At 51.1% G+C, this 236,168-nt stretch overlaps 13 protein-coding genes, 1 long non-coding RNA gene and 2 other non-coding genes across 25 annotated transcripts; 9 read left to right on the top strand and 7 right to left on the bottom strand.

The window, feature by feature from the left end:
• Positions 1 to 849: 849 nt before the first annotated feature.
• On the top strand, positions 850 to 10,904 carry LOC128798117 (uncharacterized). The gene is made up of 6 exons (XR_008434330.1): positions 850 to 1,558; positions 3,256 to 3,331; positions 5,895 to 6,030; positions 6,557 to 6,666; positions 10,223 to 10,321; positions 10,617 to 10,904. It is a non-coding gene; the product is annotated as an uncharacterized LOC128798117 (long non-coding RNA).
• On the bottom strand, positions 7,504 to 44,102 carry FOXN1 (forkhead box N1). Its single transcript, XM_053961340.1, has 9 exons — positions 44,058 to 44,102; positions 25,512 to 25,657; positions 22,949 to 23,452; positions 20,425 to 20,535; positions 16,544 to 16,671; positions 15,680 to 15,776; positions 10,590 to 10,797; positions 9,453 to 9,980; positions 7,504 to 7,787 (listed from the first exon to the last, which is right to left on the bottom strand). Exons 2-9 carry the CDS (start codon positions 25,629 to 25,631, stop codon positions 7,522 to 7,524), a joined length of 1,962 nt encoding a protein of 653 aa, XP_053817315.1. The 5' UTR covers positions 25,632 to 25,657; positions 44,058 to 44,102; the 3' UTR covers positions 7,504 to 7,521.
• A 16,049-nt stretch (positions 44,103 to 60,151) lies between these two features.
• On the bottom strand, positions 60,152 to 72,112 carry SLC13A2 (solute carrier family 13 member 2). Of its 3 annotated transcripts, XM_053961285.1 has the most exons (13): positions 72,011 to 72,112; positions 68,939 to 69,067; positions 68,427 to 68,563; positions 67,199 to 67,345; positions 67,093 to 67,131; positions 66,044 to 66,187; positions 65,705 to 65,827; positions 64,529 to 64,750; positions 64,301 to 64,427; positions 63,608 to 63,715; positions 62,165 to 62,326; positions 61,152 to 61,289; positions 60,152 to 60,394 (listed from the first exon to the last, which is right to left on the bottom strand). In XM_053961285.1, the coding sequence occupies exons 1-13, from the start codon at positions 72,110 to 72,112 to the stop codon at positions 60,263 to 60,265; spliced, it is 1,710 nt and encodes a 569-aa protein (XP_053817260.1). In that variant the 3' UTR covers positions 60,152 to 60,262. The 3 variants fall into 3 exon arrangements, with proteins under 3 accessions (XP_053817260.1, XP_053817259.1, XP_053817261.1); XM_053961284.1 differs by having other exon boundaries at positions 63,608 to 63,722; positions 64,326 to 64,427; positions 66,044 to 66,200; positions 67,107 to 67,345; XM_053961286.1 differs by lacking the exon at positions 72,011 to 72,112 and having other exon boundaries at positions 67,199 to 67,294; positions 68,939 to 69,052.
• Positions 72,113 to 75,061: 2,949 nt separating this feature from the next.
• On the top strand, positions 75,062 to 80,228 carry SLC46A1 (solute carrier family 46 member 1). The gene is made up of 5 exons (XM_053961628.1): positions 75,062 to 75,483; positions 75,929 to 76,781; positions 77,151 to 77,234; positions 78,172 to 78,328; positions 78,863 to 80,228. The coding sequence occupies exons 1-5, from the start codon at positions 75,241 to 75,243 to the stop codon at positions 78,936 to 78,938; spliced, it is 1,413 nt and encodes a 470-aa protein (XP_053817603.1). The 5' UTR covers positions 75,062 to 75,240; the 3' UTR covers positions 78,939 to 80,228.
• Positions 80,229 to 81,135: 907 nt separating this feature from the next.
• On the bottom strand, positions 81,136 to 90,483 carry SARM1 (sterile alpha and TIR motif containing 1). The gene is made up of 9 exons (XM_053961545.1): positions 89,808 to 90,483; positions 86,650 to 87,268; positions 86,271 to 86,483; positions 86,057 to 86,148; positions 84,799 to 85,034; positions 84,610 to 84,703; positions 84,033 to 84,222; positions 83,808 to 83,929; positions 81,136 to 83,336 (listed from the first exon to the last, which is right to left on the bottom strand). Exons 1-9 carry the CDS (start codon positions 90,257 to 90,259, stop codon positions 83,207 to 83,209), a joined length of 2,148 nt encoding a protein of 715 aa, XP_053817520.1. The 5' UTR covers positions 90,260 to 90,483; the 3' UTR covers positions 81,136 to 83,206.
• An 899-nt stretch (positions 90,484 to 91,382) lies between these two features.
• VTN (vitronectin) lies at positions 91,383 to 96,894 on the top strand. The gene is made up of 10 exons (XM_053961536.1): positions 91,383 to 91,451; positions 91,531 to 91,628; positions 93,273 to 93,415; positions 93,885 to 94,004; positions 94,483 to 94,767; positions 94,883 to 95,022; positions 95,289 to 95,445; positions 95,552 to 95,701; positions 96,230 to 96,502; positions 96,679 to 96,894. The coding sequence occupies exons 1-10, from the start codon at positions 91,398 to 91,400 to the stop codon at positions 96,795 to 96,797; spliced, it is 1,539 nt and encodes a 512-aa protein (XP_053817511.1). The 5' UTR covers positions 91,383 to 91,397; the 3' UTR covers positions 96,798 to 96,894.
• A 79-nt stretch (positions 96,895 to 96,973) lies between these two features.
• Positions 96,974 to 101,332, bottom strand: LOC128798229 (kinesin-like protein KIF12). The gene is given in 18 exon segments (XM_053961535.1): positions 96,974 to 97,090; positions 97,232 to 97,368; positions 97,465 to 97,601; positions 97,679 to 97,762; positions 97,854 to 98,037; positions 98,203 to 98,456; positions 98,545 to 98,649; positions 98,760 to 98,878; positions 98,958 to 99,093; positions 99,320 to 99,411; positions 99,650 to 99,785; positions 99,870 to 100,004; positions 100,111 to 100,186; positions 100,338 to 100,459; positions 100,541 to 100,619; positions 100,747 to 100,812; positions 101,135 to 101,265; positions 101,267 to 101,332. Coding segments are annotated over 18 exon segments (2,124 nt in total). The 3' UTR covers positions 96,974 to 97,025.
• Positions 101,333 to 101,721: 389 nt separating this feature from the next.
• On the top strand, positions 101,722 to 102,987 carry SEBOX (SEBOX homeobox). The gene is made up of 2 exons (XM_053961261.1): positions 101,722 to 102,006; positions 102,130 to 102,987. The coding sequence occupies exons 1-2, from the start codon at positions 101,722 to 101,724 to the stop codon at positions 102,376 to 102,378; spliced, it is 534 nt and encodes a 177-aa protein (XP_053817236.1). The 3' UTR covers positions 102,379 to 102,987.
• A 76-nt stretch (positions 102,988 to 103,063) lies between these two features.
• TMEM199 (transmembrane protein 199) lies at positions 103,064 to 105,381 on the bottom strand. Of its 3 annotated transcripts, none has more exons than XM_053961259.1 (6): positions 105,169 to 105,381; positions 105,022 to 105,095; positions 104,855 to 104,944; positions 103,952 to 103,988; positions 103,554 to 103,666; positions 103,064 to 103,469 (listed from the first exon to the last, which is right to left on the bottom strand). In XM_053961259.1, the coding sequence occupies exons 1-6, from the start codon at positions 105,338 to 105,340 to the stop codon at positions 103,374 to 103,376; spliced, it is 582 nt and encodes a 193-aa protein (XP_053817234.1). In that variant the 5' UTR covers positions 105,341 to 105,381; the 3' UTR covers positions 103,064 to 103,373. The 3 variants fall into 3 exon arrangements, with proteins under 3 accessions (XP_053817234.1, XP_053817235.1, XP_053817233.1); XM_053961260.1 differs by having other exon boundaries at positions 103,579 to 103,666; XM_053961258.1 differs by having other exon boundaries at positions 103,064 to 103,666.
• Positions 105,382 to 105,478: 97 nt separating this feature from the next.
• Positions 105,479 to 114,557, top strand: POLDIP2 (DNA polymerase delta interacting protein 2). Its single transcript, XM_053961349.1, has 11 exons — positions 105,479 to 105,663; positions 106,008 to 106,089; positions 106,670 to 106,767; positions 107,528 to 107,624; positions 108,097 to 108,172; positions 108,690 to 108,797; positions 109,024 to 109,160; positions 110,099 to 110,125; positions 110,310 to 110,435; positions 110,844 to 110,923; positions 112,395 to 114,557. Exons 1-11 carry the CDS (start codon positions 105,479 to 105,481, stop codon positions 112,507 to 112,509), a joined length of 1,131 nt encoding a protein of 376 aa, XP_053817324.1. The 3' UTR covers positions 112,510 to 114,557.
• A 229-nt stretch (positions 114,558 to 114,786) lies between these two features.
• TSR1 (TSR1 ribosome maturation factor) lies at positions 114,787 to 120,846 on the top strand. The gene is made up of 15 exons (XM_053960829.1): positions 114,787 to 115,003; positions 115,081 to 115,184; positions 115,470 to 115,686; positions 115,767 to 115,901; positions 116,202 to 116,629; positions 116,891 to 117,050; positions 117,355 to 117,518; positions 117,810 to 118,006; positions 118,417 to 118,579; positions 118,802 to 118,912; positions 119,211 to 119,343; positions 119,697 to 119,813; positions 120,080 to 120,220; positions 120,329 to 120,403; positions 120,495 to 120,846. The coding sequence occupies exons 1-15, from the start codon at positions 114,898 to 114,900 to the stop codon at positions 120,671 to 120,673; spliced, it is 2,430 nt and encodes an 809-aa protein (XP_053816804.1). The 5' UTR covers positions 114,787 to 114,897; the 3' UTR covers positions 120,674 to 120,846.
• Positions 118,067 to 118,157, top strand: LOC128798345 (small nucleolar RNA SNORD91 family). Its single transcript, XR_008434400.1, has one exon. It is a non-coding gene; the product is annotated as a small nucleolar RNA SNORD91 family (small nucleolar RNA).
• On the top strand, positions 119,391 to 119,483 carry LOC128798344 (small nucleolar RNA SNORD91 family). Its single transcript, XR_008434399.1, has one exon. It is a non-coding gene; the product is annotated as a small nucleolar RNA SNORD91 family (small nucleolar RNA).
• Positions 120,847 to 121,168: 322 nt separating the features above from the next.
• SRR (serine racemase) lies at positions 121,169 to 123,244 on the bottom strand. Of its 2 annotated transcripts, XM_053960831.1 has the most exons (7): positions 123,045 to 123,243; positions 122,737 to 122,872; positions 122,481 to 122,584; positions 122,292 to 122,411; positions 122,142 to 122,216; positions 121,716 to 121,925; positions 121,169 to 121,454 (listed from the first exon to the last, which is right to left on the bottom strand). In XM_053960831.1, the coding sequence occupies exons 1-7, from the start codon at positions 123,207 to 123,209 to the stop codon at positions 121,257 to 121,259; spliced, it is 1,008 nt and encodes a 335-aa protein (XP_053816806.1). In that variant the 5' UTR covers positions 123,210 to 123,243; the 3' UTR covers positions 121,169 to 121,256. The 2 variants fall into 2 exon arrangements, with proteins under 2 accessions (XP_053816806.1, XP_053816805.1); XM_053960830.1 differs by having other exon boundaries at positions 122,142 to 122,411; positions 123,045 to 123,244.
• A 28-nt stretch (positions 123,245 to 123,272) lies between these two features.
• Positions 123,273 to 227,057, top strand: SMG6 (SMG6 nonsense mediated mRNA decay factor). Of its 5 annotated transcripts, none has more exons than XM_053960825.1 (19): positions 123,273 to 123,395; positions 124,292 to 126,035; positions 127,894 to 128,086; positions 128,806 to 128,916; positions 129,623 to 129,729; positions 130,358 to 130,436; positions 131,132 to 131,242; positions 131,839 to 132,051; positions 146,570 to 146,631; positions 150,239 to 150,384; positions 174,228 to 174,344; positions 174,817 to 174,985; positions 183,199 to 183,400; positions 211,192 to 211,368; positions 214,333 to 214,479; positions 221,361 to 221,514; positions 224,724 to 224,935; positions 225,187 to 225,268; positions 226,804 to 227,057. In XM_053960825.1, the coding sequence occupies exons 1-19, from the start codon at positions 123,305 to 123,307 to the stop codon at positions 226,932 to 226,934; spliced, it is 4,248 nt and encodes a 1,415-aa protein (XP_053816800.1). In that variant the 5' UTR covers positions 123,273 to 123,304; the 3' UTR covers positions 226,935 to 227,057. The 5 variants fall into 5 exon arrangements, with proteins under 5 accessions (XP_053816800.1, XP_053816799.1, XP_053816801.1 ...); XM_053960824.1 differs by having other exon boundaries at positions 214,330 to 214,479; XM_053960826.1 differs by lacking the exon at positions 123,273 to 123,395 and adding an exon at positions 123,956 to 123,974 and having other exon boundaries at positions 214,330 to 214,479.
• Positions 227,058 to 229,162: 2,105 nt separating this feature from the next.
• Positions 229,163 to 235,021, bottom strand: HIC1 (HIC ZBTB transcriptional repressor 1). The gene is made up of 3 exons (XM_053961577.1): positions 234,860 to 235,021; positions 233,352 to 233,502; positions 229,163 to 232,657 (listed from the first exon to the last, which is right to left on the bottom strand). Exons 2-3 carry the CDS (start codon positions 233,401 to 233,403, stop codon positions 230,712 to 230,714), a joined length of 1,998 nt encoding a protein of 665 aa, XP_053817552.1. The 5' UTR covers positions 233,404 to 233,502; positions 234,860 to 235,021; the 3' UTR covers positions 229,163 to 230,711.
• Between the last annotated feature and the right edge of the window lie 1,147 nt (positions 235,022 to 236,168).

Below are 236,168 nucleotides of genomic sequence, written 5' to 3'. Positions count from 1 at the left end.
ATAGGAGGTGAAATCATCCTGGATAATGTATTTTAATTAAAACTACAAAGAGAATTTAGGTAGGTAGAACATAATTGCAGTTGGATGATTCCCAGCCATTATTTTGAAAACTGACTTGGGACCTTATATAACAAAGGCCTGTTTTATTTAATAATAATTTAATTATTCTAGTGGAGGGTGTAAACCATGTTAATGAAGCTGCATATGAAAATAATCTGTGGCAAGAAATAAAAACAGGCAGGGAATTTACAAACAGCAATAGAGAAAAACACATAATTGAATTTACGTTATGAAAGGGAGATAACAAAGACAGGAGAGAAGAGTTCCAAACACCTTCAGTTCTTCCTTTCCTGTGGAATGAGAGGATAAATCCATGTGAGGGGAATAACAATTGGGATTAAATTAGATATGAGGAAGAAATTCTTCCGTGTAAGGGTGGTGAGTCCCTGGCAGAGGTTGCCCAGAGAACTACATGTGTCAGACCTGAAAGCTAAAAATATTTAGAATCTATTTGGGTTAAAAACCCCCAAAAAACAACCAAACACCAAACACAAAACTCCAACCCAAACTTTATTTTTCATGAATTACGTGAAGGGCACAGTGCACCAATGTTGTGCCAGTGTTACTCTGTTCTCTGGCATTTGACTGGGGTTGAAAATAATGTTTTTATTTCCCAAATGCATTCCTTACCATCCTGATCTATAATTAAGTGTCTAATTAAATCTGCTGCCTGCTTTGATGTCTGCACAGGCTCCTAAGTCAGGAGAACAGAGGGTTCACTGTAACCCCTAAAATTAAAGTGTGCACAGAGGCCTGAGCACAAGTTCAGAGGAACAGCATTGCCCCAGACACACCAAAGCCCTTCAGCACTGAGATGTCAGATTTTAAATGATGTCAGATGTATTTCCCCACTGGAATTCATCAGCTGGCATTGCTCATCACCTAAAGTTGAAATAGCAGTGCAGAAATGTTCCTTGCAGCTGACAAACACAGGGCTGTGCTTCCTGTGGCAAGAGATGCTTGAAGGAAACACAAGCACAAGTGTCACCACTCAGATAACTTTTAAGAGCAATTATTTCAGCCAGTGTTTAAATTTCTGTAAGATATACTGAAATGAGAAAGATAATTTCCAACCAAAGCAAAAATTTGCACTTTTTTATGCCTTCAGTGCCAACTAAACATTGCAGATTTCTCCTAGATTAACTGGATATTTGGTAGGAAATATTTTTCTGTATATTTTAGGAGGGTTTTTTTAATGTTCTGAAGTTGTTCTAGAGGGAAAGGCAAGGATAATAAAAGCCTTAAGAGATCGTTCAGGCCTGGTGCCTCCAGCAGGCCCGAACACGCTGGGCCTATTCATGCACTTGAATTTAAATTCTTCAGCAGCTTCCTGGACAAGCAAGATCTTGAATTCTGTGTTCAAATAATGTGAATTCCCTTCTCCAGTGGTTTTTTGGGACAGATGTGCTTCTGCCTGAGCTCTCTATGGGTTTTTTCCCTCACCCACCCAGCCTGGGCTGCTGCTGCTGGAATGAATTTCCTGGTGCCGATGGCGTGAGTAAGTAATTAATTCATGTGACTAACGAGGGCCTTTGCTGCACAGCCAGGCCTAATTGGTTTTGTCAGGAATAAATCTTTAATGGTTGCTCTGGCCTCTCCTGTGCCCAGGTCACAGCTGGATCGATCCAGAGCAGGATTCTCCCATTCATCCAAGCAGCAAAATGGCTCCGGGGTGAATTTATTGTGCCTTTTACATGTCCAAAAGGCCTCCAAAAGGGCTGGGGTGGGGATTTTGGGAAGGCAGGACAAGGGGAAATGGCTTCAAATTGAGAGAGAAGAGGTTTAGATGGGATATGAGGGAGAAATTTTTGGCTTTGATGGGATATGAGGGAGAAATTTTTGGCTGTGAGGGTGGTGAAGCTCATGGAAGTTGTGGCTCAGCGTCAGTCTTGGAGCAACTTGGCCCAGTGGAAGGTGTTGGACAAAATGCTCTTGAATGTCCCTTCCTACCCAAATCATTCTGTGATTTTATGATTAAAAAAAGACCTAAAAATCATCAGTTTCATACTTCAGTCAGCATTTATTATGATTATATCCAATACCTGGTATTTGTCATCAATGTGCTGCTTGAATAAGAACCCCTGGGTGAAATAAGTGCCATGTGCATTAATGATCTTCCCACTGCTGTAATTTTCAGTAATTTCAGTATTTTCCATGCAAACAAATATTCTTTGTGTGTGTTTATTTCTTTGAACTAAAAAATTAGCCCTTTTCTGCTTCTACACAGACTGCATTTAAATTCTGTTCTCTGACAATTCCAGCATTCATTATTTTAGTAGTTCTCAATTCAATTTTTGCTGTGACCACAGATGGAAAATGCTTCTTCAAAACTTCCATTTATATCATTGCAGGGAGGGAATGCACAGTGAACCAGAGAGCTCATCTTCCACTACTGAGGGTTTTGGGTTTGTTTGTGTAAGACTGGAAATGATTTAGGAGGTCAGGAAAAGCTCATGTAAAAGTCTTTGCTGGTTTTGAAATCCAATAGTCTAAACACAAACATTTACACACAGACCTGGAAGCCTGAAGTACAAAAATGGAGCAGCAGCCCTGGTAAACTAAATTCTGGAATCCAAATATTTGTTCCAGTAGTTTAAATGTGTTTGAAAGTGCCAGCAAGTCAGTTGCACTTCTGAAGCTTTGTGTACATGTGATATTCAGTGTTTTGTCTGTTCCATAGTTCCAGTTAATCACTGCTGGGTTTAAGTAGCTCAGTGCTGTGCCTGGGGTTTGAAAGATTGTGCAGAGAGAATTCTCCTCATATCAGTTCCTATCTCAACAAAAGCAAGTGAATGTTCAGTGGTGATGTTTTCATACCAAGGACATGCAAATATGGGAGGCAGAAGTCTTGTAATAATTTGGCCCCATGAGAAAAGAGCTTCAAACCAGAGTTCCAATATAAATGGTTATTTGAATGTTTTGAAGTTTAAATGAAACCTGCAATAAAAAAAAGGTTAAGCTAATAAATCCTAAACTTTAGAGTGCAAATTTTTCCTAATCATATGTTGGAGAGGGCAGCTGTGAGCACTTTTTTCTGTTTGGTAATAAGATATTTTTATGGTAATTACACTTAAGGTTATTTTTTTTCCAAGACAGGTTTGCATAATCTCTTTGGAAGAGGCTGATGAAGCAGACAGCATTAGCCTTGGACTGGGAAAACTTCATTCTTTCCTTTCTTTCTCTCCCTTTTTTCAGAGTGCTGCTTAAAATGGAATTTAATGCTGAAGTATCTGAAATAGATTTGCAGTGTGTGCAAAAAACTGATTTTATGGTAGGTACAAAATAAGGTGTCACCAGCTCTAAGGAAATATTTATGTGCTATCAGTATGTCAAGTTATTTTGATAATCAAAATAAGGCACAAGCTGAGGGTTATTCTTGTATATAAACTTTTATAAAAGTAGTTAAATAAACATAATTTCAAACCTGTTTTTAGTAATTGTTCTGGAATTGTAATTTATAATATAACTTTCCTCATGAACCCATATGAGGAATGAGTTTCAATGAGTTGGTTTTGTGTCTACCAGGATCACTAATGCTAAACTGAAGCAAGACAATAAAATTTCAGATGTAGGAGCCTGAAGGGGAGCAGGAATGGAAATCCAAACCCAGACAATTTATATTAGTTAATAACTTGCAGGATTGTTTGTTTGTTTATCTTAATCAGAACTTTTTAAAATAAAAGTTATTACAGGACTTTTCTTATAACTTCTGTGAAATGTCCAACCATTAATTTAATTCCATTAAATATGGAATGCATCAGAGAAAATACTTTTAGGTGCTTGAAATAAAGAACTTCATAAAGGGAGGACAAACCTCTGGTGTGGATACAAGAAACTCCAGAAAGCACAAGAAAAAACATGTAAAAGTGTTTTTTTTCCCTTTTGTTCTTTATGTCTGATCATTCTTCAAAGACTCATTACCAAAAAAAATTATATAATAAAGTCTGACAGTTTGATTTCTTTATTTCTTCCTCCCCCTCCAGCTTGTGATCATGTGTGTGGTCACAAGCATGGAATATATTGGTGCCTCTGAGGGAATGGCTGAGCCTGAGGCCACAGAGGACCCGAGTGACACACAGGAATTAACAAATCATGGATGCGTTGTTGTGCCCATAAATGATAAATCTTTGACTCACAAAAAGCAGTTTTGCTTTTCTCGCTTTCAAATCTGTGAATGTGGAGTTTCACAGATATTTAACTCTGCTTGATAATGTTGTCCAGATTCCTAGTGTCAGTTTTGATGGATTTTTTTCATGTGCCATGGGTTTGCTTTAATCATAAATATTTTATTACATTTCTGTCGTGTTTTTAGAGCGATGAGCCATCCCACTGCACTTCCTCTGGTGTGTTCTCATGCATTTTTTTTGTTGTCTCCCTCCACCAAATATAAAACACTGGCAATGCTGCTCATTCTGCCAGGAATATCTTGCAAAAGCCCGTGGTGTTGTGGCCATGGTGTGGTTCACTGTGTGCTACTCAGGAGGGGAATTTGTAAGGAGTTTAAAAATATTTAACAAGAATTTGGTGCAAATAGTGACTGAAAGTCATGGGGAACCGAGCATCTCACTCCCTCGGGGTGCTGAAAATGTTTCAGAAAATCCATGTGCCAACTCTTTGGTGTTTGCAGAGAAAACCTGCAAAACGGGGAGAGTTTTATCTGGAAATTCCTTGAGGATGGAGGTGTGCAGAATTCCCACTGGGACTGAAGTGCCTGAAATGAATTTGAGGAGTTTGGAGGGTCTGGACACCTGGTGCTGCCCAGCACTGGGAGTGCTGGTCCAAGACTGGGATCCTCTGTTGAAGTCAGAGCTCACAGGCACACAGAGTCGAGGGAACCCACCCTCCATGAGCTAGACCTGCGTCTGTATTCATAGAGAACAATATTTACCAATTATTCTTATTATTTTTGGCTAAAGAGTGATGGTGACATATTTTAAGGCATCAGAGTAGCCCACAGGGGTACAGAAACAGTGCCTGAGCACAGGGGCTGCTTTGGTTTTGCTTTTCCTCAATGCATGTCTGTATTAAAATGTGTATTTATTGGACTAAAATGTGAATTAAAAAAAAAAAAAGACACTTAGGGTAATAATATCCTTCTAATAATATCTACTCTAAATACTGTGTATTTAGTTGTGAGTTGGTGACTCTTAAATTGCACTGAATATATCTATATATATATATATGTATTTATACTGTGTTTTTAATATAGCTTTAGTGCTATATATATGCACACACTGTTTATAATAGTATTTTATATGTACATACAATATCATATGTACATATAATTTTCTGTTCCTATACAGTTTTATATACACATACTGTGCTTTATATATATTGTGTATACACTACACACATATTTATATTTATATTTATATTTATATTTATATTTATATTTATATTTATATTTATATTTATTTATATTTATATTTATATTTATATTTATAGTTATAGTTATATTTTAATTTGTAGTTACATGTATAGGTATGTTTACAGTTATTATATATATATATTTATATTTAGAAATATGTTTATAATTTTATATAGTTATAGTTATAGTTTAAATTTATAGTTATAGTTATATAGTTATAGTTATATACTGTTTAGCAGCTTTATACTCACTACATGCTTTAGACTTACCATAATATTCTCATTTCTAATAATCTGTCATACTTAACTTTTTCTGCATTTCTTTATCCAAATCTTAAGATGGCAAAAAACTGATTCCCCCACCTCTAATATGTTTGCATAACTCTCACCCTGTTGTTTTTTTTTTTTTTTCTGGAGCAGCTTGGCCAACCTGGCTGCATTTCTTCTGCTCCTTGTTCTCTTTGCAGGAAGAGGAGCTGGAGTCAAGTGAGGATTTCTTGGTGGTTACGTGAGGGATTACAAAGCTGCACCACGTGTGTTCCTCCTAAATCTCCTTTATCCGTCTGCCCCTAATCTGATTTTAAGTCTGGACTAGTAGGAAAGGTGAGGGTGTAGCTTTAGGCCTTGGTTTGGGCAGAGCTCCCACCTTGCTTGGAGACAGCAGCCAATTAAACCCCTGTGTCTTTATTTTAACAATTCCATCTCCTTTGCTCCATCCTTGAGAATCCCTCCTTGCTTTTCTCGTGGTCTAAATCACCCAAGCTGACTCAAGTTTTAACCTCCTTGGTTTAGTCTGAGTTTACATCATCTGTGAATAGAGATCAGAGAATCCCACAATGGGTTGGGATGGAAAGGACCTTGAGGATCACCCAGTGCCACCCCCTGCCATGGGCAGGGACACTTCCACTGTCCCAGATTGTCCCAAGCCCCATCCAACCTGGCCTTGGGCACTTCCAGGGACGGGGCAGCCACAGCTTCTCTGGGCAACCTGATATTTTTTTGGATTTCTAGACTATTTTCTATAGGGCTGTTAACTTCTTTCTCCAGCTTACTCTGGGTTTATATTGCATCACTTAAACCAAAATTGTTTTATTCTATTTTACTCTATTTTTCTACTTTTTTATTCCAGCTTTGTGGAAAATCAGAGGGAGGAGGTTGTTCCTGAAAAACTGGCCTAAAGTTTAGCTCACAGTAGGAACCTACTGCAAGATTTGGTTCAGCATCACAAGAAACCTGGAGGTATCAGTTAAAACACAGATGCTCTCTGGATTTGGCCAACTGCAATTTCTCTCTTCTTTTTTATTACCATAAAAAAATATGGCTGAATAATTCAAGTTAATGTTTAGTTTACGTGGCAAAAGATAAGAGGTATGAATGGGAATAATTTCCAGCCAAGTAAAAATTCTACTAAATAGTTTTGTTCTTTTTTATTACAAAAGCAGAGTTTAAAATTTCTTTTTAAATACAGTAAAACTTTGATATTTTCCACTGAAGTATATTTGTTGCTTTGGTTTAGTCTGTCAGCAGCTTGTCCTTTATCTTCTAATACTTGCAGAATTTTCAGTTCACGTTTACCAAAACCCAGAACTTCTTTCAAGGGGACTATAAATGTTTTAATAGGTAGATTTTATATTTTGAGTAGCCTATGGTGGATGTTGTTGCCATCAGTGGCTCCAAGAAATAAGTTAAATTGTTGTGTGCTGTGAGTTCTGTGTTCATTTGCAAGCAGCTTTTGTTAATGAAAAAAAAAAAAAAAAAAGGAAAGGGAAAAAAAAAGGCCAAGAATTTGTTTTCCTCTTATTTCTGGAAGATGAAGAAGATGAGTAGCTTGATAAAATGGCGTTGACAAGTTCAGCTGTTAACCATATTCTCTTTAAATAATATTTTAAATTTTTTTTCTATTTTTTTTTTTTTTAATATCTGTCTGTAGAAAATCATCATAGTAAAGCTACATATCCTGCGGGCAAGTTCTGGGAAAAAAAAAAAAAAAAAAAAAAAAAAAAAAAAAAAGATAAAATTGATATTCCCGTTGGCACTGCCATCACCGAGCCAGGGCGGTGTGCGATGGGTAGGGCGATGCGTTCGGGCTGTGGTTCACATCAAGGCGATGGGTTTGGAGCCGGGGTTGCTCAGGTAGGAAGGGGACACCGTGTCCAGCTCCATGAAGGCGGAGTAGAGCGTGGTGAGCTGCAGCTCCGGCGCGCTCCCGGGCGCGCTCCCGGGCACGCTCCCGTGCGCGCTGGGGACGCTGCCGCCGCTCTCCAGCTGGCAGTGCGAGGGAAAACACTGCGGGGATGATGAAATGAGGACAAGGGGATCCACGGCCAGGCTGTCGTCTTTCAGCTCCTCCCAAAGATTCCCTGCAATAATAAAAAAAACAAACAAAACAAAACAACCCCCATGTTGGTTAGCAGATTGGCCGGAATCCTGGATGCTGAGAATTTTCAACTTTCTGTGCTGAAAGGCACAGACCCACAAGAGAACACTACATTTGACCTGAGGCCGTGGAGAAGGGCTCCTAAATGGAATGATAGAACTGAGATTATGGGTGTGTAGCTTGAATAGAAGTGTGTAATGTGAGAGGGTGGAAAACTTAGAGTTTAAGTTTTTATATATATATATACATATATATATACATATATATACACACATATATGTATATATACATATAAATATACATATACATATAAATATAAATATACATATACATATATTTACATACATATATATAGCAATATAGGAAGAGAGCAATATATATATAGCAATATCTATATCTATATCTATATCTGTATCTATATCTATATCTATATCTATATCTATATCTATCTATCTATCTATCTAAGGTGAGATGGAGGTTTTAGGGTGGTTGTTCTTCTTCACCTTCTTCTCCATGGGTTTGGGTGGTTTTGTGTAATTGGATAAAAAAGGTCCTCATCGTGGAGTTCGGGTGGTTGGTTATTGGGTTAAAAGTAAAAATAATTTGGGTGTCATTTCTTAATTGGATAGTTTAGCCTTAAAAGATCTTGTAGAGAAAGACAGTGAGCCATTTTGTAGCTTGTTAGTAGAATGCTGTAGAACTCATGGCTTGTAAGACTGTAATATAGATAAGAAATGATAAACATTGGAGCCTGAACACGAAATACCATCTTCAGTCCTGACCTTGACAGAGGCAGAAGTTCAAGAATTGACACAGATTGATTCAGATTTCTTTATATTTTCTCTCCATATGTTTCTTTATATTTGCTTTTGAATCATTGTGTTGCAGGAGATGTTGGTTATTAAACATCTGTGTGTAGGTGATCCCAGTCTCTTGGGACTGAGGAAGGGAAGAGGTTGTTTAGATGGTTATTATTTGTCTGTCTCCATAAATTTAAATCTGGGAGAAAACAGCATTAACTCAAGAAAGTTCTTTCTAAAATTCTGTTAGAAATGTGTATTTATGAAGAATATAAGAAGACACCTCAGAAAATATAATTGTTTGGGGTGTAGATGCCTTGGGAAGAGGATAAGAGCATCCTTTTTAGCAGAGATGTGGAGTCAATACTGATAAAGAAAAATGCTAACATGTTAATTCAATCAAATTTACTTCTCCTCGTGCCTTTCACTCTACGATTCTCTTATAACAATGACACTAAATAGTTGTGGTTGAGTAGCTTTCAGGTGAAAATAGGTCTGAATTTAAAGAACACATTCTAAAAACTGTATTGCAGTATTTAATATCAGCAATTTTAGCCGGGGGGGGGAAGCAGGAACGTTTTTTACATTGCTGGATGCAAATCTGTAGCTTCCTTGGGAAACCTTTTAAAGATTTAACGCAAAATTGCGTGGTGTTTATATAAAATGTAACCCAAGAAGGTGGGGCTTGTAACAGCGGCGTGGAGATGTGAAAAAAGGGACTGAAATGGATCCTGTGGAAGTTGGGATGGGATGGGATGGGATGGGATGGGATGGGATGGGATGGGATGGGATGGGATGGGATGGGATTGGAGGTAACGAACCAAGATAAAAACACCTCAAGCACCTACCTTGGAGATCAAAATCAGTGAGGGATGGATTAAGAGCATCGATGTCATTGCTGAGGTCTCCCTCCTGCAGCAGCGTGTCCTGCACCGTCCTGGCCGGGGAATGCTCGGGCAGCATCTTCATCCCGCAGCTCGGGGGGCTCTGAGCCGGCACTGGGGAATCCTGAGGGATGCTGGGCTGAGTCCGGAGCTGGCTTTGAGCCTCCCCAGCAGGGAACAGGCTCGGAGGGTCGGGCGTGTGCTGCAGCAGCGCGGTGGGGATTTGGGGGAAGCCCTGGGGGGATGTGTAGCATCCGGGCTGCTGCCCCCCCAGCAAAGCGGGCAGGGGGCTCTTGGCGTGCAGAGATGCCGAGGCGTGGATGCCGTGTAATCCCTGCGGGATCCCCGAGGAGAGCGAGGGCTCGCACAAGGAATGGGATTGCGCTGCCATCTGCCTGGAGAGGGAGGCACCTGCAGCGCCCGTCGGGCTGCAGGACACCAGGGAGGACCGCAGCTTCTCGCTCTTGTCGCCTATCAGGGTGTCAAGCTCTTCTGGAAAACAAGGGGAAAGTCCGTGGCTGACTTATCCCTGCAAAGCTTGCAGCAGGAATTGAGGTGTCAAAGGAAATGGCAAACAGAAGTGCTAGTTCTTCTATATTAAAAGCTCCAAAGCCTGAAATGGTTTCTTTTAAATTATCGTTGCCAAAGGAGTATATAATGAATTCCACTTTTTGGTTTAAAGGTTGGATACTTAGCAGTTAATCTCAGATTTTATTTGATATTCTGTATTTCAGCATTCTTTTTGTCACAGAGTGGTTTGGATTGGAAGGAGTGTTGAAGATCATCTCATTCCACCCCCCTGCCATGGACAGGAACACCTCCCACGACACCAGGTTGCTCCAATCCCCATCCAACCTTGTTTTTTATCTTAAAGTTTAATGAAATGTCAAGAGAGAATATTTTCTTGGTGAATTTGGAAACACCTACAAAACTAGGTCTACTTTAATTCTGCTTTTTAATTTTTTTACTTGTTTTGCCAACCAGGAAAAAAAATCCTTAAATGCTTTCCTAAATCATGTTTAAATTCTCTTACGGATCTTGGTGAAAGGAAAAATTCTGGGGAGAACTGTTTGAGAGCTAAAACACCAACAAATGACTGACCTGGCTTTGCCATACTCTTCCTCACAGCAACTGGGTCTTTCCTCTTCCATTTCTGAAGCTCCTCCTGCATCTTGTCAATCTTGGCTGGATTCAGAGCCCACAAACATCCCTTTCGAGAAGAATTCCCTGACTTGTTCTCAACTTTCTCAAAGCACTTATTCAAAGATAAGTTGTGGCGCACGGAATTCTTCCAACCATCTGGAGCTGTCTGGAGAAACAAACCCAATGTAAGAACAGAACTTCAAGCTAAAAAAGAAAATAGAATTAAAAATGTACGTATATATAAATATAACTTTGTTTTGACTGGTGAGGTTACAAGAAATGCTGTTTAAGTTTGTACCTTCTGCAGTGAGAAACTTGTACGTTAGAGGGAAGCCACAAGAATGTTACAGTCATGTTGTGTGGGAAGAGAGGGATCAGATTAAAATAGTAACTGATCTTCTAAGCAAAAAAGGTTGTCAGAGACCTGCTGGATCTTTAAGAGTGAATCTGCACATCACAAGAATTAAGTGTGTAAAAATTCATGTTCTGGAACTAACCAGAAATCAATCAGAATCTATTTTAGAACACACAGCTCTTCATTAAAGCACTGGGCTCAAATTCAGTGTCCAGGCAGACTTCAAAGGGATTTCTCATGCTACTGTAGGTGTAACTTTGTGTGCTGGCCAATTACATAACCAGATGGTTTAATCACAAGCCCTCCAGATGAGATACAGGTTTCCACAGCTGATCACTCATCTCTGTGCTTTGCATTTACTTTTAACTCAGCAGTAGAAGCTGGAAGGTTCCTTAAACTGGATCATTAAAATGATTCTTTTCTTTTTGCCAAAAAATCCTCATATTTTCTTGTCAATTTCTCCTAAGAATTGCAGGAAATGAAACAGCTCTCTGAAATGTGGGGAAGTTGTCTGTGGCCATTGATTCATATTCATGGATGCAAATATTTGTTATCATAACTGTTTATATCAAGCAGAGAATTATTGAACAGAGAGCACAGGAAATAAATGTGGGCTTGCACAGTATTTTTTTAAATGTAAAAAATTATAATTTCCCTCTTAGGTTCATTTTTTTCCCCCCATTTTTACCTTTTATTACTAGGATCCTTCCCTCATAGAAAGCTAGATTTTTGATAGTTTGATAATTTCTTTAATCATTGCCTAGTCCATCAGACTTCCTCTTAGACCGTCTTTTATAAATGGATCTGAGCCCATTTTGGCTTTCACCTGGCAGACTGTGAATTTTGAACATACTTTGATGAAATTATTTCATCTGGATTTAATAATTAACATGCTTTTATAAGGAACGTAAAACCTGTTGTTCTGTAGCTTGTAAAGAACTATTGTGTGGATTAAGGCATTAAAAGCCTTATTGATGAGATGAGGTTCAAATTTAATACTCACTTTCTTCATTAAAAATAAATAGGTGTGGGATTAAATACATACTATTTACTAAAAGAGAAACTATTTTCCCTTCAGAGCATCAGAGCTTCTTCCATTTCAGCCCACCTGATGTCAGCATTTCACTATCCTGTCTCATGGGTGAGACAACACAAACTGTAACAGAAAGGAAGAGGAGAGAAGGGAAGGGAAGGGAAGGGAAGGGAAGGGAAGGGAAGGGAAGGGAAGGGAAGGGAAGGGAAGGGAAGGGAAGGGAAGGGAAGGGAAGGGGGAAGGGAAGGGAAGGGAAGGAAGGGAAGGGAAGGGAAGGGAAGGGAAGGGAAGGGAAGAGAAGGGAAGGGAAGGGAAGGGAAGAGAAGAGAAGAGAAGAGAAGAGAAGAGAAGAGAAGAGAAGAGAAGAGAAGAGAAGAGAAGAGAAGAGAAGAGAAGAGAAGAGAAGAGAAGAGAAGAGAAGAGAAGAGAAGAGAAGAGAAGAGAAGAGAAGAGAAGAGAAGAGAAGAGAAGAGAAGAGAAGAGAAGAGAAGAGAAGAGAAGAGAGAAAAGAAAAGAAAAAAAAGAAAAGAAAAGAAAAGAAAAGAAAAGAAAAGAAAAGAAAAGAAAAGAAAAGAAAAGAAAAGAAAAGAAAAGAAAAGAAAGAAAAAAGAAAAGAAAGAAAAACACTCAAACCTTTAAAACCTTTTCTGCCACAGGGTCATACTGAACACGACAAATCAGTTTTTTCTCCCTTGCAGATAATATTCAAGTAACTTTCTGGTAGTTCCAAAAGTGAATAAAAGTGTTCCTCCCAGGTAAATTGTGTATTTAGCTACTGAGCAAGCTGACCTGGAAGAATATTCTTGTTTCTTGCCCTGCACAGAGGCTCCACACAGCCCTGTGTACCTAGACAGGATAATTGGTGTTTCTGCTCAGATGGGAGCGGCACGGGCTTCTCAGAGGTTTTCAGAACGTGTGGGGGTGTAAATTAGGAGATGGTTTTAGAAACTGTACAAGCAAAAAGTACATGGATTGATTTTGGAGGCTGCTGCTGGGAGCTGAGCAGGTTCTTGCATTAAACTTGGGATCGCTGAGCTGTGAGAATTCATTTGCCCAGGTAGGGCTTAACACCCTGAGTGTGTTAAGAGAAAAAAACCCACCAGTTTTTAAAGCAGGTGTGATTGTTAAATGAACGAACTTTGGCTGCTGGGGTTGCTCTTGAGTAGCTGGAATCTCCTTGCTGTGGCTGATTTTGGCAATCACTGCGTTCAGCACGGTGGGGATGCAAGTGCAGAATCATGAAATCAGCTGGGGAATCCCAGAACCACTGAGGTGGGAAAAGCCCTCTGAGGTCACCGAGTCCAGCCACTGCCACTGCCAAGGCCACCACTGATCCATGTCCCCAGGTGCCACATCCACAACACCTGAGCACTTCCATCCCACCACCGACCTTTCTGCCCCCTTGGCCCACTGGCAATAACTCCAATTAAAAAGATTAAAGCTTTATGTTAGACTCACTAATCACTACAAAAAAAAAAAAAAAAAAGGAGAAAATTATTGTCCAGCCCCACTGATCCTGACCAGCTCTTGAAGTTTAGAGAGTTCAGTGATCTTGCAAAACCCTTTCTCTTTAAATCTAGGTCTCAAGAGAAGGGAGAGGTACATCAAAGACTAATTCAACTTTAGCTGCGTAGATTTTTTTTTTTTTAAGGACGTAGGAGTTGGATTGCTCTGTTTCAACTAGAAATGAGATTGTTGCATCATAGAAACTAAATTTGCTGTGGCAGCGAATCCCAGTTAATTTGACTCGGCTTGTCATGTCTCCCAGCAAGGCTCTGTGTGCACTTGCTCTCTTTTTCTCTCCAACCTAAATTGCTTCCCCTCTCCCTGCTGTATCCTGCTTTTTAGTGAGCACTGGTAGCAGCAGCACAATGTTCTTTCCTGATTTTTATGTGATTTTATTTTGCTGAAGATTCTCCAAAAACAGGGAGGATGGAGGATATTGATATTATTTTTTGCCATATATTGGTAATTCTCTGCTGTAAAGACCAGAGGCAGACAGGGATTGATGACTGTGAATGTAATATCTGATTGCTCATTATTCCCTTATTTTAAGGACGTTACAATCAAATACATTTGGCTGCATTTGTAAGTAAAATGCAAAAATAAAGTGCTAAAAAATAGGGAATGTTTGGGTAGTACCTGCTGCACAATTCTTTTCCTACAGCAGTAACCTCATTCTCATCAGTTTTTAAATGAATTTAAAAAAAATACATGAGGTTCTGAAAAACCAGGAAGGACCAGGATGGTGACACCTGGCAGAGCCACAGTCCTGAGTCTGAGGGATTCTGCCCATGCTGGCAGCAGCAGCATTTGGTTTAAAGCTGCTGGTAAATTTTATAATCAATTGTGTTGTAAGGCAACCGAGAATTCATTTCAGTTTGATCTGATGAATAAACATGCCTGTAAAAATTATCAGTAATATTCCCACCTCTCTGCTTGAAACTATTGCTATTTTCCTGTGGATTCCACTGGGATTTCTAATGGTAGATTTCTTTATTTTTTTCTCCCTTCTCTTGCTTGTAAAAAATGATGGAGTAGTTAGTGATTCCTTTGGAAGGAAACCTGGGAGTACAGGAGTGTGGATCCTGACAGTTCTTCCTCTGTGATAATGTGTATTTTTCTCTGATTATTGACACATTCAATTTTTTTTTTTTTTTTTTGTGTGGGTGTGTGCTCTATTTATCCTCAGTGTCCAAAACCACTGCAAAATTGTATTGGAACATTTTTTTTTGTTATTCTCAGTGTTCCTTTATTACAAATGTTTGAACTGCCCTGTTATGGCTGTTTTAAATTTGCCTTGATTGCTGCAGGGCTATTTGCAATAGGAAACAGGACAGACTCACTGGCTTTATTTTCATTTCTGGGCCTTGCTCACAGCTGAGCTCACCCACTGTGGACTTCAGTGAGGTGCTTTTGAAGAATCAGCAGAAAAAAAGCCCTGAGTGGAGCAGCACTTGATGATTCCATTACAGCTCTTTCAAAAATCCTAACTAATCCTCCTGCTCTTGGATCTCTGTGCTGACTGAGCACTTCCCAGTGCCATTCCAAGTGTGAGGAGCCATTCCCTCCTAGCAGGGATCCAAATTTCAGCAGTGCTGCTGCAAACCATCCACCCTTTCCCTCCCCAGCTCACCATGTCATTATGAGCTTAGTGCCATTATCACACATGACACTTTTCTTTGTGCAGGGCATGCACGGGATGCTGTTGCCCAAGAGGAATATCCCAGCTCCAGGATGGAGTGAGATAACCTGGAATCCTCTGCTTCCACAGTCTGGAGGTGCTGCTGGTGGCAGAGGAAGCCACAAGACCAGTTCTGCCTGTATTTGAGATCTGAGAGGAAGCAGTGAATGTACTTTTAAAATTATTTACCCTTTTTATGGACTGCTGGTGAGGAATGGTCAGTGTTACACGCCCAAGCTCACAGCTGGAACAGTTCTTCATATCTTTTTGAGTTAAATATTGACCACATCTCACATTTCTGCCTAGGTGCAAAAGGCTGGGTAGCTTGTGATCATGAGAGTATGTAGTGTGTAATTGATTTGGTATTAATCTCCCAAGAAATAATCCCTTTTCATAGCTGGAATCCCATCCCTTATTGCCTCTGCTGACAGATAAGCTTAGAGGCAGATTCCCCTCCCCATCCCTGTGGAACTCACCTTAAAGTAAGGGAAATGTTCCGTCATGAAATTGTAAATCTCACTGACTGGCAAACTCCCTGTCTTGCTGTTTTTGAGAGCCATGAAGATCAGGATGCTTTAGGGAGAGAAAAAAAAAAAAGCATTTTAGCCTCTTCTGCCTGACTCCTCACAACCAAAAATAGATCATTTTTTTGCACTGTGTGTAGTGACTCTGACTTTCACTGCCATAGCACAAGTACAAAGATGATTTTATGTTTCCACTCTGTTGTTTACAACAATCTCCTTAACTCCTACAGGTAATTCTCCAAGCTCATCTAGAAGGTCCAACCTGGGTTTAAAATAGAAGAACATAGAAAGTAGAATCAAGACCTTCCAATCCTGCTGCTGTGTAGTTATTGAAGGTTTTGTTTGACTGCTGAAGGCCACAAAGAGAAGCAAACTGACAGTGACAGAGTGATAATTACAATTTAATTGTCTGATCTACTGTGGGGGCTAAACTGCCACAGCTGATATGTTTTCAAGGCATTTCCTTGCTCAAGTAACTGGGAAAAAAATCAGTTTTAATACAGAATAGACAACTAAGCAGCACCAGTCTTGTGCTGATGAAATTCGCCACACTTAAAACTTTGCATTAGAGAAACGTCTCACTTTTTTTTCTTTGGGGAGTGATCAAGACTGTTCCCCTGCTTTACAACACTTAATTTCTCTGTGCCTTGGCTGGCCCCAGAGTCTGGAACGTTTTGTGATCCACAGGGACAGGACAGAACACCCCGGGAACAAGACAAATAGAGCAAACGTGTTGTTGCAAACGATGCTGGAAACAGGCCAGGGGTGAACAGGGTATTTCCTGTAAGGTGAGGGCTTGGAAAAATATTGGATTACCTGTAGGAGTAGATGGGTTTGGGGAACAGAGGCTGCTGAGATTCTTGGCTGCTTTGAGGAGCAATCCTTTGGTAGGGGTAGTGCGAGGAAGCGATGTAAGTCACGGGGTAGCTGCCTCCTGAGGGGTACTGGGGGGACAGCAGAAATGTTATTTGCTTTAGCAACAACCTCCCAAAAGTATTCCCTAATAACAGCGTTATTTCTGAGGATATTGTATGGGAAAAGGTATTTTCTTCTTTACTGCCTGCTCTGTGAAAATTGTGAGGAGCTGTGTCCTATTAATTGTCCCGAGATAATTCTTAATTTTATAGCCCACGAGCTTATCTCCCTCCAGCCATCTCTTTTGAAGTATTTCAGCCTGCTCAGCCTCCCCTGAACATGCACACAAAGAATGAATGATGTCATTTTATGGACATTAAACCCCCAAACCACCAGAATAAAAAACTTCAATGTTTACATTAGAAAAACCATTTGAGGAAGTAAATCTGCTAAAAATGAAGGAAGAAACAGGGAGGTTTTGCCTGAGCCTTATTTGGGTTTGTGTGTTTTGTTGTTGTTGTTGTTGTTGTTGTTGTTGTTGCTGTTGCTTTTTTCTTTAGGTGGAGAGGCAAAAACTGAAAGCATATAATATTTGCTCCTAAGGGAATAGCATCCCAAAATCTCTGTTAAAATCACTGTTACTGTGCAAGGCAGGGAAAAAACCAACAAACAACAACAAGAACTTTAATGGATGCACCAGAATATATTTAAGATGAATGTATTATTATGGAATAAGTCAGTGATGTCATTCCAGGGGTCAGGAGAGCAGCACATGAGACATTTTTGGGGTGGTTTCACACTGCCTGTCTCGTGCTGAAGCTGTTGGGCTGTTCCCTGTATGTTCCTTTCACAGTCAAATCCAAGGAAAAGCCTTCTCCACATGGCCAGGAGTTCATGTGCTGTTAACCACCACCTCAAGTGACTTTTCCACTCCATTTTCTCTAACAGAAAGCTGAAAAGAATAGCCAGGACCCCTAAAATCAGACAATATTGATGCCACTCTTGCCCTTCCCTGGGACCAGCCACAGAAGCTCCCTGAGGAATGCTGACCTAACTCTCCAGCAGATCTCTAAACCTGTCCCAAGACACATGACAGTGATGGGATCACCAGGATAAAAAACCAGGTGAAAGATGAGATGATCCACACAGACAGCCTGGATTGCACCAGAGTTTCCATAGATTTGTTCTCAATTTTTTAACGCAGCACTTGGTCTTTTTCTTTCCTGAATATTCCACGTTTTTCTCCCTCAAATTACATTTAAACCTGCTGCAAAGAGACTTTCAGGAGCAAAGAGGAACATGATGGTAAGGTAAGATAACATCAGCTCTCTGGGAGAGAGGAATTTCTGCCTCTTCCAGATGAATCTTTCCAGATGCCAGGGGTGAGGACATGGCCAAAATTAGGAGTCCTGTCACCTGCTGTTAAAAAATCTACCTGGATGCCTTCCCTGGTACTCAAAGGTTGCTGAGCCCTGTCCTGGTGTTTCACTGCTCAGCTCCTGTGCCATGAGGTTTGTGTGGTTCCTCTGGGAAATGATCATGTAGCTCTCAAGACTCATTGGGAAAAATCCCTTGGACATCTCTTCAGTTTCTAATTCTAATTCCTTTACTTTTTTGGATCAATAGTTTTGATTGCTCTTGGTCTTTGTCCCCTTAAAACAGCAAAAGATTCACAGTTTATTTATTTATTCTGTACTCTGAATAATTAATGTAATTTCCTCTGTAATTTTATGCTGGCTGCTGGAGTTTTTCCTGCCTGTTTGCTTTTATCTTTCTAACACTGAACTGCCTCAAATGGAATGTGGAAAACCAGACTGAATAGACTCAGTTGTTTGCATGGTGAAAGAAATGAAATGTACATAATTAATCATGTACTGCCTTGTTAAACCAAATATTGGGCACAATTAGAGTCTCCAGAGCAGCTGTGAACTAATTTTTGTGTGCAGTGTGGTGCTCCCTGCCTTGTGCACTGGCTGCAGATTTTTTTCCCAAGACTAGAAAACCAGGCAATTCCTACAACAATTCTGATTTTTATTGGTCTGGGTGGCTCTTTGAAAGGAAACAACCCTAAGATAGGGCTGGTTTTGATGTCAGCATGAAAGGCCAGAGCTGGGCGTTTTAGGGATTATTTCTGTTTTATTGGTTCCACGAGTCCTTTTTGAGGGAAGGGAGGCTGGGGAATGGGCTGGAATGACAGGCTGGAGCTGGTTTGACAGTCTCCCATGGCATGAAAGGTGTTTTATGGTGGGTGGGTGAGTGACTCCAGCCAGTGTCTGCTGCTCAGTCGGGTCAATAATCACTCATTTTTCCTCTGAGTCACCACTTCTGTTGTGTCCAGCAAAGGGGAAGGTGAGGCTGTTTTATCATCTGGACAAAATTAATGAAGGGGCTGAATCCCTCTCATCCCTCTAATGAGAACTGAGGCTCAGTTGGAACATCCTTCACTCCAGAGTGAAACTTCCTTGGAGTGATTGAACTTGCACTGCCCCATTCCAGTTGGAAATGTAAAGGGTTAATAATGGGGCTGCTCCATGCAGGGGAGGTTATTCCACTTTTCTCAGCTGCATCCTGTGCTCTTTTCATTTTCCAGCGTGTGATCATGGCACAGGGATAGCAATTCTACCTCTTTTACCTATTGGGGTTTTTATAATTTTTTTTAAAAAATAATTTTTAAAAATTTTATTTTATTCCTGAGCAGTAGAACACATTGCCAGACTTTTTCTATATTAACATTAAGCACAGGTATTGAGAAGTCTGACAGAAACCTGCTGCACTTCAGAGATTTGTCCCAGTGCCAGCCTGCAGGTGGATTTTCCTCTTGCTGCCTGTTGGATCTTGCCTGGCAGCTCCCAGGAGCTTTAAACCTGGAGCTTTTTGGAATGTGATCAGTATAGAACCAGCACTGGGATCAAATCAGCAGGGACAGGGGAAAAGTGCCTGCTGCAGAATGGATAAAGAAATTAAGAATATTCCATGAATTCACAAGTTAAGTGAGGTTTCTGCACACAGAAATGGCATTTTTATAGTGAGTGAGATATATGGAGCTGTGATATATCCACAATGGGTTGTATCTGCAGCAGAGCTTTTTTTTGGCACCATTTTGGGACCATTTTCTTCTAAAATAAAAATAATGGATTTGTAAGTTAGGATGGTAGTGCAAGATCACATTTCCTTTTATTCTATTTAAATTATATTTATATTTATAGTATTTATATTTATAATATTTATATTTACATCTATATTTTAATTTTCATTTTAATTTTCATTTTCATTTATTTTTATTTTAATTTTTGTCAATTATGCTTCAGCTGACTGATTTTTCTCTGGGGATGATGTAAGAGGCAAAAGGCTTCAAAAGAGATGCGTGTGCCATCAAGCACAAGGAAAGTGAACATCATTTTGCTGTTCCAATTTTACTTTAAAATATTTTTCTATATTTTGTCTGAATTTTAACAATCTATTTAGTTTTCTTTTTCCTGAAGTTAAAGCACAGTTAATTAAGATCCTGAAATATCAAGAGTTATATTAATAATTTACCTGGCTCCAAAGCAAATTTTCTCGAGTGTAGTGGTGAAAATATAAATATGCAGTACTAAGATTCCATTTCCACAAGTTTTGGGTTTTTTTCCTTCTTTTTCTTAATGACCACCTTAAATTGCATTTAGCTGTGATTCTTTTTAGATCTTATCCTCATAAACTGAATGTAGGCATATAAACACGGCCCTGCAAACCCACACATTTAAAGCGATTTAAAAATCCTTTAAAAAAATTATTACTCCCACAATTTTTGTACCATTTGGGTGCTAAAAATCCAGGGATTTTGGTGCACCAGCTGTACTGACCTGATGGAAAGGGTGTGAGGAGCAATACATCTGCTGCACCTGGGGCTGGTAGCAATACAAACCAGGCTGCCCTTCCAGGGGGGATGTCCTGAGCTTCATGTCTGAATCCTGCTGCAAAATAGGCAAGGAAGGAGTCATTAGAGAAAACAGCTGAATTTATTCATAGAAACAGGATGATTCTGTTAGCTGCTGTCTGGATTTGCCTTCATTAGGTTGACTTTTTGGGGCTTCATTGGGTTTTAGTAAGGGTTATAGAATATATATATATACACACATATACATATACATACACATATACATACACATATACATACACATATACATATACATATACATATACATATACATATACATATACATATATATATATAAGCCTTGGAATATATATAGAATACCCTTAGAATATATAACCCTTAGAATATGCAACCCTAAAATAGATATAATATATAATATTTTATATATATATAATATATATTTTATATATATAGATGTATATACATACATACACACACATATATATACACATCTATATATACATATATATACCCATATATATATATATATACATATACATACATACATATATATATATATATATATACACACACACACACACACACACACATATATATATATATATATTTTATATATATATAAAAAAAATAAATAGAAGTTGGTTTATGTTTTAATGGTACAAATCTGGGGATGGGACAGTGGAAAGTGTCCCTGCCATGGCAGGAGGTGACACTGGATAATCCTGAAGGTCCCCTCCAACCAAACCCCCCCGTGATTCCATGAAGACATGAACCAACTCCTGCATTTCTGTAACTACAACTTGAAAAAAAGGAGCTCCCAGGCCACATTCCATGCAAAGAGCAACTCAGAAAACGTCAGGCTCTGTTTATATTTTTATTTTTTTCCTCCCTGCACACACAAACCACACACTCCAGCTTTCATTCCTGAGTGTGCCCAAGTGTCTCCCTCGTTTTTTTTATTCTCCCTGATTTTATCTTGCTGGCTGGCAGTGCCTCCAGCTGCCTCTGGAATTTTGGCATTAGCTGGAGGGTGAGGTCTGTAATGTACAGGAAAGAGGTGGCAGAGAAAAATCACACTGGGCTGGCTACTGGCTTCAGCCAAGATGCAGGAAATATGTAAAAATGGAGGAATTCAGTGAGAAACTTGTTTTTTCAAGAATCCAATAGCACTTATCCTTCTGCTTTAAAACATGGCCAGCTTTTATGGCATTTTAGTCTGTCTAAAAAATAATAATAAATAAATATATATATACACACATTATTTCTTATGTGATATATATTTTATATATCATGCATGTAGTATATCTAATAAATATAAAAATATTCAATATTTTTATGTTATATTATTAGAAGCACAAATTAGACTTGGTTTGACATTCACTACTACAAAATATCAGTGTTACCTTGGTGACCAGCAGATGAAGATTTTCAGAAATCCCAACTTTCCAGCAGCATGGAAGTGATTTAAAAGTGGGAAGTTGGGTGCTGGCAGGACCCAACAGGGAGTAGCTACACCTGCTTGTAAAGGGCTCCTGCAGTGCTGCCTTTGCATCCTGCACATCCTGCAGCCCAGGGATTTGGGAAGAAAATGGGAATTTTTTTTTTTTGTCAGCTGCTCATAGGTTTTGCAGCACTGAACTCCTCTGACCTAGATGAGTGTTTATCCAGGAAATAAGAGATTTAGATCAATTTCCTCCTTAACCTGGATGGCTTCAATCCCCAGGTATGTTCCCTGACAACATCTCTCCATTCCCTGCTCTTAATCCAATTAAGACTTTTTTTTTTTTTTTTTTTTAACTCCTCTTTTGTTTGGTAGCCCTGAATTCTTCCTCTCCCAGCCATTTAGAACCAGCTCAGGGCTCTCCTCTGGCAGGAGGAGTTGTTCTTTTTGGCTGCAGGAGATGATCAAGATACACTTTACACCTTGGACCACAGCAGAGATATTGTGGAGATACTGGAGGGTAATTTAATTTGCTTTTCAGGGTTCTCTGCTGCCCTAAATAGGCAGTTGCCTCTATCTGGTATTGAAATTAGCCCAGGTAACTTTGCACTGCACATACAAATGTCAGAGCTGATCTTTATTTTTGGTGGCACTGATGTCTTAGAGTTTTCTCTTCTATTTGCACTGAGAAAAGTGCAGGAGAGCTGAGGTGTTGGACCAGATCTGCTCCAGCCTCATGCTCGAAAGCACCTTTTTGTGAACTTTTGTCTCTAGAAAACCCCAGCTGATGACAAATCTTGTTGTCAGGGAGCATTTGGATATTTGGGATTCCTGTACCCCGTCGAATGGAAAATCATTTGTCCTTATGCATCTTTCTGAGGATTGTTTTGAGGAAAAGCCCAGAAAACAGAGAATTTGGACAAATAAACATGGATATGTCTAAACCTGCTTTTCCGATAAACACCAACATAGCCATAATGAGAAAATACTTCCAAAAGCACATTTTTACCGTTGTAAACAGGGAAAACAACAACAAAACCCCACTGACCATGACCTGCGAGCCGTGCTCCTGCCCCGTGCCGCTGTACTGGAGGCTGCTGCACCACGGCTGCTCCGCGGAGATATTTGGGATGTGGGTGGGAAACGCCTCCGGCTCCTCAGCGCCCGCAGATCCCGGGAGAGCCTCGAAGCCATCGATGCTCCTGTGACTTTTGAAAGGAGAAGCTTCTGGCGGCAGGGCCTGGTGTGCTTCCTGGAACACATCCTCGCTGAGCTGCCTCTTGTAAGGGTGGAAGGGGTTCCTGCTGCTCTTGAGGAAGCGCTCGTAGCTCCCGGCGCTGTTCTCCTCGTAGCTGCACCGCCGGAATTTCTCCGTGCTGAAGGACGCCCTGAATTTGTTCTTGCCACAAGGGATCCCTTGGCTGGCAGGGTACCTGCCCTGGCTTGGGTCCTGGCATGGGGAAGCGGGGCTGGGGCTGGGAGAGGATTCCGAGCTCGTCCTTCCTGGCCTGGTGTCTGGCTCATAGGGTGGGCAGCTGTAACTGGGGTTATCCTGTGATGGGATATTGATATTCAGTTATTTAAGGATAGGAGTTGAGTTTGAGCAAATATCTTATCATTTTCATTGTCTAAGTGATTTATTGACATAAATTTGAAAATACAAAATTTATATTTTCATTACGTTAAAAGCTGCAATGGAACATTGATATTTATTTTTTAAGTTTGAGCAAATATCTTATTATCTTCATTGCCTACGTTATTTTATTGACATAAATTTTAAAATACAAAATTTATATTTTCATTACATTAAAAGCTGCAATGGAATATTGATATTTATTTTTTAAGTTTGAGCAAATATCTTATTATCTTCATTGTCTAAGTGATTTATTTACATAAATTTTAAAATACAAAATTAATATTTTCATTACATTAAAAAAGCTGCAATGGAATATTGATATTTATTTTTTAAGTTTGAGCAAATATCTTATTATCTTCATTGTCTACGTTATTTATTTACATACATTTTAAAATACAAAATTTATATTTTAATGACATTAAAAGCTGCAATGGAATATTGACATTTATTTTTTAAGTTTGAGCAAATATCTTATTATTTTCATTCTCTATGTTATTTATTTATAGAAATTTAAAAATTGGCATTTATTTATTTGAGGTTAGTATTTAAGTTTGAGCAAATGTGTTACTATTCTCATTGTCTAAGTTATTTATTTATAGAAACTTGAAAATATAAAATTTATATTTTAATTACATTGAAAGCTGCAATGGAATATTGACATTTATTTATTTAAGGTTAGTATTTAAGTTTGAGCAAATAGGTAATTATTTTCATTATCTAAGTTATTTGTTTATAAAAATTTTAAAATACAAAATTTATATTTTAATTATGTTAAAAGTTGTGACGGAATATTGACATTTATTTATTTAAGGTTAGGATTTAAGTTTGAGCAAATATGTTATCATTCTCATTATCTAAGTTATTTATTTATAGACATTTGAAAATATAAAATTTATATTTTAATTACATTACAAATGCATTTTTAATGGTAAGTATGAAATGACCACTTCTAACCACCTTCATGCAGAGAAGCCCTTAAAAGATCTCGGGGGTTTTCTGGTTGCTCGGTATCCAAAACTATTCAGCAATTAATTAATAAAAGCGAGGCCAGGTTGGACTGGGCTTTGAGCAGCCTGGGGCAGTCAGTGGCACACAACTGGATGATCTTTAAGGTCCCTTCCAAGCCAAACCACTCAGAAAACTGAACTGTCCTTGAGAAACAAGGACACCTTGACTCTCTGGTCCGACCATTTCAGGGAAAAGCCGAGGAAGATCAAGTGATGAAAGGTTAAATGGCAGGAATGTGATAAGTGCAAGTCTTGTCGCCTGCAAGTTTAGTCAAATAAGCTTGATCTCATTCCCTGCTGGGCTTCCAGGCTCCAGATTTGTTGGTGGTTACATCACTTCCCTTCATTAAGGTGGCCACACTCATTTGGAGACACAAGACAGGCTCTGGGCAGACACTCCAACCTCCCTGTCTCATCTCCTCCCCTCCCTTCTGCACTCCAGCAAAGAGAAAACAGCAGCTACTGAAGTGCTCTTTAATCTGGAGGAGAAAGGCTGGAGCAGGGCTGCAGTCTGGATCCTGGCACTGAAAATATGCATATTTTCCTTCCCTGACATCAGGGACGAGTAATTAGTGGGAAGCCTTTGAGAGGACACACATCAGGGTGCTGTGCTCAGGGAGGGGGCAAATGGAATGTCCTGTGCGCCACAAAAAGGCAGAGCAGATGACTGAGGGCTCCCTTCCCTCCTTCCCTCTACAAATCCGAGAAATCCTACAAGGAAAATCAGGATAAACCCAGTTCTTTCTGCAGTGGAACACAGCACAGCTTCCCCAGTCATTTTTAGGAATGCAACAGAACATTTAGCTGGAGTTTAAGATTAGCTGAGCAGGATAACTCAGGTTTCTACCCTTCAGGAATAAAACTTCCAGTATTTGCTTTGTCACCAGTAGGTTTGGTGAGATTCAGCAAGAGCTGAATGCTGATTCTGATCCATGAAGAAAGAGAACAGGCCTGGGCCAGTTACTCACACTCTGCTGAACTGGGGATATTGAATCCCCCTGTGCCTTCATGAGGTCCTGCTGGTCCCTTTCCAGAGTGTCCGAAGGAGAAAATTTAATATTGGACTGGTCCTGGAGTAGCGAAACCATCACCAAACCCACGAAGGACAGAAATCCTGTGAAGGCAAAAATCAAATTACAGTAAGCACTTTTTAAAACTTGAACTGTGAAACAAACCCCTTGTTGGGTGCAGGTGACTGCACAGGCTTGGATCTGCAGCTGGAGCCATCCTGAGGAATTCCTGATACAGTGGAATTATTTTTTAGCTCCTAATGAAATGCTCTGTAGATGCAATTCCAATGAAGATGTGGTACAGGGTTTCTATGGATTCACCACACAAATTTTATAAACTAAGCACTTTCTTTGTTTTTTCTAGCATCATAAATTAATGAAAATGTATTGTTTTGGGGTAATGCAAATTTAGGAATGTCACTTTATTGAGAGATTGGGATATAAATGCACTCCAGTTGTTTTCAGAGGGACTATATTAAAAAAAAAGGATATTTTTCTCTCATTACTCAGACTAATGGTTACAACACACTTATATTTTCACTTTTGTTTTTTATTAGTCCCAATCCCTTCCGCCTTTCTGTTCTGTTTTGCATGACTTAAATGTATCTGAGATATGTAAATAACTTCATCATTCCATCCCTGTTTTTTGTTAGTTGGATCTCCTCTCAAGTTCCCAATCTTTGATCTTTGGATATAGGAGCCATATCTGATGGTGTTCTTTGGATTAAAAGGAATAAATTTAATCTTCTGGTCTTTTGTTTTCCTTGTTCACTGTAACCTTAGAGTAAAACAAAAGTAGAACATGCATCCTTTTATGTCATGCACCAAGTTTGTGGCTGCATGAAGGTGTTCATTCTCAAAATTTTGATTTCAGATGAACAAATCAGGGGAAGAAAAAGCCACTTTAATTCAAGAGTTAATCTGCCAGGTTTTTGCCACGTGTTAAAATAGCTGTTAGGTAAATATCTAAGGGGTTTGTTAGGTTTGCTTAACAAAGACATATCACCTAAAAATGTGGAAACCTTTTTTTGCCTTTATAGTTCAAAGAGAAATCTGTATTTATGATGAGTAAGACTGCACTGCCTGGAGGGATGGAGCACAATGGGGCTTGGAAATCAAGCAGGAGACCTGTAGTAATACATCAGGGAAAAAAAAATGATGTGAGATAGAGTTCAGAAATGTCTCAGGCACAGGCTCTTCTCCCAGTGGCTTAACTGGAGGCTGATGAGGAGAGAGATTCCTCATCTTGAAAGAAGCAGGTGGGAAAACTGTCAGCTGGGAAGGATGTGTGAGTGTCTATTTGTAATTTGTAAGTGTTCCACACTGGCTGCCCTCCCACTGCTGCTTCCCCACTTATCTTCAGGTTATACCAAGCTGTCTCTGACCTCTCTTTTATACTGCAATTTTTCAGCCCAGCTGCCTCATTTGTGGTCTGGAGCATTTAGAGTTTTATTAAAAGCCTTTGCACAGGTACAGTTCTTGCCTGGTGGCTTCTGCATTGTGAGAGAGTTTTTACAAATCCTTTCTGAAAGCAAAGTGAATTTGTCAGGGTTGTTTGGAAAATCAATACAAAAGGTCCAGAAAAACCAAATCATTCTTGTCCCATCTGAGACCTTCGCCAGGTTCTGTCGAATTGCATTTTGGTAGGAAAGGAGGAGTCTTAGTCACATTTTAGACTATAAAAATTTCCCCCTGTGTAGGGAAACTGTTTTGTTTTTATTAAATGAGAAGCAGCCATAGGGAAAGTACTTTTTTTTTTTTTTTTTTTTTTTTTACTGTTAAATGAGAAGCAGCCTTATACCACAGCAGTGTTGGGCTGATAATCTGTATTCAGTGGTGGTTATTGAATGCCTTTGTCAAGAATCCATTCTGGAGGATCTCCCATATGGGGATGAATCCCAAGGCTACAATCCCAGTGCTGTTTTCAGTTTTCACACTGGCACCAGCAGCTCAGTAAGAGCTGCAGCTCCAGGTTCTCCTCATCCTGCAACGTTGTGGATGTGTCTTGCTGTGAGAGAAAAACCTCTGGCCATGTACTTCTGATTTTCATTTTATTCTTGGTGTCCAAACTTCTTGCTTCAAAAGCCATTTGCAACTTCAGCCTCGCTGATGTGTCTCACAGCAGGTTGCAAATGCACATCAGTTTAAGCTGCCAAATCAACATACTGAAAAATCTTTTTGCTGTCACTGTTCATTAAATCTTTTTTAAATGTCCCTTAGAGACACTATGTTATATGTTATATGCTATATGCTATATGTTATATATGTTATGTTGTATGCTATATGTTATATGATATATATATATGTTCTAAGAGAACATATAAAAAAAAAACAACCAACAAACCAAAACCCACAAAAACAAATGTTATGTTGTATGCTATATGTTATATGATATATATATATGTTCTAAGAGAACATATAAAAAAAAAACAACCAACAAACCAAAACCCACAAAAAAACCCCCAACAAAAAACCCCAAACCAAAACAAAAACCAACTCAAAACCACTTTGCATTGTTAATATAGATTTTTAGCAAACAGAAATCACAACACTCACTGACAAATCTTCTTAAGGAGCAGAAATTACAGCCAGGGGAGGTTGCCAATAATCAGGATTACAATAAATCATTTGCAACAAACTGTTCCTGGGAGACAGAGCTTAAAGAAGTTGTGGGTTGCCTGGATGTAGGATGTGCTAAAGCAAACAATGATGCTTTGATTTGGAAAGAGGTATCTGATTATCCCAGATGCAGCTGGAACCATTTCATGTCACTTTGGCTGCTGTAAATGTTGCGTGACCATGCAGGCTCCTGTGATAAGATAAGTACCTCTAAAATAAGAAAAGAGTGAGAAACTGTAACCTCAGCTGGGTGTTGGGGTAAGCAAGGCAGCAGCAGCTGATCTATTAGCTCTGCATGACTGAGCCCCGTGGCAGGAATCCATGGCTTGAACAATCCTTGGGTTTGTGTCTCCTCTGCCTCTTGCAGCCACCTGAACTCGCTGGAGGTTGCTGTGAGTGCCCTCTGCAGCCCTTGGGGCTGGGATTGGTTTTCACAAGAGGTGTTTGGATGTTGCCCAGATCCTCATCCATCCCCTGTGCCTGCTTTAGGCAGCTCCTTGGGCTTGGTTTGACACCAGCTTGTGTGACCTGCTCACATCCCTGCCCAAACCCCTAAATCATCCTTTTCCCCTCCACACCATGCTGATGTTTCCCAAATAACTCTGTGGGATCTTTTTTCCCCCCCTCAAGTCTTTATGAAAAAAGGAGCCACGAGGTTTCAGAGTCCCATTTTTCCTTTTACAGTTAAAAATCCATCACATGTCAGTCAATGATGTCGTGTGCCAAATATCACAGAAGTGCCCACAATGTTGTGACTAACACTTGTCATGCAGACAGGAATACTTCTACACATAATTAATTATGGAAAACGTTCAGAAAAGGGATTTGCTAATAAGAATCAGGAGTTTTTTGAAAACCTGTTAATGAATTCAGGACTTTTCTAAGGTTGTTCCTGCCAGGTTGACACTGGGAGTTGTGCTGGCTCATCAAAGCTGTCACTGCTTTGTTGATCCCTGATGTTCCTGTCACTGAGGCTTGCCCTGTTTTTAGGAGACATTTTCAGGAACAGGATTGGAACCTGCAGAGCCCAGCACTAAACTCTGGTTTGGCCACATGAATTCCTCATTGCTTCCCGGCTCCTCTTTAGAGGATGTATTGGACCTTGATTACAGGATACTTGAATAACTTTACAGAGCTTCTAAGGACTATAATTTCTTTTCTTCTGGATTTAAATGTGCCAGTGAATTTGTTTCATTTAGTTAAATGCTATTTTTGCTTTCTTATTCAAGGGTTCTGAGCTCAATTCTCTCACAGTTAGCTGTGATTGCTGCCCATAATTCGCCACCTTTGGATATTTAGATATTTATTTACATTTTTCACATTTAGAGAAGAATAAGGTTAATGTGACAATCTCAAGGATGAGTGAAGAAAATTTGCAATTATAAGACCATTTCTGCATCCAGCAACATGGGATGTGTTTGCTGCCAGCTAAGTAGTAAAGTACTGAATTCCTGTAAGAGAAGGATGGCATTTTTAATTAAATCACTCCTGAACTATCAGGGCTTGCTCATTAAGGGCTACCTGTAGGCAAGGCTGAATACCAGGTGAGCACTGTGGACTAATTGCCCCCATGTCCAGGTGTGCTGTCCAGCAGGAGTGCTTGGGAACTCTGGAACATCCAGGTGCCTCCTGGATGAGGTGGGGAGAGTGTTTGCAGCAGGTTTTTAATCTGCTCTAGGAACACATTTATAAAAAACTACAAGTCTCTGTAAAAATAAACCCTCTAAAAGGCATTTATCCCAAATCTATTTTATAGGAAAAAAGAAATTTAGAGGCAGTTTTTTTTTTTTTTTGGCATTGCAGAAAATACACAGGTGGTGTTTCACTGTGGTGTTTGGCCCAGGTTCCCATCCTTACACCAGCATTTTAATTTTTCTTCTTTACTTATATTTTATCCTGCAAATTTTACTTCTGATACCAACAGTGAGGACAGAGGGCCATGTCTGTCCCTGCAAAGAACTTTGTGAATTAATAAATTTTTCTTATTTTCCCACTTTTTTCCTGGATGAAATTTAGTAATTTCTCATTCTGAAGCCATTTCGCAGCCTAGATTATACTGCAGCCCTTTCCTGAAGGAATTCTAGCTCTGCTGACACCTTTCTGGGATGGAAAGGCCAAAACCACCTGTGGTGTATAAGATGTAGGCACACTGTGGTGGTTGCTCTCCAAGTACACAGAAATTCCCTCAAAATAGAGAAAAGCAGATTATAGGGTTTCTTCTCAGCTTCACTGCAGGTCCTGTTTGTTCTGGGAATGGATTTTACCTCTAGTTCTAAAGTATTAATTGATGCAGAAGTAGAAAGGCTGACAAAAATTCACACACTGTGGCTGAAATAACACTGTAAGGACGTCCCTGTTGTAGACTGGGCAGACTCATCATCTGGGAAGTTATAAATAGAGAAAAGTCCCTCACAGGTGCTGAACTTGCATAATCAGCCCAGCAAAGAAGGAACCCAGCCCTGAACAGAAACCAGGCATGGAAAAATGTAGCTGAGAAGGTGAATGAGTTTGTCAGGTGCACTCGGTTTTCCCCTCACCTTTTCCCTCCTTATCCTAAACTCTGAAACACCTTTCCAACTCCACCAGTTAACCTGTAAAATAGATGTCAGCTCTCCCTGCCAGCCCTGCAACTCTGGCAGTATTTTCAAACCCAATCCTTTGCATACCCTGTCCTGTTTTCTGGATGAATGGTTCTGCTGCTTCCTGAAGGAGGGGTGTGAAATTTCATTGCTTTATTGTAGACATCTAAGCATGAAGTCAGACACGGTTCCAAGGGCTGGGAGCAGTTAATATGATACAGAAACTGTGTGATTCTGTCATGAATAACCAGCTGGGTTGGCAGGAAAAACCAGCACAGGAGATAACGGCGTTCACTGATGGCAGCAAATCTGTAACTGAATTCTCTGGGCTGAATTCCGAATTTTGGGTCTGGGCAGTGCCAGTGAAGAGATACCACAAACAGAGCAAAGCTATTAACACAGCCATGTGACTTATAAAAAAAAATTCCTAGGAAGAAGAAAGGCTAAAAGCAGCTACAGCCAATAAATGGGATGGTAGATAAGGAGGTGCCTCCTTTGGCTCAGGAATTCATCACCTGCAGATTGATCCCACATCACCTTTCAGATCCCACTGAAAGCTGGGAGAATGTAGAAGGGAATGAGCACTTTGTCCTTCTCCAGGCATCCCTCACAGTCCCTGCACCTGTGCTTCACTCTTACCTTTTTTACAGCCCTGTTTCACACCATCATTTGTGAGCTTCAGTGTCTCTTTCTCCTATAATTACGTGTTCTGTCTCCCACGTATTCCTTCATCCATCCTTTCCTTTCCTCTCCCTGCAATGACAGTCTGGGTCACTTTACTTTCTTCTACCACATTATAAAGTCTTTTAATGTATTCCAATGTATCCCTTTCCTTTCTGTGGCTATTTTGATTCCTAGTTTCCAAAGCAGTTGATGGGCTATCCACAATATTTTCTGCATCCACAACATTTTGTATAAGGTTATTTTTTTTTTAGAGCCCACCACTACATTTGAATGAAAAGGCAAATACCAGCTGGTTTTAAAACCAGATGATACAAGTGGACATTGGTTAGCATTTCCAAAAATGTGAGCAGCACTGAATGATCTAATAAATAATGTGGGTCAGGGATTGTCAGCTCCTCCAGATCCAAAACACAACAAGTTGTGGCCCTGCTCCTTGCTGCTTGTGCGTAATAAAAGATGAATAATGAGCAGCTGTTCCCATGAATTACCTATTGATAGCTCAAGGGCTCTGAGTGCCACGATGCACCCCATTAATCCTCTCTGGGGAACGGGGTGTAGGGGGGACACACAGGGGAAGGACTTTTGGGAGCCTCCTAATTTGTTTTAGGTTCCTTTTTCTCCCCGGGTGAGTCACGCTCATCTCCCTGGGACTTGAGAGTTCATCTTGGGATCTCATGCCATCTTTCTGTCTTTATGAGAAGGTGGGGATGATGATCCACCCTAATGGTTTCTGTTGCTGGCTGTGGCAGCATGTTTTATGACGGGTGTGGTACATTCCCATTTTCTCTGTTGTGCATGTACAGCCCCACCCGTGGCCACTCCCACCCTCCCACTGGGAATCGCCCACAGTAAGCTCTGTAATTACCTTTATTTGATCTGAGAAATGGATTTGGGAATCTTATTATTACTCAGCACGGTCGTAAGCTGAGTATGTTAAAAAAGCAAAACAAAACACAAAAAAACCCCACAAAACAAAACAGAAAAAAAAAAAAACCAACAACAAAAAGCCCCCTTTGGATGGCTGATTCACAGAGCAGGGATGTGTTAAGTGCAGAAACATCAGAGACACCAAAAACCAAGTTCAGGGGCTGTTTAACTTCTGTTTGCTTGAGTTTTTCTTTGGAAATGTCAGACTACAATAGTTGTAAGCATGTAGAATTTCACCTGTTTTGGGTTCCCAATGTCAGCAGGCAGAGCTGCCCTGAGTTGGAGTTTTGATTGGAACAGATTCTGCTGGTTTTACATGGAATTGAATGGAATCAGCTCAAACTACAGCTTGTGCATGTTTTACATGATTACTCTGGGCTGTGCAGTGTAGTTTACACAAGCCTCTGAGCTTCTCAGAAAAAAAAAAACCTGAACTCAGAAAAAAACCTCTGAACTTCTCAGAAAAAAAAAAAAAATTATGCAGCACTGCTTCAAGCATTTATTTTTGGGGGGGAAAACTTTGAAAAAGGAGGAAAAAAAAAATCCATGCAAACCCCAAGACTAAAGCCCTGCTCTGACTTCAGAAGATCAAAGGTCTTTCAGCATCCATGCAACAACCAGTAGCTAATCCAGCCACTGACAGGAGCACAGCTGATGTGGAGTGATGTGTTCTGCTGACACCTCTTCCTAGGCATGCATGAGAAATGGTGCATATAGAGCAGGAAAAATGGAGGAACAGGTCATGGAGAGGGACATTTTTTCCTCACCTTCCACTCCTAGCAAGAACCTCTCTGTCCACAAAACTACAGTGCTGTTTTTTCCCACTGGTCCATACTGGTTCTCATGTTAAGTTTTACTGGGGAAACTGGGCTGATGGTTTGCTTGGGTGAGCAGGAAGAGCTTTGGACAAGATGCTTCCTCACCAGGTTTTAAAGGAACCAAACATCCTCTGAAATCCTGAATATAGACAGAAAATCTCTTTGCGTGGATGAATACTTGGTTGAAAGAGAAAATAGAAGGTAAATGTGCTGCGGTGACCTTTGGGGGGTCTGCTGAGATTTTGTAGGGATTAAAGTATTCCCAAACAACCTGGAAAAGAGAGGTTGAAAGCTGCATGACAGAATTTGCAGGTGATGATGTTGTTCTGAACAGTTATGATGAAGATGAGGTGGGAGGAACAGCAAAAAAAAAAGAAGATGAGGTTCAGTGATGGGGCATGAACCTGACAGGTTAAAAAGGAGTGAAAAAACCTTGTCAACCAAAACAGGGCTGCAGTTCTGCACCAGCTCTGATATGAGAGGTCTGATTTAAACACATAAACCCACAGGATATTTCACATTTCAGTGCCATGAATTCTCTGCAGTGTGAAAAGTGCCATAATCCCAGAAGTTACAGCTACAGCTGGAGCAAACACTGCTTAGGGAAAAGGGAGAGACAGAACAAAATTGTGGGTGAAAAAAAAATTTAAAAAGGCAAATGTCTGATTATCCCAACACTCTTGTCTCCCTTCCCCCACAAAATTACAAAGTCATTGCAACCCCAGCATCAAGTTGAGAACTCAGTTTTGTAATTTAAAGCATTGTCTTTGGGATTCCAGGAGAAGCACGAGACAGACAGGCTGAGGAATAAATGAGGGCCAGTTTGGAGATGAAATAACCTTATGGGAAAATACAGCCTGACATTGTTTTGCAAAATGAGTAACACAGAAATATGTTAATCCTTTAGGGAGGAATAACTGCTGGGAAGAAGATGAGATAGAAGTGACTTGAAATTAGGAAGACTAAAAGAAGTGGGGAGGGGGAAGGAAAAGCAAATCTTATGTTGTGGATAAAAGTAGAGGTTGTGCATAAAGGCATTAAATTCCCCAGGAAGGGTTTTGTAAGCATTGGAAAACTTAATATTCGTTGTAAATATAAGTACAAAGGAAATTCCCAGGAGATCTGAAAATGAGGGAAAATATGAAATAGGCACAGCTAAACCCATCTGTTTTTACAGTCCTGAGAGTGTCTCAAACCTGTCAGTTGTGACCACATCATCCCTTCCCCCAATTACCCTTCTCTGCCTTCACTGCCAAATGTCCAAGGCTGGTCCTTCCCCTTTTCCCTGCCCACTTCCCAAGCACTCCCAGCTCTGCTACACCCACCTGTTTTCCCAGTGCCTAATTTATTCCTCTAGCCTATTTCTGTCTCACAAACACTGTCCTCACCGTGAACAGCAACAATACCAAGAACAGCTGTTTGGTTTAGAAGAGAATTTCATTTTATTCTTCATCTGCTTTAACTCTTTTGGGAAAATTCTTTGTGAAAGTTGTTTCTCCTAAAAGAAAAACAAAACAAAGCTGTTCTTTCCCCAGTTCTCTTCATTCCTGAGTGTTTGGAAACAGATTGTTCCAGCCAGTGTGATTGAAATGTGATTGAAATGATTGAAATGTGATGGAAATGTTTGAAGCAAAACTTTTGCAAAATTTGTTTATCTGGGATGGATTTTTCCAGCCTTGTGAAATGTCAGAGGCTTTTATATTCATTCTAATTTTTCCTCAGCAGAACCACAGAGGGGAAAATGTCAAAGTTTGTGATGTGCAGACCCTTGTTTGAGGGATAAATGAACCTCTTCAGGGCTTCAGTCTGGAAATTATTTTATCAAGAGTAGCTAAGAAATGGAGACCATGATAAAAGTCTTTTCCATGCTTAAATATCTCAACTTTTTAATGAATATCTGAAGCAATAACATCCTTCAAGAGCTCTGTTGGTGTGAAAATAGCCCTTCTGCTTTCTACTCTTTCTGAGCAAATTCCAAATTCCATCTGGTTTGTGTCTCTCTGTACTGAGTGAATCCCTTCAGGCTGAGCATGTTCCCTGTATTGATAACTGAGACAAAAAATGTGCTTTTACTTTTTTCCATCCCAAATTAGGGTTCATGAAGATATCTCGTGGCAAAGTATGAATAAAGAGAAATAACAGCTAGATTAAATTAACTAGAAAATGCAAAGGAGGAATTCACTTCTGTGAATTTATGAACACTTCTCACTTACAGGAAAACCGAAAAAAAAAACCCAAAAAAACCAGGGATTTCTTTCACCACAAAACCTGAGGCAATAACACCCTTGAAATAAGGGACAGGAATTTCACAGAAACAGCAAACATCCCCAAACTGTGTGTGCAAAAACACTTTTGCAACAAACACTCAATAAGTAGTCCCTGTTTCGTTGAGGAAACATCATTTAAGCAAGAATATTGAATTGTGTACAAGACCTTGAAGCTGTTACAAAATTCTTCATAGAGATGAAAATTGGAAGCAAGAAAATGGTTGAAATTAAAGAAGAATCATCCAAGTCCTGCATTTTCCTGTACCATTGTGCAGTTTATGAAGCCCAAGAGATTCTTTCTGGGAACCTCATTCCCCATCTGAACATGGATTTTGTCCATTCTCTCCTCAGTGTGAAAATTAACTCTTTTATTGTAACAGAATCTTAAATTTTGGGGAGCAGCTGGCTCTAAAGAGGTTGAAACTACGCTCATTTCTTCTCTTAAAATATTAAATTTCAGCGATACATAAAACATAATTAACTGATCTAAGGGGATTACCACATTAAAGGCCGAGACATAAAACTAAACCTATTACAAAAGCTGTTCTGTTTTCTTATGCATAAAAAAAATCATGCAAATTAAACTTTCTATAGGTGTTTGTTTCCAACACATAAAGCACAGCTGATAAAGAATATTCATTAAGGGACTAGAAATGCAGTTTTGTGTTATTGCTGACGAGGTCCTGTGACAAGCAATTTCAGGAGAAAAAAGAATAGATAATTTAATATATTATTAAATAATATAAAGAAAATCTGCTCACAAATCTGTATCAAGTTTGATAATGGCAACAGCTCAACATTTTGCCTCCTCTTACACATCTCTGTGGGTAATCAAATTTTCACTTGTTCCAGTGTTTTTGTTTTCTTGGATTTTCTAAACAACTATAGGACTAAATTTATAATATTATGGTATTTTGGGCATTATAGAGAGTGATGGGAAACCAGAACAAGGAGTCATTGATTCAGTAGGAGAAAAAAGATGTCAACATGGGAAAGCAGAAACCTGAACAAAGAGACTTTGTGGATGTTTATTCATCAATTAATGAATAAACTTGAAATTAAAGAAAATGTCTTTATTTAAGACCTTTTGCATTCACACATTTACACCCTCTGATTTAATATTTTTTCCTGTTAAACCCACTATTTTATATTGTGGCAGCTTAGCAGTTATTAAGTGGGAAATGTTTTACAGCCAAGGAGATTCGTGCTTGGGGCGAGTTTTATCTGAGTTTGTTGTAAAGGAATTTCTGTGTGAGTTTTTGTCAGCTTTGGCTGCTCTTTGCTGGTGAAGAGGCACAAATTTCTATGTGGAAGCAACCTCATACTTTGCTTCCTTTGTTAACATTTTTTTTTTTGGTGACAGAAAATCTCACTCCACGGTCAAAGCCCATTTTCCTCCATGGCTGGGAGCCTTTAGAGCAGAGCTAAAAAGTGTCTGGTTTTCAAAGCCTTGGTTTCCAATTCATACCAAGATCTACAGAGCAGAAATATCCTTGGGGAAATTCAGGAAAACTGGGCTGGGAGGGATTTCTGGAGGTGATCTGGTCCAGCTCTCCCTGCTCAGTGCCAGCTCAGCTGGGTTAAAGTGGAGACAAGAGCAGGAAAACAGTTAAAAAATAAAAAGCACGTGCCTGGTTCCTCCTGTCAGGGAAATCCAGGCCCTGTGTCTGCTCCAAACCTGTGCATGATGTTTGGGCATTAACATCCCTAATGAGCCCGACATCAAACTTGCTCAACCAGGGTAAAGGAATTCTTATGGGTTCTCTCATTTGCTTTTCTTACAGTCTTCCTTTTCTTCTCTCTCTCCAAATTAAAAAAATGCCAATTGTCATTTTTCTTGTTGTGATCCCTGGTATCTTGGGTTTTTTTGGGAAACTCGATGCTGCTGGAATAGGGAGTGTGCAAGAATTGTAATTTTTATCTCATCAAGAATGCAGATGTTTGCATTGGCAGTTAAGAAATAAGGAAGAATAATAAAGAAATAAATTGACTCTTACAGGTTTCTTGTAAAACCACAGGCAAGAATCATAGACACATCATGTGCTTATTTCTCAGAATTTGAAGATGTTCAATTTTATAATCCATATTAATTTCATGGAGTTCACTCCTGACACTTCCCACCTTCACTTTCAGTTTTCACAGATTCCACATTTTCATTCTCTCTTAAATTCCACTTTGCCTTTCTTTCTCTTTTTTTTTTTTTTTACCTTAACAATGTGTTTATGTGTGGGAAAATATTCTATTTCTGTATACCTGATATTTTACTATTTTTGTTGGACAGATTTTTAAGAATGGCTTTTTCTGAGGAGGCTTTCAACAATGAGGAACATCATCAGTTTAAGCCAAATTTTGCAGCCTCCTTTGCAGTCCAGTTGAGCATTTCTGCATGGATAAACCTGACTTATTTTGCCTGTTGAAAACAGTTTCCTGCTGTATTTTTGTAGAGTCAGAGAGGAAAAGGAGCAAGTGACAGAATTATGCTGAGTTTTAGCTGTTAAATTTGCTGAACACTGAGCTGTAGGGCACTCTCACCTCGGTGAGGATGGGCAAAAATCTAGGAAATTTTACCTTTTTTAAGGAAGAATTCTAGAGTGTTTTAACCATTAAATGAATTTTTTTTTTTTTTGAGGCAAAGAGCTTTTCCATACAGGTATTTTATGCTGTGTGCTGAAGTGATGTATACCCACAAACAGTAAATTTCCATAGATTTAAATAAGTGGTATTATTGCTCAACACCCCACAGGACTGTGTGCAGACTATAAAAAAAAAAAAATTACTTTGCATGAGTGGCTAATCTTGGATAAGTTGGTCCTGGTTTATAATTTTTGAGTCCTTTGAAAGGTTCTTATAAAAGATGTTGGACAATAATATTTGCTGCACGTTCCCAAAACAGAATCCAGGTGTCACAAAGCTGACCCCAAATCCAGAGGGTAGAACACGTGCTCTCTAGACACTCTGCATTTCAAAGAAAGAAAAAAAAAAAAAAACCAAAAAAAGAACCCATCCCAAATCTATTCCTGGGTGGAAAAGTAGGGCAAACATTAATTACTGACCTTAAAGCACAGTGGAAAACTAACGGGGCATTGCCAAGTCAGAGGATGAGAAATTCTGGAATATTAATGATGCTTGCCTGTGATCTCACCCTCCTGTGGAAGAATACCTGTGTTCTCACCTCCCAGAGGACAGGGCTGGGGCTTTTTGAGGTCTCCAGGTTCAGTGGCCCCAATTAATTTAGTTCTGGTGAATTTTAGAGAATCAGCTGAAATTACTGCAGAGCTGCAGGTCTGAGAATTGGCTGGGTACGAGTGGATTTACAAGACTGAAAGGAGGTAAATCACTCCCTGTCATCAAAGTAGAAAAGGTGAGAGAATTACAGGTGGCAGATTTAACTTTAACTCCCAGAAAAGGACAAAATTTTAAACCCACCGAACTAATGGGGGGGGGGGGATGGGAAAAGTAGAAAAGGACAAAATTTTAAACTCACCGAAGTTTAGGGGGAAAAAAGGCAAAAGTAGAAAAGGACAAAATTTTAAACTCACCGAAGTTTAGGGGAAAAAAAAGGCAAAAGTAGAAGCTATTGTGAATTTGCTAAGGAAGAATTGTCCTGGCAGTATAATTTCCCTGGATAGTCACCTTGCAAGGACAGAATAATACAGATTATACAGCTGGGTATTAGTGAGGCTGCTCTGCTTTTGCCTGTGATGCTCCCATAAGCAAGCCAAGGAAAATGTATTTGAGATAAAACTCTAACAAAGAGGAGGTAAAGCTGGGTGGAACAGAGCATTAGGAGGAGTTAGAGACTGGCTGCTGTCAGAATGAAAGGGCATTTGGAGTGGATTTCTTCAAGAGCCTGCCACTACTTGGTATTTTCACTAATGACTTGAGTGAGAGGCTGGAGAGGAGCTCTAATCAGATTTGGAGACAAGTGGAGATGGGAGGCTTGGCCTATCTAGGTGGAGGGCAGGATTAATATTCAAAAGGAGCCAGGAAAAAGAGTCTGCAGACAGCAAAATACAGTCCAGTGATAACTGAGCTCAGCATCAGGCAGGAATAAGAAACCCTGCAGACAGTGAGTGAGGAGAAAGCAACAATTCTGCATGGAAACATCTTGGGGGCTTAAAGGGTTGGAAGCTGAGCCTAAATCAGGCAGATCGTGGCATAGTGGAGCAGGCAGCCAGGCTGGCAGGGCTGAGGTGCTGGCACAAACGTGTTCTGTGAGACCTGGGAAGGCAAATCCTCCTGGTCAAGTGGCAGCTGAAGTTTGGGATTTTGGTCAGGGCCTTTCAAAAAGTTGCCCTCCAGTTTGGAGTCCACAGGAGAGGAGGGAGGATGGTCAGAGCCCTGGGAATTCTGGCTTGTGAGGAAAGGCTCACAGAATTAAGGTTGTTTGGTCTGGAGGAGAATTTATACTGCAAGACATTCCAGCTCTTTTTTTCACCCCCCTCTTACTTGCTCTTCTTTGCAGCAGCTCAGGAGGACAGTGCCTCGCTGTTTAATTATTCCAGCTGGGAAAATAGTAAATTATTTCCTTCTATGAATTACTTGCATTCCTGGGAGAACAGGTTCCTGTCTAATATTTCTGGCATCCTACCATTTGCCCACAGAGGGGAATGTTGCAGGGACCTGTCCTGGCAGGTCTGTTGAACCAGCAGTTAAGAGTTTGCAGGGCAGGGATACCTACCCATTCCAGGAGTAAAGTACTGGATAGGTGTGGAAGTTGTAAGCTGACACTGGATGAGCTCCTTTGAGAGGCTCTAACAAACTGGTGAGGCAGCAGTACAGAGGGAAACAAATTGGGTTAAAATGACAGCATGTTCAGCTTCATTACATGACTCTGATGGAACCTCACCCTCGATGCTTCATTCATTTCTGAGCACTTCACCAACAGAAAGATAATAATGCTCTGCATTGCAGTAGCCCTGTCTCATCCAAACATCTTAAAATGATTTTACATATATTTACTGAGCCTCAAAAGGCACTGCTGAGGTTTGTAAAGGCTGCACAGGGATTGCTTTGCTAACCACATGTTGAGCAGCTCCCTGCAGTCCTCAGCAAACATTCAGCAGGGCCCAGAGAATGCAAGTTTGAAAATGTAGAGAATTTAAGTAAAAGACATATAATGACCAGTGCCTGAAGTGTTGTTATTTTGTTCATAGAATGCAAAAAAGAGGAACCAAGCCAGATGGCTCCAAGCCCTTGCATCCTGAATAAAATAAAGAATAATATGTTCTATCACAGTTGTTTGGAGCAGCCTGGTCTAGTGGAAGGTGTCCCTGCCATGGAACAAGATGAGCTTTAAGGTTGCTGCCAATCCAACCCATCCTGTGATTTTATGGTTCTGTGTGGGCTCTTTTAATTGCTTTTATAAGGAATAATAGTGGCATATATTCCCCTGGGAAGGGGGACTTTTTTTTTTCCCCAAAAAGGGTTGTTTTTGGTTTTTTTCCTTGCAAAAAAAAACCCACCAAGCACAGAGTTCTGGGTCATACCCAGGTCTCAGCTCCCTTGGCATGATGGAAACAACCACTGCTGCTATCTCATGTGTGACCAGGAGACTTGGGTGCACAAGATGGGTGAAAAAAAACCCAAAATGGGCAATGTTATGGACAGGACTTAATTGATTTTAAAGAAAATAAGCAGGATGTTTGTATATGGGGTGAGGAGACAGCTGGGGAAGTAGCAGAGGATGTGCTACTGAGGGCATGACTTGGGTTTATGTCTGAAGTGTGGCAGAAGAGTTAATTATTGCCCCAGTCTTATTAGAAGTGGCAAAGTGTCTCTGATCAATAGGACTGTCCAAGACTTTGCTTTTAGTTCCCAATATTCCAAGCAGCATCCTGTGGCTGGCAGCACATCAGGGCATTGATCCCAGAGTGACTCAGGAGGGAGAGCAGCACCTCACAGCCGCTGACCCACAAATCCATGGAATTGTTGGGGTGGGGAAGGACCTTAAAGCTTAAACCTTCCCCCAGAGCAGGTTGTGGTGATTTACTCAGGGTAAATCACTTTACTCTGGCAGCTCCCACCCTGCTCTCAAGCATTCCACCATGAAGAATTCCTTGGGAGGCTGGAGGCAGCAGAGGAGGATGTGATTTGTAGCTCCCTCCTAATCTGCATTATCTCCATAATTAATCTCTTTGTCTTTGGAGCTAATGATTTTTGAGGTGCAGGAGAGCAGGGAGGTGTGTTTGACCCAAATCTCAGAGCTGGGGCTGTCTGAGGAACGAGAAGGGGCAAAGGCCACCACCAGCAAATCCTCTCTGCTTGGAAAAAAAATCCACATTTCCTGTGCCTTAGGGACACTGAGCCCAAACTGCTGCTTCACCAAATTTTCCTCACATCCAACCCAAATTTTCCAGACTTTCCAGGGGGCACAGGCAGCAGGAACCAGCTCCAAAACTGGAGCAGGAGCCAGGCTGGAGTGATTTGCATGTGTAATTGTTTGGGTTGTAAGCAGTAGCTGTAAAAATCCTTCATGAGACACTTCAGTGCTTTGAGTCCCTGCTTTTTAAAGGGTAAATACATGTAGTGATTTTAATTTTTTTTTTCACTTTCTTTGGGTTTATTTGAAATTTTATGCTTTTTAAAATGTCTTGCATGGACTAATGCAGGGCTTCTGCCTCCCAACCTATCGTGGTCACTTTAGGCTGTAACCAAAGGATCAGTTTGGTTCTAACATGAATCAATTATAAATATTTTTTACAGGGGCTTGGAAATTTCTATTTCAGGTTTTTTTGGAGGCCTTATTTCTGCCTCCCTGTCCTTGGTCATTTACCAGCACATGAAATCAGGTTATGGGAGTGCTTTCATGAGTGAAAGTAGTTCTGACACCACTTCTTGTGTGAAATATCTGGAACTTTGTGGCCAAAAATATTAGAATATTGTTGTTGTGGTTAGTGTGTAGTTTCCAGAAATCCTAAAAAATGACGTTTTCTTTTAATTTCTGTTTTATAACACTGATGCTCTGAAAGGACAGAGAATTGAAAGGACATTTTATGGTTTTTTAAATGTATTTTTCTCATTATCCCCTGTACCTGAGCTGCAAACTATTGTCCTAAAAAAGGAAAGCCTGTTGTGACCAGGGATGGATCTGAAGGATTTTGCTCCATGTAGGTGAATCTTCCCTCTCTCCACACTTTCCTCTTTCAGGCCAGTAAAAGCAAATGTTTTATGTGTTCCTGGCAGGTTCCTGTGCTGCACCAATCACAGTGGCATTTTACAGCTGTTTCCATTTACTCCCCAGAGTGCTGGACTGACTCCTGTCTCTGGCACGTGGCTGCAGTAACACCCAGGAACTCAGCAATATCACACCACAAGATAATTCCTGTCTTCTTGTACAAGCCAGGACTTTCTTACACTCTACTTTTACATTTGAAGCTCAGATTATTTGATTTATATTCACCCTTCTTCTGCCAGTGCCCATCTCCCCTCACCAGGATAAACAATCTGCTTTAATGGTGTATTTTCTTTGGCTGCATATATTATATCTGACAGAAAACTTCACAATCCTTTGCTCCTTCAGAAATACACTTTACCTATCCAATATTTTTCCCTTTATATCCATAATTAGTTATTAACAAAATAAATGCATTTTCAGCCTACACCTCACCCAGTTCAACGTGTCTCATATAGTATTCAAATTAGAAACATATGATCCTGATAAACCAAACTGAAACATTTATAAAGTCTAATTCCCCCAAATCTAATCTGCTGTCCAGGAAGGCAAGAGGGTCAAGAGTTGAATGACAGATGGTTGTTATTTATAGGTTTAGATAATTATTGTGTTTGTAACACAAACAGTCCCTTTCTTGCTGTAAATCTAACAGTCTGAAATGAAAAAGTGAAAAGAAAGTGATATAAATAAATAAGAATTCAGTTTCTACTTGCAGTGCTCAAATTCAGCCATTCCTGCCCTTAACCCATCCTGGCTTCTCTCTGGATGTCACTTCAGCCACCTTTCCATATGGGAATAAATCTAAACAAAGTTTTCATCCTCTGCTACCAACCACACGAGGCAGAAGCACCAGATTTAAAACAGCAGTAAAAACAAGCTTGGTTTCAAAACACAGACCTTCCCAAGTTTTTGATTCACCACTGGAAAAGTTTGATACAAATCTTTCAAGAATTGGTGAGACATGAGGCTTCCCATATTTTTTCAGCAATACTTTTCTTGGTTTGTTGTTTGATTCCCCCTGTTTGTTTTTTTCTTTCAGGCAATGAAAACACTTCCAGCTTTCTTTATAATTATGGAGCAGAAGGATTGGATTAAGCTTCACCCGAGACGAGAAAAGCGACTTTTGTCCTTTGGGAAGTCACCTCCAATCTTCCTTTCTCCCAGCACCAATGGATCCATGAACTTACCTGGACTTTCCTTGGCTCCTTCTCCTGCTCCTCTGTGTTGGTGTCTGGTAAATACCTACAGGAGCTGCCGAGGAACAGGATGGAGGTGCTGACCTTCCCTTCCCTCAGCCTGGAGTTCTTCAAAGTCAGCCTCAGGGACTTCACATTAAATAGAGGAGCCAAGGCAGGAGAGCTCTGCTCCCCCTTCCGTTTGGCTTTCACGGCTGACTTCTAAAAAGCTGCATGGAGCTGTCAGAGGTTTCCTCTTACCTTTCTACTGAAGCACAACGGCGTGGTGCTGCTCCAGGACAGGATTAGGTCATTCAAACAGCCCTGCAGAGAGAGTGGAGCTCAGCGGTACAGAGGCTCCAAAGGCTGGAAAGATCTGATCTTACATCAGGTGAGAGAAGGCAGCTGGCTGGGCAAGCCAATAATTATGATATCAGCTCTTGCTCGCCTCAGGCAGTCCTGCATTTAATAAGAATACAAATATGACTAAGCTGCATTTTTTTTCCTTGTTCTCTTGGTAATTCCTCAGAGAAGTTGGGCAGGTATTGAGCTCTAACTGTCTGGAAAGAGAGCGCTCCCTCTCCACCTCTCTGTTTTCCTTTTGATTTAAAATACCCATCTGTTACCGTGTTTTGCAAACCTATTATCCACCTGTGGTTATTAAAAACACTCTTTCCTGGCATGGAGTTTGCCAGAGGATCCCAAAGCCTCCAGCTCCCAGAAATAGGTGCCCTTCTTGCATTTGTTCAGCCTGAACTCTCAGCATGGAAAGGAGCCGTGGCTCCACGGTGGAACGTCAAAACATCTCGCACAGTTTAAAGCATCAGAGGAGCACTACAAAACCAGGGCACTCGAGATTTTATTCCTTCCCAAAACCAGAGTGCCTTACACAGTCATAAAACCAGGACTAAATCAGAGGAACAGGTTAGTGTGGGCCTGGTTTTGTACATACATTTATGTGGAGAGGCCTTTTTGCGTGCAGATCCGTGGAGAGGAACAGGAATTGAAATGTGCAGTTGCAGGAATGTGTGTTCCTGCTGCCCTTACCTGGCTTTGTGCACACTCTCCCAATCCCCTGATCACACCTACTGTCATAATACTCACCTACCTCATAGGGTGTTGTGGGGATTAATTAATGTTTGTAAAGTGCTTTGAAGATGAAAAGCCCTGAATGAGTGCTAAATATAATTATCGTCATTCCACAAAACAGTAGAAACATCTCCATGGCCCCCAGGTCATTGTATAGGTACACCCATGTTTATCTCCCACAATTATGGTCAGATACTGAACAAGGTATTGAAACTTTGATAAAAATTCCCTCTCTGCTCTGGAGGATGTATTTAAATTCATGTTAAGTTCATGTTATTCCTGAAGCGTTTATTTGTGATGCCTGTTGGAGAATATTTTACACTGATTTGAGATAGAAAAGCTCTGCCAGGGCATCCACACACCATGAAAACAGGTGGAGGAAAATCCATGTTTTCACCTGTGCTGAATTATTTCCTCTCGCGAATTTGCCAGTTTGATTTTATTAAATCTATCAGACTTCTGGTACTAGAAATGAAGACTTTGTCAATTTATCTGCTGAATCTTCTAGTAATGTGGAGTGTTGGTGGATATGCTCTTTCCTGTCTGGAAGATCCCAAAGATAGTGCTGGGTAATGATTTGTCTTTTCCACGTTTGAAGTTCCTCGGATTTGTGTGTCTAAAGCTGCCAGGGAAGGTTCTGAGAGGGCAGGGATGACACCCCACATCTCCACTCCGTTGTTCCCAGGTTCTGCACCACCTTTAATCTCCAGTTCTCGCTGCCGTGGCTGGCACAGACAAATCTGAGATGTTTTTTTTGTGCTGACAGCCCAGAGGCAAAGCCAGCCCCTGGCCTGGGTGTCCCCCCAGGCTCCTGGGGTGCAGCTGCTGCAGCCGGGGAGCTGCTGGTCCCTAAGCTGGCTGTTTTAACATCACCCTGGTGGGTGTGTTCCCTCCAGCTGATTGCAGTGCAGAGATAAGAGCCTGAATGAAAGTGAACCACTGACTGGAGAGCATTATCTCTTCATTCCCGGGATAAGTATCAGGAGGAAACACCTAGAGGAAAGCAGGGTGTCAGAATTTGCTGCAGATTTTTCTCTTTCTTGCCAGCGTGGGTCACAGCCTTGGATCAACACCCACTTTTGTGGATATGAGGAGCACAGCCCAGCACTGCTTCCTTTCCAGTGGCAAAACAGTTTTGTGGCATTTAAAATCAGTCATTTTTTTTCCCTTAGAGAGTTTTGTTTAAGGCAGTTTGTTCTTCAGGAGATGAAGTTGAACGACAGGAGAGATCAAGATGTTTAAATCAGAACAACTTTGGTTTTGTCAGATGCAGACTAGACTACTGTAATGTGATAACTTTATATCTCTCCTAGGTCTGGGCTCTTGTGGAAAGACTGAGCTGTTGATTTGCTGTACTGGCAGCTATGCTAAACTGTTAAATTCTGTTCCCTAATCTGATATTTAATTTTGGGAGGTGGGGGGGGGAATTAAAATTGCAGCCATTAAAGTTGTAAAATAAATCTTCAAAATGCGAGTCAGTGGAACCAATTCAGTGCTGTCTGACTGTGTCTTCAGTCTGAAGTAGCAATGTCAGGTGGAAATAATTCCTATCTTCTTCCACCAGGGCTCCTTGCTTTCCCCAGTTTGAGCTTTGTCCCAGAAGTTTTCCCTGGACTGGTGCTTTCTGCTTTCCAAAGGAAGATGATAAGCTGAGCTCAAAGCTGTGCATGACACCATGCGTGCAATTCAGAGTGTTTGATCAATTTTAACATTAAATATTCTTTGATTCCTTGACATGGAAAAGCACTGCTGACCTCATTATAAACCTCTCCTGCTATTTATAATTGACAAGAACAGTCTTGTTGATCTGGAAATTTGTCAACCAGTAGTTCTCCCTATGAACTTCACTTTTTTTGCCCAGCCAAAGCATAAATTAATCCCTTTAATTCAATATTCCTGCTTAATTTAGCAGTGGCATAATTGCTTATTTTTAATACATTGTTTAAATTTTATTATGCAGTGATGGCAGCAGCATTTGTTATCATAAATAGCTTTGTAGGCTTACAATTTTTGTATCCTAACATTTGGATGATAAGCTTACAAAATGACTTAAGACGTAATCTAACCAGCTATTCTGCCACCATTAAATAGGAAAAGTGGCCCAGCATCTCTCCCTTGGGATCACCTGAGGGAAGACACACCTGGGTGTAACTTTACCCGTCTGCTGGGCTGCCTTTAAATAGTAGTTAGGACTTGCTTTTTATCTTCTGAGATATCCCTAGGGAATACACACCTTGGTTTAACCTACATACACTTCAGTCCACTTCTGTCCCTCAGAAGTAATCACAAGTGCATTTATCTGGCAGTTTGAAGTGTCGAGAAAAACACATTGGTTAAACTGAGCTTGGCAATGGCAGCATCCCAAATATTTCACCAAATCAGAGAATGGTTTGGGCTGGAAGGGACCTTGAAGACCGTCTTGTCCCACCTTCCACTAAACCAGGTTGCTCCAACGTGGACTTGAACAATTCCAAGGATTTAAGAGAGTATAGTTCTCATTCCCTCTTCTTTTGGCAAAATGCATCTGTCTTTGGCCCTGTTATTGTTATAGAGGAGCTGTGAGCTGGAAGAGTGAAGGATAAAATTCACCAGGGAAATCTGAATTACAGCCTCCAAATCTGGCACACCCAGATTTTGCTCTTTTGTTGGCATTTGCAGAACTTTCAGCTTGCTAATTGTTCAATCTTAAATTAAAATACAAAGAACCATCATTACACATGAAATATCATTTCCTGACCAGTGATTTAGTGCTGCCCATAAAGCACAGCGTGAGGAGCAGTGTGGCAGCCACTGTAAGGTGTTCTTTTGTTATTTTGGAAATGAGGCTGAGCTCAAGATGGTGTTAGACTTGATTCTGTGCCTTTCTGCTCTAGGTGAAATTCAGGAAGGTGATCTAGACACGTGTTACAGTCATTGTGTCACCAGCACTGGGCTTTGCTTTGCATTTTTGACAAGACTGCTCTTAGTGTGCAGCTTTCAGTGCAGAAGAGAGATAATTAATTAAAGAGAGAGAGAGATTGGGCTAATAATTGGGAGTAATAATCTCTGGTTGCCCTCACAGGTTTATTTTGTCTCGCGCTCAGTTATTTGGTCCTTCTATATTCAGTAGCAGGACCCTGCATTGTTCCAGGCTAGCTGGAGCTGGATCCTTCTCCTGTCCTCAGGGAGGAATTCCCGTTCCTCCTTGGAGCTGATCACTGTAGAAATACAAAATTTCAGGCCTCAGAACCAGGTTGGAATGCTCTGTAGCAGATCATAAACCTCCTTCTCTCCTCACAGAACCTAAATAGTGAAGAGTTGGCAGCATTCTGTCAACTTTCCCTTTTTTGTTGACACTGCACTTCAGAAAAAACCTTTTGTGATTTTTCCCCCCCTTTTTTTTTTGTTATGAGGTTAACAGAAAGGGAGCAGGCTTTCCTAGCCTGCAGCTGCTGGATAAGTGGTAGCTTGGCAGGCTGTCTTTGTTTGTTTGGTCTTATGGCTTCTGCATTTTTGGCTGCCAGGCTGTTTCCAACATCACAGAGCTGTGCGGAGCGAGGCTGTCGGGGGAGTTTTGGTGACATGACAAGGAAAGGAGAGATCCTGCCTTCCACCAGCTTCCAGAGCATGGGAATTGGATGGATGTCAAAGCCAGGGGTGTAGAAGAATGTGGCCAATGTCACCAGACAATGATGGAATCCCAGCAGTGCTGCTGACATTGGAGGGGTTGTTCCTCTGTCTGAGCAGGATCTGCTGAAGGTCAGACCACAGGAGACTCAGAGGAGAATGCTGCTGCTGCATCCTGGTTTTAAGGCCCTGAGGGACTGTGGGAGTTTCAAGAACATGTGGATCTCCAAAGGGAGACCTTTGAACCACATGAGTCCTCCCAATCCAATCCTGTCACACTCCTGACTCTGGATATGTCATGCAGGTTTGGCCACTTAGTGCCCAGGCATGAGCAGGGAAATGATCACTCATCCATGACTTCATTCTGGTGTTCCTAAGGCTTGCTGCCCGCTCTTTTTATTTTCCACTTATTTTAGGCTGAGTGGTGAGTTCAGAGATGTTGAATAGCTCACACCTTCCCCCAGTTATGCCCTTTTTGTTCTTGTTTTTTTTGGTTTTTTTTTTTTTTTTTTCCCCCTGTTCCTCCTTGCTGATGCTCTGTGGTGAACATGCAGCATCATTTCTGGAGCTGTGGCAGAGCTCAGAAGCAGAATTAGTTTGTGAATAAGATGTTGCTCGGTGGTTCAGATGAAAATGTTTGCAATTCACTGCACTTCACAACCCAAGGTGAAACACTGTGCTCTGGCACTGTTCCTCTACAGCAGCAGAAGAGAATTTTGTTTGAATTGAGGTCTGTCTCTCCATATCCTCAGCTTGCAGAGCCTCCTAAATCCCTTAAAAAAAAAAATTATGAATTCAGGACTATTGCTCTGGATTTTGCCTTGCTCAACATATTTTCTGTAGAAGTCAGGGAATCCTTCAGCTCGAGATAAGACACTAAACCCTCTTGGTACCACAACCTTTAACCAAGTTTCTCTCCAGTTAGTGACATGATTGGTTCTAAACAGGATGATTAATATTTAGCCAGCTAGAAGCCAGCTAACAGTGTTTTACTCCTGCCAGAGGCTTAGGTTAGCACATGATTATCTTCTTATAACTGGCTTGGCAGAAACGTGTGTGTGTGTGTGTGTGTTGGTTTGGTGTTTCTTTTATTTTTTTTATTTTTTTTTTTAGCCCCTTAACCATGTCTAATAACCAGAACAACTGGTCTGTCTTCTTTCCTTCTTGGAGTATGTGCTTGGATGTTCCTGACTGCTCCATGAGGAGCCAGTGCCAATACATGCACACCCATTTTTTTTGTGTTTCTCCACTTCCACAGAATCTGGGGGAATTTTTTTTCCAAGCTTTCCAAAGTATCAATGGGAGAAATACAGAGGCATCAGCAGAACTGGGTTGTATTGCAGAAAAACTGGTTTAGGAGCACAGCTCAAATTTAGCTCTCGAATCACAGTCCCAGGATGGTTTGGGTTGGAAGGGACCTTAGAGCTCATCCCATTCCAAGCCCTACCCAAACATTAACCAGGCTGAAATGTGAATTTCTTGCGAGCTCATGAAGAGAACACAGTTATACCTGCAGGACTGACAGGTGTGTGATATCACCCCTCCAAGGTGTTGTCTCAAATCCTAGCAGCCATTATTGTATTGATTTTGAAACAGAAAGGAGAACTGGGAAGAGTTGACCTGGGACATTGGAAAGCACTTGGGTTTTCCTGACCAATTATAATGCAAACCTGGGATGAATTATTTGACCTAGACTAGAGCAGTGTCTGGATTTTGGGAAATAAGCAGCATGTGCAGCAGGAAGGTCATGGAGTTACAGCTGTCTGTAGTCAGGCTTTGAGCTGACCTCCCAGTGTTCAGGGCTCTGCAGCCATCAGGTCAATAATCAGAATTCCCAGCTTCTCCCCGTCCTGTCCAAACCATTTCCCCATCTTTCTTGGACCATCTTCATCTTCCCCTTCACCCCCAATAATGGAAAACACAAATACTTTGTGCTTCCTCAAAGAGCCACTGAAATCATCCCAGAGGTATTATCTTAAAAATGAGAAAATGATTCAATGAAAGAAGGAGTGAATCACGTAAATACCCCGAGTGCTGTACCTCAGCAACGTCCCTCCCTTCTGAGTACAAAGCAAAGAACAAAAGCAGGCTGCTGCCTGGCATGGGCCCCTCCTAGATGACTTACTGGGACTGTGAAATCATCAGAAGCCTCAGAAAGAAGTGCTTAGGCAGCGTTTATAACTTGATTTTCTTCTCTTCAGTCCTCTGTGAGCGTGGACCTGCTCACTGTGTTCTCTTGCTTCCTGTCCAGGAGGTGGATGAGGAAGGCAAATATTTACTGCTCACTGAATTCTGGATGCTTTTTACATTTTAGAGGCTGACAATGGGTTTTTTAGAGCTAAAACATTGCATGGAGGAAGGGGCATAAACATTATAAAGGTCATGAAAATATGAAACCACATTTTTATTGCTGAGGATGATTTTAAACACGCTCTTAGAAAACAGGCAATGTGAAATCTTGTGGTCTGTTCAAATGGAGAGTTTTAATGGGAGGTAAAAATCCTCAGCAGGCCATTAATTCCTATCTTGCAGCCAAACCAAGATTGCTTCAGCACTTAGAGGAGCTTCAGTTAGAATGAAATATTGATCTCAGATTGCCAGATTTAAAATTAAGTGTGTGAGATACAAGAGTCAGAGTAATCCACTCTAGAAGGTATTCAGTGCAAAGTATGCAGTGAAAGAGCCTAATTATTTTATGAAAAATCATTGTACAAAAGATGAAAAGACCCAAGGAGGATAAAAAGGAAGTAATTGCAACCCTGAGGTTTCCATTCTAAATTCAGTTTAAAATGTTTCAACTTAAAACAAGTGTTTTGAGTTCATGTGATTCTCCAAAGGCTCCAGTCCAAAAAGTTCCTCAGGAAGCAACAGGATCAGTTCTCCCTCATTGCCAACCCTCTGGAAGTCCTGAGTTTTTAATGGTTTATCCAATGAAATGGGAATACTCTGCAGCTACTCCACACTGCTGAAATGTCTTTGTCAGTGGTTTTTTTTTTTTTTTTCCCTTTCTCATTGCCCTCCTCAGTTGTTTTTCTGCACTGTGTGCTTTTCACTCTGGCTCTTGTGACATCAGTGGCGAATGTCTGTGAGGAATTGCCTCGGGCCAGTGTGACTTTCAAAGGATAAGACAATTTGTTCCCTTGCCAATGAACAGTTTATTACATTTCTAATTATTGTTATTAGTCTGGCAGGTGGTGCCATGCATGATATTTTTACAACTGCCAAAGATGCAGGTACTTCTTTCATGATGAAAAAATAACCTGGGTAAGATTTAAAGGAAGACCAGGTGCTCTGCTGTTGTATGTGCTGGATAATTCTTTGCACTAATGTGGTGTCCTGGTTATTTTCAAATCTCAAGTTTAAACATCCTGACTCCTGAAAGATTTTGTTGTGAGACCAATTGTAATTAGAGTGTGTTAGCAGCCTAGGTTAGATATGGAGATTTCTCTCCCTCCCTCCCTCTCAAGTTCTTTCCTCTAATCTTTATTACTCTCCTTGTTGTGCAAATTAAAGACTCATCATATTTATAAACTCTAACTCAGAGTTCACGTTAATCACTGCCTAAGAATACTAAATATCCCTTTCCCAATGAAGATCTGGGTTCCTGAACACAGAGATTTGACTTTCTCTGCTCCATGGGGTTGCACACAGTCAGATTAAAGACATAAAAATGATATAAATACTCTGTGCTGGTGCAATACCTTAATATCCCTCTTGAGCAGCCCAGTCCAGTTCTACCCACTGCTACCTGTGCAGAGCAGTTTATAAAACTCTGAGCAACCTGATCCAGTGAAAGGTGTCCCTGCCCATGGCAGGGTGTTGAGATGAGATGGTTTTTAATGGTTTTAGCCTCAAACACTCCATTATTCCATGATAAATTGTGTCATTTGTGCCTTATGCACTCTTCTGGTACTGTGTGGCAAAATATACTTTCTTAAAGCAGTTTCACACTGTTTATCCAGTAAATCCTGGATGATTTCACCTTACACTGCCACTAAAGAGAAGAAGTGAATTCAAAAGCAATAGAGAAATAAAACTGATTTATTCACTGATAGTTTCAATAGCCCAACTGACAATAATTAGAAGGGCCAAAGTCCAGCTAGAACTGAATCTGACCACTGCTGTAAAAGGCAATAAAACTGTTCCTATGAATACAACATCAGTAACAGAGGAAGAGCAAAGGAGATTCTCCCTCCTTTACTGTTTGTAGGGGGAAGCACAGTGACAACAGACGAGGAGGAAGCTGGATCCATCCAAGGACACTGAGGGAGCTGCTGGAAGTGCTCCCTGAGCCCCTTTCCATCATCCACCAGCAGCTCAGGCTGCCTGGAGCTCGCTGGAGGTCAGCAAATGTGACACCCACCTCCAAAAAAAAAAATCTGTAATCCAGGGAGTGACAGAGCTGACCTTGGTGCCAGGACAGGCTGTGGAGCAGACCCCCTGGAATGCCATCACGTGGCACGGATGGGACAGCCAGGTGATCCTGCACAGCTGGCAGAGAGCCACGAAAGGCAGGTCCTGCCTGACCAACCTGATCTCCTCCTGGCAGGGTCACCCCTCCGAGGGGGAGGGAAAATCTGGGATGGGCCTGCCTGGACGTCAGGAAAGGCTCTGACACCTCTTCCCACAGGATTCTCCTGGGGAAACTCATGGCTTGGATGGGTGCACTGCTGGTGAAACACTGGCTGGAGCCCAGGAATGGTGGGGAATGGGGTCACACCCAGCTGGGGCTGGTCACCAGTGCTGCTCCCCAGGCTCAGGACTGGGCCAGTCCTGGCTAACACCTTCATCAGTGGTCTGGGTGAGGAGCTGGGACAGCCTCAGCGAGATTGGATCTCAGGGAAAACACCTTCACTGCAAGGGCCATCAGTGGTGGAGTCACCGTGCCTGGGGGATTCACCAGAGTGTGGATGTGGCACCTGGGGACAGGGGTTAGTGGTGGCTTTGGCAGTGCTGGGTTAACGGTTGGACTGGGTCATCCTAAAGGTCTGTGCCAACCTAAACAATTCCGTGATTCCCTGTTGGGATTCCATCAACATTGCAGCAGGAGCTGTTGTTACTCACGTGGCTGCTGTCTTAACAAACACAAAGCAACTCTCTCTGTCATTCTCATGACAAAATTTAATTTATTCTGATGAAAAAATTAATTTATTCTTTTCATAGATACCCCTCTCTTCTTCTCCATTTGCCCAGGAATATCAAACAATCCTATTCAGTAAAACCAGACACAGAAATTTGCTACAATTAATGCAAATGGATTTTACTGAATTGTACTTTGGTTTGAGGAGTTAAAGAGGTGGGACACTCTTCAGCTCTGTCCCCTACCCCGATGTTTTATTGTGACAGGACAAGTTTCCTTAATGCCACATTTGCACCTCATAAAAATGGGACATCAACTGGCAGCACCAGAAAATGAGGTTATGTCCTGTAAGAAAAACTAATCAGAATAATTCAGCACAAAATTGAGTGGTTTTGTGTTTCTGTGACTTGCAGGAGCTGCAGCTGTGCTAGGATGGGTTCAGGATTTGGCTGACTTGTGTCTGCACCCGCCAGGGCTCCAGGTAAGAGCAGATCCTGCTGGAGCAGGGAGCATGGGCATGTTTTGGAGTCACTCCCTGCAGGGGCTGTTCAGCAGGTACAGGAGGCCAACAGTGGCACTGAGTCAAAATAGTGGCTGCAGAGATATTACAGAGCTGACTGCACCTGGTGTAGAGGAAAATAAAGATGTCAGTGCCCTCCCCTTTCCCCATCACTTGTCTCATATTTCTGAGATACAGGTGTGTGGTTACTGTGTAAACAGAGCAAAGATTTTACTTCTAGGCTAATAAGCTGCATGTTTTGGTTTGGTCTTTTTTTTTTTTTTTTTTTTTTTCTTCACAGTATCTCTGCCAAAATACAGAAGCTTGCAGTGTGAACTCCTGCACTTCCACACCCCCTGTGCTCACTTGGGAGAAAGGCTTTGGTTTCTGGAGCCAGGATTCAGTCAGAGCCTGCCCCTCTGGCAGCTCTGCCTCAGCCGTTTCTGATTGTATTTCAGAAATTTATTTTTGTCTTGTCCTGTAATCCACCAGCAGTCAGAGCATCTTAAATGAACAGATAATGCATGAGCATGAAATTGGTGCTTGTTTTTACTGTCCCACTCACCAATCTATTGTGACTATCCTGTTAGCTCTGGCTGTGGTCACTGATTTTTGCCATTAACTGTGGGGGGAAAAACTGCCCTATGTTCACCCTAAAAGTCCTCAGAACTAATTCTGCTGGTGTTGCTATCTGCCACAGTGCCTGGGTGATAAAAACATAGCACTAAAGGAATCACAAAGGTTATTTTGGGTTATTTCCAGGGAATCCATTTCTCCTGTGCCAGTTGTAGCTCTCAGTGCCACAACACCACTTGCTGAGGTCTGAGGAGAAAAGCAAAAGCTCCTCACAGGTGTGAGGAGGCTGCCATTGTCCAGCTGTGTTATCTGTGATGCAGACAAGTGATTTATGATTGCAGGTTTCATGTAGCAGGAATGACATTGCCAGAGGTAAGAACGAGGAGGAAAACTCAGCCTCCCTTCGGGTGACAGACCAAAATAAAGAGGATCCTTTTTCAGCTTTCTGGCAAGTCTCATCAGGAGAGTCCTAGAGCAAAAAAAAAAAAAAAAGGGAAATGTGGCTTTCCTTTTGCAGCCATTAAGCTGCCCCAGACCAACCAGTACTCACTCAAGTCCTCTCAAGAGGCAACTGGGAGTACTGGTGCCAGTCCAGCTAAGTGGAACACTCTGCACACACCTTGCTGGCCTCCCATTGTGCAATTCCATATAAATGGGCTTTATTTTCATGGACAACTCTGACCACTTCTCCTTGGGCTTGATGGAAAGGAACAAGAAGCAGCAGAATTACTGAAATTTGGTGTCCAGTCCCTTCCAAAGAATGGAAAGTCCTAGATGGGGAAAACTTGGAATGCCTCTACTCCTCATGGACTGGCCAGGGATCAAGGGAAGTGAGGAAGTTCCTGGAGTGCTGCTAGGTGGGCAGGACCTGAAGTCCTCTGAATGGTAAAAATTGGAAGCAGAGCAAGTTTCTGATGGTCTAAGGAATTCTAGTTAATATTTCAAGTGCAGTGGCAACTATAGTAGTTGTGATTCATTGTTAGATCACAAATACCTCACACAGGCATCCAGCATCTGAGCCTTGAAGCAGCTGAATCTGGTCTGATTCATAAAAATAAGTGTGTTGAACCCTTGAATTAATCATTCTGTTCCCTCTCTATTTTCAAGTTCATTTGGTTTTGCTGTTTTGATTTTTCCCCCCCCTTTGGACAATTTTCATAAATTTTATTAAATTTATGACTCTGCTGCCCTGCATTGCTTTTAAGAAGTGTTCCCTTGTTCCAGTCCTCAGCTGTTTAAGGGAGTTTTCCAAGGAAAATCAACACCAGGTGCTCGGCCTGGATTTGGGGACCCTGGGCATGGCCTGGTGCAGTGTCTGCAGCCAGGAGGTGACACGTGGGGAGGGAGCCTGCACCTCCTGGATGGCACCTGGATGGTTTCGGTGTGTTAATATGATTAAAGGATAAATAATACTAAATGTTTCCTTAATGGGAGAAAATACCCAGCATTGACAGTAGTGATTAAGTTCCATTAAACAGTTGTTAGTTTGGACACCAGGTGATTAGTACATCCAAACCACTTCATTTCCAGACTTTGGCACCTTGATCATTACTAAGTCAAGCCATAAAGTTCAGTGAATCAAGTTGTAAATAGTTTTATTGGTCCCATGTTGGGAAAAAAAAAAAAAAAAAAAAAAAAAAAAAAAAAAAAAAAAAAGAGGGTTGTGAAATTCCCGGGTGATTTCAAGTGATGTATTTCTTAAGTCCTTGTGTTTCTGCTTTTTGTTCTTTAGTTATTCATCATTGCACAGGGTTTAAACTCTGTTTGTGCTTTGGCAAGCACTAAATCCAGTGGGCTAGTTGGGAGCAGAGAGCTGTATTCCTAAAATAAAATAAACCAAATGGAGAGAGGGCTGGAGATGCACACAGCTGCCAACATGCCATAGGTATCCAAGGGAGGAATTTCCTCAAGGACACAAGAGGAACAGCTTTTACAGCTCCTGGAGAGAGGCCCACAGTTACCCACATGCTGCTAATTATTGAACAAAACACAGAACCTCATGTTTCTGTTTGTTTGCTGAAAATAATTTTCACCTTTTTGAGAATTATTTCATGTCCATTCTATGATAAGGTGTCCTTCCAAATAGTTTTTATTTATTTACTTTTATTTTTAATGAAAATTGAGTTGTATGTCCTGGACATATTTCGAGATGTCAGTGCTATACAACAAAACTCATTTTAATACCTCTTAAGTGACTGGGAGCGAATTTTTGGTTTCTCCAAAGCAATTTGAGGATTAGAAAGATGTGCTGGCTTCATCCTGGTTTAGCTTTCAAATTGCCATGTGTCCTGTTAAGTCTGTTTATGATTTCAGTGACCCTTGCATCACTCCCATGCCACTTTACAAATTGCTGCTGAGGTGTTTATGGCCGGGTGCCTTTCCCAAATGTAAGCGATTTTTCAGGAGCCTGCCCAGAAACCATCAGCTTTTACGGTGTGGTCACAGAAATGGTGTGTTTTCAGCAGGGTAAGGGCTCCCTGCTCCCTGGGAGTGCATGTGTGTGCCTGCAGAAGCTGTGTGTGTGCAAGGCAAGGCAGGACAGCTCCGTAACTGCAGGGAGAATGGAGGAGGTGACTCCGAGTCACCCACTTACTCACTGTGGGAAACCTGTATTTTGTGGTTTTGCCGAGGAGTTTTTTAGGCCAAGGCAGGCAAAAAAAAGACACAGGTCCCCTCCTCGTTACCGAATTTATCACTTGTGGAAAGCAAACTCGGTGTCAGCTGCGAGATGAGGAGCTGCAGTGGGAATCCCAGCTAAGCACAGCAGGTGCTGAGCTGGCAGTTTCACAGCAGATTGTGAAATTTGATCTCACAATGGGAAATGGAGCCACTCCTTGAGGGCAATATCTGGAAACATAATGGGGAACCACCCTTCAAAGGTGATCCAGGTAATAATGGGGCTTAGAAACACTTTCTACCTGCTTTGCTTAGAAAATTATGAAAATTTTTAATAGTGTTACTGGTTTTTGCACAAGCACACTATATTTAGCTGTACCTCCACTGGTCCTGGGCTCAGACACACCCAAGGCAATAAACTGCCCAGTGCCACCACCACTGCAAGGTGGAAACTGGTCATGAAATTCTCAGTGCTCCTTGTGTCCTGGTGTTTGTTCTTCTCTTCTCTTCTCTTCTCTTCTCTTCTCTTCTCTTCTCTTCTCTTCTCTTCTCTTCTCTTCTCTTCTCTTCTCTTCTCTTCTCTTCTCTTCTCTCTTCTCTCTTCTCTCTTCTCTCTTCTCTCTTCTCTCTTCTCTCTTCTCTCTTCTCTCTTCTCTCTTCTCTCTTCTCTCTTCTCTCTTCTCTCTTTTCTCTCTTCTCTCTTCTCTCTTCTCTCTCCTCTCTCCTCTCTCCTCTCTCCTCTCTCCTCTCTCCTCTCTCCTCTCTCCTCTCTTCTCTCTTCTCTCTCTTATCTCTTCTCTCTTCTCTCCTCTCCCTCTCCTCTTCTCTCGATTTTCACCCATATTTTTTCTGGAATTTGGGCATTTTTACCCCCTCTGAGCAACTTCCACTGCAGATATTCCCTGGCAAATCTGCACTCACCCATGTTAATGAAGGTGGAACACCCAGCATTAATGCACTGGCCCCATGACACTCTGTGCTACTTGATGTCTCCCTCCTTTCTTCTTGAGATTGGCATAAAGATTGCACCTGTGCTCCTGCAGGTACTTTATGCACACCACAGCCTCTGAATAATGTAGACTAATAGAAAAGACTTCAAAGAACCATAACACACTTTTAAAAGGGCTGGAAGGAGAGGCCGACGGGAAATGTTATAAGAATTCCACCTTTCCTGCTTAGCCAAGCAGTAATTTAGGAGGACATGTAAAGTCTACGGAGTATTTCAAAGAAAACAAAAAGCAAACAAAAGCAGAGCACACTGCCCTGATGCTGGAGACAAAGGGAGGGAGAAGGGAGAGGCTCTCAGCAAATCATCTGCTCCAGTTTGTCATTTTTAAGTCCTCAGACAAAGGGAGAGCAGGGTAATGAAAATATTTAGAGAGATTTGGGTGTTATTTGATAGAGGTAAACGCAAAGGGAAAGGAGAGTGGTGTAGCAGTGACCCAGGAGCTTGTTAGCAACAGAGAGTAAATGCCTTTCCTTCTGGAGCTGTGGATATTCTGCTGGATCTCTATCTCACATCAAATTAAAATGCTGTCAAGGCCACAGGAGCAATAACACCAGGCTGTTCTTTCCAAGACAGTGATTTCCACAGCCACTGGAACCAATGCTGAGGAATCAATGACCAGCAGACACCAGAATTATCTGGATCTTTGGAACTGGAAAAAAACTGCTGCAAGTCAGTGAATTTGGACATTTTCTGAATCAAAATGACACTGCACACTGCCCTCTACCCTAATAATTAGGGTAGAGAAAGAAAAAAGAAAGATTTTGATGAGAACATATTGTTTTAGAGTGAAATTCCCTCATTTTCACTCTCATGGAACCAGGATGGAGATCCCACCAGAGTGGGATTCCAGAAATGCACTTTGTGCAAAATTGAAGCAGGTAACAACAGAACAAAGGTTTCAGAGCAAACTTCAGGGGCACACATTGAGTAACTGCTCTGTGTGAACCCAGCCTCATTTATGGCACCAAGAGATCCTTTTGGCAAAGTGCTTTTGGATATCTGTCAATTTGGTCATTAGGAATTTATCTGCTTCTGAAAGTCAGCTCCAGCAGAATAGAGATCAGATATGTAACAGGATTACATGATGGGCTTTTACAAAGGAAAATCTTGGGCTGCACAGTCCAAGAAAATTTGACTCCGTAATAATAACAACATAATTACTACTTTAAAGATAAGAGAAAATCAACTATGCTGACTTCTCTAATTATTTAAAGATATTGTAAGTGAGAACATGGACAAGAAGTTGATACCTGGAAGAGGGAAGCAGTGATTTATACTTAAAAAAAAACAAACTCTAGAACACAGGGGTACATTAAAAAAAAACTTTAATTCAATCATATACATTTTAGCACACAGGGATTCTCTCCTTTTCAAGGAAAGGTCTTATTATGAACTTGCAGGCTGTAATCTGACATAAATAACACCCGGGTGGATGTTCTGGGAGAAAATTAATCTTTTACATTCCTAACAAAGGGACTGCAAATAAATATATTTCAAAATAGGAGGGGCTGACAGTGATTTTCCTGGGATCACACAACACACAGCTTGCTGTCAGTGCCCACAGAGTATATAACAATCATGTACACCTTGAACATTTACACATATACAGGTGGAGAGCTGTGACAGCACAGGTCTGTGCATGAAATCAGGAACTCAGAGTCTCTCTCCTTCCTTTTCTGTATTCACACCTCTCTCTTTTTTTCTCGCTGCAGATTTCAGACTTACTGGAAAAGCACTGGGGGCAAACACCCCTGCAGAGGCAGAAAATCTAAAGGTGGGAGGGCTGGAAAGCCAAAAATCACCTTGTCCTCCTGTCAGGGTGACAAAACCCAACAGCAACCGGGCAATTTTACTGCTGCTACCACTGGGAGCATTTTGCTTGTCCTTTTCCACGGGACAGGCTTTTCTCTAAGCCACTGCCTCTGTGGGTGATAGCCCTGCTCTCCCTGCAGCTCTGGCAGGAGCACTCCTGGGTCTGCCTCCTCCCCACGTTACAGGCAGGTCCCTGTCCTGTTCGCCCACGATGGGAACGTCTGCAGCTGGAACAAGGATGAAGTCCAGGTGTTGATGGCCAGAGTTATGGTCAGCACTCCCAGAATGTTGAGTACAAACCCAGCTTTGGCCTAGAATTAGAAAGGAGAAGCGTTGTTAGCAGCCCTGAGCACTTTTTTTCCTTCCTTGATGGTTAGGATGGTTTGCATGGTTTGATTTTCTCTTTGGCGTTCCTTTCACACCTCCACCAAATTATATTCAAGTTTTCTTCACAAATATAATTTGTATAAAGGGAAAAGTTTCCATTGGATAAAACTCTTAAAACTAGAAGTCCCAAAATCTTTTTAATCCTTTATTCTGACCTGGTATTTCTCTCTATTGTTACTTTGGGTTTCTTCTTGGATCAATTATAAGTTAGGGAAGAGACATTGAAGTTATAGGTCAATAATAAATTATCAAGAGACATGGCACTGCTGTCTCTTGATCACTTTAGTGACTTCTTGAGGCATCAGGGCACCCAGTGAGATGTGCCAGGCTATTCCCTGTCCCTGCAGAAGGACTGCCCAGGTGACAGGGCTCTTGGACACCCTCATGCTCTACATTTGGGTTTTTCAAGCAGTCAGACATTGACAGATCTTATTATAAAATCTTCAAGAGGCTCTGGCTGTTCTTTAAAGGCTCATTAGCACCTTTCTAAGATTCTCAGAGTGTATTAGAGACAGTGTAACCCTTTATTCATGCACACACGTCTTCTTTCCACTTGACATAAGCCGGGCACGCTGACTTTTCTAACGCTCCCCCATGAAGAACGCATTAGGAAAAGAAAAGATCAAACCTAGGGGTGAAAATTCTGCAGAGAAAGTGTTATGTTTTTTTTTTTTTCCTCACCATATCAATAACCCTGAGCTGTCCATAGGAGAAGACAATGGCATTGGGAGGAGTTGCCACGGGGAGCATGAAGGCCAGCGATGCAGAGAGTGTGCAGGGCAGCATGACATAGAGAGGGTTGAGGCAAATTGCTTCAGCCTGTGCACAAAAAGAGAGCAGAGACGATGGGTTTGACACCCAGAAATGCACAGAAACCTTCTGGCAGAAATCTGATTGCATTTGTCCATGTCAGAAGCCTCATTCTTCCCCAAGCACTGCAGCCACTCATATTTTGATGCTGCTTTAGACACTTCCAGCATCTTTATGCAGCAAATGAAAGAATTGATTTTGTGGTCAGGGCTTTGTGTTGCTGCTGTATAAATGGATAAATAATGCTTATATTCAGCTCTAAACCCTGGCTTTGAATTGGTTAGGAGCAAAATTAAATTATCAGGGGAGGCAGGTGAAGCTCTGGAGGTGAGAGCTTTGGTTTAGGGGCTGGCTGGAGTCTGTGGCCTATGCAAACAGATTTTGGAGGCGCTCATTCCAGTTTCTGTCTGGAACCAGCTTTTCAGTTTACAGAGCTCTGTCTTATCCCAGCAGCAGGAATCTCCAGTGGAAATGCAGAAGTCTGAATTAGGTCATGCTATCACCTTCAGAGACTTCTGGAAGGCCTTGGTGGGGGTGAAATACAGTCATGGGATGATGCAGGCAAGGAAATGCTGCTGCTGCTGCTGCCTCCGTGCAGAACAAATTGGGAAAAAACAAGTACAGCTGGCAGTGACCTCACGTTTAGGCCAGAAGGTGAAGCCTTCATGTGCCAATGAATTTAATCCCTTTGCTTTTCACCAGCAATGATTTTAGAAAGGTTGAACTAAGCACGGTGTGTGTTCGTATATGCACACAGATTTTCATTTTAAGTCTGATACCCCTGATGGGATACAGGAACCAGTGCTTGGCTTTGCCAGCCAGTTTTGGCAACTGAGGAGCTGAAAAGTGCCCTTGCAAGAGTATTTTGACATGCTGGGACTCACCATTGAAGCCAGAATGGGGAGGAAGAGGGTGGTGGTGGCCACGTTGCTGGTGCACTCGGTGAAGGTGGCGATGAGGAGGCACAGCAGGAAGGCAATGGCTGGGTGAGGGATGCTCTGCAGAGGGGTCAGTTTGGTGCCCAGCCACGCAGACAGACCAGATTCCTGCAAGAGAGCAGACAGGGATGCCAGGCTGGAGAGGGAAGAGCCACATCAATGCTCTGTTGCAGTTCTCATGCCAATTCAGCCCTCCCTTCTCAGAGCAGTTCTCATGCAAACTGCAGGAAAACACAGCCAGTGCTCACAGACAGGATTGTTCAGTAAGTTAAACAAAAAAAAAAATCACAAAAAAAAGCCAACAAAAGAAAAACAAAAACAAAAACAAAACAAAAAACCAAAACAAACAAACAAACAAACAAACAACCCCCCCCCCCCAAAAAAAAAAAAAATCAACATTATTTCCCATCCAAGGAATTGGAAAGTAGGAGATCCTGCATTTACATTCCATTATTGACAGCAAATAATTAATTCTCTGTTCAGATCACTACTTGGACATGATCAATATTTGAGGTGCTTATTTTTAATAAAAGCAAAGGTATTTGAATTAATTTCCTAAAATATTTATATATATATATCTTATCAGATGCTGCAGTGACTTAATGTCATTTCATCACATTGTCTGAGATCTTGATAACTCTCTGAATCTTTTCACACCCTTCATTCTTGTCAGTCACTGGGAAGCAGCAGCATCCTCCCTGTCATTCTGGGCTTTCTGATGAAGCTTTTATGTATTTGCTTATTTATTCTATGACAAATTAAAGTGATTTCCTAAATATTTCCTTTTCCAAACATGTACTTTTCCATTTTAACGTTGATCTTTGAATTCTAAACTAGTATTCCTAGGCACTTGAAGCCTTTTAGAATTTCTTTATTGTCTATAGATTTAACAAATGGATCGTCTGTTCCATCACTTAAATCATTACTGAAAAATAATGTGTAGCACTGGACTCATTCCTGCAGATGTTCTTTACCTGCTCCTGAAGTTTCTCTAGCAAGCTCTACATTTCTCTTCTAACAGTTGAATTTAAATCCTATTTCTGTAAATCCTTGGTTTGAAATACTTTGGAGACCCCTCCTGGGTAAATCATCTCGTCATGCTGGCTGCATCAATTACATTTCATTTAAAAGAACCTTGAATGCGTTGGGGCAGTTTCTTAATCAGCCACTTTTCTAGAAACACCGTTAATGGTGCTGCCCTGACTGGCACGGGGAACAACAAGGATTTGATGCCAGGACTCCAAGGATGGTCCCACCACCAGGACCTGGGGAAAAGGAGCTTTCGATGCTCCTGGTGTGCCCTCTTGTGTCCTGGGAGAGCACGAAGAGCAAGATGGAAAAGGAACCACCCAGGAAGACACAAATCCCAGGCGAGCCGAGGAATGTTACCTCACTGCCTTTGGCCAAGGCAAAGCCACCTCCCAGCAGGAACACGATGTTCCACGGCATCTTCTCCTGGACGACTTTCCAGTCCAGGAGGGGTGGAGGTGCCCGGAACTTTGCCCTGCCCCCTAGAACCCAAAAGAGATTTTGTGAAGCCACGTTGCACTCTCCAAAGAAAGGAGAACTTCTTGGTGGGAGGCGAGTTTGGTCTGAACGTCAGGAATCCCTTCTGTCAGCAAACTCTGGAATTATCTCCCGAAGAGAACGCTGGGAGCACCATCAACAATGGCTTTAAAACTTGACTTGCAAAAGCTCTAATGAATGATCTGTAGCTGCTCCAAGAGCACAGTGGGAGGCAGGGAAGGGTGAGTTAGAGGTGTGGCAGCAGCTCTGTGTTTCTGTTGTGCGTTCCCTCCTGAAGATTCCAGCTCAGAATCCTTTACAAATGTGTACAACAGGGGCAGGAACACTGCTGGGATAAGAGTTTCCTAATTAGTTGATGAGAAACTGATTAGTTGATGAGTTCCTGATTAACTGATGAGTTTCCTAATTAAATGATGAGAAACAGAATTTTATGTGATACGTGCTTTGCCAAACCTAAAGCACACAGCTGGAGGAGCAGTTTTGAAGTGTTATTTGATATTTGAAATTTCCTTTGTAAACCCAAAAAGTGAAAATTTCCCACATACCTCTTCAGACAGGCGATTTGTGGTGCTTCAGTGACTCACCTGTTTGCTCTTGGTCTCTGTCCTGGTTGGAAAAGCCAGAAGGGAGGATGAAGAGCAACATTGCAATGAAGAGGGCGACGGTAGCATCGGTGACATAGCTGCAGTAGAGCAGTCAGGAATTTAGTCAGCTGTGATTCCAGCTGGATGAAATCCAGCCTGGTTCATTTTCATTCAAAGTGAGGAGGAGAAGGGGCACTACCTTTTATTGTCTTTGTTGAAGAGAACTGTTGCCCAGCCTGGGATGAACCCAGGTTCTCTTGTAAACCACAACACCACCAGGAGAATGAAGAGGATTGAAACTTCTATTTCTGCAAAGTTCATTTTGCCCAGTTTCTTGCTCTCTTCCTTGATGATTTCATAGGCCTGTTGCTCCTTAGCCTTGGCAGCAGGACTGGCACCACAACCAAAATTCTTCTTAAAACTGGAAGAAAATGGACGAGAAATGTCAGAGAAATTTGCCAGGTATCCTGAGAGTTAACAATCTAAATTTTATACTCAATCATAATGTCTTTATATGTATTTATATATGAATATTGAAATTAAATATAATTTGCAACCATGGTGAGTAGGAGCTGTATGTCTTGACAAGATGACCAGAAGAAAGCTTCCTGCCCCTAAAAGTTCATTACTTAAATGTAAAGAAGTGAGATATCTGGGGTTTATGAGGAAAAAAAAATACAGAATCACAGAATGGTTTGTGTTGGAAGAGACTCTAAATTCCATTTCATTCCAATGAAGGGGCAGGGACACCTTCTACTAGACCAGAACAATGTTAATGTGATTGACAAGGCTGTTTGATCACTTTACTAAGAGGTAAAGAATTGCCAAACTTTTTAAAATGACAGAAAATGAGAATTTTAAAGGAGGAATTTGAAAGTGAAAAAAGCATTTCGGGTGTAATTCAGCATTACAGCACTCTTTCCATGTAAAATGAGTGAAGCTGGGATAATACAACCATGAAAAGCTGAGTATTCAACATGCAGGAAATGCAGGCTGGCTGTGTGGGGTGATCTGCACCAGAACTAGCACAGAACTAATCCTCTAGTCCTGAAGCAACCCTGGTCACAAAGGCATTTACAGCTCTCTGTAGAAATCAATTTCCTGCTTTGGAGCACAGCAATCTCCTAGGACACGACAGCAATGCTGCAGAACAGGTCATGGGCACTCAGAGCCTCCCTGTTTTCATCCACAGATTCCTCAAAGGAGAGCTTGCAGAATTTTAACAGGCACTGAGTGTGCTGTTCTGGTCTCTGGTGTGTGTCAGGACCTTGTCGCCTGCTGTGTGATTTTTCTCTTCAATAAAAGGCTCACTGGTGGAGCACAAGTCCTGCTCAGGGCCCCACCAGGTGGATGGCAGGGGCTCAGGGGTACTCACTTGAAGCCCAAGTAGAGGATCTGCAGCCACGTCCACGCCAAAAGCAGCAGCAACACCATGGTGGGGAAGGCGAAGGAGAACCAGGAGGCAAAGTTGATGATGCCACCATTGTCTTTATAGATGCTGGAAAATGCAGGTGGCTGTTAGCATCCAAAATTCCACACTCTCTTCTGTCCTTCATTAATGAGTCAGAAAAGGGGAGGTTCTGTGGGGCCCATTAAGGAAGAGGAGCTCACTTCCCAGGAAAGGGACCAAACTGACATTTTCCTTCTCTGTGCTGCCTGGGAGTCAGCTGGAGCAGAATGCTGCAGTTTGGAGGGTGTATAATCCCAGACTTACTCATTAATTTGTCCTTGCAGCACCAGATTTGGAGTTGTCCCAGTCAGAGTGGCGATCCCTCCAATGCTGGATGAGTAACAAATGCAGAGGGACATTCCCTTGGACAGCTTCAAGTGTTTCTGCTCAACCTCTTCATTTCTCTTCCTGTCTTCCTCAACTGTCAGGACATGAGAATTACCTAGATCCCAAGGAACAAAGGAGATGCAGGAGCTATATTGGACAGGAGAAGGCCTTGGGCCTGCATAATTCAATATTTCAAGGCTAGAACACAATGGATTCAGAGCTGAAGGAACCAAAGTTCCTCATTTTAAGGCTGGAATAGTTAATTTTTTGATCTTCTGCCCATTTTCACTGGTTGTCTTGACACAGAGCAGTGTTTCAGAGGGGAATTTGAAATGTGTGCTAAAGTTTGAACCTGCTGCTGACACTTCCTTGTGAATGAGGGCGATGTCTGAACTGCACATGGAGGGGAGTGAGGCAAGAATTCAAAGAATTATAACAGAGTTGGAGGAGCTGGGCTAAAGGGAGCTATTTCTAAAACCAGCACCTGTCTGCTGGCACTGAGATTTATGTTCAGAAACACTGGAATCACCTCAAAAATGGGGAGAGGGCAGACAGCTGGCAAAGAGATATTGTTGCTTGATTGTGTACCTTTGGATTAGAAAGATCATTTTAATCCCTAACCTTCCTGCTGGAAAGAGGCCAGAAATTTTGCCTTGGGAATCCCCTATTATATGATAAGTTACACAGTAGATAATAATTGAACTAACATAAATATGCAGGGAAATAGCAAGCCTGATATAAAGGCTTCCCCTAGTGGAGAATTTGTACTTTTTGTCGGTTTGTTGAGTACTTATAACCTTTTTGTATTTTTGATCTAACTTCAGCCAAGTCAGAATAATAATAACAATAATAAAAATTGTGGTTTTGTCTGGTTCATGGAAGGGCCTCATCAGTGCTGTGTGGTGCAGTCAGGATGCTTTGGGGACAGTCTTCATTTAGGATTTACTAGGAACTGTTACGCCAGGAGAAAGGTCATCCTCCATCACCCTGAAGAGAAAACCACCTCCAACCCATTCACCTTTTTCCTCTGGTTCTTTGGAGCTGTCAGGTGACTTTTCCTGCAGCTCAAAGGCTTTGTTGGTGTGTTCAGACACTTGGCCAGGGGTGCCAGACTCAGTTTCTGACTTGTGCAGCTGCTCCATCACCGCCTGTGCTATGGGGACCATCATGGCAGTGGTGGCTGTGTTGCTGATCCACATGGACAGGAAAGCTGTCACCACCATGAAACCCATCAGGAGTCTGAAATGAGAAGGTTTGGAAAAGCTGGATCAGAACTCAGCCCTGCAATGCTCTTTATTTTTTTGTTACCAAGAGTCAGCTACAAATGCTGGCTTTGGAGAATGCTCAGCAATCCCCACCCAGCATTTCCTCCCACCCTGATTTGCTTTGTGAGCCACACAGTGAAGACTTAACATCAATTTTTCTTTTTCAACCAATTTTTTGACATTCCTATGGATAAGAAAGTGGAACCGGGTAGGTTGGAGCAAGCAGTTTATCCAGTCAGATCCTGCTTATCCCACATCCTTCAGAGGAAAACATTTCTCAATAACACATGTTAATGCATTGTAATAGATTTTGAAGAGGAATTGCAAACTGAATTTGATCCCAAATGGCAATCAGTTTAAGCCATAAGGAAGATGATATCTTTTTTTTTCCTCATGTTATTTTATCCCACCCCTATTATTTAAGATTCTCTTCTTACTCATCTAAAATTCTAATCCTCGTTTCAGTATTACTCTGTTATTAGTCTCAAAATTATTTTTTAGATGAGATGAAGATTATATATGAGATGAAAAGGGGTTTATCTTGCATGCATTTTTATTCTATTGCTTTGTAATTTCCTTCAGTATTCCCTCTTCTTATGAGTTGAAACTGATTAAACAGGGTGGTGTAGACTGTGTATAGCTTAAAGTTCTGGTCTGGAGAACAATTGTTGTTTTCCAGACGAGCATCCTCATATTTTCTCTTCTCTGCAATCAGCAGCAGGCAGAGATTCCATGTTCAGCTGTGGTTTTTCCTGCCTGTCCAAAGCTCCTGTGCTGCTGGCCCAGCCTGGCAGCACCCTTCTCTTTCCAGCATTGACTCTCCTGTTGCTATTTCTCCACCTAAAAACCTTTTAGAATTAAAAATAAATTTAAAAAAACCAAAAAAAGACACACCAGGTGCGTAACACCTCAGCATTTGCAAGGCTTGCTCAGGCACTAACTCACTTGGGCTGCAGGAAAGCATCTGCAGGGAAAGATTTGCAGATCCCCATCAGAGAGGGAGTCTAATGCCATAAAATCCTTTATCCCACAGCATTTCCACCACTGTCACTCACAGGGCTGGCCTGACACCAGTGATCAGCAGGACCCTCAGAGCCACTCGCTTGTGCAGGTTCCAGGTCTCGATGGCAATGGCCATCACCAGGCCCCCCAAAAAGAGCATGTTGGTGTCCTTCAAGTACTCCTGACAGACCTGTGAGGTGGGACAAGGGAGAGGGAAGAGTCACAAGAGAGGGGACATCTTCTGAGGGAGCTTATTCCAAAGGCATTAGCAGGGAGTAACTCTGGGTTGCATCTGAATGGGGAATTTGCTTTGATTTCAGATTAGCAGCTCCACCCAGAGCTCACTCTGGGCTCATGCAAGTTCTAGTCCATGGAGAATACAGAGAATAATAATAATAATAATAATAATAATAATAATAATAATAATAATAATAATAATAAAATAAAACAATAATACTATCAATAATATAAATATAATTATTATGATGGTGGCCATCATAATCCTGGGGAATAATCCCAGAAAAAAAGCAGCTGACTGATTAATACATGGAAGAAGATCTCTTACTGTCGTTGAATCCATGATATTCATTAGTGGGAAGAGCAGGACGGGCAGGAGAGCTGTGACAGCCAGAGGCAGGGCTTCTGTGCACCAGAAAAGTGCCATCACTATGATCACATAGCCACACAGTGCCTCCTGCCAGGGGAAGGGGACACACAGTCAGAGCACGCTGAGCATCGAACCCTCCGAAGCCTCATAATTACATTCACTGCCTGATAAAGGGATTAGAGAAAAGGTTGTTTCCTGTGCTTCTCTCCCATCTAGCCTCTGACCTTTGCAGATCCTAATCAAGTGTCAAACTGTGCAGCAATCTCCTCAGAACTCTGAGGAGCAGATGAGGCCTTCAGCGGGGGCAAAAATAGTACCAGAGGAGAAGAAGCGAGGATGACTTTGGACCTTTCATGATAAGGAACTGGCAATCACTGAATAGGCCTCTTGATTGTGCTGATGGTGTTATATTCTGTATTTATGTCCTTGAGTTGTAGAATCAGTTACTGATCCAGTCAAGGCTTCTCCACCTTCTCACACGGGCTGCAGGTCATGGCCCAGGTGAGCCACAGCTAATTTCAACAGCCTGGACTCCTCGTACTGTAAATACTTTGATAACTTTTCACTGGATTTTTAGCTTAGTAGAGACTTTGAAAGGCTCACTGGCAGACTGGTCACAGATCATTTCAGCTTCCACTGACTTTGTCTTGTTTGTTTGAGGAAAGTGAGATGCCCTATTTCATGTCACTCTTTGTCTGAGGAAACCTTGATTTAGTTCTGCTTTGGACAACCACTCCAAATTTCATGTAACAATGTTTAAGCCAGTCCCTGTACACTGAAAAGATTCAAAATCACTTGTCACAACAGTGGCATTTGGTTTGGCTGAGAAAGAATGTAAGAGGAGGTTTTGGTGTCTGCTGTGTTTTGGAACTTGCACAATTGTGGGAGACACCAAAGCCAAAGGAAGAAAACCATGGATGTGTGGTCCACTAAAACATACTGCTCAGGATGAACGAAACTAGTGATGCTTTTGGAGGTTGGATTACAGAGCTGCAATAATGGGTGACAGGACTGGATTTGAGATGCTTGGGAACACGCTCAGGAATTCTGGATGTGGTGTGGAGGTTACAGAGCTGCTGAAGGGAAAGGATGAGCAGGGAGCTGAGCAGGGAGCTGAGCAGTCTGGAGGAAAGAAGATGACAGCAATCTAGGTGTGAATTATCAAAGCAGCCAGGCTGAAGAAGTAAATCTAAGAGATTCCCAAAGATACAAAAATATTTCTTTTTGAGCCTTATTTATGAACAAGAGCATTAAGAACCTTAATTATTCATCCCACTGATCACTGAGAGCAATTTGCCCTTTTGACAATTCTTTTTCTCCATTTTTGTTATTAAAAGACACAGAGGGGTGCCTTTTGAGAGACCCTAGCAGAGCTTTGGGATGTAACTCATAGGCACAGTGCCATTGTCTTCCATCCTGCTGCGAACAGGAGAGGGTTTTCCCAAAATCAGTCATCCTGTAAGGACATTCGTCTGCCTTTAAGCAAGATTTTTAGCATTGTTTGCTCTTAATTATAATAGCTCAGTGTCCAGTGCTGTGTCATTTTAGGGCAGGTTAATAGATGAACAAAATAGAAAAAAAAGTGAAATTCTACCCTGTAGCTGCTGGCTCACACCACTGTGTGCAGAGACACCAGCTTTTTCCTGCTCAGCATTGGCACAGTGCACAATTTAACCCCAAAAAACCCTTCTCAAAGGTTTCCTTAAATCACAAAGGGAAAAATCCAGGACGTTTTCAATTTTTGTCTTGTTGCCGACCGCATAGAAACCAGAGAGAGTCATTTTCAAAGAGCAACTGAACCAAGACTGCCAAACCATTCCTCAGGTAACTCCAGGGACTCACTGTATGTAACAATGCCTCCAGTGACTGAGTTTGAACTTGTGGCCTCGGGACAAAAAAAAAAAAACAAACAAAAAAAACCCCACTCTCTGTCTCCTTAGAACTTTCCTGATCCTGATCTCTTTTCACTTCAGTAACTCCTTTGCCTACTGAAAGTTAACTAGCAAAAAAAGGTACTTTTTTCTTTTTTCCTTCCTATCGAGATTTTAAGTAATAATCTGAACTATTTTATTTAGCTAGTGAGGGAATGAGAGGCCACACCTGCCCAGCTGCCACACTCAGACACAGAGCTGAGAGGAGGACACAGCTTTGGGACAGGCAGGGAAGGGTTAGGCAGGTGGAGAATGGAACTTGGGAGAAGGAATCTAAACTGGGAATCAGCAGGGATTGGGAGGCAGAGAGCAGAGGGAAGAGTTAGGATTTGGTGTCCAAAGAGAAGTGACAGGAGAGGCAGTTTGGGACAAGCTATTTTGTGGTGCTGGGGCCGTAATAAGAGACCAGAGATTAGATCTTTTTGCATGAAGAGTTTGGGAGTGCAAGAAACAGTGAGGAAGCAGCAGAAGACTCTGTCAGCTCACAGCTCTTTCTTTAAATGATCAATGCCCCAGAAATACCAACCCAGATCCTGCAGCTCCTCAGTCAACTTTTCCTGAAGGAGCCTTAAGCCAGGTGTCTTCCAGAACTTGGTGTTTTAAATTTCAAATCCTTGTTTGGGAAGATTCTTCTTAAATAAGTTAGAGCAAGACTGAAATGCATGTTATTTTCCCTTATGTATCAGAATGTCTTATCTACCTAAAAATGCCTCTTCTAAGCAGCAGTGACAGCAAGGAAAAAAATAAAAGAAGATGTGGACTGAACACTGTTAGGAAATGAAAAGGAGGATTAAAATTGAGCTTTAGGTCCACACAAATGTCTTCAGCATAGAAAGTCCTTTTCTACATCAGCCAGATGCAAAGCAAGAGTCACAAAATCTCTCTCATGTCACTGAGTGTTCCTCTAGAAGATGCAATCACAGTTGTAGCTCCTCATCCATCTATGCCCCACTGCTGTTTTATTGCCCCAATATACTCAGGAAAAAAAAAAAAAAAAAAAGAAAAGAGATCTCCAAGCAGCAGCTGCAGGTGAGAAAGAACCTCTTCACCATTGAAAAGAGCAGCTCTGAGACGTGGAGGCTTTTGAAAAATCCCTTACCTTGGTGGGCAGAACCAGAGGCAGAGGGAGAAACACGAGGGGTACCAGGACGACGATGAGGTATTTCCTGCAGGCCAGCACTGCCTGCCAGGAGAAAGCCATGGTGCTGGAGCTAGCCCAGTGCTGAAGGGCCTGCAATCCACTGCTGGGAGCCTATATAAACACCAGGGAATATTAACCATTGACCTCGGGAGATTGGGTGTTGTTTTTGGAACTGTAATCGGAGAAAGAAGGAAGAGAACAAAGAAGGGAGGGGACAGTAAAAGAGTGTCAGAGCAGGAACTTTCTTAAGAGAATCTTTCAGGAAGGTGATAAATCCATCAGAGAATTAAGTCCTTGTGGAGCAAGTGGGTTTTTGAAAGTGTGACCTTACACTTTTAAAAACATAATATTAATGATTTGGTCTCTAATAATGCCCTCTTTGAATAGGTACTGTTATTCCTTCTATGAAAAAAGAGAAACTGCTCACTCCAGAACATGCTGCAAAATTATTTCAATTTTCAAAAAATATGGGGGAACACTGAAAATGACATCTGCATCTGTAATGCTCAAATATAGGGATTAGAAACACCAGGGTAAAAAGTTATAGAAGCATAATTGTTTATGATGTTTATGTCTGTTCCTTGAAAAATTCACTTTGGGAAGCAAAACCCACTGGGCAGAGCTGCTGTCACCGGGTGCCACATCAAGTCCCCAGACAGAAAGGGACTGACAGTCCTTACCTTAGGTCTTAGTGGATTGGGAAAGACTTGGCTGCAGGAGATCCCTGCAGCAGACACTGGGCTATTTTTTATATTTTTTTTTTCCACATTTTTGATCTTGCAGGTTTATAGGCACAGCTTTGGGAACTCGCAGGGTGTATTGGGGCGAGGGGGAATTAAGAAGAAAAAGGAAATTACCAGTGATTCTTGTCCCAGTTGCAGGCAACTTCCAAAACACAAGCTGTGAATCACTAGAATCTATACATTAACAGGAGTAGTACTAAACATTTTAAGTCCAAAGGGTAACAAATTAATAAAAGTAATAATAAAATAAATAAAATCAATTAAGTCCAAAGGGTGATTTCTTGTTAATGCTACGTTGATGGCTTTATTAAATCATCCAGGTGCATCTCTCAGGTAATGATGATAACATTTCCATTTTATTGCTATAAATTATCTTGAGATTATAGCGTACTTGAGAGAGACAAAGGGAAGCACAGCCATTAGGTCATCTGATGTCAGCTCCACAAAAAGCTTCTGCTCTTTCTGCCTCTCCTCCCTTTTCTGCCAGGGCTTTTTTTTTTTTTTTTTCTCTGAAGAATGTGCTAATGATGGAAAATCAGCTGCCAGATTTGCAAGCTGGACTTGGGCATGTTGCTCCCAACAAACAGCATCACGTTTCTTAATGCCAACCCCGAGCTTTAGCATCTCACCCTTGGTACAAAAAGAATGAGAAAGAGCTTTCAAATCAATTCTATTCCCCCACATCTTGCATCCACTGAATGTTTAATTGCTGTCTGACAAAGTGCAGTGACAGCAGCCTACAGCAAGGTAATTTTTCTGCTTTTTACTCTTATGCCCTAAGGCTGCGATGGAAATCTAAAAGAACGCCACGTTTTTGTATCTCTGCAACACAAAGGTTGGCCTCCAGCTGCAGCCTCATTTATGGAGCGTAAATACCAATGTGGAAGGGTCTCAGCTGAAGAATTGAGCCTGTTCTTTAAAAGCAGCACCTCCACAGAGATGGTTGCCACTGTCATGTGAGTCACAACACTTTCAAAGACGCAAACAATGAGTTCTGTAAGTGCTTTACTGCAAAATGAGTGGTTTATATCTTGTCCAAGCTTTTCCCGTGGCCCATGAGCACCTCGGTGCTCAGAGGAGCGATGCCAATTTCCATTCGTTTGGAACCGCTCCCGTTTATATAAACAGGTTAATCTAACACTGAATCGTGTGAATTTGAAGGACAACTTGGTCTTTGCTTCCTGATCTGCTCTTCGAGGCAGCCAAACCTTACAAGAAACCAAACAGCACAGCCAAAACCATCTTTATTAACTGAATTTCTAAGTTATTTTGTCCTTTATAAAAAGCAGCATTTTCTAACGTGCTGTGAATTACTAGAAGCAATCGCATATTGCTAAATACAATATGTTGCCGATCGTAATGCAGTTAAAATGTTGATTTTTATTTTGCTTGGTTTGTTGAGCCTGGAGAACACTGAGGGGAGCCTTCATCGTGTTCTGCAGCTTCCTCACGAGGGTGTTGGAGGGGCAGGGGCTGTTCTCTCCTCTCTGGTGACCACTGACAGGACCCGAGGGAACAGCATGAAGGCATGTCAGGTTTTGGATATCAGGAAAAGGTTCTTCACCCAGAGGGTGTTTGGGCACTAGCCCAGACTGCTCAGATAAGTGGTGGAGCCCCATCCCTGCTGGGATTTAACTGCGTGAAGATGTGGCACTTGGGGACATGGTTTCGCGGTGACTTTGGCCGTGCTGGGTTAACGCTGGACTCGATGATCTCAGAGGGCTTTTCTCACCTCAACAATTACATGGTTTTGTGGAACATCACCCCCTGGGAGCTGCACCTTTAGCACCGGGCTCGCTGCAGCGCCAGCGAGGGGCTGAGGGGTCTCGGGAACCTCCGCGGTTCCCTGGCGGCGGAGGGAGCGGAGCCGCTCCCGTTCCGGGCACAGCGGAGCCGGGATCGTTCCGAGCGGAGCTGAGTCGGTCTCATTCCAGGCGGAGCGGAGCTTGAACCATCCCGGGCGGAGCCGAGTCGGTCCCGTTCGGGCGGAGCCGTGTCAGTCCCATCCCCGGTAGAGCAGAACCAGTCCCGTTCCGGGCGGAGCCGAGCCAGTTCCATCCCGTTCCGGGCGGAGCCGAGCCAGTCCCGTTCCGGGCGGAGCCGAGCCAGTTCCATCCCGGCGGAGCCGAGCCAGTCCCGTTCCGGGCGGAGCCGAGCCAGTTCCATCCCGGCGGAGCCGTGTCAGTCCCGTTCCGGGCGGAGCCGAGCCAGTTCCATCCCGGCGGAGCCGTGTCAGTCCCGTTCCGGGCGGAGCCGAGCCAGTTCCATCCCGGCGGAGCCGAGCCAGTCCCGTTCCGGGCGGAGCCGAGCCAGTTCCATCCCGGCGGAGCCGAGCCAGTCCCGTTCCGGGCGGAGCCGAGCCAGTTCCATCCCGGCGGAGCCGTGTCAGTCCCGTTCCGGGCGGAGCCGTGTCAGTCCCGTTCCGGGCGGAGCCTCCGCCCCTCCATGGCCGCCATGGCCGCTCCGCCGCCCGCCGAGCCCCCGGTGCCCCCCGGCCGGCGCCGCCTGTCGCTGCTCGCCGTGGAGCCGCTGCTCTTCCTGGCCACCGTGTCGCTGGGGCTGCAGGGCCCACTGGCCACCCAGTACCTGTGGGACCGGCTGGGAGCCGAGCACGGCTACAGCGACCGCAACAGCACCGACTCCTCCGGCTGCGGGGACGGCAACGCCACCGCCGACCCCCTGCGACAGGTGGGGACACCGGGGAAACGGGGGGGTCCGGGGGGGACGGGAGAGCCCGGGGGAGCGGCGAGCTCTGGTGTAGAGAAGAGCTCAGGGGGAGAGCCCGGGGGGAGGGGAGGCACGGGATAGATGGGGACCCGCGGGGAAAGGGGGTCCGTGGGATTGGGGAGCCACGGAGGGAACGGGAGGCTCACGGTGAACCGGAGGTGCCTGGGGAGAGGGATGCTCTGGGGGAGCAGGGGAGGAGAGGTGCCCCGGGGTAACAGGGAGCCCCAAGGGGAATGGGGAGCTTGAGAGGAGCTGGGAGTCCCTGGAAGCAGAGTCAGGAGGGAACGTGAAGCCCCAAAGGGAGCAGGGAGCCCGGAGGGGAAGGGGAGCATGATGGAAGCCCCAGGAGGAGTGGGGAGCCGAGTGGGTGCTGTTGGAGCTCATCAGCTGCCTGTTTCTCCTGCAGGAGGTGGAAGCACTGGTGTCCCACTGGAACCTCTACATCAACCTGGGAGGTTTCTTTGTCAGCCTGTTCTCCGTGACTCTCTTCGGCGCATGGAGTGACAGCGTGGGCCGGCGCCCGGCGCTCATCCTGCCGTGCGCGGGCATGGCCCTGCAGACAGCCATCTACCTGCTGGTCATGTACCTGGAGCTGCACGTCGCCTTCTTCCTCCTGGGACGCATCCTGAGCGGCCTCACGGGCGACTACAACCTGATCCTGGCCAGCTGCTTCTCCTACGTGGCCGACACCAGCGAGCGTCGCGCGCGGACGTTCCGGGTGGCCGTCCTCGAGGCGTGCCTGGGCACCGCGGGCATGGTGGCCAGCATCGGCGGTGGCCAGTGGCGCAAGGCCCAGGGCTACATCAACCCCTTCTGGCTGGCCTTTGCTGCCAGCCTTGCCGCCACTCTCTACGCCGCTTTCTTCCTCCGGGAGTCGGTGAAGCAGAAGAAGGCGGCCAAGGTGTTCACGCTCAGCCACTACAAGGCTGTGTACAGGCTGTACACGGCCCCGGAGCACCCGAGCTCCAGGTGGAAGCTGGCTCTGTACTCCCTGGCTTTCTTTCTGATTGTCACGGTGCATTTTGGAGCCAAGGACATCTATGTTGTGTATGAGCTCGGCTTCCCTCTGTGCTGGGCCTCTGATCTCATCGGGTACGGCTCGGCCGCCAGCTACCTGGCTTACCTGAGCAGCCTGGCGGGGCTGAGGCTGCTGCAGCTCTGCCTTGAGGACACCTGGGTGGCAGAGATAGGATTGATCTCCAACATTGCTGGGCTGGTGGTGATTTCCCTTGCTACCACAACGCCACTGATGTTTACAGGTGATGCTGAAGGCTTAAAGCCCTGTTTCTCAGGCTTTTGGTGAATTGGTGCTGGTAGTGTGCTTCACGGGGAGTTCAGGCACGTGAGGAAGTTCTGCCTCCTGCACCAACAAAACTGTGGCTTGCTAAGGGCACTGTTGGCCAAACACTGAAGTTGGAAGTGCATCCGTGTAGCTCCTAGAACATGAGGCTTCCCAGAACTGTATTACACTGCAGAGACAGACTGAAGTGCCTTATGAGATCCAGGAGGGTGAATTGTGTATAAATATAGCAGGGAGACACTGCCAGCAGCTGCAGATTTCTGGGACTGACTTGGGGGACTTTATTTTTCAGGTGAGCTTTCCCTAATGTGCTGTGTCTTGCTCACAGGTTACGGAATTCTGTTCCTTTCCATGGCAGCCACTCCAGTCATCAGATCCAAGCTCTCCAAGCTGGTCAGTGAGACAGAACAAGGTAAGGAATTAACCACTGCGCTTAAGCCAGATCCTGAAACACTTTTTTCTTGGAATACTGAAACCAGACTCTGGGGAGGTTGTGAGTTCCCTGGCTCCTCTGGACTCCTGTGCCTCTGCATTCACCCTCAGGCCCAGGGTGATTTTATTTTTTTCCTGCAAATATTTGTCATTCTTTGATTCAGACTTGCTGCATTTCCAAGATGAGAACGAGGGAAGGAAAGCAGGAATAATTCATTCATCCATGCATTCATTTCCAAAACTTTTACAAGGAGCAAGAGTTAAAATGGATTATATAACAAGGAGAAAAGAGTCATTTTCCTGACCATAACTTTCCTCTGTAGATCAGTAACAGTGGGGAGAACCAGGTGCTTTTGGAGGGTTGTATCATTGACCACGGTGAAAGATCACGGATAACCCGTAGGAGGAGCACATTTGCCTTTTGTCCAGTTATGTGTTTGGAGGGTTTGCACTTGCTGTGAAACACAGCACAGGAATGTCTCGGGGCAGACAGGGGGAGGAGGGAATCCAGGTGGCAACGGTCGAGAGGTGATTCTGCAAAACTCCTGTTTCTTATTTTAGAACGGCGATGGCACGTACGGCGGATTTATGGTGCTAAATCTTGTGCTGTACTTAATGTTTAACAAGTGATAAGAGGTGCCCTGGGCTGGAGCACTTACAATCCAGCTGATGGATAATATCCTGGTCATCTCCTGATACAAATCCTGCAGGTTGGTGAGGTGGTCATGGCCACAGGCTGGACGTGCCAGGCCAGTCCTGTCCCACCTTACCACACTTGATATTCACACACCTTTCTGATGGCAAGTTCAAACCCTTGGAAAGATTGGCAGAATCCACTGAGGGTGATGTGTTACAGCTGTTTACAGGCAATAACCACCTGCCTATCTCACCATTAACCTCTTATCTCTCTTTTCCAGGTGCTCTCTTTGCTTCTGTTGCCTGTGTGGAAGGGCTGTGTTCACTCGTGTCTACAGGAGTGTTCAACTCTCTCTACCCTGCCACCTTGCACTTCATGAGGGGATTCCCATTTCTCTTTGGGGCTATAATCCTCCTTATTCCAGCAGCTATCCTTGGGTAATTTACTTCAAATGTCCAAACTTTGCCATGCAATGTCATATGGAAAATACTGTTTACTCTTAGGATAGAAGCTGGCAGTTTTTAAGGCATATTTTCAGTTCTGGTTGTGAGAGGGTATCTGGTGCTCCAGTAAAAAGGTGCAGGCCATTTTGTTTGGAATCTGAATCCTAGGGATAAACCTGCAGCCTGAGTAATGTAGTTGCCAATATTCAAAGTGCTTCAAAGCCTCGCTCCAGCCTCAATGGAATCCAAAATCTGGAATTGAATTTGAAAGTTCTTCATGGAAGAGATGGAGCTCTCTCAGCAGTCTCTCTTCCTGTAATTTCTTTAGTAATTGAAGCAGAAGTTTTGTTGTAATAGAAAACAAATCCCCTGGTAGGTTCTGGGAGAGGGAACGTATTTGGATTTGCAGAAGTGCAGCAGCTCCTGGCAGGGTCATTTTGTTTTTTTCCTCTGAAATTTTTAAGACTCACTCAATTCAGCAATATCCCCATGTGCCTTTGGAAGCTGAAACTGTTCATTCTTTTCTAGGTGGATACAAATCTGGGATTCAAAACACGACTACAACCACTTCCAAGATGCTTCCCCGTCCCCCGCAAAAGACTGAATTTAACACCAAGGAATTGGCCAGCATGGCAGTGTCCACCTGAAGACTGCACTTTATTCTTCCCTCAAAGGACAGATCAGTGTGGGAGGGACACTCTGCTTGTCCTTACTAGCTTTTAAATGCCAAGTACTTAGAAATCACAGGAGGAACTTGATTTGGAGCTGTGAATGCCTCCTCAACATTGTGTTGGCTCATCTGTCAGAGAAAACCCAAGAGACCCAAAAGCCAATCAAGCTGTTGTGGGCCTTTTGCAAGGCTGGTTCGTGGTTTGGGGTTTGGTGGGGCCAGAAGGCTCTGCCATGCTTTTAGTGGGGAGAGAGGACTGAGCTCTGGTTTAATTGCTGAGCGTTTTCCCCTCAGGGTATTCCAGTGTGCAGCAGATGAGCTGTTGGTGTGGGTGAGGCACGGGCTGAAGCAGAGGCACCCAAGTGTCCTGCTGGGGGGGAAGATCAGTGCTCCAGATCATCATATTGCCAGTAAAAACCCAACAAATGTGACATGCCAGACCACAGAACTCCTTATGGAGAGGGGTGGTTTAGCACAGGAGTGCTATTGCTGTCCTTACTGACTGAACCAGCTGCAGTTTTGCAAGTCAGAGGTGTCCTGAGAAGAGGATCTAATTCCTGAAGTGTTGGTCGGAGTGCCAGTGGTATGTCTTGCCTGTCTGCAGCTCAGCCCAGGATCTCAGAGGTGGTTTTGAGAAGTGACAGATCATCTGAGACTACTGGAGGGCCAGTAGAATAAACCCTGGGTTGGGAGGGACCCACGAGGATCCTTGGAGCAACACCTGCAGGTGCCTTAATTGCCAGTTGCCAAAAGCTATGGAGTTAAGGAGAAAATTGTCAGAATTGTTCCCCCCTTACACTGCAGATCTGAGCCCCAGTTTGACAGGTGTGCCCCAGTCATGTGAAATCCCTGCTGTGCTTATCCAGAGGCCTTCCTCAGCAAGCTGCTGTGGGGACAGGACTAGTGTCTTTAAGATTAATCTTTTTTGTTGTATGTGGCATAATCTTGTGTTAATGACCTCAGTTCTGCTGCTTGCCCTGGGATCTGTTGATGCCAGCAAAAAACCCCGTGTCCATGGTGCTTATAATTGTTCTTTCCAAAGCATTATCTGTGTTGCTGCAATCCTTTTTTTTTTTTTCCAACGTGCCATAAACCAGCAGTTCTGTGTACACTGCACTGCACATGCTGGTCAGGTACGTGCAGTAATGACGTTACTGTTACTTTCAGAATGAATAAAACCTCCATGCTCTTTTATGGTTCATAAAGCTCTGGATATCTTGTGCAGCTGTTGATATCATTTGTCCTTGACTCGTTCGAGGTTTCTCTCCATTATTTTCCTTCTCAGTCCTTTATTGAAGACTGCAGTAAAGAAGGAGCAGCAGGAATTTATCTGTCTCGTGGAGAATGTGTGTGTAAGAGTGAAAAGTCAGGAAGAATGCAGGTTTGGGACTTGCAAGCAGCCCAAACTTGCTTTTCCTGACCACGAGAGTAAAGCTTGTAGGAGAGCTTCATCTGAAACCTGTCCTTCAGTGTGCAGAAAATGTGAAATGCTTGTACCCAGCTTTGTCCCTGAGTGTCCATTGGGAGTTTGTGGTAAAAGCAGGAGCTGGGGAGCAGAGAAGCAGGGAGGTTTTAAGAACTTGGTGTTATGCCACTTGCTCCAAGCAGTTGTGCCAGAGAAGGTAGGAATTACAGGTCTGATTGCCGGGCTCAGCCTGGAATTGGCCTCGCCGAGGAACAGGGCATGCTGTGAATGTTGCAGTAGATGTTTGTGGCTGAACTGATTGTGAATTGAAGCCCTCTCCACCCCGTGGGTGCCAATTCAAGCAGGTGCTCAGTGTTGTGCAGTGAGGTGAAACCTGGCTCTGCATGGGGACAGATTCAATGGCAGCTATTATGCCTTATTAAAAAAAATTAAAGCAAAGTTTTTCTAGGCCATCCTCCAAGAGTTGCAACAGTGGAGCCATGGCTGGTGACAGCAGGCAGAGTCTCCCTGGGGGTGCAGTGCCCCCCACTCACATTTCCAAGCTCACCAAAGGTGAGTGGGAAGTGAGGGGTTCCTACAGGGAATGGTGCTTGGAAATGTCTGTTCTGCTTCCTGGTGGGAAGGGAAAACAAGTGTGAAAATCTTGCAGGGAGAGAAGCACGTGATACAGACAAAGAGGAGGGGATTTAGAGTAAAAACCAGATTTATTAATAATGCCTGATTGAATAACTCCAAACACTACTGACATGGCAGAGCTAAGGAACGAGGGAGGGTGAGGACAGAGGAATTCATTCCCTTGGCTCTGCTCCAGCTGGAAGGGGCTGGGTATGGGATGTTTTGCCAGAACCAGGGCAAGTTCATTAAGGTGAAGATAATGATGGGGAAACAGGAGGAGTCACAGTCTGGGCAGCTGGAGCAGGAGATGGGATCTCGTGTCAGGTGAGACACCTGAGCTGTGGAGAACAAGTAAATCTCCCCACTGAGTGCTGGGTGAGGAGGCTGATTGCTACAGAGCTCCTGGGAAACAAGACACAATCATCTTACCAGGTATTATTGCAGGGAGAAAAATCCTTAGGACTGTTTGTGTGGGACTCCTTCAGTGGCCATGGAGGCCTTGACATTCAGTTACTGAAGGCTTTTCCCTGAAGCAGCTCACAAGAGGCTTTTATCCCTGGGCAGATTCACCTTTGGGCTCATCTGCTGCCTTCTTGTTATTTGTCCTGGAGATTAGACGGATTCTAATTCTGATGAATGCTGGGCAAATATGGCTATTAACCTTTCACTGCAGTGCAAAGATGCCATTAACTGTGAGCTGATAAGAGCTATCCATAAAGCACCAGAATTAACTTTTTTTTTTTGTTTTTGTTTTGTTTTTTGTTTCCCTTGAAATGTTCATGGAACCAAGCCAAAAGAAAAAAGTGTGTTCCTGACAGTTAAAGCAGGGCTCCAGGGAGAGCCAGCAGGAGGACAAGGTGGCTGAGACTCCTTGTTAGCTCCTGAAAAGGTTGAGTTTTTCTCAAGCAGGGATTGGAAGAGGAGCCTGTTGCTTCTGCAAGATGATTCAGCAGCCTGGAGTGTGGAATGCAGGGATTTGTGTCAGGATGCCCGTGGTTCCTCACCAGCAGTGTTGGCAGCAGGCACTGATGGTCCTGGAGCATCCTTTGCCAGCCCTTTGCAAAAACTCCACTTTAGCTTGATATTTTAATGTGAGGAGCTGCAAAAAGCCCTGGTGGGTGTTGAGAAGAGGTCAATAGGAGAAACAAGTGCTACTTCAAATTGCATCCAGCAGTGAGCAGGGACAACCCCAGGGAGCTCAGCCAGGGCTGTGGGGGTGTGGTGGTCAGCAGAGAGATTCACCAGCTCCTGCTGAAGGCACAGACCACAGGAGCAGGATAAAATACAGCCACAGTGTAGAATTACTCCACAAGCACAGCAATTAGCATCTTCCCTGCACGAATTTCAAGTTTTCCAGGGTCACAATCCAGCCTCCAGTGCCCTGAAAATACAGACCTGATAAAGTGGTGAAGCTGAGACTTCAGATGGAGGGAAGGAGGGTATTTGAAAAGCACTTTTTGCAGAGATCCTGCAGAAACTTCATGTGGCCTAACCCCAAATTTCCAGTGCCAGAGTTAAGAACACACAGAGGTTTTGCAGCACTGGGAGGTGGAAGTCTTTTGAGGAGGGAAGGAGCTCTTGTGATAAAGGGACATTGCTGGCAAAGATAAAGCACTTTAGAAGGTCCCTGTGGGTTATCTTCCCCAAACACAAAGATTTTGTTAGGGCTTAGTTTTTATTTGCCCTTTCCTGCTCTCAGTTTCTGACAACAAGGATATTCCTGGGGCACACTGCAGAGCCTCACCTTCCTCTCAGTTGCTCTTCTCTCAGTTGTGTCCTCTTACGATGGATTCTCAACACTTCTCCAATTTTCAGTCCTCCAAAAATCCTCCCTCTTTGGACGTGCCTCTGGGGGAAGCTGCAGCTGCTTGTGGGGGTCTGGATGGTGCCAGTCTCCCTCACACCCCATGCATGTCCTGCCACCCCACAGGAGGACGTGGAAGACACATAATCCAGCCCAGAGTCCAGCCTGCCTTGGCTCCCCAGGCCTGTGGGAGCGAGTGCTGGCCTTTGGGAGCCAGGGGCTTGTATTTGGAGGGAGAGGAGGGACTAAGAGCCACAGGTTTTCTCTCAAAGATAGGAAAAAATCAGGAGGGATAAATTTGGACCCCCACAAAAAAAAAGGGGTCACCTGGGAGTCTCTGAGGCTGCTGTCCTGGTTCTAGCTCTGCCCCAGGGAGTGCAGACAGTCCAGCCCGTTCTCTGAGCCAGCCGAGGAGTCCCGGGAGGAGCGGCCCTGGAGGAAGCGGATGATTTTGTCAATCGTGGCCTCCTGGTACTCGTGGGACCACCTGTATTGAGGGGAAAAATGTGATGTTTACTTTTCCTGCTGCGTGTGGGCTGCCACAAGATAGCTCAGTTCATTAGGGCCAGGAGCCAGAGACCCCTTTCCTCCACCCCAGCTCTCTTGGAGCTCCCTTTTCCCCACGGATGCTGCAGAATGCCCTGCCAGGCTGGGATGCACAAAGGGAAAGCAGGGGGGGGGAAAGAAACCCAGGTGAGCTGTAAAACCTGCCAGCATCACTCCTGCCTGAGGATGGGTGTCCTCCCAGCAGCCCCAGCACAACACCAGCAGCAGGGATGTGGTGGGAACCTTTGCTCCCTGCAAGCTCTGGAGCACCTGGAGTGACTCAGTGTCCCTTTGACCTGTTCTGCCACCCTCATCTGTTTGTCCCAATGTCCTTGGGTTCTTTGCTGCTCCTTATGCAAGTTGTTCTCCCCAGGTGTCAAGGAGCCCCATGGCACAGGTGGCTTTTACTTACATGATACCATTAAATTTCAGGACAGCCCTCATGTCCTTGGGAAGCGTTTCTGGGTCCGGCCACTCAAAATGGTCTGTAACAGGTACAATGTTCTTCCCAGAGTTCAGGGCCGTCACAATCTCCTGCAGGAACAGGACATGCAGGTGCTCATGGCCTCTATCAGCCCCTCGCCAGCTCCCTCCCACTCCAATGTGCACAGAGGTCCCACCTGGTGGCATCTCTTACCTTGTGTACCCAGTCCTTGCACTCGGGGTCCTCCATGCATTTATCCAGTGCGTTTGCTGAGAGGACCAGCACAAAATTCCGGGCACTCAGGACGCTCTGGATCAGCTTATCTTCAAACTTCCCTGCCTCCAGCTTCTCCACGTCGATGAACACGCTGAAGCCATGGAGCTGCAGGTGGACCTTCAGCAGGCTGGTGGCAAGAGGGGACAGCACCATGAGGACAGGTTTCATTTGCTGTCTCACCACGTCGGCTGAGACACGGTGAGGCAGAGGAGCAGGGAATGAGATGCCAGCTCCAGCCCAGCTGTCTGGGCACGTGCAGAGAACACGAGGAGCTGACGCTGACTGCCAGCTGTGATCCCCTACAGCCCCAGGAGCGTGAGGAAAGGGTCACTCAGTGCCAAAGTGGCGGTGACAGGACTGGGAATTGGCCTGCCCACTGTGCAGCTTTATCACATGTGCTGTCCCCATTTGCTCTGCAGCTTTTGGCAGCCTTTCCTTCCTTCCCATTCCACACTTTTCCCACAGCTGACCACCCACCTTCCCTCTGGGCTTCGCCGTCCCCTGCAGGGCTCACCTGGCCAGCTGCGAGCCGGTGCTCCTCCGGTAGCTGATGAACACGTCGGTCCCGTTGGACGTGGTTTGCAGCGTGATGGGGGAGTGCAGCGTTTCTAGACAGCGCAAAACGCCCACCACAAGTTAAAAACCACCCAGCAGCTCGTCCCAAAGACCCCTCCACCCCCTCCCCTCCTGCTGGGAGGCGCACCCCTGGCCGCGGTGAGGATGCGGACGCGGTGGAAGCCGGTGTGGATGTGGCAGTCGTCCTGCAGCTGCTGCTCCGTCACGCGGTGCAGGAAGTTGCGGTCGATGCCGCAGGTGAGCAGGTTGTAGGTGTACTGCCGGAATTTGGGGTCGATGCCCCCCAGCCAGTCGGCCAGGTTGCTGCGGTCACAGGTGGAGTAGTTGGCGAAGGTCTTGAGCTCCGTCAGCTCCCGGAAAAACCTGGTGGAGGGACAAATGGAGCACCAGGCAGCGCTTGGAGACACGTGGTACCACCTCTTTTACTGTGGGGATTCTTGAAGGAGTTTTGAGTGAGTTAGAGACGGGACCTCTGAGTTGTTTTAGGTGATGTGGTTTATTTTTCTTATCTTCTGCATGGGTAGGAAGGGTGAGTTTGGCTCGCATCTTTTCCGCAGGGTTCAGAAGGTCATAAGACTTCTAGTTACAAGACTTCTTAAGGATTTATTGACCAATAAAACACTGCTAACAAGGATATTTATCCTTTTGACTTAATCCTTAAATATTTCATCTTATAGACTCATGATACAATGTAAATTTTCTTAACCAATTATGTTATAACACACAAACCTACAGTACTACATTCTAAACTTCTTGTTTACCTTTGTAACTACTTTTATTTTTTTCTATATCTTAAACTCTAAAACTGAAACCTTTCCTCTTCTTAATGTGTCTCTCCTTTAAACTATAAATCCACATTCTCACTTCTAGCACCTAAGTTTGGAAGCTTTTTCCAAGGTCTCAAATCAAATCTTATGTTTAATTCTAAGCTTTGGCTTACAAGCCCAGGGTTCTGAGAGTTCCCTGCATTTCGGATTCCAACACTTTACCTGCTTGGGAGGACATGCAGCTCCCTGCTGGATGAGCTCCAGGAACAGGAAACAGAAGAACAGCTGCATGGGAGTGCTGGTCCTCGGGACACCGAGGTGTGAGCAGCTCAGCTAAGGGTAAGTTCCCATCTTTTGGGTAACTTGCAGGATCCCACCTGCCCTGTGTCATAGGTGGCCTTTCCCCCACCCACACCTCTGCTGTGCTGTGGTGCAATTACAGAAATCTGTCTGGGACTGCAAAGAGTGCAGTGGAAAAGCCCTGGCAGTCCAGGTTTTGCATTTGGAGGATCTCTGTTCCCGTTTTTGCAAGAAGGGAAAGGCAGAGACCTCATCCCTGGCTCTGCCACTGTGCTGCTGGCCCTGCGGGAGTCCAGTGTGCCCTGGTGGTGGTCCTACCTTTTCCGAGTGATGCTGGAGTCCATCCCCAAATCCTTCTGCAGCTCCTGCTCTGTCAGCCTCAGGAGAATGTCCCCATCCACCTGGTGATCCTGCCAAGAGAAATCCAGGCTGGAAAGGTCCCAGGAAAAGCTGGGTGAGATGCTTGCACCTCTGCTGCGAGATGGGGCAGAAGTGTCCATCCATGTGTCCCTGCCCCAGCACAGAGCCCTACCAGGAATCTCTGGCAGTATTTGTTGAATCCGATCTGCTGCAGCCACGTCTGCACCTCGCAGGACTTCCAGTTGGGAACCGTGGGCAGGATGCGCCGAGGAACCTCCTCCCCTATCATGCGCAGCACCTTTTTGGCCAGGGAGGAGGTGGTGCTGCTGGTGGAGTAGCACACAATCCTCTTCAGGCTCTGTGTAGCCCCGATCTCACTGAAAATCTGGGGACACAAAGAGACATCACTTTGCTTCCCCTCATCCTCTTCCCAACAAGCTGTGCTGGGCCGGGTGAGGACCGAGGTGTTTGGTGAGCAAAAGACACCGAGATGCAGCTGTGGCACCCCTTCCCTTTGTCATCACCTTCCTCCAGGCCAACCTACCCTTTACCTGTGTTTTCTTCTGCCTGGCTTTGATGGCAGCCTCGGTGCAGAGGTAGAAGGCGGCGATGCACTGGGCTTCCAGCCGGGAGCTGTCCAGCAGGGGCACGAGGCGCTGCAGGTCCTGCACCGTCCTCCCCTGGATGTTGTCACTGCTGCCCAGCATCTCGCGGGCGAACTGCTCGGGGTCCAGCGAGGCGATGAAGGGCTCCACCAGAGCCAGCGTCCCCGAGCGCTCCACCTCCTTCTCGATTTCCTTGTTGGTGGCCAGCACCGTGATGGCCAGGCAGGCGTGCAGCCGGATCAGCTCGTCGTCTTTGGAGAAGGCCAGCGGGAAAAGCCACTCTGCCGCCTTCTTCTCGATCATCAGGCGCTGGTTGGCCTGGCCCCCGTACATGGCGCAGTTGGCCAAGGCCATGGCGCAGTGGCGCAGCACGGCGGCGTCCGTCCAGCGGCACCAGTACAGGATGGTGTCCAGGCCTCCGTCGGAGATGAGCTGGAAGCAGGTCTCCTCCGTGTGTTTGAACATGTGCTCCAGGATCCCAGAGACGCTCTGAGCCAGCTGGGGGATGTCCCGCTCCTTGGCTAAGTTCAGGATTACGCCCAGACCGATCCGAGCGATGCGGTCCCTGTGGGGAGGAGGGGCAGATGGACGTGCAAGGAGTGACAACAGTGACTGGTGTGGCCCATGCCTTGGTGACATTTATCCCAGGACAGACAGATGTTTCCCTGTAGGACACAGATATGCAATGCAGCAAGATGCAGCAGGCTGGTGTTGGAGGAGCCTGTGTGGGTCTGATGGAAGAATTTGTGATGGGGTGCACGGCCCAGGACCCCCTCACTGGATGCTCTCATGCTCGAGGTAGGATCTTCATAGCAATTAACAGGCAGGGTGGGTCAATGCCAGGCTGGAAATGGAACTGCTGGGCCAGCATTGCTGTGGTGTGGAGCTGTTTTGTGTTTGGGAGTGAAACTTGTTTGTCCCCTAAGCACTGCTGTGAGTGCTGTCAGGACAGGGCTTTCACACCTGGATGAGCAGCCAAGCAGGCCTGTGCACAAGTGGGACACAGGGGTCTGTCTGTCCTGGGATGGCAGCTGCAGGGAAGCTCTTTACTTCCTCACCCTGCACTCTTCTGGAAGAGGACAGCAAGAGCCTGGGATAGGTGGCCAAGGGCCACCAGCTGCTGCTTGGCCATGGCTGATCTTGGGAGGCCTGTGCTTAAAATGACACCTGAAGGGAGCAGTGCCTTGAAAGTGCAGCGAGGAAGGGGAAAATCAGGGTCATAGAATGATTTGGGTTGGAAGGGACCTGAAAACTCAGCCAGGTCCAAGCCCCTGCCATGGGCAGAGACACTTTCCATCAGACCATGTTGTTCCAAGCCCTGTCCAACCTGGCCTTGGACACTTTGAGGGATGGAGCAGCCACAGCTTCTCCGGGCACCCTGTGGCAGGGCCTCACCAGCCTCTGAGATGAGCTCTTGGCTGTTCTCCCATGAGCTTTCCTGGGGCGAGTGGCAGCTCCACCCTCAGCAGTGGCCATTTGGTGCCGTGCTGGAGCTGCTCTGTTAGTGAGGCAGCACTGGCACTGGTGCCCCATGCCCTGCTGCTCAGGAGGGCAGTGGCACGCTTGGTCCCCAGACGTGGTGGGGTGATGGCACGCCAGCCTCTGTGCTGGCAGGCAGGAAGAGCATTTCTGGGAAGCCTGTGACCCACAGGGCTCTCACTGACCTTGGGGTGGGTTTGACAGGAAATGTTGTGGAGAGCCCTGGGAAAAAAAAAAAAAAAAAAGAAAAGCCCTCAGCCTGGGTCTGGCTCCGAGCCCGGACTCGGCCATGGAGCTGGATGACAAACACAGGTCCCCGACTCCCTGCAGCTGCAGATGGAGCCAGGACCTGTCCAGCTCCCAGCTAAACACCTCTGCTGCTGTGCACAGACTGGGAGAGTTCTGCAAGGGAGAGGCTTGGACCCAACGGGGAGCCCCACACCTCCCTGCCATGGCTCAGAAGTTGTGGGAAGTGAGGGGCTGGAGTCCCATGGCTGCTCCAAGACCCTGGCCCATGAACTGCTCCTGGAGCAGAAACAACAACTCCAGCAAATGCTTTCTTTTGCTAAGGAGCTGAGTGCTGAATGCAGACCGTAGCAGTGATGCTTCTTGGGATTAAATTCCACCCTAATGGGCTTTCCTGATTTAGCTGCCACTTATTTTTGCCTGCCAGTGCATGAAGTGAGGCCCAGGCTGCGAGTCCACAGCAGCAAGAGACATCCCCCAGAAAGCCAGGCCAGGCTCCCTGCACATACTCTCCAGAGCCCTGGCTGGGGCTGGGTTGGGGTGCTCTGAGGGAGAGCAGAGCTGGCAGAATGCATTTGGGGTGTTGGAAGGGTGAGCTGTGCGTGGGTGCTGTGGTTTGGATGTGTCAGGTGTGCACATGCACCTTTGTACACACACACACACACACACACACACACACACACACGCTCGGGCACACACTGCCACCCCACCGTGCCCATGCTCTGACAGGGACATCCCAACACCTCTCACCTGTGCTGGGCAGCAGCACACGCACCTGAACTAGGGGCTGAGGGCTGCTGACCAGCTGACCCCTCCTTATGGCTTCATCCCAGCCCTGGGCAGCAGCAGGAAGGCTCTGGGAAGTGGCTTTGTCCTCCTCGCGCTGTTATGGCTAAAGGGGAGTCACGTCTTGGCCTTTGGGTCAGGTGAGCCAAACTGACTCAGCTCCAGCTGGCTGAGGGGGGCTCAGGAGGACACCCCGGTCCTCACCAGCATCCCTGGGCTGGGGCTGGTCCTCCTCCCTCCAGCTGTGGGGGAAGGGAGCAGGCCACGGTCATGGCCTGGACACGAGCCAGGGACCCTGAGCACAAGCACTGGCTGTGGGGGGATGTGGTGGGGACCCGAGGGGGGGTTGTGCAACTGAGAGCACCCACAGCAGGGAAATTTGGGGGGTGTGGGGATGGCTGAAGGTAGGTCAAGGCCAGGTTGGATTGACTTGAAGCCACCTGGTCTGTGGAAGGGCGTCCCTGCCCGTGGCAGGGGGTTGAGATGAGGTCTTTAAGGTCCCTTTGAAACCGTTCTGGGGGCTGGCAGTGCCCGGGGTGCTGGGGAGGGCTGTGCCTGGCAGGGTGAGCCTGAGGGGCTCTTTGCAGACTCACCTGTTTTCTGCCACCAGGATCTGCTCCAGGAGTTTTCCTGCCTGGCACTTGGTCTCCAGCTCGGCGGTGTAGAGCAGGTTGAGCAGCAGGTCCAGGCCTCCCTCGAGGCGGATCACATCGCACAGCACCTTGGCCACGTCCCTGCCCACGGCGGGCATCCCCCAGGCCTCCTCCACCAGCCGGAACACCTCGGAGAGAGCTGCCCGCAGCCCCTCGGCGGTGGCCGCCTGCGTGGCGTGGGCGATGGCCCGGCGGAGCACGGGCAGGACCCGCTCCAGCGCCTCCCGCACCTCCGTGCCCACCCCGGGGGAGACCCCGCCGTGCTCCCGGGCGCTGCCCCCGCCCGCCCAGCCGCCCGCCCGGCTCACAAACTCGGGCACGGCCAGCCGCTCCGCGCTCGCCATGGCCAGGGACCGGCCCAGGGTGTGCAGCGACAGGAGCAGGGCGAGCATCGGCGGCTGCTACCGCGGCATCCCGCACCGCAGCGCCCGCGGGGACCCCCCGCTCCTGCGGGGACGCGGGTGGGCGGCTGGGGGGCACGGGAGGGGGGATGCGTCCCGCTCCCCGCTCTGCCCTGCCGGGATGCGGATCTGAAAGCGGAACGGGATCCGCCTTCCCCGAGCCGGGCTCAGCATCCCGGTCCTCGGGGCTGATGTCACCGGGCGCAGGCGCCGCCTCTCCGAGGAGGGGCTCGGTCCCGGCGGCTGCAGCCCCCTCCCGCTGCAGATGCCCCCAGAGCCCTCCTGCCACCAGCCCCGGAAGGATTTAACAGAAGCGTGGATGTGGCACTTGGGGACATGGTTCAGTGGTGGGCTTGGCAGTGCCGGGATAACGGCTGGAGTCGGTCTTAGAGGGCTTTTCCAACCTAAATTTTGTGTTTCTGTGATTGTGGCCTTTCAGTGCTCAAATAGGGCTCGTTAAAAAAAGAGGAAGTGACTTTTTACACGAATAGATACCGATAGGACAAGGGAGAGCCGTCTTAAAATAAAATATAAGAGATTTAGATTAGATACTAGGATAAAATTTTTACTTGTGAAGTACTTGTTCAGGGAAGCTGTGGATGTCCCGACCCTGAAAGTGTCCAAGGCCAGGTTAATGAGGCTTGGAGCAACCTGAGATAGTGGAACGTGACAGGGTTTGGAACTAGACAATTTTTCATTTTCAACCCAAACCATTCTATTTCTAGCCCTCCCTGTCCAGCCTGAGCTGGGGCTTGTCCTGCTGTTCCCATGGCCCACATCCCCCATTGTGCCCGAGGGGCTGCTGCGGTGTCACCTCCATGGCAGGCAGCGACCCCCACGCTGATTTTGTGACCAGCGAGGGGGCACAGGGTGGAGGTAAAGGGCACCAGGCACCGTGGTGGTCACGGTGAGGCTATGACCACCCTGGCACAGTGTTCTGAACCCGTTTGTTATCAGCAGGGGGCAAATACCCATTGCTTGGTGGAAATTCAGAGCAGCTCTTCTGGGTGGGCTCGGGATTTGCATGATAAAAGAAAGAGCAGAGGCAGCCTGGGCGTCTTTTGTTTTCTTTTTTCCAGGCCAGACGTGCTCAGGGCAGAAATGCTTAAATACTTTGGGCACTTCTCGGATGTGCTGGGAGGAGCAGCTTAAATCCTTGACTCCAAAACCAGGTTGTTGCCAGGTCAGCCTGAGACTTAAATTCGAGTTGATGTTTGGATGTGACAGAGTCGCTCTTAATCCTCTCTGAATCCACTACGAAGGGACAGACAGAGGAAAGGGACATCATCCCACAAGGAAGGACGCAGAACAAGGCACCCCGAGCAGCGCAAAACTGCGGGAGAAGCTCGGCACAGAACCAGTAAGGAATTTCCTGATACATTATTATTTAACCATAAAGGCTGTTGCAGTGTAGAGCAGCAGAGGGTTTGCTGCCCGGGGGCAGCAGAATTCAAACCATTCCCTTAGGCTTGTCCTGACTAGCCCAGAGAACTGAGCTTTGTTTTGCTTTTAGTTTTGCTTTGCTTTGCTTTTTGGGAGAGATTTCACACCCAGCAGCCTGGGCTCTGAAACTGCAGCGGTTCCCAGCCTTGTCCTGGGGGATCATCCCTATTTCCCGAGTTCTCCTCACTGGATCTGCTCAGCCCTTGGCTGCAGGAGCTCCCCGGGGCCCCTTTATCCAACCAACCCCTCTCCTGGGATCTGCTCCTGGCAGGGAAGGGCTCGCTGAGCCTTCATGAGTCAGTGGCTGGTGGTTGGGAGCCTGGAGCAGCAGGAGGGAGCTTTGTCTTAGCCGATCAGCCAAAGCAGCTCAGACAATGCCCAGCCCTTCTCCCCCAGAGCCTCCTGCAAGCCTGAACCCTCGCAGGGCTGTTGTCCCACAGGACTGGTTCAACGGGGATGGGATGAAGCCGTAGTGAAGCATTGGGCTGGTGCTGGCACCTGGGGACAATGTCAGCCTCACAGCTGAGGCCAGGGGACAAGGAGTGGGGTGAGGGCTGCAGAAGTTCTGCCCCAAAAGCCGATGTCTGGTAGCTGCCCTCAGCTCCTCAGGGCTTCCAGGTGGAAACGCCTGTCTCAAAACCAAATAAAGCTCTTTCAGCAAGATGCCAGGAGCAGATGATGCCAGGAACTGCCTGTGTCTCAGCTGGCAAAGACCCCTGGAGAAGTGGACACCCTGCTCCGGTTTCTCTCACCCCAAATCTTGCATCACTTAAGGCCCAAAGCTACACCACTCCTGCTAAGGGCTGGGATGGATGCCTTGGAGCTCCTGTCCCAGCAGAGGCAGAAGAAGCAGGATTGCTGCAGCCTCGTGTGCATTTGCTCCTTGCCCCGATTAAATAAACGTCCCAGAGTTATCAGGAGCTGCCAAAAGAGCTGAGTCGACATTAATTAGTAACTGAAAGATTGGCTGGAAGGGGAATGACGGGAGCAAAATACACAGGCTTTTGTTTGCCTTCTGCAGTGAAAGTGCTGAGGGCTCCTGCCCCCGGCCGCTCACCTCTGACCTCTGGTCCCCACGCACAGAGGTGGCACCTGCCCCATCCCGAGCCACCCTCCTTGGGACTCCCCAGGTCTGTTCCCAGTCTTGGCATTGAGAAAGCTGAAATCCCAAGAATAAGCCCTCCAAAATGGTGATATTTTGGGCAAGCATAAGCCCGGGGCTTTTCCCTTTGTCTTCTGAGCATCGCTCCTCCATCCCATCTCATTTGGGTTTTCCTCTTTGCCAAGACCAGGCTGGGAAGCAGCTGGTTGCTTTTACACCATTAGGTATGTTATGAAATGAGTGTGGCAGGACCTCAAAATGGTTCCTGACTGTCCTTCCGCTGTCCCTCCCCAGTCTCTGAACAGTGCCCAACCTGCACCGGGGCTGGGGAGGAGCTGCTTACACTCGTGGCAGCCCTGTCCCCCTGCAGACGCACCCAGCTCAGTGTGGGTGGGAGATCATCTCTGCCCCTTTCCCCTGTTCCGACCTTGGGCTGTTTGCTTTCTCCTGCCGGGGCAGGCTGAGCAAACACTGGATTCTGGGGCTGTGCTGTGCTCCAGCCCGCACAGTCGCAGGAGGGCTGCGCTCCCGGACGCCCAGGATGAGGCTGCTCTTCCCTGCCCTCGTGCTGGCCCTGCTCGCCACCACCCGTGCTGCAGAAGGTGAGATTTAGCCAGCCAACCCCTCACCAGGTGCTTTGGGGATGGAGAAAGAGTGATTCCTGGGCTGATGGAGGGGCTGGACAGCCCGGGCAGGGTGGGAACGGAGCGGACGGTGGCCATGGCCACACTGGCTGTACCCTGCAGGATGGGGAGAAAGCAAGTGGGCGGCACATGGGGGTCAATGGTGCCTTGGCAAATCCCTGCCCATCCACAGCTGGGCTGCCAGCACGGAACTGGGAGCATGGCACAGCCCAATCCGTGGCTCCCATCCCAGCAGGACCTCAGTGGGAGCAGGGCAAGGAGCTGCTGTAGCCCCTGGTGATGGAGTTGACCATGAAGGGGTGGGGTACCCCCAACCAGGACATCCCCAAGTTTGTTTTCCCCTGTGGGGCTGGGCTGGGAGGGGAGGCATGGACCCCACTGCCCCACTCCATATTACCCCTCCTGAGCTGTGGGGTGGCTTTTGCAGACTCCTGTGAGGGCCGCTGTGAAGAAGGCTTCAATGCAGGCCACAAGTGCCAGTGTGACACCCTCTGTGTGTACTACCAGAGCTGCTGCAGTGACTACTCCACCGTCTGCAAAGCCAAAGGTACTGTCCTCATGGCCACCCTCCTGGCCAGGGCACAGGGGGAACGGGGTGGCTGTGGGTGCTCCACACCATGGGGTCTGTTCTAGGTCAGCTCTGCACCCACCTGTGTCTGCAGGGTGAAGTCAGCACCAGGATTTGCTGCAGCACAGGGGGTTTTGGAAGCCGGGTCATTGCCATCTGCAGTGTGGGATCTGTGCTAATTGGATAGATTGGTTAGTAGGAAAAATGTCTTCTCTGAAAGGGTGTTCAGGCTTTGGAATAGGCTGTCCAGGTGGAGTCACCATCGTGGAAGTGTTCTAAAAAAAGTGTACTTGTGGCACTTGGGGACATGGCTGGCAGTGCTGGGTTAGATTGGACTTGATGATCTTAGAGGTCTTTTTCAACCTTAATGACTCCATGATTCTATAAATCTCGATTGCCTGGGAGGGAGCATCTCCTGCACCCAGACCCAGTGGGAACCGACCTGCCCCTCCTGCAGTGACCCGGGGAGATGTCTTTGCCTTGCCGGAGGACGACTACCTGGACTACAACCTCACTGTCGACTTTGTCACGGAGGAGGTGCCCGCAGCAGACCCCACAGAGCTGCCCACAGCCCCAGTGATGGTGGAGACCACGCCAGAGAGCAAGCCAAACCCCGAGGAGACACTGCCAGAGGTGCCCAGCACCACCCCAGCAGTGTCTGAGGAGCCTGAGGAGCTGTGCAGCGGGAAACCTTTTGATGCCTTCACCGACCTGAAGAACGGTTCTCTTTACGCTTTCCGAGGTACTCTGGGGACCTTCCCCAGGCACGTGGGACACGTGGGACATGCTGCCACGCTGTCACCCTGTGCTGGTGTCTGCAGTCCCTGCTGCTGCCCCTACGTCTCCTTTCTCCCCAGGGAAGTACTTCTATGAGCTGGACAAGACCAGTGTGAGGCCTGGCTACCCCAAACTCATCAGTGACGTCTGGGGCATCGAGGGCCCCATCGATGCAGCCTTCACACGCATCAACTGCCAGGGCAAGACTTACCTCTTCAAGGTGGGCTGCAGGGCTGGGGGTACTCCCAGGGTGGCCAGCACAGCACCTCAACCCACCCTATATCCCCTTCTGGCACCTCCCATACACCCACGCACGCAGTGGTTGCCAGAGACCCCAAATCCCTGTGGTTGTTCTGGGACCCCAGGCAACCAGAGCCCCGTGATGGGGCTCCCCAGCATCCACTCCCTCCTCCTGGCAGGGAGGGGGGCAACATCATGGCTGGGGGATGTTGCACCTGTAACCCCTCTCTGTCCCCCACCCCCCAGGGCACCCAGTACTGGCGCTTTGATGACGGAGCCCTGGACCCTGGGTACCCACGGGACATCTCCGAGGGCTTTGAGGGCATCCCCGACAACGTGGATGCAGCGTTCGCCCTCCCCGCCCACAGCTACCACGGCAATGAGAGAGTCTATTTCTTCAAGGGTAAGGGGGCAGCTCCTGCTCCTGGCAGAGCCTGGCACCACTGGGCACAGGCTAGACACCCCTCCAGTGCTTGTCCCCCACTAACGCCCTGCTCGTCCTCTCCTAGACAAGTACTACTGGTCCTATGACTTTGCCCAGCAGCCCACGCAGGCCGACTGTGAGAAGTCCTCCCCCTCCACGGTGTTCAAGCACTACGCCTTCATGAACCGGGACAGCTGGGAGGATGTTTTCCAGCTCCTCTTTGGCGGCAGGATGCGTAAGGGCTGGGCCAGCCCCGGGGGGAAGGGCTGGTGGGTCCCAGCAGCGGGCACTGACAGGGCACAAGGCATGCAGACACCCAGGGAGGAGGGAGCGATGCCTGGAAGCAAGGGGGGGACAGGATGAGCCATCACATCCTGCCCAGGCCATGCACAGGAACTCCCCAGGCCATAGCTGCACCTCCCACAGCATCCCAAATCCCCATCACCAGCCACCTCACACCACGGTGTCACTGCTGGGGACTGTTTATTATCACCGGAGCTGGAGATGCCACAGGAAAACCCCAGCCCTGGGCAGGGGGAATGAAAGAGAGGAGGAGAAGGGGGCTCAGCAGCACACAGCTGATCCCAGCCAAGGGGGTGGGGGAAGCCTGGCCTGTGTCACTGTCACACATCCCATCCAGGCTGGGATCCTTCGGATCATTCCTCTGGGTCTCGGAGCAGGTGCTGGGTGCTGTCTGTGGGGGTGGGCTCAGCTCACCCCACACGCTGCTGCCCCTCTCACTCGCCCTCTGCTCCTTTTCCAGCCGGGGCGAACGGCCCGTGGTACATCAGCCGGGACTGGCGGGGCGTGCCCAGCCGGCTGGACGCTGCCATGGCCGGCCGCATCTACGTGGCCTCCCAGCAGCCCCGGAGGAGGAAGTCTCGCCGTCAGCGCAAGAGGTACAACCACCACCGGTCGCTGAATTTGGGATTCTGGAGCTGGCTGCAAAATGACCCTGACTCAGCAGGTGTTGAAAGCGATGGGCTGTCGGGCTCCACGTGTGAGATGCTCCAGAGTGTTTACTTCTTTGTGGGAGGTGAGTCTGGTCTGGCAGGATCCAGGAGTGATGCAGGACAAGGGCTGCCGGGGCATGGGGAGGGCTCCTCTCTCTCTCTGCAATGGCTCCGGGGTGCAGAGGGAAGGTGCTGGCAGTGAGGGCTGGCAGCTCCCCAGAGCTGGGGACAGTCCTGACGGCCGTGTCCCCTTCCCCAGACAAGTACTACCGCGTCAACCTGCGCACCAAGCGCGTGGACCTGGTGCGGCCGCGCTACCCCCGCTCCATCGCCCAGTACTGGCTGGACTGCCCCCAGCCCGGGGAGGAGAGCACCTGATGGGATTCCTGGAGCCACCAGCAGCACAGCCCCAGCTAGACAGAAATAAACTGTGAGAGCCATGCAGGCTGGAGAGCTCTGTCTGTCCATCCATCCATCCAACTGTCTGTGCCATGGTTTGTGCAGTCCTTGCAGTCCAAGGTCCCATGTCCCCGAGGGCTGTGCTTGTCCCCCCAGTCTGTGCCAGATCCCTGATGCTGGCCCCATCCATGCTGTGCCTGTGGCAGCTCAGATCTGCTCTGCCAGCCAGTCCAGTGCCTCTTCCCACTGGAGGAGAGGGACGGTGCCGGCAGCTGCCAGCGGGGAGCGGCGGGGTCAGGTCTCCATCTCCCCAGGATCAGTGCACAGCCCTCCACAGTGCACGTGTGAGTGGCTGTGCAGGGATGGGTGCCCATCCAAGGCCCTGCCTGGTCTCCCAGCACTGCCCCGCTCACCTCTGGGCTCTGGCAGCCCTGGCCACGGCGGTGCTGAGGGGATGACCCTTCCCTCAGAGCTGGGGACGTGCTCAGGGCCTGGCAGCTCCCGGTGCAGCGGGTGCTGCTGAGACAAGCTCCTGCTCCTGCCACGACTCCTGCCATGAGGACACATGAACAAACCCTCACCTACTGACCCCTGAAACTCCAGGGAACTCCTGAGCTGCAGCTGATGCCCAAGGAGTGGCTCTCACCACTTCTTCTGGTGCAGCTGGGGGTGCCCGTGGGGGTGATGGGAGCCAGGCAGAGCCGTGTCCTCCTGTCCAGGTGGCAGAAGACCAGCACTTCCCTCAGGGGGCACTGGCTGTGGCACGGCGGGCACTGGCAGCACCTGGGGGTGAGCGGAGCGGTCAAGGTGGCTGTGCCACCCCTGTGCCATCCCCTCCAAAGAGACCCCTGGGGCTGCACCTGGAGCATGGTGGCATCAGCTGGCCCAGGGCAGCACTGTGGGCACCCTGGGCAGCTGGGGTGGCTGGAGGCGGGAGGGAGCTTCTGCAAGAGAGGACAGCAGTGGGTGGGTGGTCTGTGGGTGCTCAGCCTGCCGTGGGCAGGATGACTGCAGACCCCAGGGCCCCACTCTCACCGGGAGCCGGGGGACAGAGCTGGGTGTGGTGTCGGGCCGCCGGTGCCTCGCCGAGTGCCTGTGGGGGACGTGCAGGGTGCGGGCACTCCGGAGCAGGGGCTGGCTGTCACAGGAGCTGCGCGTGGCTCTGTGGGATGGCCCAGCTGGGATGTCACCACTGAGGTGTGGGGACAGACGGGGCTGCCTGGGGAGCAGTGAGGAAGCCCAGCAGGGCATTGGCAGCCTCCAGAGAGCCCTGCCCAGCCCCATGGAGTCACTGAGGGAGGCTGGTTGGTGCAGGGTGCTGCCCAGGCAGAGGCTCTGGCTGCCTTGATCCCCTATTCAGGGGTCCCACACAAGTCTCCCATACCTCATCTGCTCGTTCTCCACCACGAAGTCCCGCAGGAGACCGTAGAGGCTGGGCCAGGCTGGGGTTCCTTCTGCTGGGAGCTGCCCTGCAGAGCTGTCTCCAGAGCCTGCCCATGCTTTTGGAGGGTTCCCTGCGACCTCCGTGCTCCTCACTGGCACTCTGGGCAGGCACAGCTGCTGGCGCAGGGAGAGGTTTTCCAGCTGCAGGGCATGGATTTCTCGCTCCAAGGTTTGCAGCAGCTTCTCCCGGGACACCTGGGAGCGGTGGGTGAATAAAGGGGTGGGTCAGGGGGGTCCCAGCAGCGGGGCAGAGGAGCTCAGAGGGGTTCTCTGTCTGCAATACCCTGTTGGCCAGGGGTCTGGTGGTGACCTTCCGGGCACGGCTGGCGTAGTGCAGCGTGCTCAGAGTCTCTGAGAGGCAGCGTGAGGATGGGGAGATGCAGGCGACCTGCCAACGAGGAAGAGATGCAGGCAAACTGTCATCCAGAGGGTCACCATCCTTTTCCAGCCTTCCCCTCCAGGGGTGAGACCCTTGCCCAGCCTCCTCTGTGGTTTTACCATCAGGGTGATGCCCGAGCCGCCCAGCGAGCGAGCCAGCAGCCGGGTGAGCTTGCTGTCCCGGTAGGGGATGTGCGTTCGCTTCCCTCGGGGTTTGGCCAACAGGGAGATGCAGTGTCCTGCCCGAGGATGAGCCACAAAGGATGTGACAAGGCTCTGGTGGGGGCCAGCTCCCAGGGCGGGTTCCCCAGCCCTTACCCAGTGCGAGGAGGCTGCGGTTGATGCTGTTGGCCTCCACGGAGAGCTCCCCGCTGGAGCCAGTCTCCTTCACCCGCTCGCTGCCAGCCAGGTCCACGAAGCACAGCGTGCCCTGCTTGCTGGGGCAGGCGCTGGCCTGGAGAACCACGTTGGGGGGGTGATGCTTTGGCCCCCATCTCCCTTTCCCCATGGCCCACAGCACTGTCCCAACTCGTGGATCTTGGATAGGATTCCCGGCTGCTCACTCCAGCCCCACCCATGTATCCTTGAGGAGAGCATGACCCCCCCACCGTGGAGGTGTTCGCACCCCGCGCTGAGCCCGGAGCCCCCCAGCCCTGCCCAGGAGCAGGATGCGCGCTCACGGCTCGGCTGCGGACGTGGACGGTCAGAAGGGCGTGGCTGCGGCTCGAGTGCCTGTTGAGGGCATGTGCCGAGGTCCGGCGCCTCTGGGATCCTGCCGGGTGAGGAATTGATTGCATGACACCTCACATCCCTGCCCCAACCCCAGAGCATCCACTGCCCAGCACCCCCTGCCAGACCAGAGTTGCCTTGGCTCTGCAGCTGTACGGGGAGCTGCTCCTCTTGGCTGCCATCAGAGCGCCACCAGCCCTGGGACGGTCTGCGGGGGGCTGAATCCCCCCCATACCGGGTCTAGCACGCCCTGAACATGTCCCAGCCCTGTAGTTCAGCACCTTGCAGGAGCAGGCTGACGATGGCCTCCAGGCTCTCGAATTCCACACTGAGCTGGTTCTCCACGTAGAAGCCGCGGGTTTTGCTCCAGCGCAGGGGCAGGGCGCACGGCGGTCCCGGGCTCAGCAGGTCCCGGACCTGGGATATGCAGGGGGAAGGCACCGGGGGAGCGGGGTACGGGGTGCCAGCAGGGCCGGAGTGGGCGGCTGGGCAGCCACTTACCTGTTCGTTGTAGATCTCCAGGTAGGAAGCGCTGAGAGCCAGGTCAGAGCCACGGCTCCGGCTCTGCTCCAGGAGGCAGGTGAAGGACCTCTGCATCAGCCCCAGCAGGGCCGGGGACGCCGGCTGGGTCTCGCTCTGCAGAGGTGCCAGGATGGTGAGCATCGCGCACCCGCCTGCACCACGACCAGGTGGGAAGAGCTGATCCCACAGCCGGGATCAGGTGAGATGGTCAGCGTTGTACCTGGGCGAGGGGCCCCATCAGGGTGTAGGTCTTCCCCGAGCCGGTCTGCCCGAAGGCAAAGACGGTGCAGGAGAAGCTGTGGAAGATGCTGAGCGTCAGGCACGGCCGCAGGCGGTGGCACAGCGATGCCACCTCCCGACACAGCCCGGGCAGTGCAATCGCGCCGGAAAGGCCCGGCGTGGGGTGGACGGAGGGTTGGGGTCTGCGGGGGGCTCTCCGGGGCTCACCCGTCTATGGCCAGCTCCACCAGCTGCCTCATCCCGCTGCCTTCGAACACAGCCTCCTGCGAGGCGCCGGCGTCGAACACGGCGCTGAAGCCAAAGGTGGCATCGTGCCTGGCCGCGCTTACCTGGCCGTGGGGACAGCGGTGGCTCAGGGGGTGCCGCAGCCCTCCCCAAGCCCGACACCCCGGCGGGGAGGTGGCACTTACATGGACGGCGCCGTCACCGAGGCTGTGCACAACTTGCTGGTCACCTCGCCGCGTCTCCGTGCAGGTCAGTGGCCGGACTCTAAGGGTGGGGTGTGGACGGGGACACAGAGGTGTCGCTGCACGGGGACCCTGGGGAGCCCTGCTGTGACCTCGGCCCGGGCAGGGAGGTTCCGACCACGTCCCTGAGCCCTTTCGTCTCCCCTTACCTTAGCACCACTCTCAGACGCGTCTCTCTGCCCTCCACGGGCCCCTCCCGCTCCTCTCCAGGACTCCTTTGGGGAACAGAGGGCAGCAGGGTGGTGGGTGCCCCCCAGCTGGGGGGTTCTGCCCGCGGGCACCTCGGGGGCTGGGGTAGAGGGACCCCCGGTCATGCTGTGCTCGCACCGTCCTCCCACCTCCACTGTGCCCTGAGGCCTGGCAGGGCACAGAGCTCACTGTCCCCGCCATGTCGCCGCAGAAGGACGGTCCTGTCCCCCCCTCCCCAGACTTTTTGGGATACCACCCCCCGCTGTATCAGTCGGGGCAGTCACTGCCCAAGTCCTGCTGCTCCAGGACGGGGTGGCCTCCGTCTCCTCCGTCGCCGCGATAACTTACGGTCTCTCCTGGCCCCGTGGGAGCGTTCTGGGCCGGGGGTCCAGCTGGGGGTCCCCGCCCCGCTCCCCCTCTGGTTCCATGCGCCCCCCAGCACCCGGTGCTCGGGGTGCCCGCAGCGCCCGGCCGGTCCCGGCGAGAGCCACCCCCAGCCGGCCCCGGCTGCCCCGCACAACCGGTACCACCGCTCCGGTTAAACATTGACCGGTGCCAGCCCTGCGGGAGAGCGGCGGTCGCACGGCGGGGGGCGAGCGGGGGAGGGCGGGGAGCCGGGGAGGGAGCGCAAGGGGCGGGTGGCAGGTGGGTCCCCGAGCCCTGGCATCCTCACGGGTCCCACCGTGCCCCGACGGCGGCGCGGGGACACCTGTACGAGTAGCTGGTGGGGATACTGGTCCCCGGGGATGCTGGGGAGTCAGTCGGGGCTGTCGGGACTCTGCCATTGGGGGCGCGGAGCTGGGATCGGCCCCGGGAGCCCTTGGGAAGGGTTCGGGGGGGACAGCACCACCCGCTCGGGGCGGTCCCAGCCCGCCGGGGGGGACCTGGGGGGGATAAAAGCCGGGGCGGCGGCGGGCCCGGGGGAGCCGGGCAGGATGAGCGCGGCCCCGGGCACCTCCCGCGCTCCCCAGCCGCTGCTCCGCTTCCCCGACGGGGCGGGCGGGCCGGGCGGCGGGCGGGCGGCGGGGGGGGGCGGCGCCCCGGGGCCTTGCCCCTGTCCCTGTCCCTGCCCGGGGGGGCCGCGGAAGCGGCGGCGGACCACGTTCAGCCGGGGGCAGCTGTCGGAGCTGGAGCGAGCCTTCGCCGCCGTGCCCTACCCGGACATCGCCACCCGGGAGCGCCTGGCCGAGCTCACCCAGCTGCCCGAGGCCAAGATCCAGGTGAGCACAGGCGGGACCCTCCCTTCCATCCCTTCCTCCTTCTCTCCCGGGGCACCCTCTCCTCCGCGGGGCCACCCTGTCGGGGCGCTGTCGGTGTCTCACAGTTCCCGTCGCCCGTCCCAGGTCTGGTTCCAGAACCGCCGCGCCCGCAGGATCCGTAGCGCTAAGCCGGAGCCGCCACCGCTACCGCCGCCGCCGCCGCCCGGGGAGCGGGGTCCCCCCGCGGCACCTCCCGACGGCAGCATCCCGTGCCCAGGGCCTGCCCTGCCGCCGCCGCGATCCCACAGCCCCGCTCGGGGCCTCCCCACCTCGCTGGGCTCCATCTCCGACCTCATCTACAGCGCGGCCATCACCAACCTGGGCGAGCCATAGCCGTGGCAAGGACCCCTGGCTTCTGGGGACCCTCCTGGCACCGCGGCCCCCCCGGATTAGCGCCACGATTTCATTAGGGTGTGGAATTACTGCCGGTCCCAAAGGCTCCGAGGATGTCATCCAATATCCTAAATGCCGGTGCGGCCACAGCAGGGGCAGCTCCCCATCAGCTCCCTAATACCGACTAATCTTTTGGAAAAAATACCTTAATCTGAGGCCGTATCCACGGATGATTGTGGCGCGGCCGCCCCTAATCCGCAGGCACGTTCGCAGGTGCCGGCAGATCTCCCTGGATCAGATATTAAACCGTGTTTCCAGGGGGGCTTAGCTGCCATCAGAGCATTAATCACTGTGTCTGGCCCTGGCAGAGCGCCCACCCGGCAGGTGTCTGGCGTGGGTGTCCCCTCCCTGCTGTGGGTGCACTGAGCTGGCTCTGCTCTCTGTCCCACGGCACCTGAGAAACCCCTGGGCTCAGTGTTGAGGGGTGCTCCCTCCCTACCTCCAGAATCTGCCCTTTGGCAGGGGGTTGGGAGCACCGTGCATCCCTCACTGTGCAGGCACAGGAAGGTTTGGACTGGAGATGGAGCAGGATGCAGAGGGAGAGGGAAGATCCACATCTCAGCGGTGTCTTAAACGCCACATCAATGTTTCTCATACCAACAGACACCTCCTGACACGCAGCAAGAAGGTTACAAACACACAGTGTTATTTATTCCCAGAATAAAAGGACAGGAATTTCCCAGAACAGGGATGACAGGAGCTGGTGCCCCTCTCCCTGCTGGAGTGGTCAGAGTCCACAGCCATTCCCTCTCCTGTTCTGCATCTCTGGGATTTCCAACCCATGATTCATTTCAGGAGCAGGAAGCAATGGACGAGCCTGAGGAGTGCAGCAGTCTTCCCACAGCAGGAACAGGTAGAGACAGGACAAGATCTGTCCCAAATTAGCAGCTCCTGGGGAGGACAAAATCCTCCAGCACGAAGCCTGCAGTTCACGGTCACAGTTTCCCAAGGTCCCCTTCGAGGGTCCGCACCATCACGTACAGCTCGGCCAAGCCCACCACCGAGGCCACAATGACAGCTGACAGGACACGCTGGGGACACAAGAGAGAGAGGGGTGACCCTGGGTGTCCGGCCTGGCCAGCACAGAGGGGCTGCCAGGGGCTGGGCTCGCTCACCGCCGCTGTCTCTGCGAACACGTACTGGCTGCCCAGGTAGGTGCAGGCAAAGGCGGCCACCACGGTGACAATGAAGTTGAAGATGGTGATGACGACGGCTTTCACGGAGCGAACTGGGGACAGGGGGGTGAAGGAGCTCATTTTAGCTAGGGCTGGAGACAAGGTGTAATCATGCACAGCTGCCTCAGCTGGGAGATGTAATCCTGCAGGAGTCACACGCTTGGTGCCTCCAGAAATATTGGTAAGAATGACCAAGAGGCTCCTTTATTCAAGGAACACTTCAGTGCACGAAAACCTTCTGGTGAGACATTCCGAGAGGGAAGGGCTGTCACCAGCTGGAGATGGAACAGTTCCCATGCCTGACCTGCCACATGTCAACAGGACAGGGAGCCACTCACCTTGCCTCCCAAATTCAGCCAATGGCCCGTTCATCTCCTGAAAGAAGGGATTGAAACAGCTTGTGATCACCTGTATTTTCATGTTAATAGTAATGTTATTACTGTGTATGCAGAATAAAAACAATGCCAACGCCCTGTCCTGTCCCCAAGACTCTGAGGTTTTGGGTGGGTGGCTGTGGGGGAGCAGCAGTTTCACAGCACACGGGTTCCTCCGAGATTTTGCACAAGCTCTGCTAAACCCACCCTGGATTATAGATCACAGCATGGTCTGGCCTGGAAGGGCACCTTAAAGACCATCTTGCTCTAGCCCCTGCCATGAGCAGGGACACCTTTCACTAAACCAGGTCAAACCTTGGCAGAGAGCAAAGCAGATCTTCCCATGAGAGTTAATGTGTACCTGGATGCCAGGTACAGTGTGGAAGGGCAGAATGGGACCCCAAGGAATGCCAGCAGGAAGGGATGCTGACTTGTCTGAACAGTCACCCTGCCAGAAGATCTCAGTTCTCTCAGGAAGGAATGAGTGCCCACATATGATCTTGTATTTTCAGCTTTTACCTTGACATGAATGAGGCAATTTTAAAACTATGACAAAAATTTAACCAGCACAGATGTTCCCAGTCAAACATTTACAGCATGTGCTCAGTCTCCCAGAACAGAACCTGAGATCTCTGGCGCTGTAAGCAGTTCCCAAAAGTCAGTATGTCTAATTCACCACCCTGTTAACCCTGTCCTACCTCTGTCCCCAGCACCAGATCTGTTCTTCCCGGTGTGTTTACAGTGTGCTCTCCTCCAGTGCCTGCCACATTCGCCCTGCACTGCGCTCACTCTAAGGGGGAAAATCTCCTTTGCTCTCAGGTGTTTGAGGGATGAATCCTGGCAGCAGGCACTGCAGCAGCCCCTCACCTGGCCGGTGATGTTGCGGGTCATCCGCTTGTACTCCTCGTGTGCCAGCTTGGCCTTGATCCGCTCCAGCCGGGCCACCAGCTCGGGGTTCTGGGGGAGGCACAGACCCACCGTGAGGGCCGGGAGCCTCCGCCTCCTCCCGCGGCTCCCGGCCGGCCCTCACTTACCCGCGGCGGCACCGGCACCTCGGGCAGGTGGATCTCGCATCCTTCCAGCAGCTCGTGTAGGTGCAGCGGAGACCCTGCGGGCGGGGCACGGGGCGGTCACGGCGCGGTCACGGCGCGATCCGGGCGCCCCGGCGCAGCGCGGCCTACCTGCCTCCCGCAGCGCGGCGTGCAGCCCCCGCAGCAGGCTGAAAGGCACCAGCCCTCCTTCCTCCGCCAGCGCCGCCTCCAACTCATCCCTCAGCCCGGCGGGCAGCGCTGCCAACTCGCCGGCCCGCACCGCCCGCCGCAGCCGCGGCCCGGCCCGCACCGACGACGCCATGTTGGGCCCGGCCGGCGTTGCCGGGGCGACCGGGAGGGGCGGTGAGGGGGAACCATAGAGACGGCGGGGCGGGGCGGAGCGGCGCGGGCCGCGGGCGGGGCGGCGCGGCGCGGGGCACTGTGGGCCGCGGGCGGTGGGATGTCGGGCGGCGCGGCGCGGCGGTACGTGGCGGCGGCGCTGGGCCGGGCCCGGGCCCGCGGGCCGCCCCCGCTCTGGGAGCCGCCCCCCGCCCGCCACCTGCGGGCTCTGGGCACCGGGGGGGCAGCGGCGCTGTCGCCGCCGCCGCCGCTGCTGCTGCCGCCCAGGCGGCACCTCTCGTCGCGGTGAGGCCTGTGAGGGGTTGGGTGAGGGCAGGGGAGTTGGGGTGTGGGCTGGGGTCTGTTGGGTCGCTGGGGGAAGCCTGTGGAAGAGCTGGGGGGCTGTCAGGGTGCAGACATGGGAGAGGGGGGGGATTTGGCTAAAGGAACAGCTGGGGGAGGGTGTCCAGGGCAGTGGGGAGAGGGGACACTGGCAAAAGGCGGAGGGCAGGGGAAGGACTGGGCTGTACAGTGCATAGGGGGGCTCTTGTGCGGGACCCGAGGGACACCCAAGGTGGGCAGCAGTGTCCCCCTGGCCTCGCGGCTGCTTCAGCCCCTGCAAACCCTCCAAGCCGCCTCTCTGCTCGCAGGAACCGTCCCGAGGGCAAAGTGCTGGAGACCGTGGGGGTGTTTGAGACCCCGAAGCAGCACGGGAAATACGAGACAGGCCAGGTAAGGGGTTCTGGGGGGCACAGCTGACCCTGCAGCCTCGTGCCACAGGGATTGGGCAGCCGAGGGATTTCCTGTAAGGAAAAGTCAGCAGCAGAATGCCAGGAGTTTCACAGCTCGGTGCTCCTTGTCTGTGCTGTGTCTGCAGTTTGTCAGTCATCTGACAATAGCAGCTTGATAAAAATCTGCAGCACGACACAACTGTTGTACAATGGCATTTGCTCCACTGTCTTCCTTTGGGGTTTTCTCCCTCAAGGATGCAAAGAGATAATCAGTGAATTTGAGAAATAAGAGCTAAACTTGTCATTCCTGTCCTTAAGACTCTCAGATCTGTTTGTCAGCAGTCTCTCCTTTCTGCTCTATTACTGCATTGCTGGTTTAGTCCTTCCCTTTTATGGGACAGAGATGACATGGGTTTCTTCTCCCATCCCAAACTGTTTCCCTCTTTCTGCTCTGGGTCATCACAGTGATGATTCTCCCTGTATCCCCATCCCACACATTAAACCTTTTGTGAATGTTTGTAGTTTTAGCTCAGATAACAGATTTTAAAAATAATTCAGCTGCAATTATTTGTTCCTTCCAGCTCTTCCTTCACAGTGTGTTTGGCTATCGAGGAATAGTCCTGTTTCCCTGGCAAGCCAGGCTTTATGATCGGGATGTGGCTTCTCCTGTCACAGAAAAGTAAGGATTTGGGGATTTGTTCTGTTAGATTGCCATTTTGTAGTGAGTTTCCTATTTGGGGTAAACAAGTGTTTTTTAAGGAGGAGCAATGGCATGGGCCTGTTTGCATGAGTGTAAACTAGGAGAGGTCATTAAAGAGGAGATCCTTCATTACTGAGTATTAATTAGAGACATGATGGAAGTATGAGAGATGAAAGTGTGTGTATGGAGGAAATAAAAATCAATTTTAAAAATATGCTCATGGCATTTTGTATTATACAAAAAGGACCCTTTTTGAGTTAGATCCAGGCTCCTGTGTCACCAGTTGGAGGCTGCTGCAGATTGCCAGCGAGTTGGGTTTGTCAGCTTCCTCCTCAGCTTCATCCCACTAAGCCAAGTTCATCCTTCTTGACTTTCTATTCAGTTCTCTCCCCTCTTGCATCTGTGTTTCCCCTGGCCTGTGATGAATTGTGCTGGGAAGGAGTGAGGATCAGAGAGAAAATCAGAGGGCAGTAGGAGTATCCACCCCAGAGAGGAGCCTACACTGAGCAGGAAAAACCTTTGAGCTGTTGTGCCTGTGCCAGACACCACTGCTGGTCGTCTCAGCTCGTCTGTCATTGTGTGGGTGGCTCGTGGGGCTCTGGTTTGGGTGCAACCAGATGATTACAGGCTGCAAAATGTGGCTTTAAAAAAAAAATGATTGTTAATAAGTGCTTGGTCCTGGTAACAAGAATTTGCTGCCATCCTGAGCTTGAGCTCAGAGCTTTGCTTTTCTCTTTAGGAGCGAGAATGTGGCAGGCCATGGTTCCAAAGAGGTCAAGGGTAAAACACACACTTACTACCAGGTGTTAATAGATGCCCGGGATTGTCCACATATAGTAAGTAATGAGTAATCTTGGTATTGAAACTTGAGTATCTTCTCCTACATGAGTGGTTCAAAGGGACAGGCACTGAAGGAAAATTGCTTTGGTGGCTAACTGGATTGGTTAGGATTTTTGGATAAATGTGTTCTGCAAGGCATGTTTTCCCTGAGAGAGATCATCTGGAATGTCATACGCCTGTTTTCTAGATCATGTTTCCCCTTTCCAACCTCCTTTCCTCTTCCTGGTTCTGTTCCCACACTGTTGCACACAGGTCATTAGGAATGTGGGCTGCAGCACTGAAAATGCTTCTCACTTGTTTGAGTGGGGAGTTAACCCAGAGGAATTAAATGGAGAGAAGTTCTGAGGTGAATTGGTTAAATGAAATAAACATTACTTGCTTTATAAACCACACTAACGAGCTGAAATATGACTGGAAGCTGTCCTGCAGCAATGCACACAGAAAGACATAAACCTCCCTATTTCTCAGTCCCAGAGATCACAGACAGAGGCAGTGACGTTCCTGGCAAATCATGATGACAGCAGAGCCCTCTATGCCATCCCAGGTGAGTAAAATCCTCCCGCAGCCTCTGCTTGTTGTGAGGTGAGGTAGAAAAGGTATCAGTGGTCAACCCCTGAAGCAGCAATTCCTGCAGGACATTCTGTAGTGGATCTGTCCATAGCTTTGGGCCCTCAGTGATCAGACAGCCACGTCTGATTTGAGCTTTTGAGACATAGATCCCATACCAAGTTGTATATGGGCTGTTCTACTTTGTTAGGACAGCTGGATTTATTCCTGTCCTGGGCATTTGCTGCCCAGAGTGCTTTTGGGGCAGTGCAGGCACTTTGCAGGGCAGTGTGTGTTTATCAGAGGAGTCACTCCATGAAAAATCTCACAGGAGAGCACTGCCAAGAGTTATTCCTGGCACATCTCCTCCATTCTTCATTGCAGTTGTGATACTAGCTTTGACTTCTGCTGCCAAAGTCCTTTTTTTTCACTAGTGTGATCAATTTTTCTGCCAGGAGACTTCTGAGCTGCTCTCTGCTGGGGAAGTTCCATAGGTTTGGGGGTTTCTTTTTCAGGTTTAGACTATGTAAGCCATGAAGACATCCTTCCCTACAGCTCCACTGATCAAGTGCCCATCCAGCATGAGCTCTTTGAGAGGTTCCTCATGTACGACCAAACAAAAGGTAAATTCTGGCTTCACAGGGAATTCTTCAGAGCCGGATGCTTGCAGTGCTCTATAAAAAATACCCAAACCCCATTATCCTGGATATGGTATAAAAATCATGTCTAGCTTGGGGTTTGTTACAGTCAAGCTGCCTTTGAATATTTTTTTTAACCGTGTGAAAGGAATTGTGTTGAGGGGAGAGCACTCCAGCTCCAGTGTTGCCTCTCACCTTTTCCTCCCCACAGTCCCACCTTTTGTAGCAAGGGACACTCTGTGTGCGTGGCAGGAGAAGAACCACCCCTGGCTGGAGCTCTCGGATGTGCACCGAGAAACCACGGAGAACATCCGTGTCACTGTTATCCCCTTCTACATGGGCATGAGGGTAAGTCTGTGCTGCTCTGCTAATTCTGCCATTTGTTTCACTGGCTTGTTTCTGTAAGACTGGTTTGCTGCCTGAAGGTACCTTCTGCTTACTGGAGAAGTGACATTTAACCACAGTTGCCATTTTGTTCTCATGGGTATAAACATGAAACTGTTTTGTCATGTATTTTTGGAGAACAGCTCCTGCATATTGGCTTTTGCTGGTTATCAGTAGGATGAGAAATAATCTGTAATGTTCAGTGCTAGCAAGATGTTTGGGAAGACTTTTGAATTGGTCCTGTTACAGCCAGTGAGGTGACACTGGGACCATCTGCTCTGTAACAACAGACACGTCTGTTATCCTGCCCAGTGATGGGCTGCGGTTCCCTGCCCGTTTCCTGCCTCTAGTTTGGCTAAAGCCTTCTGGATTTAGCTGATAACCATGTGCTCTTTATAGCACAGAACTTCACGTGGACCATCCAAAATAATGTGGCTCCAACAGACTCCTTCCTGAGTGGGAGAGCTGGGAGTTCCCTCAGCAGTTTGTGATTTCTGAGCACGGCTGTTGGGGAGCCTGAGCTGTGGCAGGTGCACGTTTTGGTGTGGATTTGCAGCTTTTGTGGAGTGCAGCTGATGTTTGTCAGAAAAACAGGTGCCTGAAGGCAAGGAAAGGGGTGTTTCTAGATGTGTAGAAAGAGTGTAATTAACATGGAGATGAACCCTGGGGGTTGTCACGAGATCCTTGCAGATCTCCCACCTCTGATTACTGTAGAGCAGAGCCAGTGCCAGGCTCTGCTGATGGAAGGCCTCAGAGAGCAGCTGTCTGTGCTCATGTGAGTTGTCTGCGTCACCCTGGCACGGAGTGAGAGCCCCTGTGCTGGTGCTGTGGTGACAGCTGAAGAGGTTTTTGGCACCACATGTCCAAGGGCAGCTGCTAAAGTCTTTTGTTTCTCTTGACAGGAAGCCCAGAATTCCCATGTCTACTGGGTAAGTGCCTTTTATATCACGAGCAGCTAAAGGGAAGGAGTTAATTTGCTGTGGCATCACTGCAGTGTGAGAAGCTCTGAGGGAGAGTAGCCTTTGCCTGGCAACTGTTTCCCAGTGCCAGCTGTTGGTTATCAACTGGTTGCAGCTGATTGCAGCTCTTGATAAGAGTCTTTCTTCTGCCCAGTGGCGCTACTGTATCCGCCTGGAGAACCTGGACAGTGAGGTGGTGCAGCTCCGAGAACGGCACTGGAGGATATTCAGCTTGTCTGGCACCTTGGAAACGGTCCGGGGCCGTGGGGTTGTGGGAAGGGTAGGTACCAAGCAGGCTTTTTTTTTTTTGGGAAACACGGCCCTTTGCTGGAGTTCTCTCACTTGGTTGTGTGGATTTGCCAGTGAATTGCTGAGTGGGCACTTGAAATAGATGGAGTGGGAAGGTGGCAGTGAAAAAAGTCATGTGAGCTTTTCATCTGTTGTTTGTCTGCATGAACTGAAACTTCACACTGAGTATTAGAGGATGATCCTAAATGACTGGTGGTTGGAAAAGTGGAATAATAATGGGATTCTGGTGCTACTCACTGGACAAATTGTTTGCTGTGTAATTGGCAGAAGTGCTGGGGTATAGGTCCCTGTTTGTTTTGTTTTTCATGCTACATAAATTTCCTGTTGATGCCTATCTGTGGTAGAATTGCTGATGCCCAGTGGTCTTTTGTCTTCTCAGGAGCCAGTTTTGTCCAAAGAACAGCCAGCATTTCAGTACAGCAGCCATGTCTCCCTGCAGGCATCCAGTGGTCACATGTGGTAAGAAGCCCTTATTGCTGCAGCAGTGTTTTGGGTGTAGGACCCCCCAGCAGCGAGCTGGGGTGCAGTTTGTAGCCTGGGGTTGTGGCTGGAAGCTGGGTGGAAGTGGACTGGACAGGGCATAGTTGGTAACTAAAATCTGATGAGTTCCTCTCTAGCTGTATCCTAGTTAGTGGTAAGATAATCAGTTGGTTCTCTGCACTAGGAGGGGTTCCAGGATAATTTATCCTCCTGCTGTGGTAGACTGGATTTAAAGACATTAAGCAGTCCTTTTGTCCTTGGTGCAAGAGCCAAGGCCTTCTGCTGGTGATTCCCTCAGCAGCAGGGATGTGTGCTCTGGTATCTCCTTTCTTGAGAGGATTGGGCTTTTAACTCCATCTCTGTGCACTTCTGTGTCAGGAATTGGTCATGCAGGAGTTTTCCCAGTTCAGACCAGGTAAGGACTTCAGTCTAGCTGGTGTTTAAGTTTCTTCTTTTGTAAGTGCAGGGAGGGAAGTGCCCAGCTGAGTTGTTCTTTTCCTGTGCCTTGGGGTTAAAGCAGTTTCCCTTTATTTGCCTTTTGGCTGGGTTAGCACATTTAATATCACCTCTGTGTGGACAAAGATTGCACAGCAAACTCTTGCCTTCTGTATGTGAGGTCCTTCTGCATTTTTTTAAGGAAATCTCCTTCAAAGTTAAGTTGCCTTTGAGTTGGGAAAAGCAGGAGAGCAGCTCTTTGCATATAGGGTGTACCTTGTTTGCCATGTGAAGTATTTTGAATTGCCTGAATGGATGCCCTGGAGAATAAAACCAGATGGTCTAGTAGTTTTTCCCTCTCTGCATACATCCTGAAGACAAAGAGACAAAGGTTCTGCAGCTCAGAAGCTGCTCAGCTTGATTTCTGGTGTTCAATTGTGTCCTCTCTGTCCTGAGAACATGTTAATTTATCTCCACAACCCTCTTGCCCATGTTGTGTTCTGCAGCACAGTCATCTGTAGTTCAGAGCAGTAAACAAATGGTGGTACCAGGACAGGCAGGTTCAGTTCTGAAATGCAAAGCTGAAGCTATTCCAAATTACATCTGTGATGGGATTTCTTAATGTCACAGACAACCTGTGGAGCTCCTGCCAAGAAACACAAATCTGAATTTACATGTAACCAGTCTGTAAAAATAGCTCAGATGGCTCTGTCTCCTGGGGAGTGGGAGTTGGGTAAACACCACTGCAGGTGCATGGAGGGTGCTTGGCTCCTGTGGGCTGCAATCATCACAGCTTTGTGGAGGAAATGTGTTAGGGATGTGCTGTAAAACTGCCCAGGAGTCCTCCATAAATGAGTTATCTTGGCAGCAGATGTTTGCAGCTGAGCCCATGTCCTTGCTGCTGGACCAGCTTTGCAGATGGACCAGTGGAAGAGCTCAGGTCTTCCTTTTTGCTGATGCTTCCTAGGTGTGTTTGTCCCTGGCCTCAGTGTGACCTCTGCCATTATTTTTGCAGGGGCACTTTTCGATTTGAGAGGCCTGATGGCTCCCACTTTGATGTCCGAATCCCACCCTTTTCCCTGGAAAGCAACAAAGATGAGAAGACCCCTCCCTCTGGCCTTCACTGGTAGATCAGAGTGCCCAGAGCCACGGAGGCCTGTGTGTGTTGTAGACCTTTGCCTCCCCTTTATGCTGCAGCCAAGAACACGGAGCTTTTAAACATTTTAAACCATTTTTGTTTTAACTGTTGTCTGCCAGGGAGGCTTTTTTTTTTTTTTTTTTTGGAACTTTACTACTGGCCCTTCTCTCAGGCTGCTCGTAAAACATAAGCTGTGTACCAGGTAACCCTTCCCTCTGTGGCACCTGCTGGGTTTTTGGGGCTGGGGGATGTAGATCTGTGCTGCTGCAGAAGACTGGCCCCCCTCAGCAGGCCTGGACCTTTTCCAATGTGTTGTGACTTCTCTGCAATGTGAGGTTTCTCTAATAAACTGGCCCTTCCAGTTGCAACCAGTCTTCCTTCCTAAGCCAAGGCCATGGCTTTGCATCCAGCCTGTCCCAGCTTGTTGCTCCCCCTGTGTGGAGGCAGCCCAGAGTTCTTGCTGCTTCAGAAGCAGCTGTTCCTCTTTTAGGGAACAGGAATGTGAGCTCAGCTTTCCTGCAGTGCAGCTGCTTTTTGGGATTCAGCCAGGGTTGGAGCAGCCTGTGAGCTCCACTCATGGCACAGCTTGTCTGGGCTTTGTGCTCTGATACAAAGCCTGCTCTTTTTGGTGCAGAGGGGACAAGGTGGGTGATGTATGGTGCTGTCACAGTGTCCTGTGTGTGCAGAGCACCAGGCTCTGTGTTGTGCTGGTACAGGAGAGCTGAGGGGAGCCCTCTCCCTGCCAGGGCTTTGCTTTGCTGCAGGGATTTGCATCTCAGCTGCTGGAGGTTATTCCCTGCTCACACTGTGGCTGCATCCATATTTCCTTGGTAGTTTCTGCTTTGGCAGGAATGCTTGTTTTCACCTGGAATGCTGTGAGGCAGTGCTTGGCTTTCTGCTCCTGCTTGCTCTGCTTGGCAGGTTGTGATTTTTTGGTGGCATGTGTCTGGAGGGCCCTGCAGGACTGTGCAGGTCAGTGAAATCCCTGTAAGATGACAATGTATGGATGTGTGGGAAAGCCTGAGCAGCTCTGAGGATTGCAAAGATCATCAGCCCCCATGGTGTGGAACCCTTCTGGCTGCCTCTGGGTTTCCAGATTTCTGCAAGTCTGGAAGGCAGAAGTGCTTGGCTTTGTGATAACACTAGGAAGAGATTCCAGCCTTCCTCCTTTCCCTAATCTTGCTTAAATGACAAAGTATAACTCACGGGATGTTTTCCTTGATTTAGAGGTATCCTAGATTTTCCCTCTGCCCTGGAACCCCCTCTAAGCAGGCTGTTTGCCTTTGGCTCTGCAAGGCAGAGCTGAGGCAGTGCTGTGGGCACAGCCAGTGGATTCCTGTTTAGAGACACTCAATCACTGCAGTGCTCATCTGTCACCAGTCCCTTCAATTCTGTGTCTTCCTTCCTCTCAGGTAGTATGTGCTCATATTTAGAGTTTCAAAGGTTTAAACAGCCAGTCTGCTTTTAGGGGTAGAAAAGGATCCCTAAAAAACCATTCACAGCTGACAACCCCACACTGCTGCTGTCATGCTGATTTCCTCTCAGGAGGAGGAGGTGGGAAGATGCCTCAAGTTCAGAGGCAGCAGGAACCTCTAGGAACCTGCTTTTCCCTTCCCATGCAGCTGCCCTGCCTCTCCCTCGGCTTGTTTCAGCTTTCCTGGCGATTGCAACACCCCCGTGAATGTTTAACCTAGCTGCTCCACCCCTAAGGGATGGAGTGATCGCGGGGCAGGCTCTGCTGGGGTTTGGGGTGATGTCCCATCGGGGCTGAGGCTCTGCCTAGGAACGGGCATTCCTGCCTGGATAATGATTGGCAAGACCGAGGTCACCGCGGTAACAGACCGGGGCACGGGAGGAATGTTTCCACTCCAGCAGGCTTGGCCGTCCTGTCCTGGCGCCTGGGCGCGATGCCAGACGCTCGGCAGGGCCTTTCCCCATCTCCTTCATCCCTCCGGCCCCTTCCCGGAGCGCGGCCGAGCCCCGTCCCCCTCTCTGTGTAAATACCTGTACAAAGAACCAACCAATAAAGCGCTGAACGAACGGCTCTGCCTCCCGCCTCTCATTGCCCAGCGGCGCTACGGCCGCCAACCCCGCTGCTCTTCCCTCCCCGCCCCGGGGCTCGCCCCTGCCCTTTTTCCCGGGTTCTTTTCCCGGGCTCCTTTCCCGGGGCTCGCCCCTGCCCTTTTTCCCGGGGCTCCTTTTCCCGGGCTCCTTTCCCGGGGCTCGCCCCTGCCCTTTTTCCCGGGTTCTTTTCCCGGGCTCTTTTCCCGGGGCCCCGTCCCGGTCCCGTCCCCTCCCTCTCGCTGCCCACGTGCGATCCCCGCCGCGCCGGACGTGACGCACGGCGGCCGCGCCGAGGCGGTGGCGGCGAGGCGGCAGCATGGTGATGGCGGCGGCGGGCGCGCACCGGCCCGGGCCGCTCAAGCAGCAGAACAAGGCGCACAAGGGCGGCAAGCACAGCGGCTCCTCGCAGCGCCGCGCTGGAGGTGAGGCGGGACGGGCTGCCCGCGGGTTCCCCGCCGCCCTAAGGCCAGCCTTACCGTTCTCTTTCCCCCCGCCCCAGGCCGCGTCCCCGTCAAGGCCCAGCCTCGCCGGCGGCTCCGCGACCTGAACAGGGTGGACCGGCGGCATCAGGCGCTGCAGCTCCGCCGGCAGCGCAAGGAGGCGGTGAGGCACCGGGGGAACCGGGCCGGTTGCTGCGGGGGAGCGGGAAGCGGGTCGGTTCCAGTCTCTGCCGGGGGGGGCTTGACCTGGGGCCGTGGGGCTCCGCATGCGGGCGATGCAGCACAACCGGTTTGGGGCTTTGCGGGGGAAACGAGCGGGTGCCAGGCCCGGTTCGGGTCAAGCGGAGCATTACCGGACCGGGTGCGTTCGCGCTGCGGCGTGGGGGAGTCTGGCGTGGGGCGGGAGAGGAGCCGCGCTGGCGCTCACACGCTGCCCTCGGGCCCGCAGGTGCTGGCGGAGAAGCGCAGCCTTGGCAGCAGGGACGGGCCCCCGCACCTCGTGGCTGTGGTGCTGCTGCACGGCAGGGCTGCAGCCCGGGACTCCCTGCGGCTGCTGCAGAGCCACGACTCGGCCGTTGTCCGTGCAGATGAGGGCGGAGCTGGTGGCTTTGCCCTGCTCTGCCCCCGGCTCAAGCAGCGCTGGCGCTTTGTCACGGCCCAGGCAGGTGAGGAGGCACCGCTGTTGCTTTGGTTCTTGGTTCTGGTGCCTCTGGCAGCCCTACTAATGGAGGTGTTTCGGGTGCAGGGGATCTTCACGCTGTTTTAGACCTTGCCAAGGTTGCTGACTCCCTGCTGTTCATCCTGGACCCTGTGGATGGCTGGGACAGTGCAGGGGAACACTGCCTCTCCTGCCTCTTCGCACAGGGGCTCCCCAGTTATGGTGAGAAATGTTTTGGGTTTCTGGGGGTGCTGAATGGAGATTGAGTGGCACAGTAATTAAATTTCAGGGCTCTGTCACCTTCAGTGAAAAGAATTTTTTTTCTTATGTTGAGGTGGAAGTTCTTTCATTTCAGTTTACGGGCGTTGCTCTTTGTCCTGTTGGGCACCACTGAAACCAGTGGAACTCCCTTTGTACCTGTGGTGCAAATCTGGCCATTTGGGCTGCTGACATCCAAGTGTTTGGTAAAAAGAACACCAGAAGGTTTAGGATCTGGTCCAAGCTCTGTTCTCTGCTCGGCAGCTCTGGCTGTCCCGGGAGGCACTGACCTGCCCCCTAAGAAGAGGATAGACGCCAGGAAGAAACTCTCCAAATCCATTGAGAAGCGTTTCCCCGAGGCCAAGCTGTTCCCACTGAACACGGAGCAGGAATCCTCGCTGCTCCTGAGGCACCTCAGCTCCCAGAAGCAGAGGCACCTGGCTTTCCGGGACCGCCGCGCTCACCTGCTGGCCCGTGCTGCCGAGTTTGTGCCCAGCCAGGACAGCGACCTGCTCGGCACCCTGAAGGTGTCCGGCTTTGTCCGGGGACAGACCCTCAACGTGAACAGCCTGGTGCACATCGTGGGGCACGGGGACTTCCAGCTGAGCCAGGTGGATGCTCCCCCTGACCCGCTCTCTTTGAACCCACGGGTGGTTAAAGCACAGAAGAGGAGTCAGGACATGGAGGTTCAGGTGTGTGGGGTGAGAGCTTTGCCAGTCTTCTTAGAACACAAGGTTTCTAAGCTTTCACTGGGGGAAAATACAGCTGGGGGTATGTGGGTGAGGAGAGGGGAAAGGGAGTTCTATCTGTGCTCTGCTGCTGGGCTGAGGTTTTGTGCCTGCAGAGTGTAATGAAAGTTATGTCACGACATCGTGAAGGGAGTTTCACCTGAGACTGACTGCAAGCTTCAGTTAGGTGTGTTCAGGTCTAGGAACTCTGCTCTTCCTCTTCAGGACGACTCTGGAAATGGTGCTGTTGAGATGGAGGAAGATGTCAAGGTGCTGATGAAGGCAGATCCAAGCAAGCAGGAGTCTCTGCAGTCAGAAGTGGTTCCTGATCCCATGGAAGGGGAGCAGACGTGGCCCACTGAAGAAGAACTGCAGGAAGCAGAGGGTGAGCAGAAACAATAGTTCTGTATCTCTTCCTTGTCTTTCTTAGGAGGGCTGTTAGAAACTTCTGTCACCAGGGTGGCTGTGAAGAAACATCTTAGTTGGGATGCCTTCCATCCCCTGTCCCATCAGGTGGCCAGCAGGCTGTGTGGGTTGCCTGGCAAGTTAGCAGGTTTTGGCTGTCCTGAGAAATTCTGTGCTGGGAAAAAGGCAACTCTAGTCTAGATCTGGCTCTGGCTGCCCTGGTGTAAATGTTGCCGAGGGGAAGGAGAACTGTTCTGTATTAACCACTGGTGGGGATCCTACAGAATCTCTGAAGGCAAACAGGAGGGTGGTGAAGGTCCCCAAAGGCACATCCAAGTACCAGGCTGCCTGGATTGTGGATGATGGAGAAGAAGGAAGTGAGAAAGATGATGATGATGATGAAGATGACGACATGGATGATGATCTGATGGAAGAGGCAGTTTCTCAGGTACCTCCAAGAGCTGATAGTACAGGTGATCTCCAGGCCATTATTGCATGTTCTAGAAAGATTCTGTGCTTCCAGCTTGCTTTGTCTATGCCAAGGGCATGATGCAGAGCCAGGACTTGCCTGGATCTCCACTCTTAAATCCCCACGTGTATCACGTTGCTTCATGTTGGGGTTGTTAGACCCCAAAATGATGGGCTGGGGTCCCAAATCCCACAGTGTGAGCACACCCAGGGTGCCAGTGCTGCATGCACAGCTCTGTGTGCTCACAGGCTCTGTGCTGCCCTGTGCCAGGAGGGGGAGAGCAGTGAGGAGGAAGCTGGGGAGGAGGAGAGTGAGACCATGACCGTGTCCGAGTGCCTGCGGGACGACCAGTACGACGAGAAGATGGAGGAGGACGAGCAGATGCTGGAGAGATACAAGCAGGAGAGGATGGATGAGATGTTTCCAGATGAGGTGGACACGCCACGGGATGTGCCTGCCAGAGTCAGGTAAGAAATTGGATGCTTTGCTGGGAGAGGAGCTGGAAGGTGCCTTTCTGTTTAGTCTGGTGAGGAAGCCTGTGATGTCTTAGCCGTGGTGTCTGAACCTGGCTGAAGGACTCTTGTGAAGATTCTTTTTGGCTCTGAGGCTTCCAGAGCAGGCACCAGTTGGCAGGGAGAGCTGGGTCCTGGCCTGGGAGAGGGAGGAGGATGGCCCTGAGGCAAGGACAGGTTCTTTGGGGATTTGGCTGTTGGTTTTAGCTCTCTTTGCACCAACACCTTTCCTGAGGGCTAATGTTTGCTTTGCACCCTTTGTCCTCCCTGAGGGTGTGAGACCCTGCAGACCACAGGTGGTGGTGAAGGATGGGATTCACCTCAGCTGGTGAAATAATTTGTCTTTCCTGCTCTCTGTTCACAAGATTCCAGAAGTACAGGGGCCTGAAGAGCTTCCGGACTTCTCCTTGGGACCCCAAAGAGAATCTTCCAAGGGATTATGCCAGGATCTTCCAGTTCCAGGACTTCTCCCGAACCAGAAAGAACCTCTTCAGGCAAATAGAGAAGGAGGAGACCGAAGGAGCTTCGGTAATTCCCTTTTGCTGATCTCTTTCCCTATTGTGTTCCTTTGCCCCCAATAGGAGTGACTTATCAGGGAGGTGGTTGGGTGGATCTTTCAGCCAGCTGGGTGTTAGCAGGAAGCCCTAAGTTCAGACAGTTTTCTCCTGGATTCCTTCCCTAATCCAGGCACATCTTTTGACACTTTTTTTTTGTTGAGAGAAGTGTTCACAACTGCTCCTGTCTTGGCAGGTGGGCTGGTACGTTACACTTCATGTCTGCAATGTCCCTGTCTCGGTGATGGAGAGCTTCAAGGAGGGGAAACCCCTGGTCCTGTTCTCACTGCTTCCCCACGAACAAAAAGTGAGCATAAGGGATAGACCTCGGAGGGATGTGCAGCTCCCTGCTCCTTCAGGCTGCATGGCTTGGGGAAAGTCTGGCTGCAGAAGGTTTGGCTGAAGTCTCCCCACACTGCTCCTGATTCAGAGCAGGTCAGAAACTGCCTGGGGGGTTTAGTAGAAAGTGTCTGAGCCTGGCACTGGTGACCAGCGACCTTTTGGGACCCCATTTTTGAGGACATTCATCTCTGCTGCAATGTCCTGTTGTTTTCTGCTGCCCACCATCCCCTGCCAGCAGCTGCTCACCGTGCTGCCTCTTCCAGATGTCCGTGTTGAACTTCCTGGTGCGTCGGCATCCGGGCAACAGCGAGCCAGTGAGGGCCAAGGAGGAGCTGATCTTCCACTGCGGGTTCAGACGCTTCCGAGCATCCCCCCTGTTCTCCCAGCACACCTCAGGTTTGTCAGGGACTGGGTACAGCAGGAGTGGGGTTGGGAATTCTGGAGCAGGAAGCCTGTGATGTCTTAGCCGTGGTGTCTGAACCTGGCTGAAGGATTCTTGTGAAGACTCATTCCTAGGCTCTGAGGCTTCCAGGGCAGGCACTAAATCATGGGGAGTAGAAAGGCTTGGGAAAGGTTGTTCACTGATCCAGGCAAGGTCCAGCTTCCATGCCAGAGATCACCTTCATTCCCAGATACTCAGTGCCAGCAGAGGAGGGGTGTTTGTTAAACAGGGAAGATGAGCTCTGGGATTTCTCACAGCTCTGAGGACTGCTCTTGGCCTGAACTTGATCGTTGCTGCTCTGTCCTAGCTGATAAGCACAAGCTGGAGCGTTTCCTGCGCCCAGATGCTGCCTTGGTGGTGACTGTCTACGCTCCCATCACTTTCCCTCCTGCCTCAGTGCTGCTTTTCAAACAGAGAACTAATGGTGAGTTGATAAATGCTGAGGAGGTGGTGTCTGGGAAACAAACTGTCCCCATACCCTGCTTACAAGTGCATCTCTCCAGAAAGTATGACTTGAAAAAGCTGTTCCCTCCCTGCTGTTTGAGATAAGCTCATCTCCATCCCTTTTGTCACTTGTCTGTCCCTGCTGTGGGGTTGCTCTGGGCCTGCAGCCCTTTGGGGAAGGGGTTTGTGGTGGGGAAGGGGTGATGGAGACACTTGCCCTGGTGCATTGGTGACTCTGCCTGGCAGGAATGCACGACCTCATTGCCACGGGCTCCCTGCTCTCCGTGGACCCCGACAGGATCGTCATCAAGCGCCTGGTGCTCAGTGGCCACCCCTTCAAGATCTTCACCAAGACGGCTGTCGTGCGATACATGTTCTTCAACAGAGGTACAGCTGGTGTCTGCTGGGAGGAGGGGTTCTGGAAGTTCTGTCCCTGTCGTTATGTTGGTGCAGCACAGCCTGTTCCTCACCTGCCTTTCGTGTTTCCATCTCTAGAGGATGTGATGTGGTTCAAGCCCGTGGAGCTGAGGACAAAGTGGGGACGCAGAGGGCACATCAAGGAGCCACTAGGTAGGTTTGGTGTTTATCTCTGTTTTGCTGGCATGGCGTGATCCTCCTGTGCCTGAGAGACTGCTAATGGCCTGTTCTGCCCTCTGCCTAGGGACCCATGGCCACATGAAGTGCCACTTTGATGGGCAGCTCAAGTCCCAGGACACGGTGCTGCTGAACCTCTACAAGCGTGTTTTTCCCAAATGGACTTACGACCCTCATGTCCCGGAGCCTGTGCCGTGGGTGAGGAGTGAGAGTGCACTGCCAGAGCAGGAGGTGGAGATGGAATGAGTCTCCAGCATGGCTGGAGTTTGTGCCTTGGCTCCCTGGATGCTGTTCTTGGCCCGTGCACTGTGAGGACAGCACTGATGCCTTGGACGTGTTACTGCTGGGGTCTGTACAGGGGCAGCTGCTGCTCAGGTACCAGCTATAGCTATTTATTTTAATGGAAAATGTCAAAAATGCCTAAGTGCCTCTGTCGTGGTGGTGGCCAGGAGGCTGTGTGCACTCCTTGTCCACTGAACCCACTGGGATTGTGTCGGTCCCTCATGCCCTGCCACGTGGGGTGTGTGGGGATTTTGCTGTGTGGAGGAGTTTGCTGGCACTTCCTGTGATGCTGAGAAAGAAGAGCCAAGTAGCAGCTGGGGAGGGTGACTGAGTGCAGCTCTCTGGAGGCCTGGGCCAGAGCAAGGCAGCTGGGGAAGGGAGAACAGGCAGTGCTTTGTTTCCAGGCCCCCCACAGAGACCAATGCCAGCTTCCCTCGTCCCTCCACAAAAACTCCCAAATGTTTGGACTTGATCTGCTTTTAGTTGCGCGCAAACCGCTGCACAAATTCAGAGTGAAGTTTTCATTCCTTGAAACACCGCTCCATCCTCATTCTGCTTTCCCAGAGAGGTCTGTGAGCCAGGTCAGGGATCTCAGGTCCACATTTCCCCCGCACAGCACGATGCAAACGTTCTGCACGTCCCAGGGGACTGCCTGGAACTGCTCCGAGAGCACGGCCGCCAGTCCCACGCCTGCCGTTGGCTCAATCAGCAGCTTCATCCTTTCCCACACCAGCCACGTGGCTCGCTGTCAGGGACAGGGCAGCAGCTGTCAGCCCAGCAGCCAGCACAGGCTGCTCCAGGGCATCCCTGCAGCACTCTGGGAAGGGCGGGCAGAGCTCCCAACAGCCCTTTCCAGCTGGAGACAGCGTGGGTGTCACAGCTGCAGTGGTGCACAGGGGCTTGTGCTGCTCTGGGAGTGTGTTGGGGTGAGAGCAGAGGGGCAGGGCGGGGGTGGAGGCAGCTGCCTGCTGGCAGCTACCGTGAGAAGGGAGCTGGGAGCCTTTACCTTGATTTCTTCCTCTGAGACTGTCAGGACATCATCAACCAAATCCCTGATGATGGGCCACGTGTTGGGTCCGATGCTGGTTTTTACTGCGTCTGCGATGGTGTCCCGCGGGTGGAGGTTGGGGGTCAGCTCCCCTCGGACCTTGGACTGGTAACAGTCATCCACGTTGCTTGGCTCAGCAGCAAACACCTTCACATCTGGCCTCAAAGCCTGGGGAGAGCAGGAGGAGCCATTTGGGTGACACCAGTATGTGCCTGTCGCATTTCTGTGTGGGCAGGGGGCTAAGCAGGCCCTGCTGCTGCTGCCGTGCAGACCCCAGGCACCCAGAGACTTTCACTGCAGGCTCTTTCTGTTTAAAGCTGCTGCTGCCTGCCTTGAGAGTCCTGCCCTTCCCACAGGGAGGCTCCTGCATGAGCTGTTGCCTACCTTGATGGCAACTGCTATTCCTGCAACCATTCCTCCACCTCCAACGGGAACCACCACTGCATTTACCTGGGGTGCCTGTGCAGAAAGGAAGTGTGAGGGCTTCTGACACTTCGTGTCCCCCTTTTTGCTGTGCCCCTGCATTTCCCTCACCTGCTCCAGCACTTCCAGGGCAATGGTGCCTTGCCCTGCAATCACTGTCAGCTCCTGGTTGGGGTGCACTAGGACTCCTCCTGTCTCCTGGACTACAGTGGATGCTGTCTCGGCTCTGGACTAAGGGAAAGCACAGCAGTCACCTCTCTGGCTGGGCAGTATCCCTGGGCAGTCTCCCCTGTGCCTTACCTTGTCAGTGGGGTCACATGGCACCAGTGTGGCACCGTAGGCACGAATGGCATCTTGCTTACACTGTGGGGCAGTCCGGGGCACCACGATGTAGGCAGGAATACCTGTGGGATGAGAGAGGAAGTCAATCCAACAGGAGCAGGCAATGCCTTCCCTCTGCCAGCTCCTGCATGGACTCGGGAGAGGGATCTCCATCCTCTCCAACGGAACCAGCTCTGCATTTACCCCGTGCCTGCCTCTCGGGGGTGCAGGTTACCTTCTGCCCGAGCAGCACAGGCGAGTGCCTGCCCGTGGTTGCCGCTGCTGTGTGTCACCACAGCGCGGGGCAGCTCCCGGCCCGTGCGCTGCCTTTGCTCCACGAGGCTGCTCACCGCGTTCAGGGCACCGCGGATCTGCAAAAGGAGAGCGCAGGCCTGTGTGTGCCGGGCTGGATGTCCTCCTTGCACCGCTCCCTCAGTGCGGGGCAGCTCCCGTGCGGGGCGGCAGGAGCCGCTGGGCGTCGGCGGAACGCGAGTTTCCCTCTTGCAAAAAGCGACCTTTGCCCCGGGGCTTTGCGGTGCGCACCTTGAAGGAGCCGGTCTTCTGCAAGAGCTCGCACTTGAAGAGCAGCCTCCTGCCGGCCATGCGGTCCAGCCCGGCGCAGGTGAGCAGCGGGGTGCGATGGACGCGGCCCCGCAGCCGCCGCTCCGCATCCCGCACCTCGCCCAGCCCCAGCGGCAGCGCGGCCATCTGCGCGGCCCCGTGCGCGCCTGCGCGCGGTCCCGGCGGCAGTTTGTCCCTGCCCGGCCGCCGTCGGCGCCGCCCGCCCCCCCGGCGCAGCCAAGATGGCGGAGGGGCTGGAGCGCGTCCGCGTCTCGGCCGCCGAGCTGCGGGACATGGTGGCGGCGCAGGCCCGCGCGGCCGGCGGCGGGCGAGGTGAGGGGGCGCCGGGGACACTCGCGGCCCGCTGCTCGGCCGTCCCTTCCGCGCAGAGGCGGCTGCCCGCGGCCGCGCACGGCCCCGCGGCCGCGCTGCCCGGCTGCGCCTGGGGTAGGGCTTGGGGCAGAGCTGCCGCCCCACCGGCGCCGGCACGGGGCTGTCCGGGCCGGGAGCGCACGGCCGGCGCCGCACCGAGAACGGGGAGGCTGCGGGGCGGGCGGCGGCAGCCGGAGCGGCTTTGCCCCGGGATGGTCGGTCCCACCCCCTCGGGGTCCTCCGGGCCGAGCCCCCGGTACCGGCGGAGGTTCGGGGCTGCGGCCGGTGCGCGGTAGTGACAGGGAGAAAGTTTGGGAAATGCAGCGGGGAACAGCCCGGATTTGGTGGGTCGTTTAACCGTGCGTGGTCCGGCCTGGGCTCTGTAACGATTTTTTTTTTTTTTTTTTTTTGTAAATACGGTTAGAGGAGGAGGAGAGAAACGTTAGCGGATTGTGAGCAAGGGGAAAGGCGTGTTTGACTCAGGCGGTCTGGTGGCAGAGCGGGCGCTGCTGGGGATGGCAGCTCCGGCACCAGCAGCAGGCAGGTGACTGCTGCTGAACCTGTGGTGATACAACTTCACTCCTGCTGCTCGTGCTCAAGTCTGGTGTTGTGCTTGGAGGAAAAACCTGTTGCAGGACGGGATTTGTAAATGGCTCAGGCTGAGCATTTGGTCACTTGTGTTAGACTGTCTCATCTTCTACTCTTATTCTGTGCTTTCCTGTAAATATTGATGTAGATTTTCAGGTATCTCCTGGCCCTGCCCTGAGGGTGGCAGGCTCTCTTTGCCTTGGCTTGAATATTTGTCATGGTATTTTTTGGCCCCTGGGAATTACTTTCTTCTCTCTGTTTTTCCCCAGAAAACATGAAGGAGGTGAAGGAGCCGAGGCATCGCAAAGACAACAGGCGCCCAGACCAGGAGATTTACAAGCCTGGCCTCTCCAGACTGAGGAGCAAACTTGTGTCACCAAAGCAAGAGGCCTCAGAGAAGGAAAGGAGCAGAGCTGAGGAGGACAAGGAGGAGAGTGCTGGGGACAAGAACTCTGTGGGAATGGGAGCTCCAGCTGTGGAGAACTGTGACACAAGCGATGGCCCCAAGCAGAACGGTCCTTCACAGGAAAAGGAAGAAACGGAGACCAAAGGCAGCCTGCAAAGCCAGGAAAACTCATCCAAGCAGCCCATGGTGGATGAGTGGTGTACAAAGACCCCCAGGAGAACCAAGAAACCAGACCAACAGATCTACCAGCCTGGGAAACGCCTGCACTCTGCTGCTAAAGAACCCTCCCTGGCCAGCGAGGAAATCACCGGGAGGATGGAGCAGCTGAAAGTCGAGGGAGATGAAGAGACTGAGAAAGGCACTGGAAAAGATAACAATAGGAAAATTAAATCGAGCAAGGAGGACAGAGAGGGGAGCCAGGCAGGGGAAGCAGTGAAAGCCTCCAGGGGGGATAAAGGGAGACGAGCAGAGCGAAGTGACAGGGTGAGGAGGGCGGGGGACGAGGTGCTGCCGGGGAAGCTGGGCTCCACCAAGCGCTATTCCCGCACGGACAAGCGGCGGAGCCGGTACCGCACCTGCAGCACCAGCTCAGCCGGGAGCAACAACAGCACGGACGGAGCCCTGCTCGTGGATGGGGTGCAGAGGAGGCAGGAGCGTGCCAGGGAAAGGATACGTCCTAGGAAGCAGCTCTCCGTGTCCTCCACAGACTCCTTGGACGATGACAGGATTGACGAGGCTGAGGTGTACGTCTCCAGCAGGAAGTCGGACAGGAGAAGGCATTCGGAGCAGAGCCGAGCTTCCAGGAGCGAGAGCGAATGGAGCAGCAACGGCAGGGAAGTCAAGGGACCCTTTCGAGTGACTTTTGACAGCAGGACCATGAACAGGGACGTCAGCCTGGCAGATACAGATAAAAAAAAGTCCCTGAAGGCCTTAGAGGTTTCAGAGGCGAGGAGCCAAAGCAGGGAGCCCCAAGGGAGGGGCCGTGGGATCCTGTTCCTGCCTGCCAACACGGACCTCTCTGCCAGTCCAGTGGGTGTCCCTGAAGCCACTCACCCCGGGCCCAGGCTCCTGCTGGGCGGGGCTGGCAAAGGCCCCCGGAGCCGGGGCCGAGGTGGCACCGCCCGCCGGCTGTGGGACCCAAACAACCCGGACCAAAAACCCGCCCTGAAGAGCCAGACTGCTCAGCTTCACTTCCTAGACACGGATGATGAAGTGAGCCCCACCTCCTGGGGGGAAGCCCGCCAGACCCAACCTTCCTACTATAAATTCCAAAACTCTGACAACCCCTATTATTACCCTCGTGCCTCCGGGCAAGGCCCCCAGTATCCCTACGGTGGATATTCCCTGCAGTATCCTATGGGTCCAACCAACGGGGTGTACCCAGGAGCCTATTACCCTGGGTACCCTGGCCAGGCAGGGCAGTACCTGTGTGGCCCACTCCCCCCTACTCCTCTGAGCCCCGAGATGGAGCAGCAGATGAGGAACATGCAGCAGCAGGAGCTCAGCAAACTCCTGCGTGAGGCTGGGAACCAGGAGCAGCAGCTCAGCAACCTCCTGTCCAGAGACCGCATCAGCCCAGAGGGGCTGGAGAAGATGGCTCAGCTGAGGTTCGTGGGTGGGCTGTAGAGGGGGGAGTGAGTCATTTCCAGGGTGAAATACAGGAGAATCGTGTCTCCTTAGGGATCTCAGTGCCTGGGAGATGTGGCATTGGGTTGCCAGTTTTTGAGGTGCTGGGTCCGTTTGTTGTGTGCCAGTGGTGTGTGGGTGGTGGAAGGAAGCTGTGGGTGAGGATGGATGTCACTTCCCTGGGCTGGGAGCTAAGCTGTGGCTTCTTGTGCTTGATAAATGCAGGGACACAGAGGAGCAGGATAAGCACCTGCTGCAGATTTTTGGCTCTTCTGGCTCTTGCTGGAGCTGATGTTTCTCAGTTCCAGTGCTCTCAGTGTTTGTTGTCAGACTTTTGCTTTCTTACCTGTCCTTAGTGTGTGCTCAGGAATCATTTTGTGTGTTCCTGGTGCTGTCAGTAGCAGTGCCTTTCCAGTGCTGTGTAGTTCTGCTCTTGATGCCACTCAGCGTGGTGACACTCCAGTGGGAGTAGCCTGGTGATGCCAGTCTGTCAGGAGAGAAGTAACACTCTTACTCTGGGGGGTGGTTAATATGGCTGTAACAAATTTCTGCTTGGCATCTTTCACGTTTACTTGTGATCTCTGTGTCTGCAGGGTTTCTCTGGAGGCTGTTTTTCAGAGCTGACTGACAGCAAATCTAGCAAGTGAGCTCAGTTCAGGGCTTGTTCTTTGTTTTGGGTACTTGCTCTATAGACCATGGAGTGGAGCATGCCTGCAATTGAAGCAGCACTAGAGGTTTCAGGTCTTCCTCAAGGAGCTGAGGTCTCCCAGAGCTGTTGTGTGGAGGGAGAGAAAACACTGGAGTGCTGCTGTGGCCTGTGGAAGCCCACCCTGCCCTGGGAATGTGGGCACAGTTGACCCTGTCCTTGCTGGCAGTGCCTCTTGTGTCCTGTCTGTGTCCAAGTGCCTGCTGCCAGCTGTGTGGGGACTTTCACCCGACATCCATCTGCAGAAATGTCCAGTTCCCTTGGTGTTTGTGCTGTCCAGGTGTGTGTGCAGGGTTTGGGGACTGTGTGGGGCCAGGCAGCCCATCCTGGCTCTGTGCTTTGTGCAAGAATCCACCAGCATTCTTCTCTTATCCTGTCAGGCTCTTCCAGGCATTGCCATCTGGCTTCACTCCAGGCTTTACCATCCATGCTCTCCTACTGTTTCTGTAGGGCTTGAAAGATTATAAGGAATAAGGCAGAAACAGCTGAGGATCCCCTTTACCATTAACTTGCCCCACATGTTTCAGAGCTGTTCCTAGCCTGCAGCTATTTTATTAAATTTGGGGGAGGAATTCTGCTCCAGCATCCAGGCAGGGCTGTAGGCAGCTGAGAAGGGGAATGTGATTTCTGGGGCTCTGAGGCTTTGTTTCCATTGCTCCCAGCTCGTCCATTTTTGAGGAAGCAGGGTCTGTGTCTCTGCTGTGTATTTTGGTTGGATGGAAGGGGAGTGGGGATCATTTTAATGGCAAGGTCTCTGTTGCCCTGTGGTTCTGGTTCCTGGCCCAGACCTTGTGCTCAGAAGGAGCAGAGCCTGGCAGCTCTGTGTTCTCTGTGTTGGATCGGGAGACACTTGTGCCTTGCTGTTGGCAGAGCTGTAGCCTTGCTGCTTGCTCTTTGCCAAGCCTTGATCCATTCTCAGTCACCTGTACAAGGGAGATACTCCTTTTGGATTTGCCCTCTTGGAGCAGGAAGGGTGTTAGATTGCAGCAGCTCCCATCTCCCGGGGGGATGTGTGTGGAAGCACTGAGTGCTGCTGGCAGCTGGATGTGAGCAGCAGGTGGTTCAGCACTGTTCCCTGTGTTCCTGGGCAGTTGCTGTTGCATTGACCCTTCCCTGACTGTGTTTTGCTGTAGGGTGGAGATGCTGCAGCTCTATGAACGGTGCATCCTCATGGATATTGAGTTCTCTGACACCCAGAACGTGGACCAGTTGCTGTGGAAAAATGCTTTTTACCAGGTGATTGAGAAATTCCGGCAGCTCCTCAAGGACCCTCAGGGGGAAAATGCCCAAGAAATTAGGAACAAACTGCTCTTGCTTCTGGATGAGGTAAGGAGGGAAACATCCTCAGATTCCACTAAACCTTTGGGTGGGATTGACTGGTTTTTAGAAAGGGATGGTGTAATGGGGCAACTGGTCATCTTGATCTTATTCATGTCTCCATGTGTCTTAGGTCATCCTTATGCAAAGAGGAGGCTCAGGCACATTATGGTTTAGTGGGGCAGGTGTAGGTCGAGGTAGATGTCTGTTACAATTTAAATCAGGTTTGTTTTGGTGTGTTTGTGTTAATTAGAAATTTATTCAAGCTAAAAATGAAATTATTGCCCTGAAGTGAAGCTAAACAGAAGCGTTCCTGGAGGTGTTTGTGGCAACTTTACCAAATTTGCTTGGAAGTCATTTTGTAAAACTGCAGCTCAGTTTGGTCTTTGGTAGGTTTGGTTCCAGGTAGGCTGACAGACCTGAGAAGATGTGTTTTAAAGAATTAGGGGGAGAAAAGGAACTGCTGGAGGCCTTTAGTCCACCCTCCTCCTCAAAGCAGGACTTGTTAAACAGTAAATCCAGTCAGTCCTGATTTTGTGTAGCTCAGCCTTTAAAACCTCTGAGGCTGGAGATCCCACAACCTCCTTGTTGTGTTCTGAAGAGGAACAGCCCAAACCTCAGGGAGATGAAGCTTCCACATGGCAGGGCCAGTGTGGTGATTTTGTGCTGGTCATTAGAAAGATCATAACATCCAAGTGTGTTTGTGTGTGTGTGTGTGTGTTTTGCAGGGCTCTTCTTTTTTTGATGGCCTCCTCCAGAAGCTGCAGGTGTCCTACCAGTTCAAGCTGGAGGACTACATGGATGGGATGGCTATCCGCAGTAAACCTCTCAGGAAAATGGTAGGTTGGCTTCCTCCTGGAGACTTCTCATCCTGGTAATCCTGTGCAAGGTGCTGCACTCAGTGTGCTGCCCTTGCCAAGGGGCAGGCAGCTGTACTCCAAACAGAGCCAGTTTGTTTGCAGGGAATGTCTGCTGCTGGAGAACTCTGCACTCTGGTGCAGTAACATTTCTTAGCTTCCCTTGCAAAGAACTTGTTTTGTACCAGCTCTGTGACCAGAGCTAATAAAGCAAAGATGTGTCCAAAGGCACACTGACCTTTCCTGAGATATTGAACATGATTTTTTCTCTGCCTGTGGAATCCAGAATAATAAGGGAAAGCTGGCAGTTGTGCTGCCTCCCTGACGTGTTGCCCTGAGCTGTGAGTGCAGGTGCAGGGACAGCTGGGAAAGGATATTTTAGTCCAGCTCCATTCCCACAGAGATGTGTTTATCCAACAGCTGTCCTCAAATTGGTCGTGGACTGAACAACCCCCTTCTGGAGAGAGGTGGGATATTGTGTCAGAGAGGAGGTGTTTTGGGGATTGGCTTGCCCCTACAAATGCTGAACCGGTGCAATGGAACCTTGATATTTCATCCTGCTGCCCTTTTGTGAGACCTTCAGTGTGTCTCTGACCTCCTCTTGGCTCTGTCCAGCCCCTGTGGGCTCGCTGGGTGTGCAGGTGAGTCAGGGCTGTGTGCCAGGTGCTCCATGGCTGCTCCTTTGCAGGTGAAGTACGCCCTGATCAGTGCCCAGAGGTGCATGATCTGCCAGGGGGACATTTGCCGGTACAGGGAACAGGCCAACGACACGGCGAACTACGGCAAGGCCCGCAGGTAGGCACTCAGCTGCTGTGTCCTTCCAGCACAGCTTTGCCTCTGGATACCAGGGATGGATGTAATTTCATCCCTGAACATGCCTCTAGCCAAAGAAGTCTTTCTCTTCCTTTTTAAAGTCTTTTCATTCCTCTGTTACATTGCAGTCCTGTCAAGCTGAAAGGTGTAGCTGGGTTTTGCTGTTCCAGAGAGCAAGCTGCCAGATCCAGTCATCCTCCATCTAGAAGTGGAGGTGGTGGAAATTGTGCTGTGCTGATCCTGCAGTAGGGAGAGAGGGTTTAGACCGCTGAGCCTGGCACAATTGCTCTTGTATTTTCTGGTGGCTTTTGCATCCATATGCTCTCACTCCATCAGAACTTACCAGCACTTGTTGCCCTCATCTGTGGGGTGAGCCAGGGGTATTTCCTTCTGCAGCTGGATCTGTCCTCTCTTGCCCAGTACCCCATCCCTCCCCAGGATGGGCACAGCTCACTGTCTGTGCTCACTCCTGCAGGCAGAGGCCACTTGTTGGAAGGGCCAGTTCCCTGCAGAAATGCCAATTCCAAGGGGAGTTCTGCACCCTTGAGGACAGGAAGGCAGCCTGATGTCCTTTCAGTGACCTTTTTTCTCTGTTTTTTCCCTTCCCTAGCTGGTACCTGAAGGCTCAGCAAATTGCTCCCAAAAACGGCCGCCCCTACAACCAGCTGGCACTTCTGGCCATCTACACGGTAAGATGCTCCTCATGCAAGGGTGTGCAGGCACAGGGAGAGCCTCTGGGGTGGCTGGGAGATTCCATCTGGTGGAGAAAGGCATTGTTTAGGGCAGTGCTCAGATGGTTTGGGTTTTTTCTTGAAAGAAAAAAAAAGGCTGATGGCAGGATGTGCTGCGTGGATTCCAGCTGCTGTGGCTTCATGCAGCTTTCAGATACACGCTACTCCCTCAGGGGTTTTGGGGACTGTTTTGTGGGCTGTTGAGAGTGTAATTGTTTTAAGTTGAAAACACAGCCCACTTTTTGCATGAGATTCTTGTGCTCAGAGCCATCTGTTTGCTATCTTATCACTGAACCTGTGTCTGAGCAACATCCACATGTGATTTCCCTGGGTTTCAGTTGTGCTGGCTACTCCAGCCATGCAGGAAAACTGACTTCAGGGAAGATGTGGCAGAAGATAATGGAAGCATCATGCTGAGGCATGGAGGCTGGCAGGGATCTGCCAGTTCCCAACACTGGAAGATGCTGGTTTAAAGTGGAGCAGTTCAGAAGCACCTTTCCTCCATGGAAAGGACCTTTCTCACTGTGTCTGTCTGTCCCAGGCAGTATTGAGGGAGAGAGAAGGGGAAACACATGGGAGCACTGGAGCTTTGAATGCCCCAGAGGAGTGGCAGCTCTGAGCCACTTGTTCTTGTTTTGTTGTGTTCTTTGCAGAGGAGGAAGCTGGATGCTGTGTACTACTACATGCGCAGCCTGGCTGCCAGCAACCCCATCCTCACTGCCAAGGAGAGCCTCATGAGTCTCTTTGAGGAGACAAAACGCAAGGTGAGTCTTGGAGCTGGGCTGTGGGATGCTGCACCTGCCTGTGCTACCTGTCCTGTGCTGGAGAGCATGGAGAGAACGGTGGCTTTTGGGCTGGGAGACACTCCTTACCTACTTCTAAGAAATTTCATGAGAGAGGCAGCCTTCAGAAGGATGGTTTTGGAGTGGTTTGGGCAGCTGAATCTCTTGTTTCTGGGTCGCAAACTGATGTAGCTGAGCTCAGCAAGGGCTGTTGGTTGCTGTGGTTAGCAGCATGGCTTTGGCATGCAATCATTGCTTTATTCCATAGGTGCCCCACAGCTGTGGGGATGGATAAGGGAGGCTGCAGTGCCTTTGTGCCCCAGGGAGTCACCCCAATTACAGCACATGGGCTGCCATCCACTCCTGGGACAGACCCAGCTTCTCTTGTCCTGGAGTAGCTGGAGTTGAAAACTGCTCACCTGCACTGTTCTGTAGAGCCAGAACCAAATTCTGGACATGTCCATGAGTTACTGTTGTTGTGAAGCAGGGGAAAGGGCTAATTTTTCCATGTACATGAAATGATACATTTCCCCTGACCCTTGATCCCTGGGTGATCTGAACGTGTCCTGTGTGCCCAGTCCGAGCAGATGGAGCAGAGGAAACATCAGGTGCTGGATGTGAGCCCCAACCGCCGGGGCAAGGGCAAGAAATCCACCCTGCGACAGGTGGGAGATGATGCCACCAGGCTGGAGATCTGGATCCATCCCTCCCACCCCCGCTCCTCCCAGGGCCACGAGTCCAGCCGGGATTCTGAGCAGGACAACGGGCTTGGGAACCTCAGCCCCAGCGACGTGAGTACTGCAGGAGGCGGCGGTTGGCCTCGCTCTCATGTGTTTGGAATGCAGTGGAATGACACTGGATCTGTTTTGCTTTCCTGTTGCTAAATTTTCCAGTGTTTTGGCTTTCCCTGTGGGAGCTGTGCCTGGGTCAGGCTGAGGAGCTGGTGACCTCGTGCCTCTCGTGTTTAAGGCATGTTGTTACCATCCCTTTCTTGGCAGCGCTCGCTGGCGTGGCTGATGTGGAACAGGAGAGAGGCACAAACAGAAGATGCTGTAAAATGCTTCTGCTCTGAGGGCTCTAACTTGGGTGAGGTTCCCGGTGGGAAATGAGGTCAGGTGCTGGAGACCAGGGTTAACAGTGACCCTGGCAGTTCTGAGGCTTGTTCTGGAAGTGTGTCACTTGTCCCATTGCCAGATGATCACTGAGAATGTGAAAACCATGGTTTCAATTTCCAGTGTAGGTGTTACATTTGCATAACTTGCTCTGCTGAGAGGCCAGACCAGCCAGCACCTTTCTTTTGCAAGAATTAAAAATATAATTAAGTGGTGGTGTCTCCTGTGAGCCTGTCCAGCTGTACCTTGCAGGAGGAGCATGGGTGAGCTCTGTTTGTCAGGCCCAGGAATGCGGGCAAAGGCAGTGGTGGTTGGGAGCTCATCCTCCAGGAATCTTTGCATTGCTCTGGCACATTTGACTTGCAAGAGAACTTGCCAGGGAGCTCTGGGCTGCCTGTCCTAAAATGGCTGTTAAGGATGAGAGTTTAGGAGAACTGGGAAAACCTTCCCTGTGCACTGTGGAGCCCAAAGCTTCTTGGATTTGTGCTGTTGTAATGTGTTTGTGACTTCAGCTGGGTGGAACTGGGGTGAAGTCTTGGGGCTTTGAAAGATAAGCTCTGGCACGTTGCTGCAGCATTTTTCAGATGTTCCTGCCCTTGGTTATTTTCCCTCTCCTCAGCTTTTCTTCTGGGGACTTTTGCTTCCTCAGCATCATTGAAAGGAATGTGCCAAGCTTTAGCTTCTCCATCAATCACAGATGAAGCTGCTTGGCATGAGATGCTGTCAGTGTTTTTGGGGCACTGGTGGGGGTTTCTCTTTTGCAGTGCTGTCACAGGAGGCAGTGTAGCAGCTGGCAAAGTGGGAGGCAGGGATGTGTTTGTAGTGCAGCACTTTGTGCTGGAGCTTCTCCTTGCTCTGTTCAGTGGGGTCTGGGCTCTCTGAAGTGCAGCTTGCTGGCATTGTCTGTACACACTGATATTTACCATTTATATGTCTGATATTTACCATTAGTCTTGATTTCTCTCTGCTTGAAACATTGTCTCCTGAAAAGTACGATCTTTCTGATCATGGACAAGCCACACCATCAGAAATAGAATGGCAAAAGGGAGCTGAGGGCCTGGGTTTGGGCACTGTTTTGGCAGCCAAGATATTTATTCTCAGGCTGCCTGTGCCTAATGTGGGGCAGCGCTCGAGTTGGCACAGCTGCTTATGGGGCCAATATCACCCAAAATAACCACGCGGAAAGGAAACCTTAAATCTGTGCCGCTGCCAAAGCTCCCGAGCTGCGAATCCGTGGGCTGGATGAAGGCAGCAGCTCTTGGGGAAGCTCTGGACTCCTTTCCTCATTGAAGCTGTAGCCTCTCAGCGTGCTCCTCGCAGCATCGCCGGCTGTTCTGGAGCTGCTGGGCTGGAGAGGAGCCGAGCAGCCCCGCGCTGCCGCTGTGTGGCGCTGTTCGGCCTCGGAAGGGCCGTGCGTGGCCGCGACGGGAGCAGGAGCAGCCCCGGTGCTGGCAGCACCTCTGCCCCACATCCCCGGCCGGCCGGAAGGGAACAGCTCTGCTCCCAGGGGACGTGTGCCAGCCTTTGTGTGTCATTTTGGGGAAATGAGGCTAAATGTGTCATTGCCTGCCCAGTCCCTTCCTTGCCAGCTTCAGCCCTTGAAAAGGCAGAGGCAGGCTGTGTTCTGTGTGTTGGCCCTGATAGCTGTGCTCTGCAGGTAGCAGAGGCATCAGCCTTATGGCAGCTGTTTCTGGGCCAGAGAAGGGGATTTTGCAGGGCAGCATGAGTAAGTTCAGATGCCAGCAGCAGATATAACACTGCAAGTAGAGATATAACAGCTCTGGATGCATTCTGGGCAGGGTGTGGGAGAGAGGCTGCTTGCACCCTTCAGCCAGAGGCTGTTGTTTCAAACCCAGCCACAGGTGGTTTGAATGTGAGGATGCTGGCTGTTGTACAGGTGGCAAGAAATCGATTTGGAATGTTTTCTGTCCTCAATAGTCACTGTCTTCACTGTGCAGGTGGTGAGGTGCCAGTCCTGTGATGTGACACACTTCGGGAGGTGCTGCACGATTGCTCTCTCAGGACCTGCTGGTGTGTGTGCTGTCCCTGTCTGCACATGCTTACACATCTCTGCTCAGGACTCACTTCATTTTCCCTTATGCAGCTCTATACAAATACCCCAAAATTGCTTTATTTCAGGGTCAGGAGCCCTCAGGCTGGAGTTAGTAATGTGGCATGGCAAGAGAGAAAAGGCCAGCTCAAACTGCATCCATTTCTGGGATGAGGGAAGCGTGTGGGGCTGGCAGTTTGCCTTGCACTGTGCTTTTAGGTAGAGGCTTGGCAGAGCTGCCTGTTTCACAGTTTGCTCCATCCCCTTTTCTAGGAAGATGCAGAACTGGAAGAACACACCACCTGTGCACAGCAAGGGGTAAATCTGTGTAAATCTGTGTTTGGCCCCTTCCCCTGTCACTGGATTTGGCACTGCTGGCACACAGGACAAGGGACAGTTTCAGAGCAAGCTGAGGAGGTGTTTGAGTTGCAGCCTGGCTGTTTTGTGCTCAGGGTTTTGGTTGTTTTGGCCACAGCCTTTTTGGGTTTCCTTCTGTGAACGGCTGCTCTCTGTGGTCTCTTGTACGTTGCACGTTTCTGGGTGTGCAGGGGCAGGAGGGCCCAGGCTGACCCTTTACCTGGCAATATCTGGTCACTTTGTGTGCAATTCCAATGAGAAATGCTAAAATAGGAGGCTGAGCAAGTGAGCAGCTGTTGGTGAGCTGAAGAGCTGAGCCTCTGCCATTTCTTCTCTGCCACTGGTTTCGTTTGCCATGGGTCTGTATTCATCTTAAATCTGATAGTACCATAAGCAGTTTGCTCTGCAGGCTATGAATTGGTAAAGTAAACAGGGCAAACGGGCTGTCAGTCTCTTGAGAAAGTGCTAATATTACACTGAGTTTGAGATTTTAATCACTCCTGTCAGGAAATGCTGAGTTAAGGTTCTCACAATTGCTGCTGCCTGCTGCCTGTGCTCTGCAGTAGACACTTCCTTGTGTTACCACGCAGCATGCAGGCACTAATAAAGATTGCTGCAGCTACGATTAGGGAAGAGAGGTTTTCCCTTGGCAGGCCAGTAATTGAATAATACTTCTCTCCAGATGTCTGACTACTTCATCATCATTAAAGAATTAAGTCTCTTAGCCTCTTTGTGAGAGGTCAGCCCTGTAGAACCATCAAAAGTTTGGTAGGGCCACCAGAAAAGCTCTTGGGAAAGCAAAGGCCAGAGTCAAGATCTGCTGTCACAGCCCTGTGCATCAGCTGCAGGGACATTCCCATTTTCCTCCAGCCTGCTGGTCAGGGATAGAGGTTTTGGATTTGCCTGGTGCTGAGTGCCCCTGGAGCAACAGCCCCTTTGCAGTGGCAGTGGAATTATCAGCTCTGGAACTCAGAGCAGGTTTTAACTTCCATTTCTTTACCCAGACTTTCTTCTCAGCAGCAGGGAGTGTGGAACACTGCACCAGGGTTTCCAGGAGTGAGCAGTAAATACCACCATGAGGCAATTTTGGGAATGCACGTGCAGGAGCTTGGGGCTGCCCAAGCTGCTTCCTCAACAGAGGCCTCGTGTCCTTAGTGAAAAGGGTCCCTGTCCCAGTCAGCTCCTGCATGTTTCACATCCATTTTTCCTTGGTGATGTTTGTTGTTCCTGCTCTGTGCACTTGTTCCTCTTGGGCAGCAGCCACTTGGGTGACTGGGCTGGCTCCTTCTCCTGCCTGGTTTCAATCCATGCAGTTTTTCATCTGGTGGAGCTTGGGCTTTGCATCTAGAGGGATAAAAACTCGTTTTAGTCTGGTAGCAGTTGTGGTGGGGGTTTCTTGGCTATTCTGCTCCTGCCTGGACCAGTCACACACAGGAGCAGAAGTGACCTGTGTTCAGAGTTGGGGCTTGCCTGGATGTCACTGCTCTGCTCCCTGGGAGTGTCTGGTTTGTTCAGAGGCTGTTGTGGTGTGAGCTGGGTGTCTCTGAGCATGGCCAAACTTTGCTCATGCAAATATACCCCACAGACACCCCTGTTTCTGAGAGCTTCCCCCTCCACTCTCAGCTCTTCCCCTCACCTTGTTACTCTGTTCCATTACACATGGCTAGAGGTAAGTGACAGGCAGAAGTGGAAATGATGTATTGCTGTAATGATGGTTGTTCTTCCATACAGATGCACAGAGAATGGGCTGCTTGGGGAACTCATTATTTTTGGTGCATCCCTGCCAGGCTGGTGGGAGCATTTCTTCTCAACCCAGCATGGTTGGGTGGTTTCACTCAGGACAGTGAAAGATTGATTTTTTTCTGTGCAGACTCCTATGAATAATCTTTGCTGGATGAAGTGCAGGGCTCCTACAGGGCGCTCTCATTTGATCTTTCTGTGGTGTCAGGTGGGCAAAGCCCTCAGAATGGTCCATTTTAGGATCTTGTGATCTGGAAAATGAGCCCAGGCAGCTGGGGCTGTGCCTGTGGTTTAGATGGGCAGGGTGAAAACACAGACTTGCTGCCTTCCCCCCACTGCTGGGGCATGGCTCCCCAAAAAGGTAACCCTGCAGGGTGCACATGATTTCCTGGGCTGGCTTTTGCATACTTTTATGGGTTTTTAAACCCAAAACTAGATGCTGGTGCAGAAAGTGGAGGGAATGGGACCCACTAGCCCAGCAGTGCCTGCACATGTCCTGTGTGGTGCTGCTGGAGCTGTTCCACACCAGTTAAACACCCGAGCCCCAGCAGAGCAGTGGTATAGGTGTGTCCCCAAAGGGAGAGAGTCTCCCCTCGGGTTTTCCTCATGGAAGGAGCCAGTGGGATACACACAAGCTCTTAGAGTGTCAGCACCATGTCACAGGAGGGTGGCTTGTGTCAGGAAGTTTGTCCCCTCTATGGTTAGATGCTCTCTACTATTGGAAGTGAGTGACCCTGTCTGAGGTGTGCTGTGTTCTGGGCTGTCCTTGCTCTCAGGATGGCAGTGCTCCCCCCAGCCTGCTCCTGATCCACCCCTCTGCAGAGCTGCCAGCCCCTGCTGAGCCTCCCCTGCAGCACAACAAGAAGCAGAGATGCTCTCTGGGGTGGGAATGGCAGGCACCAGCAGTCAGCTGAGGGCTGCCTTCCCTATTTCTGGCCTTTATCCACCGCCCACATGAGAGAACAGCAAGAGCTGTTGCATCCTTCATCTTTGTGCCCACAGCGAGACTTGACAGGGAGAAGTGTGGAGTTCCCTCTGTCCTGCCCTCATTTTCCTCACCCCCACAAGCTTGCAGGAAGCTGTTGGGTTTGGTTACTCATTCATGGAGGTCAGGACTAGGTCTGGGTTTTTTTTTTTCCTTTGTGTTTAGGAAACAGTTTACAAACTGTTTTGAGCTCGGGGGAGCTAGTGGCGTGTGAAAAAGGCTTGTCAGCCTCTTTACTGCTGGACTTGCATTAATTCTCTGCCCTGCCTCCTTTTCTGTAATCTCTTTCTTGGTTGGCAGCATGAGTATTTCTGAGTGCTTTCCCCTGCCTGCAACCCCTCTGCCTCCTGATATGACCTCAGCCACCAAACCACCTTGGGGCTTTATTTTTACTCAAGCCGTTTTGTTTCGCGTGACCAGGTTGCTTTCTTTCCCTCAGCAGTGAGAAGAGTTCTCTGCAGAGGAAGTAAAAGAGTGCCAGGTTGCAGTTGAAACTGGTTAAACACCAAAACCACACTCCTGGTCTCACTGGGTTTGAGACGTGACACTCAGCCATGCAGTTCAGCACTGGCTTTTTTTGCCTGCCAGTTGTGCACCATCCCTGCTTGCACTTCGTTTTTTTAATAAATTGTGTTTTCACTTCAAATTGCTGATAAAAACCTTCTCAGCTGCAATTCCTGTGTTAGCAATCCAAGCAGAAAATGCTGTTTCCACATTGCCTGGGCTTGTGATGTTCTTTGGATGCTCAGTGCTGCTCCACCAGAGCCCAATCCAGCCTGTGCACTCATGCTGTGTAGAACCCGAATGATCCTTTCCAACACATCTTGACCTTTTGTCACTACCCAGAAAGTGAAGACTGAGCTATTTATAACAGTTTCCAAAAGTTGGTGTTGATAATTTTCCCCTCCCCCTTTCTTTTTAGTTGGTGTGTTGATAATTTTCCCCTCCCCCTTTCTTTTTAGTTGGTGGTTTTATTTAGCTGTGAAGAACAAGGCAGGGACTAATGTTGCCTGAATGGGAGAGACCCTGGCATGTTCTCCTTCTGGCAGCAGGCATCTGGTGCTAATGTGTGTGGTGGATCAGAGGTGGGAGCACTACAAGGACATCAATGAGTTGTGCTTTGTGAGGGGCTCTGCTCTATCCCTGTGCTCAAAGAGGCTGCGGTGAGGGGAGAGAGACTTCATGTTCCAACAAGCTTCTCATACCCCAAAACCAAATGCAATCATCCAGAAACCGCCTTTCCCTGTCAGTCACTCTTTCCTCATTTCCTCTCCTGCTGGTGCTGATCAGGCCGGGATTTGTGTGTAACCAAACCCCTCCTGCTGCTGCACACGAGGCCTTTCTCAGAGCACTGGGTTTGATGATCCTGGTGCTGCACAGTGGTGTTGGGAGGGAGGGTTTGCACTTGAGATGAGAATGCTGCCAGAATTGGCAGTACTGGTAAAGGAAGTAAAACATCTTAATAGCAGGATTGGGAGATTTTCCAGAGCAGGGTGAAGGCTGTAGACACAGATTTCTCTTGAGATTTTTTTTTTGTTGTTAGTCTAACCTTGATCTTTGCCTGAAGTTGGCCCAGGCCAATATTTCCTGCTGTCTGTTGTAGACTTTTTGAGATTGGCACCTCGTATCCCACAGCCAAACCTCTTAATTCTGCCATGGGGAATGTTTATTCCTCTTCAGTGTTGAATGAGCCATTTCCAGACAGGCTTCATATCCACTGTGGAGGTGGGTACTAGGAAAGAAACTTCCTTCCGGAGGATCAGGGAGTGGGACCTGCTGGAGTCTGTGTCATTTCCTCTGTCCTTGGCTCTACTCTTCCTCCCCAGCAGATTTCACTGCTGCATAATTCAGAGTGGAGAGGGAGATGAAGCAGGGTGGACAAGTACCTGTGGGAGCAGCCTGGCTGGGAGCAGCTCCTGTTGTCCCGGATGGGGAGCGTGGCTGGAAGAGTGGGGATGTGAAGGTTGCGTGAGATCATGCTGTCATCCTTCTGGAAGGCTCTGTCTCTGCTCAGCCTGTTGTCCAAATGTCTCCTCTCTTGGCCCAACTCCATGCTAAACCTTTCAGAGTTCAATCTCTTCAGTCTTCGCCCTTCTTAACTTCTCCCATTATCTCCCTCCTTTGTGCTTTAACCCCACGAATAATCTACTCTGGAGTAGTGAAGAAGGCTGACAACACCCTGAGCTGCCTTAGCAGCTGATCTCTTACAACCAGAATTCATCACACATTTCTCTGTGTCAGTTTTCTGTCACAGAAAGGTGAATGCTGTTTATTCCTGGCAAACAATGAGTGTTTGAGTATAAGCTGCTTTTGGTTGGGGCTGCTTTAGTGCACATGTGGCCTCCCCCTTACCTGCTGGACACAGAAAGCCCTGGGCTTTCAGTGCTTAACCAGATGCAGCCTTGAAGAGCTGAGCTTGTATCCTAAACGACCTGCAGCACCAGAGCCAATTTGTGAAAAGTTTTTGTGTTGAAAGTGAACTTGATATCTCAGCTGAGGACTCTCTGGCGTGTTTGCATAGATTCAGAGAGTTTATGGTCAGCAGGGACCATTAGATCATCTAGTCTGATCTCCTGTATATCACAGGTCCTTAAATTTCACCCTGCTACTCCTATATGAAGCCAAATAACTTGTGTTTGGCTAAAGCAGTACTTCCAGAAAGACATCCAGCCTTGAGAATCCACCCTTTTCCTGGGGAGTTCATTCCAGTGATAATTGCACTGGTTTTGAGATGCTTTTACCTTATTTACAGAGTGAATGTTCCCAGTTTGTTCCCATACTTTGCTCTTCTACAAGTGTAAAGAGCCCTTAAGTACCACGAAGGCACTTTACACCCAGCAACCCAATCGCCTCCCAGTCTTATTTTGATAACACTGAACAGATTGAGCTGTTGAAATTTTTCACTGCAAGGCATCAGTTCTAGTCTTTGAATCACTTTTATGGCTGTTTTTTTGGATCCTTACCAATTTTTCAGCATCCTTTTAAAAATAAGGGCACTAGAGCTGGATGCAGTATTTCAGTGTCATCCCCCACGGTGCCATATTTAGATGTGAATGTGCTGTCCAGCCCCTGCTCTGCTTGCACATCCAAGGGATGTGTTTCATCCCTGTTGCTGGACATTGCATTGGGAATTCAGCCATTGTGGTCCCTAAAGGCTTTGTGGAGAAGCTGCCTTGGGCACGATCTTCCGGAGACTTCATTTTCCATGTGGTGCCAGATGAATAACATGATATTTGATGCTGGAAACCCCCAGATTTTGAAGCTGTTATAATAAACCCTGTGTGAATGTTCTCTAGCCATCGTTACTTACTGCTCCAAATGGGCAATTTGACAGCAGAATTTCCTTTTGTTGTTTAAAAATGTTGCTAGTGAGCCTCTACCATCCTCTTTCCTTCAGTTCACTGAAGGTCCATGAAGCCCTCTCTTTAAGAGGTTACTGAATCAGTTTATTCGTTTAATGAGAATATTTTTTCAAGAATGTTGCATATTACTAATTCATGGAAACCAAATTTAGATACAAGCTTGGTTGAAAAGGAAGTAACACACATATAAATATTATATTTGACCTGCTTTCATGGAGTTGAAAGTTCTGCTAGTAAATTCGTTACTAAATTATGTTGAATTTATTCAGAAGTCAGATACTTGTTCTGGAGCCAGTGAAGTTACCATAGTTTCATCTTTACGTTACTAAAGCAGATAATTTTCTTCCTTAACATTTTTCCTCTCACCTGCTGCCTTCTGGGATGAAGGAAGAACTCAAAAGCTCACTGCTTTTGCCAGGGAGCTTCTTAAATTCCTCTTTTTCTCTTGCTAGGTTGATGGCTTGCAACTCTTATAGCCATGAGATGTGTCCTGGAGCTGCTGCACTGCAAAAGACCAGGGAGCTGCAGGAGTGTTTCAGTGTCTCTTTACCTGTAAATTAATTTTTTTTTATACCTCAAGGCCATGATACATTAGGGTTCCCTCTCTCTTCCATGTCATAGCAAATTGGATTTTATGTTTGTGCGGTGTCTGATGTTAAGTAGCAGGATTTTCACTGGAATTGCTTTTACTGCTGCAGAAATGAATCTGTTTGAGGGCAGGACATTGCTCTGCTAAGCAGAAATCTGCACTAAACACGTGGCACGAAGCAGCCAAGGCAAGCCCTGTATCCATTTGTGGTTGCAGGTGGTATATGAAGAGAAGTGATTATGGTAATTAGCCCAGCTGGAATTTGCCCACAGCTCTGTGGGTACCTTGTAAACACTGCAAAAATGCCAGACAATTTTAACAGCCCTTTTGTCTCATCACCTTTATGTAGGTAGCCATTTGCACAAAACCCTTTCCACCAGCACTTTGGTGGGCTTACACCTGTAGCAGTAAAAATTCCTCCTGGTATCCTGCCAGTCGAGCCCACTGCAGCATTCTAGGCTTTTCAGGAATCTCTGTATCAGTGTTGGACTGGGTGCTCTGAGAGGGATTGCCTGTGGAAAAAGAGGAATAATCTTAATGTGGTATATCTAACCCTTGGGCTGGGAGTGAGAATATGGCACGTTTTGAGTGCCTGGATGTTATTTCATACAGTTCTCAGCAAGGAAGCTGTGCCTGGAAAAGCCTTGCTGCCCAAGAAACCCTGAAAATATTTGGGATGAGTGTGGTACGTGTTTTGGAGCAGAGCTGTGTGGCTCTGTGGTCTGTATCCCAGCCCCTTGTCACTGAGGAGACCCTTAGACTCAGGAGAACGTCCTGCTGTGCTCCAGGCCCTTCCACTCCAGTGGAGACAGCGCATTTGTTACAGGCAGTTTTGCATCTGGTCTCTTGATTAATGGACTTGTCTTTTGCAGCCTATTTTGACTCTGACACCGCTTTCTGCTCCGCAGATGCTTTGCTGATGTTGAAGAAAGTTTGCCTCGCTTGATAAAGACCAGATCCTGGAATTTACTTCCAAACCTGAAGTAACAATTTTTAACTTGAAACGCTTTTTCCCCAGGAGTCACTTCTCCAGAATCTTTCCCTTATTTGGTGCCTCCTTCACAGCTGGGGCTGATGCTCAGGTGCCAAAGCTCTGTGCACTCCTTGCCTGGAGACAAACGGGTTCAAGTGCTTCCCAGCCCTGATCATGGCACTCCATTTCCTGTGCCCTACAGTGGCATTTCCAGCATTGCTGCGCTGGGGTGGGGGACACATTTTCAACCTGGTCAGTGCAGTATCTGGAGGTTAAATGTTGCTTTCCTCTCTGCTGGCTGGAGATGAGGCAGACCTTTCCCGAAGCTGCCCCAGCAGTTCTGTGTTGCTGTCAGGCCGTGCTCCCCGCGGCCTCGAGGAGATTTGAGCTGGCTGTTCAGCCCCGTTGCTATCTCTGCTCTTTTAGCTGCTCTACAAGAAGTTGTTAGTCACTGTTGATTCCTTCCATGGCAACAAATCCAGTTGGGTTGGCGGTGAGGTGTGTGAATGCTCCCCAAGCAGCACTGGGCTGCTTCCTCTGGTGAGGTTGCCTCTTCCCAGGTGGATTTAGTCTGTCTGCACATGCTGACTCATGACAGCTGAAACAGCTGTTCAGCTTCAGGCACTACTGTGTGCAGGGACCCCTTCTTCTTCTTGACAGCTGGTTTGTTTTTATAACTAATGCCTTCACTATATGCTCATAACTTCCATATCGGTGATGCCCGCTTTTCAGCTGGAAGGGTCAAAATCCAGTTTTTGACATAGTTTTGTTGTTGTATAAGCTTTTCTTGATGGGCTTTTCCCAAGTGGGCAACGGGGATGATCCAAATTTGGTTTCCTGTCCCAAGGAGCAGCGTTGCCCACAAAGGGCAGCAGTGTCAGTGTGCTGAGAGTCCTGGTCTGGCATCCTGATATTGGCATGAGGACCATTTTTGGGAAATCTTTGGGGAGGGCTGCTTTTGGGCTGCACAGACAGTGAGAAGAAGTTGTTGTAGGTCTCATGCTAGCACTGTCAGGGTAGTGAGCATGCTGACAATGCTTTTGGGAAGTGTTCTTCTCCACCATGTGAATGCAGAGCAGCAGGTGACAGAACTTCCTCCTCTGTGCCGGGCCTCTCATGGAGGTCGCTGTTTCCCTCTCCCTGTGAGAAGCTGAGTTTGATGGGAGGAGCTGGGAGGGCTCCCAGAGGCTGAGGGACAGGTGAGTCAGTAGAGAAACAGTCATCCAGAGAAAAGCCCAGTCAAAGCAGCCCCATGGCCTTTGCATGAACCCGAAGATGAAAGGTCCAAAGTTGAGTGATGAGCTTGTCAAAACCTTGAGGCTGTGAGAGAAAAAGTGGTGAAAAAAGTGTGAGGTGCCTGCTTGAGATGCCACAGTGCTGGGGCACACAGGGCTCTGCCTGGGCTTGCTGGGGTTGTGATTAAAGTTGGCAAGAGGCATGAAACATGCTTCATTCCTAGAGGCAGGTATCACATTTCCTAAAAACAATTATAAGTAAGCACATATCTCTGTCCCAGTTCTGTACTGGTTGCTGGGGAGTGTGACTGGTTAGTCCTTGGGATTGCGAGTGAAAAGGCTGAGTGTGAAACTTGCTCTGAGAAAATGGGGATGAAGCCAATGTCCTGACAAGCCCTCCTGGAGCTGGGTGTCTGTGCACACACTCTGGGCATGTCCCTGCTGGGTGTCACTTTCCATTCAAGGTGGGGAATTTTGGTTTTCCCCCGCTGCCAGTAAAGTGTGGGGATTGCAGAGCACTCTCGGGCCGTGGGTGAGTGTGGGCCTTGGAGGAAAATTTCTGCTTCAATTTCTTCTTTCCCTCACCTGCAGTCTGCCCATGAGTGTTGCTGTCCAGTAGGGATGGGTCAGGCCACGAGCTCCTTCTCTTTTCCATGTTCCTCCTCAGGATGCAGAGCATGGACCCCCCTCTTCCACCTCTTGCTGTGGGGCAGAGCACTCCCCACCACCCCTCCAAGGCTCTTGCACCGAGCTGGGGGCTGTGATTCCTTAGATTCCTTAGGCTGTGTCTGTGTCAGGCTCTGTGATTTCAGCCAGAGCTGCTCACAAACCAGCTTTTTGCCTCCACAAGCTGTTGCCAAAAAAAAAAAAAAAAAAAAAAGACCTGTTAAAAGGCTTCAAGCTCTCAATTACCATAGTGTCCTAAGGTGAAGAATCAGCTATATCCAAACTTCACTGGCAGAATGAATAAGGGCTTTGCTGTGCTGTCCCAGTATTCCCCAGTCTCTTCTGGGTTCCATCTGCAGAGTTAATAAAATGGTGGCAAATCAAGTTGAGTTCTAGTGGAAAGGGCTCTTTAGGGCAGCAGTAAAATAGTGAGTAAGCAAGAACCCCTTGCTGCAGGGGCCAGTTTAATTGGTCTGGCTTGTTTTATGAGACAGGTTTTATGTCTAAACTCGCACATGGCCCAGGAGCAGCTCTGCAGCAGGGCATCATTCTCCTGCATGGATCCTCCGGGAACGCAGCCGGGTTAATTACACCTCACTGAAGGTGCAGAGCAGCTGGCATCAGTCATGGCTTGAGCCCAGGGGCTCAGCAAACGGGGCTGGGAGGTGGCACCAGAGCTAGAATGCCAGTGACATCTGTCCCCTGCAGCCAGGCCTGGCAGACAGCTTGGGAGGCACTGGTCAGTGCCTGCCCTGTGTCCTCTGGCGTGTGCCCAGCTCTTGGCTGGGCACTGCCACAGCCCTGCCAGGTGATCTTATCCTCCCCCTGTGAGTGGAAGTGGGGGAGTTGAAGCTGTAAAAGCCCTGGGTGGATTGGAGCAGCGTGGTGGTGCTCTGGGTCGCTCCTGGTCAGCGTCTCCCTCGCAGCACTCGGGGCCTGGCTTTTCTCAGCGTGCTGAGGCTGTGCAGGCACAGGCGAGAGAGGAAAGCCTCCTGCTCTGGGGAAGGTAAAAGTGAGGCCAGTCCACTCCTGCTGTGACACAGCCACCCCCAGGGCCAGGCTGAGGGAGTGCTTACCCACCCACAGCCGTCCTCAGAGCCGTGTAGATAAGGACTGGGAAAGCCCAGAGCTGTGCTGAGCGAGCAGAGGTGGCCTGGAGCAGTAGTAAGTAATTATTCAAGTCAGGTTTTGGAGTCAGGGGACCAAAGCAGGGCAGGAAGCTGCCTTCACACCATGTGCTGCAGCCAGCTCCCCTGTGTCCCCTTAGCTCCATGTCCACAGAATCGTGGAATGGTTTGGGTATGAAGGGACCTTAAAGACTATCTAGTTCCAACCCCCCTGCCATGGTCAGGGACAGCTTGCACTAGAGCAGATTGCTCAGAGCCCCATCCAACCTGGCCTTGAACACTTCCAGGAATGGGGCATCCACAGCTTCTCTGGGCAGTTCAGTAGCTGTTGAAAATGCAGGGTCTCAGAGGCTCTGCTGGGACATCTAAACACTCTCTAGCACCAGATAAATGAGGGGGTGCAGCATCACCCCAATCCTCCCTGGCTTCTGGAAGCTGCTCCTGGCAGGGCACAAACAAGTGTGAGTGCTGCTGCTGAGCTCTCTGTGCTGGCTGCTCTGCAGAAAAGTGCTGGGGAGGACATCCTGCTCCCTCTCTGCCTTGTCCAGCTGCTGTTCTGCCTCTGACACAGTCAGGAGCACGGAACAGGCTGCTGCTGGTGCTTGTGGGGTTGTGTTTTTCCATCGATGGGAATGCTACCTTTGGAGGCTCCTTTTCCTGAACTGCTTAGGCTGTGCTAAGTTTTGAATTGGTGAGATAGGGGGGAGGAGAGCTTTGCCTATCTGATACCTGCCTGGGGTGCAGGTATCAGATTTGGGTTCCTGGGGTGCAGGTGTGGGGTTTGGGGTGCCCGGGGTGTGGGGTTTGGGTTTCCTGGGGTGCAGCAGCCCTGTGCAGGATCACAGGACCCGGCAGAGGGTGCTGTGTCTCCACCGCCTCTCCCAGCTCCGCTTCCAGCTCCAGCTGTTTGGCACTTGCCTCTGCCTCTGTGCATGATGTTTGTAAGAGTTTGGGCATGTCCATTTGGTTCCCATCTCCAGTGCCACCCCCAGCATCCAGGCCAGGTTCTTCTGTCACTGGGGACATTCTTAATTCACAGGAAATAGGAGAGAGTTTAATTGTTTTCTCCTCTCTCTCTTTTTTTTTTTTTCCTTTTTTTTTTTTCCCATGCAGCTGAACAAAAGGTTCATCCTCAGTTTTCTCCATGCCCATGGGAAGCTGTTTACCAGGATTGGGTAAGTGTGCAGGATGTTTATTTTATTTTCCTACATTACAAGTCTTTTTGGAATTTAATATTGTTAGCAACTAAGCTGTGTTTGGAGCTGAGGGCACAGGGTGTGAATTCTTGCAGGCCTGGCCTCCTGGTTCTTATTCTCCTTACCCGCCCTCCATCCCACACTGGCTGGAGCTTGGGCTTTTCCTTTCCCCCACCTCAGAGTCCATTCCTGCCCATGCCCCAGGACCCTCTGGCAGAAGCTGAGCTCAGATGGTTCACACACACAGGAGGGATTAGTGGCTGTTTTCTCTCTCTCCCATCACCTAACTGTGCTCCCTCCACTTGAATTTCTGGGTTTAACCCCCTCTCTTCCATTACCCTCACCCAGTGCAAAGGTGGCTCCTGGGGCTCTCAGTGGCTGTTGCCTGTAAGGATCACAAAGCCATCGAGACAGGTCCATGTGCTGGCTGAAAGCTGCCATCCAGAGCCTGGCAAAACAAGCCTTGCCCTTCATCTCCTTGCTGCCATTTCAGTGAAAGCCCCATAGCTGAGAGCTGCCCTGGCTGTGGGAACTGGTTTGTACAAATTACCCTTGGCAGTGGCTGTCAGAAATGGGTTTCAAGTAATTGAACAGCTCCCCTTGAAGCAAAGCAAGCCTGATCCCAGCCTGGGCTGAGATCCCAGCCCAGGGGACACCCTTATGACCCCGAGGGCAGGGCTCATCCTTGCAGCTGATGGGCTTCCCATGGAGCTGCCTCTGCTCCAGGTCCAGACTGGCCCTCGCTGTGTGGGAGCAGCTGCTGAGGAGAGACCCCGTGTGGGTCTCTGGCAGTGGTGGTCTCTGCCTGAGCCTGCCAGGAGCTCGGAAGCAACTGGAGTCTCCTGAGCTCTCTTGGCTCCTTCATTCTCCTGTGGAACTGCTGGCTACAGGTCACGGGGCTGAGAGGCCTCTTCCAGGCCGTGTGGGTGCAAAGTGACAGCTTGTCCCTGCTGGGAACAGCCCAGATCCTGCCACACAGCAGCACCTCAGCAGTTGCTGTCTCTAGTGCTTACAGGGGTGACCACTCAGGAGGGGCACTTTGGACCCTTCACAAAAAACAGGGAAGCAGGGGCTGGTGATTTGCTGGAGATCCGAGTGTCTGAGGGTCACTGCTGATCTCTCCCTGATTCACAAGGCACTGATTATCCACTCATGGGCCACCAGGCTGTCGTGCAGCGAGGAGGCAGAGCTGGGTGTCCTGCCTGCAGGAAAAAGAGGAGGAGAACTGCCAGAGCCCATGGAAAGTTCGGGAAGTGCAGGGTCTGTGCTGGAGGGCAGAGCATCCGGGGAGCTGCCGGTCCCCGGCGCTGTGGGGCCGCGCTCGCGGTCGAGCTCCGGTTGAACGGATGCCAGCAGGGGATTAATGGGGATGTAGCAGAGATCAGTTGCACATTTGGCTCCTGAGGCTTTTGTGAAATTAAGATGCAGCGTTTCAGGCAGTTGCTTCCCAGGACAGTCATTTAGAAAACCCAAGTATGTTTAATGGTACAATATGCCCTGAAGTACTTAGAAGGGAACTAGAAAGTAATACCGTGACACAGGAAGAGAAAATCGTCCAGCCCTGCTAAACAGCTTCCGTGCTTAAAATAGGTAAAAGGTGAGGAATAGCCAAGTCCTTTTGGGCAGGATCTCTGGTGATTTATCTGGAAAAAATATGGAAAAGATGATGTTGTCCTAATTGGACTCTTGCTCCTAAAACCACAGGTAAGCAATTTATTAAAAGCTTCCGCTCGGCTCCTGACCTGCTGGTTCTGAGCTCAGAGGGGTTACTGCATGCTGTTCCAGATGTGCTGTGGTATCAAAGCACAGGTGGTGGAGCTAAGGAAACCCTCACTCCTTCTTGTTGTTATTCCTTGGCAATAATCTTCTTCTCCTCAGTAACAACCCATCCTGCAAAGAGCTTCTCCATCCCCAGAGTGCTGTCTGCCCTAGGAGGATGTTTCTGGATACACTGGATGTGGTCTGAGATTTCTCAAAATTAGGAAGTCTTTAGAAGCAATCAGTTTGCTCTAATTCTCTGGCTGTGCCCCAAATCCAGGGAAGTTGCCTTTTGCAGGGACAGCAGTGCATTTGTACTGACAGAGCTTCTCCATTCTGCAAAGCTACAAAGTGCAAGGAGACTGTTCCAGCCCATGTTTTTGGGAACGTAACAGAGACTTTGAACTGCTCCAGCAAACAGTGCCCAAAGAGAGGGTACCCTGCTGGTAGGCAGACCCAGGTGATGAAAAGCACCCATGCAATATGGTTAAGAAGAAAGCCATTTCTGTCTTTAAAAATAAAGCTGTCACTGTCTTGAAGTCTGTTGGGGAAGCCCAGCAGAATTGCCCATGTGGGTTACCAGAAGTGGCTCATTAATCCAGCCCGTGGTAATATCACAAGATCTGAATCTCCTGGGGGGAAGATAGAGGAAATTGCTATGGAGGCCCCTGAGGTCGCCTGCCCCAGCTCCAGATGCTTCACACTCTGTGGGTTTTGGCTCCCTCACTCCCATGTGGGCACTTGATAATGTCACTCATAAGTGGTGTGGGCACTTTCTGGGAGATATTCAGCCTGCTGGGTCTGGCTGTGGCTTTTTCTAGTGTAGGAACAGCAATCAATACAGCAAACTCTGCAGAAGAGGCAGTGGGACAGGAGGACCTCCCCCCTCAGTAGTTCCCAAGGTTTTGGGCAGCTTCTTGGTTATAAAATTGTCTTCATGGGATACCAGGTGAGGACTGTTGTGGGCAACCACACCTCAGTCAATTTTGGGGAAATTATTGCAATAATTTCAATTTTTCACCCCACTTCAGCTGGGAGATTACTGAGGATCCAACAGCTCTGATAAGTGACCTCAGCTAATTCCCTCAGCGATGAAGAGCAGGATAAAGGTGTCAGATTTCCGTGGGCGCTTGTGAGTGGTGTTGAAAGCTCACCCCATCCCCAGCCGTGGCCCTGCAGCCACGGGCTGCTGTGTCCTGACGCGCGACAGCGGCGCTGCGGCTGCGGGGACCCGCTCCAGCTTTGACACTGTCAGCAGCTCCACGAGTCAGGGAGTCCCTGTCCTGTGGGGCTCGAAGTGATGAAGTTTAGGGGCTCAATCAGAGTGCCGGGGTGTGTGTAGCCTGGGGGAAGACAGGGCTCGGTGCCATGGGATCTGATGTTGCAGCGAGGAGTTCTGGAGGAAGCACGCTCTGGCCAGCATTCAATGCACTGGAATTGCCACATCCGCAATGTGGCACCAGCGTGTGCATTTTGCTGCAGCCTTGGGAGTCCCATGGGCTGCTCCTGGTCCAAGTGAGCTGCTGGCCCCTTGGCACCTCTCCCAGATTGGTAGAAGTCAGTAGAAAAAAATGGTTGGTCAGAAATGACTCATAAAGGCCGTGTTTTCCTGCCAAAAGAATGCTGCCTGTCGGTCACAGAGCAATCCCTCACTGCCCTCTCTGAGGAAGCAGCCTGCACCTTCATTCCCCACAGCTCCTGGCTGGGAGACAGCACCCCAGGGATTCCCCCTTCCCCAGGAGATGTGACACGGGCTGAGCCGTGCCCACCTCCCACCCCTCATCTCAGGGCACAGCCTGCTCTCGACAGCCTCTCTCTCTGTCTGCAGGATGGAGACTTTCCCTGCGGTGGCCGAGGAGGTCCTGAGGGAGTTCCAGGTGCTGCTGCAGCACAGCCCCCCTCCCATCGGAAGCACCCGCATGCTCCAGCTCATGGCCATCAACATGTTTGCAGTGTACAACTCCCAGCCCAAAGGTACCACGTGCTGCTGGAGGGGAAACTGGATGGGGATCAGCCATTCCCCATGTGGAGAAGGGTGGGGGACACACCAGATGGGGAGGTGGGAGTGGTGGTTGGATGCCTGTGGGTGTCAACACAAAGGGACCTTGGCTGGGCCTTTGGAGCTGGCTGAGGTGTCTGAGGAGTGAGGAGGCATCGCATCCCCCTGGAGCCTGAGTCATCAGCACAGAAGGAAGATGCTGCTTTATGGCTCTGCCTTCCCAGAGTTTAAACTGGGCTCTGCTTAGTGCCTGTGCTGGCAGCAGGAGGGCTGGGACAGTCTCAGAGGTCTTGTTGGCTGTGGCTGCCTGTGTCCATGCAGGTGGGTGGGGGATGTGATGCCACTCTCTGAAACACAGGGTTGGAGCCTGTGCCCTGTGATAATTCAGAGAACAACACAGATCTGGTGTTAATTACTCTCCTCTCACTTCCTCTATCCACCCAGCAGCCTGGATGGTCTCTGCCATTGACAAGTTTAATGTGCTGGGCAACAGAGGTGCCACCAAACCAGAGCCTCTTCACTGAGTTTAAAATTATGCTTCCAGGGATTGTACTTTTCCCTGTGTCCCCTCCAACATGCATTCAGCAGCAGGTACCCAAGTGTGCCTGAGCCGTGAGTTTGGGAGCAGGGATGGGGCTGCTCTCCCTGGGTGGCAGGAAGAAGCATTTCACATCCTGATGCTTTAGGATTTAGATCCCAAATATGAAGGCCTCCAGCTGATGGATTTCAGCTAAGGCCAGCATGTGGGCGATCAGGCTGAGCCCCAGAGAGCTGCTGCTGGAAGATCCCTCCCATGTGAGCCAGTTGGCCACTGCTCAGGCTGGTGGTCAGTGGCCAAGGTCAGCTGATGGAGCAAACCAGCACCAGCTGGAGGGCTGGGAAGTGGCTCCTGTATGCTGTGCCTGCCTTGCAGGCACTCTCCTCTCCTGGAGGGAGCTGTCAATCCCACTGGCGAGGCAGCCATGCCCTCCTGCCTGCCAGATGCCAGCCAATGATGGCGTGTTTATCTTTGAGCTGCAAAGTACTTTGTGATTATAAGCAAATGCCTCTGCGTGACAGTAATTATTGTATTCATAATATTAATAATACCCCTGGTAGGTGAATTAATAGTGGTGTCTGTGCCACAGACAGGAGCGAGTGGGAAGGGGAGGATGAGATTTGTCTGGGATGGATGGCAAGCCCCTGTGGCAGAGCTGGAAGCAGTCCCAGCTCTCAAACCACTGGGCTGTGCTCGTCCCTCCATAGCCGAGTCGTGGATGTGTGTGAGTGACGGAGGGAGTGCTTTTTGTCTCATGAAAAATAAGTATTCTCAGAGTTTTCTGCCTCCTGTGTGGGTAGCTGCCAGCTGCTCCCAGCTTTCGGATCTCTGGAGAAAGCAAACCTGTTCCTGCCGGGGCCCGCGGGCTGCGTGCAGAGCAGGTGGCAGCGCTCGTGGAACGCCTGCAGGTCGGATGGCACCACGGCTGCCATCTGATGCCAAGGGCCCTTCAGGGATTTCCCTGAGGGCCCTTTGCTCTGGTGACCCTGAAATATCGCTGAGAGTGTTGTTGGCAAAGCAAACCCTGCTGTCAGCACAAATGCCCCGGTGGTCTCGGAGCGCTCGTACGCCGAGTGCTGGCACAGCACAGGTTGGGCACGCTGCCGACGCTGCCATACTGGGAAGAGCTGGGTGCAGATGGAAATCAAAAGCAGAACAGCAAAGGGTCTGGAGTTTAGAAGGAAGTCAGGAATGTTGGAACGATTACGGAGTCCCCTGCACGGAGCGAGGGTGCTGGCTCGCTCCCCGGCCTGTGGGCTGCTGTGGGCAGAGGCCTGGCGGGAGCGCGGCAGGAACGCTGTCGGGAAGGTGCGGGTTTCCATTTCCCAGCACATGAGTCACCTCCCTGTGCTGCAGCAGCAGGGGCAGCAGCAGAGCCAGGGGGCCGAGCCACCCCTGTGGGCCTGTGGGAGGCTGGCAGGACGCAGGGAGCAGTCCCGCCCTGCCTGCATCCCAAATTGCCAGGAAGTATTGCTGGGGAGCCGGCTGTAGTCAGAGCTTGGCCGTGTCCACTCCACAGAGCTGGATGTAGCTTTGCAGTTGGACCAAACAGCCTCTGGAGATCTCCTCCTACTGAAATCCTCCTGCAAATGTGGGAGCAGAGCATGTCTGTGTCCATCCCATCACAGGGGCCTGACACTCAGTTTGCAGTAGCAGGAGGAGATCTGTGGGTTTGGGGCTGGGAGGGAGGTCTGAGCCTCTCTTCCCTGCTGTCTGGGGGTGTTCTCTTCAGGAATAGCTGCTCCCTCCCTTCCCTGCTATGTATTTCCAGCTTTGGAGCTCCAGCTACTCCTGAGAAACTTGTAAATGTGCCTATTGCTCCATGTCTGGTGTCTAACAAGTCCTAGTGCTGAGATCAGTGGTGCTGGCAGTCGTGGTGTGGTGTCACTGCACTGGCATAACAGTCACAATGTGGGGAATTCTATGAAATTCTTAACCCCTGAATAAGAACTTTTAAGTAAAGAGTCAGGTATTAAGAAAAAGGAAACTCAGCAATTAAATGCTGTGTTAAGCACCTGTCCTTCCTCTTCCTCAGGCTTGCACGAAACACAATCCTGCCCCATCTCAGCCTCAGTTTCTCCCATTTTTGGACTGTGCTTGGTCTGTCGCAGACCTGCAGTGAGGCAATGGGCAGCACAGGAGGCTGGGACTCATGCATGACAGTTTATATCTGCTGTTCTTTGCTTTTTTACTCCTTTTGCTGTGGTGTGGGTTGCCCATGACCCCTCAGGGGTGCCCCTGTCCTGGCACGTGTGCCCCTCTGGGATTTGTGACATATCCTCTGTGTCTCTTCTCCCAGCCATGGCCACTTTTTCATAAACCAACCAACCGCAAGGTCACCATGTGCTCTTCTAACAGGGTGACTTTTTTTGTGCTGTGTTTAAACTGGTTTCAAAACCAGCCAGCTGTGAGCAGCACGTGGCATTTCACATCCTCCTCCCACGCAGCTCACTGCTGTGGTTACCTGAACCCTGCAGTGGGTGCCAGGGCTCAGGTGAGCACGGGCAGGGCTCTGTGGCCCATGCCCAGTGCAGCTGAGCTGTGCTTGTCCCCAGGGACAGCACCAGGCACGCTGGAGCTGGTCTCAGCTGCCTGTGCAGCCGGGCAGCACTGGGAAGATCCTGGGAGATGAATTGGATCTGTTGTTTTCTCTGACAGAGGAAGCCAAAGAATTCCCACATGAAGTGCATCCCCTGCTGTTCAGCATCAAACAGTGTGTTCCTGCTTTGTCCAGGGAGGCATGCAGCCAGTGAGGGTCCCTCTGACCCGGCTGCCTCCTGTCAGGAGCACTGCAGGTGTGAAAAAGCTTCTTGTAGACCTCAAACCCACGGGGCAAGGAGTGCCTACCTAGGGGAGGGAGGCAGAGAGAGGTAGCCACTCTACATGGCAGAGTCTTGAAGTTGCTGGTGCTTCCCAGGATGGGACATAGGTGACTAACCAGTGTTTTTGCCCTCCTGGGCTCTGGCTGGGGCGGGGCCATAGTGGGGTGGCCCGTTTTAACAGTTTGGTAGCCATCTGCACAACCAACTCACAGAGAAGTTTGGATCCCTTTATCCTGACCACAAACACTCCAAGAATTTTAATTTTTTTTTAATTCTGTAATTTGGGGAAATAAAACTCTGGTTTCTGAAAAGACTAATTGAAGCCGTGCTTGCGGCAGGGGCATCTCGGTGAGTGGAGAGAGAGGAACCCCCTCCCAGCCCATCTGTGCCCAATTTACTCCGATCTGGCCTCTCTGAGGCTTTTTTCTTTCTCTCTCTCTTTAATAATTTGTTTTATAATTCCTGGAATCAAACCCATCTCAGACACACTGTTTTATTTTACTGTATTATTGGATTATACTTCCTATAAATCACTGGATGTTATTCATAGGCCACCACCAGAATAACTTCCCCTCTCCCCCCAACCCCCCCCCCCCCCCCCGACAGCCCTGCATTCCAAACAAGCGCACACCAAGGTGGGGGTGCAGCAGCACGGGGCACCCTAGAGACACTTCCCGGAAATCCCAGCAAATTTGCCTGGCTGCGGGTGTGAAGCATCAGGCTGCAGCACCTGGATGCCTTCTGGCACTCTCGGGCCGGTCGCGTTGTGCCGTGTGGAGGTTGTTAGGAGGTCGGGCTTAGGTGGAAGTGGAGAGGGGAGGGGGCTGCCATATGTGCATCCTCAGCACATGTAGGGAATGAAGTTGCATCCCCCAGGGCCGAGCAGAGTCAGGGCACAGAGGCACTGGGAGGGTCTGGCCAATTGTTTTGCTTTACCTGAGGATTGGGAAAGTGGAAAGTGACAGTTTGGGCAGGGTGACTCATGCATAGGGCATCTGCTCTGCCAAGGGCAATGGGCAAGGAGGAAAACCTACTAGTTGTGCCTTGGCAGAGGGACTGTGCTCGTGTGGGTCGTGAGGAGGGCTCAGTGTGACAGGGGCAGGCTGAGCTTTGCTCTGCAGACCCTGAGTCCGTCTTCTTGAGTGGAACAGGGTCGGGTTCTCTGTGCAAGGTGGTGTCAGCTGGGAAACCTTGAAGACTCGTGCAGAAAGGAAGGTTTCACAGCAGCAGCTTCAGAGCAGTATCTGTGGCTTTTGCCACACTGGTGTCCGGAGGCCAGGTCCGAGCAGGTCGGTGCTGCAGGGGTTGGAGAGACTCTGCCTGGCTCAGAGAGGAGCTGCTGTCACACAGCTGTGACTGCAGCCCGTGCAGGGCTTGCTAAGGCACGTGGCCCTGCTTGCTCCTTGAACACGGACACCAGCTCGAGATGCAGATCTTGCCCAAATCTTGATACACACAAGGAAAGATCTGTAGGTCAGTGCAAATCCCCTGCAGCACTTAAGCAGGTCCAGGACTTTCTGTTTTCATGGGAGAGGACAGGTCAGAGCCCTGAGATGAGCTGTGCTGTGGTAACCAGCAGCCAGCTCCACTGCCATCTCGCCCTACTCACAGCCTGTGCTGGACACAACAGGTCTCGCTTTGCTGACCACACCTGCTCAGGCTTGCAGCCTGAACCCTTAAAATATCCCTAGAGAAGATGCAGAGGCTGGTGGTGTCTGCCCTCAGCAGAGCCTCAGCTCTGACCATTGCCACGGGCTCGTTTCTGCCCCTCGGACCCAGCTCTGCTCAAAGAGCTGACTGCAGCATCAGAAGAGGCTCAGAGGAAGCACCTTCTGATCACCTGCGGCAGCCTCATCTCCACGTCTTCTCATGAAGCTCTAACCACATCTTTCATGTTGGAGCTGACAAAAGGTGGGGGCAGTTGAATGCAAGAGAGTCCAGTGCATTTGCCCGAGTTTAAAAATAAAGCGGTGTTGTGGGTAACTGCCTTGGTTTGATGGAGTTTTAAAATTAGGCACAAAAGAAAGCTTAATAAACCTTAGGCTATAGATAGCAGCAGAAACAACTTGATCTTTCCCTATCTGGGGAGCAGAACTGAGTCCTTTTCTCTGAATTCCCCTCTTTGTGTGGTAAATACACACTTCAGCTGTGGGCTGTGACACCTTTGGGCTAAACAGCCAGGAGGGTGATGAAGATGTCACGTTGCAGGGCTGTGTCGGGGGGACGCTGAGCATCTGCAGCCCTGTGCTCCGTTGAGAGCAGAGCCTGAGGTCCCTGCACCTGCCGGGGGGGCTCGGTTTGTAGCACAAAGCCCACTTGATGCAGGGAGGCTGGAGTTGAGGAGTTTGACATCTGGCTCTCTCTGGGTGCTGGGGCTTTGGTTGATGTACAGCAATTGTGGGCTGAGGTGTGTGCACTGAGCTCTCCAGCTGCACCTGGAGTCGCTGTGTGCCTTTCCCTCTGAGACTGGGCAGTGCTGTCTTTAGCGAGGTGGTGTTAAGACATAACACTTCCCAAGGCCTTAAGTTTGGAGGAACTGGATGTTTAATTTATCCTTCCCCTCCTTTCACATTGCTGCTCGCATTTGCTTTGCATTTGAGTGGTATTTAGGAGAGGAAACTCAGAGGAGGGCTGGATGATTCTGGTGTCAGTCTTTCCCCTTTGCTGCCTGCCTTGCACTGAGGCTCCTGAGCGAGCTGGCTCTTTGATGCCACTGCCTTGGCAAAGGGCTTTTACACTGAACCTGTTGTTTAGTCATATCTGCTACTCCCTGTGTCCAGACACAACCCATACCCTGAGATGTGTGAGTAGGAGGAAGGGTTGAAGTGGTGCAGGGGGTGCTACCTGCATTGCTTATCTCAGGAGCCACACAACTTCCTGTGCTGAGCCTCCTAAGGGACACGTACGTGTCCAGAGGTGGCAGCTGACCCTCCAGGGTTTCTCCTCTGAGCCATTGGGAGTGTTGGAGGTTGGCACAGTTGCTGGGAACTGTCGGCGCCTTTCCCTTCAGGGAAGGAAACTGTCTCAGACTTGAGACACATCAGTAAAGTTCAGGTAAAATAATTCTGGCCCAGACGTGTCTTCAGAGTCCTGCTCTTGGGCTCTTGAGGCTGGTGGCAGCAATGTTTAGACCAAAGTCTTCCTTTGCTTATTCCCCTCTGTTTCCTGTTTAAAAGGCAGATTGTCACATATTTGGGGATTTATTTACCGTAATTGGAGTTATTTTCCTGGCTGCTGGCTTCTGCCCTCTGATGCAAGACTCCTTAGTGAAACGTGTGTCCAGAAAGCCATGTGACCTTTTTTTCCCCCTTGCCACAAGTGCCAGCAGGAGATGCAATAATCAACGCGCTGCAGGGAATTTCCACTGGCAGTTCAAGTTTCTGAAATCTAGACGTTGGCTCAGGAGGCAAAAGATTGAGCAGGGCTTTGTGGCAGGGAAGGGAAAGGTTTCCAGCAAAATTGAGTGTTTGCTGGTGTGTCAGACTCTCCACTTCTGCCCTCCAGCTCAAGTGCAGCAAAGTCCACATCAAGTGGTGTTAGATGAGCTTGCTGGGGGCTTCTGCCTGGTCTGCCTGTCACACAAGCACATCCTTACATCTGCCCTTGAAGCTGTTCCACGAGGTGATAGCAGGATCTCATTTCAGGGCAACAAATCGAGGGGAAATGATTTGTAAACACAAAGCCTGAGTCTGCTTTAGAGCCAAGCTTCAGCAGCCCAAGCAGCAAATCAGGACAATCAGTGATAGGTGAGGTGAGGTTGGAGAGGCTCTGCTGTGGTTCCAAGGCATGGCCAGCTCTGCAAACACTGAATCCAACCACTATTTGGATGAAGAAGCAGCGTTGCTGTGTAAAGTGAAAGGCAGGAAATGGAGCAGTGGCACACTGTGTCCGTCTGTCCTGCTGTGGAACAAGAAAGGAGGTGCTCAGGCAGCTGTCCCAGGTCTCTGCATCTCCCCAGCTTTGGTGGTGGAGAAAGAGAGGTGCCAGGGAGTCAGAGTGAGATGCACCAGGTGCAGCAGCTCTGCTGAAGCTTTAGATGTTTGCAGCGTGACAGGAAGTCCTTTTGCTTTTGAAGAGATATTTCTGATTCTTTAATGTGCCTTGCACCTTTGATTTCCTCATGCTTTTAAGTAGCACCAAGTCAATTACTGTATTTCTGTTTAATTCTCTGAGAGAGCACTGTATAATTAGGCTAATTATGCTGCTTTGTGAAGTTGTAAAACTCCTGATTGAGCTTGAGGGGCTGTTTTATAACCTTCCAGGTGTAGGCAGGGAGGGCTGCCCGCCCCGTGCCCTGTGCAGGTTTGGGTGCAGCCTGCCAGCTCAGTGAGGGTAGTTCCTTCCCAGGGGCTGCCCCACAGGCTCATCCTCTGCCAGCTCCATCCTGCCTTCCTCTTTTCACAGGCTGCAGTCCCTCTGGGAATCCTGTGCCTGGTGCTGGGGGGCTTGTTGGGATCTCTTCTTGCCTTAATGTTGAGATCAGGAATGGCAGCACAGCCAAGGCTGTGTTTCAGCCCTTGAGTGTATCTCAGGAGGTGACCCCACGCAGGTTTAGGTGTGGAGATCTTTTATTTTCCCTGACTGGGCTGCGTGTGCCCTGCAGTGGGTTCTTGGCAGCACAGAGCTGGCTCTGCCTGCGCAAAGTGTCAGTCAGGAGGAAGGTGTGACCTTCAGGTGTCACCCTGGCTGAGTGACAGCCCTGAAGGCACATGGCCCATCTCTAATAGAAGAGCCATTTTTAATGCTGGTTAGTGTGGCTGATGATGGCCATGGTGGCCTTAGGGCTGGCTAGTAGGTGACACAGAGGGTACAAGTGATTTGTCTGCCCCCGGGGCTCTCAGGTCCCACCCCAGAGAAGCAGACAGGAGCATGTCACTGTGGAATAGGAAGGAGATACCCCATGGGGATGGGTTTAGCTTTAGAGTTTCTCCATTCCCCCTTCTCCCATCCCTCCTGGGATCATCTGGCCCCCTGACCCTGGCTCAGTGAACTCCCGGTGCTTCTCCGCCGGCCCTGGGAGCGGAGCTGGGGCGTCTTGCGAAAGCAGCGCCTGCTCCCCGGGTAATGGCACGGGGATGGAGAAGGAGGCGCCGGCTGCCAAAGGCGGGTTGGGAACAGCATAAACCCTTCAGCCCGAGGAGCCAAGGGCTGACAACCCTCGTGCCTGGTGCTGGGAGCGGAGCTCGTCCCGCCCGGGGGGCCCCAAGCGCGCTCGGGGCCGTGGCGGAGAGCGGCCAAAGGCGGCCACATGGGCCCGGGTGGCTCTAAAAGCAGGCGCAGCGGAAGTGATGCTCCCAGGCCCATCTGCACGGGGAGCGGGAGACGCGCCCCAGCTGGTGCGAGGCCCTGGCAGCCCCGGGAGCTGCCGTCTGTTGGGCTTTACTGCTGTCTACGTTGAAACACGGCTTGGGAAGGATGGGAGGGGGGTCGGTGGCACGGTGCCAGTCCCGGTTCTCCTGGCCTTCTCGTTCCTCTCTCCTCCTCCTCCCCGCTCCCTCCGATGCTTTAAAGTCACATTTCCAGGCCAGACATAGAATTAATCTCTGGGCACTTCACATTGCTGGCAGCGCAAAGCAGGATGTGGGATCTTTTTTTCTCTCTCTCTGCGTCTTGGCTGACTTTTTTACCTCTCGAAGAATTTGGAAGGGCCGTGAGATTCCCCCCACCCCCCCTCGCCTCAGTGCCGTGCAGTTTTTCAGCACGCTGATCACCCTGCTGTGGCTTCACCCTAATAGATTTCATATGCTGACACAGTTGACATCAGTACCAAACTATTTTACATGTGATCTGGTGTATTTCCTGAGGAAATCTGCAAGATATTTATTAAGAACTAATAAAATAAACCTCTCCATGAGCTTTTAGGTAGTTTTCAATTTTTCATGTCTCTCTCGTTTCCTCTTATCAATGAGTTTCTATTTTCTCCCTCCTCTCTGACCATTGCAAAAGGAAACAAAAATAAATGTTTTAAACCGTTCCTGAATGGACACTGGGAATATTTCTGTAGTGATGTATTAGCAAAGTCGTATTTTTAGGGCTGTATTGTCAAGACTAAAAATACCCCGCTGCAGTGCATCCTTTTTATAGGGCTTTGTGTGTGTGTGTGTGTGTGTGTGCTGAGCGTTGTACAAGTTTGCACCAACGTGCAAAGGTCTTTGTACTACTGCAGCGTTGCCTCCCCATCACAGCTGGACTCCATTAGGCCTTGGAAATTAGTGTAATCCTGGTTAAGAAAGGGGGAAAAAAAAAAATCAATCAATCTTGCAGAGCCGCGTTTCCCCAGCTGAGCTGGGATACCTGCGTGGCAGCCGCGCTCCGGAGGGCTCCAGCAGCCGGTGGTTTTGCCACGGCTTTCCTGCCACGGAGGGTGTTCCCTGACGGAGAACAGCAGCTCTGCTCCCCCTGCTTCCCCTGGAGCAGCGGGGTTCAGGCAGGACGGGCTGTGGGCTGCAGTCACCCGGTGGGTTCTGCTCATTTGTCACACCCGGGAACCCCTTTGGGGCTGTGCTGTGCTGGCAGGCAGCAGCGCGCGCGCGCGTGTGTGTGTAGCAGGGAGCAGGCTGGATGCTTCGCGTTCTCAGAGGGATTTTCTGCCTTCCTGCTATTTGTGTCTCCTTCAATTAACTGCGATTGGAACAGAGAGAACCAAAGGTGGGCGCCAGGCTGAGAATCCGCCTTCCCTCTGCGCTGGTTGCGGGGGGACCCCTGTGCCGCGATGGGAGGCGGCTCAGCCTCTCCGTCACGTGTGATTGATGCAGCCCTTTCCAAACACGATTTCCCCTCCGGCTCGCGTCCGCGGATGCCGGCGTGGAGCTGCGGCCGTCACTCCTGTCCCCAGCAGCAGCCTTGCGTCACAGGTGGTGGGTGCAGCGGCTGACGGGGGCCCTGACGGCCGGGCCAGCGCCGTGCGCATGGCACACGCGCCGCGCCGCGCTCCCCCTCCATCCCCTCCGTTTACTCGCGGGTTCCTCGCCGTAGCTTTCCTGTCTGCTGTCGTCTGGAGAGCCACAGCCTCTCTGCTTCCTGTAGAGCAGTTCAGCGAAAGCAGTAATTAGGGCCCGTAAAAATTTATTTTATTAGCGAGAAGTGTTGGTGGGTAATTGGCCATAATTTGAACCCAGCCAGATTGGAGATTAATAAAAAAAAATTCATATATATATATATATAAATATATATATAGTAAAAAAAAAAAAATCACAGAGAGATCTTTTTACCAGAAACACCAGGGCTGTGAGCTGGAAACCCTTCCCGAGGCGGGTGGGACGGGACAGGACGGCGGCTGTGGAGAGGGCGGCCGGCAGCGAGCGCCTGTGCTGTACCCGTCCTTGAGGGTGTTTGACACTGGCATGGGAAGAAAGGAAACCTTGTTTTCCAAGAACTCTGCTCTTTCTCAGCTTGATAAGCATTTAAAATAAAAGCTGCACAATTGGAATTGGCAGAGCATCCTCATTCTTTTGTCTGTCTGTTTATTTTTTTCCCCTCATCCCTCGACATGTGTGCTACAGCCCAGGGTTACTACACCCCGTGGAACCACAGGCCTGGAGCTCTGCAGGCGCTCGCCGAGCTCTGCCCACCCCCGGCCTGGCTCTTTGAAGCCTGGCAGAGCAACAGAGATCCAGCCCCGACCCTGGCAGCCTCCTGATGGCCAGGGCACTGAAGTCTTCGACAAAACGTGTGTTCTCAGCCCCTTTCGGCTCCCCCTTCGCTTGCAGGGCAGCAAACCCGGGGCTGTGCCTGGAGCCGGAGCGGTGGTTTGGAATCAGGCTGTGACTGCACTATATGGACCCGATGGCTTTGGTATTTATAGGCTTGGTTGGAGCAGCTTGAGCGTGGCCAACGGAGCGGGAGCGGCTTGAGGGCCGACGCTCATCCCGACGGAGGGTGATTGGAGAACTCCCCGCTCCGGGAGGACGGAAGAGCCAAGCCCCTCTGCACACATGTCACGCGCGGTTACTGCCGGTTGAATCACACCAGGGAGTTACTTCAGGCTACTAGCCCTGCTTGTTGCTTTGGTGTAAGTTACTCGGGGCGTTCCTTCAGGTCCGTAGTGCTTGTTTTTTGCTTGGCAGCCTCGGGGCTGGGACCTGGTGTAACCGTTTCCCAAGGAATATTTTTGGTTTGAAAACTGAAGGTCAGCAGTTCGCAAGGGCTGCGCTTGCAGCCAGCTCTGTGGTTCGCCTTGTGCCACCGGGCCAGCAGCACTTGAAATCCTGATCAATTGATCTGCAACAATATGAAACCACGAAGGGTGACTGCCAGTTAAAACTCCCCGTCTCGCCCCATTTTCCCCACCCAAAGTGTCTTTCTGCCCATATCCCCTTTCTTGCCGCCTGTCTCCCTCCCTCCCTTTCGGCTGTGTATTGGAGTTTTTGTCTATCTTTTTCCATCTCTCTGTCTCTTTTCATAACAGTTTTTAATAATGTTTTAGTTAGTTCCAGCCTTTTCCCTCAATGGATCCCATTGGAAAATACATTTGAAAGGAAACAGTTATACACTTCCCTTCCTTTGAAACTCTGTTGGCACCTTTTCCAGTGCAGTAAACCATACAACATGGATTTTCAAAGTTTCCAAACACAGACATGCTGGCGTTAAATTTATGAAAAAATATTTTATTCGGCTGTATAGTAACTATGAGTCTCTGAGCTGCTGGTCACAGTGAAATCGAAGCTCGCTTTGGAACTGCAACAGGTTTTCAAATCTCTGCAGGAAACGGCGCTGGAGCCTGCAGCTCCCTCGTGTCCTCCTGCCAGGAGACACAGCAGCAAACAAAAGGGGTGCTGGGGCACCCCATGGCGAGCCCACCAACCCCCAGCACAGCCTTTCCCTCTGTACGGCCAACGGTAGCTGCAGGGAATATCACAGTTGTCCCAGTCCTATCTCAAATCACGGGGGAAAAGAGGAATCTGGCATAAAAATGTGGTGTCTTACGCTTGTTAATGAATGTGGAGGGTTCAGGCTCTTCAGTTGCTGAGTGCCGTGGCGGCGGCTCCATCGCCTGTGTGAGCTCGCACGTGCGTTGGGACCCGAGGCTCCTGCTCCATGTGAGTTGTTGGAGCACTGAGATCGTATTTTCTAGCGGGGGGGCTCGGATGTTAAACTTCCTGGAGTGGTTTCTCTGCGTGCTGTGGGTTTGTGCCTGTGGTCACGGCCCTTCCTGCAGGGAATCGCTCGCTCGACACCTGAGAACCTCCCTTTGCGTGGCACCGCTCGCAGCTGAATTTGTTCCTAATTTCCACAGAAGACCACAGTCCCCGTTCACCAGCAGAGGTCTGGTGGGTGAATCTGGCTGTATTTTTGTGAGGAGCATTTGAGGGGTTCTTTCCAAACAGAGCGAGCCTCAAAGGCTGCGCCCAGTGGCACTTCAGGTATGGTGTAAGGCACACAAAGCCTCCTGTGATAGACAAGATGATGACAAAGAGATCCCAGGGTCAATTTTCTTGTTGTCCTTTTGTTTGTAAAATTTCTTTCCATTCTCATGGGAGTTTTCCAGAGGAGCCACTAATTAAGTGTTATCATTGTGCTCGGTGCCACATGGAGTGTAAGAAAAGCTACAAGATTCAGGTCCAAATAATTGGATGGTGTAAACTCACTGGTGTGTGCTCAAATCTTGGGTTTGGGTGCCTTTTTTTATAGTACCTCTAACAGGTACTGATGGGGGACTGAGCTTAAGGAAAATACCAGATTTTCTAGTCCCTTGTCTGCCCACTTTGAGATGCAGGAGATAGAGTTCTCCTAAAAACATAATCCTTCAGGAGCTGCCTTTGATCAAACCAGAGTTGCCCAGTGTCTGCAAATTCCATCCCCTCTGTGTCACCAGCCAGCCAACAAGTGAGGGACACAAAAATAGTCGAGCACATGCACTGGGAGGAGTTAAGGGGACTTCTGGATCTCCCTGAAAGTTCAGGACCGAGGTGAGGAATGGAATCAAGTTCTTCATCTTAACCCCCCAAACCATGACCTTGTCCTGCAGCCCTGAGGCTCATTAAACACGTGCACATTTCAGCACATCAGAACACTCTGCAGGAGGGTCTCTGCTGCCTGTTAGTTTTCTGTGTTGACTGAAAATGGTACCTTGAGGGGAGGAAAAGTGACGTGTCGTTAGGACGGCTTTATGGTGAGTAAGTGCGATGGAGTTGACTTGAAGCTGCAGAGATGCCTCCAAGTCTGGTGTTCTGAGATTTTTTTGCATGTGTAGTTTCCATAGTTTTCAGAAAAGCGAGCTCCCCCTTGGAACTGGGCTGACCTCATCTGGGATCCTTGGCTGGCACGTAAATCTGGATGCACCACTCAAGGCTCTGCCACGGCAGGAATGCTGCGCGTGTGGGGCTGGGATCCTCTGGGGAGAGCAGCCACTGATGGTGCCAGCAGAGCAGTGAGAGGACTGGAGAAGGGGCTGCTATGCTGTGCCTCACTTGTGCTGCTTCAGCCCCCTTTTCCACCTGCTTTTCCCTCTCCAGTGCCTCACCTGGCTTGGTTTATTCTTCTGTCCAAGCAGGTGAACCAGCTGCTGCTTTGGTTGGAGTGGCATGAGAGAACTGTCTGATAGTGAGCACCCAGATTTCCATAGGCACCCACCTTGGCAAAGCAGGATGGAGATGGCAGAAGGCACCCAGAACACCCAGACCCCTCTGCTGGCCCCTGCCAAACTTCTGGTTCCTGCTCCAAGTGTGAAGGTGCTAGGGATTTTGCTGAAATGGTCAAAGAATTTTTAACTTGAGAAGAACAATATATTTTCCCTAACCTCATTCTGGCAAATGGCTGAACCTTTGTAGTTGAAATTTTCCCAATAAATTTAGCTTGAAGAAAGCTTTTGGCATGAAGGGTTGCAGCCTAAATGGTTAAAGTTTGGCAAAGTTCTTAGGAACTGAAACCAAGGTCTTATAATGGAAATTGTTAAGTAAGCATCACTGCAGGCAGAGTGGCTGGGCTGTGCCCCTCTTGGTGGGGTGTCCTGGGGCTGGGGGTGCCACTGCCATCAGCCAGGAGGCTGGAGGGACCAAGCAGGGCTGGAGTGGGAGGTGAGGAGGCAGTTCAGGCTTGCAAGCGTTTGATGAAGACCCTGGCATTTCCTGCTTCCCAAGAGCTGGGAGGAGGGCACGCATTTCACTTCATGTTTTGGCATTTGCTTTGCAGACACTGGGCCCTCAGGAAGCCCTAAGAGGACGAGCAGCAAAGGAGGGAATGTGCGGAAAAGGAAACTCCACACTTTGCTGTTCCTGCCCCATGAAAGGCTTCTTTCTCTGAATGCTCCTGTCTGCAGGCACTTGCTTTCATGAGCTTTAGCTGCAGGCCCAGAGTGCTCACCCAGGTTCACACCCAAGGAAGCCAGTTCCAGGCTGTCTGCTCACATTTTGCTGTCAAGGACATGCCCACCCCCAGCAAGAGCTTGAGGGGTGCAAAATGCTGTCTGTTATTTGCTGCTGTTGTTTGTCCTTATTTGTAAACTTCCCTCAGGGCTGGAGGAAATCTCTTGGGAAGCCCTGTTCACACCTCCTCCCTGTTGTAAATAACATCTGACACAGTTATGGCTGGGCACACACAGCTCCTGGGGGGATGCTGGTAGCTCTTGCCATGCTGCTGTGTAGCCCAGCCAGGCTCCCCAGCTCCTCACTGGCTCTTTTGGTGAGGTTCATAGCTCTGGCATCTTCAGAAAGAGCTGACAGATCTGTGCAGACAGAAGATAGGCCATCAGGGGTTTTCTTTTTTTCATTCTGCATCATTGCAGTGCCCCTAAAACCATTTTCTGTCATCCATGATTTTTCTTCTTTCATGCAGCATTCCCTGTTTCATCTGAATGCATCCTGCTTGTGCATTTTATGGCAAATATTCCCTCCACAGGAAGAGACAGCTGGTGCCAGGCTGGTCTGGAGCTATAGATATGCTGATGAGCTGGCATGCCAGCTTGAAGGGACACACTTCCTTATGAGCCAGCCAGGAGTTACATACATTTAGATTTGCCAGCCTTTTAGCTGCCAGACGGGTCAAATTGACGTTGCTGTCAGTTGTTGGCAGCAGAACCTGTGGCTCTGGGGATCTGCTGTGACACTGCTGGCACTTTGCTGTGCCTGTGTCACAAGTGCCAGCGTCAGCTCCCACGCTCAGAGCGGCTCCGGTGAGGGCAGTGCTGAGAAATGAGAGTTTCTCTGGCAATTCTCCAGGTTTGCAAGCATGGATGAGCCTGGAGGTGCCTTTGCTCCAGCTGTGATGGTCAGGGACTGGCGTGTCTCAGTGCAAGTGTGACTAGTGACAACTGGGATGGATGTGCCTCCCCATGCAGGGGGAGTGTTTCTGACTCTGTATGGGCTGTTCCACATCCCAAACTGACTCCCACAGCCTCGCTGGGGTCAGGGGGGCAGAGCAGGATCCTGGCCTTGCTGGCTGGGTCAAGCACCCCAAGCGTGTAGGGAGAGCTCCAAAGTGCTGCTTAGTGCAAGTGGAAATGGCTTCAATCTGTGTTTTGACTGATGGGTCTTTTCAGGAAATTTCTGAGAATAACATTTCTAAAAATGGCTGCTTCTTTCCACTGATATTTCCTGGAAAAGGCTGTAGTTAATTTTAAACCACTATCCTTTTCCCTTTTCAAGTGGAAATGGCTTTGTGCTTGTCCTCAAGGCTAATGTCATTCTTTCTGACCTAGCCTGGGTTGTGTGGTGGGGAGGGACATTGTGCCATTGCCTCCTCTTGCAGGTCCTGTTGGTCTCCCAGAGCTTCAGAAGTTGGGGTGTTGGGGACACTGTGCACGTGTCTGCTTTCCCTGTGGAAATTAATAACTTCTTACTAAGTTAGTAATATTAATAGTCACTTCACAATGATGTTTTTTGTCGTTGACTCCTGGCCAGCCCCGAGTACACAAGAAAGCTGTCCCTAAAGTCATTCCCTAAAGCTTTGTTCATCAGGGTCAGGAAGGATATACTGAGTTGGTTATCGCACCCCAGGTGCAAGGATCCAGCCCTGCCTGGGCTGAGGGACAATCAGAGCCAGAGAGGAGCTCCTGGATCAGCCAAAGGGAGCTGGCAGCACGGAGCTGTCTGGGGCAGGCAGCCCCTTCGTGCCGGGCAGAGCATGGCTTCCCCTGTGGCTCCTGGGCAGGCTCTCTGCTTCGGGTGGGAATATGTCATTAATTTTTATACCTTCCCCTGTAAACCATCGACCCTTTTTATGATGTCATGAGGGATTCCTTAATTTTGCAGCTGCTTCCTGGTTACGTCAGAGAAGAGCCTCCCGTCCTAGAGCCCAGCGCTGCAGTCCAGGACGGCTGGAAACAAATGAAGTGTTGAATATCTAATGGCTTCCACAGGGAGAGCTGCTCCATCCTCCCCAGGCCCCCGGCATTCCTCACCTCCTAGGCCTCCCTCCTTCCTTCCCTCGGACAAGTCAGGGTTGCAGAGGGAGCTGCAGGCTCCTGGGCAGCCCCAGCTGCTCTGGGAACACGTGCAGCGAGTTCCCCGGTGCTGCTGCTGCAACCAAGACCCTCCCAGGGCCTTCCTGCCTCTCCACAGGGGGACATCAGTGCAGGGAGGTGGTTTGGGGGCATCCAGGTTATTGCTAAAATCCAGAGGCTGCTTTGGAAGGGGTCCAGCCCCGTGTGCTGCAGGTGGTGATGTTCAGCTCGGCCACAGTGCTGGGAGGGCTGGGGCTGCCATCCTGTTTGCTCAGAGTCTGGGAGTGTCCTTCCAGGAAAGCTGCCCATCATTCCCAGGGTATCAGCCAGGGCTGAGCAGTGCCTCCAGGTTCCCAGGCTCTCTCTCGGGGGCAGATGAGTGCGTGTGTGACTCGCCAGTTCCCAGAGCTGGGAGTGCCAGTGACTCACAGCTCTCCTGCAAGGGGGTGTCAGGGAAATGCCCCACAGCTGTGAGCATCCCCCTCACTTTTGCTGCTTTATATTCCCGTGCGTGTGTGCGGTCTCCACCAGCCTGGGCCGGCAGCAGGGCTCTCCTCACCCATTTCCTGCAGACAGCCCCACCCCAGGGGGCTGCCCTGTAGCCGTGCCAGGGCTGTGTCTGGCTGGGAGTGACTCACGGGGAAAGCTGTGTCTGAGCAGTGAGGGAGCAGAGGAATTGCCTTCAGGTGGTGTCACTCTGAGGTGACCGACCCAAGCCCGGGTCTCTTGCCCTCAGGGTAGCAGCCAGCTGGTGAATCAGTTGTCTGTGCCTCCAGAGCTGATGTGCTGACACATCAGCCGGGTGCCTTCGCCCCCAGCCCTGTGCTCACCGAGCTCCTGCAGCTCCTGCGTCCCCTGGCCAGCCCGTTATGTCATCCCTGGGACTGTGTCCATAGAACTGTTCGTTCTTTTGAGTGCCTCCCCATACAGTCCTTCACCCTGTCACCAGGAAAGGTGGCTTCAGCTGTTCTTCCCTGGGAGCAAAGCACATCCTTGCTGCTCTGCCAGCACTGGGATCACCTGCTGCCAGCACTGCTCCGGGCTTCCCAGCCTGGAGCCACAGCTCAGGTGAGGACAGAGAGGCCAGCACGGAGACTGTTCCACTGGAGCCCTCCTGACCCTTGGCTGAGGCAGTCTGGTTGCTTCAATCAAAGGAATCTGCTCTCCTTTGAGGTTTGTTGGCTGGGATTATTTTAACTGTGGAAGGTTCAGCATTCCTTGTGTTTTGTTAGCTGGGATGGGTGGATGGAGGAGCATGTCCACTGCTTGCTTTTAAGCTTTGGGGGTTGCTGTGGCTCCTTTCCACCCGAACTGGGGGCTCACTCAGAGCAGAACAGCTGGGGGCCCTCACTCCCAGCCCCTGCCCCATCCCTGTGAGCAGTCCACGTGTCCTGTGCTGGCTGTGCCCCTCGCAGGATTTCCTTCAGCACATGGCACTTGAGCAGCCACGAGAAGCTTCCTCCAGCAAATCCCTCTCCTCGTGGGCGGCTGCCCCTTGCTCTTTTCCCATTCCCATTTCCTGTGGTTGGTTGTGTTGCCCTAATAAAGGTTTGGCACTGCTGTTTTGCACACCCTAGTGGGAGAGGGGATGTGTTTATCACTTTTCCTGGAGATTATCTGTTTAAGCACTCTCTGACAGTTACAATAACAAGGGCAGCGCGTTGTGTTTCCCAGCAAAAGGACACTCGCTGCTGAAAGATGTATAGCACTAATTAGAAATACATAACATCCGGCCACATGGCAGCCTTCTCCCGGCCGCTCCATTTCCTGAGCTCAGACGACTTTGACGACAGTTGGTTTATGTTTTCCATGAATATAACGTTCTCAGAGAAACACAAATTTCTCCCCGCTACAAAAGTCCCCTTTCTCTCTGCCTCTCACCCTCTCCCCTGTGGAACAGGTAGATTTATGGCTGCAGGAGTCCTGGGTTGGGCTCTGCTGCAGGCTGGGTGGGAGCAGAGCCCACTGACCCCGGGAGAATCCAGGTAGGAGCTTGCAGAGGGCGCTGCAGCTGCTGATCCACCCAGCTCCCTGCAATCCCTGCAGGAAACTGCCTCCTGGTAGGAAAACAGCGTTCTCTGTGCAGCCCAGACCTCAGCTGGGAAAAAAAGCCCTCTTTCCTACATGCAAAGAAACAGGAGGACTTCTCTTCTTGATCTTCAGAAAAACCTCCCATCGCTGGTTCCCAGCTTTCTGCTCTGTTCTTGCAGTCTGATGCTCATCAGCTCCCAATTTTTCCATCCCATCCCTCTCTCACCCTTGGGCTCTGCTTCAGAGCAGATCTCCTGGGCACCAGTTGGAGGAGTCTGGGTCCAATTTCCAGCTCACAGCAAGCAGCAGTCGCTCGTACAAGGACATTTTTCAGAAGTTCCCACCTGCTTGATGGGAGCAGGGCAGTTGCTCTGCTGCCTGTAACACAGGTGAAGGGAGGTAGGAAGATGGAGCTTGCTCAGGGAGGTGAAATCTTAGCAGGTTTTAACTGCTGAAACAAATTCCTATTGAGTATGGAAAAACTGCTGTCTTTCAGATTTTTATAGCTTGGCTAAGTGTGGACAGATTTCTAGTAGGACAGGAAAACTCTCTGTTAAAAAGGTTATTCTGCAGCAAAATCTCAGATGCTTGTTCCAGGATTTACAGTTGCTAGATTAGCTGAAGGAAAAGGTTGTAAGTGTTTTTTTACAAACGGGGGTAAGCCACTATGTTGTTTCCTAGCCTCATTCTCACAAGTGGCCGAGCTGTTTTGGCTGAAGATTTCCAGGAGAATTCAGGCTGAGACAGGCAACTAGCATGGAAATTTAGCAAAGTCTGAGCCAGCTAGAAGAAGGGACTGACAAGTGGCAAGTGTCAGGCAGGGTGCTCAGAACTGTTGCAGTTCATGTCCTGCTGCCAGTCTGGCCTCCAGAGCCCTGACCTTCACAGGGGTCTGCAGGGGTCTGCAGGGCTCTCATGTATTTTTCTGGTGCAAAAAGACACATATTTGAGGCAAATTCAGCCTATGAAGTGTGGGGTAGTACAAATCAGTCATTTCAAAGTGACTGCTTTAAAATGCTCTGCCTGCTCCTTCCTAGCTCCATGCAGCGTTCCACGCACCGGAGTTTTGCTGCTGTTGATGTGGGGCCACAGGTGGTCAAGAAACAGCTGCAGCCCAAGGAAGCTCCCCAAAGGTGGCTTTTTAAGCCAGCTCAGCTCCCTGCCATGGCTGCAGCGTGGCTCCAGGGGCTGTGTGTTGGTACAGCAGCACAGACAAGGGTGTGCATTTACCCTGAGTCAGTCTTGGCTGCGAGCGCAGGAGCCCTGACCTTAGGTTGTGGTTTAACAAGCAGTTACTGAGGCAGCGGTGCCAGCCTTGCCCACCCCCCTCTGCACCCACGCAGCAGCTCTGAAGGCAGTGGCACAGCTGAGAGGTGACATTTGTGAGCCTGCTGAGCACTGGTGTTCTCAGGGTGGCTGTGCAGGCGAGAGCTGAGAGGTGACGTGCCAGGAGCTGTTTATCTAGGGCTGGCATTAACAGGGACGTTTGCTGGCTTACGAGGGGAGAAAGGTGGAGGGGGAACGTGTTGTGGTTGGTGGTGTTGGATGATTTCCTGTGGAGTGTCACTGCTGTGGCTGCTGGTGGCACAGAGGAGCCACAGCTCCAGCTACCTCAGAGCTTGTAACCTTGTTGGCCCCTTCCTTTGTGTGTGATTTCTTTCCACAGTTGCCTGACACCTCCATGGTGTGCCCCAGCTGCGCAGCGTGGCTGGGTATGAATTGGGAGGGTTATCTGATTACAGCCCCATTTGGGGTTTCAGGGGAGGAAGTGGAGTGGATTTGTGGCAGCTTTAGCTGTTGGGGTGCCATTGATGCCACTTGAAGTCTCTGTCACCAAGCTTTTGGTGACAGCCTGCGGGGGTAGGATGCAGGGTTGCCTGTGGATCTGACACTCATTCTGCTTCACCTGCACCCACTGTGGATCTGGAGAAACAGATCTGGGAATTACAGTTTGCCCTGACTTGGGCAGTCAGGATGTCTCTGCCTGCTCTTGTTGGTCTGGGGCAGGTGGTATCTCCATTTTTCACTAGTGCTGTGCAACTGCAGAGACAGAAGTGACCTAAGTGTCACTCCATCCTCCAAAAAACATCTCTTTTCCAATAAGTTTGTGTCTTACTGTGCATTACCAGCAGCACAGACATAATTACCAGCTCAGCTCACAAGTAATGATGCCCTGTGGGCTCCAGAGCAGATTTGTTGCTCCAACCCACACTTCAGCATATTTTCTACAAAATGTTTTCCTCTTAGTGCCAGGGTAGGCTCAGACACTGCGTGAGTCCAGAGAGTTGGTTTCCTTATTGCCCATCACTCAAAACATTTTACAAGTTTCTGTTTAAACATCCCAAATGCTTTGCCCTGTGATTGTACCCTCACCTTGTCTGTCTCCTGTGGCAGGGATAGCCTGGGGCTTGTCCCTACATCCTCTGTTAGCCCTGGCCACTGGCTCCCAGCTCGGGGCAAGCCAAAGCTCCCAGCCTCCCGAGGAAAGTGGTGAAAAGGCACAGAAAGAAAGTTTCTCCTGATTTATGGTGCTTTCCTCTTTTGTCCTATAATTAAGCTCTTAAGAGCCTTTGCTGGTGCATGTTCAGGGGTCTTGAACAAGCACCCACCTGGATGTTTGTCTTTCTGTGCTGGAGGAGCCTCCTGGGAATGAGGCCGATGAGCTCATCCGCTGAATGAACTTTCAGGACTGGGGGAGTTCTGTGCATTTTATGAGTTTAATGATGAGCTGACAAGACCCATGGTAGCTGAGCTGGAACTGTGTGACAGCAGCCCTTTAAGTGTGGGTGTCCTAATGCTCTTACCTGCACAGTGGGCAGCTTTGCAGGCTGTACCAGGGCTGAGCATTGTTGGGGTACATCGGGGCACTGTGGCTTTATGAGCTGGTGGGCACACAGCTCGTGTTTGCAGCAGCACAAGATGTTTGATGGACAGCTGTACCTGCCACAGCTCAAGTGCAGGAAACTTTTTACTGTATTTTGGCTGTTAAATGTTGTGTGGGGAACTTGTAGCCTGCATCAAGAGCTGCTGGTGGCAGTGGGAAGGGCTGGGACCAAGCCTGGCCACAGCCACCACAGAGGCCCAGCTTTTGGAGCCAGTCTCTGAAATACACCCTGAAATATGGGATGCTCATCACCTTCACCATCACAAACACTTTTAAGCTTTGCCAGTTTTGGAGGGGGTCAGGATGTAGCTTTTGCACCAGCTCAGTTTGGGGGGTCACTGTAAGTCTGGCTGGAGTGCAGTGCTCCCAGTCTGGAGCCCTGGGGGCTCCCCACTCAAAGTGTGGGGGTCCATGCTGAAATGCCCAGAGATTTTCACCACCTAGGGGACTTGCCAGACTAAGGTGTGCCAGCTGGACCACTGTGGTCTTGTTGTGTGTCCATTTAAGACAAGAAGGGAAGACAGTACAGCATCTCACCGAGTGCAGGGGGAGGGAGCGCGGGGAAGACAACTGTAATTTCTTGGACTGGACTGTGGCCAGAGCACTGGGACTAACACTCTTAATTGTGGGAAAGGCTTCATGAAAGAGATTTACTGTCCCAGAGTGGTCACATCTTTAGTTTTATGTTTCCTCCAAAAGCTGACAGCCCCTGCAGTACGGCACTTCCTACCATTGCTCTGCAGCACCAGCTCAGCCCTGCCTCCGTGAGCAAAGCACCCTCTTTCAGCTACCCGGTGCCTTTGGTGCCACCCTGGGTTACCCTCCACGCTGGGTGCTGAACTCATTGACAGCTGTAAGAACTGTCAATCCAGCCTTCAGATGTTCCTCCTTATTTTTCCTGTGTTTTCTTGGTGTGTTCTTGTCTTTTTTTTGAATGTTTTTAACCTCCCACTCCACTCCTCTGAAATGATCTGTCCTTAAAACCCCGCTGTTTATTCTGTGTACCTCAGGTGTTTTGCTAGCCCCAGCTTAAACGTGGTCTCTGTCTTGCTCTAATCCTCTTGCTGTTTGCTCAAAATCCCTGCTCTGCCACATCTGGGCAGTTCAGCTCCCACCACCTCCGTGCTGGCTGGTGCTGATGTCCCCAGCAGAGGTGCCTGGAAACTGGGGGGCTCTGGGTGCTCTCCCTCCCTATCTCAGCCCTGGGGCATCACTCACCCATTCAGAGTCAGTAGCTGTGAGTTTGTAAAAATCCTCTGCCTGGCTTGGGGCAGCTGTTCTCAGGTAGAAGCTCTGATGCTGCAGAAAGCCAGCAAGGAGCATCCTGCACAGAGCAAACAGCACTGATGGGTAGGAACCCAGTAAATGTGTGGGTTCTCCCCAGCCAGCCACTCCCCCACATCCTGGGAGGATGTGAATGGGGAGTAGAGGGAGTTGGGAGGGCAGAGGTTTCCCTTAAGGCTTAAACCCTTCTGAGAGCTTGGGGCAGGCTGGCATGTCCCATGGCACTCCTGGCCTCCCCAGCCTAACCCACGCCTGGCTCCAGGCAGTTCCCTTGAGCCAGCTCCCTGCTGCTCTCAGCAGCCTCAGAAGTGGTTTCTGGCTGGGTGTAGATGTGCCGGGGGGATTTGCTCTCACTCTGAGCCGGCTCTGCTTGGAAGAGCTGTGGTCGTGTGGCATCTCCTTGAGTAACAGTTTCAATTAAGCTCTCTTGACAAGCTGTTGTGTGACTGTGAAACTAATGGGAGGAGCCCCCTCCTCAGCTGCTGAGGTTAAAACTCCAGCAGGGACAGAGATCAAACATGCAGCTAATTATGCTTTTAACACTCAAACATACCCTCCTCCTCAGGGGAAGGCATCAGCCCTAGCAGCAGCTTCTGTGCTGGGAGCCCTGAGTGCCAGCGTGATCTGGGCTGGCTCAGCACATGCCATGGGGTTGGGCATGGTGTGGGCAGGGTGGCTGCAGCCTCTTCCCACTCCAGAGCAGCTACTCACCACCTTTTTCCTCCCTACATGGAACAATGATGTCAGGGACAGGTGTAAGTTAGGGAGTTGCTCACCCCTGCCCCTCATGGGGCATCATGCATCCTCATGGGATGCAGAAAGGGAGGTTGTGAAGGTGAAACCGGATGGAAGATCTGACCCAAAACCTCTCTGTCTCCTAGAGTGCATCTCTGAGGATTGCCGCTCTGTCATCCAGGAACAGGCCACGGCCCTGGGGCTCTCCATGTTTGCACTCCTGGTGAGGAGGTGCACCAACCTGCTGAGGGAATGTGTGCCAGGTAAGGGCTTAGCAGCAGGATCCCATGAGGAAGCCTGGTGGGGGTCAGGCCTTCATTGCCTGCTGGTTTTTACATCCCTTCCCCTCTCTTGGGGCCTTAGGATTCTCCTCCATCATCCCAAGCTCTGCCCAGCTAGATCAGCTGCAGGAAAGCACCTGGTGTGTGCAGACAGAAAGGGATAGACTGAGGCCATGCTTTCTGCCAGCAACTGGGAAACTTCTCAAAACTGGGACCTGGGGATCCTATCTCTGTGATTGGTGCAGTGGCACCCTGCTGCCCTCAGTAAAAGGGATCACAAACACCCTGGCTTGCCCTCCAGGGAGAACAGATCTGTCTTTGTGCTTGCTCTGGGTTGTGGCTGTTCCCTTGTGCATCCCAGGCTGGGATGTTGGGATCTGTGTCATACTTTCCCAGTCCCTGCCTGAGCCTGGCTGTGGTGAGCTGCCTCAGCTCTCACGTCTTCTATTTGCAGTTCAGCCACAAGAGATGGAGCAGGAGGATGAGGAGGACGACATCAAGGTCTCTGCCTTGCCCCAGGACCTGAAGGAGCTGCTCCCCAGTGTGAAGGTCTGGTCGGACTGGATGCTTGGCCACCCGGACACCTGGAATCCTCCTCCAACGTCTCTTGAGCTCCCCAAACAGTACGTGCACCCTCTGGTTTCTGCTCCCTCCCTGAGCAACTCGTGCCACCCTTCCCCCTTGCTCATGCTTTACTGCTGGCTGTGGCACCATGACCTGAGCACCCAGGCAAGGCCCACTACCCAGGGAATGTTGGGAATTTGTCACCCTTGGTGACACAGTGACTTCTTCATTGATGTGTGAGTGGGGCTGGAGGGTGCCTGGTAGCTGCCCTGTGTTTCCATGTGTTAGAAGATGGCTTATGAGGTGGATTTTTACTTTCTGCTTAGGATGTACATCTGGTTTTGTTGGGATACCCTTCCTTTCTGCTGGCCCAGCCAGCTGGACGGGCAGGGCCTTCCTCTGGACCAGAGGGAACTCCATTTCCAGCATAAGCATTTTGTTGCCTTTTTTTTGACTGAGTCAGGCCAACCTTGGTTGGGCTGGGCTAGCCCTGGAGCAGCTTGCCTGTTCCTGGAGCTCCAAAAGTCACCTCCCCTCTGCTTCAGAAACCGCTTGTCCCTACCCTACAACGCACAAAAGGGTTAATTTTCTAAACTGGCCGATTTCAGCCCATTAGTCCATAATGCGGACTAGGCAATTTGCATATTTTTGGACAGAAAATTGAGCAAAGGGGCCAAGTATGGAGTATGCGAAACGGTGTCTGAGCATGCTCCGTAGCTGCTTTCCCGCAGGATTTTCCATCTGCCTCCGGTACTCCGGATCCAGAGCCTGAAATCACGTCTTATTGTTAATCCAAAGGAGCCAGAACCCAGGGTGATGGGAAGGCGCATTAAGAGTAATCCAGCAAAGTGGCTTAACCATTAATGGGTCCCCGCTCTGTGCGTCAGGTCCAGTCCTGCTCTCCTGGTTTATTGCCTCTTACTCCAGTTCTTTTTCATTTGGCTGAGGAAATGGAAATCTCACACAGGAAGTTCTGGGCCTCATTTTGTGGAGATGGAGTCTGTTTTCTGTTTGTCGGCTGCTCGGTGTGGGACCGCTGCCTGCTCATGTGAACTGCTGCCCATCTTTGGGCAGGAACTCAAACTGGGATCCGTCACGTGAGCCCGGCTGCACCAATCCCCCCTTCCCCTCGCGCTGCCTGCGCAGGGAGCGCCGAGCCCTTGGCCACGGGCAGCCTCGAGATGGAATTTCTGATTGGGTTCACGCAGCCAGCGCTCGGCGCCCGCCCTGGGACGAGCTGCTCCCCCTCCTGCGGGACACGGGGCCGTGTCCCCCCGGGGTGATGGAGCAGGTGCCAGCTCCTGCTCGCCCGTTGGGGTGGGAAAAGGTGGTGGTGGTGGTGGCAGCCCACCCCATGGCTCCTGGGGGAGTGGTGGGCATAGACTGGGGGCTCTACTCCACGAGATCCTGATGTGTTCAGTGGAGGAATGAGTGTCTCTTGTCTTGCTTGGCCTCTCCGTGGAGGTGGCTGAGCAGCCCCTCTTGTCCCACCATGCCCATCCTGTCCCCCATGTTGGCTCCCAGCTCCTCCACTCTGGTGCTCTTTGGCTCGCATGGAAAATCTTCCTTAGGCAGGCTGCTCTTCCAGCCCAGGCCTCTTGTATGGATGGGTGTTGGTGGTCCAGGACTCTGGGACAGCAGTGGTTGAGCTTCCGTGGAGATGCAAGTAGTGATGAGCAGCAGGGAACCAGCTCTGTTCTTGGGCATGACCTGGAATTTGCAACATTTGCCCTGGGGATAGGAAAAGAAAAGGAGAGCACTGGGTTAGTGTTTCAGCTCTCTATTGACACAAGCCTGCTGGCTGCCCTGGGGCTCTTCAGGAACCAGGTAGAGCCACCGAGTCCAAGGGTTTAGATAGGAACAGCTTCAAAGAAGATTAGAAGTAAAACATGGGTCAGAGCAGCAGGCGTGGTGGAGTAAGCCAAGGTTTCTGGGCAGGGTGAGCTCAGGAGCAGGGAGAGCACATGAGGAGCAAGTGCAGATGCCAAGTTACAGAGCTGAGTGAGGGGCCTGGGCCATGTCACACATGCTCCCACACCACTGGGATGTGCTGTGAGATCCCACCACTGCCAACGGAGAAGCTGGTTGGATACTCTTTAACCACTTTCCTTACCTCTTGTGGTGGCATGGGCACAGAAGAAGGATGTAGAAATCCCCTGAAGCACAGCACCGCCCTGCAGAGATGCCATGAACGTGCTAAAGCTTCTGGAAAAAACAGGCCTCATACCCACCTGGAAACCCACTCAGAGCCCAGAGCTCGCATCAAAGTGCAGCTCATCCAGGGCCAGAATGCTGGGCTGGGCTCATGGCCAGCAGGGCAGCTTGGCAGGACTCAGCCGGAGCTTTGGGCTGGGGCTGTGTGTCCCAAGGCCTCTCTTGCCATGTTTGCAATCGCTCCTTCTTCATATGGGAGAGAGCTGGGGGACTTTGAGAACGTCTAAACTCAGCCCAGCTGTGGCAGTTGGTTTATTGCTTTCAGCTGGTACTTGAACCCGGGTCCTGGTCTTGGAGTCTTTCCCAGGTTTAATCCCCGGAGCTTTCTCTGCAGCTGTATGACACTGCGCTGACCCCGAATGAGGATAGGAAAATAGAAACGGTGCCAAGCCAGAGTCTCTTTTTCATTTGGAGTCTGGCTGTCTGCCCATGACCAGGGTTACATAATGGGAAACATAGCTGGGGCTCTGGAGAGCCCGCGTTTCACCACGCTGCCCAGACCTTCGCGTTCTGATGCTATATATCTTCCTAATTGTAGCTCGGATGCATTTATCACACTGCTGGATTTGAGTCCTTACAATAAAAAAATAAAAAAAAAAAAAAAAGCAAAACCAACCCCACACCAAATTCCTCAGCTCGCTGCTTTCCCCCTTGGACAGAGGCAGAGGGAAAGGTGTGAGGGGTGAGCGCTGCCGAAAGCCAGCAGATGGATGTGAGCCATGCAGGAGTGGGCTCCATGGAGTGGGATGAGAGGCTCAGGAGGCTGTGTTTCCAGGGTCCTTTTTCTTGGTGGGAGCTTGGGAATGAACCCTGGCTCCTGGCAGGCAGCCTCTCCCTACCTGGGGGCTCAGCAGTCTTGAATTCAACCCAAGCAAGAAGCTCCATCTTTCCCCAAATCCACCCTTCTTGGTCTGGTGCACTCCTCCAGCTCCTGGCCACACTGCATGGTCATCACGGCTCAGGTGATGCCCTGGAACAGATTTTCAGTTGTTGGACTTCCTAACTACCTCTCTGTGTGAATTTGAGAGGTGAAAGGTGTCCTTCACCTGGAAGAGGTGCTCAGTGAGCTTTCCATGACTCTTTCTTCATGTCTTTCCAGGATAGGAGCTAAACTTAACCTTGGACATCTCTGCTTCAGTGCTTCAGGAATTGTGTGTCTGAACCAGGTGTTGCCAGGTCTCCTAGCAGCAAGCAGCTGTCACTTCTGTATCTTAAAATTAATTTCTGTCTTCATGTTTCATGGCAAACCTTGTGTCGAGTTCTCTGCAGGTGGTTGTTTAAGGCAGTTGAAGAAGCATCTTTCAGACCAAATGTCCCCAGGAGTGAATTTCAGAGATTGGGGTGTAAAAGCAGGGATTCTGGGAAAAAGGGAGCAGGGTGGATCCCCTAAGGCAGAGATATTGGCAGCAGATTGGTCAAAAGGTGGATCTCCAAGGAGACTGCTGTGTAAGTGACTCCATCCCCTTTTGGGACATATGGCTGGGAGGAGGGTGAAGAGGGCTGGACAGAGCTGCTCCTTGCTCTGTTCTGTTGCCACAATTAATCCACTGCTAAATGAAGCACAATAACTGATGGGGAAGCCACTGGCTAGACAGACACTGCTGCAGGGCTGACCCTGGTGAATCAGTGCTCCTTCCATACGGGACCAAGGGCCTCTCAGTTTGTGGAGACTGTCTGCAAGCATTTAAAAATGGTTAATTTAAACCAAGTATTAAATTGAATCCAAAAGCTGTGAGCACATTCAAGAGCTTACCTTCTCAGAGAGATGTGCCAGATTGCTCTCATCACATTGCTCTTGTGGAGAAGTGTCACTGAGATGGCAGCTCCCACTGGGAGGGATGGACAGAGTCTTGCACAGAGGTGCCAAGACATTGCTGGAGTGTGCTGGAGACTAAATGGAAAATCCCTTTTGCAGATCTCATCCTCAGTAACTCTGGCCACCAGAGTTTCCCTATCGAGACATCAAAGCCAGGGTTCAGAGGTGTCTCAGTAGTGTAAACCTGGCTGAGATTGAAGATAAAGTCAACCAAAGGAGAAGCCAAAAGTCTCTGTGGAGAAGGAGACTGTGGCAAAGCAGAGGGTGGCTGGGAGGAGACTGCACTTCTCCTGGGTAAAGAGCTCCAAAGCTCCAGAGGTGGGTTCCTGGGAGAGGAATGGGTTTATGGATGCCTGGCTGGCCAAAGGGACCATGTGCAGGGCAGAGTGGGGGAAATCACTGATGCAGAAGGGCTGCGACCACCTCATCCTGCTCTGTCTGAGCCCAGACCAGGGCTGGTGAAGGCCTTTGGGAAGAGCTCCCGTGGCCAACCCTTTTTGCTCCTTGCAAAGGAGCCGCTTTTAGTTCAGCTTCATGTGGTCCAGGAGAGAGGAAAGGCAGGAGGAGGAGGAAGATGCAGAGCAGCTCATCCGGCAGGCACCGGGAGCCAGCAGTGCCCGGCCCCGGGAGCAGCGGCCCGAGGCGTTTGCCATCTGCACGGCAGCGCGGCTCTGCAGCGGCTGGGAACACAATGCAGGGCTTCTTCTGCGCCGCGCTTTCCGGGTTTGTGCTGCAGCTGTGCAGTTTGGATGTTAGTGTTTAAACAAGCTGGTATTACACAGGAAATGGCCACCTCCACAGGCCCCCGCAGGCTTGTAACGTGGGGTCATTGTGCTTGATATTAATCACCAGGCAGCGCGCGCCCCCGGTGAGGATGGCGGCGTCCCGCACGGGGATTTGGCGAGCATCAGGCTCGCCCTGGCATCCTCTGCTCTCCCCATGCTTTGCTGTGTGCCCTTTGCCTCGTGGTGATGCCCATCCGGGCATCATCTCTGCCAGGAGCCCTCCCCATGCTCGCTGGGGCGGCGCTCGGCCCCAGGGCCGCGGTCCAGCTCGCCGCGCACTTGCGCGGCTCTCGCCGCTGCCTGGCCGGGCCGTGTCCGTCGGCGTTGCAGCTGGGCTGCGCTCACACTGACAGCTACATTAAACCTGGAATCCTGAGGCAATAAAAAAGAAATTAACTCTTATTTTTTTTTCCTGTCCTAGTGGAATAAGCAAATGTAAATGTGTCTGTGGGGAAGCGAATGAACCCCCGTTCCGAGGAAAGACCTCACGCTCACCCCCTTCTCGCTTCCTCGGTTAAAAGCTCTGGGAGCCTCGTCCCTGTACCTGGGAGCTGCATGCCTGGGCTCGGTGTCAGTAATTTGGGGCCTCCCTCTGCAGAGGGATGTTGAAGCCGTGGCACTGTGCATGCACTGAGCTTCCAGGCACCTGGAACTGCCTGGGCTCTGCACAGAGGCTCCGGCACTGCTGCGCCGTGGGGTGACATAAGCCAGAAATGCCTGGGGGTGGCCGTGAAGTGGTCCTGGGCCGAGGCAGTGGGGAGGAGGCTGACAGGGCTCACAAGTGTTGTGTGACCTTCCAGGGCGAGTGCATGTCCCAGCAGGAGATTCCCAGGGCCGTAGGTGTCAGTGTGAGCCGTTTGTCCTCGCTGGCTTTGCCAGCAGTAGCAGCTGGTGAATGATCTTGGTGGTGGCAGTGATGGGAGATGTGCTGCAGAGGAGGAGCTGCACCCGAGGGGGTGGCAGAAAATGGTCAGAACTGATCTCTGCAGTGCTGCCTCTGCCATCACAGGAGAAAATCAGGGAAAAATGCCAACACTGCTTCTTTCTTGGCTTTCTGAAGGCTCTGCAGGGTGCTGCTGGGGTAGCAGTGCAGTGAGAGCTGGCTACCCAGGGAGCCAGCACAGTCTGAGGTTTGACTGAAGTGAGCCCGGGGTGGGAATCTGTCACATCCAGGGCAAATGGGAGATGTGGCAAGGCACTGTCAAGCTGTAGGTGAAGGATGAAGTGACAGGGGCTGCTCTCACACTCAGGGGTGGTGAGGGGTGCCCTGCCTGGCAGTGCTGCTAGGGGAGAGAGGAAAGGGAACTGCTGGGCTGGGTGCCTGCAAGGGCATTAGCAGTGCCAGCTCAGTGACTGTTCCTGTGGCATTTTTCTGACTTTGGATGTCAAGCCCTGTGGAGGGAGATGCTCCCTGTGCTTTATCTGTGCTGATACACCTGCCACCACCACCCTGGCCCTGAAGTGAATCCCAGTCCAGCCCAGCATCCTGCCACTGCCCTCTACCTCCCTCTCACCCTCACTATCCCCTGCCTGCAGCTCTGCTTTTTGGGAGTATGGGTGAGCTCTCTGCAAATGTGTTTCTTTCCCCTCTCCTTCAGCATGGCCCCATACACCTGGCTGTCCCAGCCCCCTGGAAATGTCCCCTGCATCTCTGCCTGTCCCCAAAACACCAGTGCTTTCATTCCTTGGCAGTTTTGGGCACTTTTCCCATTCCTTCCCTGCTGATGCCTCTGCACCTCCTTCATCCCAGCGGGCCCTCGTGGCCGTGGGGCCCCACCAGTGCTATGTGACTGGCCTCAGGCAGCCAAGCCCAGTTGCCAGCAGGGCACTGGGGGAGGCTGAGCCTCCCAAGCCCTGTGCATCTCCCATGGGCAGAGCTCGCCTTGGAGGTGGCCCAGAGCAGCCCTATCACATCCGGTGCTTGTCTCTGCAGCCTGGGCCGGAGGATAAACTATCAGGGTTGTGGGGCAGTGGATCATTCCTCTTATTATTTTCTTCTTTTGCAGATAGGGGTCGTGGAAAGTTCAGTTCCTTTTAACCCTCGCAGCTCTGTTTATTTTCCAGCTGGTAGCACAAACGCAGCGTTTCCCATTACATCACAAAGGGCCTCGGACAGATCCCTCCGAAAAACGTGTTGCAACTGTTTATTTTTTTCCATATTTAAACATTTCTGACAGCCAGACCTGGCTGAGCCAAGCGATGGAGCTTTGTGAATGAACCCAGCTCCTGGTGCCTGTGACCAGAGGGTTTTGAAGGACCTCTTCTCCTTTTGCAGGACGTGGGCTAGGGCTGGCTCGGGGACGTGGGCGACTCTGCGTTACATGTGTGCTGATTACGTGCCGGGCTTTGATTAATGGCTCCTCATTCTGCCTGGCTCCCAGGACGCTCTTGAAAACAAGATGTTTCATTTCAGTGTGCTTTCCTGGTACATTGATTCCCGTAAATAACCCAGTGCAGACTCTGTCCACCTGGAGCAGTTCAAAGAGCAGGGGGCCTCCCTCCAGCCCTGGGCTGCCTCGGCCCGCACTGGTCACTGCTGCACCCCCGGGGATGCTGCATTCCCTGTGCGTTTCTCCAGAGGTGTGGGCTGGAGGAGCAGCCTACCAGAAGCACATCAGCCCCAGTTTCCCCTATTCCCTACTTAAATCCCAGTTTACATCCTAAAAAAACCCCAATCTGAGTGTTTGTAGAAACAGGAGGGGGAAATGCAGCCTGGTCAGCTGTAGTACCCCCATGCTTGTTCCTTGTTTCCCTGCTTTCTTCACACTGGCTCTCTCTGGGGTGCTGGGCCCTCCCTGGCTTGTGCTCAGCCGTGGGGATGTGTGATGGGAGTGCGTGGAAAGCGGGCCAGGGCTCCCGTGTTTGCACCCTGGACATCAGTGCCACTCTGGGAACGTGAGACATGGCCACGGCCAGAAGCCAAACACGGCTTTAACCCCCCATGGCTGGGGTTTAGCTGTGAAAATCTCTGTGGCTGCAGCACGTGGTCACAGCAGATAAGAGCTGTGTGAAGGAGAGGATGCTCCAGGCTGGGCTGGAGCCCCCCAGGGTGGATTGGAGCCCTTCAAGAGCCCCTTTAGCTCCTTCAGTGTTTGCTCTGTCCTTCCAGCAGGCTTTAAAATTGAGTAACAACATCTGGAAGGAGCCGGGCTCCTGCCGCACCGCACGGGGAAGCCGCTCCCCGCGGGCAGAGGTGGGCAGAGCAGCGGGAAGGGGACATCCCGGGAGCTGTCCCCATCCAGGGGGACGGCGGCCGGGGTCAGCGCTGGCGGGTGAGGGTCACGGTCCCTGGCGGGGTCGGTGCCAGCGCAGCTGCGCCGGGGCCGTCCCGCGGGGCAGGGCAGCAGCGGTGCCGTGCCTCGCCTCGCCTCACCTCTCTGGTATTCGCTGCAGCATTGCAGGCAACTCCCAACGCATTCCAGCCCTCAATTGCTCACGTCTCTCCTCGTTCTCCCAGGGTCTCAGTAGATGTGTGGGCGACGCTGGCTGACTTCTGTAACATACTGACCACAGTGAATCAGTCGGAGGTGCCCTTGTACAAGGACCCAGATGACGACCTTGCCCTGCTTAGCCTGGAAGAGGATCGGCTGCTCTCGGGCTTCGTTCCCCTGCTGGTCGCCCCCCAGGAGCCCTGCTACGTGGAGAGGACCTCGGACAAGGTCAGCAGTAGGCCAAACATCCCCCCTCGATTCCTCCAGACTTTTATTCTTGGGAAGTTTTCTGTGCAAACGGAACACGATTAAGTCATTGAGAAGGGTGTTAAGGGAAAATATCGACCTTTCAGCCGCTGACATCCAGCTCTGTGTCATGAAAACCCCTCTCGACTTCCTCTGGTGTGTGTGTGCTCGCTGGCATGTTGTATATACGATCATTTCCTCACTTGTTTAAATAGTGCAGCTTGTGTTGGCAGAGCTCTCGGTGCACTCCAAATGGTTTGCATCATGCTTAAAGCACCCTCCCCCTCCCCCCGGCCACAAAACTCTGCCTTAGGAAGGCAGCCAGGACTTTTTTCCTTCTCTAAAGAGGAGAGTGATAAATAGGTGACTAGAGAGAAGCAGACACCATGTGTTAACGTACAAAAGGCTTTTAGGAATATGAAGCATTCCCCACTGCCCGCTCTCTATTTTCCTTTCTTTGCTCTAGGAGCCCATTCTAGGCTGAACTTTCCTTTGGCTGTTTGTTTTTAGAATAATGAAATCAGTTCCCTTGTTGATGTGGGGTTTTGGGTCTGCTCTCTGCCACCACCTGGCCAGGAGGGATCTGGGGGCTGCACTTGGAGAATGTGTCTGAGCCTGGTGGGGGACGGAGGAGGCACAATGGCATTTGTTTTGCACGCCCTTGGAGGCACGGCAGGATGAGAATGGCTCTCAACAGTTTCCTGCTCGGAGGCAGAACTGCAGCTCCAGAAACGTGGCTCATCTGGGAAGCTGCAGTGTCCCCTCCCTGAGGGGTTGATGCTCCAGGAGGAGAAGTGGGGATGCAGAGCAGGTTTCTGTGGAGAGCCTGTGTGTGACAATGGCAAGGTGCCTTTCCCCGTGCCACTTCTTCTTCATGACATTGTCCTGAAATGACAGTGAGAAATTCAGGACCTTTCTCACAGAGGGACCCAAAGGTGCAAATTTCTGTTTCACTTCTCTGTCTGCCCCAACCTGTGCTCACAGCACTGCCTGCAGCATGGGAGCACAGGCTCCCAGTAAAACCAGGAGCCCTCTCAGTTTGGGGAAGCAGCTTAGTCCAGGAAGTGTCTGTGGAAACATGAATTTTCAAGGCTCTATTTGTCAGGGTTAAAATAAGAAGTGTGCAGTTGCCATTGCTGCCCTAAGGATTGCCCAGTGTGTGTGGTGGCCTCACGGGGGTTCTGCTGGGGACAATCCAAGTGTCCCTATACAGAGATTCTTTTCCCAGCAGCCACAAACCAGAGCCCCCAGCAGGCAGGTGAGGTGGCTGAGCAGCTCTGATGCCCTGTAACGTGTGGGAGGGGGTCGGTATTCCCCGAACTCTGCCTCCTCTAACCACACACCAGTTTATTTGGAGTGCCATCTACCTGCCCTGCCAGGCACTTGCACTCATCTTTGTGTCTTTGTCCTGTAGCTACACCTGAGCTACCGAGCTGAGTTCTCCCCGTCCCAGCTCCCTTTGGTTCTGGTGATTTGTAAAGAAACTGCACAACTCCACGGGTGGGAGTTGGTGCCCTCACAGCTCAGCACCAGCTACCCAGGAATTCAGGAATATCAGGCATGGTGTTATCTCAGTTCTGCTGAAAAAGCAGCACTGATGCCAGAGGGAAACAGCCAGGCCTGGCTGTGCCTGTACCCTTTATTTCTTTCTGACCAGTGGTTTTATTAATGGTCAGACAGGTGAAAGAGTAGGTGTGCATGTTCACTGTGCAGAGGACACCTGAGAGGATGAAGGGGAGAACAGTGAGTTAGAAAAGAGAGCTCAAAAGCCTGATTTCCAAGAAGGGCCTGGCTGAACTGAGGCTTTTTAGTCTAAAGGAAATCTGGGGAAAAGGCAGAGATGAGAACAAGGTGTCCTCCAGCTCCATGCTGAAAAGCACAGGAAGGAACAGGCAGAAATTGTAACAAAACAGATTAAGATGAAACTTCAGGAAAGGTTTCATACCTTTGGCTAGTTCAGCACTTGAGAGCAGCCTCCTTAGTGAGTTTTGAGGAACTCTCCAGCCTTGGAGATTTTAAAAGCAAGCTGGGTGACTCTCCCAGGTACAACTTGGGTTGAGGTAAACACCTTGGAATAGAAGGCAAAGTGACCTCTTTGGATGAACTTCCCCCATTTTCTGCCATTTGGAAACGCTCTAGAAAGAGACTGGAGTGGCAACTGCGTCAATACAATCAAGTGACTGCCCTGTTCCACAAATCTTATCCCTCTGCAGCATTAAGGAAGGAATTGTTGGGCTCTGCAGGAGCGGGGTGTTGCAGAGGCACTGCAGAGCCAGCCAGGACTGAGAGGCACAAACCCACATGGGAGTGATTGTGAGCAAGATACAAAAAGGCACTTTCTAGAAAAGAATCCCCCAACCCAACTTAAACTTGTGTGCCATCCCCACTCCACCATCTGCTCCTTGCCCTCCCTGTAGCATGCAAAGCCCAGGTGAATCCAGCTCCTTGGCAGTTCATCAGTTCAAGGTCAGGTTGGACAGGGCTTGGAGCAACCTGCTCCAATTAGTAGAAGGTGTTTCTGTCCATGGCAAGGGGTTGGAACTGGGTGGTCTTTAAGATCCATTCCAACCCAAACCATCCTGAGCCTGTGGGATGCATCTCTGGGCTGTTTGCAGTGGAAGGTCTGTGCTGAGCATGGTGGCATTTTGGGATCTGTGTCCCTGAGCCTCCAGCAGGCAATGAATGGCAGCAGAGCAACTCTCTCTGGCACAGATTTTTTTTTCCCATACTGATTTTTCATTGCTTTTTAGCAGGAGTTATTTTTTGCACCAAATTTCTTTCTGTTGTGTTCTCAGTCTTGGCCCAGTTTTCAGCCGAGATTCTTTGCTGGAGAGGCAATGAGAATGTACTGCTCTTTATATGGCACAATGTGAATATCTTGTGGGTTCTGGTGTGCCAGAGTGACTCTGGGTCCCTTTTCTACCACTTGCATGGCTAGGAAGAGGCAATTGGCTTTTACTACAAGGATATCTCACCTTGCTTGCTGATGCTCCAAATCCTTACCCCATTTTTTTACCCGCTAGCATCTTAATTAATTTGTAACATTTCAGAGGAAAAGAATCTGTTGAAAGGCAGAACTAGAAGGAATTGGGCTTAAAATGGTGCTGGGTTCTTTGCTCTACCAAGAGGGTGGTTGTTTTGTAAGCTGTATAGGACAAACACTGTGCTTCCCACTCCTTTTTGTTCTCCACATCCCATTTAGCAGATGGAGTGCAGAATTCAGCCAGAGTTTCTCAGTGAGTTTTTGAGCATTTGGCCTGGCTCTTATTTTGAGTGAAAACGTTCTGACTCCGTTCGCTGCCATGAATCCGCGCGTTCGAATTCCTGCTGGAGCCAGTGGGACACTTAGAGCTTCCCATCGTCTCTTGCACTGTCATTGGAGCTGTAACCAACAAAAGCTGGCTCTGGGGTGAGCAGAACTCAGAGTTGTTTTCCTGGGTGTGTGTGTTGGGCACATCTCCACTGCAGCTTGTGTGATGGAACACCACCGACCGTACCAGTCAGCAGCAAACTATGCAGCCTGGTGCCTGAGCTGTCAGCTGTGTCTGCAGCCTCTGCAGCCCAAGGAGACACTGCCAGGACCTCCCTCACCCAGCCCTGGACCCGAGGCAAGAGCAGGGAGCAGCAGCATGGCTGAGTTAAGGTCGGGAAGGGGGAAGGTGGCAGCTGTGGAGTCATGGTGCTGCTAATGGAAAACACTTGGGTCGTGTTGAGGTTAAAGAGAGTCCTGGTGATGGTGCGTGGGTGCAGCCCTGGGAACCTGGGGCACGTCCTGGATTCCTCAGCTCTCGCTGGATGCTGTTGTCTCGGGAGCATCCTGCTCTGCAGTGACCCCATGGAGCTCGTGGCAAAGCTGGAAGAGGGCTGCAGATATCCCTGATGTGGAGCAGAGCAGGGAGGTTCCCTCTCTGCAGGCATGGATTGCCCTCATCCCTGCAAGCTCTTCATGGGCTCCGTGTGTGCATCCCCCAGGCCTGTGCCTGCAGCACACCCTCTGCCACATGCCCCAGCCATGGGCAGATGTGGAGGAGAAAGTGTTAATGTCCCTTCCCACAATAAACCTCTCTGCATGGGGGGTCCTGAAACCTGAGCCTGTCTCTCCTCCCCCAGCCCTGACACACGTTAATAAAAGGTTTTAAAACGCCAATAAAAAGGCAGCAGCCCCAGCTCACCAGGTCCGGGGCCCAGGGTCCTTGGGAAGGCACTTCACAAATGTGTTTTTTGCATTTTCAAGCTTTTGGCTGGTGAATAAGATTGAGGAGAAATACTCCTTCCCCTGATAACAATACAGTGAGACGCAGGATCAGCAGTGTGTGGATTAAAACCAGACGGTGCATGATTAATACATGTGCTTATAGGGCCAGTCACCGTGGTTCCCTCCTCTCAAACAGAAAGGCACTTTTTTTCCTTTCCCTCGTGTGCATGCTCATGTGTGGAGTGGACTGTCTCAGATACTCACCACTCAACTGGTCTCAACCTTGTCTCACCTCACCAGGCAAATGAAAGCCCTAAAACATGAGGCTCTGAAAATTAATTAGCAATATTTTACTGCCAGACCTACAAGCTGGGTATTGCGTGGCTCCTCCTGCTCCGGGGTGGCCAGTGAGCTTCCCACACTTGGTGCTGTTCCTTGTTTCACTCACCTGTCAGTGCAGATAGCCTAAATCCCAAGCTTTATTCTCCTTAGAAATCCCAAATCTCCTTCCTCTGCACTGTCCAGCCCAGGTGGATAGTTCAAATGTGACCCTCTCTCTATTTGCCCCAACATGCTCAAGATTGGGCAGTAGCCTTTGGATTAGCTGTTTAGGAGCTAATTATTATTTAGACTTGGGCTAAAATTAGTGCTGTCTTGTTATTCACTTCACTTATTTATGGTATTTCAGTCTTCCTAAGACTCTCAGAGATCTCTTGGCAGCTTGTAGTCATGTCTGATGCTTCTTGGAAAGGGAGCCCCAGGTTTAAAAGCCCAGGAGGAGTAGCTGTTGGAGTGACTGGGCTCTGTCATGCCTCTAAACACCAGACTCTTTGTCCTTTCTGAGACCTAATGACTCCTGGAACGCCAGGGATTAAATCCACCTTGGAGTGGCCACACTATAGTGATTTTGGGAGGACTTTTTGCAAGGCAACAGAGAAAAAGTAGCAAGACCAGGGCTCTGAGAGCACAAACTCTTTGTAAGCAGAGAGAAAACCCCAGTGAGCAAATGTAACTTGTTTTCTCAGCATCCTTTCCATATTCCCATTCCATAGCCTTGGAGCATCTCCCTCCAGCTGGCAGGCAAATGCTCTCAGCCCATGAGAGCGAGAGCTTCCAGCTTGGAGTTTGGTCCAGAGAGGAAAAGGGAAACTGTGAGCAGAGATCGGAGCCCCAAGTAGGAGAGTCCAATGAGGAGTCATCCTTGAGAAACTCCTTCCATTCCTGCCTGCCTTGGTTTCCAAACAAGCAGTGAAAGATCCCTGCCACGGGCAGCCCTGCTCGGAGCAGGGACTTGGCAGGAGCTGGCAGCCCCGAGGCAGCAGAGTAAGAGATGTTTACATTTTCTGACCAGTATCTGAACTCCATCCCAGCCTCGACCTTCCCTTTCATGTGGTGCCTTTGGATTGTAAAAGGCAATTAAACTAAATTATGGGCCATGTTGGAAGATGATGTCACGGGGTGATGGAGGAGAGGCTGGATTTTATGCCACCATGAAGGTAGTGTGGGGAACATCACCTGCTTTGAACTCCTCAGCTGTCCTTGGCATCACCTTGAACCACGAGTGCCAGGGGCTGTGTGGGCACTGTGGGAGCCTCTCTCTGCCTTTGCCAGGTGCCTTTAGCACAGTGGGGAAGTGCCAGGCTCAGTCCATGTCCCCAGGTCTGGGTGGCAGAGGAGGCAACTCTGGTGACTTGTGCTGTTTTAAATGCAGCATCGTAGCAATGGGCACGAGTCCTGTCCCAGCGACTGCTGCAACATCTCCTAGGGTTGTGCAGGGCATCTTCCAGAGAGGAATCCTATTCAGTTATTGTTTGGCCTCAGTTTTTAATCACTTTTTAAGACAAGAGAGTTCTGAGGATATTCTTAAAATTGAGTTTCTGCAGCTGAAGGTGAAGGGAACTGATAGCAAACAAGCACTAGCACGGCACAAGGACACTGAATCCAGCACTGGAGAAATCTGCAATGTGGAATAATAGTTCAGCCTCTTGAAGGCAGGGGGGGGTGGGTTAAAAAGAAGAAAAAAAAAAAAAAACTGCAATAAATCTAGCGAGTGGAATCTGCGGGAAATGATCCCATCTGGAAAACTCCAGTGCTGGTGCTGCTGAAGGCTTAAGGAGCGCTGCAGATCACAAAAAGCAAAGCCTGCAGTCTGAGGATGACAGGCTGCTTAATTGATGTCCATTGCAACTGGTACTCTGCCAGTTTATGTTGGCCACCTGCCAGCGTGCTGTAATTTTGGGGCCAGGTGTGAAGCGTTTCTGTTCCATCTTGTTCCCAAGCACCTACAGAAGCCTCACACATCTCACTCGAGGCTGCAGCCCTGTAGGAAACAGCTGTACAGGTATAGGTGAAAGGAAATGTCACAGCTGGGCTGGGAGCCCTCCCCCGTGCCTTGCCCAGGGCTGTGTTTGGGGGGCCACCCCCTCCCCTCCGCCCCCACACTGGGTTTGGGGAGGTGGTCACTGTCACAGGCACACCTGCCTGTCTGTCAGCGAGGTGCTTTGAACATCGGGGAACTTCTGGGAGGAACGTACAGGTCAGAAACCCCCTCTTCAAAGAGGAGCCCACGGTGGTGTGTGTCGGTTCTGGGAATGGGGAATCCAGCCCGGGAGAGCCCCGGATGCTGGCCAGCTGGGGAAGCTGTGGCCATCTCCACTGGTTTTTTCTGCCTCGTGAAACCACAAGGAAATTTCCAACAGCAGGTCTTGTAGAAAGCACAAACCCTTGATTCTGGAAGGCTGAGAACCCTTCAGGATCCTCAGCAAATTGTCACCAGGCCCAGTTTCAGTCTCTGTTTTAAACATGCATTATTTCCCAGCTAAATTTGCTTTGTCTCAGTTTCCAATAATTGAATTTTGCTGTAGGTTTGGAAGTTGTGGGTTGCTGCTCTAGCTCTGATATGTAAATGTGTCCCAAGTCCCCCCAGTTCCCATCCTGTTTTTTATAAGCTGAATAGATGGAGTGAGAGGCAGGACAGTCTCGGGCATGGTTTGGATTCCCTGAGCTGCTCTCCTGGTGTGTTTGAGCTGTGACTGTCCAGCCTCCACATGTTGCTCCTCAGGAGGAGGTGACACTGTGCTGTCCCACTGCCCTCTATACCCATGGACACTCCCAGTGTCCTGCAGCCTTTGCTCCTTCCTGCAGGCACAATCTGGCATTAACTGTGGTAAATAGCACCGGGTTTGTTCCTAAGTAAGTGACTGAGCAATCCCAACTTTTTGCCTGTTACTGAGCTGCTCTCTTGAAACCTCGGGAGGGGAGGGTTTGAGGCAGTGTCTAATCTGCTGGCTTTATCAGGAGAGGTTTTCTTTGTCCAGGTCATTGAACCTATTGTTAAGCAGCATAAGCCTGAGCGAGCTTCCCTGTGGCCCCGCCAGCACTGCCCTCCTGTTTACGCTGACATTTTAAGACCTCTGCTGACCAGATTTTAATCCAGGCCGTATCCTGTGCACTGCAGTCTCTGGGGCATAGGAGCTTTTCACGTCCTCTCGCCCCGGCCGTGCCGAGCGCTCGGGGCTGCTGACGCACGGCCGTGGCATCGGGCTGTGAAACGGCGCTGGAGGCAGCAGGAGTTCAAAGCCCTGCAGCCCCTTGGCCACAGCCAAGTGTGAACAGGTCCTGCTGTAGCCCTGGGCAGGCAGAGTGGCGAGGAGGAGCAGATCAAACAGCAGCCCCCCCCCCCGTACAGAGCTGGGGTCCTGCTGCTTTGCCTGGTCCTGGGCTGAGGGCTGTGTGTGGGAACTGCAGTCACACTGCGAGGTGAGGAACCACCTGCCAACGTGTTAAGATCCAGTTACACGTGTTCTCTTCACCCCTGTGACAGTGAGAGGCAGAGTGGCTTTGTGGTCTGGGCACAGCTTGCAGGGAAGTACAAGGTGCTGCCTTCCAGGCAGCCCCATCTCCTGCAGGGGGGAGCAGGGAGGGAAGAACCAGCAGCTGGTGGAAACATCCTTCCCTGTCCCTGAAATGCCTCTTTCCTGGCATGGGGAGGGAAGAAGCGCTACCACAGTGCGTGGGGAGTTTTCTCAAGTGGCTTGTGATGTTTCCATGCCTTCCTCCCCAGCCTTGGATGCACCTCTGCCTCTCCTCCAGGCTCATCTTGGACAGGGCGCTTCAACCACAGTGTGAGCTCCAAGTGAATCAGGGTGTGAGCTGTGCACGTGCCCCAGCACGTGTCGGCTGCTCAGCCAGCCCTGCACAGCTTGGCTCTGGTGTCAGCTGAAGGCTCTTTTAAAGTGTTTTCTGGAAGTGAGATGGGATCATCAGCTCGAGGCAGAGACTGACAGGATAAATCAGCCTTGTCCCATGCCTGGGCTTGGATCTTTCCATGCAGATCAGATGACGCTCATTGTCCAACGTCCTCACTTGTGTCATGGTCAGGCCAGGTTTGTGTAATGAGATGGGAAACTGACTTGTGTTTAGTCCTTTTGTCCTAAAAACTGCTTCCAGAGGTTCAGCACAGATTCTTGGGAAACGGGAAATGTCCTATTCAAGAAACTCGCTGACCATGTGTTCCTGGAGTTGGGAATAGTGGAGTGACCTAGGAAAGGAGAGTCAGACCATGTGCAGCACCTCCTTGGAGCACACTGTGTGCACTCTTCACTTCCCTTGGGATTTTGCAGTGGGAAGTGGCCTTGTTTCTGCTGCCCCAGCACCCAAATAGCACAAAACCTGCCACCTCTTGGCAGGACATCAGGCCCAGAGAGTGCACAGCTCTGGCTGTGCAGAGGTATTGCCACAGCTTTAGTGTACTTGGAATGACATATTAGAGCCCAGACCTTGTGGAATTTGCTGATTAGTCTATAAGTGTATTGAAAGGCCTCATTAAAACACCATTAATGCTGGATCCCCTCCCAATGAGCCATCTCTTATTGCTACCCAGAGAAACTCTGAGGAAATGGAAAGGCTGCTCTGGCTAGCTGAGCTGTCCCTGGGCATGAAGCGTGGCCTGAGACAATCTTTGTGCTGCTCAGGTGTTATTGAGGTGCTTTGGATCACATGAGAGGTCCCTGGGACTCGGGGTTGCATCTTTGCCTCAACTTTGCCAGCTGGATACGCTGCCGTTGCTCAGACTCTTCTTTCTGGTACTAAACTCAGTCCTTGACCTGACTCTTGGCCTCTGCCCAAGGCTCAGCTTTAGAGGGACCCTCTTTCATGGCACTGTTTTGTCTTTGCCCAGCTGAAATGCTTCAATCCCATCTGAAGGCGAGGACGGCTGTGGTATCCACCAAGGCAGCTATGGGAAGGACCTCAGGAAACCTGAAAAAAGACCCAATTAATAACTCCTCATTGTTATCCTGAATAAGAAAGATCCACGTCCTGCAGAGCTTGCCAAAGAAGTGGACGGGGTGGAATGCAGGGAGTGGTCAGCCCAAATAACAGATGGGGATCTACTCTGTCTCTATGGGAGACGGAAGGTGACCTCTGTCATTGAGCTTGGAGTCTGCTCCCCACGTTTCTGCTCCCAGCTGAAGCTTGTGTTGTTTTTGTGGATGCCAAATCCGTTTGCCAGCGCTGGGCTGGGGCTGGGCGAGGTTGGAGAGCCCAGCTGCCGTGGCAGGACAGAGCTGTCACCCTCAGTGCCCTCCTGCTGTCACATCCCAAGCCCTAGAGAGAAGAACACACCACCATAATCTTATTTATTGATTTTTTTTTTTTTTCCTCAAAGTCATTGAAGTCAAAGCGCTTCCCAGGCATTAATGAACGTATCTCCACAACACGTTGTGACAGAAGGAAAAGCAATTTCCTTGTTAGGGATTGGCAACAGAGGTACACAGGGCTGAGGGACCGAGCTGGTCCCACAGGAAGCCTTGGCTTCAGGATGAGAACAAACCCCTGATACCCAGGATTTCAGGCCAGTGCCTCAGCCCCAGGCCACCCGTGTCCCTTAGGAAGATGAGGGGGTACTAAGGGAAGGTTCATTGGGAAGCATTAAAATTCTTCCCAAACACAGACCCCACATGAGCAACTTGACTGCTGCTGGCTTGGCTGTGTCTGTGGTGGGACATGAAAAATGCTGGATATTTAATCCAGCAGATAATCGCATTTTCCCCATAACATATTTGCATATATTTCCTTAAACATAAGGGTAAAAGCCATAATTTATTTAAATTAACAAAATTTGCCTTAACATTTTACATACCAGCATTTTCCATAAAGCATTTTCACCACCCTATGTAACAAATATTTATCTATATGTTTATATATTCTGAATAGTGACAACTATGGTTCTTTTTGTAGTCATTTCATTGATTTATTTTTTTTTTAAACTTTTCCCAAACCTTCATTGTACTTGGAATAGGTAGATGCACATATAAACACAAGCTCTGAGGATGAAGACAAATGTGTTTTCTGAGGAGTTACTGCCTGCCTGCTCTGTGAACAGCAGAACAGATTTACATTCTGGTTCCGTATTTATCTTAAGCATAAACGATGCCATGTTTATTATAGCAGCCATTATTAGGAAAGGAAGGAGATTTATATCCATGCACAGAAAAAGATGGAGCTTGCTCCATCCTTGCAGAGCCGTGTCACTTCACCTGATGCTTGTTCCACGTGTGATTCCCATGGAAAAGTGGCTCTGGAGCAGCTCCCCAGGGTGTGTCAGGGACGTGCCTGCTGCTGTGCATTTCTGGAGCTGCTGCAGTGACCTCCCAGCTGCGGTGACATGCCACATGTCTGGTGCTGAGGTCACTTCTGAAGATCATTTTTGCGCTCTTAAGTCACCCAGATGCTTCTCGAACTTGCACCCATTGCCAATTTTTATTATTAGCTCCCTCTAGTACCAGTAACTTTTTTTAGTTTTAATGAGTAAAGATTTAATCAGCAGTGATCTGAGCTTTGCTGAAGCCTCGTGGATGAAATGCTCTCGTCAGTCCGGGCCGTGGGAGCTGAATTTGCTCAGAACTTGCCTGTTTTCACACTTATAAATAAAACTTCCATTCAGACATGAGCATCCTCACCAATTTCCCTGGGACTTGAGTTAGTGACTGTCCTGATGTGGGGAAGGAGAGACCTCCAGATGTCCTCATTTGGGAAGTATGGAATACCTGCTAAACATGCCTTTCTTCCTGGGAATCTCTGGAATCTCTGACCCTGTGGAGGTAGCAAAGCCCTCACCACAGCCACACTTTGCTCCACAACATCCTCCCCTTTCCAGGATAAAATCCACCACTTTGGAGAATGGTTTATTTAAATGAGTTCATTTCTTATGTGGGTTTTTTTTTGTTTGTTTGTTTGTTTGTTTTTTTTTTTGTGCAAAATGAAACATCTTGGCATGGTGAAGTGTGAGGACAGGAGAGAATTTGCTGGAAATTTTGAGAGACTTAGCACACGTGTGCTAATGGGATATAATTTCCACCCTGCCATGTCTCTCCTCATACAGACTGAAGGGCATGGGCTGTTCCTCCTCGTGACAAAATCCTGGAAGCTTGGTTTACATGGCTTCAGGGCAGCCTGGTGAGGAAGAGGAAGCCTGGCAGCACTGCCCCTCAGAGATGCCCCATCCTGTCTTGGGCAGTGCCACCCCTTTCTGCTGGCACCTCGCTCCTCCTGGAGCTCGTTCCCTCAGGCAGGATTCCCACTTTTCAGCTCTTCCCAGATTTCACCTCGGTTTCCCCCTTTTTAATAGGAATGTTTGGCCTCTTGCACTCGGGCTCGGGGAGGAGCAGCTTGTTTCTGTAGCTGGCCTGGTGCCAGATGTCATCACTTCAGGCAGTGCCACGCTGCACATCTTCAGCAGTTTGAAATGGAGAGACAGAGAGAGACAGATAAGATCAGCAGCTTTAGGTGATGGCATTGTTTCAAATAAACCATGCATGACCCAAAGCTTCCACTTCAAATGGGGAATGAAATTGCTTCATCCTTTGACAGCTTGCTCCATGAAAGAAATTTATCTTCACTTAATTGCTTTAGATCCCAAGAGGCTGTGTACAGTAATTTCTAGGAGATAATTATATCAAATTAAAAAAAATATGTGACTATCTGGCTGCTGAGCATGAATGCAATGGCCAGAGAGCAGGGAGGAAGGAGGCACCACAGCTGAGCCCTGCTCACAGAATCCTTCTCCTCATGGTCCACAGGCACTTGGAGAGCACAGGAGAGTCTGCCTGCAAGGCATTGCGAGCTTGGAGCTGGGAATTCTGCTCTCCCAGAGCATCTTGAGGAGCAGGGAAGCCTTTGCTTCCCTGCTGGGGCATGGCAGGGATGTGTCCCTTGTGGACAGGACACCTCGCCAGGAGAGCTTGGCAGTGCCTCCATCCGGTTCGTTCTCCCGTGTGGATGTACAGTAGAGCTGAGGAACAAGAAAGCTTGTTGATTTAAAAACATGTATATTTAGAAGCAGAGTGTAAACTTCCTGCCCAGGCTGGGATTGGATTCTTGACTATGTTTGAGTTTCCAGTTTTCATTTCCTTTGCCCTCATACTTAACATTGTGTATCTCCCAGAGTGTGCCCCAGACTAATCTCTCTCTAACCCTCCCTTGCCCTGCATTTTTCTGCCATTATTTGCACATCAGTTCCAACTCTTCCAGGAAGCAGCATATCTCCTGATTGTCACTCCATGCCACAGCTTAGCCTGGGCTCCTGCAGGTCTCCTGTGTCCCTCTGGAAGTGACCTCAGACCCCAGCCAGTGGCAGATCCGAGCTGGGGACTGAAGCAGGGACAGAACTGCTGGCAGTTGCCATCCCTCAGAGAGAGATGGGCTCTTGGCACGGGTTTGAAATCCTGAAGGGACATTCATTCCTCTTGTTAGCTCATGGGAAACAGCCACTGACCAGTCCCAGCAGGGGTAAATCCATCCTCTAAGTCTTCTCTTCCTCTCCTTCACATCAGGCTTCACGCCCTCCCTGACTGCTCCTTGTGACAGCTCCTGCCCTGCCATTGCCTTTACAGCCCATATCCTGGGGACAGAGAGAAAGTTGTTCCCCCCAGGGCCGTGACAATTTTTGTGTGTGATCCTATGTGGGCTTTGAAAGGGTTGACAACAATCCTGAGCCAGAACTGAGCTCCTCCCCAGCCCTGTGATGTGCAGGCTGGTTTTTGAAGTGCGGTGCTGCTTCAGCTGTTCCCAGGAAGTCTGCAGGGGAACCGTGTTTGTACTAACGAGGTAAAGTCCCCGTGTGTTTCTGGAGGGGATCTGCTCAATGGGCCCTTTGATGTCATCTCAGTTTTTGGACTTACATCAAGTAAATCTAAAAAAGAAAAGAAATGTTTTGGCTTAGCCCAGAACATTTGCACCTGAGCGAGATGACCTGTGGCTGTGCTGGTGTCTAAGGGAGAAATCCGTGGCCACCAGTAGAGCTGTGGCCTGGAGCAGGGAGATGGGGGCTTCTGCTCCCAAAAAGCTGCCTGGGTTGTCTCAAGTGGTGGGAGAGTTGACATATGTAAAAAAGCTCCTCAAAGCTGTCCTCAAACATAGCACTGTCCCCTGTGCATACCACCCTGGGTGCAGACAAAACTGGGTAGTTCAGGCCATTTGTGCTGTGCTGAACAGCCTCTCCCATCTTTCCCTGTGACTCTAGAGCCCTGAGAAATGTTATGTTGGGATGACTGCCCCTAAATATCCTCAGATTTCATGTGTTGTCTCCTAGTTCAGACCTCATGGTGCTGCCATGAGGTTTATATTGAATAATGGGAGTGTTTAGTTGCAGGAGGGTTGGAACCACGTGATCTTTAAGGCCCCTTCCAACCCAAACCATTCTGAGATTCTTGGTCCTGGCTGCCCAAGCCCAGCTCCCTGACAGGTCACACATCCTAATCTTCAACTCTAGCTTTTTTTTTTACCTTTTTTTTTTTTTTTTTTAATGAGATGTCCTGACAAAACTTGGCACATCACAATGGGTAGCAGCTTCCACTGTTCTCCCTGACAGCCTCTGCAGCCCAAATAGTCTTTGTCCCTTTGTGTCCTCCTTATGGGGGTGGCAGAAACTGGCAGAAGAGCAGTTAAGAAATGGAGCATCCAAGGAGCTCATCTGGCTGGAAGCTGCTGCTCACAGCAAAGGCGGCGTTTTTGTTTCAGAGGCCACGAGTGAAGGAGTTAATGATGATCCCAGATGGCCTCAGACTTTGCCTCTTGCCACCCCTTCCTGTTCCCCCAGGATCTCAGATGGTGGCGGGAGATGAAGTAAAATTCTAGAGTTTATTGTAAAGTTCATCCCTCTCCCTAAATCATGCTGGAACTTGTGTGTGCTGTGTTGGCAGCTTCAATGGGATGCTACCTGGTAATTAATTAGTTGTCAAGAGACAGCCCAGAGCTTCCAAGTCTTTATATTCTTGCTAATAGAAATTGCTCTGATTACATTTTCCCCCTTGGCTGGAGGGATGAGGAGCAGGAGTGATGGTCCATGGGCAGCTGGAGCACGCCTGCCTGGCCTTTGTTGGGACTCCTCTGAGCGTGCTAGCACATGCTTCCATGAGCACAGACCCTGAGGGAGCCCACTCCTGAGCCAAGGCTTTGCCAGCCTGGTCTGCTCACGTTTCTCATCACACACTTCCCCTGCCTTTGCAGGTGAGCCCTGCCACAATTTCCCTTCAGCTGATCCTCGGGGTCTTCCCTTGGCATCACCCTTCCCTTCCCCTGCCCAGAATGAGGTGCTTTGCATGTGCTTTTAGAGCCCTATTTCTGGGCTAAGCTTAGAGAGATATTCAGTATCTACAGAGGTTCCTGATGTTTTCCCTCAGCCTCACTTCTGTTTCCTTTTCATTTTTATCTCCATGTTTCTGCAGTTAGTTGTCAGCAGATTTATGTTTTTTACCTGCAGAGTGTGGTCAGGGAGCGAGAGGTGCCTGGATTTTGGGCTCAGCCAAGCAAGACACTGGTCCTAAGCTGGGTTTACCTTACCCAATGGTTTATTAAAGAATAATTTCCATTTTTATGCACTAGTTCATGTTTTTCCCATCTTTTTTGCAGTGATTCTCTGCTAACAGATGACTGTTGCCCTTCTCCTCCTCTCTAGCCAGTGTCTCTGTGTCCCCCAGCAGCCTGACAGCTTGAGCAGGCTCAAAATTAAGAATATTAGGAGCTGAAGCCTTCTCCTCCTCTCTGGCCGGTGTCTCTTTGTCCCCTAGCAGCCTGACACCCCGAGCAGCCTCAAAATTAGAATATTAGGAGCTGAACTCCATCATCCATCCTTATGCTTCTCTGTCCAGCACCATGACCTTGGGGGCAGCAATGTATGACACCCCAACTCTTCAGGAGGTGTCACTCATTGCTCTGCAGCAGGTCACAGTCATTTTCTGTCTCAGACAGAAAAATCAAACCTTCCCATGGCTCCAGGGAGCAGCTGCCTGGGCAGGAGCTGGGAGAGAAGCAGCCCAGCCCTTGTGGCAAGCGCAGAGCCCAGCCCAGGGGTGCTGCAGCTCCTTGGAGCCCGCCTGCTGCCCCGGGGAGCAGCTCTGCCCTGGCTGATGGCAGGAAGCCTCCCGGCCCGGGATGCAGCGTGGCTCTGCCGGATGCTCTCACGCCTGCCGGGGCCGTGCCTTCCCTTCCCACCCCCGGGGAGCCCCGGGAGCCGGGCTCCGACCCACCTGCCACGGCCGCCTTTGCAGACACATGGTCCCTTCTCTTTGTGTTTGGTTTAGTGTGGGAGGGCTCCACGCTGAACTCCTGGAGCTTTTAAGCTATTGTTAGTGCCGGCCCGGCCTCACAGCAGCCGTGGCAATTTTACAGGCATGGCCCCATCCCTAACAAAGGCAATTAGGATGCTATTCTGTTGGAGCTTTGGGGATGAGAGATTTCTAGTGTCTGGAAGGAGCAGTCTGGAAAGGGCATAATCTAATGCAGAAGATGAAGACAAAGGCATTTTGGAGGCAGGATGTGGGGAAAATGGGGGCATGAGATGCTCAGAGGGCAGAGCTGCTGCAGGATTGGGGGTGCAGGAGCCCAGCAGCTCGGGGTGCAAGGGTGGAGTGTGCAGGAGAGCAGCAGAGATGCTGCTCTGGGCAGGTACAGGGAGGGGTTTCTGCTGGGGTGGGGTGAAGGGGGAAGGGGAAGAGTTGGGTGCTCTGTCCTTGGGCAGGAAATGATGGTTCTGGTGAGAAAAGTGTGGGGTGGAAAAAGCCCCAAGGTGTGACAACCTCTAGAGTGTCACCTGCGGAGTAGTGAGTAAAGGAGATGGAGGTGACAGTTGGGACAGGGGTGTCACAGGGCTGTCGAGTGACCTTGGAGGTGGCACAGGAGGGGGTGGGGGAGCAGGAGAGGGTCACAAGGGCCACCAGCACCATGTGGTTTGGTGCGATTCACCCAGGGCGAGTCAGGAGGCCGTTCCCAGTCACAGGGCTCGAGTTGCATTTCTTGCTGCTGGCTCCTTCCTCGCTTGGCTTTTCCAGCATCTGATCTGAGTGTTTGTTTGCTTCCAGTGATTTCAGTTGTTTTCTATTTTAGCTCCTGACCCCGAGTGCCTGGGCTGGGGCAGGCAGGCACCGTTTGAAAGCCGCCACTTGGCGGCAATAACTGTTCGAGCCGCGGAGCAGCACCCATCTAACCCCTCTTTTCACACACTCGGAGCTTCCCAAACATTAACCTTTGGATTAAAATTTTCCATGCTTGGTCTCTCCCCAGATGTGATGTCTGAGCTTTGGTTTGGGTTCATGTTTTTCCTGTTTGCTGGATTCGTATTATGGGAGAATGAAAGAAATACTTTTCCCATTTACAAAAAAAAAAAAAAATTATAGTCTTAATTTATTTAGGTTTTTGGGGTTTTTTTTCATTCGGGGATTCACCAAAAATGGTTGAAGTTTGAAGCTGAAAATAATAAGCTTGGCTGCAGTAGGCTGTTGTCACAACACTCAGGGAAGTGCCACAGCTCCAGGTGTGTGACACCACCAGCACAGCCTGCTCAGCCCACTCCAGGTACGTGCAGGCACTGCCAGCAGAGCCAGGAGAGCCTTGCTGTGAGTCAGCCTGAGTAACTCCAGATCTGCAAGAGGGCGTCTGGCTTTTTGTTTTTCAGAAAAGAGGGGGAAAAAAAGTTGTTTTTCAGGCTCCACATGCAGGCTGCCGATGCGCCGGGGCCGCGCAGGCTCCCGGGCCGGGGTGAGTCAGGCACAGGGCTCGGCACCGCGCCGTTCCCAGTCCCCTGCTCCCGGTGCAGCTCATGGCACGGCCGGGAGATGACGTGCTGGGGACACGGCCTGTGCTCGCCCTGCTGTGGCTCAGCTCCTGCCCCAAGGCCCCTGTGCAGCGTGGCTGTCGCTGCCCTCCTTTACAGGACAACCGGCCTCCTTTCATCTGATGTCACCAAGGGGCTGCACCATTCCTTGTCCTGAAGCCAAGCACTCAGATCCCACTCTTGACACCTTCTTCTCCACCTTGGACAATGCTCTGCGTTTCCCTGCGTTGATTTTTTTTTTTTTTTTTTTGCTGGCTGCTGCACCCCTCCTTTGTGCTCCAAGTCTGCTCGCTGCTCATCGGGTGGGGACCTGTGCTGCTCACACCAGCACTTGTAATGTCTGGCCTGCAGCTCTGCCAGAGGCCAGAGTTGGCTCTCGGAGCACGGCTGGATCGCGAGGACGGTGTTAGATGGAGGGTGGAGTGAGCGAATACCCCTCTCTTCCTACTGTGCTTTCAGGAAATGTCTCTAATGCAGCTGTAAGTGTGAATGAAGTCAAAAGTATGGATTGGTGCCCCTGCTCCAGCCCACCCCACTTGTCAGGGCCCATCCAGAGTCCCCACCCTATTGTTCTGCTTCAGCTCCTCCGTTTCGGGGCAGGGGCCCTGCTCTGCACTCAGCATCCCACTCCCGAGAGGAGGAGCTCTCCCGAAAACAAAGACACAGTGAATAGCTCTCCTTTCCCCACCAAGCCAACGTTCCAACTCCTCCTTCCCTTCCCTAGGTATGTTTGCAGCTCTTGGCCCAGCTGGAAGCAAGCAACTGCAAGACTCAGGCCATTAATCATTTGCCAGAAAAGCTGAGTATTGGGTATAAGTAGCAGAGCTGTGCTTGCTGCTTCCTTAAAGCAGAGCAGGATCTGCGTGGGCCAGAGCTCACGGCCGGTGCCGAAAATCACCTCTCTGGGAGGCTAAGGGAGCATGTCCTGCTTGGAGCAGCCCCTCCTGGAAGAGGACATGGGCTCTCAGGCACGAGAACGTCATCGGGAGTCCCCTAAGTGGCAGCATTTCACTGTAAAGCAAAATAGAGCGTTTGTCCCTCCCTGAAGTGGCTGCTGGAAATGGTGTGAGCCGCTTCCCGCCCTGCCCCGAGCCGGGAGCGCGCTGCCAGCGCGGTTCTTGCGGCAGGGGGGAAATGCCAGTGTTGGTAATACCTCTGGGGCTGTGGTGTTGCAGCCAGCCGAGCTGTGGTGGCATTTTTCTGGTGTTATTCCATTGCCTGCTGTATCCCCACCCTCTGTTTTCAAGGGAATTCAACGCTGGCCCCGATAGAGCAGCCGGCAGTCGGGGGAGCTCCTCCCTGCACATGGCAGCCCCGTGAGCTGCCCTTCCACCAGGGCTTTGTTAGTTCAAAGCAAAGCTTCTCCTTCCCCTTCCAAAGCTGAGGAGAGGCAGAGTGCCCTGAGCTTCCCAGCAGCATCCAGGGCTGGTGAGGCATGCGAGAGGCACCGGGGCACTGACGTTGCTCTGTCTGACTTCTGGTTTCTGGAGCAGAGGTTTCTCATCCCATGGCTCTGACTCAGGTATCTGTTTCCTCTGATGTGGGCAGCCATCACTGGAGATTTCTCCCTGGGCATGCCGTTGTTTTGTGTCCCCCAAGGGGTGGTGGGAGTTGTGGGAGAGCTCCCTGAGTGCTGCCACAGCCGGCCGGTGCCGTGGATCCCGGGGATGGGGAAAGCAGCGTTGCAGGAGCAGCATCTCCATGTTCTAAAGTTCCCCTAAAACTGGTGGGATGAGCATCCAGTTTGTGTCCTAGACTAAAAAGTCTGAAGGAAATGAAATACACACACACCTTGACTCGAGCCAGTGCGTGCACTTTAACTCAGATTTTGGGCTGTTGCTGGGTGTCAGCTCAAGGACCCTCAGCTCTCTGCTCCACATCCAGCTCCATGTAACAGCAACACCAAATTCCTTTGACACTGGATGCTTAGGAGGGATCTTTTGTGGTGTTTATTTGGCTGCATTTTCCTGGCCAAACAGCCTTGCCTGAATTCAATACCGTTGTGCCACTGGCACTAACCACTGTGACCAGTTTACCTAGAGAAGGATCCCAGTTCAGCAGGTTGGGATTATCACCCGCTGAGAATTGCTGGTGTTTGAGGAAGTGAAAACCCCCTGGGGAGGCTGCAAGCCGTGGCCAGGTGGGAGCTTTGCTGCTTTAGGAGGTTTTAGCGGTTCTCATTAAAACAGTCTCCTGTAGACTCAGTTTCCTAAAAGAAGAGGAGAAAATTCCAAACGCTTTCATCCCAGTTCAAGTATCCACCAGGGCAGGGAACTGTGGAAGTTATGGTGGGATCTCAGATGACATTCTCTGGAAAGAAAACTTAATAGAGTGCAAGTATGAAATGCTCAGGCCAGAGCAGCTGTGCCCTCTGCAAAGGCTTGGCCAGTGCTTGCACCTCTCCCTCTCCTGTGCTGGGTAAGGAAGGGCAGAGAGGGGGAAATCAGGGGTCTGCTGGAGGAGCCCCTCTACTTTGGAAGTCTTTGGCACCTCCGTGAGATATTTAAATGACAGACAGACATATAGGGATCTGTAAATACTCATTTGGTGCCAACTAAACCACAAAGAAGATACAGCATTTGTGGTCCAAGGAAGTTTAAATATTTGTGGTCAAACTTAAAATTCGACATAAAACTCTCATCTGCGATGGAAGGCGGCCAGGAACTGCATGGAGAACGTATAAGCTGTGTAAACTCACAGAAATGGCTTCCCAGCCAGCTCTGCCAGGACCAGGCAGAATATTCCAGCTCTTGCCTCTCTGCCTGAAGCAGAGGTGACACAGGAAGAGCAAGAGGTGGATGGTGCAAGCTGGGCAGGTGGGGGCTGTCAGGGTGAGCTCTGGTTTGCACCTTTTTTAATGCTATTTTTATATTGTAGATTGCCAGCCCTGCTTCCCCGTTCCTGTGTTGTCATGCTTTTCCTTCCACCACCCAGCTTCCCTCTGTCACAGCACTCTGTGACACTGGTGCTTTCTCCTGTGGGGCAGGAATCTCTGAATTACTCAGTGGGTGAAATCCTGGGACAGTTTCTCGTTGTCTCCATGGGGAAGTGCTTGGAAAAGAGTTTGTGCTGTTGGTGAATCTTCAGGGTTTCCTCCTTGTGAGCCCCCAGCAGGGCCAGCTCCCTCCTGCCACCGCTCCAGAGACACATTCCGGAACAGGGAGGGTGCCAGATAACCACAGCACCGTCCCCACAGCATGGGGCAGCCTGCACTGGGCTCCTGCCCCTTTTTTTTCCCTCCACATGTCCTGCAGAAAGGGCTGTGTCTCAGGGCACTGTCGCAAGAGCGCCCTGAGATTTGCAATCGAGATGTTGGATTGAACATTCATCAGCCGCATTTCCCAAATTCCAGGAGAGACAGATCCCAGTCCTGGCACAGCAACACAGTCTCTGGTCACCAGTGTGGCCCCACGAGCAGATGGACCCGAAAAACACCCGGGGTGGAGAGGTGTGGGGGTGGCCCTGCCTTGTCCCCAGCGCCAGCGTCCTCTGGAGTGGTGGCCTCAGAGGAAGGGCAGCGTGCGGCTGCTGAGAGCAGAGCGGTCGCCTTTCCCTTACTAAGCAATCCTCCCTTCCTCCACCGAAGAGCCTGCTAACCACTTTCTTATCTGTCTGAACTCTGCAAAACAATCTCTGGCAAGGCAGGCATCCTCCGAAATGGCAGAGGAAATAAATTCCCCCAGTCCCCGAAAAGGAAAAGACTGGAGGCTCCTGCGGCAGGGAGAGCAGCCCATGGCCTGTGAAAGCTGTCAGTGGTGCCATGTTGGCTTTGCTGAGGATAAGGAGCTTGCCTTCCTCCTTCCCCAGCCTGGGACCACGGGTTAGGGGCAGGATTTCAGGGATTTGTCTTCCCCAGTTCATGTTCCAGTAGGATTTGCAAGGCAGGAGCAGAGCGGGCTCCTTTGGACTTGGCTTTACTCGTGGCCTGACTTTTTCTCTTTCTTTCCTTGGGAAGTTTGGGCATGTGCTGGGGGCTGGACTGGGAGACAGGAAGACACTGAGGTGGCTGTAACAGGGAGTCCCTGTGTGTGACTCACTGTTTCTCCAGGAGTCATCTGCCTCTTCCACAGCTGTGATTTTTCAGCCCCTCGTTCACATGACAGACAATTTAAATGTGTGGTCCTGTGCTCAAGCCTTCACCTTGAAGAGCAGAAATGCCCTGGATCTGTCACTGCTGTGGGGATCAGCTCATGTGGGTATGGTGTGTGGACGAAAATTCTTTCTCCAGTGAAAATTCCTGCAAAAATTCCTGTAATGTCTTACTGGAGGCACCATTTTGCTCTGTGGAGGAGCCCACAACCTCTGCTGAGCTGTTGGCACCAATGCCTGAGGACACGAGGAGAATCAGACACTCACAAACCAGATTAAACATCCCCATTATTCACTGGAAGCTTCCTGCATCCCATCATCTTCTCTGGGACTGCTCTGGAGGGGGTAAAATTAAACAAGCTGAAGAGCCACCTCCTGCCTACGAGGTGTTGGATGCAGCCTGGAGCCAACTGCTCCGTGCTGCAAATGCTGCTGCTCCCTGGATCCGACAATGAAGTTCTTTAGCACATTTAACAGGTGAGTAAGACATTAGGGCAAGTCTTTCCAAGCATCAGCGAAAGCCAGAAGCTTGGTTTGGAATCCAGCAGGAACTTTCCTCTCCAGGCTGTGCAGCTCCAGGGAAGCAGTTGGTCCCGGGCTGGGCTGTGTCAGCTCTCCAGGCCATCCTGGGCACAGGAACTTTAGGTGGATCTGGAGGATGGTTTTTCATCTGGAACATCTGCTTTGGCTTTGGTGCTGACTCTTCCACAAAATTAACTAAAGGTTCCTGCAGGACCCTCAGAGGTATTTTGGCTTCAAGCCCTGGAGCTGCTCACAGCTTCCCCCCTGTCACTGAGTCTCACCCTGCTGTCCTGCAGCTGCCAGCAGTGGCAGGTACCAGAGCCTTGGCAGGAATCTGTGCAGGCTACTCAGGGCTTCTTCTGGTCTCTGGCCCCAAAACCTGGGTGACTCAGCTCAGATCCATCACTTTGCACCTTTATGTCACCCATGTGTATTCTCTGCATCACTGCACTGGATGAGGCAAGCCAAGCCCAGCAAGCCCGGGGGATGGTGGGCAGCTGGCTCCCTTTCCGTGCTGCTTTCCAGCTTTAAAGGCCAGTCCTGGCTGAGCTGTGTGGCCTTTAAAGCTGGAAAGATGGAGGTGTTTGCCAGGCCAAGCACATCTGCTGTGATGACTCGTCTGAGACTCTGTGCCCCAGTGCAGAGGCTGGAGCTGTGCCTGAGTGAGGCTCAGGATGCTGGGAGAGAGTTTAGGATAAGACATGGCCACACTCTCTCTTTGGAGAGTGGTTCTCCAGCTGTGGCCACGGGGAAGAGCAACTGGAATGGTTCTTCTGGACTTCTGTGTCTTCTTTGGGTGTTTTCTCATGCTCCTCTCTGTGATGGAGCATCTGGCATGGATGTAGCAGATCCTTTCCCCAGATGTGCTCTCTGGTTGGTGTACAGGATCCAGCAGTGAGATCCATCCAAGCCAGAGGTGCCTTGGTTTGGTCCCTGCTGCAGCCACAGTTGCTCTCTTGGGTCACACACAGCACGTGGAAACCACATCCACAGAGCCTGCTTGTGGGGTTAGTTGAAATTAAAAGTTTCTCTGAGAGACCTGTGCCTGCAGGCAGCTCTCAGCTGCTGAAACCAGGGTTACAGCCAGCTGTGAGTGCCTCTGCCCAGCTGGGATGGACACCTTGGTCCTCCCTACCCAGGAACCAAACCCCTCCAAGCTGTATTTGGGGCTGGGCAGAGCAAGGGGCTCCTCAGGTGGGGAACGAGCTCACAGAAGTTGGGCTGTGATGAGTCCAGGGTTGAACCCACCCAGCTTCTGTGCAAGCCTGTGAGATTAAAACCCAGAAGGGCTGAGACCAAACGAGGCAGGCGCTTTCCTTTGTGCTCCTCCTCCGAGCTGGCTCCCCAGGGATGGGAGGAGGCGGCCCAGGGCACAGGGAGGCACTGAGCCATGGCCTGCCTGGATGTTTTGCAGGGTCAGTGCAAACGTTTCAGCTGGGCAGTGCAGTCGCTGCGTGGTTTAGATTGTTTGGGGCTCACTTGGTCTCAGCATCGTTCAGCTACTTCAGCTAAGACATGTTTAAAATGATGTGGCAAAAACAGTGTTATCCCCACTCTGGATCGTGCTGGAGCTTGGCTCTGAGTCCCAGTCCTATCCCGTTCCCATCTCCGAATCTGGGATGGGATCTCTCCATGCTATGACTCAAACTTCTCATGTCCTTTTCCCCTTCTGAATCCAGCTGTCAGGATGTGCTGGTGTCTCCCCCTCGCACATAGGAATGCAGAGCCGGCAATGGCAGCCTGTCCTCCGAGCAATCGCTTCTCCAGAGCTGCTGCCTCCTGTTTTCCTTGTGGAGTCTCAGGTTGGGAGAGGGAGAAGCTGCCAGGATCCCTGCACACACCTCCAGCAGCAGTGTGGCATTGCCAGAGGGTGTGGGGCAGCCCCCTGCAGACCATGTCCCCCCCGGGATGTGGCAGGTCCCCGCGGCTGAGCAGGGCTCCCCTGGCCAGCTGGCTGGGCTGCCGGAGGCTCTTTGGACTAGCTGAAGGAATCTGCATTCCTGCCTCCCAGTTGTTTGCTCTTTAGGACGCTGTGTAAAATTAACAAGTTGTAAAAGTTGATTGAAGGCGGCGGAGGGTGTGACAGCGATTTTCGGAGCTGCGGGAGAGCCGCGTGCGGAGCAGCGGGGCCGGCCCGGGGGCAGAGGCGGCTCCAGGCGCTCCTCTGACCCAAAGCGAGAGCGGGGCTGGTTTCTGGTGGTGTCACCCCGCCAGCACCAGGTGCAGGTGTCCCCTCAGGCACAGAACTCGCAGCTCTCAGAGCAAGCCCTTCCCTCCTCTTAAATCTTCTGGAGGACATGTGGTGCTGTGGTGTGGGAGTCCTTTGCCCTGCACAGTGCTCAGGAAAGCTTTTCCCCTTCTGCCTGTTTTATCAGTGGGGGCAAATACAGCTGAGACCACAGAGGGGATCAGCTTCATTAGATCTGGGAACCTCTGGTTAGACTGGGGAACCCTGCTGACTGCTGGCAGGAGGTGACACTCGTGAGGTCCTGGTGGCACTGGCACTGCAGAGTGGCTTTGAAAACACAACAGCTGGTACAGTTAATGCACAGCCCTGTGGGTCTCGACAGGCAGTTAGTGTGTGTTAATGTGTGTCCTGCTGTGCCTTACTCAATGATCAGTATGTTAATGTGTGACCCATGAATTAGCAGTTGGCTAATGAATCTCGGCAGTGTGGCCAAGCTGGTGGTGAGCCTGTCTGATGGAGCAGGAGATTGGAAACATCTCCCCTCCGGCCCGATGAGATCAGGCTGGCAATCAGAGCCACTGCAGCTGAAGCCACTTCAGTCCCACGCCTGGCCCCCAGCCACGTGTCCCCAAGAGGCACCGCGGTGGCGAGGGGCTCTGGGGTGGCTCTGGGGAACTGAGCCCGGGTCATGGACGGGGGCACCAGACCACTTCAGCAATTCTCATTTTCGGTTTTCCTTTGAGAGTGGCTGCGTTCGTGTCAGGCCTATTTTCATACCCAGCAGTGACTCGGAGCCAGGCTTTCGGTTCCTGCTGTTGCTCTGCACAGAGGGGGAAGGGCTCTATTCCCCGCTGGGGCTGAGGTGTCTGCTGCCACATCACCAGAAACATCCCCACCGTGTCACTTGACGGTGCCATTCCTTCGGGAAGGTCGGGCACAGCTCCCGGTGTCCCCACCACGCCCCGCCGGCATTGCCACGTGCGCCGGCGAGCACCTCGGCGGCCATCGCGGTTATCCCGGCGCTGCCGCTCACATTTCCACCCTGAAACAGGAAGTTTCTGACCAAAGCGGGTTGCTCGGCGGCACGCAAGGTCCTTCTCTGCTGTTCCAGAGAGCCCTGGGTGCCACTCACGGGTCACTTCGTTCCCAGCCTGGCTGCCGGCAGCCCGGGGCTCTGCCGCGTCCTCCCCGAGCAGGGCTGCACGTGACGGGGATGTGCAGAGCGTTTGCTCCTTCCCTGTTTTTCATTCATGTGGGCTGGAAAAATGTGTTCATGAGACGAGTTGCTGTGGCATTATGTCATGGGCCTTTGGTTGGGCTCTTTTCCCCCCAGCAGATGAGCTGGATTTAAGCATGTGCTGTGCTGGCTTGGCAGGAAATCTGGTGTTTCCTACTGGTTTCTTCTTCAGGGGAGGAAGGAGTAATCCCACCTGCCCTTGTCCCCAGCCCCAGCCAAGGGTGAAGGGAGCTCTTCTGCGTGTTGCCCAATCATTCCTGATCCAAGAGGCTCAGATTTAAGCCTTTGTGGAGCAATGGTGTGTCAGCACTCAACCCCTCCTGAAAACCTCATGGATGTGGCTTTTATTTCTAGAGGTGTCTTGAGAAATCCCTGAGGAATGGAGTCAGGATGAGGCACCCATCTCTTCCCCATCTATACGGGCAGTTCCTGCATCCCCTTCCCTCCTGTTGCTGTTCTTGGCAGCATCTTGGCATCCCCTGGCACGTGGCTGGTGGTGGTGGGCGCTCTGCTTGCCCAGCAGCCTGGGCACAACAGAACTGCAGATACCCAGACTGGAAAATCCCTTGGCAGAAGTTACCCTGTGTGAGTCAGGCTGGGTCTCCATGGCATTAACCCATGGAGCTGGGGGTGAAGCCAGTGGTGAGGTTTCCACCACTTCCCTCAGCTGCAGCCCGGAGCTCTCAGAGCTCTCAGGAACTCTCAGGAGGGATGTTTCCCATGACAGCCATTCCCACTTCGCTCGTGTTCTCTTTCCTTTGGACTTTCCCCTGCACACAGTCATTCCTAAAGGAGAGCCAGGAGGTTGGGAATGTTCCTGTGGTGACACTTGCAGGGGTTGCTCCTGGCTGGATATCACAAGCAAAAGTCTGTCCTGGGAAAGAGGGTCCCCAGCAGCTCCTGGAGCTGCTGAGCTGGTGTCACCTCGTCCTTTGCTCCCCTCGGTACCATAGGACACATTTTATAGGTGTAAAATCAGTGGTTATGAATCTCTTGCTCCTCAAAATACTAATTCTTGTCATCACCCTGCTCACACCACCTCCCTGCAGCAGCAGCTGCCTCTGTGGGGAGGACAGGGCTTCTCCTCCCATGCAGGTACAAGAGGATTTCAGGGGGACACCTTCCAACAGAGGCAACCCCAGCTGCGGGTGCACGAGGGTGGCTCGCTCTGGCAGTAGCCGAGGTGGGAGGTTGGAGGTCAGAGGAGGGTCAGGTTTTTGACACGCACGGCAGAGACACAGTGGTTATAATTAGCCTGCAGAGAGGAAACTGGCAGTGCTGTGGAAGAGCAGAAGTTTCCTCTCACAGCAGCCTGGTGCAGCGGGGCCAGTGCCACTGCCAGCCCTGGCTCACCGAGGCACGGCCCCGTCGGGCACAACCACACCGGGACCAACCTGGCATCACAGGGTGTGTGTCCCTGGCTGTGAGGCACCTGGCCCTCTGCCCAGCTTCAGAATCTCAGTCCTGGGAGGCTGCAGAGACCCTTTTGGGATGGGGGTCTCTGAGACTGCTTTGGTCTATGAGCACAGCAAACCCAGGGTGGTTTGGGGGCAGGGGAAACTCAGGCGTCAGCGCAGACTTTGTGTCCGTAGCGTGCGGCACTTTTAATCTCGTTCGCTGACTTTCTCCCTATAAATCTGCAGCTCCCTGGGGGTGACACCAGTCAGCAGGAAGCACCAGGGGGGAGCTGTGCAGGTGCAGAGCCCTGCTGCAAGGGGACAAGGGCTGAGCCAAGGCCAGGCGTGGCAGAGGTGCCGGCTGAGGCTGTGCCGCGTGGGACAGGGCTGTGGAGGCACCAGGCTCCCGTGCTCTGGAAACTCCATTTGAGAGCCTCATAAATTGGATAATTACCCAAGCTATTGAGTTTCCTTCAGGCTAGATCCGTCCCAGCCTCCCCAACAGGGCTCCCCAGTTGGTCTGTGAGATGGGCCCGTGGGACGGGGTCGGGCTGGAGGTGAGATGGGGCTCAGGTTTTCTCAAATGCACCCACCCTCTCACTCTCACGCCTGCATCCCTCCACAGCTTTTAGGGAGGAAATCCAACAACGAAGCCAAAAGGAAGGAGAGGGATAGGCTACATCATTGATCTGTCATGGTTCAGCAGGATTTTCCCCCATTTGCTGGGGCTGGGCAGGGGGCTGGCTGTGCCCGGGGAGTCCTGCAGCCCTGGAGTGCTCAGAGGAAGCAGGACAGGATCGGTGCTGAACATCCTGACTTTGCCTGCCTCCTTTTCCCTGGGGACTACAAAGCAAGGCAAACCCCTTCCAGCCGTGTTTAGAAGAGGGGCACCCCTCACATCCCTGAGGTGCTGCCTGCATCCCACTGGGCCTTCTATCCCGAACATTTCCCCCTGGTCGTTACTCATCCGCTCCCCTTTGCACTGACTTTGTTTTCCTTTCCCTCTCCCCAACCCCCTCGTCCTCACCCCGTAGGTTATTGCAGCCGACTGCAAGAGGGTCACAGTTCTGAAGTATTTCCTGGAAGCCCTTTGTGGACAAGAAGAGCCTTTGCTGGCATTCAAGGGTGGAAAATATGTGTCAGTGGCACCCGTCCCAGACGCCATGGGAAAGGAAATGGGAAGCCAAGAGGGAAAACAACTGGAAGATCAGGTACCGTGCGGGAAGAGCGCGCCTCGGTGAAGGAAGAATCACCCCTGTGGGGCCCAGCCTCTGCCTGCCCTGCAGCTCCCGCTATTTATAGCTGGCCTAGCTGCGTGTGCATTTTATGGGGGGAGGCGGGGGGGGGCAAGTGGTGCACAGCCCTTGTCTCCTGAGTGTGCTTCGCTCGTGCCCCTTCCTGCCAGCCCAGCCCGCCTGCCTCTATCTCGCACGCCGCTATGAGTTCCAGATGCTGCTTTTTTCATACCCAGGGTGGGGGCAGCTTTAATAACGTGCAGCACCACGGCCCCGGGAGAGGAGGTGGGCGAGGGGGTGTCAGGGTTCAGCTTCAGGATCAAGTTTATAGCCGTGGAGCCCGTTGCAGCAGAGGCCTGAGCTCCAGCCTCCAGCACACGTACAGGAAGAGCTGACATTGGCGCCCCGTCCCTCCCCTGCCTCTCACATCCTGATGTGATTAAGGAATTCAACTCTTGTTTTTCTGCCCTTGCTTGTTCCTGTAGGCCTTGCTTCACTCCAGGCTCCGTGTGTGTGTTTAAGGGCCCTGCCAGCTGCTCTGCAGGTTGACTCCTTTCTTCTGTTTAATCTTGCAGTTGGAAAGGCCAGGGAAACAGGAGAGAGGAGCAGAGGCGTTGGGAACGGGAGGCTGGGTGGCCTGGTGCTGCCCAGGCTCCCTCTGGCTCCCCTCCCTGTGCTGGGGCCGGCCACTCAGAGCCAGAGGGATGTCACCCTGAGCAGGGACAGCACCTCATCTCTGTCCCATGGGAACTGAAAGTCAGAAAGCTCACAGAAGCCCAGAGCAGTGCTGTACTCAGCACCCTCCTTGTCCCAGCTGAGCAGGGGACAGCAAACCCCCAGGCAAGAGTTGTCTCTGTAAGAGTTGTCTCTGGATCTTTGTCCTCTTCTGGAGAAGGTGCTGGAGGTTTTCAAATTGTCATGTGGGATATGGGGGTTGTATAGGTTCTTCCCAGTGTCATGACAGGGATGGTCCCGTTCTTCGGAATGCTCCTTTTGTTGGCTCAGTCCATCCAGTTCCTGCTGTGAGCAAGCACAGTACCAGGATAGCTCCCTCCTGCCCCATCCCCACAGTCTCTGCTCAGCTGTGGGAATCTCTCCATGAGCTCATTGTGCAACCCTGCAGCTTCCCTCTTGGGCTCTGATCTCAAGGAAGCTTGCAGCTCGCCAGAGTGACCACCAGCACTGTGGGGCAAGAGGTCCTGACCCCCCCCCAGCAGATCTGCATCAGACAGAGGCTTGTCCCTGAGGCCCTGGTGTGACACTCTCCCTCTGGCAGCATCCCCCCCATCCCCTGTGGTCCAGGCTGTCCCAGCAGAGGGAAGTGAGCCTGAGGGCTCCCATCTTCCTTGTTCCCATGGCTAAAAGGTCACAGGGAGAGAAGAGAAGGTGGTTCTGTGGCCTGGGTGAAATGATTGAGTGCACGACTGTGCAGCACTGGGGTTGTTCTAAATTAAGACCATGAGTCCCTTCTGCTGACGCCTGGCAGCCTGCACAGGGCAGAGAGTGTAGCCCTGCTCTTAACTCTCTATGCAGGATCTGTCTCCTGCAGCCCTCCAGGGGCTCAGAGCAGGTTTTTCTGGCCAGGTGCCATCTGGAAACTCTACCCAGCCCCATCACAATCCTTGGATTTTGTGCAGAGAAGGGAGGATGGGTAGTGGCATGGCTTGGGAAGGCCACCCATGATCACTGGCGAGCAAGGTTGGCTGCATGAGGTGAGGGGTCTGCAGGCAGCAGTGGAGAGTTGGGCTCCTGGGCAGCACATGTGGGACACATGTTGAGGAACAGGGACTTGTGGGCTCCCCTTTGGGTGTGGAATGACTGGGGAGAGCAGCAAAGCTTGGGCAGAACATGGTTGGGAGTGATGCCCAATTAGACACCAGCCACCACCTCCCACCCTCCTGTATCCCGGAGATTTGGGTATGTGGGGAAAGGCCAGTGTGGCCTCCACCTAAGGGAGGAACAGCATGGCTCCTTCTGGGGTCTCCAGTTCAGGCAGTGCAGGCATACTGGGAACAGTCTGCAGAACTGGTGGGTAACCTCAAGGCAGGGTCTCTAGGAGAGGAAGAAGATGCAGTATGGTCCAGATGTGCTGGTGTGGGCAGGAGGCTGGAGAACCAGGGACCCTTGAATTCAGCAAAGAAAAGGTTCCTGGACAGCAGGAGCATGGCAAAGGCTGACTAGAAGTAGGCTGGAAATATTAACAGAGGAAGTAATTAACTGTTGAAACGAGTGACCTTGAGACACAGTGGATGCTCCATCATGTGGAGCTTTAAAATCAAGATTTTGAACATCTCCTTCTGAAACATCTGTTCCAGACCAGCTGGAAGTTTTGGGTTGGGTGCAGGAATCTCTCTGGACTACTCAGAGGTCAAAATGGAGAAGGGCACTGGAGTTTGTGGATCTGAGGTTCCTGTCAGGATGAGCAGCCCATGTGCCCTGTGGGATTAAGGCAGCAGTGTTAGAGCAGCCTTGTACTGCCCTGGTGCAGGGAGGTGGGAAGAAGCAGCCTGAACAGGGATGTGCAGCCTGAACAGCCAGGCAAAGCAGAGAGACAGGGAAATACCATGATTTCACAGAACTGGAGGCAATAAAACATCAGTGACTCACCCAAGGCTGTGGGAAGAGTTTTCCAAGGTGAGGAAGAGGGTGTGATTTTAGAGCAGAGCATAAAGCTGGGCTGCCCCTGCCCAGCCTGGTCGCTGCCTTTCCTGCCCATTACCTCCTGTCTCACCTTGTCATTTCCTGAAGGTTTGCTATTTATTTGCCTTCTTTTGGATGTTTAGAAATAGTCAGTCACCCATCAGCAAGGGGTGATGGACTGCCTGACAGGGATTTGTCTGCTGGAAAAGGAAGAGCAGAACAAGAATGATCCCTGCCACCAGCATCCCTTACAGTGACTGCCCTCCTGTTTTTTTCTCTTTGTGCATTTCCTGGAAGAAGGAGGATGATGTGAGGATTGAGGCCTTTGAAGATGACTCTGAGACTGAAGGCAGTGGAGGAGAGATGGACATCAAGGAGCTCAGAGCCAAAAAGCAAGCACTGGCCAGGAAAGTCGCTGAGCAGCAGCGCCGTCAAGACAAGATTCAGGTAGGATGGGCTGATCCCACCTTGCTGTGCCAGTGGTGCACAGCTGTTTTCCTACCATGCTTCAAAGGCTTCTTGAGATGTCCCACGGCACCTTAACCTTCCTGGGTGTAATGCCACGTGCTGCCTCTGTCAAACCCAGCAGCAAACAGCTTTGGCCCTTTGGAAGGTCCAAATCTGGGTTGTTGTCCCCACCCTGAGTAAGATCTGCCCTCCCAGGCCTTGAAAAGAAGGTTTTGGGGACCCACTTGAAGCCAGACACAGCTTCCCTATGGAGCTGCCAGCACACCCAGGAGTGGCAGGGCAGTGCTTTAGCTGCTGGCTGTAGTGCTGTGTGTGCCAGGCAGCGAGCTGTGCCCCGGGGCAGCGGCTCCTCTGCGTGTGTGCCAGTGAGCTGTGCCCCCACCCAGGGCAGAGGCTCCGTGACAGCGAGATTTGGTGAGAAATCAGCCTTCCTGTGCAACGGGGCACAGGCAGACAAGGGAGAGGGTGGGACGTGAACGGCAGAGTTCATGCAGGAGCCAGCGGCGGAAAAACAATCTGCAAACGGCCGCTGCAGCCAGAACGTTGCCATCGTTATGGGGACAAACAGACGGGATGCAGGTGATCCTGGCCTGGCCCTGGCCTGATGAGAGCATGTTTCCCAGTGGGAGTTGGTGAAGTAAACTGGTTGAACTGGGAGCAGATGCCTGGCGAGGCACCCTGTTGCTTTAAGAGCAATCTCACATGCGTGGATGGCTGTTGGCTGCCTCCTCGCTCGCAACCCCTCTTCCTCCAGCCTCGCGGCCCAGATGAGGATTTCTCAGCAGAGGAAAAATTCTCCCTGGCTCCCCTCCCCCTCACCTCCGCCCTCTCTAATGCCCAGGGCCCTTCACTTCCATAATTCTTCATTTTCCAGCCTTGAACGTAAGCCAGACACATCTGTCTGGCCATATGCGTGAACTCTGCAGTGTGTGCCGAGGTGGTTGTAAAACAGGGCTGCTGAAGGCCCTACTGGGAGAGCCTGCACATGTGTACCCTCGGGCTACTGGCGCCGGGCCCAGAACCACTGCGCTTCGCTTTTCCAAACCCACCCCAACCTTTGCAGATTTTGCCTTTTTTCTCTTTTTTTTCCCCTTTTTTTTTTTTTTTTTTTCATTTGAATTCGGAGCAATCCATATCAAGGCGAAGGTAGAAGTTTTGTGTGCAGGGAGGGAGAGGCCGCCCCCACAAGCGAGTCCATTATTGTTGGCAGGTACCTGGGTCACGTTAATAGGAGGAGGAAGAAAGCAGCAACGAAACGAGTGAGAGATTGGAGAGATGGGCTGTAAATTAAAGCGGCCTGAAGCCTTCCAGCCTCCCATGGTTGTTAAGCGGGAGGTGTAAGTAAATTCCCCACTTCCCACTGCCTTGTACAGACACAGCAAACAGGAACTGCACATGTTCGGGGAGGGCAGCGCGCAGCAGAGCCCGGCGAGCGGCGCAGCTGCAGCGGGGCCCCCCGGGATGGCCGCTGCCCATTCTGCAGGGAGAGTGGGGGCTGCCTGATGTTGTCAGGGGCTTTCTCCCCCCGGCCTGCTCCTCCCTTCCTCCTCAGCCGTGCTGGGGCCGATGCTCGCAGGCAGAGAGAGGTCAAAATGAGGGTGTGGGCAGCTTCAGGGGCTGCACAGCTGAGAGCTGAGGTGCAGTTGGAGTCTGAAGGCGCGGGGTGGAGGAGAAGTCCTTGGGGCTTCGGTAAAGTCATCCAGGCCGTAGCTGGCTGGGAACGGCCTGGAGTAGAACATGTGTGCTTGCCCCAGTCCTCTCCCTGCCCGGGTACTGACCATGCAGCTGGAGCAGCAGAGGAGCTCGGGTGGAAAATGCTGCCGTGGGAGGCCAGGTTGGAGCCAGCTCAGCATCCACCCCCTCCACTTTCCCTCTTATAACCTGTGATCCTTCACCTTTCTGCTCTTCCCAACAGATTTAGTGTTTTGTGGGAGCTGGGGACCTTTTCCCTTCCCTGTTACAGCCTCTCATTCACTGCCCACCTAGGGAATGTCAGCTGCTCTCCAAGTCACCCTTTCATTTTTTTGGGGACAAGCCACAGCTCCATCCGAGTCCAGCAGATGTGGCTCCTGGCTCAGCACACAGGACTCAGCTCCCCACACAGCAGTGGGGACTGGGGTCCAGGTGCTGTGGCTGCCTCCTGTGGAATCTGTGATGGTGTGTACAGTCCCCCAGGGTGCAAAGCCTTCGTCTCTTGGCTGTGTGGTTTCTTTCTGTGCCCAAGGAGAGCACAGTGTCACGGCCTCACCTGGGACTTGCAGAGTTGTACTTCTCATGGATCAAGTCGCTGCCTTCTTCCCTGCAGGTTTTCCTGCCTTTGCCCTGTTCCCCAGTCTCTGGCAGCCCAGCTGTGCTGCTGATTGACACCTTGGGGGGGATTTGAGCTTCATTGCTCTCCTTAGGTCCTTGTCCCTGGCTATCTGCAGGACTGTGGCTTGAGCTGCTGAGGAAACACAGGTCCAGGCAGGATAAATGGCAAATGGGGTGGCCCTCAGCCAGCACCAGCTTTAGAGGGAACTCGGCTCAGCTCCATTCCCCTACACAAGCACAGACCCCAAAACTATTAGTCTGAGAGGAAAGATAGAACAGATCAGGGTCAGGTCTCTTGTGTCCCTGGTCAGCTCTAGATGCAAAGCAGCTCCCTGGCTCCACTGCCAGCCTGCCACTGCCCTCACCACATTCCCACACTGGGACAGAGCTGGTGACAGCTGCTGACGGCAGGGATGCATCAGCACGAGGTGAAAGACCAGGCACATCCCTGGGTGCTGCTCAGGTGTTTAGAGGGAGGAGAGACCAGGCAGGCAGGTGGACAAGAAGAGGTGGCAGCAACACTGCTGGGGCAGGCAGTGCTCTCAGACAGGGCTGTCCCCAAGCCACAGCCTGTCCTGCTGCTTGGCCAGCCCTTGGTCCATGCTGTTCAGCGTCCCCTGTCCTTTGTGCCGCCGCTGCGCGCTGGGAGCGGTCGAGTTTCCTGACCGGTTGAAAACATCCCACCTGAAACATAACAGGCTCTTCCTCTGGATGCTGCTATTGTTTTGCTCAGCATTACAGAAGCAGCTCAACCGGGGCGGCCAATTATGACATGTCTTCCCAAAATAGCCTCTCTCCTGTCCCTTCTGAGCCCACGGAACGGCCGCCCCCTTAAGATGCAGCCGCTCCTTTGTGGCGGTAGTGTGAGTAAGTGGCTAAATTTAGCCGTGTCCCATTCACGCTCTCCCTCCCCGCGGGAACAATGCCGCGGGCGCACACGCGCCGGCACAGCACCTGCCTGGGAGCGGGTGCCTGCAGCCTGCGGAAGGCACACACCCACCCACGGCGGCTCCGCCACGGCGGCGGCCCCGGTGTGCTACCAGGCACGGGGCACGTTTACTCCCGAGGAAGACGCTGGGGACGAGCCTTGGGAGGAGGAAGCCCTGGAGCAGAGAGGCTTGGAGGAGGCATTGTTCTCGGCCCTGGAAAATCCGATCCCCGCGGAGAGCGCGGGGTTGGAAGGGGCAGCGGCGCCGGCTTTCGCCGCGGTTGGGGAGAGGGTGGTGGCGGGAGAGAGGTGGTGGCAGGATGGTGGTGGCCCTTCCGTCCTGGCTGAGCGGCATGACCCCGTGCGACCTGTCGCTTTTCTCTTCGGCCTCTCTGCCATCCTGGCACCACGGGCAGAGGAGTTCTGGGGTCCGTGTGCGGAGCTCCAGGGTCCATGTGGAGCCTTCTCCTATTCTGTGCTGGTGGTGGAGGCTCTCAGTTCGCCCTCCTGTCGCTCTGCACAAAGTCCTGGCTTTTGGGGGACCGTCCCCTCCCACGCTGGAAGCCCTCACCCGGGCATCGGCTTCCGGGGAATTCCCCAGGTGATCCCAGCTGATGGATGAGCTGGGAATTTGGGACTGCGTGTGCAGGAGTGTCTGATCTCAGTGCTGCCACCAGCTGGGGCAGCCGGGGGAGCCACCTCCGGCTCCGGCCCAGCTCCTGGGAGAAGCCCCCGTGGCCGGAGCAGCGGGATGGGGAGGGGGCCGCGGGTGGGAGCAGCGCTGACACCGCAGCGTTCGGGTGCAGGAGGCAAGGGGGGGTGGAGCTGGCAGCCCAGGAGAGGGCAAGGAGCCCCTGGTCTCAGAGGTCCACTGCTGCGTCCAGTACTGTGGGGTCACCCTGCCACTGAGTTGAGCCAAGCCGAGCCTATTTGTTTAACCCAAATAAGCCAAAGCTAAAATCCGGCTGTCCCAAAACACTTGGGCCAGGGCGAGGCTGTACCTCTGCTGTTCTATCCACCCTGCGCTCCCCAGGGTGGTTTCCAAACCCCACCTCCCAGCAGGACACACAGGCCACCATCTCCCTCTCCCTTGTTTTAGGGACACTGAGGCACGGTGGGACCAGCAGCTCGCTTCAGGCAGCTCTAAAAGCACAGAAGCTGAGTCCCAAACATGGACATCCCGATGCACACCCGCATGCTCCCCTTCCTCCCCACGGGACCGTGCCCCACTGACCGGCAGGAGGGTTAAGCAGAACTGGCCTCCCCGGTTCTGCCGCACATGGGCTCCCTTTCATCTCTGGCGTGGGGCCAGCCAGCGTCCGCATGAATCACAGGCCACTCCTCTCTCCCCCAAACCCCTTGGCCGGAGGCTTCTGCAGCCTTTTACTCACACAAACAAAAATAAATCTCGCTGCCGGCCTCTGAACTCTGCAAAGGCGAGTTTCCCTCTGGCTCCCCGAGCGGCCCGGAGCTGTGCGCGGGGACTTGGCACGCTCCCCGCCGACCTCGCTCTTTCACTCCCGGCGCATCCTGTGTCCTTCTCTCACCGGGCGGCCCGGCGAGCGGAATGGGACGTGACGGCCGGCACAGGCGTTGCTGGCGGCTGCCAGGAATCGGCCGGGTACGGCCCGCGAGGGCCGCCGGGGCAAATGCCACACACGAGGGTACTGCCCTCCCCGCCGTCACCCCCGTGCCCCCGGCCGGAGGGGTAGGTGAGCATCCTGCTGACGCTGCTGAGGTCACCTGCACGGGCGGGGGTGAGTCACAGGCTCAGGAACTGTATTGGGGTGCAGGCCGGGGTCTCCTCCTGCCACCAGCTCTTGTTCACATAGGACTGTCACTATTCAGTGGAAACTGCGTGGTTTCACCCCCACTTCCTGCAACTTCAGGGCCATTGACCTCTATGGCAGCCCCACAGGGGATTTGCCACTCTCTGAGTCTCCGCATTGGTCTCTGGAGCCCTTCTCTATCTCCCCAAGGCAGCTGGAGCAGGATCCAGTGCCTCCCAGGGACAAGCAGCTCCTCCCACACCCCAAAACCCCGCGGAGACACCCTACCTGCCGTTCTCCTTGTGGTGAGGGGGCAGCAGCAATTTTATACTGGGGTTGGTTCTACAGTCCCTGACTGTAGCTCTTCCTGTGCCACCAGTGAGTGCCAAGGCAGAGCACAGGCAGGGATGGCATCTAGCACGTGAAGGTACAGAGCTGCAGCCTGGGGACACTGGTGCAGATGGGCAAGGCATGTCCTTCCGCTGGCATGCAGCAGACAGGACCTGGCATGCTCCTTGCTCTGCCTGCCCCTAAGGGTTTGTGGGAGCCACATCCCCGGGACCAGCACTGCCAGAAGGAGGGTGGGAGGCACGTGGTGAGGTTCTGGTTGCTGCCTTGCCTGGAGACACTTGTGGGAGGTGGCAGCATCAAGCCGCCTTGATTTAAAGCCAGGTGACAACACTTGGAAATGAATTTAAAAACCACTTCTTTCCATGGCCACTGCTGGCCCATGCAGCTCGTTGTTCCAGTGCGCCTCCGAGGGTTTGGCATGACTGAGGGAGGGTTGGGATCCTCCCTGTGGGGAGGGGGAGCTCCCCATACCATTGGGCAGGACAGGGCTGGTGGTCACCATGTGTGCCCAGGGCACATCTGGTGGGTCCGAGCCTGGTCTCAGAAGGGTTTGCATGGTGGATGCGTTCCACAGCAGCTCTGCTGTGCTCCATGGGTGACCGGTTCCTATTAGAGGCAACAAACATCAGTGAGTCCAGGGAAGCTATTTTTAAGCAGAGGAAGCACTAGAATAGCATCCTGAGTTTTTTAAGCCTGTGGCTTACTAAAGAGCCCAAGTCCTTCGAGAGCCTCGAAAGTAATACGTGAGCTCTGGGGTCCCGTTTTGGCAACTGACTTTGGCCAGAGGTCCAGGTGCAGCCCAGAGGGCGGCCAGCAAGCCCCAGCAGACCCTCCCCCTGTGAGTGTGAGCACCTCTGGTCTCTGTGGGTGTGAAGGGCTCGACCAAGGACAGTGCTATGAGTTTTCAGGGCTGGAACCCACCTGGTTTCCCAGCCTGGATGGAGTCGGAAAAGGCAAGGCATGTGCAGGAGGTGGTAGGACAGTGAAGGAGATATTCAGCCAAGGATCCCTACCCCACAGATCTCTGGCTGCCTGCTTGGTGTCCCTGTGTTAGGAGGCTGTTGGCAAGACTTATGTATCCCAAATTGGTTTGTTTTGTCTCTTGTCACCTTGACCTGTTTCCATGTGAAGCCCCAGAACCCCTCTCCTCCCTCCCCTTTGGCACGAGTACAGATGATCCTGGGAACTGCCAGTCCCACAAATAGGACAATTCCCAAAATACCTCAATTTTCAAGGCTGGTCCCAGTTCTCCCAAAGCCTGGACAGGGCTTTTTTTCTAGGAGAATGTTTTCTTGGAGGCCTTTGCCATCCTGCTCACATGTGTACTGTGGGCCTGCAAGAGCTGATGTTTGGGGTGTGCAGGTGGGATGGATGCAGCTTCCTCCCAGTCCCCTTCCCGTGGATCTGTACGTGCCAACCAGGCTTATCTTCTTCTCTCAGGGTCCACGGGTCGTAGAGCTGACATCCTCCTTACTCACCATGTGTCCTTCCTTCTCCTCCAGGCCGTGCTGAAAGACCAGAGCCAAATGAGGCAGATGGAGCTGGAGATCAGACCTGTCTTTCTGGTCCCAGACACCAATGGTTTCATCGACCACCTCAGCAGTTTGGTCACACTGCTGGACTGCAGGAAGTTCATCCTGGTGGTGCCCCTGATCGGTGAGTAGGGTCAGTGCTGTGGTGGGGATTTCCCCTCTCCCCTGGTGTGGTCTGTCCCTCCAGTCTGGCTCCCTCTCTCTGTGCCCCACGTGCCCTCAGTGCCTGTGTGGTCTGCAGCTGGTCAGCTTGTGCCATAGGACTAGACTTCATCCTGCCCTGTCTCATCCCAATCGTTGTTGGCATTCCTTCAGCCCCTGTCACCCTGCTCCCTCCCTGCCAGCCTTCTGCCCACAGCACTCAGCAAACTTCTCCCGGTGCTTCATTTGGGGGGTGCCAGGGACTGGAAGAAAGCAGATGGGTGTTAAACAGGATTTGGAGGGAATTTCAAAGGGAGCAAGGAATTGTTAAACAATCAGAGCAGATAGCTTATCCCAGCTGAGCTGGGGCTTAGGCAGGCTGAGCAAATGGCCGGCCTGTGTCCCAGCGTCTCGGAGCTGCTCAAGCCCAGCCCTTCTTTTTATCCTTATAAAGCTCGCAGTAAAACAGCAAGCTGGTTCCCGTTATTGGTAAACACTCACCCTGGCAGATAACGGCTGTGCTGCTGGGTGGTCTCCCGGGGTGGCGGCAGCGCTTGGTTCGATGCCTTTGCTCTGGCTGCTTGATCCCTCTCCGAGCTGGAGGTGCCGCTCCTCCGGCCAGTGGCACTGCGGCGCCTGGCACGTCCCGCTGCCAGCCTGGCACTCACAGGATCCCCGAGGACAGCAGGAGAGCCTGGGGCAGGAGTGGGGCTGAGCGTTGCAGAGCCCACGTCCCATCCACAGCCCCAGGAGGCCGGGGACCAGCTGGGTTCTGTGGGTGTCCAGGCAGTGAAATGGCACAGGTGCACCCCGTGGCATGCGGGGGTGCTGCCCTCCGAGCCATTGTGGGGGTTCCTTTTCAACTCCTGGTATCCAGCAGACAGCTCTGCCTGTCCCAGAGCCAACATCCAGCTGCTGCCCTTCCCCTCAGGCTGAGCAGCCCAGCTCAGGAGGGATTCCTGGGGCTGGGGGTGGCACCCCTGGGTGGGGAGAGCAGGGCTGGATGCCTGCCCAGCTCAGCACAGGAGCTGCCAAGTTGCTCCGTGGCTTGGCACTGCAGAAGCTGAGGGAAGGCAGTCAGCAGCACCAGCAGAGCCTGGGAAGCCCTGGGGGCTATGGGGCATGTTAACACCTGGGAGAGCTGGGACCTGCCCTGGAGCCATGGCTTTGCCTCCTGGTGCACTCCAGTGGTTGCTGGGAGGCTTCTGCATCAAACCCCAGCCAGGGGCAGCAGGAGAGCTGAAAACTCTGGTCCTCCCCCTGTCCTCCTTTTGCTGCCCTCAACCTGCAAAAGGAGCCTGGCCTGCCCTGCCACAGGCACGATTGAGCACTTCTAGTGCACTCCTGTCCTGCTGCCTTGTCATATGGGGACAGAGTAACTCATCTCCCACTGCTGCCACAAGCCCCCCAGAAGCACCCCAAAGCCAGCAACTCCCTGTCCATGCACTTGTTGGTCACATTCCCCCTCATCCCTCAGGATAGCTGTCAGTATGGCAGGAGGAAGCCATCCCCTGGGCCTGTGGCTGCTGGGGACAGAGGCCTTGGTGCCATGTCCCTTGGGCAGACTGGAGAGAGGCACAGTGCCCTTCCCCCGGCACTGCTCCCTGCTCTTCCCGGGGATGCAGCAAGGGGTTAAGCGCTTGGCTTCTCGTTGGGTTTGTTTCTCTTGCTCTTTAACCTGCTCCGTGCTCCTTGAGCCTGACCCCGCCATGGAGAAGCCAGGCCTGGTGCAGAAGCACAAACAAGCCTCCCCTTTGAAGCCTGTTTAGCTTGGAAGCAGGAAGGCGGATTTCGGGAGGGAATACCAGCTTTTCCTGTTTGATGTTCCGTTCTTGCACGGCTCCCCCCACCCCGGGCCCAGCCGTGCATTGTGTGGAAATGGCAGCATCAGGTCGGTAGCAAGAAGAGTCTCCAGCCAGGGAAGAGCAAAGCAGCTCCACGCAGATTTAATTGGAATACCCAGACAGTGAGTGCCAGTCTCACCATGGAACAGAGCGATCACGCAGGCTCCCCGGGCAGTGATTCACAGCACTGGGGAGAGGCCTCAGACCCCGAGCTCTCTCCCCGAACCCCCCAAGGAATGCATAGTTCCCACTTGAACTCAGGACTTGGCTCCAAGCTCGGAAACAATCTTCAGAAATGAAGCCATGGCTCAAACACACACACACACACACAGAGAGAGAGCGCGCGGAGGCTCCCTCGCACACACGTGCACACCAACTCCGTGCACACGCAGCCCCGCGCACCAGCACAGCCAGGGGACACTTGTTTGCACATCTGGATGTGCATTTGTGTGCCCAGCCCTGCTGCCAGCTGTGAGACCGGGCATACAAGGGTGTGTCCAGATGTGCTCAGGAGCGTTGTCGCTCGTGCACGCAGAGCGGCTCTTCCAGCAGCCCCAGCACCCAGGGGTTGGTCCCTCCTGGAGCTCTGGGTCCCTCGGGCTTGTCAGGATGGAGCAGCTGGAGTTCCCAACCACTTGGCAGCAGTACAAGAGGTTCCAGTCAAGGTGAACAGGTTGGGAATCCACCTGGATTCCAAGCTCGTCTCGAGGCAGGACAGATGCGCAAAGCCAGATGGGTGAGGTGTTGAAAGGAGCGTGTTCCCTGCCAGGAGCACGGGGTGGTGGCTTCAAGTGGGAAAACAGGCCTGGGATTTGTGTGGGAAATAGTGCCAGGGTGGGAACTGCCTGCTTCCTGTTCCCATGTGTGTGCAGCCCTGCAGTCAGACAGTGCAGAGGCAGGCAGTGCCACACGGGCAGGAGGCACAGTGCCACGGGCCATCGCTGTGCTGGGAGATAGAGGAGCAGGATGCAGGAGTTCAGGGTTTCCTGACACCGCCAGGCACGGACGTGCTGTTGGCACAATACAGCAGTGTGGGCTGGGGGGCACAGTGATGCTCCCTGGTGTTTGGCAGGGCAGAGCCAGTTGCCCTCACCAGTTGCACTGCGGGGGTGAGGTGCCTGCGCTCTCGGGGCCGAGCCAGGTGACCCACGGAGGTGGAGGGCAGCAAAGCTTTTCCAGACCTGCAGCCAAGTCCAGGAGCACAGGGACACTGCAGCAGCTGAACCCAGATTTCCTGAGCCAGCTCCCAGTGCCCCGGCCCTGAGGCCTTGGCAACTTGCGTGCTCCAGCAGCGGGTCATGGGAGCACCTTGTCCCATAGTAACTGTACCTCCTCTTCCTGTTTGAAGTGATAAACGAGCTGGATGGCCTGGCCAAGGGCCCAGAGATGGAGCACCGGGCTGCAGGCTATGCCCGCCAAGTGCAGGAGAGAGCCAGGAAGTCCATCGAGTTCCTGGAGGAGCGATTCGAGAGCCGGGACAACTGTTTGAGGGCTCTGACCAGCCGAGGCAACGAGCTGGAGTCCATCTCCTTCCGCAGCGAGGACACCACTGGCCAGCAGGTAAGGGGCATCGGGGAGCTCTTTGCCACCACCTCCTCAGGGAAAACCAGGGATCCTGAGGTCCGTGAGCTCTGGCAGGGGGTGGCTCCGTGTCCCCACTTTGCAGGTGGCTGAGCAGGCCCTTGTGTCTCAGCTTGTGGCAGCCCTGCTCTCACTGAGCCGTGTTGGGCTGTCTCGAGGCGGTGCAGCACTCAGGGTGGTGGGGTGCAAAGTTTTCCCTGCCAAGGGTAACCTTGCCCATTCTTTTCCAGGGAAACAATGATGACCTGATTCTGTCCTGCTGCCTCCACTATTGCAATGACAAGGCCAAGGATTTCATGCCTTCCAACAAAGGTGGGACATCCTCACATCCTCTTTGTCCCTTCTCTGTTGCATTCCACAGACTCCTCCCGTTTCTCTTTCATGGCCCTTGGATCTGTTCCCTCCTGCATTTTGCCTCTTTCAACACCAAGGTGCCACCTCCTGCCTCCGGTCAGCCCCAGGCTGTGGCCCTCCCACCTCATTGCCAAATGTCACCTCATGGCACCTTGGGGATGCCCCAGCCTGTGACAAACCCACCATAAACATCCACAGATCCGTTTTTGTGGTGACAAAGGGCCAGAAAATGCCTCCTCCCCATGACCCCTGATGCTTTCTGTCCAGGAGTCTTTTTCCTCTGGATTCCTGGTTGGCATCAGCCATGTGTGCTGGGACCAGACAGCCTCCAGGCTGTTGCCAGGGCGGCAGGGATGGGAATCACATCAGCAGCTGCCCAAGAAATCAACCCGCATTTGTCAGCACGAATTCTTAGCAGCTTAACTTGTCAGATTCACAGAGAAACCGTCACCAAATGTTTATGTGCAAATGATGCTGAATTTTGAAATCATGTGGATTATGGGGAATGGGGCCTGACAAGCTGACAGCCTCTGGTTTGTAACAAGGAGGCGCGTCACCAGCGCGGGGCAGAGGATGTTTATTGTTACACATTTCTTAAAGTGTCCGCGCAAAACCTCCCGGTCCCACTTGAGGCAGCTCTCAATCCTTGGCCTGCCTTCCCACTGAGCCCCCAGTTCCCTTCCTTCCAGCACAGGCCAGCCAGGCGCTCACCCGCCATCCCCAGCCCCAACACCGTGACCATAGCCCGCGTTCCTGGCCACCCTCCCCTTCCCCTCGTCCCGCTGCTCCCTGTGCAGCCAATCTGGGCCCATGTTGGGCTCCCATAAACTCTGTTTTTTCCATTCCCGTCCTGGCTCGGAGGCACTGTGTTTCCTGTGCTCATAGGAACAGTACTCTGGTCACAGGACCCAGCTGCTTACACATACCCCATATGCTTCCCCTGCCTCGCACACACGTAAGCGTGGCTCCCACATCCCAGCCCGGCGCGTTGCGTGCGGGGCAGCTCATCCATCTGGGGGCAAGATCCCTTCGGTTGTTTCTCAGGCATCAACTCTCAGTGTCTGTCTGAGTCCCAGCCAGAAACGCCTCGGTGTCAGTGGCGACTCCAAAAAAGCTCCGCAAAAAATAAGGGGTGGCTTTAGATCTTATAATGAGATCAACAGAATAATAGCACCAGCTTCCTGCTGGAGCCAGGGTCGCAGGCCGTCTTCCTGGCCTGGGTCAGGCAGGGACCTCCTCTTCCCAGCCTGTGGCCAGTCCACCACCCCCGTGGGCAGTGGGCAGTGACCACAAATCATCCCTGGGCAGCACAGAGAGGGCAGCAGATGGCCTTGGGGATGCAGGGCTGTGTCCGAGGCCCAGCAGGAAGCTTGGCAAGGAGCGGGGAGCTGAGAGCCGGGAGCAGGGAGGGTAGAGGAGCACACCATGGGATGGGTGGAAGGCCCAGGGCAGGCCTGAGCTTCACTGTGCTGTCTGTGTGTGTCTCGTTGCAGACGATCCCATCCGTTTGCTCAGGGAAGTGGTTTTGCTGACGGACGACCGGAACCTGCGAGTCAAAGCGCTGACCCGCAACGTGCCGGTGCGGGACATCCCCACCTTCCTCAAGTGGGCTCAGGAGGGCTGAGGAGGCCAAGCGGGGCCCAGGGCCCCTGAGCGAGTCACGCAGCCCCTGACGGCGGGAGCCCGGCTCCAGCGCCGCCACCGCCGCCAGCCCACCACGAACAATAAACGCCACGTCTTCAACCCACCCCAGAATGGCCGTGCTGAGAAGGGCCCCCCGAGGGCAGACCAGCTGGGAAGGTCATTGCTGTGGATGGTTCACGTGGAGGCTGGGCCGTTGAGGGTCCCGCCGGCCTTTGGGCAGTGCCAGCGCGGAGCTGGAGAGCCCTGCTGGCGAGGGAAGCTTTGGGTGAGCCCTGTGCTGGATCACCAGCCTTTCGCTTGGTTTGCTTGGGTGCAGAGAGCTCGAGTCACGCCTCGGTGGCTCTTTGGGTTTGTAGGCTGCGTAGCGCAGAGATTGGGGACACGCCGGCACAGACTTTGGGATTGTTTAGTCCAGCCTGTACCCCTTGGAGAGGCCATGGATTTCAAGGGCAGGTTTCCCCCTGCCCCAGCCTATTTGTTCTGCATGGCTAGACAGCCCCAGGTCCCCATCCCCTTCCCCACTGTGTGCTGCCCCGTGCACGAGTGCTGCTTGCAGAGGGGTTTGTCCTCTCCGTGGTGCGGGGTTTGCTTGTTGAGTTTCATTTTTTTGGTGTAGGTTAGTTTTCAGGTGTGTGCCCTGCCTGCTTTGCTGGGGGAGGCTTTGAACACCCCCACAGCTGCTTTGTCCTGATCCCCTGCCCACCCCAGCCGTTACTTGCCCCTTCCCTTCTCCTCCAAACCCTTTAGTCCTACCCTGCTACCTTTAGGCACGCTTTTGACCTAAGACTCAGTGTGAGGCTAACAAAATTCTCCAAGGACCCCAGGGCCGGCTGTCCCGTGGGTACTGTGTGTCCTCACATTGCCACAGGCCCCTCTTCATGTGGGATCTGGCTTCTGCCTATGGCTGCAGAGTCAGGGAGAACCACAGAAATGCTCAGCCCCACTATTTGCCTAGCTGAGAGGATCCATGGATGGAGCCATTGCCTCGTCCCTGGGTCATTTTGCACTTGGATTTGGGGTTGGGGTGCTGCTAAGCCTTCCACACCCCACGTTGTCCCATCACCAAGTGTCCCGTCCCCAGTGACACACCCGATACAGAAGCTAAGAGGGAGCATTAACCCCTGAACCAGAGCCCCTGGAGCTCTGTCAAGTCCCAGTCCCATGAGCCGAGGGTGGGAGCAGCCCCAAGGCCACCCCTGGTCCCCGCTGGGGCGCCGCAGCCGTGGGAGGGACGTGTCAGAGGTGGTGGAGGAAGCAGCAGGACAGAGCCCAGCGTTTTCCTTTCCGGTGTGGGTGGCTCGGAGCCGGAGTCTGCATCAGGAAGCCCAGTTACCCCTGTGCCAGCTGCCCAGCCCCACGGGCAGGGCCAGCACCAGGGTCAGAGCCTCGGCAGCGCGATGGACACACGGGTTGTGCTGGAAAACCTGTGCCAGAGCAGTGCCCAGCCCGGGGCACCGGGCACACAGCTGTGCTGCAGGGCACAGCCCGGCCCACAGAGACTTTGGGGTGCCCACGGCTGCTGTGGGGCACACGGAGCCATCGGCGCAGCACCCACGCCCCGATTCCTCGCCCACAGCCGTGCTGGCTGCCAGCTTTGCAGAGACTTTGCCTTCTCCTCCACGCCGGGTGTGTTTTAATGTTTGTTTTCTTACGGCGCTGCCCCGGCGCTGCTTTCCGAGGCCCTTTCTGAGGTACCACCAGCCTGGAGGGCCCTGCAGCTCTGCCAGCTGTGTCACAGGCTCGGCCATGGGACAGTTTTGGTGCCACCAGACCAGGTGGCACAACGGCGAGCAGAGCTTGAGTGCCTGGGGCCATCCTTGCCAGGCTGCTGGGAGCCCTTGTCTTGGGCAGCGCCCGCGTTCGGGACGTTAAGTTGGTTTTAATAATTTTTAGTATTAAACATGTGTCAGTGCAGCGTGGTGTGTCATTTGTTGTCAGCCCAGGAGTTGCTGCTGGGGTTGGGGTGGGGGACACCAGGGAGGGACAGCAGTGGGACACCTTGTAAGGATGACAACACCTCTGTCCCACCTGCATCTGCTGCTGCCTCCCAGCTAAGGGGGTCTGGGCTAACCAGATGCACAACAAAGCCCCTTGGGTCCCCTCCCTGCAGCTCTGCACTCACAGGCGACCCCCGGGGTCACTCCCAGTCATGCTCAGCTTCAGCCCTGCATCAGCCAGGCCCCTCCCCAGAGAAGAACGCGAGGCCACGCGTGTTAATGTCACTTTATTGCTCATTCCATTTCGACTATAGAAAAAAAAAAAGGGCGAGAAGCCCGTGTACAAATCGGACGTGATACAGGAGGGGCTGGGGCCCCGCTGGGTGCTGCCAGCTGTGCTTTGGGTGCTGCCACCGCCGCCAGTCACCCCACGGCAGCTCCAGGGGACACTGCCGGCCCTGGGGGACCGGGACAGCCCCGGGAGGCTCGGGGGGCAGCTGGGCAGGAGCGGCCAGCTCAGGCTAAGGCACAGTGGCTGCGAGGCCGGGGGCAGTCGCTGCTGGCGGCCGCCCGGAGCCTCGTGTGCAAAGGATAGGAGGGGGCTCAGGAAGGGGGAGAAGCTTCACATTAGCCCCAACGGAGGGGTCAGGGCACGGGCCAGGGGGGTCCAGGCTGGGGGGACTTGGCCCACACCGAGCAGAAGGTGGGAGAGGGAGTGCGGTGGTGGCAGAAGGTGCCCGAGGGGGACTCGGCCCTAGGTCACATGCACCCCCAGGGCTCTGCCCCACAGCCCCCTCCCGCAGCCCCTGCCCACCTCCCGTAGCTGACAAACCAGAGACCGCTTTGTCTTTGTCATGGAATCCCCCGGCCCGGCTCGGCCGCGCTGGAGACGGGCGTCTTTGGCAAAAATAAAAAAATAGAAAATAATCAAGGCGAGTGGCCGCCCGAGGGCGAATCCGCCGGGTCCCGGGGCTGGCCCGGGTGCCCCGGGCATCCCTGATGGCGAGGCAGGGCCCAGGGGCTCAGTCTGGGACAGGCCCTGCCCCGCCTCCCAAAAACACGGGGAGCAGCCGGCTGAGCCCCTGCGTTCAGGACGGGAGGTCAGTGCTTGCTTCGGGGCGAGGAGCATCGCGATTCCCCGGCCCCCCCAGCATGGACGTGACCGCCGCTCCCCCGTCCCGCGCCCGCGGCTCAGACCCCACCGTCCCCCTCCGTCAGTCTGTCCCCGAGCCCCCGGCGCGGCCCGGGGGCTGCTCGGGCACACGCCCCCAGCCCAGCGCTGGCCGCTCCCGCTCAGCACGGAGGCGTCGCTCCGGCCACGACGGACGAACTACTCACGGCGGTCGGGGAGGCACAGTCCGGGTCCCGTCGCGCCAAAGCCGAGCGCCGGCGGGTCCCACCGTGGGGCCGGAGCGACGCGGCGGCTGCCGAGGGCGTCCCCTCGCCCGGGGGCAGCCCTGAGGTAAGGAGCGGGCTCATGTCCTCCAAAGCCTCGGGGCGCAGCCCGGCCTCACAGCTTGTGCGTCGCTGCCGCCCGGTGCCGGGGTCCCGGCACCCCCCACGGCAAGGGGCGGAGGTGCCGCGGGGTCAGTCCCTGATTTATCGGCTTCTCCCGGGCAAGCCGGGGCGCTGGTCGAGGGGCACGCCGTCCATCCATCCCGGAGCACCTCTCAAGGGGCCTTCGCTACGAGCGAGTTCTCCGGGACCGTCGGCAGCACCAGGGGACGAGCACCCATCACCTCTCGCCCCCCCCCCCCCAGCTCCACACGGGGCAGCGAGGGGAGCCCAGCGGCCCCCCCAGCCCCCCGGCCAGGCCGGTGCTAGGGGGGCGAGTATCGCTCTATGGTCCGGGCGGCCTCGGTGTGGAGGTGTGGAGCCTGCACCAGCACCTCGGCCGCCTTGTCCTGGCTCAGCCCCAGGTGCTCAGCCGTGAACTTGGCCAGGGGATAGAGGCTCTCCATGGCCTTGGGGTCGCTGAGGAAGTGCGAGGTGTGGGACAGCAGCTCGGCCGCCTTCTCCTGCTTGAGCCCCAGCTGGTCGGCGGTGAGTCGGGCCATGGCATAGACGCTGTCGGGGAAGTCCAGCTTGGCTTTGCCGTCGGGGCCGGCCGCGTGCATCTTCATGTGGCTGATGAGGTTGCGCTGCTGGGCGAACTTCCCGCCGCACACCTGGCACTCGTAGGGCTTCTCGCCCGAGTGGATGCGCATGTGCTCGGTCAGGCGGTACTGGCGGGTGAAGCGCATCCCGCAGGCGTCGCAGGCAAAGGGCTTCAGGCCGAGGTGGCTGCGCATGTGGCGGGTCATGGTGCCGCGCTGCGTGAACTTCTTGCCGCAGATGGTGCAGGGGTAGGGGCGCGTCAGCCAGTGCGTCTTCTCGTGCTGCCGCAGCGTGGCCGGGTCCTTGTAGGACTTGTCGCAGGAGGAGCAGCGGTAAGGCCGCAAGATGTCACCCAGCCCCGGGCCACCTTTGTCCAGGAAGGGCACGGCCTGCTCGGCCGCCGCCTTGTGATAGAGCTCCTCTTCGTTGTGGGCCTCCACGTGGGCGTTCAGCTGCTCGGAGCTGGGGAAGCCCTTGCCACAGGGGATGCAGACGTACAGGTTGTCGCCCAGGCTCTCCGGCTCGTAGCCCAGGTGGTTGCAGTAGCGGTCCAGCGTGTCCCCGGGCGAGGGGCCCTCGCTGCTGCCCGTCTCCTCGCTGGTGCTGTTATCAGGCTCCAGGTCGTTGCTCTCCACGCTGGGGTAGCGGGGCTGCGGTGCCGCAGGCGGCGATTCGGCCTTCTCCTCCCGCTCCAGCTCCTTCTCAGCCTCCCCCTCGTCCAGGTAGGGGCCCAGGGGCTCGTGCTTCATCCAGCGGTACATCAGCTCTCGCCCGTCAGCGCGGGGCAGCGGGGGCTCGGCGCAGGGCGGCGTGCTGCGGAAGGGGTCGGGGGCATGGGGGTGCCCCCCCGGCTCACCGCCCGGCGGGGAGTCCTTGTAGGCAGCGGCGTGGCTGCCCAGGAGGCCGGCGCTGACGGGGGGGCTGTCGTGCCGTGGGGGCAGCGAGGGCTCTCGGGGCTCGCTGGGCAGCAGGCGGTCGGTGGGCAGGAGCTGGGCAGAGGGGCCGGTGGGGCTCTTCTTGGAGAGGTCGAGGCCGCAGGGCGGCGAGCAGTGGCGCTCGGGGGGGCACAGCCCGTGGGGGTGCAGCGGGGTGCCCTGGGCGGCCGAGGCGTAGAGCTCCCCGCACTGCGTGTTGAGCGGCGCCGCCGGCTCCACGGGCGGCAGGTCCACGGGCCGTGGTGTCCCCGAGTAGCAAGCCTGGATGACCGGCGTGGCGGCCCGCAGCCCACGGCCCAGCTTGTAGGGTGCGTAGCCCCCGCGCAGGTGGCAGTACTTGCCGCTGCGCTTCAGCTTCTTCTTGCAAAGGGCCACCAAGCCGGGGATCTGGAGGTAGCTGGCGGCAGCCAGCACAGCACCCAGGCTCTGCTCGCTGCCCGGCTCGCACTCGGCCAGGCGGCCGGTGTAGATGAAGTCGAGGATGAGGCGGAAGATGCCGGGGCTCACCATCTCATGGTCCAGGTTGAGCAGGTTGTCATGGACCACCAGCGACTTGAGGTAGGCGCTGCTGGCGGCCAGGATGTTCTTGTGCGCGCGGAAAAGCGCGTTCTGCACCACGATGATCACGTCGCACAGGAAGCCCTTGGTGCGCTGCGTGTTCAGCTGCAGCAGCAGCTGCCGCGAGTGGCTCGGCACCTCCATGGCGTCCAGCATCCCGCTCCGAGCCCGCCGCCCTGCAACACACCGGCCGCCCCGTCAGCGCCGTGCCCGGCCCCGCATGCCCACCGCAACGCGCGGGGGGCTCGACGTGCGCGTCCGGGGCTTCACCCACGCGTGGGGTGGGTGGCGTGGGAGGGGCGGGTCTCAGCCCCACGCACCGCTGCGTCCCGGCCGCTCTGCGCGGCCGCCCGGCCGGTGCCACCGCTTATATGGGGGCTTGTTTCTCGGCGGGTCGGGGGGGCGGGAGGGGGGCGAAAACCCCCGGAGGGTTTTGAAGAAAGTGACATCACCCGCCGCCGCCGCCAGTGCCGCGCCCCGGCCCCGCCAGCCGTGGGATCCCGCGACCCCGCGCCCACCTGCCGGCGGAGAGCAGGGGGGGACACCCCGACCCGGTGCCCGCCACCCGCCCGCCGATCCCCGCGCCCCGCCGCTGTCCCGCTCCCCGCCGCGCTTCCCCGCTTCTTATGCGCCCCGGTCCCGGGAGGCGGCCGGCCGGACCCCTCGGCGCCCCCCGCCCCCGTTTCCTCTCCCCCCCTCGAGGTGAGCGGGGGGACGGTTGGGGGTGTGGGGGGCAGCGGGACCTCCCCTCCCCGCCTCCGTCCCGGTGCCGGTGCCCCCCCCGCCCAGGTGCGTAAAGCCAAGCGCCCGCGGAGCTGCTTTTTCGGCTGATTTCCCCCGTATTTCGGGGCGCTCCCCCCCTCCTTTTACCTGGGCGTCCGGTGGCCTCCGCCAACCAGCTGAGGTCTCGGTGAACTCTCATGGCTCAGCCCCGGGGGGGCCGCCGCCGGTTGTTGCTCCCCTCCACCCTCCTCTTCCTCTGCTGCTTCTCTTCCTCCATACCCCGAGCTCCCGGCCGGTCCTACGGAACGGGAGGAGGAGGAAGAGGAGGAGGAGGTGGTTGTGGAAGAAGCAGCAGCGGTTCCTCGGGGTTCCCGACGCCGCCAGCTCGGAGGTGAAACCCGGGCTGCGAACTCCCCCTGACCCCGGCCTGAACTCCGAGCAGCGCCGCTGGCTGTTAAAGGGACGGCGGGAGGTTTTCCTCCTCCCATCCCCGGGCGGGGCACCGACAAGCCGGGCCCCCCCCTTTACACACCCCTCCCTCCCCATCCCGGTCTCCTCCTCCTCCTCCCAGCCCGGTTTTTCCCTCCTCCCGGTCTTCTCCTGCCGCGCCCCGACCGTCCCCTCGGGGGTCTCTATCCTTAGGACATCGCTCTTTGCCCGGGGACAGCCCGGCTGGGGCCGCGAGCCCCGAAGAGGGGGGGGACCCGGGGTGTCCCCGGGCAAAGGGCGATGTGTCCCCCCCGTCGGTACCGCTCGTAGGGCGCCATCTAGCGGCTCCCGGTGCGCTCCACCCCGCCCGTTACCGGAGGCGGCTCCTCCGCGCAGGTGGGACCCGACGGGGCGGACGGTGCTGGGGAACGACACAGCAGAGGGGTTCTGCTTGCGGCCCCACCCGAGGGATGGATGCTGATGCGCAAAGCGGGGTGGCACCCATCGGCTGGGAAGGCTGGAGTGGGTGGTATCGTTTTGGGGTGCAGAGGGTGGAACATCGTGTCCGATGAGTGGAGATGATGTTGGAAAGGGTTCTGGGGAGCAGGGAGGGAAGGCAGACGGGCGTAATTTGCTGGTGAGGGGGGAGAGCAGAAAGCGGGAGGGGCGCGCAGCGCTGGCGCCCAGATGTGCGGTGGCGGTGGCTCGGGGTGGGCTGGGGGCTTGCGGTGGTTTGGGACGAGGAGGGAAAAGAGGAGGAGGAGGGGGAGGCAAAGCCACGTTTCCCCCGGCTTCATCCCTCCAGCCGTCGCTGAAAAAGCTGCTGGGCTTGAGGTGCAGCATGGGGTACCCCCCTTGGCGCGGGGGGAGCCGCCTCTCGCTTCACACTTTCACTTCTCTTTTCTCACAGCCGCAGCCTCTTGCACAACCTCCTGGTACAGTAAAGCATCGTGATGGGCTTCCCCAGGCCGGCTGCTAATCCTGGGGTGTCCCGCTGGCACCCCCTGACCTGAGCAGGGCACCCCGAGCAGTGCCATCCCTCCCACTTGGGCTCTTGGGGTTTCACCCCATAACCCTGGTCCCCTGGTGAATGGCAGCCAGTGTGGGCTCCCTGGTGCCTGGGACAGGGTTTGGCCGGGCCTGAATTTGGGACAAAAAGGGATGGGTGCTGGCAGGGAGGGTGCAGGCTGGTGACAGCCGTTGCCCTCACAGCTCGGCACACTCACCTGGAACTCATCTTCAGATTCCCTTCAGATTCAGCGTGTCCCAGTTCACTACAGAGACGTCACCCTGGGGACCGGGACGGAGTGTCACTGCCCACGGCTCATCGCAGGCACCGGCTCAGAAATTCCCCTCCCTGCTCCCCATGCTGGGCTCTTGCCCACAGGAAGCGCTGGGATCCTGGGAGCGGGACGTGGGCGACCCTCGTTAGAGCCGCGGTTTAATCCCAACTCCCCGGGCACTAATTTCTCCCCCCTCTCCCATTTTTTTTTTCCCCCTCTTCAATTAACGGCTGGAAGTGTTTCAGGTTCTGGCAGCGAGCTCTGGACGTCGCTGTGAGCGATGGCTCCCGCGGGCTCCGTCCCGGTAATTTATGGGGCTGAGCTGCATAAATCACGGCAGCGAGCGGCTCCCAGACAGCTGCATCCCCCGGGGCCGGCCGGGACCCCGGGCTGCCCCAGCTACCTGCTGAGTGACGCCGAGCCTCGGGGGCAGCGGCCGAGGGAGGGAATGGAAAAACCCTTCACCTTTTCCACCCTCCTTTGCAGCTCCTCTCCCATTCCCGGCCTCTCCCAGGAGCAGAGGGGCGGATCGGTGCCCGCAGGGGTTTGGGGCAGGTGGAGGGGGGTTTCTTCCACAAGTATCCCCCGTCCTGTCCTGCTCAGCCTTCTGGAGGGATCCTAACACGGCAGCCTGAGCCAGTGTTCTGCACCCAGAGCTCTCAAAGACAGCCGAGTCTCCCCAGGGAGCTGCAGCCGATGTCCGGTTCCGAGGGACGGGGACGGCCGGGCTGCAGGACCGCGAGAAGAGCCAGCGCCGGCGGCCGGGAGCGCGCAGAGAAAGGGGCATTTTCGCCTCAATGTGCTGAGCAGATTGGAACCAGCTCTGGTTAAGTCATTGGCTCTGTTGGGAGGTCTGAGCTGGAGCGTTTCCCGCCTGTGCCCCCTCCCCACGATCAATCAAAGTTGCAGCAAATTAGCCCAGATGCTGGGAGATTCGGTTCAAATCCAGCTGTGGTTTGGATCGCGTTCGCATGCCTGGCTTCATGTGGGACCTGGGCTTTTGGACAGGATACAGCCCCCCGGTCTCTGCAGGGCCCTGTTTCCCAGCGCAGCCTCTCCCCAAAGCCCACACACATGTCTTCGATTACTGGCGTTGGCCAGCGGGGCCGCATCCGGCAGCGCCAGGAGCCTGCAGCCCCCGCTGGCAGCCCGCGCTCCGTTTTCCCGGCGGTGCCGGGGTACAGCAGCCCCGAAACTGCGCCCCCCGCCCCCGTGTGTGCAGGGGGATGTGTGTCCCCTCCACCTGGGCTGG

The sequence above is a fragment of the Vidua chalybeata genome, chromosome 20, assembly GCF_026979565.1.
Source record: "Vidua chalybeata isolate OUT-0048 chromosome 20, bVidCha1 merged haplotype, whole genome shotgun sequence".
In the NCBI taxonomy this organism is placed as follows: Eukaryota; Metazoa; Chordata; class Aves; order Passeriformes; family Viduidae; genus Vidua; species Vidua chalybeata.
The sequence above is the reverse complement of the archived record's forward strand: the minus strand, read 5'-3'. Positions and strand labels throughout refer to the sequence as shown.

What these genes read in the sequence shown, in the direction of transcription:
- SMG6 (XM_053960824.1), top strand. Translation starts at nt 123,305, where the DNA reads ATGGCGGAGGGGCTGGAGCGCGTCCGCGTCTCGGCCGCCGAGCTGCGG. An exon ending in GTACAACTCCCAGCCCAAAG is followed by an intron (nt 150,385 to 174,227) that starts GTACCACGTGCT and finishes TCTGTCTCCTAG; the next exon opens with AGTGCATCTCTGAGGATTGC. An exon ending in TCTCTTGAGCTCCCCAAACA is followed by an intron (nt 174,986 to 183,198) that starts GTACGTGCACCC and finishes TCGTTCTCCCAG; the next exon opens with GGTCTCAGTAGATGTGTGGG.
- SLC46A1 (XM_053961628.1), top strand. Translation starts at nt 75,241, where the DNA reads ATGGCCGCCATGGCCGCTCCGCCGCCCGCCGAGCCCCCGGTGCCCCCC. An exon ending in GGTCAGTGAGACAGAACAAG is followed by an intron (nt 77,235 to 78,171) that starts GTAAGGAATTAA and finishes TCTCTTTTCCAG; the next exon opens with GTGCTCTCTTTGCTTCTGTT. An exon ending in ATTCCAGCAGCTATCCTTGG is followed by an intron (nt 78,329 to 78,862) that starts GTAATTTACTTC and finishes ATTCTTTTCTAG; the next exon opens with GTGGATACAAATCTGGGATT.
- SEBOX (XM_053961261.1), top strand. Translation starts at nt 101,722, where the DNA reads ATGAGCGCGGCCCCGGGCACCTCCCGCGCTCCCCAGCCGCTGCTCCGC. An exon ending in TGCCCGAGGCCAAGATCCAG is followed by an intron (nt 102,007 to 102,129) that starts GTGAGCACAGGC and finishes CGCCCGTCCCAG; the next exon opens with GTCTGGTTCCAGAACCGCCG.
- SLC13A2 (XM_053961284.1), bottom strand. Translation starts at nt 72,112, where the DNA reads ATGGCTTTCTCCTGGCAGGCAGTGCTGGCCTGCAGGAAATACCTCATC. An exon ending in ATCCTCTACTTGGGCTTCAA is followed by an intron (nt 64,751 to 65,704) that starts GTGAGTACCCCT and finishes ATTTTCTTCCAG; the next exon opens with TTTTAAGAAGAATTTTGGTT. An exon ending in AGCTCAGGGTTATTGATATG is followed by an intron (nt 60,395 to 61,151) that starts GTGAGGAAAAAA and finishes TTCTAATTCTAG; the next exon opens with GCCAAAGCTGGGTTTGTACT.
- HIC1 (XM_053961577.1), bottom strand. Translation starts at nt 233,403, where the DNA reads ATGAGAGTTCACCGAGACCTCAGCTGGTTGGCGGAGGCCACCGGACGC. An exon ending in GGAGGCCACCGGACGCCCAG is followed by an intron (nt 232,658 to 233,351) that starts GTAAAAGGAGGG and finishes GGTGTGTTGCAG; the next exon opens with GGCGGCGGGCTCGGAGCGGG.
- VTN (XM_053961536.1), top strand. Translation starts at nt 91,398, where the DNA reads ATGTGCTGGGAGGAGCAGCTTAAATCCTTGACTCCAAAACCAGGTTGT. An exon ending in CACCGTCTGCAAAGCCAAAG is followed by an intron (nt 94,005 to 94,482) that starts GTACTGTCCTCA and finishes CCCCTCCTGCAG; the next exon opens with TGACCCGGGGAGATGTCTTT. An exon ending in TTCTCTTTACGCTTTCCGAG is followed by an intron (nt 94,768 to 94,882) that starts GTACTCTGGGGA and finishes CTTTCTCCCCAG; the next exon opens with GGAAGTACTTCTATGAGCTG.
- POLDIP2 (XM_053961349.1), top strand. Translation starts at nt 105,479, where the DNA reads ATGTCGGGCGGCGCGGCGCGGCGGTACGTGGCGGCGGCGCTGGGCCGG. An exon ending in GCTTCTCCTGTCACAGAAAA is followed by an intron (nt 106,768 to 107,527) that starts GTAAGGATTTGG and finishes TTTTCTCTTTAG; the next exon opens with GAGCGAGAATGTGGCAGGCC. An exon ending in AGAATTCCCATGTCTACTGG is followed by an intron (nt 110,126 to 110,309) that starts GTAAGTGCCTTT and finishes TCTTCTGCCCAG; the next exon opens with TGGCGCTACTGTATCCGCCT.
- SRR (XM_053960830.1), bottom strand. Translation starts at nt 123,209, where the DNA reads ATGGCCGCGCTGCCGCTGGGGCTGGGCGAGGTGCGGGATGCGGAGCGG. An exon ending in CATGTGACCCCACTGACAAG is followed by an intron (nt 122,412 to 122,480) that starts GTAAGGCACAGG and finishes GCTTTCCCTTAG; the next exon opens with TCCAGAGCCGAGACAGCATC. An exon ending in TCTCAGAGGAAGAAATCAAG is followed by an intron (nt 121,455 to 121,715) that starts GTAAAGGCTCCC and finishes TGTCCCTGACAG; the next exon opens with CGAGCCACGTGGCTGGTGTG.
- FOXN1 (XM_053961340.1), bottom strand. Translation starts at nt 25,631, where the DNA reads ATGGTTTCGCTACTCCAGGACCAGTCCAATATTAAATTTTCTCCTTCG. An exon ending in GAAGAGTATGGCAAAGCCAG is followed by an intron (nt 9,981 to 10,589) that starts GTCAGTCATTTG and finishes CTTGTTTTCCAG; the next exon opens with AAGAGCTTGACACCCTGATA. An exon ending in CACTGATTTTGATCTCCAAG is followed by an intron (nt 7,788 to 9,452) that starts GTAGGTGCTTGA and finishes TTATTATTGCAG; the next exon opens with GGAATCTTTGGGAGGAGCTG.
- TMEM199 (XM_053961258.1), bottom strand. Translation starts at nt 105,340, where the DNA reads ATGGCGTCGTCGGTGCGGGCCGGGCCGCGGCTGCGGCGGGCGGTGCGG. An exon ending in AGGTGCCGGTGCCGCCGCGG is followed by an intron (nt 104,945 to 105,021) that starts GTAAGTGAGGGC and finishes TGCCTCCCCCAG; the next exon opens with AACCCCGAGCTGGTGGCCCG. An exon ending in CCCGCAACATCACCGGCCAG is followed by an intron (nt 103,989 to 104,854) that starts GTGAGGGGCTGC and finishes CCCTTCTTTCAG; the next exon opens with GAGATGAACGGGCCATTGGC.
- TSR1 (XM_053960829.1), top strand. Translation starts at nt 114,898, where the DNA reads ATGGTGATGGCGGCGGCGGGCGCGCACCGGCCCGGGCCGCTCAAGCAG. An exon ending in TGGAAGAGGCAGTTTCTCAG is followed by an intron (nt 117,519 to 117,809) that starts GTACCTCCAAGA and finishes GCCCTGTGCCAG; the next exon opens with GAGGGGGAGAGCAGTGAGGA. An exon ending in ATACATGTTCTTCAACAGAG is followed by an intron (nt 120,221 to 120,328) that starts GTACAGCTGGTG and finishes TTCCATCTCTAG; the next exon opens with AGGATGTGATGTGGTTCAAG.
- SARM1 (XM_053961545.1), bottom strand. Translation starts at nt 90,259, where the DNA reads ATGCTCGCCCTGCTCCTGTCGCTGCACACCCTGGGCCGGTCCCTGGCC. An exon ending in ACCGGCTCGCAGCTGGCCAG is followed by an intron (nt 84,223 to 84,609) that starts GTGAGCCCTGCA and finishes TCTTGCCACCAG; the next exon opens with CCTGCTGAAGGTCCACCTGC. An exon ending in CTGAAATTTAATGGTATCAT is followed by an intron (nt 83,337 to 83,807) that starts GTAAGTAAAAGC and finishes CCCTCAATACAG; the next exon opens with GTGGTCCCACGAGTACCAGG.